General features: G+C 44.0%; 3 protein-coding genes across 10 annotated transcripts; 2 read left to right on the top strand and 1 right to left on the bottom strand.

The window, feature by feature from the left end:
- Positions 1 to 51754: 51754 nt before the first annotated feature.
- PHF19 (PHD finger protein 19) lies at positions 51755 to 119500 on the top strand. 7 transcript variants are annotated; one of them, XM_029611122.1, is made up of 17 exons: positions 51755 to 52205; positions 53958 to 54010; positions 58187 to 58394; positions 67606 to 67687; positions 70661 to 70756; positions 71378 to 71478; positions 72190 to 72338; positions 72985 to 73080; positions 82320 to 82388; positions 86471 to 86591; positions 87255 to 87322; positions 98314 to 98484; positions 99359 to 99446; positions 101055 to 101140; positions 102452 to 102547; positions 103245 to 103518; positions 119017 to 119500. In XM_029611122.1, exons 3-17 carry the CDS (start codon positions 58197 to 58199, stop codon positions 119113 to 119115), a joined length of 1794 nt encoding a protein of 597 aa, XP_029466982.1. In that variant the 5' UTR covers positions 51755 to 52205; positions 53958 to 54010; positions 58187 to 58196; the 3' UTR covers positions 119116 to 119500. The 7 variants fall into 7 exon arrangements, 6 of the variants coding, with proteins under 6 accessions (XP_029466982.1, XP_029466980.1, XP_029466986.1 ...); XR_003858086.1 differs by lacking the exon at positions 53958 to 54010 and adding an exon at positions 114658 to 114821 and having other exon boundaries at positions 51758 to 52205; XM_029611121.1 differs by lacking the exon at positions 51755 to 52205 and adding an exon at positions 53053 to 53283.
- Positions 114105 to 145412, bottom strand: LOC115096477. 2 transcript variants are annotated; one of them, XM_029611127.1, is made up of 3 exons: positions 145377 to 145412; positions 116972 to 117013; positions 114105 to 116069 (listed from the first exon to the last, which is right to left on the bottom strand). In XM_029611127.1, exon 3 carries the CDS (start codon positions 115471 to 115473, stop codon positions 114463 to 114465), a length of 1011 nt encoding a protein of 336 aa, XP_029466987.1. In that variant the 5' UTR covers positions 115474 to 116069; positions 116972 to 117013; positions 145377 to 145412; the 3' UTR covers positions 114105 to 114462. The 2 variants fall into 2 exon arrangements, with proteins under 2 accessions (XP_029466987.1, XP_029466988.1); XM_029611128.1 differs by lacking the exon at positions 145377 to 145412 and adding an exon at positions 117642 to 119022.
- Positions 145413 to 147666: 2254 nt separating this feature from the next.
- Positions 147667 to 191485, top strand: PSMD5 (proteasome 26S subunit, non-ATPase 5). Its single transcript, XM_029613197.1, has 10 exons — positions 147667 to 147913; positions 150615 to 150759; positions 151570 to 151683; positions 168036 to 168164; positions 173151 to 173260; positions 173491 to 173633; positions 189186 to 189377; positions 189511 to 189620; positions 190500 to 190640; positions 190869 to 191485. Exons 1-10 carry the CDS (start codon positions 147744 to 147746, stop codon positions 191124 to 191126), a joined length of 1512 nt encoding a protein of 503 aa, XP_029469057.1. The 5' UTR covers positions 147667 to 147743; the 3' UTR covers positions 191127 to 191485.
- Positions 191486 to 266756: the final 75271 nt, after the last annotated feature.

The following is a 266756-nucleotide window of genomic DNA, read 5'->3' as shown; positions in this document are numbered from 1 at the left end:
TTTCTTTCCTATACAATGCCATTGACCCCAGCTGATCTCTGGCTTTCCCTTTCACTTCTTTGTAACTAGTGATCCCCTTTGCTCATCCCAGGCTTTCTTGAATTCCATGACTGGTTTTGCCTCTGCCTCCCCTGGAGGTCCATTCCATATAGCCACTACCTTTTCTGCAAAGAAATATCTTTTGATCTTGTTTCTGAATTTCAGTTTTATCTCCGCAACATAACTGCGGGACTCCAGTGACCTCTGAAAATTACCTACTGGTATCACTTTTATGCTGGAATAATCCAAAACACAAAAAATGGAGCAAGAACAGTAGCACTCCAATCATTAAATATCCACACATACAAGGAGATGCAAAAGAGTAAGAAAGGTCCAATTCAAATGAAGAAGATTCAAATATTTATTTTGGATTTTCAATGCAGCAACTCCATTGCTCATCTGTCAAAAGTATGCAGTTCCCAATAGGGTCCCCTGACATGGACCCCGTTTTTCACCAACAGGCTGCGTCGGGAGGGACAGTAAACGATAACAATTTCAACAACTAGAAAAAATACAAAAAGTAACTTCAAAAGTTGTCAAAATGTTAGAATGAACCTTCACATATAAGGTATGTTCTTCGGCAAAATGTGTTACGGTATACCATTTTATTTTGGTCCTTGTTTTGACAAATTTTGAAGTTACTTTTTGTATTTTTTCTAGTTGTTGAAATTGTTATCGTTTACTGCCCTTCCCGATGCAGTCTGTTGGCGAAACATGGGGTCCATATCGGGGGACCCTATTGGGAACTGCATACTTTTGACAGATGAGCAATGGAGTTGCTGCATTGAAAATCTAAAATAAATATTTGAATCTTCTTATTTGAATTGGACCTTTCTTACTCTTTTGCATCTCCTTGTATGTGTGGATATCACTTTTACGTTGACCATCAAGGTATCATTACAAGAGCTCTGGTTGGGAGCAAAGTCTCTACAACATTTTCAGTCCCACTAGCCAGAGAAGCAGTACATTGAGTTGGCAAGTAAACTGGAAAGCTGCACCAGGATATAATGCTATTCATCTTTTCAAAGGACAATTTACTTTTTAAGATAAACCTATTTTCCTTACAAACTGGGGCTTAATGTTATTTTTTTTCTTTCGGTAACCGTATCAGGTGCACACACTGGGTGAAAGAGAACCACTTTCTCTACATTTATTTATTTATTTATTTATTTTTAGGTTTTTATATACCGGAAGTTCCTGTATACAATACATATCACTCCGGTTCACAATTAACAGAGAAAACTATCGCCGGGAAGGCGGTTTACATGGAACATACATGGAACATGGAACATATCGAATAAACTATAATAAAGTATAATCTAATTTAAAACAACTGAGATAAACTTAGGAATAACTTGGTACATGTAACTGAAGCAAGATGAACATTACATTGCTGCAAGGCTGGATGTTTGTTCTTATTGCTATTAGCTCTCTGGGAAAGCTTGATGGAATAGCCAAGTTTTGAGTTTCGCCTTGAAAGTAATGTGGCATGGTTCAAGACGGAGGTCTGGTGGTAGTGAGTTCCAGAGAGACGGGCCCGCTGTGGATAGAGCACGTTTTCTCAGGGTAGATTTTGCAGGTTGTGTGATCATTCTATTCTGGTATGCCGTTCTGGTTGGTTTGTTAGAAGAGTGTAGTTGAAGCTGGAAAGTTAGGTTGAGTGGGGAGATGTTGTGAAGGGCCTTGTGAATCATCATGCAGGTCTTGAACTGAATCCTATATTTGATGGGAAGCCAGTGGAGATGCTGGAGGATCGGGGTGATATGGTCCCTTTTTTTGGCATTGGTAAGTATTCTTGCAGTGGCATTCAGTACCATCTGGAGTGGTTTGGTAGTGTATGCTGGAAGGCCTTGCAGGAGTGAATTACAGTAATCTACTTTAGTGAGAATGATGGCGTGGAGTACTGTGCGGAAGTCCCTATAGAGTAGAAGGGGCTTTAGTTTCTTCAGCACTTGTAATTTAAAGAAGCATTCTTTTGTGGTGTTATTTATGAATTTGTTTAGGCTGAGTCTGTTGTCTAGTAGTACTCCCAGATCTCTGACTTGAGGTGCTGTGGAGTATCCTGAGGCGTCTGGAGGGTTGCTGGATGTTGGCGGGGCAGATTTATCTGGTGCTATTATGAGGATTTCCGTTTTTTTGGTGTTTAGAACGAGGTTGAGGCTGGTTAGAAGATCGTTGATGGATGAGAGGCATTTTTTCCAATGATCCATGGTTTTGTGTATGGTCTCTGTGATAGGTATGAGAATTTGTATGTCATCTGCGTATAGGAAATGGGTGAGTTTGAGGTTAGTAAGCAGATGACAGAGTGGGAGAAGGTAGATGTTGAAGAGGGTGGGGGAGAGTGATGATCCTTGTGGTACCCCCATCTTGGCTTGGATGGGGTGAGATTCCTTATTGTTTATCTTAACTTTGTATGATCTGTTCTCTAAGAAGGATTTAAACCAGTTAAAAGCTGCTCCAGTGATGCCGATATTTGTCAGTTGTTGTAGTAGGTTAGGGTGGTTCACGGTGTCGAAAGCTGAGGAAAGATCCAGGAGCGCGAGGAGACAAGGTTGGCCTTTTTCGAGATTGAAGATGATGGTGTCCGCTAGTGTGGCTAATAAGGATTCGGTGCTTTTTTTCTTTCGGAATCCATATTGATTATTGGTGAGGATATTGTTCTCTTCAAGGAATTCAGCAAGTTGTCTGTTGACAACTTTCTCCATAATTTTAGCTAGCATGGGGAGGTTAGCTATAGGTCTGTAGTTGGCCGGATCTGTGGTGGGAAGGTTGGGTTTTTTGAGGAGAGGTTTGAGCAGTGCTGACTTGAGTTGGTCCGGAACTTGGCCTTGGGTGAGGGAGCAGTTAATGATATTGGCAACTGACTTGGCAATGATGTCATAGATTGAACTCAGCAGGTTTGATGGTATATGGTCTAAGGGGTGAGAGGACGGTTTTATCTTCTTTAGGATATTCGCTATTTCTAAGGTGGACGTGGGTTCAAGAGATTCAAGGACAGCTGTGTGTGTGATGGGTTGAAAAGCGGTTGATGTGGTTGATTGCTGGTTGTGGTTGTTTGCGAGGCTTGTGAATGGCGTTAGTCCTTTGAGGGGGGCTACAAGTGCTGTGATTTTGTTGTCGAAAAAGTCGGCAAGTTCACTGGCTTTTTTTTGAGCTTGGTCGTCTGGGATGTTTGGTCCGGGGGGTTTAGTGAGGGCTGAAACATAAGAGAAGAGGGCTCTTGAATCAAATGAGAAATGGTGTATCTTTTTGGAGAAAAATTCTCTTTTTGTTTTGTTGATTTCGTTTCTGTAGGTATTGAGGCATGACTTGTAGTTGAGGAGGGTTGTCGTAGATGGGCTTTGACGCCATTGGCTTTCTTTGTTTCTAAGCTCGTGTTTACGGGACTTCAACTCTGTGGTAAACCAAGGTTTCCTGTTGTCTTTATCCGGGTTGATGGACTTTGTTGTCAAGGGACACACTTGATCTGCCACCTTGTAGGTGATGTTGAGCCAAGATGAAGTTGCTGAGTTAGCGTCAGTGAGGTCCAGATTTATTAGTTCTTTTGCTAGGTGTTTACTTAGTTGATCTCCTGAGCATTGTTTCCTGACTGATATGTTGATTGTTTGAGTTATTAGGGGAAGAGGCTTCTTGATCTCTAACATTGATGATATGACTCGGTGGTCGGTCCAAGGTACCGCAAGGCTGGTTGGGGTGGAGTGGGATGAAAGACCTTCGTTTATAAAGATCAGGTCTAAGGTGTGACCAGCTTTGTGGGTAGGTTCTGTCACAATTTGTCTGAAACCCATATGGTTGAGGGAGGAGAGAAGGGTTTTGCAGTTGGAGGACTGAGGTTGGACATCCACGTGGAGGTTGAAGTCTCCCATCAAGATGGCCGGTTTTCCTGAGTTTAAGTGTTTTGCTGTAAGTTCTATGATTGGGGAAGGGTCTGATTCCAAAAGACCAGGAGGAGCATAGATAAGGGCGATGGTCAGATGTTTAGAGTTGAATAAAGCGAATTCCATATTGGCTATGGTATTGGATGTCTGCAATGTCAGACCTAGTGATTTTTTTGTTGCTAAGAGGAGGTCTCCTCCTCTTTTTTTGCGTCTGGGTATGGACAGTATGTCATAGGTCTGGGTGGGAAGCTGGTTGATTAGAGTTGTGTCAGTTGGTTTTAACCAGGTTTCTGTGATGGCACAGATATCTGGTTTAGAGTCGGATAGGAAGTCATTGAGTATGTGTGTTTTCTTGGATATGGATTGTGCGTTAAACAGCGTGATAGAGAAAAGAGCCAGGCCAAGGCATTGTGTGATAGGAGTCAGCATGATGGGCCTGAGTCTCTGTTGGCGGTTGTGGTGGAGTGGTGTGGTGGGGAGCTTGGGTGCTCTCCACCTTTGGTTGTGGATGATGGGGATGGTTAGGGAGTGCATGTTAGGACAGTAACAGTAAGAGTTGTTGACTGCTGAAGGCAGGAGGATGTTGTCTGGTGCTGGTTGGGTGCAATAAGGTGGGGAGATAGTTTGTTGTTGGCTGACTGCTGGGATGGAGGCTGGTTGCTTCAGTAATAGGTTGGTTATACGTTGTGTGATAGAGTATCCGTATGGGCCTGGATGGCGGAGCGTTGCAATACAGCTGCGTGCTCCGTTGGGTTGTGAATACTTGGTTTGTGACTACTGTTGCTGGAAGGAATGTTAGTTAAGCGGACGTTTACAATCTTAGGCTAGGGATCGGGGCTCCTTCGGGGCTGCAACTAAGGGGCGAAACAAAGGGGCAAGCCCCTTTGTCGCGCTCCTTCGGCGCGCGACGCACGGCGCGCGGCGCCTGAGATGACTGGGATGACTGAGATGACTGAGATGACTGAGATGACTGAGATGACTGGTATTGTAATCACACCAATTATAAGAGAAAAGCACACAATTTTATTATCTCAAATTTTTAAATAATTTAGGAAATGTGCCCTAAAATACAAACCCTTACACACACTCATTCATACTCTAAAAACCTCACACCAAATACAAGGAAATAACAAGCCACTTTTTTTTTCTTTCACCTTGTCCAATGTTTCAGCCAACTTGCACTGATTTCAGACATTCATCTCTGTGACTCCATGACACTTAAACTCCAGTCAGAAGTAGGAGAATAAAGACTTCATTACAGCTCATAGGGTAAATAATTAAAATTGGGCATATTAGTGTAAACTCTACAGGTACTTTTATCCAAGGGGATTGCACCAATAATCAAAGAAAGACTGCACCAAAAACTTTGCTTTGGTTATTGCATAGGGAAAATCTGTGTGCAGAGATATATGCCTGCTTTCTCTGTGCATAATTTTTTGGAACAAAACAATCAAAACCTACATGCATTGCCGAATCCTGTGCCCTTGGCACTTCCTCTGCCATCCATGGGTAAAAGTTTGTGCATTGTTCAGCCATGCATGTACTTTAAACCACAAAGAAGCTGGTGAGGACATTATTAAAGCCTTGATTTATACAAGCAAAATGCTTTTTCCCCTACCGAAAGAGCTTTGAATATTGTATGAGATATAACAGACCCACAAATGCTCTGATTTGCTTCTCTGTGGAGCTTGACTTCATAACAGGAGACTTTGATAATGTTACTAAGCAATGCACTGTGGAGAGCTTAAACAACTGAGGTAACTACTCCTGAAAGTTGAGGAGGGGGGATTCAGAATGAATGGAGATTAAGAAAGACGGGAGCAAGAGACAATAGAAGCCGATGAGAAGATAAAGCAAGGGGAAGAAATTTAGAGGGAGAAGCATAGACCAGCAGTGCAGATGGACAGAAGCGTAAAAGCAAGAAATTCAGTACTGAAGATCACAAGAGAAACTGAAAACAAAATATGAATTAATGAATTAAATCAATAGTGCACTATCACCTCCTGCAAGACCCTTGCTGGGATGATGGATTAAGGAGGGGAGGATGAGGCAATCACCCGGGGTCCAGACCTAGAGGGGGACGCAATCAGGCTCAAATTGAGGGTAAGTATAAAGGGTAAAAGGTGTAGGCGGCACCCTTAAATCTATATCTGGCTAGGGGCATGCAGGGGGAGGGAGAGTTATTTCAGTTCTTAGCTCTGTTGTTGTTATTCCTATGTCTCCTTTGTTATTATCTAGCTTTGGTTATATATCTTGTCAACACTAAGATTTTAAGAAATGGATATATGGAATAAGTGGAGTATGTCTTGCCTCACCAGAATACATGGAATAAATGAAATACATCTTGTAAACATCAAATTGTAAGAATCCAATGTTTACAAGATATATAACCAAAACTTCTTGAAAATATCTTGCCCTGATATATTTTCTGCTATGTGTACCAGTTTGGTTGCCATATTGGTCTAGAAATAAAGGTCAGCAAAGAAACTGTAAGCATCAGGCTGTTCTGCTGTCTCCGTTTCTGTTTACCTGCCCACTGTGCTGCCTTGTATCTGCTCACATTCCACGTTTTGGTGATAGACGTGCAACACATGTGGGTCGCAGGCTTCCATCGCAGTGCGATCAGCCTGATTCTACTGCTGGAACATGAGTACCACATGACTCCAAGAAGGAACTAATGATAAGCTAAAATTTCTGCAAACTGAAACTCTAGCAGAGACGGCGGTGTGGTTACTATGGAAAGAGCGTATTTATTTTGAACAGGATAAGCATAACTACAACTCAGTAATTAAAAAGGTTCTTCTGTCTTGAGGCTTATTTACCTTATAGTATTCCTTGCATGAGACATTTAGACTGCTCACTTTAAGAACAGGTGGCACACATGCTGTAAGCAAAGATTACTGATGCTGTATGTTTACAGAGTCTTATTTTGATTTTATGTAACTGTTTTCCCCTTCAGGAAGAAATTATGACAGAAGCATTCTTTCTGTCAAAACAGAATATTATAGTAAAACTTCTCTAAGATCTCCCTGGCATATACATTTAGAGGCATATGTGAGATAAAACAGGCCATTGATGACCTAGGCAGGCAAATTAATTTGGAAGTAAATAGCATAAGTTAAATTTCACATGATAACATGGCAATTATCGCAGACAAACTTTACTGTATCTCTTTGTAGTTATGCTACTCATGATAATGGCTATGTCTTGACATGGGCGCACTTTAAAGCATCACAAAATAACATCCTCTGGTTACAAGTCATAAACACTTTTTTAGATACTAGGCATTATCTCTAAACAACAAAATGCATTAAGATCTCATAACAGGCTCTATCAGCATATACACACTTTCATAGCGATTTAATAATCATAGTCAAAATGATCTCATTATTTTAAAAAAGTTTTAGATTTGAAGATAAAAATCTGGTATTTGTATGATCCCATACACAATGACAGAACACTGACACAGGTCCATGTTTTGATGTAGAAATCTGCACCAGGGGGATGTGGTACTGTTTTTCATATTTAATGTCCAAACTTCTGAATTAAAGATAACATGGAATTGCTGAAATGTATGTCCCAGATCAATACAATATGGAGCTATTGGTGCCTACATTGGTAGGACTAAGTGGAAAGTGAAAATCAAGACTTTCAGAATATAAAAGTGCATCTCCATGAAAAACATACAAGCATCTATAGTTCCACATTGTATTGATCTGGGACATACCTGCTTTCAAAAATTGTCCTCTTGTTCTGAGCCTGATCTACATTTGCTGTTACAATCGTGGACCCTTGGGCCGGCTGAAACAGTGGATGGTATGCTGTGGAGGCCCACAGCGAGCGTCACAGCCGGGAGGTGGTTCGGAAGAGACTCAGAGGAGGCTTCACCACTGGAAGTTTGCGGTCCCCCAGAAGGAGCCCGTAAGGACCAGGACCTCTTGGACTTAGGTGGGACCCTATACGACCAAGGATCCGGGCTGCGGCCAAAGAGATGGACGGAGGATGGTTGGGCCCAGGTAGATGAAGAGTCTTCACCCTCGGAAGCCCGCGGTTCCCCCGGGAGGAGCCTGTGAGAGCCCGAGCCACTGGGACTTAGGAGAATCCTCTGGACCAGCAAGTACCGGATACCTGAGATGATGGAAGAAGCCGAAGTCAGAGTCCAAGAGCGAAGCCGGGTCAGAAGCCAGAAGTCAGAGATCCAAACCAAAGCCAGGGACGAAAGCTGAAGAAGGAGTCATGGGACGGAGTCGGGTCAAAGCCAGAAGTCAGAGGACGAACCAAAACCAGGAGCGGAAACTGAAGACGAAGTCAGGAGATGAAGCAGGGTCAGAAGCCAGGAGTCAAGAGTCAGCGGAAGCGAACCGAAGTCCAATGCAGCAACTAGAGACACAGAAGACTGTGGAACCTCTTTGCAAGCCAAGGAAGGAGCCTGGCTGCAGGACTTAAGTAGGGCTGAGCGTCTGACCTCATCTGGAGGCCACCCTGTGGTTTCCCGTGCTGGCCCCTTTAAATCCCCAATTCCTGCGCATGCCTAGGGGGCGGGGCCAGCCGCGAAGGAATGCCGGCATCTCCCTCGAGGAGGGAGAGCCACGGCAGAGGCCTGGACAGGCCAAATCGGGACCGCAGTGACCCGGGCCGGCCTCGAGGTAGGTGGGGGACCCGGAGCACGGCCCGGGGCCGTAACATTTCCACTGCAATACAAAAAACTATGAGGTGTAAAGTGGCAGTATCAGTTTTCTACATGAAAATCCACAGATGCATGCAGACACCAAGGAGTGGATTTTCAAAGTAGTTATGGGCTTAAAAGTTGCATATTATCGCAGCAATTTTCAAAAGACCATTTACACGCATGTAAAACCTTTTAAAAATTACCTCCCAAGGAGCAAACAGGTCTCCTGCCCCCCAGTGCCCATTAGGTACCCAGAGGCCTTGTTCCTCATTTTCAGAGAAAAAAATACTTTGTGATAGTTCTGTACATTGACGTATGCTACTTGCTGTCCTCTGTATAACATGATAATTTACACTAATAATTCATTAATTTGAATTGCAATGAAACTACTGCAAAAGAATAACTTGTATTTACTCTAACCAGCAAACAAATGGATCACACATTTGATTTTAGTGTTGTTCCAATTTCAATGTTGTTCACATCAAGGCATTTTCTTTTGGGCTGATGCTTTTATTTTGATAGACTTCTCTTTGTTTGCAGTTTACGTAGCCCCAGAGTACTAGTTCTTAGGTTTTTTTCTTAGCTTTATTTTAATAAGTTGTTTAATCCTCCTGCTTTGGAAAAAGCCATTCCATCATCGTACTCCCAATGGGGTCAGGTGGCAGAGCATTAAACTTGTTTCTCCATATTGTATGGGTCCTCAATGTCAGCCCAAAGGCCAAGAAGGGACTCTCTTCGTCTCAGTCTCTGCACTTGGACCTTTGCCACAAAGAAGTCATGAAGATATTAACTCTTATACCCCCTTCCCATACTATACGTGACTGATCTTACTAAATCATAACCTGCGGCCTACATTATTCCAGCTCTGTTTCAGCCCTTTGTCACATACAGAGCCTAATTTTCAAAAGCATTTACATCCTTAAAGCTGGGTTTTAAATTTTATCTGTGTATGAGGGCTTTTGAAAATTGCTATAGTATATGCCATTGAATTAATAGGTTTTAACTGTGTTAGTGCACTTAACATGGGTAAATGGGCTTTTGAAAATTGCTACAATAGAATTTACATTTGTAACTCCTTTGAAACTTCACTAGACTATGCACTCGGTTCCCACAAGCCTAGATCAGCTAATAAACAGCATTCCCAGGAATCACCATGCCCACTTATTTATCAGAGCCCAGAAAGCAAAACAAAGCTACTACTTGGGCAGAATTATGCCAAGATGATTGCACTCTTATGACGGCATGCAGGAATGAGGTATTGCTTTCTTTATTTCGTTATTCCTGCATTTTTCTGGTGCTCTTTCTTGTTTCACCCCAATAAGCATGCCACAGCTTTGAAAGTTTGACAATGATTATATATGGGCAATAACCCATTGTTGGTTCTGCTGCCCCATGAAAATGTACCATTAGTATTAGCAATGTTTACGTCCTAAGACACAGAGTGTCATTTGGACTGTGTAGATCACTGCCTCAGAGGTCCACGTGGCAGGATGACCCAAGACAGCTAGGTAGAAAGTATGGAAAGAAAACTAGAGCTATGAAAAGAACGGGCGACATAGCAAAATACACAAAAGAATTATTCTCCTGATGGAGCTCCTCAGTACAGTTCAGCTGCCCTAATCTCATGTCCCCTTGTGGAGCTGAGAATGGCACAGTCTGCAGTCATTCGCCTTTTTATTTCCATTGATAAGGATGTCCTGAAAACGGTGATGTTTATTTACATTCTGCTTTTCAGCACTTCAAAGTGGATTGCATTCAGGTACTGTAGGTATTTCCCTGTCCCCAAAGGGCTTATAATCTAAGCTCGTACCTGAGGCAATGGAGGGTAAAATGACTTGCACAAGGTCACAAAGAGTGGCAGTGGGATTTGAACCCTGGTTTGTAGCCTCTTGCTTTAACTACTAGGCTACTCCTCCACTAGTAATCTAGCTTGGATGAAATGTCCATTGATTATATTTAAGTAATATTGTCCAGCAGAGAAATTATTTCTTTGCATTTGGTAACAGGAGAATTTGAAGACCCACTAATAGATTTTTTTTTAATCCTCCCCTGGCATTATCCTCCTGCTCATTTGGGCTTCCAGCACAATCAGAACCAGCCTCTAAGGTGTCATGAGCCTTCAACAGGTGACTCCCTGGAGGAATTTCTGCATTCGGTAATCCTTTCCCTCTCCTCCTGTTTAATCCGGTCGTTGTATGGACAGTCCTTGGTTAGGGACCATAGGTCCCTCTGAACCCCAATACATGTGCACCCTGAGTCTGGCCACTGGGTGAACCCTCCCCGTCACCCTCCCCCCACCCCCCCCCCCCATCCTCTCCTATGCTGCCTCCACAACATTCCCAGTTCAAGACAGACCAGAAAGTAAAAGCCAGGTCCAAGAATTAAACCCAGTTCTCTTGTGCAATGCAGCTAAGCAATTGGGTCACCCCCAAGTCCATTAATACATTAATAGGAATGCTTAATCTTGGAGGTAACTATTTTATACCATACTTTTGCATTAAAATCACCATTTCAGATTTACAGAAGTAAAGTTGAACATTCCATTCACATCCTGGAGGTCTCCACCAGTAGGGATTCTGGTAAATCTTGAGTTTTGGATGTAAAGCAAATCCATACATCTAAATTTGGAAGTGATCTCATACATTTGGAAGTCAAAATAATAAGAAAGCCAGAAATTTGAAAGAAAAATAAAAGAACAGCTTTTGAAAGTCAAATGTTTCCCTTTGATTGTGAAATTAAAAAAAAAATTGAAGTTATTGATCAACAATGACAGATTAAGACCAGTGTATTGTTTTCTTCAGGATCCCAGAAGAACATGGGGATAAAGCTTTTTGCCCAAGATCAGACAGAGGGTCACTGACAGACTGAAGGATTAAACTGAATTCATGTGACTGCAAAACAGAGCTGTAGCATGCAAATGGCCAATATGGCCTCAGCCATAGGTGCCACTACCCAAAGGGCACCATAGTGCCTCTGGTGCAGAAAGGAAGATGATGTCTGTCGGTGCTGTTGGGAGCAGCATGGTCTTGCAGGAATTGGTAGCATGGCCGATGGAGCCTTAGAAGGAAACGCGGCATGGTACTCCAGAATTCGCAGTGTGGCCAGAGGGCTGATAAGAGGAAGAGTGTCATAGCCTGCCCTGCAGGAAGGAGCACAAGACCAGAGCTGCGTTAGTCCCTGAAGCCTGAAGAAGAAGTCATTCCATCAACCCTGGTGGCTGAAGGAGGAGGCTGCTGTTACTTTGAGAGGAGGGGAAAGTGAGTGAGAGTAGTGTGTGAGAGTGTGAGGGTGTGAGAGAGAGCATGTGAGAGAACATATGTGTGTGAGATTGTGCATGTGTGTGAAAGTATACACATGTGTGTGTGAGAAAAGATCATGTGTATGTATGTATATATGGGAGAGCATTCATAAATGAGAGCGACAGCATGTGTGTGTATGTATGTATGTGTGTGTGTGTGAGAGAGCATGTATGAGTGTGAGAGCAAGTATATGTATGTGTGTGTGAGAGAGAGTTTGTGTGTGAGTGTAAGAGAACATGTATGTGTGTGTCTGTGTGTCTGTATCTGCAACAACCTCTCTTCTTCTCTGCCTGCTAATCCCAGACAATATCAGGGCATCTGGAAATCAAAAGTTCCCGGGTATGCAGAGTGAGGGATTTTAAAAAATCCTTATTAATTTTAATTATTAGGTGTTATTTGTGTCTGTTTTGAAATATTTTATTGGTGTTTGGAAAATATTTATATTAGTTTTTAATTATTGGATGGTATTCTGTTCATTAGTTGTTTTGAATTATTCTTTCTACTGGTATTGTTTTACTACTATTGATAATATGTATATTTCTTGATTTTATTGTTTTATGAGAAATGGCAATGTTTCTGGATTTCCATTGTTGCATGGCTTGCTGAAGTTTCCAATTCATGCACATTTTTGTTTGCACATTTTATTTTTACTTTATGGTCTCTTTATTCTGTATTTGAGGTTCTATCTGTGTTCTGCTTTTATGATCAAGGTGAGGTATTCCACTAGGGTGTAGTTTCTGGGTAGGAATCAATAGTAGCTTGGCTTGTTCTGTTTTTCTAATAGGAGGTATATTTGTGTTTTAGGGCCTAGTGTAATATGTACAGTGTTGCTTTTTCATAGGTTGGGTTGTTGCTGTTTGAGTGCTGGCAGTTAGTACTGTTTTGATATAGAAAGTTTTTTGAATTGCAATTCTGTTTTCTTTTGGCTTTCTGAGGGCTAAGCCCCATGACTAAGATGTGCTACAATAGGCCTAATACCATATGGGTTCCAAGTATCTTTTTTACAAGGTTTTCTAGTTGGCACCATAGCAGTGCATGTCTGCATGAACATATAATACACATGTTGTAAGTGATATTTTTATCTCAGACTTGGCCTTTTTCATGTAAAATCTGTTTTTATAAATGCATATTTTTTCATTGTATGTGGGGAGGGCATGATAAGGGTGAGGGTATTGCAAGGTTTGCCTTAAGTGCCTAATACCCTTGCACCTGCCCTGGGCATTGTAGTACAAACATTTAACAGAGTCCTTAACTCATGGTGTCATGTGTTGTGTAATGGATGAGGGCACAGTTTTTTTACTTAGCCACCAGGTACCATATTGCCTTGCTGTGGCTGTGCCTCCAAATAGCATTAAACCTCTCTTTAGCAGTGATAAACTTGGAGTACAAAGAAGGACTAGGTAAAAAAATGTATTTTTTGTAAATGTTATTATGCAGCCCTGCCTGTTTAGACCATCTTGATTTTTATCATTAATATCAAAGTGCACCAGCAGATATGCTATAAAATCATTATAAACAATCCATTATTTAAGCCAGCTGGGTTGAAGTGCTATTTATTTTTATTTATTTATTTAACGTTTTTCTAGACTGACATTCATTGGGAACATCACATCGGTTTACATGGAACATAACAGTAGCATAACAGGGCTATACAGGGAACTGAGATTTAAAACAATATAATAGCTTGAAACAGAGATAATAAACAATATAGTAAATTGGAACAGAAAATTAATTACAATAGTCCTGGTTATACATTAACAATGTGTCAGAGATGTTAGATAATGAAAATTAGAAAGTAGTTGCCTAGGTTTAAGATGACGAGTTAGCAAAGGTGTGCAGTGTGCAGAATGAAATTATAATTTGATTAGATATATGAGAAGGATATTAAATAGGTAGAGGTAAATTGAAGATTATGATCCAGGGAGAAAAGGAGGGGTGTAATAGAGAAACAGTAAAGGATTAAGAGGGTGAGAGAAGTGAGTCAATAACAGGATTTCAGGTGTAGGCCTGTTTAAATAACCATGTCTTAAGTTTTTGTTTAAACTTTTTAGGCAGAGTTCTTGTCGCAGGTCTGTTGGCATGTTCGCTCTGCAAATAACGTTATGCACTTTTCTCTAGTTTCAATGATATATACCGCACTCTAAACATGCCATGTTACCAAATTTTTATCCAAACATTGTATATAGTACCCAATGTATATATACTTATATCAACAGTTATGTTCGCTCTGCATATAAAGTTATTCACCTTTCTCTGTTTGCCATGTAACCAAATTGTTCAATGTATTTTCTCTGTCATTATTATACATTCTATGTAAACCGATACGATGTGAATACGGTTATCGGTATATAAAAACACTTAAATAAATAAATAAATAAATGGTGTTCCAGAGCGCAGGTCCAGCAATAGATAATGCACATTGCTTCATGGTGCTGAGGTGTGTGGTTTTTGGAGATTGTATGCGTAGTGTTGCCAGGTATTGCATTCTGGTGGGTCTTCTATTGGTGCGAAATATGAAGGCATCGTTGAGCCATTGCATGTTTTGGTTGATTAGGCATTTGTGTATGATAGTAAGGGCTTTATTATTTATTTATTTATTTATTTATTATTTTTATATACCGATATTCGATCAGGGATATCATATCGGTTTTCATTCAGGTACTGTGGGTATTTTCCTATCCCCAGAGGGCTTACAATCTAAGGTTTGTACCAGAGGCGAAAAGGGATAAGATGACCTGCCCAAGGTCATTAAGGGGCCATATTAGTTGGTTACTTAGAGGTAGAGGGAGGTTAATTCAAGTGTTGGTTTAAAAAAAACAAACAGTGGATTTTTATACAGTGGTTATATCACAAGAGGATTTTATATGGGTCAGATACAAAGGTTATACAGAGGAGGACTATATACAAGGATTTTTATACAGTGTTATATCACAAGAGGACTATATACAATGTTATATACAAAGGTTACAATGTTATATACAAAGGTTATACACCAGGGTTGAATGTTGAGGATTATTGGAAGGGCTCTGTAAATACGCCCTAGGGTTGTGCGCAGAAGAATGTATAAAGGGTTTCATATCTTTATTTAGTAATTTATTTATGCACTTACTAAGCATCATGGGATAGAAAGGAGTCAGAGATGGGAAGTGTGGAGCTGCGATGAAAGGTGGTGGGGGGATAGGGTCTTTGGGGGAAGGCTTGGTGGAAGATCCAGGTTTTTAGGAGTTTTTTGAAGAGCTGTGTGTTGAGGGTTCCGATCTGAGTTGTGTTGGAAGGTTGTTCCAAAGTGAGGGTCCGGCTATGGACAGTGCGCATTCTCTTGTTGAGGATAGATGTGCTTCTTTTGGTGTGGGGATGTGGAGCAGGCTAGAGTTGGAGGATCAGAGATTTTGTTTCGGTGTGTGGTATCGTAGGGGTGTGCTTAACCAATTTAATTTGTTGTTGTGGAGAGACTTATGAATGAGTGATAGGACCTTGTGTTGTATTCGGAAGTTGATGGGTAGCCAGTGCAGGTCCTTGAGGATTGGAGTGATGTGGTCTGACTTGTTTGTCTTTGTGAGGGATCTTGCAGCTGCATTTTGAAGTAGTTGTAGGGGTTGGATTGTGGCAGCCGGGAGGCCAAGCAGAAGGGATTTGCAGTAGTCAAGTTTTGAGAAGACTAAGGTCTGGAGGACAGTTCTATAGTCGTGTGGGAAGAGGAGCGGCTTGAGTCTTTTGAGGGTCTGGAGTTTGAAGAATCCATCTTTGATAGTAGTGTTGATGTGTATTTTGAGGTTGATTTCAGGATCCAGAGTGACTCCAAGGTTTCATGCTGAAGGTGTCAGTAGTTGGTTCAGGAAGGTTGTTGTGTTTTGATGTTGAAGGTTGCGGGTGGCATTGTTGGTGATGTGCAGGATTTCAGTTTTTTTGTGGTTGAGTGAGAGTGACAGTTGAGCGAGGAGTTGAGTTATATCCAACAGGTGGGTGTCCCAGGTTTTTAGAATGTTTTCGAGGGATGATTTGAGGGGGAGCAGAATCTGTACATTGTCTGCATATAAGTAATAGGTGAGGCCTTTTTTGGCAAGAAGGTTGCAGAGAGGGAGCATGTAGATATTGAAAAGGGTGGAGGAGAGGGATGATCCTTGAGGTGTGCTGTGTGGTAGTGGGAACTGTTTGGATTGGGATGATTCTATTTTTACTGAGTAAGATCTGCCAGAGAGATATGAGTCAAACCATTTAAGTGTGGTGTCACCTAAACCAATTTCCTTTAATCTGGTTAGCAGAGTGTTGTGGTTGATAGTATCGAATGTGGCAGAAATGTCAAGGAGTATCAGGAGGTATGATGTGTTCTTGTCCAGGCCTCTGAGCATGTGGTCGGTGAAGGATAGTAGGAGTGTCTCTGTGCTGAGGAGTTTTCTGAAACCGTGTTGAGCCAGGTTTAGAATGTTGTGGTTTTCAAGATGTTCGGAGAGTTGTTTGTTGACAGTTTTTTCCAGGATTTTGGTAATGAAGGGGAGGTTGGAGACTGGTCTGTAGTTGGCGGGGTCTGAGATTTCCAGATTGGGTTTTTTGGGGATAGGTTTGATGATTGCGGATTTGAGTCTGTCTGGGAAGATGCCCTGTTCTAGGGAGAGGTTAATGATGTTGGCTAATTGCTTGGCAATGATGTTTGGGACTTGTTTGAGGAGTTTTACTGGGATGAGGTCAAGAGGGTGTGTGGTGGGGTTTGTTCTTCGTATGAGTGGTTTCACTTCAGAGGAGGCAATGAGTTCGAAATGAGTCCAGGAGGGATAGGATATGTTGGGTGATTCGGGTGTTTTTGCATTGGTGTTAGGGATGTTTGCAATCAGGTTGGTGGTCTTATTGCTGAAGAATTGCGCTAAATCTTCGCAAATTTTGTCTGGGTTGTCATTGTGGCGGGAGGGATGGGTGGGGCTGATAGGTCGGATACATAGGCGAATAGCGTTTTGGGATTGTATTGATAGTTGTGGATCCTTTTTGAGTAGAAGAGGCATTTGGTATTATTGATGTCGACATTATAGGTGTGAAGAAGGGTTTTGTATCTGTTTTTGAGTTCGGTGGATTGATTTCTTCTCCAAGCCTTTTCTGTTTGTCTGAGAGTGCATTTAGCAATTTTTAGCTCCAGAGTGTACCATGGGGCCTTGTGTTTGCTGGTGGTTTTGATTTCTCTTTTTATGGTAGGGCATAGGGTCTTAGCTGTTTCAGCGTTGATAGCGATCCAAGATTCGATTGCAATGTTAGGATCATTCATATTTAGAGAGTTGTATCCGGTGTGATACCTGGAGCCAGTGAAGTTCTTTGAGAATTAGAGTGATGTGGTCGCTTTTGCGGGTGCTTGTGAGGATCCTGGCAGCAACATTTTGAAGCATCTGGAGGGGGTAGGTCATGTTTTTGTGGAGGCCAAGAAGGATGATATTGCAATAGTCTATTTTTGAAAAAATGGTAGACTGGAGTACAGTACGGAAGTCATTAAGGTGTTGAAGGGTTTTTAGTTTTTTTAGAGTATGGAGTTTGAAGTAGCATTCTTTGAGTATTGTGTTAATAAATTTTTTTAAGTTAATTTAGTTGTCCAAAGTGATGCCAAGGACTCTTACATGTTGAGAGAAGGATATGCTAGATTGAGGCATGCGTGCTAGTAATGTGTTGCGGTGATATTAACATGAGTTCGGTTTTTTCCATTGGCATTATCCCTTTGACATCGGTTGTACGTTCCCTTTCCTAAAGATGATTTTTTTCTATTATAAATGAAGATAAAATGGTGCAGTTGCAATGCTGGACCACTTAAATGCATGGAAATAATTATTCCATGAATTATACTCTAAAAATTATTTCAGGGCTTTTACATTTTTTTTCGCAATGTGGATTTTTAAAGCAGTTGACATGAGCATTCCCAACAATTAAGTCAATGAAAATTGAGTTTTCTAGGGAATTAGGATGCTGTGTTTAAATTAATGAAACTGGAGTGTATCAACACATTCTGTTTAGTTTAGCATTAAGAAATGAGGCTTCAGGCCGTGTGCTGTGAGGGCTTGTACCATCAGCCAAGGACAAGGGATGATCATATGAATCTGAAAGAGGTCAAAAAGGAAATCAAAAGGTATTTAAAGGATGATGGACACCAAGGGCTGGCCCTAGGGGTGGGCAATCTGTGGCCCCACACAAGGCAAGGCATGTGCTCAAGGAGTGCTACCATGCTCAAAGAGTGCCTGCTCCAATTGAGCAGCTCTCTGATGGGACACTGCTGCTTAGCTGACTGTATGGCTGAGCATGATCACAGAGAGAGAGAGAGAAGAATGCCTAAATGGTGCAGGTATCCTTTGAGAGAGAGAGAGAGAGAGAGAGAGAGAGAGAGAGAGAGCATTGTCAGAGGGTGGATCCCCATTTAACCTAGGGCTGGCCTTGTGGACATCTGAAACATATTTCCAATGGAGATTACAGAAGGCAAAACAGGAGCTTGAGATAGACACAAGGAGGTCAATACTCAAAGCCTTTGTGCTCGTAACTTTTCAAGTTACATGCAGAAAAACTGAAATTTGAATATTTTTCCCCGCTGAAAACACAAATTTTGTTTGCACAACATTTTATGTGCACAGCATTTACCTGGACAAAAAGGGAAGTCAATGGACGAGTTATGGGCACGCATATTTAGCACTGCTAGAGTAAAGTTACGTGCCCAAATTTGGTTGGAAAAATCACAATCCTAACTTTATCCAAGTACATTCAATGGAAGACTTCACACGTAAATCCTGATGAATATCCAGGACAAGTTATGCACATAACCTTCCCTGCATAAATTACCCGCTTTCCAAATCACTGAATATTGACCTCAAGGAGGTCAATTTCCAAAGATTTCAGGTTCCTAATTCTGGGAGTTAAGGTCTGGAATTCGCCCTTTTAAAATGTACTAGGGCCAAGTTCCTAAATTTAGGCTCCTAGTTTCATTAAGCCCCTAAATTTAGGTACTTAAAAAGTGGATGGTACGGGGGCAGAGTTAGGGTGTGGCAAAAAGTTGTGTAGTACTAGCTTTTAGCCCTAGAAACAGGCTCCTAAATTTAGGGACTCTTTTTTTTTTTAATATTGGCCTCAAGAAGCCTTAATGGCAGAGGGAAGTAGAAGACCACAGATTGAGTAAAACCTATGACAGCACATTAGGAAGTTATTAATGAGCAGACTGGGTGGACCAAGAGATGCTATCTAGCAGACATCTTCTATATTTCTAGTGCTATCCCACTGATATGTATTGAATCAACTGTTGCTTTATGGAAGATATAAAATTATTTCTCATCTGACCCCCATTATTATGCTTGAATAGCAGGATGGGCTGGAAATGTCAGAGTCCAATCATTTGATAGACATCCTTCTTGTCAATTTGAAGTAGTTATTAATAGGCCTGGCTTCCTCTGTTTCCATTGAGATAAGATTACACACTTTCATTTGTAGTCCCTGATTAAATACAAAATTGAATTTAATCAAAGTGAGGAGCTGATTGCGGTAATTAAAACCAATTAGAGAATTAACTTGTCTGGTTTACATGGAGCAGCCAGGCTCCCAAGGTTGGGTAAAACCTATGGAACCGGAGACAGTATTATTGTTTTCAATGCAGACATGATAAAGTTGATAAGGAGGTACTCTCATGCTGGACTGAGATGTAAAATTCACCCTGCCAGATGGGAACAATTGAAGCTTATGTGGTGCAGAAGGGCCAGGATTAAAATGCAGGTGACACCGCAGCTGGAGTAATAATAACTTGTTGGGTACCCAAGGGCCAAATGGTTGCATCTACCTGCCAGGTAGTGTGTGCAGCTGTGCGCTTGTGGTAGGGCAGGGCTGTATGTGCTCAGCCTCAACAGAAAGGCTATACCCTTTATGATTTTAATGCTCTGCGAAGCAACTTTAATTTCTATTGTGTCTTTCATATAAAGTATCTGACAGCACTTGACAGATACCAAAGGATTGAAAAATAATAATAACAATAATTATTATTCTAAATAATTTCTGGATTTTTAGCCCACCTTCCCAAATAATGCTCAAGCCAAAAAACCTGGACTTTTATAAAGGAAACGCAGACACAGGCCATTATGCTGGTCTCTTGTCAATGAGATGTAAGCAGCTATATTAACAACTCCAAGCTTCTAGTGCTCTTTCACTGCTTCTGCCATGCCTTTTGAACTGATTGCCATATTTTGGAATTGACAGACTGAATTTTGGATCATTTCTTAAAACAAACCTTTTTCATTTGAATCTTGCTTTCTATGTAGCAACTTTTTACAGTTCTAACATATATCCCAACTTAATCAAAATGATCCAACCAGTACTGTCTATATGTGCATGCATTAGGTGGGGAATAGTAAATCAAAAAAGAAAACAAAACAAAATATTGTAATAATTTGGAAAAGTTGATATCCACTACATGTAGCAGAGCCATAGGAGGGAGCACTAGGGAGCGCTCCCAATTCCGGGGAGAAGTGCGCCCTTGGACCTCGGCGAACCAGGAGAGGAGCTCCAAGGAAGCGCCGAGGCAGGGGAGATGGCTCGTCCTCTGGGTGGAGACCGGTAGCCCAAGCCCCCGCCGACCTGCATGGCCTCCGTGAGGCCAACCATGCAAAGTTGGTCTCTGAGTAGTCCTCCGACCACTCCAAGCCCTTTCGGATCTGTCACTGGGTAATGTCAGAGGCGTCAGGCCAGACAGGAGGCAAGGGAGGACGAAGACTCTGGAACTGAGGAAGACGAAGACTCAAGGGTTGAAGAAGATGAAGACTCAGGCATTGATGAAGACAAATGCTCAGGTGTTTGACAAAGATGAAGACTCAGGCACTGGAGACATGGCAAGGCAAGGCATGGCATGGCAAGGCAAGGCAAGGCATGGCACGACAAGGCATGGTATGGCAAGGCAAGGCAAGCTGAAAACCAGGTAATAAAACTCAGGATGGAGTGGAATCTGGATAACATGCTAACTCACTCAGCCAGAAAGGAGGCTCCACTGGCCAGGAAGGCCCTCAGGCTACCTACTGAGCACAATCCACCGGAGGCTAGGCGAAACCAGAGTCCAAGACATCGAAGGCCTCTAGACAAGATGTTTAGAGCAGCGCTTCTCAACCGATGTGTCGCGACACACCAGTGTGTCACCAAACACCGGCAGGTGTGTCGCGTCTTCAGGTGCCCCACTGCCCCGTTGTACTTTCCTTCTCCCTTTTTCCAGCCCCCATGGGCCAATTGAAAGCCTCCTTTCTTCCAACCTCCACTGCCCAATGGGAAGCCTCCTTCATTCTGCCTTCCCCCGCACAGGCCAATCGTAAGCCTCCTCCCTTCTACCTGCCAGTGGGAGTAGGAAGAAGGGAGGAAGCCTTTGATTGGCTGGTGAGGCAGGCACGGCATAACCCGGGAGTGGAGTGGGAAGAATGGCAATGTAGAACACCGACGAAGCAAGGCTGCTACGGGAGCCCATCCCCATAGTGGTGAAGGAGAAAACCCGACCCCGACGGTGCAAGGCCGCTACGGGAGCCCATCCCCGTAGCGGTGAAGAGCAAAACCCGACCCTGACAGTGCAAGGCCGCTACGGGAGCCCATCCCCGTAGCGGTGAAGAGGAAAACCCAACCCCGATGGTGCAAGGCCGCTAAGGGAGCCCATCCCCTTAGCGGTGAAGAGGAAAACCCGACCCCGACGGTGCAAGGCCACTACGGGAGCCCATCCCCATAGCGGTGAAGAGGAAAACCCGACCCCTGGCGGCTAAGAGGAAACCCGACCCCCAACTGAGGTGCCCATTCCTGTGGTGCTGAAAAAAGGACGCCTGCCGGATTAAAGCTGCGGCGGAAATGGAGCCCATCCCTGCAGTGAAGGAAGAAGTTGTTTTTGGTGAGAGCTGGTGTGTCTGTGTGTGAATGGATGCATGGGTGAGAGCTTGTGTCTGAGGGTGTGAATGGGTGCCTGGGTGAGAATTTGTGTCTGAGGGTGTGAATGGGTGCCTGTGTGAGAGCTTTTGTCTGTGGGTGTGAATGGATGCATGGGTGAGAGTTTGTGTCTGAGGGTGTGAATGGGTGCCTGGGTGAGAGCTTTAGTCTGTGGGTGTGAATGGATGCATGGGTGAGAGCTTGTGTCTGTGAATGGATGCATGGTTGAGAGCTTGTGTCTGAGGTTGTGAATGGGTGCCTAAGTGAGAGCTTATGTCTGTGGGTGTGATGGATGCATGGGTGAGAGCTTGTGTGTGTGGGTATGAATGGAAGCCTGGATGAGAGCTGGTGTGAATGGGTGCTTGCGTGAGAGCTTGTGGGTGTGAATGGAAGCCTGGATGAGAGCTTGTTGTTGGTAGGTGTGAATGGATGCCTGGGTGAGAGCTTGTGAGTGTGAATGGGTGCTTGGGTGAGAGCTAGTGTGTGTGTGTGTGTGTGGGAGTGTGAATGGAAGCCTGGATGAGAGTTGGTGTGAATGGGTGCCTGGGTGAGAGCTTGTATCTGAGGTTGTGAATGGGTGCATGGGTGAGAGCTTATGTCTGTGGGTGTGAATGGATGAGAGCTTGCGTGGGTGTGAATGGAAGCCTGGATGAGAGCTGATGTGAATGGTTGCTTGGGTGAGAGCTTGTGTGTGTGGGTGTGAATGAAAGCATGGGTGAGAGCTTGTGTCTGTAGGTGTGAATGGAAGCCATGGGTGAGAGCTTGTGTGTGGGGGTGTGAATGAGTGAGAGCTTGTGTGTGGGGGTGTGAATGGATGCTTGGGTGAGAACTTGTGTGTGTGGGTGTGAGAGCTTTTGTGTGTGATTGAGAGAGCGAGACTGGTCAGGAAGGTGACGTGTTTCTGTGTGAGAGAGCGAGACTGGTCAGGAAGGTGATGTGTTTCTGTGTGAGAGAGAGAGACTGGTCAGGAAGATGACTGGTGTGAAAGAGACCGAGACTGGTCGTGGGGTCTAATTGGAGGTGTGTGTGTTGTGAGTGACTGGTTGTGGGCGCTAAGGAAGAAGATTGAGGACAGAGCTTCAGCAGCCCTTACTGCTTCTGGTGAGTGCTATTGGCCTGGAAGGGAAAGGAGTAGGAGAGTTGCTGGAGAGGATAAGTAAAGGTGGCTTTTAAAATTTATTTTTTTTGATTGACTGCCATTTTAATTATTGGGTATTATGCAATGTCTGCTGTTTTGAAATATTTTATTGATATTTGGACATGTTTTAATAATTTTTATGAGTGTTTAATTGAATATTATTCTGTTCAGCAGCTGTTTTGTAACATTTTTGGTATAACTTTACAATTATTTCTGTGTGGGTTCTGTAGCAGCTTGGCTTATTCTGTTTTCCCAATAGGAAATGTATTAGTGTTTAGGGCCCGGTTTAATAGTTGTGTTTCTTACATAGGGTTGTTACTGTTTGCGTGTGTTCCATAATACAAGTGTAACTTTGTGCGGGTTAGTTTGTGTGCATTATTGCAGATCCTGGGATTATGTTAGGTGCTATATTTCTCTTTCCATTTCTCCAGGTTCGCACTGCATGCAGAGTGGCTTTTTTGGTTTTCCATTCCAGTTTCTGTCTCCATATTTATAATTTGTGTTTTTCTGTACTTGGTGAAGGTCAGTTCTGGGTGTGTGACCGAGGTGAGGTATTTTACTAGCATGTAGGCATTTGTATCAATCTTATTTGTTGTGTTTTCTCAATAGGTTATGCATTAGTGGTAAATTACTGTCTTTTCATAAGGAAGGCTATTGTGCCTGGCAGTAAAGGGAGTTTGTTTTGCTTTTACTGAGATGTCATCAGAACCAGAATATCTTTTTCATATGGTGAGTTGTACGGGTAATGCCCTAGATCTGCTCTGCACTCTTTGCTGGGGGTTGAGGGGATTCCTGTGGATGCAGAGTGCATGTTTACATTTAGCCCCGTGATGGTCACATGTTCAATGTGTCACGCATGTGAGAACCATTTGTCAGATGTGTCCCGGCCAAAAAAAGGTTGAGAACCACTGGTTTAGAGGATGGCTAAAACAACAGGTCCCACAGCGAAGGCTCCGGATATCCCCATTGGACTCCCAGGACACTCACTGAAGGGCAGTGAGGAAGAGCGAGGCAAGGAAATCAAGAGGAATCTGGACCATGTGTTATGTTGTGAAGAAAGACAATAGTGGACCCTTGGGCCGGCTGGTATGGACGACGTCCACAGTTGGTAAAGAGCCGGGAGGCGGAGCTTAGCTGGAGCAGATGGATGACGTCTTCACCCTGGAAACCCGAGACCCCCCCAGGAGGAGCCCGTAGGGGTCCGAGTCGCTGGGACTTAGGAGAATCGTGAAGAAGTCCGCGGATCGTGGCTGGCTGAAGACAAGGAGAATCGTGAAGAAGTCCGAGGGTCGTGGCTGGCTGAAGACAAGGAGAATCGTGAAGGAGTCCGAGGATCGTGGCTGGCTGAAGACAAGGAGAATCGTGAAGAAGTCCGAGGGTCGTGGCTGGCTGAAGACAAGGAGAATCGTGAAGGCGGAGCTGGAGTCAAAGGCACGGCTGGAACAAGCAGGAACCAGAGCTGGAAGCAAGGCACGGCTGGAACAAGCAGGAACCGGAGCTGGAAGCAAGGCACGGCTGGAACAAGCAGGAACCAGAGCTGGAAGCAAGGCACGGCTGGAACAAGCAGGAACCAGAGCTGGAAGCAAGGCACGGCTGGAACAAGCAGGAACCAGGGCTGGAAGCAAGGCACGGCTGGAACAAGCAGGAACCAGAGCTGGAAGCAAGGCACGGCTGGAACAAGCAGGAACCAGGCAACTAACCACTCAAGGAGCGACCAAGTTGCAAAGGCAAGGAAAGGCAGTCAGACGCTGGTTTAAATAGCCAGCCAGCGTCTGACGTCAGGAACGGGGCGTTTCAGCACTTCCGGGTGCTGGACCTTTAAGAGGCCCCTCCTCGCGCGCGCGCGTGCCCAGGCAGTGGGAGGAGTCAGGCTCGGCCTTCGGCGGCGTCTCCACGAGGAGAGAGACGCTGCCATGCGGCCCTACAGGCCCCAAACGCGGCGGATCGCGGCAGCCCCGGGGGAGTCGGCAGAATGGTAAGGACCCGGTCGCTAGCCTGGCGACCGGGACCGCAACAGTACCCCCTCCTTTACGCCCCCTCTTCAAAGGGCTTGGCCTGTCAGGATGGTCTTGATGGTATTGTTGCAGAAGAGTCTTGTCCAAAATGTTGCGGGCAGGTTCCCATGTATTATCTTCATTCCCACAACCTTCCCAAGCCAACAGATATTCCCATCGTCTGTTGGCGAAGCGCGCATCAAGGACCTCTCGTATCTGGAAGGTAGGATCCTCAACCGTAGTAGTGGAACCATCATCGAGCGGTCTGGGGTGAAATCTGGAAAGAATTACTGGTTTCAAAAGAGAAACATGAAAGACATCATGAATGCGTAGAGTGGTAGGGAGTCGAAGGCGGTACGAGACCAAACCTACCCTCTCTGCTACGCGGAAAGGTCCACAGAACTTGGGTGAAAGTTTTTTGGACGGTTGCCTCAAATGAATGTTCTTTGTACTGAGCCACACTCGATCGTCTGGAAGAAAAGAGAATGCAGGTTTTCGATGACGATCGTAGTGGTGTTTAGCAGAGCATGCGACTTTATGGAGTCGATGTTGAACAGAGGACCATAGTTTACTCAATTGGTCTGCGGTAACCTGAGCGGCAGGTGAGGAGGTTGGTACTGGTAGAGGTAATGGTGGTTTGAGTTGTTTACCATACACGATTTGAAAAGGCGATTTCCCTGTCGCCGTATGTATTTGATTGTTATATGCGAATTCCGCCCAGGGCAAAAGTTCTACCCAATTGTCTTGTTTGTGATTAATGAACGCTCGTAGGAACAACTTCAAAGAACGATTCATGCGTTCTGTTTGCCCATTACTTTGTGGGTGGAAAGCGGTAGAGAAACTTAACTGGATCTTGAACTTTTTGCATAAAGCTTTCCAGTACCTGGCTGTGAACTGAGGACCCCTGTCAGACACAATGTCCTGAGGCAGACCATGTATACGAAATACATGATGTGTGAAAAGAGAGGCCAATTCAGTGGCGGAAGGTAATTTGGGTAAAGGCACAAAGTGAGCCATTTTAGAAAAGCGGTCCACTGTGACCCATACCACGGTCTTGCCTTGCGAAGGCGGAAGTTCCACCATGAAGTCCGTGGCAATATGGGTCCATGGTTCTGTGGGTATGGGTAATGGTTGCAAAAACCCTCTCGGAGAGCCGTTTAGTGGTTTTTGCAGGGCGCAAGTAGGACAAGAGTTGATGTAGATGGAAACGTCACGGCGAAGACCAGGCCACCAATAGTAACGGTTTATAAGGTCCAAAGTTCATAGCCTACCAGCATGCCCCCCGGTCAACGAGTCATGTCCCCAAGACAAAACTTTCTTCCGCAGTCTTTTAGGAACAGTAATTTTATTTGCGGGGGCAATGGAGGTGATACTTAGTTGAACACAAGCAGGGTCCAGGATGGTCTGTGGAGAGTCCACCTCCTCCTCGGGCTGAGAAGTACGAGAGAGAGCATCGGCCCGCACATTCTTCTCTGCTGGACGAAACTTGAGGAGGAAATTAAAACGACTGAAGAAGAGTGACCATCTTGCTTGCCGCGGGTTTAGCCGTTGAGCTTGGGCTAGATACAATAAATTTTTGTGGTCCGTGTACACGGTTACCGGATGATTAGCCCCCTCTAGCCATTGCCTCCACTCCTCGAAGGCTAACTTGATGGCTAGGAGTTCTTTGTCCCCGATGCCGTAGTTACATTCGGCGGGTGAAAACTTTTTAGAAAAGTATGAACATGGCATCAATTTGCCGGAAGCATCGTGTTGACTGAGAACAGCGCCGACAGCCAGGCTCGAGGCATTGACCTCCAAAATAAAGGGACGTTGTGGATCTGGGTGTCGTAGGCACGAGGCTGTTATGAAAGCTTGTTTTAACGCTTCAAAGGCCTCCGAGGCGGTAGTGGACCAGTCGTGAGCATTAACTCCTTTGCGTGTAAGCGCAGTGAGGGGGGCTACCTTCTGGGAATAATGCGGTATAAAATGTCTATAAAAGTTGGCAAAGCCAAGAAATCTTTGTAGAGCCTTCAGGCCAGACGGGCGAGGCCAGTTGGTAATGGCTGCCACCTTTTCTGGATCCATCTGGAAACCGGACGAGGAAACTATGTAACCCAAGAACGGAAGGGACTCACACTCAAACTGGCATTTTTCAAATTTAGCGTATAGATGATTGTCTCTTAACACCTGCAAAACCCGTTTGACGTGTTGGCGATGGGAGGAGAGATCTTGAGAATAGATCAAGACATCATCGAGGTAAACAATGACAAAGGAATGAAGCATCTCCCGGAGAACCTCGTTCATAAGATTCTGGAAGACAGCTGGGGCATTACATAAGCCGAACGGCATTACCAGATATTCGTAATGTCCATCTCGAGTGTTGAAGGCTGTCTTCCATTCGTCACCCGGACGAATACGAACAAGGTTGTAGGCCCCACGCAAGTCCAGCTTTGTAAAAATCTTAGCCCCTTGAAGTCTATCGAGTAACTCCGGGATTAGCGGCAAAGGATAGCGATCCTTCTTCGTGATGGAATTCAGGCCTCGATAGTCTATGCATGGCCTGAGGGAGCCGTCTTTCTTGGATACGAAAAAGAACCCAGCTCCTGCAGGGGAATGTGAAGGGTGAATGAAGCCCTTAGCAAGGTTTTCCGTGATGTAATCCGACATTGCGCGGGTCTCTGGCAATGACAGAGGGTACACCCTACCCCGTGGTGGGGTGGAGCCTGGTAAGAGATCGATGGCACAGTCAAAAGGCCGGTGGCATGGGAGGAGTTCGGCCTTTTGTTTAGAGAACACGTCAGAGTATTCTCGGTAAGGCTGAGGAAGTTCTAGGACTGAGTGAGAGAGTACAATCTCTGAACTTGGAAGCGGATCCAGGCAACTTTGGAAACAGTGAGGACTCCATTGTGCAATCTGGAGGGAGTCCCAATGGATCACAGGAGCATGTTGTTGCAACCAGGGAAGTCCCAAGACCACAGGGTGCACGGATTTCTCAAGTAGTAAAAAAGAGATTGTCTCTGTGTGAAGCACACCAGTTCGTAAGGTGAGAGGCATCGTGATTTCAGAAATGTATCCCGGTAACGGGGTTCCCCGGATAGAGGTAACCCGTAATGGGGGTATCCGGTGCTTAGTAGGTAGTCCGAGCTGATGTACCAGTTCTTTCCAGATAAAATTTCCTCCGGCACTGGAATCAATCAAAGCTAGCGTCTGGAAGGAACCTCCAGGATACTCCAAGGTTATAGGAACTGTACATTGAGGAGCAGGTTTGACACAGCCTAGGGGAATCTCCTCATTTCTCCCTAGACTCGACCATTTCCCGGTCTTGCAGGACATTGAGCAAGGAAATGACCCTTAGTACCGCAATATAGGCAAAGACCCTGGATGCGGCGTTGTTTCTTCTCTTCTTCGGTTAGAGGCGCTCTTCCAAGTTGCATAGGTTCCTCCGAGGAGCTGCCGGGGGTCGATGATGTTTTATGAGGTACTACCATAGACCTGGAGAAGGAAGGTGCCAAGGAAACGGGGCGACGAAGCACTCGAGCCTCCTTGGTTCGTTGTTGCAAACGTCGGTCTATCCTCCCTGCTAAGTCTATTACCCCATTCAGGGTGAGGGGTAGGTCGCGAGCCATCAACTCGTCTTTGATACGACCTGCGAGTCCTTCCAGGAAAATACCTCGTAAGCAGTCATCCTGCCAACCGAGTTCCATTGCCAGAGTGCGGAATTCAATAGCGTATTCTGCTAGTGAGCGGGACCCTTGTCTTAGCTGCAGGATTTCAGAGGTAGCGGTAGCTGCACGAGCTGGCTCGTCAAAAGTCTGTTTGAAATGAGTCACGAAATCCGGTAAGTTGTGCAGCATGGCGTCTTGTTTCTCCCACATGGGAGAGGCCCACAGCATGGCCCTCCCATCGAGCAAAGACAAAATGTAAGCCACCTTGACGGCATCGGACGGGAACTGCCCCGGTAATAAGGTGAAACGGATGAAGCATTGGTTCAAAAATGCCCTGCACGATCTGGCATCCCCGGAATAACGTGTAGGCGCTGGAAGCTGAGTCTGCGCGGGAATTTGAGCTGCCGGTGGAGGCAGAGGTTGTGCCACCGGTGGAGGGTTGGCGTCCAAGCGACTGGCTAAACGATCCACCGTAGCAGCCAAGACTTCTAGGCATTGCTGTTGCTGCTGGATTCTTTGAGCCATGCCAGGAATGGCCTGCACAGGAGAGGAGTCCGCCGAGTCCATGGCCTTTGCAAACTGTTATGTTGTGAAGAAAGACAATAGTGGACCCTTGGGCCGGCTGGTATGGACAACGTCCACAGTTGGTAAAGAGCCGGGAGGCGGAGCTTAGCTGGAGCAGATGGATGACGTCTTCACCCTGGAAACCCGAGACCCCCCCAGGAGGAGCCCGTAGGGGTCCGAGTCGCTGGGACTTAGGAGAATCGTGAAGAAGTCCGCGGATCGTGGCTGGCTGAAGACAAGGAGAATCGTGAAGAAGTCCGAGGGTCGTGGCTGGCTGAAGACAAGGAGAATCGTGAAGGAGTCCGAGGATCGTGGCTGGCTGAAGACAAGGAGAATCGTGAAGAAGTCCGAGGGTCGTGGCTGGCTGAAGACAAGGAGAATCGTGAAGGCGGAGCTGGAGTCAAAGGCACGGCTGGAACAAGCAGGAACCAGAGCTGGAAGCAAGGCACGGCTGGAACAAGCAGGAACCGGAGCTGGAAGCAAGGCACGGCTGGAACAAGCAGGAACCAGAGCTGGAAGCAAGGCACGGCTGGAACAAGCAGGAACCGGAGCTGGAAGCAAGGCACGGCTGGAACAAGCAGGAACCAGGGCTGGAAGCAAGGTACGGCTGGAACAAGTAGGAACCAGAGCTGGAAGCAAGGCACGGCTGGAACAAGCAGGAACCAGGCAACTAACCACTCAAGGAGCGACCAAGTTGCAAAGGCAAGGAAAGGCAGTCAGACGCTGGTTTAAATAGCCAGCCAGCGTCTGACGTCAGGAACGGGGCGTTTCAGCACTTCCGGGTGCTGGACCTTTAAGAGGCCCCTCCTCGCACGCGCGCGTGCCCAGGCAGTGGGAGGAGTCAGGCTCGGCCTTCGGCGGCGTCTCCACGAGGAGAGAGACGCTGCCATGCGGCCCTACAGGCCCCAAACGCGGCGGATCGCGGCAGCCCCGGGGGAGTCGGCAGAAAGGTAAGGACCCGGTCGCTAGCCTGGCGACCGGGACCGCAACACCATGGACGAGGAAAGGCGAAGAACATGGAGGATCCTCGGCCCCGACGGAAGGAATTGTCCCACCGAGTACCCTACACACCCCAGCCGGGGTGGTAATGGACCACTGTACCACTGCGCGCCCTACACACCCCAGCCGGGGTGGTAGCGGACCATGCAGGGATGGATCAGTGTGCTACTTTGGAAGATGCTGGACAGGACAGACATCAGGACTTGGAGACATCAGGACTATATCACAGAACATCAGGACTTGGAACATCAGGACTGGATCATGAAACAACAGGACAAGGAGACAGCAGAGACCAGGAACATGGACGACAAGGGATCCCATGAAGAAAAGGAGAGATGCCGAGCAGGAGCAGGAAGCAGAGAAGTCCTAGGGAGGACTAGCCCCTTGCCAAGGCAAGGAAAGACTGAATGAGGAGCCCTGATATAGGGTTGAAGGAGGAGACACCCAGGGAGGAGTTCCAGGTGGGGCCCGGGGCATATCTGGTCACGGGCCTTTTAAATCTGAGAAGGAGACGTGGTCCCATGCCTATGGAACAGGAAACAGGAAGCAGCAGGACCTTGGACAGTGGCGTCCCTGCCGCTGCATGCAGGAGCAAGGCTGGGCCGTAGGGCAGGCCCTGACGTAGGAGGCGGCGTCCCACCGCAGAGAAATGAGCAGAGAGTGGCTCCAGCCACAAAGAAACACTGGTGGAGGCCTCTGGGCCGCGAAGAGGATGGTGACATCAGCAGCTCCTGCCGCAAGGAAAGGAGGCAGTGGCGGCAGTTCCAGGCTGTGGCAGCAGCTGGAAGAGGAAGGTAAGAGGCTGCCCATGGCCTTAGCCACGGGCAGAATCACAACACTACAGACAACAGGGTGAGAGAGCCATCGAAAAATTATTATAGGAAAAGCACCATTTAAATAATAAACTTCAGACTAAAAACAACCAAAAAGGACTGCTAGAGTGTGTGTGTGTTTGTATGAATGTATATATATATATATATATATCGCAAACTTTGAAAAGAAAAATATGTAACAAAGCTACCCAAAAACAAGGAAAGGAAAGAGAAAAAAGGAAAGCTAGAAAGATAAACAGTCAACCAACATCAGATTGAGGAGAAAAGAACTGCAGTTTGGAGGTCTGAACAAACAATTTAAAGCAGAAAATAATGCTAAGTTGGTAACTAGAGTACGTGCCAAAGGCAGGCCTGGATTTAGGAATAGGCAACATAGGCAAATTTTGAAGGCACCAAATACTCGTGAGGAGGTGGAGCCTTCTCCCACTCACGTGAGGGCCATGTGTCTGTGCCACTTCAAAGAAGCACCACCGTGGCATTGTGGCTCAACCCCCCTCTCCTGCTTTCTAATCTCTGGGGTTGAAACCTATCTCCCAGCTCTCCCACAGCCCTTACTGGCCAGTCTTTCAGATGGGCACCAAAATCTCACATGGGGCCCTGGCTAAAGATGAGCTGGTTGGTTCATCAATGTAACATACCCGGATACCAAATCTTCCACTTGGTAGTTTAATCACTACAACATCCAAAGACCAAAACCCACCTAAAAAATTGCTGTGGATTGAAATCTGCTCAATATTGTACAGATTCTTAAAATCTTTAATGAGTGAATGGTGATAGTTTCATATATGCACTGTTTTTAGGTACCATCCCAGTTACCGAATAGTGTCAAAATTATAATCATAAACACACCACCAGCCACAAAGCAGCTAAGTATAGCTTGGTTTCAGTAAATTTTGGACAACAAAGCATGACGTTTAGTACTGTCTAAGCAATTTTAAGTATGGTGAACACTGACATAAGAATTTGTATGGCATCACTCTGAGAGTAGTTACTGGCGGTGTACAAAGTTTTTTAGACGTACACATATAAACAATTAAAAAAAAATAAACAAAAATGTTGCTGGTGGCATTGTGAACACAAATATACAGGGTGGCTGGTGGTGGGTTTATGATTATAATTTTGACCCTATTCGGTAACCAGGATGGTACCTAAAAATAGTGCAGATATGAAACTATCACCATTCACTGGATGTTGTAAAGATGAACTGAGTCAGAATAGTATTCCAAGAGCCTTGTAGACTTTCCTGGGATCTTTCCATCCTGTGAGTCTCGATTGTGAAAGATCCTGATTCAAATCATTATCGGGGTTATTTGTGTGACTGCTTTACTGAGTAGCATCCCTTTTAGGTCTCAATAAGCCATTAGGGTACAATTAGTGGGGAGGAGGATAGACCTCCGGGGCCCTAGGCTCACAGGATTGGGGCCAGGTAACACAGGCTCTCACAGAGGTGCTCACGGTTTTCAGGTCCTTGCTTGTGGGATTCTTTGACCTAGAAGGAATAGGCAGGACATTTGATTTCAGTGTTCAAAATAAATATTTACTGTAACTGAGTTGTTTCAATGAAATCTTCATACAAAATGGATAGTCCAATAGTGCCTGTTCTTGAGCTGGTCGACCTGAGTCAATGTCCCACTTGGTAATGAAACTGGGAGCCCCACTACTGGATGGCAGGGAGCAGGCCCCTATAGGGCAAGGGTCTGCTAGTTCTCTCGTCTGATAGTAAATTTCAAAAAGTGGGTTTCTGGTGATAGAAACCTGGAGAAATCTAATGTCCATCAAATCTCTTTCCTTTCTCCAGCGGGCAGGGCTTGGTGGCAAAACCTTTCCTTCCTACAAAATTGGGAAAAAGTTCTCTTCTACCACAGGACCTTGGGGATTTCATAACATGGCAAACAGTTCCTTATCCTGCCCTTCCCCAAAATAGAGGACTTCCTTCCAGGGCCAACAACAGGTCTCAGCTCAAAGATCTGCCCAAAAGGGCAAAACTCCTTCAAAACCTCTTCTTCTCCCTCCAAGTGGCAGTCACTGCCAGGTCTACAAAGGCACTGATGAAAGCAAAGCCCAGCCCACTGGATAGGCAGTGGGGGCCTAAAAAGAGTTCAAAAACCTACTCTCTCCCTTCCTCTCCAAAAAGCAAAGCAAGAACCACACCTCTATACATGCATCTATCGGGGGATGGTTGACCAATCCAGACTAACCATGAGAAAAAAGGAGCTGGAATTCAACCCCTAAGCTTGACTAAGGCCAATTTAGTCAGTGAGGGATCGTTGCATCCCTTTTATGGATTTAATTCATTTTAAAATAGATATATCGAGAGTGCCATCGCGCGACCATTCTTTATCTTTTCGCCCATTTGTAAAAATTAGAATCAGGGCAGGATTCTTCAAACTATGAGTGCTGTGTGATCTCAAACACCTGTTAGGTAAAGCCAACATCCGAACAGTGGTACAGGCATCCATCTTACCTTTAGTCAACTACTGTAATTCTACTCTTTTGGGTCTACCGGCTGCAACACTCAAACCTCTCCAACTGTTGTTGAATGCTGCGGTGCGACTGATTACCAGCACAAATAGAAGGGAGCACATCACACCAGTGCTATTCGAGTTACATTGGCTCCCAACTGTGGAGACAATTAATATAAGATAGCAACCATTACATTCAAACTGATCTCTTCCAAATGCCCTACCATGGAGCAATGCTCTATTATGGCTATATTGCCCGACCCGGCAGCTTAGTTTGGCACAACGTGAGCTCCTTGATGATCTCTCACCATTTCATGCCAGGCTAAGTACCACCAGAGAGTGTGCCTTCTCCGTAGCTGCCCCAGTAATCTGGAACTCGTTTCCGGAAGCTTTCCGGATGGCAACAGTGCAAAGTCCTTCAAGTCCCTGCTAAAAACATGGCTGTTTAGATAAACCTTTTATTAAGTCTGCAGATGGTTATTTGTATTATTTTGTCTTTATACTGTCTATGACTATGACTACTGATTTTATGTAAATGATGGGCTTGTGCTTATGTACATCTCCCAGGACATGGGCGATTACTAAATCCAAATAAAAGATAAAGATAAGACAATTTTAATATGATAGCAAAGTGATAAAAGGACACAGCGCTCTTATAGCACATCTGTCTGATTCTATCCCCAGGACTTCCAGTCCATCCCAGGTCTGTGCCAGCCATTACACTGGCTGTCAGTGTTTCTCTGCTCATTTCAGCTCACCCCCACTGTCCTCCAGCTTTAGTGCATCTGGCTGTGGCTCCGAAGGATGGGGATAACAGGTGAAACATTTCCATTCTCCAAGGGATGTTTCTGGGAATTAGTTAGCCATCCCATTCACTCCAGCCCTTCCCAGAAGTGATCCTGATCTGTGCTCAGTTCCAGCTCTCCATCAGTTTTCCGGGAAGACTCATGGTTGTAGCTGTTTGCACAGCGTCTAAGATCTGGGTCACATTACTAATTTCTTTTCATTGGAAACATAAAACAAAACAAAACAAACAAAAAAAAAAAAAATCAAGGAAAAATGTTCCACTTGAAGCCAAGTGTCAGCCACTCAGATGCAATTAAGTGAAGCCAAATGACTGGAGGGAGAAAGTTCTGATTTAAGAGATCATGGATCTGATTCAGCCAGGGTTGTTTTTTTTCTCATAGTCACACAAGAGGAAAAATTAGCTCTTGGCGAATCAGACCCACAATCTTTATTTAGGACTCCATTTCTGGCTGTCCAGACTGTTCCTGCCAAACTCCTCAGCCATTGGCCAAGGGCCAAAGACTTTTGCTCAGAATCTTTCCATGTCTTTCCCTGAGGCCAAGTTTTCCTCTCTCTGCTTCTTCCCCTCCTCCCCTCCTCCCTTCCTCTCTTTAATTATTTTTATTTGCAAGCATCAAGCAAGCTGCCAGCGACCTCTATAACTGTAATACTTCAGGAACCTGTACGCAGCCAAATCCAGAGTAGAAGATCCAGTTTTGTTACTTGATCCGCATGCCAGCTTCCAGGAGGGGAAAAAGAAAGACCCAGGGCCTCCGAGACCCTGGCGTTCAAATTCCGTCCTCTCACTGATTCCCTGTGTCAATTGTGAGATGTATTTCATCCATACAAGTTTGTCTCCTATAACTTTCTAATAGAATAGTAAGAACAGAGGGTGGGGGTGGGGTAACTGTATCCGATTCTTGTGTTGTTTTTTTTAATTGACTGAAACCCCCCCCCCCCCCCCACTAACAATGCTAAAATGCAATCTCTGGGAAGAGTGCAGGCAGATGACATGCAAACAGTTTTGGAGATGTTGTGTCCCCATTAAAACCCCTTTTGTTGTTTGGAAACTTTTGCATAGAGCAGTTTCCCTCTTTTCAAAACAAAACTTAGATATAGAAAGCATGCACGTCATTAAATATTAATTTCAGAATTCAATGCTGGGAGAATGCAGAATTTTTTTTTTGAAAAGATTGCCCTTCATGATAAAAGGTGCTTGGAGGCTGGTGGGTGTGAAATATAGTGATTTTTTTTTTTTTTTTTAAAACATGCAAATCGCAGGTTTATGTGTGTCACTGCTTGCTTCATAGAGAATGCAACATAAAACACTTGTTCATATTGTATTAAAGGAACAACTTATGTGTAACCATTTGCAGCCCTTCTAGCGCATAGGAAAGATCGTGTTTCCTATGTCTGAAGTTTAACTAATGACTGCCATCATTCTATTAGATCTCCCTTGTGATATGAATTTAACAGAAACTGGATCTGACTAATCATTTTATCTACTGACCACTAGGATGTGCTTTGGTAATCTTAAAAGTTTCTCTTATGTGCGGAAAGTGATGTGATTACTCTGTTAATCCATTCGGATAGGTAGAAATAAGGGGTAACCACAAGAGGCTGAGGCTGAAACTATTGTATTGGACTAAGGTGATGCTTTTGTGACTGGCTTCTGAGAGTTATGCTACCTTTATTGGGTCAGTGAGTGCACCAACATAAAATGAGCCATGCTAGCTCACACAATGGGATATGGACATGGCTTGGAATAACTGAGAGGCTGCCCATACTAGAATACTTTGAGAATTCAAGGGCCAGCTGGCTTGCTTTTCCTAGGAATTCTACTATTTCAGTGCATTGGCCAACCTGAGCTGCACAATTCCTTATGATCCCTTCTCCTCCAACTAAAGTTTAATTATATGAGTCTTTGTTTCATTCACAAAACAAGCAGGTTTTTCTGGGCAACCAGGGAACTATATTTCACTGCCAGGCTGTCTAGTCCCATTCCTCTGGAAGACTATTCCATGGATTCCAAAGAACCCTGCACACTCATAGGTTTCATGGCACACATAGAAGTTAAATATATAATCATTCCAAATCCAGAACACGGCAGCAGATAGATTCCCTGATTCTGCTCCTCTGGCTGACAATGCCTAGGGATGTTAACACCCCCAAGGGAAAGAGGTCCGTTGCTCAAGAATGACACCTACTAGCCAGACTCAAGATGCACAAGTACTGGACTTTGAGGAGCCATGATCTATGCCTCCAGCCAAAAGGGCACAGATCATGTATAGACTGGAGCAGAGGGGACAGGCACTGAAAATCGAAGAGAGAGAACCCCAGGTACTTTTGCATGAAGGTCCATGGCACTGTAGCCCCAGCCAAGGTTAGTTCCAGTTTATTTGAGAACCCAAAGAAATAAGGAAACTGATGGACCAATCTGTCCCCTTCTCCCTGTTCCCCCATTGTAGCTTAGTTTCCCCCTAGTTTTACTTTGGTGGGTATAAACAACATGCTTCTTATTATACAAGGCAAATGAGCTTGCAGAATCCCGTGGAACTTGTGACTTTGCCTCACCATTGCGCTTTTCCTCTGTTTTCTTTCTTTTGATGCACTGAGCATTGGAGCATTGGATCATGACATGGTAGGGTGAGAAGGGACCTCAAGAGATCCTCTAGCCCCCCCCTCTTCCTGCTTCCAGGATGCTCTGTAGCTAAGCCATGCCAGGAAGATCCTGCAAAGGTGGTGTTGGCAGAATATTCCAATCATTTTCTCCTCGTGATTCCCACCTGTTTTGCGAGTGCAGTGGTGATGTGGGAATTCTTGAGCTAATCTAGATCAGATCTCACAAACAGCATGGGTGCAGTGCCCAGTGCATAAATGAAGGTGCCATTGAGAGTTAACTTTTTGCATGTGAACATGTTGATTGTAGGCTTTCCTTTCTTTAGCCTAGGTCCTTTAATTATTATATTTGCCATGTACAGGCTGGTATCTCATCTGTGTGTTCTGAGACTGAAAAGGAAGCATCCATTAAATGGTCGGGCAATCTAATTACTCGCTTAGTTTGCTTACCAAAAAGGTAAGCTGCCCTCTGTGTAACCAGATCATGTGGAATTAATCACTGTAACATAGTACTTGAACCATCCAGCCTTCTTCATAACATGTTCTTATAGAGAAGCCCAGCTGCCATAGAAGAGCTGAGGGTTTAGCTGTAAAATGCTGAATCTGATTCTAAGCACAGACACGCCCTTTCTGAGGGCACCCTTCAAGCACATCTAGCAAAAGGTTCAAAAAGACAACACATTTTTTTTTACAGCTATCAATTGGCCTTGGGCTGGAGTGGAGGGTGTTTTTAATATGTAAAACTTTTATAAGGTAAACATAACAGACTTTTACAATGTGTTTTCTCTTAAAAATCAGCTTATGATTATTTTGTTTTCCACAAACAGGAGAATATTAAATAAGAATATTACAAAAATTCAGCTGAGCCAATAGAAAAATGTTCCCATTTTTAAAACTATGGCTCCAGTATCACTGCACCTCTATGAAATGCATTCAACACCCTAACCCTAACCATATTCATGATTCTGTCCCTAAACCTAACTCCAATCATGAGCCTAACCATTACCTTAATCTTGCCCCTAAAACTAACCCATACTCTAATCCTAGCCATTACCTTAAAACAACTCCTAATCCTGATCCTAAACGTAATCCTTACCCTGACCATTTTCCTAATCCTAATCCTGATATTAAATCTAACTTTAACTCTAACCCCAACCATTATGATAAAACTAATCCTAATTTTTACCCTAACCTGAACCTAACCTTAACCCTAACCCTGATGTGGCTGTATTCCAGATGTCATGAATTTTTCTAACACTGTTTAAATTTAAGCAAGCTTGTATTGTGTGTGTAAATATGGGAATCCCATTTCTCTCTTGGCTATCCCAGAATTTGTCAAAGTAATGTATTAAGATAGGTTCAGCTCTCATGAATTACTTTCTCAACTGCGTTGAGCTTTGCTATCAAGTATGAATAGCGATACCCTTTGAGAGAACAAGTTTTAGTGAACCCAGATTTCTGCTGTACACTTATCAGTCAGTTCCTTAAATGTTTAGTTGCGAATCAATACCCAGAATTCTTGAGGGAACCTGGCTATATGTGCCTCCTCTGTTTATTATCCTATTTGTACCCTACACAGCCAAGTGCCGGGATAATATCAAACTTCAATTACTCTAACCACTGCTTCAGTTGTAGTTCTCTCTTCTTCAGCTTCTGGAACACAGATGTGTGATGGACTATGCAGACACGAGCCCTAGAGCTACAGAAAGTGTGGAAAAAGATGGAAGAGAACAATACACATAGGTTAGTGATTTCATAAAAGAAGATGCTAGCACTTCACCGGAACCAGCAGGAGGGGAGAAGCAACATGGAAACTACACAAAGAATAATACTAGCAAAGTTACAAAATTCAGTTTCTAGTTAAAACAATTACAATTAACATCCCCTTTTTTATTCTGATTTATATTTCAGTCCTGAGGAAATATCAATGTGCTTGAAAGTTTTTTTTCTCTTTGACCACTATCGCCATGTACGAATCTGAGCAAATCGAAGTGTGCTATCCTGGGGATTCTAATCATAGCTCCATGTAAGCATCTCGCTGAGGCTTGTAAAGCGTGATCATGACATCACCAGCCTATTGGCTAGGATCCCAGTTCAGGATCTGAGCTATGAGCTGAGGATGGTCCCTACTTGGCCTTTTGGTTGAGACTGAGAGTCTGTACAATATGCGGGCGATGAATGCTTTGCCACCTGACCCCACTGGGGAGCTGAAAGTTTTGGGGCATTGCCAAAACAGGAGGATTAAACTTCCTGTTAAAAAAATAAAAATAAAGTGGAAATGAGACGGCTCGACCAGAGCAAGAGCCTTCTTTGTAGTGTTTTCTTTTCAACTTTACAAGCTAGAAACCCAGCTGAACCCCTTTAAACCACTCCTGTGAAGAAGTAGCAAAGAGTGCTGTGAGGACACCAGAAGAAGGAACAGCTGAAGACTGGACATAGCAAAGGAAGCAGAACAAAATTCCTATTAGGATCTACTGGCTTCTTCCAGCTGACCCATAAGAACATTAGAACATCCCATACTGGGTCAGACCAAGGGTCTATCAAGCCCAGCATCTTGTTTCCAACTGTGGCCAATCCAGGCCATAAGAACCTGGCAAGTTCACAAAAACTAAGTCTGTCCCATGTTACTGATGCAATTAATAGCAGTGGCTATTTTCTAAGTCAAATTAATTAATAGCAGGAAATGGACTTCTCCTCCAAGAACTTATCCAAACCTTTTTTAAATCCAGCTACACTAACTGCACTAACCACCAATCACATCCCCTGGCCTGGTCACTGTCAAAAGGAAGGTGTTGGGCTCGATGGACCACTAGTCTATCTCAGCATGGCACCTCTAAGGTTTTTATGCATTCTTATATAAACGAAGCAAAGCAGGGAGATCATCTTCTGAGGAGGCTAGTGAATACTAGAGTATTTTTCCTACCACCTTCATAAATGAGAAATCATGATGTAAAGATAATTGCCATGAAACATGCTGCCAATCTTATCACACTGTGCCATTTCCTAACATATGTAATATTCATGTAAACTAGGCTTAGCAATGACATTCCTTCTTTGACTGGAGTCACAAGTGCTATCTATCCCTGACTCACTGGATACATCAGCACAGAAATCGTGTTGCTAAGATGTACTGTCTTACGCATTAACCTCAGACGAAGATCTGATGCTCCCATGGAATGCCATGTTATGTTGTCTGACTAATCCCGATCCTCGATTTCTCCTAACCATTCTATAAATGCTCCTTAATGTTTGACAGTCGGCGAACTTGCTCTGAATGTCAAAAGGACAGGAAACGACTTGGAATCCAGCTAAACTTTCCAGAGGGAAGCATACTGAACACAAAAAGTTTGTTCACATACATGACAAAGAAAAGAATAATTGGCAACAGTATGATTTCATTTTAAATCAGACTGAAGTCATTTAATTAATCATGATAAATTACAATATTAGCTTCATTCACTGTTATGACACATATTCACATTTTTAAGTGAAAGATAAAATCATGCAAATCTTAAACAAATTAGTCTTTAGGATGTAAACTCTAACATTCATCCTAACCAACTTTCCCCCTTCCTTCCCATCCATATTTCCTTTTCTCTCCTTTCCTTATACAACTCCATCTGGTGCATTAAACCCTCTTAAGATAATGACACACATACTGAATCCCTTTATGTTAATACTAGATTTGCACATAGGAGTTCTAAACTTTAGTCTTCAAAATTCTACTGACTTCAGTCAATATCTATGTAAAATTTGGCCTTGACACAAGAAGTCATAGAAGCCAGAATAGGGTTCCAGATGCTCTGAAAAGATCACATCTTTATATTTCTTTTGCTGTCAACTACGCCATCATCATTCTGTGGATCTGGTTTCTCATGGTCGAGATTTATTTATTTATAAAATTCTTTTAAACCGCTTGTTTCTGGGATAGTTCACAGCGACTTAAAGAGATAATGAATAAAAAACATTGCAACATTATGTACTTTTTGGCTATTATCAGTAATTTAATCTAGTATAATACAGAATGTATATTATATGTTGCAATATATAATATACATTTTAATATATAGGAGGTGAGGGGAAATGGGTGACTGCGATGTGTGACCATGCCCTCCCCCGACGTCACTGTGAGCTCCGGCGGCAGTTGAAAAGCGCCTCACCATCAGGCGCCAGCGAGCGGGGAGGCCACCCTCCATCCTGGGCCCCCGCAAGACGTGAACACCATCTTAAATAATAAAAAAGAAACGGAACTATCATCAGGAGGTGAGGGGAAATGGGTGACTGCGATGTGTGACCATGCCCCTCCCCCGACGTCAACTCTTTGTGCTTCATTTACTATTTTTTCTTTTACGTTTTCTGTTAAGTAACCTTTTTTCAAGTTCCTACCTTATGCCTTTGTTAACAATTTTATTATAAATGTATTTGCCATCACGGCACACATGGGGAAGCGCTGCTGCGGCCGTATGGCCAACCGGTCTTCCTGTTGAGGGGGGGGAGCGGAAGCGCCGCGGGCAGCTTCCGCTTCCTCCCCCCAAAGCAGGAAGATCAGCTGCCTCTCCTGCTGCCACCCGTTCTCCTGCTATCTTCGGGCCCGCCGAACTTCCTGTTTGGGGGTGGGGAGCGGAAGCGCCGCGGGCAGCTTCCGCTTCCTCCCCCCAAAGCAGGAAGATCAGCTGCCTCTCCTGCTGCCACCCATTCTCCTGCTATCTTCGGGCCCGCCGAACTTCCTGTTTGGGGGTGGGGAGCGGAAGCGCCGCGGGCAGCTTCCGCTTCCTCCCCCCAATGCAGGAAGATCAGCTGCCTCTCCTGCTGCCACCCGTTCTCCTGCTATCTTCGGGCCCGCCGAACTTCCTGTTTGGGGGAGCGGAAGCGCCGCGCACAGCTTCCGCTTTCTCCCCCAAAGCAGGAAGATCAGCTGCCTCTCCTGCTGCCACCGGCCTCCTGCTATCTTCGGGCGTCGGGCCTTATGGTCCGCCGATCTTCCTGCTTGGGGGGGGGGGGGAGGGAGGAAGCGGACGTTGTGCACTGCGCTTCCGCTCCCCCCCCCCCCGACAGGAAGTTCGGACGCCCGAAGATAGCAGGAGTCCGGTGGCAGCAGGAGAGGCAGCTGATCTTCCTGCTCTGGGGGAGAAAGCGGAAGCTGTGCACGTGCTTGAATGTATATGTGTGGATGAGAATGGGAGTGTGTGTGGGTGAAAACTGGAGCCTGGGTGTGTATGTGGGTGAGAATGGAAGCTTGAATATGTGGGTGAATGGGAGCTCAAATGTGTGTATGTGTGGTTGAGAATGGGAGCCTGGGTTTGTGGGTGGGTGAGAATGGGAGCCTGAATGTGTGTATATATGGGTGAGAATGAGAACCTGGGTTTGTGTGGGTGGGTGAGAATGGAAGCTTGAATATGTGGATAAGAATGGGTGCTTGAATGTGTGTATGTGTGGGTGAGAATAGTACCTTAAATGTGTATATGTATGGATGAGAATGGGAGCTTGAATATGTGTGGGTGAGACTGGGAGCATGGGTTTGTGGGTGAGAATGGGAGTCTGGGTTTATGTGTGTGGGTGAGAATGGGTGCCTGGATGTGCGTCTGTGTGTGCATAAGAATATAATGCCTGGGGAGGGGTGAGAATGTGAGAACTTGAATGTGAGCTTGGGGGGGGGGGGGAGAGCATATGAGAGTGAGAGCTTGAGTGTGTGAGAGGGAGTCTGTGAGAGAAAGCATGTGTGTGTGTGTGTGTGTGTGTGTGTGTGTGTGTGTGTGTGTGTGTGTGTGGAAGGGAAGAAGACAGTAATAGAAGAAAGACACTGAAAAGGAATTAGGAAATGACCTATAAGGGAAAAAATGGGAAAAAGAGACCAGGACCAACTGATTAGAAAAATACAAAGATCAGACAACAAAGGTAAAAATATATATCTATATTTTGAGATGTTAGCAATTTAAATATAAGCAACACAACCGCTCTCTCAAAATTTATGGACAGGTAGGAGCCGTGTATAAAATCGTAATAATAAGAAGGCTAAAGTACCACAAATCACCGTGAATTATGTTTGTATCATTAAGTAAACCTCATACTTAGGCGTAGATGTGAATGCTATGCTGCATAATTTGGCATTATTTATCAGTAAAAAAACAACTAGTAGACCTGCATGCCTACAGCCCACCCATGTTAACCTTGTGCCCACCCAAAAAATCAATTCTGGCTACGCCACTGGTGCAAGGAAATGTGGTCTGGGTTTATTATGGAATCCAAAGCTACCTCTCCCTGCATTGCGTTAACAATGGGCCATAAGAGGAAAGTGAGGAAGGAAGATTTTTCCAGTTTAGAGACACAGCAGGCCCCGGATTAGCTGGGTAGAGTACCAGCAGGTTAGAACACTCTAGAAACCAAAAGTGTCTATCTAACAAGCTGGGGTTAGGGTTGCTGGGTTTGATATCGGCATGCTACTGAAGGAACCAACTGGGTCTCTCTCAGGTCCTGATTTAAGCCTAGGCAATGGAGGCACTAAATTTTGATAAGCGCCAGAGCGTTGCCGACGCTGATGCCATCTTGGCCTACCAACCCTTTCTTCTTCCTTGTCTGATCTGAACAACAGCAACATCTTCCACAACACCGAGTGTGAGTCCTTTGCACCAGCACATGCATACTCACAGACCCCATGGTGCTCATATCCCTAGCATGGATTTCCCTGGGAACCAGACACCTGTGCTGTAGCAGGAGGTGACAAATGCATCTACACCTACAGCAGATTCATAGCAGGGAGCTTAGAAACATTCACAAACACTGAACAACACTAGTTTTTTATTATATTTCATCTTCAAAATGCAATGAAAAATGTAATTGCATATGTCTGTCAATTTTATTCATTTCATTTATAATTTGTGAATAAGAAATGAACAGATTTCTCTTAAGTCATGTTAATAATATTAAGAAAAATTGGTCACAACTTTCTTTTTGTGTTTTCCATATTGAAATAAATAATAAGGCATGTTCAATGACAATGATTTTAAAGGTCAATAAACAAAACTGCATGGGGTCCATTTGGACCCCAGTTGGTAAGATTGTGATGTAAAATATGTTGGTAGGATTTGAAATGGCTCTGCATAGGAGACTTATAAATAAACTGAGAGCCTTTGGTCTAGGACTTAGCGTGACTAACTGGGGCCTAGATTCATCATTCTGCTATATTTATAGCAGAATGATGGCCCGTGAAGAAAAAAGGGGCTGGGGGTGATAGTGTGCAGCTGGCCACATTACGGCAATTTCGCCCGCCGCAGTGCAGCGGTGCCTTACAAAATCGCTCCCATAGTGCCACGGGAAAAGGTATAGTTATTTTCCAAGGTGCTGCCAACGATAATGTGAAAAACATTATCACCTGCAGCACTGCCGGGACATAACTCCGCCCAAACCCTGCCCACACTCCTCCCCTTTTCTTAATTTGAATAGTACCGCTACGATGCCGGCCAGTATCGCATGCAGTAGGGCATTATCGCATGTGAAAAGGCCCTAATGCATGTGATAAGGCCACATCTCAGCTTGATGAGTGACCCGGTGGATTAGTAACTGGCTGAGTGGGAGGCAACAAAAAGTAGTGATAAATGGAGGGTTTTTTTTTCTGAGGAGGGGGGTGTTACCAGCAGTGTACCTCAGGAATTGGTCCTTGGACTGGTTCTTTTCAATATTTTTGTGAGTGACAAAATTGAAAGATTTTGGGAAAGGTTTGACATTTTGCCAGTGATACCAAAATCTGTAATAGGGTGAACAGCCAGAAATGTGTGGAAAACATGAGGAGGGATCTAGCTAAGCTCGAGGAATGGTTTAGGGTCTGGCAGCTAAGTTTTAACTCTAAAAAATGCAGAGTAATGCATGTAGGATGCAAAGATGCAAGGGAGAACTACAGTATTGGAGGTGAAATTCCTAAGCACAAAAGAAGAGAAGAATCTGGAGATGATTGTATCTGTTGACCTTAAAGTGGCCAAAAAGGTGGATAAAGCAACAGCATAAGCTAGAAAGATGCTTGGCTGCATAGGGAGAGGAATGGTCAGCAGAAAAAGGGACGTGAGATTTCCCCTGTATAGGTCCCCAGTGCGGCCTCACTTGGAGCACTGTGCACAATTCTGGAGAGCGCACCTTCAAAAGGATATAAACAGGATGAAGTCGGTCCAGATGGTGGCTACTAAAATGGTCAGTGGTCTTTGTTGTAAGGCATATGGGGATAGACTTAAAGATTTAAATATGTATATCCTAGAGGAAAGACGAGGGGGGAGATATGATAGAAACATTTAAATATCTCAAAGGTTTCCATGCACAGGAGGAATCCTCTTTCAATGGAGTGGATGTTGTAGAACGAGAGGTCATGGGATGAAGTTGAAAGAGGGTAGATGTAGGAGTAATCTTAGGAAATATTTCTTGGCAGAAAGGGTGATGTATACAACAGTGGAAGTGGCAGAGACAAAAACAATATCTGAATTCAAGAAAGCATGGGATAAAATACAAGGGATCTCTATGGAAGTAATGGAACTTGTAATGCTGGATTGATTGGGTGGATGGACAGACTGAATAGGCCATTGTGTTTCCATTGTAATTGTTTTTCCCCTTTAACTGCAGCATTTTAAGTGCTAATCTTCAATTTGGTTTAATTACCTCATGTAATCTTGTAGTTATAACAGATATAATGGATCTCTTCTTTTTTTTAATAAATATCTGATAACTGTTATTTTAATGTTTGCAATGAATATGATTTGCCCCATTGTATTTGTCATATTTTTCATATTATCTTAAGGTTTATGGTGCATTTGAAAAGCCATTTATTCTAATTACAATCTATCCACTGATTGCTTGTAAAAGTCAACCTTTTTGTCAAGAAAGTTTATTTTGATTTTTTAAAAATCTCCTTACACCCAAAAGAAGTGAAAAAAGAAGTGAAACCAAGTCTAGTCTTTGGACATAGAACTTATAGTTACCATTCCATAACAGATCCATAAGAACGAGTGACCTTATAGGAAGTGGAGCAAGAATTACTCAGTAAGCAACGAAAATGCAAGCTCAGTGCTGAGGTGGGTGGCCAAAGAGCATTCCTCATGGTCCCTATCCCTCCTTCCGGCTTCTTTGCTTTTCTTCTCGCAAGCATAAAGTGGTTGGTGGCTTAGAGGGGAATGGGGCAGTCAAGGGCTGGCCAGCCAATTACAGCAGGCAGGGGGTGGCACTGGGTGATACTGGCTAGCTAGGCCTCTACTTATGGCTCTGCTGGCATAGGAGGGCCTTTTTCCAAGTGGACAGCCAGTGGTGAGCCATGCAATCTTGGGGTGTTAAGGTTCTGAGGGTTTGCGGAGGGGGAGGGGAGGGGGTGGGGGAGGGGAGTGACTGTTGCAGCTTGGCGGGGGCTTCTTTATACTTCCCTTGGATCTGGTGGAGGGGTGAGTCGCTCATGACGTCAGCACAGAAGGCGAGTCACCAGGGATATTAGCAGAACCTGCTATGTCCAACTGGGACCCCCTTTACGAGTGTTGCTGCTGTAGGGTAAGGCAATGGACCGGTGGGCAAGCATAGGAGTGAAAGGCACAGACCTTAACTTTTTTTTTTTTTTTTTGACAATTTTTATAGCCTGCTAAATCCAGAATCCAAAGCCGCTCACATTGAAACATTCATAATAAAATATACATAGAAAACAGACAAACAAATATTAAACAAAAACAAACATATTTTTAAATATTCACTCTCAAATCTACCAACAGTGGCTACTAAAAGTCAGCATTGCTGCCTAAAATGACTAACAAATCAGTACTGACGTCATAGCAAGTGTGTGGTTTTACGAAGGCTCATTGAATCAATTAGTATCAAACCCATTGGCTTCGCTAGCATAAAGAGATCCAGATTTATCACCTCTTATTAAATTTATTATCTTAGGAAGAAACAAAAATGGAATAAAACTGTGTAGTCTATCAATAATGTTTAAAATATTGCTGAAAATGTTCTAAATCCATTTCAAACCTTCCGAAAACAAGAAAGCCTTCAACTTTCTTTTCATATTCATTCTGGATGCTTATTCCAGAGAACCAGAGCCATAGCTGTGCAGCCGCAGGTTGTGAAATGCTGGTTGAGGTGAATTTGGTCTTACAATGCTGCAGATTGGGATGCCAAAGTCAGCGGATGGACTTGAATAACCATAACCACAGATTCGATCATAAGGACTATTGAGCTGGACTCAAGGGGGGAGGAGAGGGAGGCCATTAATAAAAGGGGCATATCTATCATGTAAATGGCAATGGGGTGTGTATATTTTAATTGGTAGGATACAAATTGTATTAGTTTGCATAGGAACATATATATATTGGATTGTGTTCTACTGAAATATTGTCAAATAAAGCTGTGGCCAATGGAACCCACTACCTGCTCCTCTTCGCTTGATTCATTGGCAATATAGCAGGGACATGGGCCTCTTGCCCATGTCCCTGCTATATTTATTCTCTCTACATTATGTAGTAGCTGTTGTTTTTCAGTTAGTGGGAAAATATATTTTAACAAACATTTTAAATGTTTCTGGAAGGCATGGTTGCGTTCAACCTGTTTACCTTTGGAAAACATGGTAAGAATATAAATCAAATAAATAATATAAGATCGTGAAAGAGTTAAGTTTCTAGGACTATTTTGATTTGCAGTATAGGCAGGTTCTCAGTGCAAGTGCTCACACCCAAGCAAGTCATCAGTACAATGGAGCAGGCCCTTCTGAATTTTGCCCAAAGACCCCACCCAATCTCTTTTATTCCTGGACCTTGCCAGTTCAGAAAAGCTTCCTTGTAATAAGTTTAATTTCAAGGAAATCGCATTGCAGTGTTGAATCGCCACACTGTGAGGGCTGTGTTCACAACCAACAGCAAAGAACTCAGCAAGGAAAGACAGCATGGATCTGCCTCCAGAGCTGGACCTAGGCCCTATGCAGTTCACAGTGCTTTATAACTGACTGAACTTGGCCGCTGAAAGTCAATGAATGTGGCTAAGCTAAAACAAGAAGGCTGGATTTCTGATTCATCAGCAGGACTTGCCTCCTCTTCCCTGCCCCCTGAAGTTTTAACATCTCAGTAAGCCAGGCATCTGAGTCCTTGTGGATGGAGTGAGCACCAATGGCCTTGAAAAGTGCACAGAACCTGAAAGCGGTTGTGTTTCCCTGCCAGCTGCTGGATATTACAACACAAGACAATCCACAGTGGTGCTACATCGGTCTGAAGAAGTCAGAAACCTTTACAGTCACATAGGTCCCGCCAGGATAAGTACGGTATACAAAATTCAGTAACTACCTGCACCAAGGAAAGCATTGCTATATCTTAAATATCGGAGTTCTGCAAAGAGTGATTGTACCATTGCTTTTCATCATATTATATTATATAAATCAAGTCATGAAATCAATGTTTATTTGGTAAGGCAAAGATAAAAACCACATCAATCCAACATGATACCTATGACTGCTGAGATGATAAAGCATGAAATATTTTCCCTGAAGTGTCATTTTCTCTTATAACTTGGTGTCTGTTCTCATAAGTAAGGCTGAGGGAAATGAAGCATAAATTTGTGAACAGGAAAGCTACCAAAAAGCACCACCCTATAGATTAAAATAAACAAGCAGAACCTATATTACATCTCCAAATTCATGATTATTCTGGATCTATTTTTTGGAGGCTTAGCTTTGTTGCTTATATCCTAATTCTACACCCTAGGAAAACGTCTTACTGTATAGTCAAAAAAGCAAACAGAATGTTGGGAATTATTAGAAAGGGAATGGTGAATAAAACAGAAAATGTCATAATGCCTCTGTATCACTCCATGGTGAGACTGCACCTTGAATACTGTGTACAATTCTGGTCGCCACATCTCAATAAAGATATAGTTGCGATGGAGAAGGTACAGAGAAGGGTGACCAAAATAATAAGGGGAATGGAACAGCTCCCCTATGAGGAAAGGCTGAAGATGTTAGGGCTGTTCAGCTTGGAGAAGAGAAGGCGGAGGGGGGGATATGATTGAGGTGTTTAAAATCATGAGAGATCTAGAACAGGTAGATGTGAATCGGTTATTTACTCTTTCGGATAATAGAAAGACTAGGGGGAACTCCATGAAGTTAGCATGTGGCACATTTAAAACTAATCGGAGAAAATTCTTTTTCACTCAACGCACAATTAAACTCTGCAATTTGTTGCCAGAGGATGGGGTTAGTGCAGTTAGTATAGCTGTGTTTAAAAAAGGATTGGATAAGTTCTTGGAGGAGAAGTCCATTACCTGCTATTAATTAAGTTGACTTAGAAAATAGCCACTGCTATTACTAGCAACAGTAATATGGAATAGACTTAGTTTTTGGGTACTTGCCAGGTTCTTATGGCCTGGATTGGCCACTGTTGGAAACAGGATACTGGGCTTGATGGACCCTTGGTCTGACCCAGTATGGCATGTTCTTATGACTAAATGCATGCAAGCAAGTCTCTCAAAAGTAATCAGAGAAAATAACACTTCAGGGAAAACAGGAAAGGCTAATCTCTCTAAAGCTAAGCCTCCACAAAATAGATGTTTATTGTAATCTACATGGTGGTGCTTTTTGGTAGCTTTCCTGTTCACAAATTTATGCTTCATTACTCTCTGCCTTACAGAGAAAATAATACTTCAGGGATGGAAGGATTCTCCTATGAGGAAAGGCTAAAGAGGTTAGGACTCTTCAGTCTGGAGAAGAGATGGCTGAGGGTAGATATGATAGAGGTCTATAAAATAATGAGTGGAGTGGAACAGGTAAACGCCAATCAGTTGTTTACTCTTTCAAAACGTAGAAAGACTAGAGATGATACATTTAGAACTAATAAGAGAAAATATTTTTTTTACTCAATGCATAAAGAAGTTCTGGAATTCATTGCCAGAGGATGTGGTGAAAGCTGTTAGTGTAGCTGTGTTTAAAACGATTGCAGAAATCCACTGCTTTTCCCTGCTTAACCAGCATAGAATCTACAGTATCTACCTCTTGGGATCCTGCCAGATTCTTGTGACTTGGATTGGCCACTGTTGGAAATAGAATACTGGGCTTGATGGACCTTTGATCTAACCTAGTATGGCAAATCTTATGTTCTTAAGTGGGAATTATTGAATGTGGCTAATAGGAATTTGGTTTTTCTCCCATTTCCTTCAATGGAAGAAAAAATTGGAATCTGGGTAGTTACTTCCAGTTCATTTATTCTGGAGCTCCATAGTGTACAAAATGTGAGTCAACAGACTTGGGAAAACTCCTGGAATTGTCCTGGAACCGGAAGCTGGAAAGTGGATTGGTGAGGGGTAGCGGGGGAAGGAGAAGAAACCTGAATTGGAAAGAGTGAGGAGTGTGTGCCTTATCAACTTCTGTGCAGGGCAGTTGTCCCTCAATAGGCTGTAGGGATTAGGGATGTGAATCGTTTTAGGACGATTAAAATTATCGTCCGATAATTTTAATATCGTCTTAAACCGTTATGGAACACAATACAATAGAGATTCTAACGATTTATCGTTATAAATCGTTAGAATCATGAGCCGGCACACTAAAACCCCCTAAAACCCACCCCCGACCCTTTAAATTAAATCCCCCACCCTCCCGAACCCCCCCCAAATGACTTAAATAACCTGCGGGTCCAGCGGCGGTCCGGAATGGCAGCGGTCCGGAACGGGCTCCTGCTCCTGAATCTTGTTGTCCTTCAGCCGGCGCCATTTTCCAAAATGGCGCCGAAAAATGGCGGCGGCCATAGACGAACACGATTGGACGGCAGGAGGTCCTTCCGGACCCCCGCTGGACTTTTGGCAAGTCTCGTGGGGGTCAGGAGGCCCCCCACAAGCTGGCCAAAAGTTCCTGGAGGTCCAGCGGGGGTCAGGGAGCGATTTCCCGCCGCGAATCGTTTTCGTACGGAAAATGGCGCCGGCAGGAGATCGACTGCAGGAGGTTGTTCAGCGAGGCGCCGGAACCCTCGCTGAACGACCTCCTGCAGTCGATCTCCTGCCGGCGCCATTTTCCGTACGAAAACGATTCGCGGCGGGAAATCGCTCCCTGACCCCCGCTGGACCTCCAGGAACTTTTGGCCAGCTTGTGGGGGGCCTCCTGACCCCCACGAGACTTGCCAAAAGTCCAGCGGGGGTCCGGAAGGACCTCCTGCCGTCCAATCGTGTTCGTCTATGGCCGCCGCCATTTTTCGGCGCCATTTTGGAAAATGGCGCCGGCTGAAGACAACAAGATTCAGGAGCAGGAGCCCGTTCCGGACCGCTGCCGTTCCGGACCGCCGCTGGACCCGCAGGTTATTTAAGTCATTTGGGGGGGGTTCGGGAGGGTGGGGGATTTAATTTAAAGGGTCGGGGGTGGGTTTTAGGGGGTTTTAATGTGCCGGTTTTGCGATTTTTCGATTTTTCGATTTTTCACGATTTTTCACGATATTTTACCCCCCCAAACGGCAACAATACGATTCCCTCCCCCTCCCAGCCGAAATCGATCGTTAAGACGATCGAGGACACGATTCACATCCCTAGTAGGGATAGGCTTTTCTATTCTTGAATTTACTATTTAAAAGAGTATATATGTGTTTATTCATCCCCTGAAGTCTATCACAGAGGAGTATTATATATAGATAGATAGATAGATAGATAGATAGATAGATAGATAGATATATCTATCTTTCTATCAATCTATCTATCTATAATGACCTTGCTCCCAAGATCAACTAACTTATGGTAAATGCACCAAGTCTTAAGACCACACTGGAGCGAGGAGGATGGGGGGAACGATTACCAGCATTTACCTAAGTTGGGAAAATATGTGCCCAGTTATTAGGGAGGAGGAGAAAGGAAAAAAGGTGAAAGGGGGTGGGGATGAGGATGGAGGTTGAAGCAAGAGAAAAAGACCCAAAAAGTGCAGGAAGGCGCAGTCTTTAAAATTTGCGAAATAACTAATTAAAAGAAAGAGAACGTGGCTTGGTAAAGAAGAGGAAGACGGAGGCGGGGGACTGCGTCCCTGCTTGGCAGCACCCTCGATCCCGCCAGCGGGGAGCTGTCAGAGAGCCCCGGCCGCTCTCACTTCCTGGATAGCTGCAGCTGCTGGGCGATGACTCTCAGAATTACATAAGCGAGACGTCAATAATTCGCGGGAAAAAAAAAAGAAAAAGAAGCAACCTCAGAAGATGGCGACGTGCAGAAATCCGCCCGAGGAATAAACAATTTTGCGGGAGCGGGAGGAGGCAAGAAGAAGGGGGTGACCGCAGGCTGGGGAGGGGCCGAGCCCGGGAATCGGTGCTCGCGCCGCGGATTGCGCCCTCAGGCCAGGACGGGGCTCGGGGGGCTGTCGCAGGAGGCGATCCTCCCCAAAGACCTCCCGCTCCTCACTGCCTCCCCCAGAAACTTCCAAACTCCGTCACGGTAAGTTCCAACAACAATTATAAAAAAAAATCCGGGGCTATATATATATATAGAGAGAGAGGATCACTTACCCTGCAATGCAATATATAAAAAATATTAATGCCAAAATAAGTGATCGCACTCCCTAAGCAGCCTTTAGTCTCTATACAGGATAGATATTTGCAAAATCGGATGCCTTTTGATTTCTAGGAATTTATTTTTTTTTGCACTAACTTTATAGTTATTTTTCTGTTGGGGGAACGTTATTTATACTTTGCTGACTTTTTTTTTTTTTTTTTGAAGGCTTTGAACGCTGTTCTTGTTTCGTGATCTTTTATTTTATTATTATTATTTTTTAATCTATAAACTTCCACATCTCAACCTGGAGCCACAGCAAGACTTTGTGTCATTCTTTCTCTTTTCATTTTAGTTGTACATGTTAAATCTGTGAACTTGTACCTACTTCTTCATATCCACAGTATAGAAAAAAAGAGCTGATTTTAATCGCTGCTGATGCTTCTGGTTATAAAAACGTGTTTTCCGTTCACTTTGCAGGTTCTCTCTTTAAGTGGTTAGTTATTAATTTAGGAGATCTGCCATTTCTCGCTTTCCTGTTTTGAAGGACATGCTCGGGGAAGGTGCTAGGAAGATGTTAGAACTGAACTGGGCCGTGTACAGTAACGCAAAATGCATTTAATTATTTTTATATTTTTTGAATCAGCCAATCAAAGTTCTTAGCGGAGCAAATTGGGGAATTAGCATATTTTGGATGGCGAAGCGACCTGGCGGACAGACACCTAACGGATGAGGGGAGGCGCAGGGGGTGGGCTGGTTTCAGTAGGGTGGGGAGAGAGAGGGTATATCAGCCCTGCAGGGCCACCAGCTCTCCTGGCTGGGCACCGGCTCACAGACAGGAAGTGTCAGTTTGTCAACCTGCTGGGTGCCGCGGACTGATGTGCAGAGGCAGCTCGTGGCTACAGCGATGACTGGCTCCTGAAAGCACGGGTAGGGAGGCGGGTCTGCAAGCCCTGCCATCTCTCTGGCAAGGCTTCAAAGTGAAAGTGGCCACTGCAGCTGCTGACAGAGGGACACAAACTGGGTATAGACATCTAAGCCGCCTTTTCTATTTCTTTCTGTATCCGTGCATAATATAGTGTATATATATATATACTATATTATATATTATATATATATATATATTATATATATATATATATACATACACACACACACACACATTCACACATACGAAGGGCTGTGCCGCAGCTCTCTTTACTCGCCAACCTCGTCAGTGGGCTCTCTTATTTGGACTCTGTGTTTGTGCCTGAGTGGAACATGAATGGAATAGATTAGTGGGGCAAGTGATTTAAAAAAAAAAAAAAAAAAGGAAAGGCAGGGAGAGAGTTATAGAATTCTCAACCCCACTCCTCCTTTTTTCCCCCCTTGGCTGAGTGTGCTTGGATGTTAAGAGAACCCTCCAAAAAAGGGAAAGTGATAATTGCATGCCAGTTTCAAAAAAAGCATATTTTATGACTGCGTGACCTGGATGTATGCATTATAGAAGGTGTCTATAGGAGAGGAAGGAATGAAGGTTGGGGGGGGGGAGGGGTGTTCACAGTGTGGAAGGTGCAGGGAAGAGGGAGGTCAGAAGGCTTGCAAGGGGTGTATATATGTATGTAGTGGTGTGAAGGGGGTGTGTGCATATGTGCACTTTTCCCCTTGCACTCTCCGTGTTCTTCTTACTGATTGCTTTTATTTTATGTATTTATTTAGATTTAGCTCATGCCTTTTCATTGGTAGCTCAAGGTGAGGAGCATTCAGATACAGTAAGTATTTTCACTGTCCCCAGAGGGCTCACAGTCTAAGGACACAGAATGGGAGAAAAGCCATAATAAATCAGGCTGTAAGTTTGTACCTGTGGCACTGGAGGCTGAAGTCCGGTGGCAGTGGGATTTGAACCCTGGCTTCCCTGGATCTCAGTTTGCTGCTCTAACTACTAGGCTAGGCCACCACTATTTGTTTTAGCCCCTCGGAGAGAGACAGTTAATACATTTGAAAATAAACAAATAACGGAGAAAATGCCCTGAGTCTAAAGATTCCCTTTGTCAATGAGAAATATGTGTTACCAGCACTGTGAGAAGAGAGAAGGGGGTTTGCTTTCGGCTGAAGGAGCATATATGCCCACTGAGTTTATCTTTCTCTACCCAGAGATTTTTCATGTTCCATCATCATTCTCATCATCATTATTTGTTTATATCACACGTTTCCAATCAGAGAGTTCAAGGCATGTTACAACAGGTTTAATTAATTTGGGTGCATGGGGTGGGTGTGTGTGTGTGTGTTTAAATTACAATGGCTGCATAGCAGATATGCTGTATGGTGGAGAATGAAAACATCTCTTAATAAAGTATAAGAATTTAACCCAGCACAGAGCCCTGCTTAACACATAGGGGGTGAGAGGTGTCACAGACAGTTTAAAGATCCTGGTGATTAAGGGGGTAAATAAATTGGTTGCGTTAGTACCGTACAATTCTGTACATAGTTCAGATTCTGTACTGTAGTTCTGTACAAAGATTGGTAGGGCTCGAGTCATTGGCTGGTGGCAGATGCAGTCTCAAAAAGTCACATTTTCACCAGCTTTCTAAAGGATAAAAGGTCGGATGTGTCTGTAAGGGGGGGAGGGGGTAGAGAGGGGAACTGACCCAGCAAAGGTTCTCGACCTTGTGTTGGTAACGTGTTTTGTTCTGGGTGAGGGTATAGCTGGGCAAGTCTGTGTTGAGGAACGCAGGGAGTGAGTCGGTATCGAAGGGGTTAGAGATGCTGTAAGGTAGGTTGGCTCCTGCCCTTTGAGAGTTTCATAGACCAGTGTTAGGAATTTGAATGGGGTGAAGGAGAGTGGGGAGCCAGTATAGTGCTTTTAGGATCAGTGTTGCATGGTCACATTTTCTTGCATTCATTGTCAGCCAGGCAGCCACATTCTGTATGAACTGTAGGCAGTGGTTAAATGTCATAGGGATACCAATGCAGAGTGTGTTACATTGGACTGATTGGGAGATTAAAATGGTTCAGACAGCAGTTAGGAAGGCACAGTTATCTGGGAAGGGGCAGAAATGCTGGAGCTGGCAGAGGAGGAAGAAGGCTGTTATGGTCACTGCTTGGATCTGGGGTTTGATGGTTAATTGGGAGTCCAAGATGAAGCCCAGACTCCGAGCTTGGAAGCAAAGGGTCATTGTTGTTCCATCCAGGATCAATTTGAAGTGAGGCTGGTTAGGTTCATGGTCTTATTGGGGTTCAGACTTAGCTTGTTTTGTCGTAGCCAGTCAGTCACCCTGTCCAGACAGTTGTTTAGTTTGGTGGTGTCTTAGTTTGGGTTAAGTGGGAACAGTAGCTGGATGTCATCCGCACAGGAGTAATGCATGATTTGGTGGTCTCTCATAAGTTTGCCCAAAGAGGCCATATAGATGTTAAAGAGGGTGGATGATAAGATGGAGCTCTGTGGTACCCCACATGAGAGTAGCTGAGGCTCAGAACAAGCCGTTCCAATAGATATGACCTGGGATAGTCTTGGGAGAAGAAGGAAAACTGTACAATGCAGGGCCTGATATATCTATCATCTGTTGTGCTGGAGGCTGCTGATAGGTCGAGGAATTTTAGTAGAGCTGACTGCCCTCAGTCTAGACAATGTTGAACATTTTCCACCAGCCTTATTAGTGTTGTCTCAGTGTTGTCATGTGGCTGGAAGTCAGACTGATGGGAGTCTAAGGCAGTTGTGATGGTCAGGTATTCAGAGAGTTGTAGACTGGGTGGTAGTGGTTAGGGTCACTTGGATCCAGATTGGTTTCTTCAGTGTAAAGTAAGATGTCTTCCCCCTCCCCCCCCATGGAATGTACTAATTCAGCTATTAATGCAGGCACTGGTACTATAGATCCTAAATTTGAACCTGAAGCAATGGAGTGTGAAGTGGCTTGTGCAAGATTACAAGGAGTGGCAGTGGGATTTGAACGCTAGCTTCATTGGTTCACAGCCCACTGCTCTAACCATTAGGCTACTCCTCTTGCCTAGTAAAGAGTGCATGATCTAGCAACATCACAGGCTATAGGTTACTTGGTTTGGTACCAATAGGCTAAAACATCTCAGAATCAATTGGGTCAAAGCCATCAGGTTGGTGGTGGCCAGGTGTTGTCCAGCAACATTATGTGCAACAACCTTACTAGTTTTGGTAGTTTAGATTATTATAAAGCTTGGTGGTGAGACATGGGTGGCGTTGCTGCTGGGTGTTGGATTAAGAATGGCATCCTGTAAGCTCATCTATCCCCGATGATAGGGAACCAAAGAGGAAAACAACAGAAACTGGCTTGGATAAAGAATGTTATTTTACAAACGGTCAAGCTTCTATGGCTGGCAGTTGGGATATATCCTTAGCAATGTGGACCAGATTTGCCAACCATCAGTAAATGTACTGACAGTCAGTAAAAAAAAATAAAAATTTAAAAAACATGCAAAATGTCAGTAAAAATTTCAAGTCTGTAAAAATATTGACTCCGTGTTCCTGCAGACCAGTACTTTTCTATGTTGTGCACATGGTGAAGAAAAAGTTTCCTGTTGGGTGCTTTAAAAGAAAAGTTGTTTTCAAAATGTGAGGAATATTGATTTGTGGTAACACAGTGTGCAGCAAACAGGTCTCCAGTGAGAACATGGGAAGTCATGGAAAGATCAGCTGGAAAGCAGAGCCAATTTGGTGATTTTGAGATATTTATGCTCTTTCACATTATGTAAAATGCATGTTTATAAAGAAGCAAGTTTGTCAGTAAAAATCTGGTAAACGCTGAGTAAAAAAAAACCCAAACTGTTCATGAGTTGGTAATCCTGGTGTGGACTGGAATAACTGGACAAACTGGATGGGCTGCTTGGTGGAGGGCTTTTTTGGTTGAGGGAGAAGGGGAGGTTTCATTGCACAGTACTTGGATTTTAAAACAGCTTTAGATGTGATTACATTCACCTTTAAAATAAACAAAAACCTGTAACTCTCCGCATTCATGCCATTGTTCCCCAAACTTTTTAACAGCATCAGCCTTAGAAATGTCAAAATGACTTGACACTACCTGTTAGGGATCATCAGAAACCTTACTCATTGCTGACTTGGGGGTTGAGTGGCCGCGCATTAGATTTCAGAGAAGCTGCTTTATATTTTTTCACGTTAGGGTTTAGCACCATTATATGAGAGGCAGTCAATAAAGTGAATTTAAATTGTTTTGATAACTTGCTTAAATGCACCTTCTTTACTGATGCCCCCTGGTATATTTTTGGCTATGAATTTGTTCACAAAACTACTAAACTCTTAGCCAGTCTAGCATTTGACTGATTGTGCATTCTGCCTGTGGTTGTCCTCCAGACTTCACACCAGTGTAATTATCATTGCTACGAACAGGAGTCCCAAATGTTATTACTCCTGGGCACATGTTTGCTGGCTCGTGAGGGCAGGAAATCTAACAGCCTGAGTCAGAAGCTCTAAGTGTAGCAAGGGAGTAATTCATTACATGAATGTCAGCTGTCTGACTTCTATTTTAGTCAGCTGGTGTGGAAGTATTTATTTCATGCTATTTATTTATTTCACAGTTTTTATAAACCATCTTCCTGGCCTTAATCAAGACTGCCCAAAGCTGTGTACAACCAAGTAGTAGAAAAGGAATTGAAATGAAAAGCACCTCACTCAGCTAAAATCAGACTGGTGCAGGTGCCCCCACAATCTTCTAGTCTGATTCTCCACCTTGCTCTTCTCTCCCCTCCCTCCACAATCCCTTACTGCTTCTCAACTGAAATATGGGCACACATGCATCTGTAGTGCATCCTCCAGTTGGTTCTCTGCAGAAGGTGGCTCTGGATAACTTGTGTTCCATAGATGTAAACTTGCACCTGAAACACCCAGTTATGGGTGCAAACCCTGTGAGAAGAGACAGTGTACTTGCCTTTGGAAGTAAATCAAATCAATGTTTTGTTGCTAGCAATCTGTTGATGTGTATGGACAACGGCATGTTGGAGCCAGGTATCCAAGAAGTCCAAACTCCTCTCAGTCATGAACAGCATTTCGTGGCGCATATGTGTGCAAAGAATGGAAACTGCCGCCGGGAAGTGAAAGTCATGCTTATCGAAGGGCAGTATGTGCTGTGCAGGTGGACCGATGGCTTGTATTATCTTGGAAGAGTTAAGAAGGTACAGTAGTCTTTGAGACCTTTATTACATCTATTCTTGAATGTTATTATTTATATGTCCTAATTGTGTAGTATTGCTCAGTTTTTCAAAATAATTCTGTCCAGATGTCTGAATATAAGAACATGATAAGAATATCTATGATGGGTCAAACCAAGATCCATCGAGCCCAGCATCCCACCTCCAACAATGGCCAATCCAGATCACAAATACCTGACAGATCCCATAAAATAGATCTAATTCCTGTTACTCACTGCCACAGATAGTTTACCTGTGAATAATGTGTTATGGACATTTCCTCCAGGAACTTATCCAGACCTCTTTTAAATCCCGCTATAGTTACCTTCACCACATCCTCTGGCAACAGATTCCACAGCTTGATAGTGCACTGAGTGAAAAGTACTTTCTACAATCTGTTTTGAATCTGCTGGTTGCTAGTTTCATGGAGTGTCCCCTTGTTTTAGTATTATTTGAAAGAATAAATAATCATCCTTTATTAACCCAGTCCACTGCAGTCATGATTTTATAAACTTCTCCCATGTCCAATCTGAGCCGATTATTTTCCAAGCTGAAGAGCCCCAGTCTGCGTAATCTTCCATCATAGGAAAGAGGCTCCATCTGCTTTATCGATTTTGGCGCTCTCCTCTGCACCTTTTCTAGTTCTGCTATGTCTTTCTTGAAAGGGAATGACCAGAACTGCACACAGTACTCAAAATGCGGATATTTTTGGTTTTATTCTCCATTCCTTTTCGGATCATTCCTAACATTCTATTTGCTTTCTTGACTGCCACCAAGCTCTGAGCAGAATATTTCAACGTATTGTCCACAAGAACTCCAAGGTTCTTTTCTTTAGTTGTGACTCCCAATACATAACCCAGCATCATGTACCTGTAGTTGGGATTTTTTCCTTATGTATATCACTTTGCACTTTTCCACATTAAATTTCATCTGCCATTCAGACGCCCAGTCTCCAAGTCTCACAAAATTCTACTGCATTTCCTTGCTGTTATGGCTCCAATCCGGGCAGAGCATGGAGAACACCACCTCTGGAGTGGCACGGGGCAGCAGGGCGAGGCTGGAGCAAGCTTGGGTAGTCTGGTGCAGCTGGAGCAAGGCTTAGGTACTCTGGTAAGTTGGAGTAAGGCATGGACAGTCTGGCAAAGCTGGAGCAAGACCTGGATACCCTGGTACAACTGAAGCCAGTCTTGGATATGTTGGTAAGGCTGATGCAAGGCTTGGACTGGAACAGAGTGCAAGTAAGGCTGGAACTGAGGCTTGGACAGGAACAGCATGCAGTTGAGGCTGGAACCGAGGCTTGGATAGGAACAGCATACAGGTGAGGCTGGAACTGAGGCTTGGACAGGAGCAGCATACAGGTGAGGCTGGAACTGAGGCTTGGATAGGAACAGCATTCAGGTGAGGCTGGAACTGAGACTTGGATAGGAACCGCATACAGGTGAGGCTGGAACTGAGGCTTGGACAGGAACAGCGAGTAAGTAAGGCTGAAACTGAGGCTTAGACAATAACAGCGTGCAAGTAAGGCTGGAACTGAGGCTTGGACAGGAACAGCATACAGGTGAGGCTGGAACTGAGGCTTGGACAGGAACAGCATACAGGTGATGCTGGAACCGAGGCTTGGACAGGAACAGCGTACAGGTGAGGCTGGAACTGAGGCTTGGACAGGAACAGCGTGCAGGTAAGACTGGAACTGAGGCTTGGACAGGAACAGCATACAGGTGAGGCTGGAACTGAGGCTTGGATAGGAACAGCGTGCAGGTAAGACTGGAACTGAGGCTTGGACAGGAACAGCATACAGGTGAGGCTGGAACTGAGGCTTGGATAGGAACAGCATACAGGTAAGGCTGGAACTGAGGCTTGGACAGGAACAGCATACAGCTGAGGCTGGAACTGAGACTTGGATAGGAACAGCATACAGGTAAGGCTGGAACTGAGGCTTGGACAGGAACAGCATACAGGTGAGGCTGGAACTGAGGCTTGGATAGGAACAGCGTGCAGGTAAGACTGGAACTGAGGCTTGGACAGGAACAGCGTGCAGGTATGACTTGAACTGAGGCTTGGACAGGAACAGCATACAGGTGAGGCTGGAACTGAGGCTTGGATAGGAACAGCGTGCAGGTAAGACTGGAACTGAGGCTTGGACAGGAACAGCATACAGGTGAGGCTGGAACTGAGGCTTGGATAGGAACAGCATACAGGTAAGGCTGGAATTGAGGCTTGGACAGGAACAGCATACAGCTGAGGCTGGAACTGAGACTTGGATAGGAACAGCATACAGGTGAGGCTGGAACTGAGGCTTGGATAGGAACAGCATACAGGTAAGGCTGGAACTGAGGCTTGGATAGGAACAGCATACAGATGAGGCTGGAACTGAAGCTTGGACAGGAACAGTGAGTAAGTAAGGCTGGAACTGAAGCTTGGACAGTAACAGCAAGTAAGTAAGGCTGGAACTGAGGCTTGGACAGGAACAGCATGCAGGTGAGGCTGCAACTGATGCTTGGACAGGAACAGCATGCAGGTAAGGCTGGAACTGAGGCTTAGACAGGAACAGCATGCAAGTGAGACTGGAACTGAGGCTTGGACAGGAACAGACTAAGACAAGACAGGACAAGACAAGGGCAACACAGAACATGGAACATAAAGCCCGAAGACAGAGATACAGGAAAACCCTGAGGGGCAGGACAAGGAGAGGCCTAGATAGGCCACAGAGCAAGCCTAGGCCTTTACAGGTCAGAAAGCAGGGCAAGAGGGAAGAAGGCCCAAAGGGCACATGGCAAGGCAAGAGTCAGAAGGACCGGAGGCCACGAGGCAAGATAAGGTAAGGCTGAGGTCAGAAGGCCTGGAGGCCATGAGACAAAGCAAGGCAATTCTGAGGGTCAGAAGACTTGGAGGCCATGAGACAAAGCAAGGATAGGCATGGGTAAGCCACAAGGCAATGGTGGCTAGGGCATGGAGCCTAGGGAGACTCGATGCAGAAGCATCTTGGGACTAACAAGGCAAGGTTATGTAGGGCTGGAGTCTGTGTTGGGCAGGTATGAGGGAGGAGCTTGGCCAGCCTGGAGGGTATGATCTCTGAGGTCCCCTGGTGAAGGGGAGGCTGCATAGCTGCTAAAACTGTAACACTTGCAATCCACTGCTCTTTTAACAACTTTGAATAATTTTGTGTCGTCTACAAATTTGATTATTCACTCATTGTTCCCTTTTCCACATCATTCATGAATATGTTAAACAGCATGGGTCCCAGTACTGATCCCTGTGGTACTCCACTAATGACTTTTTTCCATTTGGAAAACACCAGTTCTATCCTCTGTTTCTGGACTTTTAACCAGCTACCGATCCACAATAGAACACTGCCTCCTTCCTCATGACTTTGTAATTTCCTGAGGAGTCTTTCACGGGGACTTTGACAAGTTTCTTCTGCAAATCCAGATACTCTATATCAACCAGCTCACCTTTATCTACATATTTATTTTACATCTTCAAAAAATTGTAAAAGATTCAGACTTCCCCTTGTTAAACCATGTTGACTCTTCTTCATTATGCCATGTCTATCTGTATGGCCAGTAGTTTTGTTTTTAAGAATGGCTTCTATCATTTTGCTCTGCATCGACTTCAGGCTCACTGGTCTTTAGTTCCCAGGATCAGCCCTGGAGCTCTTTTTGAAAATCAGCATCACATTGTCCAGCTTCTAGTCTTCAGGAGTCATGGCTGTTTTAAATGATAAGTTACAGATTACTAGTAACAGGTTAGCAGTGGAATATTTTAGTTCTTTTAGACCTCTGGAGTAGATGCCATCTGACCCTGGTGATTTGTTACTCTTTAGTTTGTAAATCTGATCTATTACATCCTCTACTGTCACAGATATTTGTTTTAGTTCTGTGGTTCCCAAATTTGTAAAAGGGGACCCCCAACTAGTCAAGTTTTCAGTATATCCACAATGAATATGCATGAAATAGATTTTTATGCACTGAAGGCACTGTTGTAGTTGCTTAGAATTGCCACCATTAAAGAATGTTTCAGGTGTGGATATGTTCCCAACATCCTCCTATGTAAAGATTGAGGCAAAGAATTCATTCAGTTTTTCTGCAATTTCCATGTTCTCCTTGAAAACCCCTTTTACCCCTAGGTCATCTAGCAGACCAAATGACCACCTCACCGGCTTTTTGCTTTGAATGTACTTGTAAAAGTTTTTATTATTAGTTTTTGCCTCACTGGCAAGTTTTCTCTCAAAATCTTTTTGGCCTGTCTGTTTTACTTCTAACTTGCCAGTGCTTATGCTTTTGCCTATTATCTTCATTTGAGTCTGGTTTCCATTTTTTTTAATGATGCCCTTTTAGCTTTAACTGCCTCCTTTGCCTTAACATTAAACCATGCTGGTAGTTGTTTGGTCTTCCTTTGACATTTTTTAATGCAAGGGATACATTTTATCTGGGTTTCCAAAATGATACTTTTAAACAATGTGCATGCCTCATGCAAACTTTAAACCTTGCAACCACTCCTTTTAATTTTTTCTAACTAATTTCCTCAATCTATCATAGACTCCTTTTTAAAATTATATGCTATTGTAGTAATTTTTCTTAATGTCCTTCTTCCAGTGATTATGTCAAATTCGATTGCATTATAATCGCTACTGCTTGGTGGGCTCACTACAGTAATCCCTCATACCAGGTTATGTGCTCCACTGATCTAAAGTAGCTGCCCCTCTCATCTAGAACCAACTGCTTCATAATGCACTCATTTTAGGCATCTAGAAACGTAACCTGTCTAGCATGTCCTGATGAGATATCGATCCAATCAGTACCAGGGTAATTGAAATTTCCCATTATTACTGTGTTGCCAAATTTAATAGATTTTTGTAATTTCAGCTACCATTTCTCTGTTTTATTTCTTAATTTTGGCCAGATGGGTGGTAATATGCACCCACTGCTATACTTTTACCTATTACACATGGGATTTCTATACATAAGGATTCCACAGTGCATTTTGTTTCCTGCAGGATTTTTATCATGCTTGACTCTATGCCATCTTTTACATATAGTGCCATCCCTCCACCAATTCAATCTGCCCTATCACATTGATTATACCCATGTATCACAGTGTGCCATTGGAAATCTCCTTCTACCACATCTATGAAATGTCTATAATGCCATACATTCTAATCCACTAGTCTTACTATCCAGACTTCTGGCATTCAGATCCAGACATTTTAAAGTATGCTTTTTATTTGTACTTTCATTTCTCTTTGTATTCACAACTTGCTTGTTAGCAAATGATACAAGCAGTTCAGAGTCATTCACATCTGGGTGTTATTTATCTACAGTCTTAAACACAATCTCTTTACTGAGATATTTCTCTCTTTTACAAGTATCTTTGGAAGATACACCCCTCCAAACATGCGCCTCTGAGTGACTGTCTGCTTTCCCCATGATCTAATTTAAAAGCTGCTCTTTCTCCTTTTTTAGCCTGGTGCTACTCTGGTTAAGGTGGAGACTATCCCATCAGAATAGGCTCTCCTTTCCCCCAGAATGTTCCTCAGCTCCTGACAAATCTAAAATCCTTTTCCCTGCACCATTGTGTCATCCATGCAGTAAGATTCTGGAGCTCAGCCTGTCTCTTGGGCCCTGCATGTGGAGCGGGGAGAATTTCTGAGAATGCAAACCTGGACTTTTGGATTTCAGTTTCCTACCTAAGAGTCTAAATCTAGCCTCCAGAGCCTCCCTCCTGCACCTTCCTATGTCATTGATATTCACATATACCACAATAGTCAGCTGCTCCCCAGCACTCTCTAAAATCTTATCTAGATGGCACATCTGGGGTTTTTTTTTTTATCATCTAGTATCTAGGATGCTGAAATTCCCATTTTCTCCTTGGCTTCTTCATGGTTTGATGTGTGAATACCAGAGTCTAGTACTGTGAATTCTGTAGTCACTGTACTGCTGGCAAAGCCTTGTACTTAACCACAGTGACTCATAGAAATAGGATTTATGTCAAAAGGAAGGCTACAGAGTCATGTGGGATTTGTCCACCTCTGGTTCCTAGAATCAGTATTCTACACATAATTGTAAAGACGGAGGAGCTGCCTGCATTCCAACATTTATAAGCTTTTAGGGGGAGATTGGGAGAATTACAAGGGAGATGTCTTAATGGCCCAAGAAAATGTATGCAAGTAAGAAAACTTTCAGGAAGGTTAGAGAGAAAAAATGTTACAATTTTTCATTGAGGGAAGGTGGCTGGGGAGGATCTCAGTTTGTTTTACCTTTTCATGTACCTGAAACATCTAAAATGAACTGTGGCTTATCGCAAGCATTTGATCCATTTTTACTCTGATTTGATTTTCTCCTTAATTTTTCAGGGCATTGATTCCATTCTGGCTGTGCAGTCAACATTATTGTGAGGCAGGGAGAAGCAGTCATTATTGTGAGGCAGGGAGAAGCAGTCATTATTGTGAGGCAGGAAGAAGCAGTCATTATTGTGAGGCAGGGAGAAGCAGTCATTATTGTGAGGCAGGAAGAAGCAGTCCGTCTTATCACTTGCAGTAGCACAGAGGAGTATTCTGTAATATCTTTGTGTTTCTTAGCTTTGCAGTCTAGTGGTTAGAGTAATGGGCTGAGAACTAGGGAAACCAGAGTTCAAAACAATATTTCCCCCACTGATCCTCTTTGAGACCTGGGGCAGGTCGCTTTATATCCCATTCCCTCAGGCACCCACTTAGATTGTAAGTGTTTTGGGGGCAACGACTTATTGTACCTGAATTCTAATAATGCTGTAAGCCACCTTGAGCATCATTTGAAAAGCAGGCAAGAAAAACAATCCAAAAAAAATTCTTTATTCTCAGGTTGCATTAATCACAGGTGTCCAGTTACCAGATTCCAATCTTGGGTTTGTCAATTATAATAGCAGAACAATTGGTATCCTGCTCATTTCTCTCTCCATGTGCCTGGCACTCATACTATACATGCCTTCCTCAACTTCCGAAAGCATGACATCATTACTTGCAATGGTTAATGGGAGTTTCAGGCCCTTAGAATTTAAGATGGCCACCTTTCTGTCCCCAGTTTCATTGCTTTTTAATCTTAACATTTATTGTTAGCCAAACAAGGCATATGAGAATTATCATGGTACCCATGAGACCTAAAATGCAGGGTATACATTTTTCTTTTTATATACTTTATTTAGTGAGATTTTCCCTGTAAGAGGAAGGAATGGTGATGGCCATTGCTAGCAGTCTGGATGTGTTTGGGAGTGACCCATTAGAGTATAAACATCAGTGATTTCAACACTGCAGTCAGGTGTTCGGATTAAAAATAATGTTATTGTTTCTCTGGCTCCCTCAATGTGCATCTCACTATAGATATAATATTGCTGCCCCAAACAGCTTACATACCTCATCTGAGCACAAGGAAATTATGAGGTTTGGTCAAGATCACACATGTGTGTTGAACAGGGGACTAGTAAAGCCAGCTTCCAGACAGCATTTGACCATGATTTAAAGTAAACTAGGGTGACCACCTAACTCAGATCTCGTGAACAAGCTGCTCCTGCCCTGGCTTTTGCCCATTGCATGCAGGGAGATGTAGTTCTATTTTCCTTAAGGCAATCAGAATTATAACTTTATGAATGCAGTGGGGCAAAGCCAGGACTGGATCAGCCTGACTTAAGAAAGGTGGTAGCCCTAAAATAAACTCTTTTTCTCCTCACCTTCAAAACTAGTGTTTTCATGTTTTAAAATATTCTCTGCTTTATAATAAGACTATCATTCTCTAGTTCCCCTTACCTCACCTTCACTGCTCCAGTGGCTCTTTTCTCTTCATCCCCCATATCAAGCAGGCTGTCTACAGATTTTGAGCTTTTTGCACCACACCCAGGGAATGAATTACCCCCCCCCCCCCCCGATATCCAGCAGTTGCCTTCTCTGCATGCCTTCAAATTGAAACTTAAAACACATTTTAAGTTCTATTCAAAATCTTTAAGGTGAATTTTAAAAGCCAGATGCCGCTGAAATTAAGGGATGTGCAAACATTTTGGGCCGGCGTGCACCGAGCAGATTTTAAAAGTCAGCCAGATATGCACCTACTTGCTGCTGTGTGCACAAATTAAACTTTTGTTTTTTAAAGGCGAGGTGTATGGGCGGGGCATGGGCATTTTGGGATTGTAATTTAAGATTTATGCATAGATACCTGTGCGCACTGGCATACTCCAGGGTCCCCTGCCACGTAACTTTATTTCTGCTATGGATGACATATAAGTTGTGAAATAAAAAAATTCTAGGCAGATCAGCAGGGATTTAAAAATCAGGGCTCAAAGGTGGAAGGGAGGCCATTAAACTAGGGGGGGGGGGTTGGAAGTCTTATCCCTTAACTAGGAGAACTGGGAACGAACTGGGAAAATGGCCAATGGCATCGGTGCGTGCGGCTTTTAAAATTTCTCCACTTACATGGTAGATGTGGCATTTGCCTGCATAGGTGCGCACATCTTAACACTGTGTGCACGTATGCACGTGGTCAGGCCATTTTATAACATGCCTGCATAAAATGGCTGCAACCCTGGGCCCAGGCTGATGAATGTGTGCCCGCATGCCGCATTAAAAGTTACCATCTTTGTGAGCAATATTGCGGAGGCCTCAGAGGGGAAAAGTTTGCTGTTTTGCAGAAGATTCTAAGATCTGCAACGGAGAATATACTCCTGAGGGAGTAGGCAGAATGAGAAGTGATCTAAGAAAGGTCAAGGAGTGGCCAAGTGAGATTCAATACAAAAAAAAAAAAAAGCACATAGTGATACATTTGGGGCCCAGAAATCCAAGGGGCAGTATACAGTAGAGGGTGAGATACTGATATGCACCAATGCTCGTTGAATATAACTGTCATTTTTGGATTGCCATGCACTGCCTTTAGTCAGCTCATGTACTGCCCTTCTGTCTTTTAAGGGGGCCCTAGTTAGGGCACCAAAGTCATACTGAAAGGGAAGAGGATGTTCTCACCATCGGTTAAACACTGTATGAGAAACTTTAAAGGGAAGATCAGCCAGGCCGATGCTCCAGTGACATGCACTGAAGCAGGGAAACATTTTGTAAACAAAAAAGTGGAAACATGCTAATTATTTTACCAACAAAATAAGGCAAATGCTTTTTACCCCAAAATTCTGTCACTGCAAGTAAAACTTGACAAGGGGTCGTGTTTCCTTCTCCCTTATCCTGCAGGCAAGCAAGTCCAAGCGGAGCTGTCTAGTAACCTTTGAAGATAATTCCAAGTATTGGGTGCTCTGGAAGGACATTCAGCACGGTGAGTGATGCATTCATCTCTTACAGTACCTAGACCGGGGCTTCCCAAACCTGTCCTGCTTTCAGGATACTCACAATGAATAAGCCTGAGCTGAATTTGTTTCTACAAGGTCTCCAGTGCATGCAAATTTATCTCATACATATTCATTGTGAATGTAACCCCTGTCAGGTGCACATGAAATAAAGCGTCCTGATGATGGTTTTTTTTGTGGTTCTGGCACCAGCTTTTTGTGGGTCAGGTAAGATGTTGGATTGGACCTGCAGGACAGGGAACAGGAAAACAAAACCTTTTTCACTTCTATGACCATCTACACTGCTTCACCGAGCGTGGGACTTCAGCACTTCTCAGACCTTCTTCAGAACGCCTCTTCTTGTGATCCCATGCCTTGGCTTCCATAAAGGCAGTTTCACACCATACAGTATAGTTCCAACAAGTTAAACTGTATTTTATCTTCTGAGGTTTACTAGCAGTAAAATTCAGCAGTAATCACAAAAGCACTAGAATGAGTCACAGGATCCTATTACAGAACAATCTAACAGACAGCCTTGGGCAAAAAAAAAATAACAAACTACTCAACTTCCTTTAGTAGCATAACCATCAAAACTTTAGAACAGCTTCAGTAATCAAAAGAAAGGGAAACACAATCTCCAGCTTCACCCCCATGATAGTACCAGGTAGTACTCGCTAGTAGACCTGCATCCATTAGCAGAAAATTTCCTTCTTTTGGAGACTCCTTTGGCAGCCTGTCCATATACCCCTAGGGCTCTTGATGAGGCTAGCACATTGCACCTAGGAGCAGATCTTTGCAGACCAGCGTCCATGGTAAAAAGGAGAGGCCCTGCTGGGCTGACAGATCAAGGGGTATTCCCAAAACAACAGAACAGGTCTAATCCCTCTGGATTCCAACTCTAGATATCTCCTCCCACACTCAGAACCTCAGACTTATACATAGAAAACAGCTCCCCTAGCGTCACTTCTTAAAGATATATACAACCAAGATTCATCCTGTTCTGAACAAGCCCCCCACCTCCCCTCATGAATAATAATAGTAATGGTTGCGTGAGAAATTGGGGAAAAGTTTAAAGATAAGAACTACTGGTGGCATGGGGCCAGAATTTTGGACCTGGGCCACATGAATATCCTGAGAACCCATCTGGCTGTGGGGTCACCAGGACAGGTTTGGGAAGCCTGGTGTTAAATGAATGCATTTTGCATCGGTCCCATCAGAATTAGGATTGCTAACTAGTTTCAGGACAGACTGAACCAGTTCTGATTTTACTCCCACTGCAGACAGGGACTTGTGATGCTGCATTTCATAGGGAAATCAGAACTATAAGTCCATACATGCAGCAGGGCAAAACTGGGACTGGATTTATTTTATCTGATTTTTTTTATATTCCGCTTTTCGGCATGTCGGATCAGATTACATTCAGGTACAGCCTGTCCTGACAAAAATGCAACCAGTTGGCAGAGTTGCAGAAATATGTGGCAGCCCTTCAGAATTTACTTCTGGTGAGAGACTAAACCTCTAGTGTTATCAAACAGGAGGCTACAGTCAAGTGTTAAAGGAGTGATCCATTCATGAAATGATTCCTGTGCCACTGAGATCATCCTCAAGGTCATTCATTGCCTATATCTGAGGTTAGAAGTCCAAGAGAAAAGGCAAAAGAATCTGCGAAGAGGAAATTAGGTTTAAGTACAGCCTCCTGGCAAAAGACCCTATCCCTTGCAAAAAATGGAATTTAAAAAGTTATTTAAAAGATAAACAAACCAACCATAAAACTGTGAGTCCAAGCAGGTTTCTACTAACAGCTGATGCCTGTTGGAACTCAGAGCTGAATTGCTGGCAGAAAGTTTCCATTTTGTGAGTGAATGACATTTAGTTTGCTCCAGATTATTTGTCCCTTATGTGTGTCTTAACTAGGTCATAAACTCCATGGAGCAGGGACAGTGTTGCATGTGTATCTGTACAGGGCAGTGTATGTCAAGTAACGCTACAGAAATAAGTAGTACTGGTTGTAGAAGTAATAATTAATGCCTATTGTACAAGGAAAACTTTGAAACAAGTCCCTACTAAAAGAGTTGCACTAATTTTTGTAGTTTTCCACTCTACAGTGCATCATCTGATAGCTGACAGTGTAGCTTTTAGTTATTGTTTCCCACTGAACACTGAGCTATAGAATAAACAGAATTACTGAATGTCTTGACGACCGCCTTGTGATGGAAGTGAGTTATTATTCCTGCCCATTTGCTGGCTGGAGGCAGCCAGGCTTTGGCTGGACTGTGCTGTCCAGCAAAGCCTGGTGTATTAACCCAAACTCCCCTGGCCAGCATCCATTAGGTCAGCATTATTGAACTTTCTTACAGATGTTGGCCGAGGCTTCTAACAGATGTTGCTTCCTGAATGAGAAAGCCTATAGTGAGAGTCGATACATAGTACCCTAGAAAGAGAAATGAGAATTGCTTTACAAGCTGAACGGTCTGTGCTGTCTTGCACCTGATTTACTGAGTTTTGCCATCTTGTTCTGTACCTACTGGACAATCCTCGATGGATGTGACCCCCATTTTCTGAAAAGAATCTGAGCCAGAGGTTGTTATTCTGAAATAAGTTTACAGCAGTTTTCTCAGGATGTCGCTTGTGTATCATTTTAGTTTTCTTCTCTTTGTTATTGCTTATAGGGAAGCTATGGTCTTTTAGGAGTCATTTTTTTGTGTAAATGCATTTTATTGTACACTTTGAACAACAGTGCTATCACAATAACACACAGGACAAACAGTCATCATCAAAACATCATAATTATGTTTACTCTCATCTGACCAAACAGCAAAACATTGATTCCTTACATTTTGGATGCTAGGCCAAAGCAAACTCATCTATAGGTTTCAGATCTTGTACAGACTTAAAAAATATCTTTGCTGGGACAATCATGAATGGAGCATACTGAAATCTCAGCTGATATCTGTATCTTGCAGCTGGTGTTCCAGGAGAGGAACCAAAGTGTATCAACTGCTCGGGAAAGACGTCCAGTCTTCTGAATGAAATTCTCATATGTGGAAAATGTGGTTTAGGTAAGGCAAGCACAAGGGCTAACATATGGTTCTTATGCCATAATCTGCTACCGGGATGGGACTCAAATCACAGGAGGCCCTAGAGCTCTGGCATGGCGCCAAAGGGTGCAATCAAGATAGTGCAAAAGCCCAAAGAGAGCACAAAGCAACTCAGCGACAGGAGGCTGGGATCCAGTTGTTGCAGAGTTAAATTAGGGCGGGAGGAGTGGGAGAAAGGGAGGAGTTAACAGTAGGCCAGGATTTGGTGGGGAGGGGATTTTCCTTTTACAGTTTACATTTTCTTGTCAAAAGCATCAAGATGGAATGATTGGTTGGCCCTCCAGGACTTTATTGCTTTAAGCAGTGCAAATATTGATAGCAGTGTTTGCTTTAATAGTTGTTTTTTTTTTTTTCTGGTTGGGAAGTAAAAAGAGACTTAGTACATTCCACATGCAGGAATGTGAACTTTTGAAAGCTCGTAGCAGGGTGATGCCTGCAAGCCAGGAATTTTTAGGTGCAAGAAAGTAGGAAAATGGTGACAGTTTGGGAAACTGGGAACTCCGGTATGAAAAGGACTTGAGATGGCCGTGTTTTACACTCTCTCTTCCTGCATGCACTCTGAGCTAAGCTTTTCTTTCACAGGTTATCATCAGCAGTGCCACCTCCCCACTGTAGAGGACAGCAGCAAAAATCCCTTGCGGCCATGGTTTTGTAGACGATGCATTTTTGCACTGGCTGTTAGAGTAAGGATATAATTTTTTTTTTTTTTTTAAAGGCTTTAATGAAATGTGCATCTGCCCACAATGCATAGGAGAATTGTCTGCGCCAGGAGCTTTCTGTTTGATTGGTTTAACTTTGCCTTCTGCAAATCACATAATTGTGGCATAAGCAAGTGATCAGTAGCAGCCACCCCAAGGCCTCATAGAAAAGCTGGAGAAAGACGTTCAAATGATTTATTCAGCAACACAAGAAGCATGTTTGTTCTTTCTATCTTGTTATGAAAACCAGATTATGCCATTTTCACAGAGCATAGCAGGTAATTAATGATAGTACATATTGGGGTGTGGAGTACAGGTTTTCCATGGTTGAGTTCTGAAGCCTGAGGAGAGACATTAGATCCATGAATTTAGGTTGCTGGGCTTCTACCCATGTCGCCAGGCCCACAACAAATTCTAGGCATTTTGCTTTCAAAATGAATATTAACATTTAATCCTGATCCTTTATTACTTGTTGGTCAGCTGCTTCTGGTGAATTGCCATTGAAGTGATAACACTGATCCCATTGGGCATTGATAAAGACACTGTACCATTGGTTAGTGCCTTGTAATGTGTTAACTGAGCAGGGGAGGACTTTAAGGCAGTCACATGCTGCTTTCTGACAAATCACAATGCTTGATTATTATGATGGTTTTAAATTGAACATTTTCATCAACTTGGTGTTCTGAATTTCTGCAGAAAGGAGGTGCCTTAAAGAAAGGGGCAATAGCCAAGACGTTGCAGCTTGTCAAAATGGTGCTGCCATATGATCCAAAAGAGATTGGATGGGATTCGTCACACAGAACGAACCAGCAGCAGTGCTACTGCTACTGCGGAGGACCTGGAGAGTAAGGCATAGAGAAGGGGTTTCATTCATTGGGTTTCCAATAAAAAAATTAAAAAGCATTTTACAATTTTAGTTGCTATATAAAAAAAAGCTACAGTTTTTAAAAATTTAAAACTAAAAAAGAGAAGGTATTTTGGAAGTTTTTAACCCACTACTTGGCCACATGCTTGGCAATATTATAGCCCCAATCATTACTGAGCATGCTGTAAGATCATGCATGCTGTTGGCATTGTCTCTTATTAAACAAGACAATCACCTTGCGTATGTCCAAACAGGTCTAGTGGTCCAATGTGCCAGCTGTGACACTGCTGCCTGGGAAGAGATATTAGCAATACCACATGCTATCATTTTTTTCCCTCCTGTCTTGCTTCTATTTGTGTTTGTTATAATAAACACTATTACATTTGTAGAAAAAAATAAAATAAAAACTCAAAATGAAGGTCCATACAAATAATGTATCCCATCTAAATTCCTTAATTTCTTTGAAGGGTAAGAAAATAAATTGAGACAATAATCCGAACTGGAAAGGCATTAGGAATGATTCTGGTAACAGCTCTGTTACTGTTACTATCCTTGTAACTTCAGGCCAATTGAGTGGCATGGATTCTTCGAGTGATTCTGTGATTTCTTTTCTCCCCTCTTCGTAGGTGGTACCTGAAGATGCTGCAGTGCTACCAATGTAGGCAGTGGTTTCATGAGGCCTGTATACAGTGCCTTAACGAGCCAATGATGTTTGGAGACAGGTACTGTTAAAGACATAATGAGCTTCTCATCGGGTCTGTTAGGTATTCCATGGAAAGCTGTGCACCAAGGGTGAGCGGCAGTCACTTACGGCTGTAGTGGTAGGGGGATTCAGGCTATCAGTGCTTTAACACGGTTGCCTTTAACTGCTGTTTCATGGTGCTGATGGGATTATTGCGGTTGCGAATTATTGGGAGCATGATTAAAAAAACAATTATTTTTGTTCTGCATGGGATTTAATGTTGTTAGGCTGAGCTGAGATTCTCAGCATGAGGGGTTTTCTCCTAGCAAAAGCTCACAGTACCGGCTGTAGGCTAATTGGCATCCTGTGTGAAAACTGAAATTAGCACCTCCCTCCCCCACCACAGGACTTCCTCTTTCTGCAGAGGCAGTGGCTCCAGCACAGTATATTCATCTCTTCCCTCACCCTCAGTCCAGAACCGGTGTCCCTTCTGCCCTGCTCATTCCCCTTCCCCACAGTGCCCTCTCTTCCCTCTAGCATCCTCTTCTTTTCTGCCCAAAAGTATCTCCCTCTTTTTCTCGCTTCCCCTTTTCCTCTACGCTGATCCTTCACCTACCACCACAGGCAGAAGCCTCCTTCCTCCAGTACAGCATTCCTGAGTCTTCTGCTTTCTGATCTCTTAAGGAAATGTGCAAGAGGGAGGGGGCAGTGGCACCCTCTTGATGATAGGTCTCTGTGCAGCTGCACGAGTTGCACACCTCAGAAGCCAGCCCTGGGACCAAATATCTCAAGCTAATTGAACTGAGTGCAGTGTAGCGCATTCTTTGCTAAGGGCTCATCAGACATGAACAGGTGAAATATTATTCGTGTGCTAGTCTGCCCCAGCCATGCAATCAGAAATCTCTCCAATTATTAGATTTCTTCTAAGTTGCAAGTGTAATAATTTGGGAAGTCTCGCCTGAACAATTACTGCAGCTTAAAAGAAATCTAAAAATTGGAGGGCTGTTTTTTATTATGTGGCCGGGGCAGACTAACAATATTCCCCATGATCATTCCCGGAGAGCCCTTAGAAATGAACAAGCTTCTACTGAGCATCCCCGTTCTTGCACTTGGTTCATCTTGCCTGAGATATTTGCACTCACTTTAATAGGTTGGCACTCTTTCACTGTGAACTTTGGCACCTTTTGGCTGTAATAGCAAACACTGAGTCCTACTGGTTTATTGGCTTCTTTTCACTACCATGTGTGCGTGGTTGAGAGACCCATGTGCCCTTGTGCACACATACACACACTAATGTACAATGTGGTTCTGTGGAAATATCTTTCTTTCAGTCACTATAGAAATGATGGTGCATTACATGCAGGCTAGATTGTGGACAATTTGGGGAGTCTGCATTGACCTGAAGAGCTTGGGCTCAGTTGACCCAGACTGGAGGAGGTGGGGCTGCATACGCAGCCGGTTGGAACAAAGGTCTCCCTGCTTTAATAGATGGTCCCATGAGGCTTCCCCGGTGGCAGAAGCATTCTGAGCATTCCTTAGCATTCCTGACAGATTGCCATGTAGAGGGATGGGGAGTTCTGCCTAAGCGGCACATTTGTAGCTTTAACCCCTTCTTGTCAAGAGGAGGGAATGCCCAGTAGGCCTCATGCTGCCTTGGTGCCAGGGCAGTGCAGAAAGATTATTATTTGGAAAGATTTTAGAAGAAAGTCGTAGGATCTCAAATACTGCAGCAAATAGTATGTCATAGGAGACAAAAACCCTCGTTTTTAAAAAAAAACATGAGTTCCCTGTATGTACCCTGATCAGTCCAGACTCCTGGGTTTTGCCTCTCTTCCAGCGGATGGAGACAGAGAAAGTTTCACTGACACTGGCATATAACCTGATGTGCCACCCGCAGTCCCTCATGATGGTGGCAGGGCAAAACCTGCAGTCGGAGGAAAAGTTTAAAAAAAGAAAGAAGAAAGAAAGCAAGCAAGAATAGGAGTGGAGAAGTACCTCCCAGCAAGCTGGCAGGTCCTGGTGGGACCATCCCTCCTGGTTTTGAGGTGGATGAGCAGGGGGTTTAGGAACCCTTGTTTGGCTCAGCCCCTAGCACCGTTGGGCGTGGACAATGTGTGGTGCCAGTTCCCTCCCCCCCTAGGAGGATGCCTGGAGCCTGCTGTTAATCTTCAAAAAGCTGGCCTGTTAAATTTTTACTATTAAAGTTTAAAAAAAAAAAAAAGAAGAAAAAGAATGCAGAAAATGTAGTTTTCTCTTGGCTTCTGCGTTGGGGCACTCAGCTTGCGTGGCGGAATGGGAAGCAGGTGGACCGGCATGGTCATTTTTGATTTGCTTACTCGGCATCCTCTCAGCAGCGGTGTCAGCATGTGTTGGGAGCCATGCCACACCGCAGCCTCTGTTTAATGTGCGGGGAGATGTTAGGGTCCCCGCCTGTAGAGGACCCCGGCCGGGTCCCCTCATTACCGGGAGACCCGCACTGATCTCTGTTGTCTCTCCCTGGCTGCGGCTGCGACCTGCTCTTGCAGCGATCCCACGCCACCGATGCGTCGCTCTGGGCCTGTTTACCTAGGTGCGCGCCTGCGCCACGCTGCCAGACTTAAAGGCCCAGCAGCGGGAAAAGTCTCCACGGCGCGTGGTCATGACATCAGATGCCTTGGGTACTTAAACCCGGCCTTGCCTTGTCTACCTCGCCTCAGCAAGGGGTCCTGCTCCGTGAGAGTATGTTCCAGTGTGATTCCTGTTCCAGCGCTCCTGCCTGATTCCTGTTCCAGCATCCCTGCCTGCTCCTTGCCTTCCTGCTCCTTGCCCTGCCAGTCTGTCTTCCGCTGCCTGACCTCCGCCTGGTATTCTGACTCTGAGTGACCTCTGCCTGCCTGACCACTGCCTGGTAATCTGACTCTGAGTGACTTCTGCCTGCCCAGACCTCCAGCCTGTTTCTTCGTCTTCACCCTGCCTGCTGCCTGCCCTGACCTCCAGACTGTTCGTGACTCCCCTTGTTCTCCGTCCGCCTTGGCTCCAGCCAGTCCGATGCCGCCTCTGCCTCCTCCTCAGGACTCACTCTATGAGAGGCCCCCGCCTAAGTCCTGCTGGCCCCGGTACCCAAGGGCTCCACCTGCAGGGAACGAGGGCTGATATAGGTGAAGCTCCTGTGGGGCCTTCCTCGCTTGTTCCTCCTCTCGCCAACAAGAGCCACCAGGGGCCCTCTCCTGGCGGAAGTACCAACCTTATTGCGGTTCAAGGGTCCACTTCCCTTACAGGAGACATGCGGCACACTCAGACCACCTTTCTTCCAGCTGCCTCTCTGGGGGAGAGGGCAGCTCAGGAGCACCAGTGAAGGTACTGGGCCGCTGCGAGGACCATGGGTGAGGCCGATGCTGAGGCTGGCCCCTTCCCAGTGCACGTGGGTATGTCACTGGGAAGGGGCCAGCCTTCCCAGTGCCTTTTTTGCTTGAAGTGGTGGCTGATGCTGCAAGGGGAGAGGAAGCTCTTCCCCCACAACTGTCCCCAGTTGGTAGAAGACCCGCAGAGACTCAGGGGGCTCAGGAACCTCTGACTGGGGATGATGAGGACCTTCTGAGGGGAGGATCCTGAGGACTCAGCAAGTTTTTGCCTCGGACTTTGTACTTTGGCTTCACAAAGTATATCTGGCCAGGAAAGAGGCAGGATGCTGTTTTCCCTTGTGTGAGGAGCCTCAGGGACCGCATCCTTTCAAATGGCCCAGAATGGCATGGACTAGAGCAGCTACTAGGGTTCAGTGAGTCCTATGTCAGCCTGAACATTTAGAAGACACGGGTGACCCTTCAGGAGAGTTAGAAGTCAGGGAGCCTCTGGGAGAGGACCCTCCGGTACTGGACTCTTTTCCAGACCATCCAGGCTTGGATGAGGGGCGAGAGCAAGCCCCGACAGTGGATGGGGATGATCCCAAGGTGGTTCATTTTTTCCACAGGGAAGAGTTGCGATCCTTGATTCCATATGTGCTAAAGGGGCTGGAAATCAAGGAAACGCGAGAAGATTCTGATCATGAGGAGGTGGATCCAGTTATGGAGGGCTTAAGCAGTCTGACGAAGGCCTTATCCTTTGCATGAGTCGGTAAAGAAGCTAGTGTTCCAGGAGTGGGGACTCCCGAACCCAGTCTGAAGTTAGCATAGCTATGGCCAAGCTGTATCCGTTACCAGGGACTGGAGGACATTTGGAGTTGTTGCAGCTACCAAAGATGGATGCCTCAGTGGCAGCTGTTACAAAGAAAACTATTTCTGTGACTGGTTCGGCAGTGCTGAAGGACATGAAAAACAGGAAGTTGGAGGTCCAGCTCAAAAAGATTTTTGAATTGTCTGCCCTGGGCATTTGAACTGCGGTGTGCAGCACTTTTATGCTTCGGGCTAGTCCTTGCTGGGTTCAGCACTTGCAGTCTGGTAAATAGGCCGAGTGGCTGGAAAGCATTGTCAGTGTCAGAGGCCATACAGGCCAAGTGGCTGGAATCCATGGTGGTCTTTGTAGTGGATGCCTTATATGTCATCATCTGAATGTCCTCCAGGACTATGATGTCAGCAGTCTCAGCCAGGCAGCTCCTTTGGTTGAGGAACTGGCCAGCGGATGTTTGGTCTAAATCTCAACTAGGGATGTTGCTTTTTAAGAAGAGACTTGGAGGAGCTGGTAAACCTGCTGAACAACAACAGAGGACATAGATTGCTGGAGGACAAGCTGAAGAGCGGCAAAGGGTCTTCTTCCGTGCGTCCTTGCCTTGGGGTGAATATGCGGTTTCAGCAAAGTCGGGCTTCAGAAGGGGGCCAGAGACAAGGCGCCGGAAAGAAGGTACCAGTCCTCTCGAGGCCAAAAGCCAGCCAGAGCCATGGAGCGTCAGGTTCCAAGACCACCCAATGATGCAAGGCAGGCCCATTCCTCAGTCCCAGTTAATGGGAATCGGTTGACTCTTTTCTTCAAGGCATAGGCCAAGATTACGTCGAATTGATGGGTCCTAAGTGTGATAAACAAGGCTATGCTTTAGAATTTTCATGCTTGCCAAAAGATTTGTTCATGGTGACTCATTGCGCATATGCAAACGGGGCAGGTGGGTCGGGAGACCATTAACCGTCTATGGATGCTGGGTGCCATTGTTCCCATTCCCGTGGGGGAGCGGGGGACAGTAAGGTACTCCATTTACTTTGTGGTTCCAAAGAAAGGAGGGACCTTCTGCCTGATCCTGGATCTGGAAAAAGTGAACGTGGCTCTGAGTTCCTTATTTTCAGATGGAGACTTTACGTTCAGTGATTGCGCCGGTGCACAAGGGGGGTTTCTGGCGTCTCTCGTTGTGATCAAAGCTTACTTGCACATAGCAATTTGACTGGAACATCAATGGTTTTTGAGGTTCATGATTCTCATGGCGCATTTTCAGTCTTTTTGCCCTGCCCTTCGGTTTGGCGATGGCCCCAATAGCTTATACCATGGTGATGGTTGTGGTGGCAGCTTCTTTCAAGAGGGAGGGCATTTTGGTTTACCCATATCTAGACAATTGGCTTTTTCGGGCAAAGTCAGTTGGCTTATCCGGGCAAAGTCAGAAGATTTGTGCAAACAGATGGTGGTCTAAGGTCTCTGGGTTGAATTGTAAATCTGTCCATGAGTCAGCTAGATCCTTCCCAGGTGTTGGAGTTTCTGGGGGCACATTTCGACACCAAGATCAGGAGAATTTGAGGCTTGTTGGAGATTGTAGTTCCCAGGGTCTGGGATGACTTGCAGTTCTCAGTTCCATGGCTTCCATGTGAGAACTGGTTCCATGGGTGTTTGCTCATATGAGTCATTTGCAGAGTGTGTTGCTTTCCCAGTGGGATCCATTGTCAAAACAGTTTTATCTGCCATTGCCTCGGATGGAGGTAGCAAGATCCAGTCTCTCTTGGTAGCTGGGTCAAGACCATCTAACTTGGGGTGTTCCCTGGGAAGTTCCGAACTGGACGGTAGTCACAACTGACACCAGCCTTTCTGGATGGGGGGCTGTGTGTCAGAATCAATCGGCACAGGGCCGGTGGTCGCTGGAAGAGTCGCCGGGGCCCATCAATTGTTTAAAGACAAGGGCAGTGTGCCTTGCATTGAGAGCTTTTCTTCCTCTTCTACGAGGACAGCCAGTGAAATTTTTATTGGCCGATGTCAACTGCAGTGACCTACATTAACTGACTGGGGTTACCAAGAGTCAGGCGATGACTCTGGAGGCCCAGGAATTGGTTTGCTGGGTGGAACAGAATCTAGAGTTGTTGTTGGCCTCTCCCATAGCCAGGATAGACAACGTTCAGGTGCATTTTCTAAGTCATCATCAGCTGGATCCCAGGGAGTGGGAGTTGGAGGAAGCGAAGCAGCTTATCCGTCTCAGTTGGGGCGTCCCCTGTTTAGACTTGATGGCAACTCAGAACAATGCCAAGGCTCTGCGATTCTTCAGTTGCAGAAAGGAGCATGGAGCAGAGGGAGTCGAAGTATTGGTGTTCCCATGACCATTTTTCCACTGTGGCCGTTGGTGGATAAGGTACTCAGGCGAATAGAGGTTCATCCAGGAGAGGTGATTGTGGTGGTCCCGGAGTGGGTTTTTTTGTAGCCTTGGGTTGCAGATTTAGTCAATCTTGTGGTGGCCGGACCACTGCGCCTTGCTCATCTGCCAAATCTCTTGCGCCATGGTCCTGTTTTTTCGGATCAGGCAGCTCGCCTCTGTCTCATGGCTTGCTTTTTGAGAGGTAGCATCTGAGGGCCAAAGGATATCTCGCAGATGTCATCTCCACCCCGTTACAAGTTGGGAAGACCTCAACGTCCTTGGCTTATGTGAGGGTATAGAGATTCTTTGAAGCATAGTGCGTAGAGCAGGGGGTTGATCCAATTGAGTGTCAGTCATGCACATTTTGTCTTTTTTGCAACAGGGACTAGTTGGTTTTTAACTCCCTTAGAGCTCAGCTGCTTAGAGACAAGGTCCAGGTGGTGGCCTTGGCTGCACATCTGGATGTGGTATGTTTTCTCTGTGGGGGCCCTAGGTGCAGAAATTGTGCCCCCCCCCCTCCTGGAGGCTTAACTTGGTTCTCAAGGGGTTATGCTTGGCTCTATCTGAACCAATCCAAAGAGCGACTATGAAGGATTTCGGAGTTACAGGCTCTTTCATGAAGGGATCCTTTGCTTAGGAGTATGGATGATGGAATCTCTTTGCGTACAGTCCCTTCCTTCCTTCCGAAGTTGGTCTTGTCCTTTCATTTGAATCATTCGGTGGAACCACCAGCCTTTATGGCTCTGGATGCAAGGGTGCCTCTCACGAGAGAGAGTTGAGACTTTTGGATGTGAACCGGGCGTTGCTTTGGTATCTGAAGGTCACTAATGGTTCCTGAGGGATTGAGAGCTCACTCTACTCGATCACAAGTGGCATCCTGGGCCGAATGTCAGCATGTGTCGCTGCAAGAGATTTGTAGTGCGGCTACATGGAAGTCATTGTACACTTTTGCCAGATATTATCGTTTGGGCTTTGGGGAAAATGCACTTTGAGCAGCACTCTCACAGTCCCACCCTGTTTAGGGAAGCTTTGGTACATCCCAGGAGTCTGGACTGATCTGGGTGCTTACAGGGAAAAGAAAATTGGTTCTTACCTGCTAATTTTCATTCCTGTAATACCACAGATCAGTCCAGAGCCCTGTCCACTTGGGGTGAAGAGGATTGGAAAGTCCACTCAATCTGTTATTGTATATATTTATTTATTTATTTATTTATTGGTTTTTATATACCGGAAGTTCCTGTATACAATACATATCACTCCGGTTCACATTTAACAGAGATAACTATCGCCGGGTAGGCGGTTTACATGGAACATATCAAATATAATATAATGAACAGAAGAACTATAATACAGTATAATATATTATATTAAGAAACAACTAAGATCAACTTAGATAACAACTTGGAACAAAACTGACTCAATGTTCATGTATATATAGCCTGAGGAATGTATATATAGCCTGAGGAATGGCAAAGGTTTTGTTTGGTTTCTTCTGTTGTTAAGATTGGAAAGGATAATTTTCCATTATGGAGTTTCTCATCCTTCTGTTTGTTCAGGGAGACATGTTATGTGGGATGTGTTTGTTTATGTTCAGTGGTATCTTGACTTGGGTACAGATCAATACTGAGGGACTGCTTGTGGCACCTTGGTTTATATTGCAGTGTCAGTGAAACTTTCTCTGTCTCCATCTGCTGCAAGGGAGGCAAATCCCAGGAGTCTGGACTGCTCTGTAGTACTACAGGAAGGAAAACTAGCAGGTAAGAACCAATTTCTTTTACCTTTTTTTGTTAAGCAACCGTAGCACTGCTGAACATTCAGATGAAAAATAGCCTATAAATTAAAGATTTTTTTTCACTGGGTTTTTATGAGAGGGACTTACACTCTGGGCTACTCTTTTGCCTCTCTTTTCAGCCAATCAGGGAGAAGTGCTGTTGTAGCAAAGTCTCCCTACCTTGGCAGAGACTTAATCCATCCCTACCTTGGCTTAACAGAGAGGAACCTGACAGTTCTGGCATGTATCAGTCTGTGATTCTGGAGCAGGAAACCCTTTTTATTATAAATTATTTTCTGAGGTCGACATCTAAAAGATTTGTCTGGCTAACTTTGGGAACTAGTTTGGACATATCCCCCTTTTCAGCAGGTAAGTTTTGTCCAGGCTAATTGTTGCCCATACAAAATTACCCACATAAAAAGAGGTAGAGGTGTTCCTGGGCCCATAATAAACCTTTAGCTGGTCAGTACTGATATTCAGAGTTGTCTTGCTAAAGCTAAGCGGGTAAGTCTGGCCAGAGATAGAGGCTGCTCTAAAGTTATCCAGATATAGTTATTGGTGTACATATCTGGATAATTTACCCATTCATTGGCCTGTTGAATATGAACTTCTGTGTTTCTAAAGCATTTCACCACGAGGACCTGAACATTAAAAATACACAGTGGTATCTTTAGAGGAAGCAGGCAGTAATAAACAGTGAATGTTAGATCTGTGAAAGGTGTCAGACTGACAACACTGGAAATGGAAATTCAAGTGAAATTTGATGTTGGCTAAGAGATATTCTAGTTCTGGGAAGTGGACAGGGGCACACACCCTCCTTTAATTGCTCTGACTGGGCACGGATTGCCAGAGCTAGGCCAGGGAAGTAGGACATTGTCCTGCTGGCAGGGACCTCGTTGCTGTTCCCAGCTGCAGACTCTGGGTTGCCTATTTTCCTGGAAAGTCACACGAGTCATTCAAATTTCTAATTTTTTGGTAAACTGCTTTTCTCTTGCAGGTTTTATGTCTTTTTCTGTTCCGTGTGTAACCAGGGCCCAGAATTCATCAAGCGCCTCCCCTTGAGATGGTAAGGGCTGAAATTGGACCTGGATTTGCAGTGTGCTGCTGTTCTTCGTTACCTCTCACACACAAGCACTAGGAAATTGTTAACAGCAGGCCAGTGTTGATTTGAAAAAATCAGTTATACTGAATTGGCCTTCAACGTTAGATTTTTACCATCATCATTGCTATCAGCATAATTTACTTACTCCGGCTCAGAGATCTGGACAGGAGTTCATGGGTCAGGCTAGGAGTCAAAAGCTGCTACAAATAACCAGGATTTCTGTCACTTCCTTAAGGTGAGGGAGTCTGAATCAAACCAGAACTCTAGTGGCAGAGGGTTCCAGAAGTTGGTTCTCTTCCTGGTGTTTGAGAGTTTCATTTCTGTGGGGCTGGTTCCACCAAGCAGGCCTGAGATAGTAAGCGCAAGGAAGAAATGTTTAAGATTGAAACAGGGGCCAAGCACAAAGATCATACCCACATATCCCATACATACCTGTAACATAACAGTATATGATGGCAGAAAAAGACCCAACTGGCCCACCCAGTTATTTCTGTTCAGACTTCCAAGGATAGAGTCCCACTGCTTGCCATAGAGTGTGACTGCCTGTAGTATATTACTTCTTACCCAAGATGCTTTTTGTTGTCTTCCTCCATTGTAGTCACCTTCTTGGGTAGATGAGAATACAAGACCCTCTTTTCCAGTCCATCCCAGCACTCTTCCCCTCCCATGTCCAACCACAAGGTCCCACAGTAATCCAAGCAGCCACCAACAGTAGGGCAGCTGTTACCCTATAATCCAATTTCCCAAGTCCTTGTGGCCTTTTCCGATGGCAGTCCATCACCACCAACCTATCACAACTATTCATAGAGGTTGCAGGGTATAGGATGTGGTTTGGCCACTCAAATATCAGTGTTAGGCAAACATTCTGTATAGAGATGTGTAAGTATACCTCTTTCTTCAATATTCCATCACCTAGGAAATTATACAGAGAAGAAAACCAACTCTGATGGAAAGGTTTACAAATTTAGAGGATGGACTAAAACAAGCTGAAGTGGCCACTTGTTGCATCACACTGAAATATGTCCATTTCCACTCACTCTTCAAATGGAAGAGCTTTCCTACCACATAAATCAGTGGCTCTCTTGCCTGCCATCGATTTGGCTGAAATTTGGCAGGAGTGCTTCCACACCAGAAAGATATACACTTACCTTCTTTTCAGGAAAATCAGTTCACAGAGAGGGTTTCCAGTCCATGTGTACAGACAGATGATCATGGTGACAACATGAGGCACTTCACATGGATGAAAGGCCTCTAACAAAGACTCCTGTTAATGCACATTTGGCTATGGGGAAATAGCTCGTTCTCATTATTACTTCTCATAGGGAAGTTGATTCTTAGAAATATGTTCCTTTCCCAGACAAGTGTGTGACAACTGTTGAATGAACTTATTACCACTAACAAAAATAACATAGTATAATATCAACATAACAGTAATGATATAATAACATTTCAATGTAATAATATTACTAATTATTATTATATTAAGAATACTATGATTACATACAGTTGGGATCCCGTTTTGCAGTACCAGTTGCCAGTACTTATGTAACTTGTGCAAGGAAGTGATGTGACATTAATCAATTTATAATAGAAATACTGAAATGATGGCACATAAAAGACCATAAGGCCCATCCAGTCTGCCCATCCACATCTCCTCAGCTTTGTAGTCCCTTCCTTTCCCTCAGGGATCCTCTGTGCTTGTCCCATGCTCCCTTGAATGCTGATACTGTCATTGTCTCCACCACCTCCACAGGGAGGCTGCTCCATGCATCCACCACTTTTTCTGTAAAGACATATTTCCTTAGGTTACTCCCGAGTGTACCTTCTTTCACCCTCGCCCCATGACCCCTCATTCCAGAACCTTCTTTTTGTGAAAAAGGCCCATCTCCTGTGCATTTATTCCTTGGAAATATTTAAACGCCTCTATCATGTTTCCCTTTTCCCTTCTTTTCTCCACGGTATACATGTTTAGATTTTTAAGTCTGTCCCCATATGCTTCATGATGGCAATTTTTAATCATGTTAGTAGTTGCCCTCTGGATTGACTCCATCTGGTTTATATCCTTTTAAAGGTGCGCTCTCCAGAATTGTACACAGTATTCCAAATGAGATCTCACCAGGGATCTGTACAGGGGAAATATCACCTCTCTTTTTCTGCTGACCATTCCTCTCCCTATGCACTCAAGCATCTTTCTGGGTTTTTGGGGGTTTTTTTTACTGTTGCCTTATCTACCTATTTGGCCACCTTGAGATCATGAAATATGATTACTCCTAGATCTCATTCTTCTTATGTGCACAGAACTTCAACCCCTATATAGTACCGCTCCCTTGAGTTTTTGCGTTTTTAGCATTTTCTGCATTTTTTCTGCAATTTTAGCTGCTAAAGTTTAGTCCATTCCTCAAGCTTGACTAGATCCCTCCTTTATGTTTTTCATACCTTTCAGGGTGTCTACCCTGTTGCAGATTTTAGTAACATCTGCAAAAAAGGCAAACCTGTCCCGATAGCCTTGCCACAATATTGCTTACAAAAATGTTGATCAGAACCGGCTTGAAAAAAAAAATGTGATCTGGCTATTTGAATGTTAATTCTCCTGTAAGTGGAGCAAACACTAAACAGTAATGCAGGGCTTGCTTCAGTTTAGCATGGTGGAAATGTGCTCACAAACAATATCAATAGTACTTAGATAAGCAGCCATGCAATGGTGAAGCAATACACTGTCCACTTGCCAAGAAACGTAAGCTCCGCTAATAAAGGACAAAAGCTTGAAGTAGTCCAAAACACACAAAATGAGGGAGGAATGGTATCTGTGAAGGAGGTCTGCTGAGAAAAGAAGAATCTGTTTTTTATCCCAACATGTCTCCTATGTGTTGTAGAATATGGTTAAAATATCACTTTCTTTCAAAGGGGTTGGGGTGCTGCTATTCCAGAGCGCAGGGAAGACTGAGTTAAATAACAGGCTTCTTTGAACTTTCCCACTGATGCACTGTAAAATGAAGTCTAAATGAGCTGGCAGCAGAGCTACACATAAAGGGCCTTCATCAAGAACATTACTAAGAATTACTACATATTAATCTGAATGCGCTCACATTTAAGTGCACACTGTCCTCGCCCGTTGGCAGACCTTTCCCTGGCCTCCCGCCAAAATCATACGGCACCATGCAGGGCTATTAAAATGAGCTTGTGTTAATCTGTTCCTGATTATTAGGCTGTTTCTCATGGTGCCTCTGTCCAAGGAATAAATGTCAGAGCGGGCAATGACGTTAAAGTAGCACATTAGGAGATGCGTACATTGGCCGAGACCAGTGCAAGAACAAATGAAGTGGAGAAGGAGCAAATGAAAAAGAGAGCAAAGGTTGCGGCATAGCGCCTTAGTGGTTGGTAGGGGTGAGCAACGAAAAACCTTTTTTGTTTTATTTTTGTGTTTGGTTCCCAAGTTTTTCACTTTTTCTGTTTCATTACATTGTCTTAGCACCCATTAAAACAATACAGCTCACGCTAAAATCATTTAACACTCACAAAGTCAAGTGAGTTCAAGCTAAAACTCAGAAATAAAAAAAAAAGACATTTTGCTATTTTTTTTCTGTCATTTTGGATAGGAAATGACAGAAAATAAAACAGATGTTGCTGTGATTTTCCTGTTGTTTAAAACCAGCACATTTCTGGTAGTTGGTGACAAGGAGGACCACTTGGCCCACCAAGTCTGCCTTAGAGGCCTCATCTAGTCAATCTGTGGTCATCTCCCTGCTTTTCCCTCTGAATGAGGCTTATAATTTTTCAACCAACCACTGACTTCTCAGTAAAGAAATATTTCCTCTGAGTCTCTCTCCTTCCATGTGTGGCACTGGATCTTCCTTGTATAGAAAAAGGCTACTTTCTTCTACTTGATGAAAGCCTACTAGATATCTGAATTTAAACGAGGAAGAAGCTACCAGTCAAAGATTTGTTGTGAAAACCTGGGGAAGATGTGGAAACAAAATCCCAACTATAATACTTGAAGTTTTTGCAGTGTAGTACATTGTTTGTTTGGTTTTTTTTGGGTGTCATAGGGTGGATGCTGTTCACCTCGCTCTCTACAACCTGGGCGTACAGAGTAAAAAGAAGTACTTTGACTTTGAAGAGATCTTAGAGTTTCTGAATCAGCACTGGGATCTTTTACAGCTCGGAAAGGTTAGTGGATTTACAGGAGATCTCAAATAATCAGGCTGAATCCATTCTATATTCCCGCCATGCTCCCCCCACCCCGATTGTGTTTCCCATGCCTCAAGCTGACTGGGACCCTGAGAGAGTTTTAATATCTTAGTGATGGGAGGAAATAGGAATACAATGCATAGATCACAGATCACCCCTCGGCACTTCTTAAGAAAATTACAGTGTTAAGGGAGGCTGACCTAGGAGGAGGAGGATCCTTGAAAAACTGAAGATCCCCTGCACCTCCCTAACTTATCATTCATAGTTCTCTGCTAAGCTCCAGAACCTAGAACAGGAGTTCATTTAAATGTTATCTTTTTTAGAAAGGAAAAGTAGTACATATCTTCAAACCAAGAAGTATTATGATGTTTTTTGAACTCAAAATCCTTAAACCTGCCTCTGCTCTTCTCTCTCTCTCTCTTTTTCTCCTCTCTGCCTCTCTCTCAGTCTTTTATAGTCAGTTTCTTTTGGTAACACGTAAAAGCTTAGCCTGAAGAGCCCCCATCTGGTTTGAGTTGGAATCATCACCAGTAACATACAAAACTCTTTGATTAGTGTGGTGCTGATCAACCAGATGCACTTCATTCATTAAATCACCATTAATCTTCTTTTCTTTTTCCTTTGACTAATGTTCCTTTTCAGCTGTCTAGCTCTCCAACAGCTGAACGAGGTCAAAATGTCCTTGATGCACTGAACAGCTATAAGAGCAGGTGAGAACTAATGAAAGTGTTTTGCCTTGACTGAGAAAGTGTCTTGTAATCGCACCTTGTTCTGAAAGAAATTTTTAGAATCACAGCAGAAAAGGTTTGAGGCTTTGCTAAAAGCACACATATATTGCTATCTTACTAATAAACGTTCTTAGTGTTGTCTGGCCACTGACGTGCTTTCTAAAACCATATTCCTCTGTGCGCATGCAGCTTGACACTGCTTCCCTCTTTGCATGCCCCTCCTGGGGAAGCCAGTGATGACTAGCTCTCGTTCATGGGGTTTGTGTAATCGTATACTCTTGCTATTCATTGAATTGCCACTTTAGAAGCCGGACTGCAGTATTAGTACTGAACAGGGCATGGGACTTCTTGCTGCATTTCTAGTGAGAGGAGTAGCAACAGCCCATAATAGTTTCTCATAATGCACATTTCCATCTGCACCTTATGAGGGTTCAATGAAATAGGCTATTTTGCAGAGTAGGGGACATCTGCCTTATGAGAAAACTCTGTTTGCCATAATATGATGGGATCTGTCTTACATCGAGGGGGCTCACTCGATACTGGAGCTAAGTCCTGAATCACACTTCTCTTCTCTGGCGGAGAACCTTCAGGACCATAGGCTTAGACAAGCTTTTTCAAATAAGGAGTCCTCATGCAGGGAGGGACTTCTGACACAACATAAACTTTACTGAGGACTTTTTTAAATAAAATAACTTCACGTCTTTTACAATTATTTGGGGAGACATCCATAATACACAATGAAACATTCAATAAGTGACTCTCTTCTTCCCTTGAACACTCCTTAGGATCCCCTCTGTTCCCTCCTGGAGTTTAGGGCTCTCTCTAAGGCAGATGATAAGGTTCCTCCTTTCTACCTAGGACTCCCCATAATACCTGGAATCCACTGCTTATTCTTTGCTGTTACTCCACTCCTCTTTTCTCCCATGTACTGTACTGGCACTGACTCCTTTGGGTGAGCACCAGAAGACTAGCTGTGTTTTCTTCTTTTCCCATGTGGCACTGACTGGGTGCTCACTCCTGCAAAACGTTTCTGCTTTGTTTGCTCAGTGTACCTCAGGATAGGTGACACAGGGGTGAACTGCAAGGCTCCTAAAACAACTGGGCAACCTCCAGTCACAAAATCCCTCTCTTGCCCAACAGGTTAATTTAATTATTTGTTATACCACTTTTCCAGACAAAATCAAAGCATATAATAAAAATATACATTAAATAAATTTTAAAACAACCAGACTCTAAACTACTAGACTTCCTTCCAACAGGGACAAAATCTTAAAGAAACAGAGGCTTTTGTCTAGTTCCTGGGCGACCTCTTATCCTAGGAAAGAAGCAGAGGCATAGCCAGTCCTGAAATTTTAGGGAGGCCCAAGTTTAACATGGGTAGACACAGTGACCAGCGCCCTGCCCTGCCTCTATCCCTTACCCCATTTTCAAAACCCTTTTTACTTTCTCACAACTTCTCCCTCTCCCCAATAATAAATCTGTCAGGATGCTGAAGCCTAATTATGTAAATATGCTTCCATCCAGCCCAGGCATTCCAGAAATTTCAAGGGACTGAGAAGAGGGGGATAATTACCTATCAAAAGTAAACAGAAAGATTTGATGGCTTCAGACTTTTACAGGTCTAGCGCAAAGACAGTTGTGTTTCCCCTTTAAGTAATCCCTCTTAAAAGAGCAGAGGAGACCTGCAGTGATTCTAGTGCCTCCAGACATTATGACTGCTGCACCTTTAAGGGTTGGCTCAGCTGGAGCATGACCCTGCTACTAGGGGTGGAAGCTTGAACCAAAGTGAAGGGGCACAGTCCCCAAGGCCCACACATGGGTGTACTCCTGGAAGGAAGTGTGAAACAAAATTCCTTCCACAACAAAAAAAAAAAACAAGTAGTGGGCTAATAGCTACTTTCCAACTAAACACCAGGAATCCAACATGAAATTTTCTGGCCTACAGAAGGGGAAAAAAGCTCTCTATCTCCTGAACTGCCCTCCGCAACTCTAAATAATAAAATGTCCATAGTCAGCCATTATCTATGGCTGCCTAAATAAGCTGGATAAACTTATCTGGCTAACTTGCGGGCCGATTCAGTAAAGTCCGCGGGAGAGCCACTCGCCTGTGCGCGCGATACAGTATTTTAATTAGGCCCAGCGGTAGAAATGGGCAAAAGGAGGCGCTAGGGACACTAGTGCGTCCCTAGCGCCTCCTTTTTGACAGGAGCGGTGGCTGTCAGCGGGCTTGACAGCCGACGCTCAATTTTGCCGGCGTCAGTTCTCGAGCCCGCTCAATTTTGCCGGCATCCGGTTTTCGACCCGACAGCCGCCGGCCGACTTCAAATTTTTTTTCTTTTTTTTTTTACATTTTTTAGCCTTCGGGACCTCCGACTTAATATCGCCATGATATTAAGTCAGAGGGTGCACAGAAAAGCAGTTTTTACTGCTTTTCTTTGTACTTTCCCGGTGCCCGAAGAAATTAGCGCCTACCTTTAGGTAGGCGCTAATTTCTGAAAGTAAAATGTGCGGCTTGGCTGCACATTTTACTTACTGAATCGCGCGTGAATACCTAATAGGGCCATCAACATGCATTTGCATGTTGAGGGCGCTATTAGGTTTGGCGGGTTGGACGCGCGTTTTCCGCCCCTTACTGAATAAGGGGTAAGGGAAAACGCGTGTCCAATCAAGGGTTAACAGTGCGCTCCGTTGGAGCACACTGTACTGTATCGGCCTGTTGGTTAAGAAATTCAGCGATTCAGTTGTGCTATTGAATATAGTTGGCTATCTTAAGGTTAGCTGGATAGGTTTATCTTTCTAACTTTAGGTCAACAACTGAATAGCAGTCCTAAACTTATCCAGCTAATTAAGAGGTGAATCTTAAGACTAGCATGTGGGTGCACATATATGTGCGTTTGGTGGCTTGCACACATGGACGCGGCAATTTTATATCATATATGCATATATGCGTGTATATATGCGCATATTATAAAATCGGCTATACGCACAAACATGCACATGATTTTATATTGATGTGCACAACTGCGTGCAAATAGTGAATCGAGCGCATAAGTGGGGGGAATTTTAGTAGATATGCGTGCCGGCGCAATTATCTGTTTCCCCAGTTCATTCCCAGTTCGTCTCAGTAAAGGAGAGGACTTCCTAAACCCTCTTGCTAACTTTCCTCTCTTTTACCCTATTAGCCCCAACCCTTAAATCCCACTGACTAGCCTATTTTTTTTTTTGTTTTGTGACTTACACTCTGTCCATAGCAGAAGTAAAGTTATACTGTAGGGGACCACATCATGCGCATAAATACTTATGTGCTAACTTCTTTTTACAGACTTGGCCTGCCCATGACCGTCCCATGACCTGCCCAGACCCCGCCCATGCCCCTCCCCTTTTTTGGATATTTGTGATTTGTGAGCATAGCAGGAGATACGCGCATACTCGTGCTGGGCTGAGTCACACACATATCTCCTGGCTTTGGTGCAATCAACCAGTAAGTGGATAAAGCTCAAAATCAGCACTTATCTGACTAAGGGGGAGATTTATCAAGCCGTGATAGGGCTATAACATGCAATAAATGTTGTATATTAGAGGTGTGCAGTTGATTTTAATGAATTAGAAAATGGCAATGAAATTGTCTATTTTGTCATGTTTCAGTAAGGCTGCAAAACAAAAAACAAAAAAGAAATTTCATAAAATTGGTATTTTGTGTTAGTGTGCGCTAACTGAAAAAGTATCAACCGGGAGAGCAGATTGTTAGCTAGAAGTTTAAATCTGCATTCCCACTGGCTGTCTCCTTAGTTACTTGTTTGTGTTGCCAAGGTTGCAAGGTGATGTTTGTGGGGGGATGGCCAGTGCCTGGTAACAAACAAGAGATATAATAATACCATCACGTTCTAGTCAGCAAAAGCATGTAATGCAATGCATATTTTGATTTTATCAATCCCTTTGTATTTTAGGAAAGGTGCCCTGGCATTTTGGGATATGCATAATTTTAATTCCCCTGGTAAGTGTGGAGGTGACTGGTGAGAGGGTGAGTGACTGGGGTGACTATATGGGGTGACAGGCAGGATAGAGACTGGTTAGAGTGCTGAATGGTGATTTGTGAGAGAGAGGCAGCCTGGTGTGTTTGTGGGGGTGACTAGTAAGGGGGAAAGTGACTGGAGTGACTATATGGGGTGACATGTAGAAGAGCTGTGGTGGTGACTGGTGGGAGACTGGTGGGAGTTACCCCCACACATGGAATGTGTGGGGGTAACTAATGAGAGGGGGAGTGACTGGGGTGACTGTATGGGATGACAGGTGGGAGAGAGGCTGGTTAGGGTGGTAATTGGTGAGAGAGAGGCAGCCTGGTCTATGTAAGGTAACTGTTGAGAGGGGACATTACTAGGGTGACTGTGTGGGGTGACAGGTGGGAGAGAGACTGGTTGGAGTGGTGACTGGTAAGAGAGAGGTATCCGGGTGAATATGGGATGACTGGGGTGGCAGGTGGGAGAGAGACTGGTAGTAGTGGTGAGTGGTAACTTGTGAGACAGAGGCAGCCTGGAGTGTGTAGGCATGCATGGTGAGAGGGGGTTGAATTTGTGGGCTGACAGATGGTAGAGAGCTTGGTTGAGGTGGTGACCGGTGAGAGAGAGGCAGCCTGGTATGTGGGGGGGTGACTGGTGAGAGGGGTGTGTGACTAAGGTAACTGTATAGAGTGATACATGAGGGAGAGACTGGTTGGGGTGGTGAATGGTGAGAGAGGTAGCCTGGTGTGTGGAAGGGATGACTTGTGAGAGGGGAAGTGATGGGTGAATCTGGGCTGACAGGTAGGAGAGTTACTGGTTGGGGTGATGACTGGTGTGAGAGAGGTAACCTGATGAGTGTGTGTGTGTGGGGGTGTGTGACTGTGATGACTGTATGGGGTGATAGGTCACCCCACCACACACACCAGGCTGCCCCTCTCTCAGTCACCATCCCAACCAGTCACTCTTCCACCTGTCAACCCATACAGTCACCCCCCCAAAAAAAACACATACATCAGGGGAATTGAAAGTATGCATATCCAAAAAAGCCAGTGCTCCTTTCCTAAAATGCAAAGGGAATAGCAAATTCAAAATATGCATTTGCATTACATACTTTTGCTGACTAGAACTTGATGGTATTATATCACTTATTTGTTTACATTTGTTACCAGGCACTGGCCATTCCCCCTCAAACACCACCTTGCAACCTTGGCAACACAAACAAGTAACTAAAGAGACAGCCAATGGAATGCAAAACCATAGCTCTAACTAGCAAACTGCTCCCCTAGTTGACACTTATTAACATATCGGTAACATTTTTAGTTAATGCTTGCTAACTTTGAAATTAGGGAAACCCAAAATAAACACCCCGAACCATTTTAAAAACAAAATAAAATGAATAATGACCAAAAACAAAAACACGAAAAATAAACAAAGGACACCCTACTGTGTTTTGCCTGTTGTGTTAGCATAAAATCCACATCTTTTACAAATACCTGCTTTGCATGCATAAAATCACATACTGCATGCTTATCAGATAATGCATATTAAATTTCATGTAAACAAAATGTGTCTGACTTAGAAATTTCTCCGCTACATTATTTTATCTACAGTTTTTGTGAATGCTATCATGCTAGAATTAAAGGGCCAAGTGGCCTAACATGAACCCTCCAAAAGTTTAAAATAAGCCACCAGAGGTCTTACTAGACCCCCTCGTTCCCATCGGAGCCACCATTTGAGGCAGTCCCTCCCCCAGAAAAGTGTAAAAATAGAAAGCACTGCCCAGCAATGCCCTACCCAGTGGCGTAGCCATGGGTGGGCCTGGGTGGGCAGGTGCCCACCCAACTTAGACCCAGGCCCACCCAACTGGCACCGGAACTGCAAGGCTATCGCGGGATCCCATCCCCGCGACAGCGAACAAGAGAACCCACGCCTCGCGCGCCATCACGGCACACATGGGGAAGCGCTGCTGAGGCCGTATGGCCAACCGGTCTTCCTGTTCGGGGGGGGGGGGAGTGGAAGTGCCGCGCGCAGCTTCCGCTTCCTCCCCCCAATGCAGGAAGATCAGCTGCCTCTCCTGCTGCCACCCGTTCTCCTGCTATCTTCGGACCAAACGGCCCGCCGAACTTCCTGTTTGGGGGAGCGGAAGCGCCGCGCACAGCTTCCGCTTTCTCCCCCAAAACAGGAAGATCAGCTGCCTCTCCTGCTGCCACCGGCCTCCTGCTATCTTCGGGCGTCGGGCCCACCGATCTTCCTGCTTGGGGGGGGGGGGAGGGAGGAAGCGGACGTTGTGCGCTGCGCTTCCGCTCCCCCCCCCCCGACAGGAAGTTCGGCCCGACGCCCGAAGATAGCAGGAGGCCGGTGGTAGCAGGAGAGGCAGCTGATCTTCCTGCTTTGGGGGGAGGAAGCGGGAGCTGTGCACGTGCTTGAATGTGTATGTCTGGATGAGAATGGGAGTGTGTGTGGGTGAAAACTGGAGCCTGGGTGTGTATGTGGGTGAGAATGGAAGCTTGAATATGTGGGTGAATGGGAGCTCAAATGTGTGTATGTGTGGTTGAGAATGGGAGCCTGGGTTTGTGTGTGGGTGAGAATGGGAGCTTGAATGTGTGTATGTGTGGGTGAGAATGGAAGCTTGAATATGTGGGTGAATGGGAGCTTGAATGTGTGTATGTGTGGGTGAGAATGGGAGCCTGGGTTTGTGGGTGGGTGAGAATGGGAGCTTGAATGTGTGTATATATGGGTGAGAATGAGAGCCTGGGTTTGTGTGGGTGGGAGAGAATGGAAGCTTGAATATGTGGATAAGAATGGGTGCTTGAATGTGTGTATGTGTGGGTGAGAATAGGACCTTAAATGTGTATATGTATGGATGAGAATGGGAGCTTGAATATGTGTGGGTGAGACTGGGAGCATGGGTTTGTGGGTGAGAATGGGAGTCTGGGTTTATGTGTGTGGGTGAGAATGGGTGCCTGGTTGTGCGTCTGTGTGTGCATAAGAATATAAGCCTGGGGAGGGGTGAGAAAGTGAGAACTTGTATGTGTGTCTGCAGAGAATATGAGCTTGGGGAGGGGGGGGAGAGCATATGAGAGTGAGAGCTTGAGTGTGTGAGAGGGAGTCTGTGAGAGAAAGTGTGTGTGTGTGTGTGTGTGTGTGTGTGTGGAAGGGAAGAAGACAGTAATAGAAGAAAGACACTGAAAAGGAATTAGGAAATGAGCTATAAGGGAAAAAATGGGAAAAAGAGACCTGGACCAACTGATTAGAAAAATACAAAGATCAGACAACAAAGGTAAAAATATATATCTATATTTTGAGATGTTAGCAATTTAAATATAAGCAACACAACCGCTCTCTCAAAATTTATGGACAGGTAGGAGCCGTGTATAAAATCGTAATAATAAGAAGGCTAAAGTACCACAAATCACCGTGAATTATGTTTGTATCATTAAGTAAACCTCATACTTAGGCGTAGATGTGAATGCTATGCTGCATAATTTGGCATTATTTATCAGTAAAAAAACAACTAGTAGACCTGCATGCCTACAGCCCACCCATGTTAACCTTGTGCCCACCCAAAAAATCAATTCTGGCTACGCCACTGGCCCTACCCCTCTGCCTGAACCACTCCCATTAAATCCAATCCCCCGTCTGTACCATACTCCTCCCTTAAATCAAACTTCCCCACTCCCAAGAGCTGCTCCCACCCTCTTTTCCATTAAAGAGAAAGCCAGGTAGTGACCCCTCTCCTCCAAACACTTAAAAATACCCTGGTGGTTAGTGCCCCCACCCCAGAACTCCCACCTTTAAAAAAGTCATTGGTGGACAGTGGAAGGTTTGGGGCACCCCCTAGCTAGGGGCCAGATCAGCACCATTTTCCAAAATGCTGCCAGCTGGCTTTTGCTCCAACACATGGTAGGAGCAAAGGCGACACTGACCAAGCCTAGTGCTAGGGGCCACCTGGGCCCTCCACTGTCCACCAATGACAGGGGTGTCAGGTGGGGTCTGGAGTTGGGGCACTAGCCCACCCGGGGGTTGGTGGGGGGACTGTACCTGTCTTTCTATTTAATGAAAAGGGGGAGGCCGGGGATATTTGATTTAAGGGGTTTGGGATTTAATGGGGAGGGGTTTGGGCAGGGAGTGGAGAGTAGTTGCATGGTGCTATCTATTTTAACAAAGTTTTCGGGAGGGGGATGCCTCAAATGGCACCCGGGGTGGGTGGTGGATATAGTAAGATCCCCAGTGGCTTTTTAAAAACTATTTTGGGGGGGGGGGAGGGTTTGTGTTACGCCATATAAGCCCTTTGAAGCAATGACGGCCCCATGCGTTGGGGGGCCGCCGTCGCACGTTTACTAGGCCCCAGCTGCATTCTTTTGTCTTACTGACTTTTTACGCGAGACAAAAGAACATTGCCATACTGCTGCGTTTTTTTTTTTTGTGGAGAGGCAAAATATTGTGGGACCACCCCCTGCAATATTAGTACCTTCTCGCAATAAAAAGCACGGTTTAGTGAATCTAGGCCTAAGCTGGATAAGTAGTTCCACCCAGGAACATCCCGGCCCCTCCCCTCACTTATCTGGCTGTTTAGTTGGAAAAACAGCCAGCTAAGTGGCAGCCACCAGTGCGACTGAATATTCGTATAGCACCACTTAGCCAGCTAAGCCGTAACCTAACCAGTTAAGTGGCACTGAACATTGACCTCTAAAGGTCTTTGATTTTAACAGCTGGTCTGAGCCACTGCAGCAACCTCCAATGGATTTGCTGTGAATTGACTGTACTTTCCTCTGACCTACACTGCCTAATGTGACCTGGGTACTCTATGTGCTGTCATTTTAAAAGGACATGAAAATATCAGTGACATATACTATGTCATTTCCTACTGTTTAGAGCCACCAAACAAAGTGGAGATCAAGAACAAACCAATAGGATAAATCCACTGAGGGAGGGATGCGTCAGATTGCGTGCAGCATCTACAGGCACAGAAACCATACTAGAGTGGCAAAAGTTGTTTTTATTTAATTAACATTTATTTTTTTATTTATTTTATTTTTTTATATACCGACATTCATCTCAATTGAGATATCATACCCAACATGAGTTACCCGGCAGACAAATCTTAAAAGATTAAGGCAGTCAGGCATATTAATGTTACAGCATTGTAGGTCCCCCCGACACGGGCCATGTTTCGCACAGGCTGCATCGGGAGGGACGGAACTGGAGGTCAGAAGGATCTTCAACAAAGTGAAAACAAATCTGTAGAGTGGAAAGGTAGATAATAAATGACAAAAAAAAACCCCCACAAGAGAAAGCTAATAATGATGGTACATAGTGCACCGTTACCCCAAAAGAGAACAGTGCAACAGCGAAGAAGTAGTTTACACAGTAACGTCAGCTCCACCCCCTTCTCATTTTTTGGTGAGCTTTTCCTGTTTTTAACTCTTACCCTCCAGCGCATGCTGTCGGCAGACTGACCCTTTGGTTAAGATTGGGCTCTATAAGGTCTGTTATCTGTTCCTTCACTTACATCTCACGTTTTTTTCCTCGCTGCAATATTTTGGTTTTCACCATCAACCCCCCTGTTTTATATCTGCAGACTTCTGTTATTTTGTACCCTCGTCAACGTTATTTTGAACATACGGAGGTATCCTCTCTATAGCACCTTACACCCAAGGTTCACTCGCTACCTTTTGGTTCTTTTGCCTTCTTTTACCTGCTCTTACACCTACAAGGGTTCGGTTTAGTGGTGTTTTACTTTCATTTTCCACATTTGGAGCTTTTTTTGAGTCGTTAACTTCTGCACGTTGCATATCAGTGAAACACTGTTTCACTTTGGGGAAAGTGTAGGTCTTTGTTGTTTTGCATGTCAGCCTTTTAGAGCCTGATTTTGCATTGTGTGAATTTTGACTTTTTTTTTTTTTTTTACTGTGTAAACTACTTCTTCGCTGTTGCACTGTTCTCCTTTGGGGTAACGGTGCACTATGTACCATCATTATTATCTTTCTCTCGTGGGGTTTTTTTTTGTCATTTATCATCTACCTTTACACTCTACAGATTTGTTTTCACTTTGTTGAAGATCCTTCTGACCTCCAGTTCCGTCCTTCCCGATGCAGCCTGTGCAAAACATGGCCCGTGTCGGGGGGACCTACAATGCTGTAACATTAATATGCCTGACTGCCTTAATCTTTTAAGATTTGTCTGCTGGGTAACTCATGTTAATTAAATATAAACAACTTTTGCTATGCTAATACGGTTTTTGTGCCTGTAGATGCTGCAAGCAATCTGACGCACCCCTCCCTCAGTGGATTTCCTATTGTTTGCTATCCAAGTTGATGAAAAAATGTCATTTTGTTTCAGAGCTGCTTCAGTTTCAATTCTCAGAGCTGCGTTGGTTTTTTTTTTTTTTTACTATTTTAGCTGATTCTTTTAGGGGTTGGGGGAAGGAACCATTAAGCAGGGATATCTCTATCCATGGGCGCACTGATTCTTTCACAGACTGTATAGGTCAGTGCCTCGAACCTCACTCAGCAGCCCCTTTATAAAGCTCCTCCCCTCCCAGACAAACAGGTGAGAACCGGAGGGGAGGGGTTGAGGTTGAAACACAGATCAGAGCAAAGAAGAGCTATTCTGCTTCCTAATCCAGCCCCTTCCTTCTTGTTGTTTTCCTCTCTCCCCCCACCCTCCATTCTTCACAATGTTATAGACTAAAATAGCATGCTTGTTGCTTCCACCTTTAGTTTCAGAGGAACAACAGACAAAAATTATACAAACTGTAATGAAATGCCATGAGACAAAACCCAAATGATATGACACAAAAATTTTTCTTTTATTGCACATCCCTAATATGACAGGGACACATGCTTTAGAAAGATTCCCAATGAGGCCTTAAGGGTATAGATAGATAGAGATATAAATTCCTGCACACTTATGTCACCTATTCACTGATTGAATTTGTGACAAATCCTAACATTTTATTTGTCATGCCTTTAGATTTCTTTGCGGTAAGGAAATAAAAAAGAAAAAATGCATCTTTCGCCTAAGAATTCGAGTCCCTCCCAGTCTACCCTCTAAGCTGCTACGAGATAGGTGGACTGGGCCAGCAGAGAACGGTTCCATGGAGCTAAAGAAAAGAGGGAGGGGCAAGTACTCTGATAAGAACAGGTGAGTGACAACCAGGGAAGGGCACCCCCCCTCATTTTATTCCCTTCGCCCTGGCCTTTCCAGTCTTAGCCTGGCACACGCAGTGACTTCAAGTGCTTTCCACCCACAGCACCTCACCAGGAGGGTTTCAGTCCTGATCTGGAAGGACCTCTTCTGGACAAGATATTGGAGAGCTTTTGAGATAGCTACATGTTAATCCAGCGAGTCTATCATCATCTCTGGGGTTGGAAAGCCCTGGATTACCATGTCGAGAGAACTGTCAGGCAATCGGGAAGAGGTTGGATGTGATGGCTCTCTGGCCTTCTTTAAACCTAAGCTAATTATGTAACCTCAGAGGGTGGAAGGTTACTTGCCCATTCAGTTCTTGGCTTCTCCGTGGACTTTGCTGTGCAGGTTTACTGATGGTGATGGTGTTCTCTTAAGTGACATGTACTCTTGGAAACTGACATAAAACCAACTGCTATTGGCCCTCCAGAAGTAAATACATTTTGTTTATTTAATGACCTGGGTTGGAATTTGGACCAATGACAGAGGGGCCTATAGGAGCCCTTCCACCTGATCTATGTTTCCTGGGACACCTCTAAATCTGAGCGTCACATTCCAAGGAATTTGATGCTGGATTCGGATTTGCTCTAAATAAGTTGATAAGCAAAGTAAATGCTCTAAAATGGATTCCTACTTAGAAACCAAGGCACTGTTGCTTGTAAAGCATTGGAATATAGCAGTCAGCTGTTCAGATTCTCCCTAAGGAACTTTGTAGTTAACATGTCTGTCTTGAAATAACAGTGAGTTTGTACAAAGAATGAATGTTTCTATAATACATCTGCTGTGAAACAGCAGGTTGTTTTATGCTTGAGGCCTTTTGTTCTTGTAGTTTGCTGCCTCACGAATTCCAGCGACAGAAAAGGAGAACCGTGAGAAGGAGACGAAGCAAGTTTTTACTGGAAGATGCAATTCCTAGTGTGAGTGACATCCAGCTCTTCTCTTTCATGTGGTTATCAGGAAAGCGTTTTTTATCTGCATTCCTGAAAAGCATGATCCGTGTCTCCTTCCTTGGTAGAGGGAAGCATGCGAGAGCCTGAGAGTGTCTTTATAAAGTAGATTTTTAAGGCAGTAAGCCAGCATAGTCTGCCTCCGGGTCTTAAGAAATGGGAAGAGTTAGCCCTGGGTTTTACAATGCCAACCTCAGGATGTTTTGCTTAATGCTGAGAAAGTCTCAGAATGCTTTGCAACAGAAATTGGAAAATGAGGAGCGGCCCACCTGTTCCTTAAGACCTGGAGGTCCATACAGCTGGAATGCCCCCAATGTGTAGCGTAGGTAAAGGCCTATAAAACATGTGAATATGCAGAGTCTGAGTGACAGAGGATCTTGGACCCTGCTTAAAACCTCTTTATCAGAGTTTCTTTTGAATATCTGAGAAAGGAGACAATGTCCCCTCTACATGAAATACGAACAAAGAACAAGGTGTCCAGAACAATTATGTAAATTTATATACGCCAAACGATTTGTTGGACTGCTGCCGTCTGGATCTGCTAATCAGTCAGACCCAGACGTGATCACGTTTCGGACCCTATGGGTCCTGCTTCAGGGGTCGGAGTTTCAATCCTCCACAGAAAAACAGACTGGGGAGACAAGATGTGTGTCATACGCAGGGGGCACTGTACTGGGATTAAGCATGAATAGGTATTGGACTTCCATGCAAGAGGCACATAGAGCACCTGCTGGCTCCTATCCTCCAGATAAGGATACAGGGGACACTTTAGAAATCCCCTGGGAAGTTTGCAGAATCTAGCAGCTAAATTTCAAAGGGGAACTCCCCGAGGAGTTTCCCTCTGAATATTCAGGACAGTGGGAGTTATGTGCCCGTGCACATCTCACCTCCTTTCTTGTAAGCGCAAAGTGCATGCGGAAAGGGTAAGTGTGGGGGTTTCAGACAGAATCCCCACAGCAGGCATTTTCCCTTCCCTGCCCATATTTCCTCATAGTGTAAAGTTAAGTATGTGTGTTGTGAATCAATGCAGGTATTTTTGGTTGCATTGAGCAGGTACATTTTCAAAGGGCAGTCTAGCCCCATTAATCATTATTAAAACAATTAGATGCCTTTCAGAATTGCTCTCCCTAAGAAACAAGCTTATCTCAGTATTACACAAGCAGTGCTATCAAAATACTGATTCTAAAGAACAATGCTGGCCTGACACGTGCTGGGTGCAGATTGAAGTTTTATTAGCTCAGGCAGCCCAAGTTGGCCAACCTGCTTCTCTGCCAAATGACTTTTCTGTTACACTAAGGATCCTTGCCAGCATGAAGGGTGTGCCTTGGGCTTGGCTGTGTGTTGAGGTGGAGTTTACCACAAGCAAGCATGCTGTGCCTAATCTGCTGTCTCTGTTTTAAGCCCAGCTTGCTGTTTGTGCCTCTTCCAAGAAGGCATTTCCATTAGAAGAAGAGCATGGGGTACAGCCTAGCAAAACAAGAAATCTTCTGCCAGGCAGAATCCAAGAATGTAGACGAATGCTGTCAGAGTGCTCCAATCATGCTTACTCCTGGCATTTTATTTTCTTGTACCATACAGAGTGACTTCACTTCTGCCTGGAGCACAAATCACCATCTTGCTAGTATATTTGACTTCACACTGGATGAGATTCAAAGTCTAAAGAGGTAATGGGATGTCATAAGGAGCTCCTGGAGACCAGCACAGACCATGCAGGTTTTCCCACTTCAGAAAAAGTATCATACCATCATGTGTTCTCTGACATTTCAGACCTATCATGGATGGCCATGAAGTTGGTGTTAGCATGGAGAACACAGATTTCCCATCATGCAGGAAAATGCCAAGTACATTACAGAAAGCTGACCTAGAGTAACTAGGCAGGCACATTTATTGGAATAGCCTAGTGGTTAGAGCAGTGGGCTATGAAGCAGGAGACCAGGGTTCAAGTCCTGCTATTGTTCCTTGTGAGCTTGGGCAAGTCACTTTACCCTCCATTGCCTCAGGTACAAAACTTAGGCCTGGATTTATCAAAATGTGGTAAGTACCGCATGTGATAGCAAAAGGGGTGTGTTTTATGCTAATATAGTATTTTGCAATAATTACCTGTGTGAAGAGCTAAGTTAGTCCATACTCTGCAATAAGTGCCACTGGGGGACCTGTTTTTGAGAGAGAAAGAGAAAGAGAGAGAGAGAGAGAGAGAACATAAGAACATAAGAACATAATTAAATGCCATACTGGGTCAGACCAAGGGTCCATCAAGCCCAGCATCCTGTTTCCAACAGTGGCCAATCCAGGCCATAAGAACCTGGCAAGTACCCAAAAACTAAGTCTATTCCATGTAACCATTGCTAATGGCAGTGGCTATTCTCTAAGTGAACTTAATAGCAGGTAATGGACTTCTCCTCCAAGAACTTATCCAATCCTAGCTTGATGTTACCCAGGTAGAGCGTCCATCAAGCTAGGTTGAGAGACCCTTGCCCAAATCTCATCTTTGGGTGAGTTTCCCTCACTCCGAAGGCCAGCAAATCTTCACAAGAGACCACTGTTCTGTTCGTACGTCTCATGTAGAATGTGAAAGCGGCCCCTAACCCCCTACACTCTTACCTAATCCCCACCTCGAGTTACTAGGTGGGCCTATCCTAGGGATACAAATACCTATCTACAGGACATGCTATTATGGCCAGTCTGCCTGCCTCTCTCTCTCTCTCTCTCTCTCTCTCTGAAATAAGCCTTACAGAAGCCCTTTTACTCCTGCTAGTAGTGGCTCCTGAAACAGCATCCAGAATAGACAGGGAATGGTGCATGTTTTTGCTGAATAGAATGGGCAGGAGATCCTATGTATGTTGTAAGGGCAGGAGTGGATCTATTGTTTGACTTATTTGCTGCCTATCAAATAATATCAAAGAGGTTTACAACAAATACAACAATATGTCTCCTTGTAGAGCTTGGGCAATAGCCTTTTCATGCTTCCCTTGCAGTGCAAGCTCAGGGCAGCCATTCATTTCCGATCTGGACTCCACGGATGCAGCCAGCACATCAGGCTCTGCATCGACAAGCCTATCCTACAAATCAAGGTAAGAGGACAAAAGCAATAGACAGGGGCATGCTGGGGAATACCTTTTGTTTTTCTTTTACTGTTTGTTTGGGGGTTTTTTTGCATCTTTTTCTCTTTCATTTATGTGCTTTAGCACAAAATATTTTGTCACATTTTTGTCATTTTGGTTTGCCAATGACACAAAATAAATGTTATTTTAAATGACTGCACATCTCTAGCCACTCAGTGGGATTGTCCCAAGAAGGGCATCCCACACTGCCTTCCTAGGGCTTTGCAGAAATATACTAACTGCCTATCTGAGTGCCTTTGAAGTAACCTCTCTGGATACCTACAACTCTACTCTGTGTCTGTTTCAGGCTTTCTCTTCTGTGTTTATGTTTTACTCTTTTATTTCTCCAGATTCTATATAGAACCTATGACAACATTCAATCTAACTATCCATGCAGAGCATATACCCTCCTAATCATCAGAAACGTTGACATCCAGCTCCTCCCGTCTGCTCTGTTATCTTATATCTATTCCTGTTTATCAGCTTGCTTATGTACATAAGGGACCCTCTTTCACTCTGTTTATCTCTTTCACCCACTCTTTCTTTGTCTGCCTGTAGGATAAATGCATTACCTAATCGCATGGTTCACCTGGGCTTCTGTCATTGTAAACTGAGTGGGGATCATGGTTGGGTGTGCAGCTGAGGGACTCTTCTGTTTGTTCTTCAGGAGGAACATGGGAAGCCGGAAGAGGAAGCTGGCAGCTAAAGAGTACCCACTGGTGGGGGCGAAAAAAAGGGCCTTGGATCACACCAGCAGACAGAACGGCTCCACCCCGGACACCATGGAAGCAAAGGGAATGCCAGATCACCAGGACAATGGCATCGACAGCCACACCTTTGAGAGCATCAGTGAGGACGACTCATCCCTCTCCCACCTGAAATCCTCCATCACTAACTACTTTGGAGCAGCGGGGAGGCTGGCCTGTGGCGAGAAGTACCAGGTACTGGCCCGAAGGGTGACACCTGAGGGAAAAGTCCAGTACTTGGTGGAATGGGAGGGCACCACCCCATACTGATAGGAAAACAAATGCTCTTGTAAAAATGGTTAGACAGTAAAAATCCTAACATAATCTGTTACCTAACCAAAAGGAGGAAAGGGAATGGATAGGAGCAGTTTTCCTATTTTGGGGGCTCAGTTAATGCTATTTGGGCTGTGTTTGAAAGTTCAGACAGATGGGAGAAATGACCTTTCCATACAGCCGCTAGCTCTTCTGCAGCAGGTGGAGTGTAAGAAGGTCTGAAGAAAGAGATTTAAGAGCAAGGCATAGTCAGGTCCTTAGAAACCATCTCCTCTATTTGATATTCAAATGATCAGGTCATCCAATGGCCAAAAGTGACATTATAGTTTGCCCTTTGCCATCTGCCCAACTCTGACAGGCTGGGCAGGCTCTGGGTGAGGACACCACATCTGTGGCCCTGGAAGCCGTGAATGAATACCTGACTTCAGTCTTCTGCTGTAGTGTACTAATAAAAAGATGCCCGAGGTGTTTGCCATCTGCTCTGCTTACAGAGTACAAATATTTTTAAAAAAGAGACGTAATGAGGGGAGAAATTAATTTTAAAAAACCCAATCAAACAAAAATTAGTATGATATTAGGGGAAACATTTGTGTCTCGATATGATCAGACACTTGAATGCGAGGATTCCTCTGACAAAGGGACCAGGCGTGAGGTTTCTGAACATTTGGCTTGAACCCCCAGTTTCATATATTGTGTGTTAGATCCATGTTTGATATTTAGAGAGTTGACTTATGTGATTTTGCATCAAATAAGTAGCAGTCAAGGAATGCCTGGGATGTTGCTGCACTCTCTGCTGAGAGTAATCATGGGAATCCACAGCAATCCAATCTGTTCAAAAAATGTAGCACCAGTGGAAAAATATTTGCAGAAGAGGCTACTGTTTAGTGTGCCATAGAGTAGTATAGCTCAGCTCATAATGTTCTACCATACTTTAGTGTTATTGGTCAGCATGGAGAGCCACCAAGTTTATCATATATGTTTTACCATGCCAGAAGTGACATATATGTAGGCCTCTCTGTCCTTCTATTTCCAAAATATCCACACACAAAAATGTATCATTGGTAGCTTTCTGTACAAGTTAGTGGGGAACTTTAAATTCCACCCCTACGGATTTCTCCCAGTTCTGGGATGTTAGGTTTTGGAAGCAGGAGTTCTCCCTTTGAACTTCCTTCTTTTTCAGAGAATGTCTTGCCACAACATAAAATGTCAGGTGGTAAGCTGATCCCTACAGAAGCGTTTCATTAAAAAAAAAAAAAACAAATTCCCTTTGCTATTTCATCCTCCAGATTATTTATATTTTAAATGTGAATAGTGACTTTGAATGGTTTCAGGGCCAGCTGAAAAACTGGGCCGAAAAAGACTCATCACTAGGGGGAAAATCTGTTTCATGGGTTGCGGGAGCAATGATTTGTTCTTCCGGCCTTGTTTGTATTGCACTGAGCAATCCAGATTCTTGGGGGAAAAGTAATCCTGACTGGGATAGTAACATTCATCTCGTATTCAGATATTATGGAAAACAGGGTCAAAAATCCCAGAATTCAATGGATAGTACGTCATCAAACTCTATGGGCTAGCCTTCTCCAATTCATTGAGTAGTACCTGACATAATGGAATAAGTCATTGAGATAGGCACTAGGACCAGGAGCACAATACACAGACACAAATGATTCTGAAACTCTTGTAGTGTAAGAAGAGAATCACAAAGCCCAGGTGAGAGATAGTGGTAAGGTAGTACCATGATAAGGGAATGTGGTTAAGATAGGTGTTGCAGTAGGAGAGAGAGAGAGAGAGGAAACTGGAAAACTGAGAGGTAAAAGTTTAATTCTCACAGTATGTCATGGCACTGTGCCATCCCTTTCAAAACTGCGTGGTCCTCCACAGTCGATTCACAGGTCCTCAGACATCAGCATAACTAGGTAGACTGGATGGGCCAATGAATCATTTTCTGCCATTATCTACTGTACTCCAGCATAGATTGGCCAAATCCCTATGGCCAGCTGTAAATGTCTCCCTTGTTTCAAGGATGACATTGTACATGTAGTCTTCATTTTCTTGGTCAGATGTGGGACCAGAGGTAGCCAAATTTGTAACAGACTTGGTCCTAACTTAGTGCATAATGAACCCTCTCTCATAGTGAAAGAGGACAACCACAGCTGAGGAAAGATAACCAAGCGTCTACAGAGTGGGCACTTTTAGCCGATCAGCAGAGCTATCTCTAAACCTGATTTGAGCTGAGACATTGCCTCACAAATGGCTCTTGAATAGGTCTGCTTGTTACAATGAATATGCTTGAGATATATTTGCATATGTGTGGGCTACTGGGTTAATTTCCATACTTTGATTACTCTGAAACCCTTTTGAAGGGCCACTAAAACTACAGCTGAGGACTCCTAACCCGCTACACATCGTACCCCTGGGGATCCTGTGCACCTTCTTCCTTATTGCTGTTCATATAGAAGACACAGCCATTCTGGAAACTTCTTTCTGTTTGCACGTCTTTCTATATATATTTTCTTTTTTGACAATCAGGGCCTGGACCAGAGCTATGCTAATATTACAGTGCCTTAGGCGTGAAAGACGGCAGACCTCAGTTGGTTTGATGAAAAATAGCGCCATTCCAGGTGACATTTAAGAATCTCAGTAACAGAAACAAGAGACAAACACAAAATGAATTAAAAGTGCCTAAAAAGAAATCTGTGCATTCCATTAAAATAATGGTCTGCAACCCTGTCCAGTACAGATGGAGTTTCAGTTTCTTTTTTTTTTTTTATTGCTGCTTTTGGACACAGTAAAAGAAGCCTATTTTCTGATTGTATTACATGATATGTAACAGCTAAACCAATCTTTTTTATTATTTTATTATTTTGCTTAATACTGACTGATATTTCTTGCTGTTCTTGTATATTTTGGTAGAGGTTGACATAGAGAAGGAGGATAAAATGTCAACATGCAACTTCATGAAAGCAGGAAAAACAAATGAATAAATTATTGGGAACCAAGCTGTGTCGAGCATTTTTGGGGCTTGGATTCTCCTAAACTGAAATCTGTGATTCTCCTTCCCTGCCTCTCAGGCCATCCAGCATGCTGGTCCCAATACACATTACTCTTTTGCTGCATGCTTCCTTCTCCTCTGAAATAAATGCTAGCTGAGCCTGTGTTTTTAAGAGCTGTGTTCTACAAAACTAAACATCAAAAATGCCAAGATGCAAAAAATCCTTGCATAAAAATCCCTTAGCAATGTTCTTGTGTTGAGTTGTGGTATTTGGTTTAGATTATTTATCATGGGGGCAAGTACCCAAGGGCTTTTAGCACACACGTGCTTTGCACTTTTTTTTTTTTAAAAGAGAAACTAATTGGGTAGGTTATCTTTGAAAATTAGCATAAAGTATGCATGCCAAAAGCCCCAGGATACTTTGCACCAGCTATTGCATACTCACAGTCAAGAAAGGTAAAATAGTGTATGTCCCTTAGAAATACCAAATACTCACACTGTTTTACTCCCCTGACTTAAACCCACCCAGAGAAATGCCCCTTTTTTCTGTGGCTAAAAGTACATGCGATACGGATATGTGTTCATACATCCTTTTACCTGGGCTGAGGACAGCAGTTTCCAGATAGGGCAATCAGGACAGATTCTACTAAGCAGCGCACTATGCAAAAACTGAAATTGGCACCTCCCTCTGCCACCCCCTCCCCCCCACTGGGAAAAAAAGACTGGCTTCACTCGCACCACTATCTGCATCTTTGCCAGGATTCCCCCCCCCCCCCCCCCATGACAAATTTAGGTATTTGCCACCCCAGGCACTGTTGGAGCAATTACTCCTTGCCCTGGAAGTTTTGATAACATAAAATAAATAGCCATCCACCAATGAAATTTGGGGTCTGTTTAAGCTCGAAAAGAACTCCAGTATATACCCTGCACCTTGAGTTCTATAAATGTACACTGCATCCACAGAAATTCCCCCTGTAGGTACAAAGCTGAACTAGGAAGTTTTCCCCTTATACCTTACCATACTTAAACAATTAATTCTCATGTTGCTTTTAGAAAAGCAACACAGACTCCCTCTACTATCAAGTCACTTTGTGAAATAAAACAAAACCCTACAAAAAGTCAAGCAATCTATATAGAAAATCTGTCATAGCAACACTAAGTCCCATGACTCAAACAGCAACAATCCTATCTATTAGAAGGCAACACTGGAAATATTTTAATATACTTCCTACTGGAAAAACAGAACAAGCTGGATTACTACAGATCCATACATAGAAACTATAAGCTAGCATAATCCCTCACAATCACACATGAAGAACACAGGCTCTCACCAAATACAGAATAAGTGACCACAAATTAGAAAAAAAAAATATGCAAGCACAGGATACTATGTACTAAGTATTTTTCCATGTATACAAAATGAGAGAAAATCTTTAGTTCATAGGCCCCAAAGACTGAACTGGAAACCCCAAAAAAAGACTTTGCATGTAGTGCAACACTGGAGAAACAGAAATGTATTTCTTCCTGAACTGTGGAGAATACAAAGATATAAGTGATGCATATTCCCAAAGCTGACATATTCCAGTCATTAAAGTAAAAATAATTTTTCTATCTTTGTTCTATGGTCATTTTATTTTCTAATTAATTTCTAATTGTTCCAGGTTTCTCTTTTTCTGCTTTATGATTATTGGTCTTCTCCTAACTCCTTTTCCAGGGTCTCTTTCCATTTTCTGTTTTTCTTCCAGTTTTCTTCATTCTTCCCCAACATTTCTCCCTCTGATTCTGATGCTTCTCTTTCATCTATTTTTTCTCCATTACTCTCTATTTCTGTTTCTCTATCTGCTCACAGTTAGATTTCATCCCTCTTTCTCCCTGTCTCAGCCCTACACCTTCCAAACTCTCCCCTTTATTTCCCCTCTTAGCCCTCTAATTTTAGCCATCTGGCTCCCTTGTCCTAACTCCCAACAGCCAACTTCTTTCTGGCTCTTTACAATCCTACTACTAAATTATCCCAACTCTAACTCATTCTCCAACCATTTTCTTTCATTATCACCCTCTTCCAAGTTCTCCCATTCCCTCCTGTCAACTCCTCTATTGCTATCCTATCCCATCCCTGCTCTTTACCTTTCCCTCCTTGCTGTCTTCCACAGCTTTTGTCTTGCACCCTCCCCATATCCATTTTGCCTTGCACCCTATCTCCACCATCCCACCTCTTTTTCTTATGCTCATTGTCCTACCCGATCCTTATCCTGATTCCTTTCACCTCTTGCCTACCTACTATCATTCCATCTTCCACTCTCACCCTTTCCCAGCCTTCCCATTCCCCCATCTTTTGTTTTTCCAGCCTTCCCATCTTTCACTTTTTCCTCAGCCTATTTCTTTCTCTTGCCTTTTATTCACTCCCTAGACCCTGATTTCTACCTTCTGAACTCACCACCTCCACTGCCCTCACCCCCTCATCAACCTCAGCTTCTTACGTCATCCCCTCCCCTGCTTCTATTTCCTATTTCACCCCATCCTCAGCTTTTCCCCCTTTGGCATCATCTCTCATCTCCATAGCCCCTTTCCTCTGCCTCTCAACCCTGCCCCAGCCTTCGCTAAATTCTCTACACCCCTACTTTCTCATCCCCACTCAGTCCCCCAGTCACAGTTCTTTCCTGGCTCAATTCCTGCTATTTCCTTTCCCTTTGAACTTCAAAACTATTCCTGCCTCTTTCTAGCCTTCTGCTTTCCTTCACCTTGTAGCTCCCTACTCCTTTTTTCTCTCACTTTCTATCCCTGATCCCTCAAACCTTCCTTCCCTATCCTCTTCTTCATCTTGCATCTCCCAATCATTTTTTCCATCACCATCCATTCCTGCTCACCAAAACCTTCTAACCTCATCTTCATCCCTCCACCTTCCATCAAGACAACAAGGGCAAAGAGTGCTGCTCCCTTCCCCCTCCCCCCATGGCTCAGCGGGCCAGAGAGTTGCTGCTGGCCTCTCGACAGGCTCACATACAGGACAGCAGCACTGGACCCAGTGCTTGTAAACACTGCTTCCTGCTGTCAACGCCTTTCTCTCCCACACCACTCAGTTTTGAGCAATGTATTGACTACAGGAAATGGCATTTAGAAGTAACGGGCCCTGTGCTGCTCTCTGGCTGGTGATGTTACTGTGGCAGGAGTGGCGGTATGTGGGGGAAGCAAACATAGTAGCTACTCTTTGGCCCTATGGAATGGGGGGAGGCAGGACAGCGTGGGGGCACAACCCCAACTCTTTGGCCATGCCAGGGAAGGGAGAAAGGCTGGCAGTAGAAGCAACAGCAACTCTTTGGCCCATGTATTATAGAGAAGGAGGCAGCCATTCTGCTTTGGCCCAGTGGTTGCACTGGGAGGGGGCAATGGCACCCCCTAATTATTCTATAGAATAGATTTCTCTGGCTTGAGTGAGTAAGGAAATGTGACTCTTTTCCTACAATATCAGTTGTACAGATTTGAGCTTCACTAAATGCATAGGGATAGATTTTCAAAGCGTTGCGCACGTAAGATATGCGTGCAACCCCCCAAAAACCTACCCCTGCCTCCTCCTGCGTGCGCCGAACCTATCTTGCATAGGCTCGGTGGTGCCCGCAAGCCCCGGGACACGCGTAAGTCCCGGGGCTTGCAAAAGAGGGCGTGCCGGGAGCAGGACCGAGGCCTCCGGCACTGCCGCCATGCCGGGGTGGAGAGCCAGCGCGCGCAAGTTACGCCTGCCCAGAGGCAGGCGTAAATTCTTCAATAAAGGTTAGGAGGGGGAATTAGGTAGGGCTGGGGGTGGGTTAGACAGGGGAAGGTGGGGGGAGGCGGAGGGAACGGAGGCAGGCTGCTCGGCTCGGTATGCGCAGTTGCACAATTGTGCACCCCCCTGCGCGCGCCGACCCTGGATTTTATAACATGTGCTCGGCAGCGCGCGTATGTTATAAAATCGGGCATAGATTTGTTCGTGCCAGGTTGCGCGAACAAATCTGCGCGCATGCGTACCTTTAAAGATTTGCCCCATATAATATAACACGATAAAACTGAGTAGAAGGTTCAGTAGTATACAATGGAATATAATACAAGGTTTTGGGGTGTTTCTTTTTTTTAACAATTTTATATCATTGGGGTGCAAAATGTCATGGCAAGAAGATTTGCCATTCCAAAAAAAAAAGTAAACAGACAATGTAAAATCAATTTCCTACTCTCAGTCCAAGTTCTCTTCAGTGTGAAATCTATCAAGAAATGTGGGTATGTATATTTTTATTATATTTTCCAGTCAAAGCATCAATCAAGACCTGTCTCAGATCATTTAACAGCGTGGCCTGATATTTGGTCATCTACAAGAATGTAGTGGAAGACAGTCTGCACTGCTTAGCAGGGAGAGAGGAGGGAGGTTTTTACCTGTATTCTGCAAAGATAAAACTGCAGGCTGCATAAAATCATGTGGGGCATTATCTATTAAAACCTTCTACTCAAACCCCCACAGCAGAGGAGGAAAAATGTTGACTAGGGCTATGCCATCCAGTTGCTGATCCTCCAAAACACTTCCGCCAAGATGAGCTCTTCTTTAAATTTCAGTCTGTGTGCGGTGCTGCCACCAAGCCTCGTGGTTATCTGAAGCCTCATTCCCACTTACAATCTTTTGCTCAGAAACAGTACTTCGAGTCCCAGCATGCAGCAGGACGGTATTAAGGAAAACAAGGATCAAACCAGCTCATCAAGATGGACCTGGCTCAGGTAGTACACGGCACATGCTGCCAACTAGTGAGTTATCTACAAATGAGCCTCTTCCAAACAATTCTGGGAATAGCAGCACTGGCTTAGGTGGTGCATGACACACCTATTTGGTGTCTGTATTCCAAGCCATAAAATCTTCAGCCTGAGGAAGCCTAGATTTTCTTAGTGTCCAGTCAGATGAATTCAGAACAAGTGGGTTATGCACCTCTACGAGCAGATGGAGACGGAGCAAACTGACGTCACAGTATATATACCCCTGCAGTTACATCAGCCTGCCAGTATGCTCCATCTCCAGTAGATGGTGGACGTGCATCTCCCTACTGGGGATTATTTTGATTTGAAGAAGGAGAAATAAGTAAAATAAATTTGCCCTGCTCTCCTGCGGTGATACCAGAAGGTCCCTCCCCCAGTTGAGAATTCCTGAGGTGATTTCCATGGTCCCTCAAATGAGTGCCTTGGTCCAGTAGCTGGTTTTTCAGCTGGTGTGGACTTAGCTGCTAAGCAGCTGAAAGGCAGCGGGTGCAGGCAGTGACAGCCTATGCCCTCTCCCCCCACAGCCGGAGACCATTTCTGTACTCAGCCAGGTAAGGACAAGCTCAGGTAAGTTTTAAAAAAAATAAAAAATAGGGCTTCCTCCTTCCCCCGGTCTCCATGCTCAGTGCGCCATTCTGACATTTGTCCTGCTCCATGGGAGGTCGAGGGATGTGGGCAAAGGTAGCGCCGGCGCCATTTCTATTAACGCACCCGTGGCCCGAGAGTGGAAGATCACAGCGGGACCCCCCCACTGGACCCCAGGTAATTTAAGACATTTGGGGGGGGGGGTTCGGGAGGGTGGGGGTTTATTTTAAAGGGTCGGGGTGGGTTTTAGGCTTGTTTTAGTGTGCCGGTTTTCCCGCCCTCCCCCGATTTACGATTTACACGATTTAAAAAAAAACAAAACCGCGACGATCCGATTCCCTCCCCCCCCAGCCAAAATCGATCGTTAAGACGATCGATCACACGATTCACATCTCTAGTGTTAATACATTCTTGGCTGAGCTCAGTGTTGTCTGTTGACTGAGTATTGAAATGGATATCTGTTTAATCAAGTTTTGTTAGTCTGTCCATAATTGCTTTTGAAGGGAATACTGGCAGGCTGAGGTCACTGCATGGGGTATATATACTGTGACATCAGTTTGCTCAGTCTCCATCTGCTGGTAGAAATGCATAACCCACTTATTCTAGATTCATCTGTCTTAAAGAAAAGGAAATTATCAGGTAAGTAGTAATTTCTCATTTCCAAACATGAGTTCCTTCCCCTTCCTTCCTTGGGATGAATGCTGCAGTCTGATCACTTGCTAGAAACACTTTCCTCAATCCATTTCAAATAAACAGGGTTTCCGTGATCGATGACAAGACTAATAAACTCAGGAATTTCAAAAGGATGGATGGAGCTATTATAAAGAAATCAAACTTAGGTGGAAAGTGTCCAACTTATACCAGCAGTTTTCTAGTCACCAGTGCTCCTGGTGACTGGACTGAAGGAGACATTTTTAAATAGATCTGACTTCTGGAACATGAATGACATTTTTAAGAGTTTTCCTCAAAGAATGAAGAACCTGCTCTGCCCCTTCAGTCTCTGGAAATAGCTTGAACACCACAAGAAATGATTGACGAGTCCTGAGGACTTGGAAGATACAGCTCAGCTTAGCACAATGAACCAGGAATACAGTGAAAAAAGAAGGGTTTGAACCATAAAGGACAATGTAGAGGGACATTCCCTAAAAGTGGCGAAGCTAATGTACAGGTCATTTTCTCTCCTTGTGCTTCAACTCATTTATTTCAATTTTTATACTTTACTGTCTTCTTAAAGACCAACCCAAAATGGTTCACAATGTGAGTAAAATGCAACCAATAAAAACATAATTTAGTCAACCCAAGTGCAAAAGGATATCAACATCATCATCACTCCTTCCACTCTCCTCCCCTTCTCCACTATGGAAGCTCATCATATAGGTTGGGTGTCAACTGTAAGTGACACATGTTATCACACAAGTGGCTGTATATACGTCCCTGAAATATTAGAAAGCATGTTAGGACCCAGTTTGGATAAGGTGCTGTGCATAACTGCTAGCCTTATGATTAGGATTAACATTGCCTAGATCCACAAGAAGCTATTGGGTTTTATACAATCTTTAATGCTCTGTTGTGTGTTGGTTTCATGTAGCTTAATGGTATATTGTCCACTGGTTTTTGTGTGTCTTTTTAGCTTTTGATGCCCCCCCCCCCCCAAAAAAAAAAGGAAAATTAAAATTCTCCATCAGTCTAAACTGTGTGCATGCTTATTGTTCCAGGAGTTACAGAAAAAAATTGGATTCAGGGAATAAACCATGAAAAGGCAAAAAATGAGTAAAAGCGCTCATCTGACATAATCTGATAATTCATATATCTTTGAAGTCCTCATCTTTGCCAGTTGTCAAATAAAACAAAAGGGATGTTACAACCCTTCCCTGCAGGAAATGACCATTAGAAGGGAGTCCATGCTCATACTGGTGATATGAAAGCCTCTGAATTCCTCAGGGAGCTTGCTGAATGCAGATCCATGGGAAACTTGATGGCCCTGCCATACAACAATAAACATGTTTCTTCTCCAATGCCTTGACTAGCTCCTTGAAATATTCCAGCATCTTTATCAAAATTAAAGACAACAGAATTTGGTCAATAATCCCCCTGGACAGGGCATTAAGAATGCTTTGCCTAGGGTCAGAGGAGCTGAAACTTTTTTTTTTTTTAATTTTTTATTTATGCAATTTTCAATTATACAAGACATTACATCTTAACAGAAAAATAGTAAAAGATATGAGAGTATCTCCATATTATCAAAGAAATATTTTTAAACATATACCATACATACAGTACAAATTTACTCTCTATCTTTAAATTCAAGTCCTCAAAATAGAGAAGATCCATCTCTCAACCTAAAGAAAATATTTATAAGAATAGCAATAGTCACAATAACAGCCATTTATATATTGAGATAAGCAAGGATTATTATACCTAAGGATTCCCATCAGGTACAGTAGGTTGTGTTTTCCCAACCAAAAACTGGGTAAGTTGGGGAGGATCATAGAAAACATAAGATTTATTTTGATATTTAATCATGCATTTGCATGGGAACTTAAGAAAAAATACTCCCCAATTTGTTGCACTTGTGTTCGCATTAACAAAAACTGTTTTCTTTTCTTCCTAGTCTGTCTGGCAACGTCTGGAAATATTTTAACCCTGTGGTGTAGGAACTGCTCGGTTCTATGACGGAAATACAATTTTAATAACCATTCTTTATCTGGTTCTAGAGTTAAGGTTACAATTAAAGTAGCGGGTACAGCCATCTCTGAATCAGAAGTCTCCAGCAGTGCAGACACATCTAAAGTAGGCTCGCTCACTGGTATTAATGGTGTAAACACCTCATCATCGACCTGCTCTCCACGTTGGTTCTCAGGAGCCTTTTTTAACTGTGGTAAGTAATATATTTTTGAAACCGGAGGGATCACATTTTCTGGAACCTTCAATACCTCTACCAGGTACCTCTTAAACATCTCCCTGGGAGGAATTAGCGGCAATTTTGGGAAGTTTATTAATCTGAGGTTCCTGTTTCTTACAGAATTCTCTAACGCTTCTATCCTCATGTTCAAATTTATATTTTCCTTTATTAATGCTGTTTGCGTCTGTTGTACAGAGTTAGATTGAACCCTCACCGAAATTAATTGTTGTTCGTGTTCAGTAGTCATATTAGTTATCTCAGTCATTTTACCCTCCAGGTCCCCACATTTCAGGGTCAAAATAGAAACTTGCTGAGTTATCAAAGCTTTCAACTCCAAAATAGCGTCCCAGATATTCTCCAAAGTGAAAACAGAAGGTCTTGTTACTGAAGTTAAAACTGAAATCCCACCAACTTGCTTGGGAACAGTACCTTTGCTGACTAGACCAGGTTCCTTAGGTCTAGCTCCTTGCTCGATATCCTGCAGTTGGCCCAGTATGTATCCTGGGCTCTCCACCGCCAATGCCGCCGGTATGGACCCTGCTGTAAACGCCCCAATCGCCGCATGGGCCGTCGGCGTTCCCTCCACTTCGTGGTTGCTCCTGGCGAGGGCAGGATTTTCGGGTGGCATTCTCTCTTCGGGGCTCAAGGATGAAATTGAGCCTGGGAGAGAGGGGAGCTCCAATTCCCCTCCCCCTCCCTCCAGCGGCTGAGGCCCCTATATCGGGCTGCTACGCAGAATGTGCGCATCCATCGGGCCAGTCAAGGTAGCAGGAGCGGGTACTGCAGGGAAGTTCCCAGCTCGAGGTTTCCTTTTCCTTCCCATTCAGGAAAAAACGTTATCAGGTAATTCTTTTTTAAAAATTCAGCCCGATGGTGTTCACCCTGCGGACTATGCATCCGCCATCTTGGATCTCCTCAGAGGAGCTGAAACTTTAACGCAGATGCAGCATTAATTAGCAGTAGAAACCCTGAAAGTTTGGGGAGCTCCTGCTGCAGGGTAACATTTGTTCAACGTTTACAATTTTTGATCTTCAGGATGAATGTGACACGGAACCACTCCTCTCCCCAGTCAGTGCTCACTGTTAAACATTGTTATGCATTTGGTTACATTATTCATGGGTGGAATATTGTAGAATTGTGTAAAAAGAAACATGACAATGACTCTGGATCAGATTCAAGCAGATGTAGGCAATGGAAGCAAAGACCATCTCAGCAGATCAGGGACTGAAGAAAAAAAAAATCCAAAAGGGCACACAGCTACAGTTTTGAAAAGGAGAAACATGGATTTACAAGTAAAAATTGTTGTTCAAAAACTTAACCCCAGTAAAGTTAGATTATTTAATTCAGTCAATTTAATGACATAAAAAAATTGCACAATTTCTCTTTTGGAATGAAATTTTGCTTGAAAATCAAGCCAATGTCACAAAAGATAATTTTGCAGTCAAAGCTCATCCATGGCACAATGTCATTATGGAACTGGTGGCTCTCAATGTCTGGTATAAAATTAAACTTTCTGCAGAGAAGGATTAAGGTATATTATGCTTTGGCTCAGTCTATACCAGGAATGACGAACTCCAGTCCTTGAGTCCCACAGAGAGGCAGGTTTTCAGGATATTCACAATGAATATGCATGAAAAAGATTTGCATGCACTACTGCCATTGTATGCAAATCTATCTCATGCATATTCATTGTGGATATCCTGAAAACCTGGCCTATTTGTGGCACTTGAGGACTGGAATTCTTCATCCCTGGACCATACCATAGACTCTGGGAAAGTCTGAGTTAGTCAATCAGAACAGCTAATTTAACCATTTTCGCTGCAAATTAACCATTAGCGTTGCAAATACATACCAGCATCAACAGTGTAAAGCATGCCCATGGAATGAATATTTTATTTGAGAGAATTCTGAGATAAAATGCATGTATTTCTCATAAAACAGAAAAGATTTTGCATAAGGGTTCCCCACACAGAGCTCAGCTCTCTGGCAATTATTTAGAATAGAGTACTTGGAAAGGGTCTGAATATGCTGATTCTTTCAGAATTTGCAACATGTGCTATTAAAACAATGCTACTTTTGCTTTCTGCAAATCTGCAATATATCGCATTAATGACGACACTACTTACAATATTTCAGTGGCTTCCTCTACTTCTCCTTTCCAAAAATACCTGAAATGATAAACAGTGATAAATGTGAAAAACCTGACATCAGCTGGACTGAAATGGCAGTGCAGGTAGTTAGATGTGACACATGCGGCATTCATAAGACAAAGGCTTATGCTACGGGGGTGGTGTATTCTGAATGGGATATGATGACAGTGCTGCCTGCTGCATCTCCTTCCCCCTTTCTTCTCCCTCCCTACCCCCTCACCTTGTCTCCTTGAGTCACTGGGTTAGCAAAACATGCTGGTATGCTGTACGGGCCCAGATCAACTCCTGGCAGAGTGTCAAACAGAACAGGCCGAGTCAGCCCTGATTTTGCCCCATTGCATGCATGGAGTTGTAGTTCAGGTTTTCCTAAGAAACCTGCATTTCCATGCATGCCAAAGGGCAAAATTAGGAATGGATCAGCCTGTCCTGGGCCACAGGGTAATTTTTGCATTGAACTATAGAGCAGGGGTTCAAAAACCTGTCTGTGGACCTCACAGTCAGTCGGGTTTTCAGGACATCCTCAATGAATATGAGATCATGCTATGCAAATTAATCTCATGCATATTCATTGCAGATATCCTGAATACCTGACTGGCTGTGTGGCCCCCAGGACAGGTTTGGGAAGCCCTGCTACAGAGATACATACTTTTTGAAGACAAAGTTATCTTCCTGTCTGTCTAGTTCCAAGCTCAACATTAACTCTGTACGCATCTGTGACAGGGCTGAGCAGTTGACTTTGGGTTCACTGTTGCAGTGCTGGTTTTAATGACTTTGGATGTCTGAACCCACGTACTTCCATATATATAACTGAATTCCAGAGTAACCATAAAACAAATGACCCCCCTCCCTCCACCGATCTGTAAGATATTTAACAAACTCTGACAGTGCAGGGTCATCATGCTCCAAAAGGAAAGTGTTGCCTCTTCACCTAGCTGCAGTGTGGTTGACCATGCTAAATAATTTATTTCACCTTGGACGCAAATGCTCATCCATCTATTAAACCAGATTAATGCTTCAAAGGAAATTAGTTAGACTTTGATATAATATTTACACAGACAGCCAATTTTTTTCTCCATGATGGTGCTGAAAAAACAAATGCCGAGGCCCCAAGCTATGTCACGTTTAATAGGCCCCATTGCATTATGAAAAAAAATGTAAAACTTAAAATTTAGTAATGCTTTTGTGTTTAGAGACCCCCTCATAATCTGAGACCCTAAAATGTAGTTTAGGTAGTTTGTGCCTAAATCTGGCACTGAATATTGCGCTCTTCTGTGATGGCTTTTTTGGGAGATGAACTGGGAGGAAACCGAGAGATACCAAGGCCATCTAAATTGTGTCTTTTACAAATGTTTTCATTTTATTTTGTATGCTGCCGATTCGATAAAGAGAATACACCACCCCCGTAGCAAAAGCCTTTGTCTTATGAATGCCGCATGTGTCATATCTAACTACCTACACTGCCATTTCAGTCCAGCTGATGTCAGGTTTTTCACATTTATCACTGTTTATCATTTCAGGTATTTTTGGAAAGGAGAAATAGAGGAAGCCACTGAAATATTGTTAGTAAGTGTCGTCATTAATGTGATATATTGCAGAAAGCAAAGTAGCATTGTTTTAATAGCACATGTTGCAAATTCTGAAAGAATCGGAAAATTCAGTCCTTTTCCAAGTACTCTATTCTAATTGCCGGAAAGCTGAGCATGTCCTGGCTCCAGGTTACAAGTCCAGCTTTATCAAATCAGTTTTCAAAGACCTGAAAAGCTTCCCTTGCCCGTGGATACAGGAGTGCCAAAAAATTAACAAAGCACCCATGCCCCATCCTTCTGGCCTGCTCCTCACTGAGCTGGGTGGGATTGTGGTTAAGCTTCTCCAGTTTACCCTGGAAATGAAGCCCCTCCCCCTCATGTTTAATTAGAGATCTTTTGCTTTGCTTTTCTTGTGTTTCCTAGTGACCTATTATTCTGTTTTGCTTGAAGTCATTGCTTAATTTTGTAACTTGTACTTATGGTGTTTTGTTGCAGCTGGAGCAGGGGTACCTGAGCCTAGAGGTCATAAGCAACAAAGAACATACAGTCTTGGAACTTTTTCCTGGAAGGGAGGGGATTGGCTCTGTCTCATAAGGGCCCCTCTTTTCCAGGTGGTGTGTGCTTAGAGCAGCACAGCTGCAGTCAAGGTGGTGCTGTGGCAGGTCATCAAGCAGGAGCCGGGACCTCAAAAAGGCTGCGTGGCTTAAGCTGGACATCAGCCACACTGGGGGCAACCTAGCTTGGCAAACATGCAGGGTGCCCAGCAACCTGACTCAAGCTGGCTTCACTATTATCATGGTGGGCTGGGCGAGAATCAGAGGCTGTCCACCTTAGCCATAGTGTTAGGTCTCTGATCTGTTTGTTAACAGGGTGGGAGATGGTCCAGACGTCATGGCTACCTATATTATCTGGGATCATTTTCAATATGTGTAATGTAGTCTGGCTGGATGTGTGGAAATAAAAGTCAAGTTGTATATGATACCTTTTTATCAGACTCCTAATACATTTGTGGACTAGCTTTCAAGTTCTCTATGTGCCCTTCATCAGGTCAGTGCAGAATAAGCTGTGGAGAATGGTCTAGTTTCTCAGGATATCCATAAGGATCATTCATGAGAAAGTCTGCACATATTTCTCTAAGAACGAAGTTGATTTGCAGCTTTGGGTTTGCCTGAAAACCAGACCAATTTGGGAGCCACTAGGATGGCACTAGACAGTCAGTGATGTTAGCACATGGAGTTATATTTTGGCTAGGAGCTAATATGCTGAAGCAGTAATCTGTGCATGCTGAATCTCTTTCGATAGTTACACCTACAAGAACATAGTACTCCTATCCAGAATTAGACAAAAGGGGGGAAATATATACTTCATGTGGCCTGTGGCATCCTCAGACTTATGGCCTCTACCAAACATCTTAGTAAAAATAACATTCAGATAGCCTTTTTCTAAGTCACAAAGGTTTGGGAAGATAGCTTTTGGTAGGAATACCTGATCAGACAGTAAGATAAAAGCGTTACTGCGCAGTCATTTGATCTACCTCATCTGACTGGGATGATCCATCACCCAGTATCATTCGAGGAACACAGTTCAGCCATCCTGTTTCAACAGGCTCTGAAAGAATGCAGCGGATTTAATGGCCATTGACAAGCTGCTTTGTTTTGGTTACAGACCTACCAGGATGGAGAAAATTTAGATTCTGGGTGACAGTATCTGAACAGCTGCCAAAATTCATGGGAAGGATAGCCACTGCCCACAAGTATTATATTAATGCAGGCCATTTATCAGTACAAACACTGCATCAGTCCTGGAGCGCCATACATCGGTTGGAAATAAAATCAAAATGAATAGAGTTTTAGGAAATAAAGCAGAATTCTAAGAGCATATGAACATAAGAAGTGCTATGCTGGGTCAGAGCAAGGTCCATGAAACCCAGTGTCCTGTTTCCAACAGTGGCCAGTCCAGGTCACAAGTACCCATCAAATCCCCAATAGCTGATCTGTATCTTAAATCTCACTCCCAGGGATAAGCGCTGGATTTCCCAAGGCTACCTGGCTAATAACTGTTTATTGACTTTTCCCCCACCATGGTAATCGCCTTGACCACATCCTCTGGCAACAGATTCCCATAGGTTGATTGTGCGCGGAGTGAAAAAATGAATCCTGCTGTTTGTTTTAGGTCTGCTGGCTGCTAGTTTCATGGAGTGCCTCCAGTCCTAGTTTTGTTTGAAAGGGTAAATAGCTGTTTCCTATATCTACCCATTCCACCCAACTCATGATTTTTTAAATCTCAATCATATCGCCTCTCAGTCATTTCTTTTCCAGGCTAAACAGATTGCTAAACAGCCCTAATCTGTTTAGCCTTTCCCGAAGCCTTTCCATTAAAGGGCCCCCCTACGCCCCTTATAACAAGACGGTTTCCCACTCTTGCTGTAACTTCCAAATGTCTCCATAATTTCTTCAGTCTCCCCGTTAATACATATTTGCACCCTTCTGTTAAATTATTTAAGTTATTAAGTTTAAGTTAAATTAAGTTATCATGTTTAAGTCCTCAAGCCACCAAGTTACTAAGGTACTCTATAAAAATAAGCAGCCCATACCTTACTTAACCTAATAGTTCCATGTAAAGTTTCCAAGTTATTCTGTAAAAATAAGCCGGCCATGTCTTATTTGACCTTTCAGTTTCATGTAAACTGATAAGATATCTCGATTGAATGTCAGTATATAAAAACAAATAAGTAAATAAATAAATAAAGGGGTGCTTTTCCATCTGCTTTATATTTACTCCTAGGGGAATTCTGCGCACAAAAACTTAAATTCTGCAAAATTCTGCAAATTTTATATTGGTCAAAATAACACAATTTTCATGACAGTCTTTAAGTAATTTAAGTCTTTAAGTAATTAAATTTTAAATTAATACAGAAAAAAAGTTATTACTGAAAGATGCAGAATTTTAAATATTTTGAGCAGAATTTCCCTAGAAATTCACTGTAAGAGTGTTTCTTTCACCCTCTCTCCCTACTCCATGGCCACTTTGCCCTCTCAGGCCCCAACTCCTCCACCTGCCAGTATCTCTCCCCTCCACCTCTAGGCTTAACCCCTTCCACTCTATCGCCACTCCCAGAGTTTGACCTCATTCTCAGTACTGCCCCTCACACAGGTTCCCTCTGTCCTTCCTCTCTCACACACATGCTCCCTCTCTCTAGTACCATACACATACCCTCATACAGGCTCCCTCACTCTCTTGCACACACACACATCCCCTCATAAAGGGTTCCTCTCTTTTGCATACCCACACAAGCTCCCTTTCTCTTTCACACATTCATCCTCACACAGGCTACCTATGTCTCTCTCTTATGCACTCCTTCACACAGGCTCTGTCTCACACATACACAATCCCTTCACACAGGCTAGCACCCTCACATACACACGATCCCTTTTTCATATAAACCAGTTCCCAATCTCTCACACATATACACACTCCCTCTTTCTGGCATTCACACTCAAACCACCCCACACACTCTCACTCTCACCTCCCCTGCTATCTCTCTCACACACCCTCCCCCTGCTGTCTCTTCCTCCCCCCTGCTCTTGCTCTCTCTCTCACCCCTCCCTCCTCCTCTCTCCTCCTCCCTTTCCCTCTCTCACACCTCCTCCCCCCTCTCACACCCCCTCCCCTTCCCTTCTCTCACACCCCTCTCCCCTCCCCCTCCACACACACACACACACACACACACACACAATGTGTATTCACTCTCACTGGGGCCTTCATCTTCGTCGCAAGTGGAGCGGGTCCCAAGGCTCGCAGGGGCCTTCATCTTTGCCGCAAACGGCACGCTGGGGGCCTTCTTCTTCCCCGCAAACAGTGCGCCGGGGGCCTTCATCTTCGGTGCAAATGATGCGCCGGGGCCTTAATCTTTGCCGCGAATGGTGCGCTCCGTTCGCGGCATGCAGGGGTCTCCTCTCACATTTTCTGCACAGAATTTGGCAATTCCCCCCCCCCCCCCCACGCGCAGAAGTGCGCGGGGGGAATTCTGCGCAAATTCTGTGCTCAGCGGTAGCGCAGAATTCCCCCAGGACTAGTTGTCTATGTCCACCAGGTCTTATTTGAGATGAGGGCAACCAGAGCTGCATACAATACTCAAGGTGTGGTTACCCATGGAGCTATACAAAGGCATTATGATATTCTCAGAATTGTTCTCTGTCATTTTTCTAAATAATTCACAGCATTATATTTGCCTTTTTGACTGCTGCTGAAACATTGAGCCACAGATTTCAAGGTATTGGCTGCAAGGACTCCAAAATTATTTCCTGGATGGTGAATCCTAACATAGAACCCAGCATCACATACATGTAGTTGGCATTATTTTTCCCTACGTGCATTATTTGAACTTGTCCACATTAAACTGCATCTGCCATTTAGATGCCCAGTCTCCTAGTCTCAAAAAGTCCTTCCATAGTTTTTCAGAATCCATCCACTGCTATTTTAATGATTCAAAACTATTACATGTCATCTGCAAAATTTGGTCACTTCACTTGTTCCTTTCTCTAGATCATTTATGAATATGCTAAATAGCACCGGTCCCAATATAGACCCCTGGTGCACTCCACCAATGACCTTTCTCCATTTGGAAAACTGACCTTTTAGCTCTACCTTCTGTTTCCTTTTATCCAGTTATCAATCCACAATAGGACACTGTCTCCGATCTTATGGCCTCCCAATTTCCCGAGGAGTCTCTCATGAGAGATTTTGTCAAATGCTTTCTGAAAACCCTACATTTACTATATCAACCAGCTCACCTTTGTTCACGCTTATTTACACCTTCATAAACATTTAGCAAGTTGGTGAGGCAAGACTTCCTTTTTGCAAAAACAATGTTGACTCTCCCCATTAGACCACGTGTATCTATGTAGTCAGTAATTTTGATTTTAAGAATAGCTTCTACCATTTTGCCCAGCACTGACGTCAGACTCATTGGTGTATAGTTCCTCAGATCACCCCTGAAGCCCTTTTTAAAAACTGGCATTACGTTGGACACCTTCCAGTCATCTGGTACCATGGCTGTTTTAAATGATTGGGTGCAAATCACCAGCAATAGGTTTGCAGTTTCAAGTCTGAGCTCCTTCAGGACTCTGGGGTAAATACAATGCAGACATAGTGACTTGTTATTCTTTAGTCTGTCAATCTGAGTTATTACAACCTCCAGTTTCACAGTGATTTTGTTTAGTCACTCAGAGTAATCACAAAAAAAAATGTTTCTGGTGTGGGTATGAAGCCAATACCCTCCTCGGTAAGACATAGGAAAGAATTCATGTATTATTTTCTCTTAATTTCATGTCCTCCTTGAGTGCCCCTTTTCTACTCGGTCATCTAGTGGTCATCTAGTGGCCCAACTGACTCAAATGTACTTTTTGCTTTGAATGTACTTGAATTTTTTTTAGCACTTTATTTTTACCTCTTTGGCAAGCTTCTTTTCAAATTCTCTCTTAGCCTACTTAATTACTTTTTCACATCTGACTTCATAGTGCTTATGTTTTTCCTTATTTTCCTCATTTGGGTCTGCTTTTTATTTTCTGAATGATGCCCTTTTGGTTTTAATTGCCTCTTTCACCTCACTGTTAAAGCACACTGGTGGTCATTTGATTTTCCTTTTACCTTTTTTAATGCATGGAATACATTTTGTCTGTGCCTTGAGGATGATAATTTTTAAATGTCCATGCCACCTGCAAGTTTTTAACCTTGTAAATTGCTTTTAGTTTTTTTCTAACGAATGTCCTCATTTTATCAAAGACCCTCCTTTTTATAGTTAACATCACCTTCCAGTGTTATAATGACAATGTGATGCCATGCGAACAGTCTTAGGCTTTAGATGGAGGCTGGAGGACAGAACAGTGTTGCCAATTCTTTCTGCACAGAAAATGCTTTATTCACAGTGAAGCAGAGCAATAACAGAAACAGCCTGCTTACCTCAGCAGCATAAATCAAGACTTCTGACATTCGCAGTCTTGGCAGAATATCTGTCTTTCTCCACACTAGGGCCTCTCCATTCCCTCCTAGGCCTGCTCTCAGAGAAAAGTTCTGGGCTGTGCCTTAAGATGGACCAAGCTAACTGTCTGGTCCTGGCTTTTTAAGGAGGTCTTGATATAAGCACTCCTTTACAGACCTTAGCTTTCAAGAAATCTCCCGACAGAACTTTTCCTGAAGTACCAATAAAGCTCCCTTTTTAGTGAATGAACATAAGCAATGCCATGCTGGCTTAGACCAAGATCCATCAAGCCCAGTTCAGGTCCCTAGTGCCCGACAGATCCCAAAAAGCTCTATTTCTTGTTACTCACTCTCAGGGATAGCAATGACTTTCTCACGTCACCTTGGCTCATAATGTTTTATGACTTTTCTCCAGGAACTTGTCCAAACCTCTTTTAAAACCCCTCTGAGGTAGCCTCTTGTCTATATCCTCTGGCAACAGATTCCACAGCTTGATTGTGCATTGAGTGAAAAACTACTTGCCATGATTTGTTTTCAGTTCTTTGATTGCTAGTTTCAAGGAGAGTTCCCATGTTTTAATATTACTTGAAAGGGTAAATAACCAATTTCCTATTATTTACCTGTTCCACCCCACTCATGATTTTATAAACTTCTCTCACGCCCTTTTTTCCAAGCTGAAGAGCCCTGACCCACATAGCCTCTCATCGGAGAGGAAATGTTCCATCCCCTTTATCATTTGTGCTGCCCTCCTTTTCTGGTTCTGCTATGACTTTTTTGATATGGAGAGACCAGAACCGCACACAACACTCAAGGTGCCGTCATTATGACATTTTCCATTTGATTCTCCATTCCTTTTGGTATCACTCCTAACATTCTATTTTCTTTTTTGATTGATGTTGCACACTGAGCTGAGGATTTCAATGTATTATCCACAAGGAATCTGAGGTCTTCTTCCTGCATGATGATGTCTAATATGTACCTGTACTTAGAATGATTCATCACTTTACACTTGCCACATTACATTTCATCTGTCATTCAGATGCCCGGTCTTAATCTCACAAGGTCCTTCTGCACTTCCTTGCAATCCGCTGCTGTTTTAACAACTTTGAGTAATTTCATGTCATCTGCAAATCTGATAATCTCACTCATTGTTCCCCTTTCCAGATCATGTTTGAATACAGGAAATCCTCGATCTTATGTCACCTGACTAGAGCCATCCCACAGTTATGTCATGGCAAAATTTAGACCCAGTTTCATACTTGAGATGTATGATTCACTTTATGATGCTGCTGGCAACCAGGCGCTGACATCAATGCAACTAAATTGGGCCCCTGCTGCTCAGCATGCAGGAGCTGCTGACAAGGGGAGGAACATGCGACTGCATCAGGAGCCCCAGCCCAACAATGACCAGTGAGCTGTGGTGCCAGCCCGCTTCACCACCTTCCCTCCTCAGACACTGAGAAGCTGTAAAATTAGGACTGAGATGGGAAAAGATGAGAGATGACAACTTTAAAACAACATCAGCTTTCTGATCCAGTTAATCTTTATTCTGCACATGAATGGGGAAAAGTTGAACAAGGCAATACATATGCAGCAGGCCACAGAGGACATCTAATCTCAGGATTAAGGTGTGCACACCCAGTCTCACAAAATCCCTACAGATCTGATCCAGATCTACAGGCAGCCCTCCAACTTAATCAGAATTGGTTTCTGTAATAAAACTCAGGATTATTTTGGTGAAAATAGGGTACTGGGCAATAATGCTGGAACCAATTCCCTATGTATAACATTGTTTCCAATGTGATAAGTGATTTCAAGTGATTTTTATTTTGACTTAAGAATCTGTGATCACACCGTCACGGTGCAATCGCTGCCGGCTGTGGCATAACTGACATAGCCTCGAGGGTTCACCCACAAGACCTACACTGGCAGTTGGCGAACACACCCTGGAGTGGTTCAATCTGGAGCTTTACCTTTACCAGCCACCTCCCTTGCAGGTTGAGCCCTTGTGTTCTGGTGGCCAGCAGGATTTAGGTGGGTCCTTAGGGCGAAGAAGATAACTACAGTCCAGAGGCACACTGGGGTCAGGGCAGGCATTAACAGTGTCTGGAACAGGCCAAGGTTGGGGCAGGCAGCTAACTAGAGTGGTCAAGTCCAGGCAAGGTATCAGGTCCAGGCAGCAGGCAATCATGGTCAGGTCCAGGCAAGGTATCAGGTCCAGGTGGCAGGCAACCATAGTAAGGTCAAACTAGAAGTCAAGAACTGTTGAGTCAGGCCAAGGGTGAATGTAGACACAAAGAAGACACTGGACAAGAGGGTCAGGGCAAGGCTAGACAAGAAAGGTTAGAGTGGGAAGGCTGGAGAAGACAAGGCTGGACGAGGCACGGATGGAAGGCAAGGTAGGACAAGGCAAGGCAGGATGAAGCAAGGCTGGATGAAGAATCAGGAACACAGGAACCGGGAACGAGAGACAACATTCAGTGCAGGCAGGAGACCCAATGTGAGGCAGGGAAGGGGAGTCTGAGGAGTCCTTAAGTAGTAAGGAATTGCTGACGTCATCAAAGGGCACCACAGGGATTTTCCTATCATGGCCCCTTTAAGAGTCCAAGTGCACTGTGTGCACGCATGCAAGGCTGTCAGTGTTTCGTGCCGTGCTGAGCGGAGTCCTGCACATGAGGCCTGGTTGCTGGCAGCGTCCCGGCCATGAAATGCTGCCACAAGCTTTGGAGGTAAGTGAGGCATGGTCCTGTGAGCCACGGAGTGTAAAAATCCTGTTGGCTTCCCCATGTTTTCTTTGACCCCTGATGAAGTCATACCACTGCTGTTTTGGGTTATAACTGCCGCTCTGTGCAGGTTTCCCCATGTTTTTTTAAAGGCCTAATGTAATTGTATTGCTGTGGTTTGGGGTTATAGCTGCTGCTGCTCTGTGCAAGTTATCCAATCATCTTGCCACTATGGATCCTCTGTGCATTTTAGAATTCCATTATCATTTTGGTCTCCATCACCTTCTCCGGAAAAGCATTCCAAGCATCCACCACTCTTTCTGGAAAAAAAATATGTCCTGACATTGTTCCTGAGTCTTCCCCCTCAGAGTATCATATCATGACCCCATATTATACAACTTCCCTTCTGTTGGAAAAGATTTTCCCCTTGAGCACCATTAATACCTTTCAGGTATTTAAATGTCTGTATCATATTCCCCATCTCTTCTCTCCTCTAGGGTGTAAAGCTTTAGGTGCTTCAGTCTCATCTCATATGGCTTTTGGAGCAGTCTCCACACCATTTTGGTTTCCTTTCTGAACTGCCTCTAGTTTCTCTCTGTTCTTTTTGAGATACGGCCTAGAACTGAACAAAGTATTCCAGGTGAGGCTTTACCAAACACCTCTACAAATGCATTATCACCTCCATTTTTCTGCAGATTATACTTCGCCCTGTTATGATTTCGTCTGCTGCACAGCCTCGTCATGACTCATATGTCTGACTCATATGTCTATGATGCCGTCCTACCTGCAGAGGCCTCCAGTGAGCTCTGCTCCTAGCCACTGAAACCATCGCCTCCCAAGTCATCCAACTTAGTCTGCTGTGATGCAGCAGGAGTCCTCAATGAGCTTTATCTCCAGCCTTGCCAAGTTCCTCCACCTTGTGCCTGCACCACACCCAAACCCTAGCCCTACATAACCCTACCTTGCCAAACCCCAGATGTCTTCGCATGGAATTACCCTTGGCTCCTTGCCTTGCTTTGTGGCCTACAGGCCTTCTCACTCCTTACCTTGCCTTACCTTGTGACCTTCAGGCCTTCTCGGTCCTTGCCTTGCCTTACTCCTTGCCTTACTCTGTGACCTACCTGGGCCTTATCTTGCTCTATGGCCTCTCTAGGCTTTCCCTACTTAGTGTGTTTTCGGGCCTCTGTGTTCAGTGCTCCTTGTTCTGTCTGTCCTGCCCCTGACCAGTCCTGCCTTTGCCCTGTTTTAGTGTCCAAGCCCAGTCCTTGTCTTATGTCTGTCCCTGGATCCAGTCCTGCATTGCACTCAAGCTCAATCTCTAGTCCTTACCTGCATTCTATTCCAGTTCAAACTCCAGTCCTTAGCTGCAATCTATTCCTGTTCAAGCTCCAGTTCTTACCTGTAAACACCATGATGTACTGCTGCCGCAGCCAAGCTCTACTGGTTCCCAGCACCCAAGGGCTCAACCTGTGGGTGAAGGGCTGGCTAGACAGAAGACAGACCCATGACCTGACCTGCCATCTTGTGCCACTCCTTGGGTGGTGTATCCCAAGTCCAGTTCAGCCTATCATGACACTCGCTATACAACCACGCATCCTCTGGGCTCTGGTCACCATTATACCACACTGTTTCGCTAATTTGAGATCATCAGACTCTGTCACCCTGAGGTCTCGCTCCTGGTCAGAGCACATCAACTCTTCACCTCTCACCATGTACCATCCCTCAGATTTGAGAACTTCAGATTCATGACTGCATTTTTTGGCATTGAATTTTAACTGCCATTCCTTTGATCACTTCTCAAACATTTTTTTTTAGATCGCTTCTCATTCTGTTTATACTCACAAGGGTGTCCATTTTGTTGCAGATCTTTGTGTCATCTACAAAAAGGCAAACTTTTTGTTTGCCTTTTTGTCCCTCACAAAGATACTGAACAGAACCGGTCCCAAAACCGATCCCTGAGGCACTCCACTAATGAGGTTTTTTTCTACCACTAGGGCTTAAAGATGTAGAGTTTGTTACATAGACTATGTGCATTTGTACTCATAGTTTTCCAGCTGTTTCCACTTGGCTTACTTATACTCCACATAGCTTTGTACCTGTGTTATTCTTCTATCCTGTTGTTCCAGAGTAAATTACAGAGTTCTTCACTTTCTGGATTTTCCCCATAGTCTATGTTGGGAGTGACAGCCAAAATGAATTGGCTTATTTCCACCATCACCCTTCTCTAGTTTAAATGCCCGTCAATGTATGATTTGAATTTCTCTCTTTTTACAGAGTCAGAGAGATGTAGGCCATCATTACAGTATAGCCTTTTGTTCTTCCATATTCAGCCCCAGTCCCCAATATATCTACATCCTTCTCCTTGGCACCAGGTTCTAAGCCATGTATTGAAGTCAGCTATACAGCATAGCCTTTCCTCTCCCACAGCATGAACAGGCAAAATCTCTGAGAAAGCTATGGACCTTGCCAGGAGTCTATGATGATATCCTAATTTTTGAAACTCCTGCACTGTACTGACTTCATTGCTAGCCAGGTCATTTCACTCCCAAGTGAATAATAATAACAGTTTCTCAATCCTTTATTTCTTTCCTGATAGCCTTAATAATATAGTTTGTATTTTTGCTAGCTGAGGACCCTGGTAGCCTTACAATCATTTTTTCTCTCTCCAAATGTGCATCCAAATGAATGCCTCTCATAAGTCACCCAGCAGAAAGAGTTTCCTGTTTTGGGATGTTTTGACCGGGCTTTGGGGTTTTTGTGTACAGTAGGTCTACAGTCAAATTCTGGCAAATACTAACATAAAACCAGACTCTTAAAAGTGGGTTTGCAGAAGACTGAATAGGGCACTGTACAGGTGTTCAGACAAGATGTAAACAAAAATTACCCTTTAACCCATGTACTAGACTTACGATTATAAGAAATATTAAGAATATATAAAAAGAAGGATTGAAACATTTGAAAGTCCCAAATATTTTGGCCTGTAAGTGCAAAATAAAAAAAACCAGTGACCATTTTGATGGAATTTTTAATACAGTTTTAGAGTGGTGGCATATCATAATGGATTCTAACATTAGCAATGTTGAAATACTCCTTTTTGGGTGTGTAGAGTTGTAATATGCAGCTATATGTCTGTCAACAATGCAAATTAGTTACAAATCTTGTGCTGTAATTTTGAGGCTGCAGTGCCCAAGAATCTCTTCATCCTGTGCCCCTTCTTCTAGTGGCATCTGAAATTCCCATTGAACTAATCAAGAATCAACTCCTAAATGAGTTCCACAAGCTCCATGTCACAAGGAATGGCCGTCAGTCCTGGTTTTACCCCACTGCATCTAGGGACTTGTAGTCAGTCCTGCCTTTCTTAAAGGCACTGAAGCTATAAGTCCATAGAGTAGATGAAGTGAAATCAAAACTGGCTCAGCCCATCTCTTCTGATAACCCATGCCAGTGTCTCAGGGGAGGAGGGGAGGATAGGAACAGAACCCAGAAGAAGCCTCTTGTTCACCATGCAACCTTCCATCTGTCACTAAACTACCTGGTTTGGTTGTACTCACTAGCAGCTAGCTCCTTAACCCAAATAGTGAAAATGTTACCTTTTCTAGAAGAAAAGGTGCCATCTGTGCAGATGTGCATTTATTTATTTAATGTTTTTCTTACCATCAAATGCTATAATATAATATCACTGTGAACCGATACGATGTGCGAACGGATATCGGTATAAAAGAAATGTTAAATAAATAAAATAAATAAATAAATATAATAAATACATTTCTGCTGACAAACCATATATAATTGTATACTATATATATAGTCAAAAAGACAGTGGCATTCCACTAAATTGTGGATTGGGACAAAAATAAATTAAATAGTAAAGTATGCAAAGACGCCTCAATACCCTTTGCTGTACAAATATTGCATCCACAAATATAACCACCAAATTAAAAAAAACTCTTCTTATATCTTCAAAATATTTAATCAAAAAACAAATTCATTTTTATTAAAATGTTATTGAGATGCCAACTACCCAAAACCTCCCCCCTATAAGCACTCACATACAGACACACATTCACCCACCAAAACCTATTTAAAAACTGAGCCCTGCAATAAAGGAACAAAATGTCCCTTTTAATGATGAAGCAAAATATCTCACCCTTATTAGCTCAAAGTCTAACCCTAAAAGCACAGTAACACTCTATAGATATGTCCCACCTACAAAAATGATAAATATACAAACATTTTTTGTCCACAGAGAACAAAAGATTCAAACAAGTTCTTCCTTCAAATCATATATTAAACGATGTTCTTCCTTACAAGTTCTTGTGTGACAAAAATATCAATAATAGAAAAAAACTCCCAATGTCCCTCCTTCAAAAGTTGTCCACAGAGAACAAAAGATTCAAACATACATACATACATACATACATACGTACACACACACACACACACACACACAATAATCGGTACCGAAAAATATTTAAAAAAATAAAATGGGTTCCTTATTCTATAAAATATTGCTAAAAATGGAAAGTACACCCATAAATGCTTAATAAAACGTGGTGATGTTTAGTTATCAGCTTATAAATGCTTAAAATCCAAAAATGGGACTGAAGGATATGCAAGTTGAGATCAAAGGGACTAGAATTGAAGGTAATACAAGTTGCAAATATAAGGAAGAGCACATGCTACTGAGAACTTTTCAATGAGATATTTTACAAATGGACTATGCATTAATATTTTCTGGAAATAATATCTATGTAAATTGTGACCACTGAATGGTGATATTTTTATAGATGCAATGGTTCTATGCCATCCTATGTAAAACAAACAAACAAAAAAAAATCCAGGCAACAATATTAGAATGTTTTTGTACAATCTTTTGTATAAATAGTTTTGTTATTGATATTAGCTTTGATAATTTTTTTCTGCATATTTTTTGTGTACAAATTTGCTATTGTGTGTGGACGTGATGAATGAATGGGTGTGTGAATTTGGATGAATATGAACAGGAATCATTGTAATTATATTTAGGTGGTATTTGTTGTAATCATTTTTTTATTTTGTTTTATAAGCTGATAACATTTGGTGATGTTTAGTTAAGTATCACATATTTTGGAACATATGGGTGCGTGTTTCCTTGGTGTAACTTATAAAACACTACACTGAGAAACACCTAATTTAAAATGATCATAACACAAGAAACAGTAATTTCTACCAATCCTTCCACGGAAGCATCTCTGTTTCTAAAGAAAGGAGCCAGTGGAACAGAAGTGTGGTACAATCACTGTGAATATAAAGTGAAATTTGCTCATGTTCCTAGCCTTCTCAATTATTTATGTGGAGCTTTACACCCTGGCACTGTACCTTGCACTGTACCTTGCAATATGCTTTGCAATTTGCTCATTAGGGCAGTTGATGAAAGCAAGAGAATGGGACCCAGGGACATCGCTCCTGGTGAATGCCAAGCGCAGATGAAGGCTTCAGTGCTGGGCACATCAGACAGGGGCCTATAATTACCTTCAGGGAAGGAAAATACAGAATGAAGATCAGCTGCTCTTAACAGATGCAATTGCAGGGCTTCCCAAACCTTTCCTGGGGATCCTAAAGTCTGTTGGGTTTTTGAGATATATCCACAGTTAATATGCATGAGATATCTGCATATAGTGGAGGCTCTGTATATGTAAGGTTCTCATGCACATTCATTGTGGCTATCCTTCATGTCACCAAGGCAATCCTACACGTGATTGGTTGCACATCGGAATAACTGGGAAGACTGGAGGGACCAATTGATCTTTTTCTCCTGTCATCTACTATGCTACTACTAGAGAACTTCATTTTCAGCTTTTATTTTATTTTACCCAGCAATTTCTCAGTATTTATTATAACGCACCAAATTGGAAGAAAATCAGTGTGGAAAAAAAAAATAACATTTTTTCCCACTGATTTCCTACCATTTTAGGTTGCTAAACTCTGAAAACTTCCCATCAAAAGTACAATAAAAAATGAAAAGCATGGTTCTTAGTTACTACTTAGCACTGAGGCTTTATAATCTGCTGCAAAATTAATTGTTTCAATTCTGTTTCAGCTTTTGTAACCGCTTTTAGATGTAGCATGGACTCATTATTACATGCCTACAGGGAACCAGAGAATTCTGACTCACTGTTTGTGTTATGTTTGATCTCAGAGCAACTCCAAAGAGCATTTTGTAAGTGCATTTCATTTTTATAATACACTTTACCTCAAGGCATGGAACAATTAAAAAAACAAAAAAAAAAAAAAGAAGCAATTAGTATAAAATAAACTGTCCCCTAAGGTTAACATACACCTACAACTCCTTTACTTTCAAAAGGCATTCCTCTCAGTATCATGTTACTACCAGAGTTACGGTGTATATTTTAAATACAGTGAAAGTTCTTAGATGGTCAAAAATGAATTCTTCTCTTGAAACAAATCACAGAAATGATTATGCAGAGGTACAATAAGAGTCATTCTTGTTTCCTAAATTCTTTGTAGGTGTTATGACTTGTAGGTGTGTGGGCCCTGGGCGGAGGTGAGATATGGTACCGCCCACAGGGAGGAGCCCTGTGAGCCTCACCGTCAGGAGGCGCAGTCTCAGTGGACATCAGACACAGCTGTGGAATAGAGTCTTTATTATAAAAGTAGAAAAGGCACAGCTCACAGAGTGGGGGGTGCAGGAGGAGGAGATAAGGTCTGAGAAGGGGTACACCCAGAGGGAATGCCTCAGACATGAATATCCAGTAATGGTCTCTCCGAAGTCATGATGCGGTAGTGGCCTGCAGTGCAGGGTACACCGAGGGATTCCTCACTCAGAGATGATGTTGAAGTGGCCCGGGTACGGGTACACCAGCGAGGGACCTGTGGCGATGATGTGGCAATGACCTGCAGCGCAGGGTACACCGAGGCGGTTCCTCACTAGAGCTGGCACGGTAAACCGGTTCCTCACTAGACCCAGGGTACACCGGAGAGGGTTCTGTAGCAATGACGTGGCAATGGCCTGCAGCGCAAGGTACACCGAGGTGGCTCCTCACTAGTGCTGGCACGGTAGTGGCCCGAAGTACAGGGTACACCGGAGAGGATCTCACAATAAAGCTGGTTCAGTAGTAGTCTGTGGAGTCAAGATACTCACAGAGATAGTTTCAGGAGATAGTTTCAGGAGAAACAGACCGCAGTCCAAGGCAGAAGGCCTTCCAAGGAGCGGATAGCCACAGATGAGGAAGGGCCCCCGAGGAGCGGGAACCCAGAGCGTCTCACGCCGAAGTGCAGGAACTGGAATAGGAAGTCCATACGAGAGAAGCGAATTCAGGGCCAGGCAGCTTAAGTACAGCAGAGTGTAGACGTCATCCGGAGGGGATGCCCCCGAGGTTCCCTCCATGATGTGCTTAATACTGGCCCGTGCGCGTGTAAGTGATCCCATGAGCAAGATGGCGGTTGACATCACCCACATTGTCTCGGGAATGCCAGGGAGGTTGGTGGTAGCTGGCGGAGGCCGCCACTTTCCCCAATGATGTTAGGGCTGCATAAAAAGAGGTGAGCATTAGTGGTTGCAGCTGTCTGCGACCGACGGGCGTAACAGTACCCCCTTTCTTAGGGCCCCCCCTGGGGGTTTTGGTTTCCGAGGATGAGAAGTGTGGAACTGTCTGATTAGTTCCTTGTCGAGGATGTTGGCTGCGGGCTCCCAACTATTCTCCTCAGGACCAAATCCTTCCCATGATATGAGATATTCCCAACGCCTTCCGCGCTTCCATATGTCTAAGATGTCTTCTACCTGATAGGTGATATCCTTTTCAACCATTAGAGGTTGGGGTTCAGGTGGTTTCCTTGAGAATTCAGACAGGATGAGCGGCTTTAAGAGAGAGAAATGGAAGGCGTTGTGGATCTTAAGTGAAGTGGGTAATTGAGGGTTGTAAGTAACTGGACCCAGGCAGCGAAGTACTGGAAAAAGCCCGATGTATCTGGGCGTAAAGCGAACTGAGGAGCTGCCCAATGATGAGCATCATAGAACATTTTAGCCTTTTGACCAGCTTGTTGGAGAAGTTGTTTGGTGTGCTCCCAGAGTTGTTGTAGCTCTTCCGCCGAGGCCTGAGCTGCAGGAGATGACACAGACAGGGGCACTGGAAGAGGAGGCAGAGGTTGGCGACCGTAGACAATTTGGTAGGGCGAAGACCCAGTAGAAGCAGACTGGTGGGAGTTTAAAGCAAACTCGGCCCAGAGAAGCAAATCAGACCAGTCACTTTGCCTTGAGTTTACGTATGCCCGGAGAAACTGTTTTAAAGTACGGTTTGTGCTCTCTGTCTGTCCATTGGCCTGTGGATGGTAGGCTGATGTGAGGTCCAGAGCTATGTCAAATTTTTTGCATAATGACCTCCAAACGTTTGATGTAAATTGTATGCCTCTATCGGAGAGGATGTGTCTTCGGAGGCCATGGATGCGAAAGACGTGGTGGATGAATAGTTTCGCTAGTTCTGGTCTGAAGGTAGACCAGGTAGCACCACGAAATATGCCATTTTTGAAAAGCGGGCCACAGTGACCCAGATGGTTTTGTTGCCACAGAAAAGAGGTAGATCAACAATGAAATCCATGGCTATGTGTGTCCATGGTTCACTGGGTGCAGGGAGTGGTTGAAGAAGCCCTCAAGGACGGCCTGCCGGCGGCTTTTGACGGGCACAGATGGGACACGATTCCACGTATGCATGAACGTCTTTCTGCATGGTTGGCCACCATGCAGAAGCTTTGCAGAGTAGAAAGTGTTCTAGCTTTGCAGAGTAGAAGCTTTGCAGAGTAGAAAGTGTTCTAGTTTGTCCAGGATGGCCTGCGAGCAGAGAATCATGTGCCCATCTGAGAATCTTTCTTCTGAGTGGTCGGGGAAACAACGTCTTCCCAGCTGGAACCGTGTGTGTAGCAGAGAGGAGCACCCTCGTAGGGTCAATGATATGGTGTGGAGTATCTGGAACATCTTCCGTGTTAAAAGAATGGGAGAGTGTATCGGCTTAGGTGTTTTTAACAGCTGGCCGGTATCACAAGAGGAAATTAAACTGGGTAAAAAATAGAGACCAGCAGGCCTGTCTGTGGTTCAGGTATTGAGCATGATGTAAGTACTCAAGGTTCTTGTGATCAGTATAAACCGTGATTTGGTGTTGCGCTCCCTCGAGCCATGGACGCCATTCTTCAAAGGCTAATTTAATCGCCAGCAATTCCTTGTCCCCTATTCCATAATTACGCTCCGCAGGTGAGAAGCGTTGGGAGAAGAATGAGCTTGGGTGCAAGGTATGATTGGCTGAATGTTGGCTGAGGACTGCACCAACGCCGACGTCAGAAGCATCCACTTCGACGATGAAGGGTCGTTGGGGATCTGGGTGGCGCAAGCACGGCTCTTGCTTCGCCTCCTTGAGCTCTTGGAAGGCGACCACTGCTTCAGGAGACCACTGTGAGGGGTTGGCTCCCTTTCGAGTCATGGCTGTGAGTGGGGCGGTCAGTGTAGAGTAATGGTGGATGAACGACCTGTAGTAGTTAGTGAAACCCAAGAATCTTCGCAGTGCCTTAAGACCTGTGGGTTGCGGTCAAACCCGGATACTCTTGGTTTTTTGTGGATCCATTTGGAACCCTCAGCTGGAGACAACATCGCCTAAAAAGGGAACAGATTCTTGGTGAAAGGAGCATTTTTCCAGTTTAGAACGGGTAGATGTGAATCGGTTATTTACTCTTTCGGATAATAGAAAGACTAGGGGGCACTCCATGAAGTTTGCATGTGGCACATTTAAAACTAATCGGAGAAAGTTATTTTTTACTCAACGCACAATTAATCTCTGGAATTTGTTGCCAGAGGATGTGGTTAGTGCAGTTAGTATAGCTGTGTTTAAAAAAGGATTGGATAAGTTCTTGGAGGAGAAGTCCATTACCTGCTATTAAGTTCACTTAGAGAATAGCCACTGCTATTAGCAATGGTAACATGGAATAGACTTAGTTTTTTGGATACTTGTCAGGTTCTTATGGCCTGGATTGGCCACTGTTGGAAACAGGATGCTGGGCTTGATGGACCCTTGGTCTGACCCAGTATGGCATTTTCTTATGTTCCCTCAATCTTTGTAAGACGTTGGCGACGTCCAAATGATGGCTCTGTAGGTCGTGTGAGAAAACCAGAATGTCATCCAGGTATACCACTACACAGCTATAAAACATGTCCCTGAAGATTTCATTCATCATATTTTGATATTTTGCCGGGGCATTGCAGAGGCCAAACAGCTGTCAAAATGGCTGTCGCGGGTGTTAAAGCGGTTTGGTACCTCCTCTCTCCTCCTGGTTGAGGTACCACTCTTTCTATAATCAATTGCTGACTTGATAAATTAATCCCTTAGGCTGAGGGGCATCTAGATGAAATGAAAAAACTCATTCTCCTCCTAACAAAAAACACACAATGAGTAAATAACTAAAAAAAAAAAAGAAATAATCAACCACTGACTGAGTTGAAAATAAATCTCTTAACTAAGACCTTAGCCAAGGTTTTAGGCCTGTTCAATGTAAACTTAAAGAAACTGAAAAGAAAAGCTCCGACTCCCTCAACTCCTAACTACAAAATCCACACAGATTTTAGGGCAGCGGTGGCCAACTCTGGTCCTTGAGGGCCACAAACAGACCTGGCTTTCAGGATATCCACAATGAATATGCAAGAGATAGAGTTGCATGCACTTCCTCCATTGTATGCATATCTATCTCATACATATTCCTTGTTGCTATCCTGAAAACTTGGCCTGTTTGTGACTCTCAAGCAGGGATGGTGTGACCATTAGACAGGACTTGGCAGTCGCCTAGGATGGCATCGGTGGGGGGGTGCTGCCGTGGTACACAAGGGTACCATTTTCATGTATGTAATTTGAGAGAAAGAGAAGGAAAGCACTGTAAGAGGGAACCCATACCTCTATATATCTACCACTGTCAGAAGGGGACATTCAAATCAGGTGGCGGTATTACACTGGTCTGCTTAGGGCATCACAGACCCTGTACCGGCCCTGCTCTCGAGGACCGGAGTTGGCCACACCTGCATTAGGCGGTCTAGAGAAGGGTGACCAAAATAGTGTGGGGTCTGTATCGGAAGACTTATGAGGAGAGGTTGAAGGATCTAAATATGTAAACCCTGGAGGAGAGGAGGCGCAGGGGAGACATGAAACAGAACTTAAGTTACTAAAATGTTTTATTGATGCACAAACTTCAAACTTTTTCCATTGGAAAGCAGACAGTAGAACTAGGGGTCACAAAATGAAACTCCAGGGGGAACAACTCAGAACCAACATCAGGAAATCCAGAACCTCCAGGGTAGCATTCTCTGAAATGCTTCCTGTTCCACCTGCTGGTCCCCAGAGGCAGGCAGAGCTCCGGAGTCTCAATGAGTGGAAGAGATGATAGTGCAAGGAAGAGGGATTCAGTTTTGTAAGTAACTGGAGAACCTTTTGGTTAAAGGGGAGTCTTTTCCGAAGGGATGAGCTCCACCTTAACTTAAGGTGGAACCAGGCTGCTGGTGCTAACCTTTAAAAAGGAGATAGAGGAGCTTTTAAACTAGAACAAAGGGGAAAACCGACAGTTGCTCAGCAGTGCATGGTTCGGAGGAATGTATCTGTGAAGGATACTAATGAAACAGGAGAGTTAGGGCATCCCAACAGAGAGGTTCAAATATTAAGAAAAAAGGTCCAAGTGCCTATAATTAAAAACTCACCAGAGTTAAAAGATTCTAATTTATCCTTGTCAACTGAAAGGTCGAATGTAAATGCAAACAAAAAAACACACTTTGAAATGTTTATATACTAATGCCAGAAGTCTAAGAAGTAAGATGGGAGAATTAGAGTATATAGCAGTGAATGATGACATAGACTTAACTGGCATCTCAGAGACATGGTGGAAAGAGGAGGGATAGTGCTATACCAGGGTACAAATTATATTGCAATGACAGAGAGGAGTATCTTGGTGGTGCGGTGCCGCTTTATGTCCGGGATGGCATAGAGTCCAACAGGATAAAGATCCTGCATGAGACTAAATGTACAATTAAATCTTTATGGGTATAAATCCCTTGTGTGTTGGGGAAGAGAATAGTGATAGGAATATACTACTGTCCACCTGGCCAAAATGGTGAGATGGACAGTGAAATGCTAAGAAAGATTAAGGAAGCTAACCAAACTGGTAGTGCAGTAATAATGGGAGATTTCAATTACCCTAATATTGGCTGTGTAAATGAAGCATCAGGACATGCTAGAGAGATAAAGTTCCTAGTGTGTAATTCTAAACCCCAGTCCAATCCAACCCAACCCTGCCCCTGGGTACACCTCTTCAAACTCAGGTAAAAGTATAAACTTAACAGTCCTAGGCATGTACTTTTAACTGTATATAAGGCAGGCAATTTTTAAAAAGCCAATTTCTAGAAAGAGAGAAATATGAGGACAGAAAAAGACTGTATGGCCTATCTAGTCTGCCCATCCACCCAACTAATTTAGCTTTACATTTCCTATCACGCTGCAGGTAAAGCACTGTTTTACCTGGGAAAATTTCATTTAAAATTACTCTCCCTAAGCAGTAATCTTGATACGTGTGAGGGTGCTGCCTTTATCGTTATTAAAATGCAACACTGGGACTCTGCTCACCCCAATCCTGGGTTTTTAAACTTCTGTCTCTAAGCAGCATTATATTTATTTATTTATTTATTTATTTAACATTTTTTATATACCGATAACCGTTTGCACATTGTACCGGTTTACAAGGAACAAGCGGATGGCCAGGGGAAACGGCACAACCGTTACATGAAACGCTTGGGATAACATTAGAATGCATTTAGATAACATATGATTAACATTTGATAATATATGAAAAAAGAACGGTAAAATTGGTCATAATATTCAGAAGGTGAAAGACTTTGAGATTTACAAATAAAGGAAGGTAGAGAGTATACAATTGTGGAGGCTTAGGGGGAAGGGGGTAGTTGAGGGGGTGATAGGATAAATATTTGTTGTAGGAGATTTATATAAGGAGAGGAGTGGAAAGGGGGAGAGCGGGAGGGTGACTTATGTACAAGCCAAGAGGGTGGCTGGCCTGTTTCCAGCTCGAAAATGTGTCTAAGAGGTATGCTTCAAGGAGGAATATGAACATTTTGTTGGAAGGTGAGGTAGGAAAGGGCTGTTTAGGAATAGGCCAGTTGAAACAGCCACGTTTTTAGCTTCTTTTTGAATTTGGGAGTGAAGGTTTCTGTACAAAGGTCGTGGGGCATGGAGTTCCACAAGGATGGACCAGCTAATGAGAATGCTCTCTTCATTGTGGAGGTACATTTTGTGAGTTTATGGTAGGGAAGATGTAAGGTTCCTTGGTGAACAGTACGTGTGGGTCTATTGGAGGTGTGGAGTTGGAGAGGCTGTTTGAGCCATTCAGTGTTTTCATTTATGACAGAATTGTGTATGAGGGATAAGGATTTGAACTGTATTCTGGCACTGATGGGAAGCCAGTGTATGTCTTTCAGTATGGGTGTGATATGATCTCTTTTTCGGGTATTTGTTAGGATTCGGGCAGTGGCATTCTGAAGGAGTTGTAAGGGCTTGGTGGTGGCAGAGGAGAGACCAATGAGTAGTGAATTACAGTAATCGAGTTTGGAAAATATAATAGATTGGAGCACTGTGCGGAAATCAGCGAGGTGTAGTAGAGGTCGTAATTTCTTCAATGTGTGAAGTTTGAAAAAGCATTCTTTTAGGGTGGCTTTGATGAATGGGTTTAAATGAGATTTGGTTGTCTATGATGATTCCAAGGTTTCGAGTGTGTTGGGAAAATGGTTTAGAGAGTGAGGGGCGATTCTCAGTGAGGGTGGAGTTGGTAGAAATGATAAGTAGTTCAGTTTTGTGGGGGTTGAGGGCTAGGTTCATCTTAGTGAGGAGTTGGTTAATAGAGGTAAGGCAGGAGTCCCAGGATTGGAGAGCTTTAGGTAGTGAGTCTGTGAAAGGGATGAGTATTTGAACATCATCGGCGTAGATGTAGTGGGTAATTCCGAGATTTGTGAGTAGTTGTGCTAGGGGGAGCATATAGATGTTAAACAGGGTGGAGGATAATGAAGAGCCTTGGGGAACACCACGGTCAAGGCTGATAGGGTCAGATTCGTGAGTTCCTAGGGTGACAGTGTAGTGTCTGTTTTTTTTAAGTAGGATTGTAACCAAAGTAATGCGGTTCCTGTGATGCAAGTGTTAATGAGGAGATTAATAAGGGTGTCATGGTTAACTGTATCGAATGCTGCTGAGATGACAAGCATAGCTAGAAGGTAGGAATTTCCGCTATCGAGCCCTTTGAGTATATTGTCCATGAGGGATAGGAGGAGGGTTTCTGTGTTAAGGTGTTTGCAAAAACCAAATTGGGATGGGGAGAGGATTTTGTGCTGGTCGAGGTATTCAGTTAGGCGGATGTTGACCAGTCTTTCAATGACTTTGAAGAGGAAAGGTAGATTTGAGATGGGTCTGAAGTTGGAGAGAATGGAGGGATCGAGGTTTGGATTTTTTGAGGATTGGTTTGACTATTGCCTGTTTTAGGATGGGCGGAATGCTGCCTTGTACTAGGGAGCAGTTGATTATGTCTGATATGGGTTTAGCAATTGTGTTGGGGATGGAGAGGAGGAGTTTAGGTGGGAAGGTTTCTGCTGGGTGTGATGAAGGTTTCATTTTCTTTAGGATATTTTCAATGTCAAGGGATGATGTGGATTCGAAGCAGGATAGTGTTGTAGTGGGTTTCGAGAGGAGGAAGTTGATGTTATTGGTGTCATGGGAAAAGTGGGCAGTGAGGGCAGAGATTTTGTTTTGGAAGAAGCGAGCTAGGTCATTGCATTGGTTTTTGGTACCAGAAGTGGGTGTGTGAAGGGAGGGGGATTTGGTGAGGTCGGAGACAATGGTGAAGAGAGCCTTGGCATTATATTGGACATTGTGAATTTTGTGAGCATAATAGTCTCGTTTCATTTTTTGTATGGTGCTCCTGTAGTTGTGCATAGTAAGGTAGTAGGATGCTCTAATGGCTGGTGTAGGGTGTTTTCGCCATTGTCTTTCTGTGTTTCTAAGTAGATTTTTCAGTACCTTTAATTCTGAAGAGTACCAAGGTTTTTTGTTGTTGTGGACAGGGTTGATGGTTTTTGAGGCAGAAGGGCATAGCTGATCAGCGATGTTGAGAGTGACATTGAACCAAGAGGAAATGGCATTTTCAGCAGTAGAGAGATCAATTTTATTAGTGATATTAGAGCAAGCAGATATGAGGTCATCTTTCGAACATGATTTCCAGTACTTGAAAGTATGAGATTGAGGGTGTGTGTATGTGTGGATCCCAAACCTATATAGTTACTTGCCCTATTTGTGACCAAATTTCAGACTATAAATGCTTAGCAAGAGGGAGCATTAAACAAATAAATAGCCTAAGTCAAGGGTGACCAACTCTAGTCCTTGAGAGCCACAAACCAGCCAGGTTTTCAGGATATCCGCAATGAGTATGCATAAGATAGATCTGCATGAACTGCTTCCATTTTATGCAAATCTATCACATACATATTCACTGTGCCGGTCTTTAAAACCTGGCCTGTTGTTACTCTCGAGGAACGGAGTTGGCCACCCCTGCCTAATTCAATTCAATTCCATCTAAACCAGAGGTTCCCAAACCTATCCTGGGGGACCCTCGGCCAGTCAGGTTGTCAGAATATCCACAATGAAGATGCATGAGCATGAGGATTCATTGGGGATATCCTGACAACTCGAGTTAAGAATTTCACAAATACAGACTTTGTCCAAATGGGGATGTACCTGGAGGAAAAAGCTGGAAGACTGGGAGAAAATGGGTGAGGTAGAACAACAGTGGTTCAAATTAAAAGGAGCTATTACAAAGGCAACAAATCTATATGTTAGGAAAGTAAAGAAGAGTAAGAGGAAAAAGAAATCAATTTGGTTCTCTAAGGAGGTCGCTGAAAAGATTTAAGGCAAAAAGAACAGCATTCGAGAAGTATAAAGGATCCCAAAAAAGGAACACAGGAAAGAATATCTGTTAAAACTGAGTGAGACGAAGAAAGAAATCAGGAAAGCAAAATGTCAAGAGGAAGAAAGAATTGCCCAAGAGGTAGAGGTGATAAAACATTATTCAGATATATCAAAGAAGGAAGGCCCGAAGTGGTATAGTGAAATTGAAAGGTGACAAGGAGCACTGTGTGGAGAGAGATGAAGAAATGGTGGAAATATTAAACAAATACTTGAGTTCGGAATTCACTAAAGAAGACCCTGGAGAAGCACTGTTGCTTGCTTACAAGACAATACATAGATGAAACTCTATTTACAGAAGAGAATGTATGAGAAGAGCTAGGAAAACTGAAAGTGGACAAGGCCATGGGGCCGGTTGATGTTCATCCCAGGATACTGAGCTCAGAGATGTGCTGGTAGGTCGGCTGCATGACCTGTTCAATGGATCCCTGGAAACGGGAGTGGTGCCGACTGGCTGGAAAAGAGCAATGGGAGTCCCACTTCACAAGAGTGGTAGCAGAGAGGAGGCTGGAAACTACAGGCCAGTTAATCTCACCTTGGTGGTGGGAAAATTAATGGAGACTCTGCTGAAGGAAAGCAGAGTGAACTATCTACAGTCAGGAGGATTGTTGGATCAGAGGCAGCATGGATTCACCAGGGAAAGGTCCTGTCAGACAAATCTGATAGATATTTTTGATTGGGTGACTAAAGAATTGGATTGAGGAAGAGCACTCATGATCTACTTGGATTTCAGCAAAGTTTCTGATATGGTCCCGTATAGGAGGCTTGTGAATAAAATGAGAAGCTTGGGATAGAAGACAGCGTGTAATGGCAAATGGAACCTTCTCTGAAGAAAGAACAGTGTTAAGTGGAGAACCATAAGAATCAGTGTTGGGATCAGTTCTATTCAATATCTTTGTGAGTGACATTGCAGAAGGGATAGAAGGTAAAGTTTGTCTATTTGCGGATCATACTAAGATCTGCAACAGAGTGGACACACCGGAAGGAGTAGAGAGAATGAGACATGATTTAAGGAAGCTTGAACAGTGGTTGAACATATGGCAGCTGGGATTCAATGCCAAGAAGTGCAGAGTCATACATCTGGGGTGTGGTAATTCAAAAGAGCTGTATGTGGTGGGGGGTGAAAGGCTATTGTGCACGGAGCAAGAGAGGGACCTTGGGGTGATAGTGTCTAGCGATCTGAAGACGGCAAAGCAATGCGACAAGGCAAAAGCTAAAGACGGACGAATGCTTGGCTGCATAGAGAGAGGAATAACCAGTAAGAAAAAGGAGATGACAATCCCCTTGTACAGGTCCTTGGTGAGGCCTCGCCTGGAGTACTGTGTTCAGTTCTGGAGACCGTATCTCAAAAGGGACAAAGATGGAATGGAGGCGGTCCAGAGAAAGGCGACCAAAATGGTGGTGTGGGGGGGGGGGGGGTCTCCATGAAATGACTTATGAGGAGAGGTTGAAGGACTTAAATATGTACACTCTGGAGGAGAGCAGGTGCAGGGGAGATATGATGCAGACCTTCGGATACCTGAAAGGTTTTAATGATGCACAATCAACAAACCTTTTCCGTTGGAAAGAAATCAGTAGAACTAAGAGTCACAAAATGAAATTCCAGGGAAGACGACTCAGAACCAACGTCAGGATTTCTTCACTGAGAGGGTGGTGGATGCCTGGAATGCTCTCCCGGAGGAGGTGGTGAAGATAAAAACAGTGAAAGATTTCAAAGGGGCATGGGATAAACACTGTGGATCCCTAAAGGCTAGAGGATGGAAATGAAGAAAAGAGTGCAAGGGACTTGCTGGTGTTACTACTCTTAACCAATAAGCCTTCATACTGTTGATGCAACTCCATCATTGCTCTCTGCTTCAATGGTGGGGGGAAAAGAGGAATTAGATTCAGACAGCAACCAACAAGGGCATTTAATTTTACGGTCTAGGACAGTGATGGCCAACCTTTTGAGCTCAGTGTGTCAAAATTCATAAAAAAACCGAGCATAACTCGGGTGGTGCGTCACTTCTAGAAAAATCCATAATTTTGTGATATTTGTAGCTCTAATCAATAACAAAGTTATAATTTTAATATATATACTGTATTTATTAATAAAGCAAAAACAAATAATTCTTTACCTTACCTGCTTAGTGACTTTTTTGTTGCTGAATTTCATTGGCTAAATCTTCAGTTGAAGGTTGGTATTTTGTACACTTCAAGTCCAAGCAAGCGTTACAAACTTCATCTGTCAGTTGATTTTTTATTGGCTCCCATTCATGTTCACAACACTCCCTCCCCATCTCCCAGGCATGCACACATTCATTCTCACACACCTAGACCCCCAGGCAGGCACCCATGCATTCACACACATACACCCCCAGGCAGAGTCCCATTCATTCACATTCACACACTAAAGGCAGACCCCCCTCGCTTTCTTTTGCCAGCAACCTTAGAACCTCTCTCATTCCTCTGCTGCCACTGTCACTGATGCCGCGTGGCTATTGCGGAGGTGCCGATTGCTGCTACTGACACTGAAGTCCATTCTGCTGCCTCCTCTGTGCAGGCCCCGTGGGCTTCCACTTTCTCCATGCTGATCTCGTACATTGTGAGATCCGCATAGAGAAAGTGCTATTCTTGCACATTCCCAAAGATTACATGTGCCAATCACTAAAAAGTAATTTTTTTTTTTTTGCCTTTGCTGTCTGATCTTAGTTTTCTAATTGGTTGGTCACAGGCTTTTTTTTCACCTTCCCTTTCTTATTTTTTTGCCAATTCCTTTTATATTGTCTTTTTTTCTGTTTCTTTTTTCTCCATCTTCTTCCCTCAAACACACAGTCAGGTTCTCATTCTCACATGCATTTCTCTTTCTCACACACACAGGCTCTCACTGGCACATGCTCTCTCTCATACAATCATTCATACACACAGGCTCTCACTGGCACATGCTCTCTCTCATACAATCATTCATACACACAGGCTCTCACTGGCACATGCTCTCTCTCATACAATCATTCATACACACAGGCTCTCACTGGCACAAGCTCTCTCTCTCTCTCTCTCTCACACACACACACACACACACACACACAGAGGCTCTCACATGCTGTCTCTGCAAACATTCAGGACCTCTATCTCAACTCACCTCATACACGCACTCTACGGGCCCTCAGCCTCTCTCTCACCTCTGGGTCTCCTCTTCGCGGGTCGCCGCAGGATGGGCTCTGCAGCGGCCCTGATCTTCTCGGGCCGCAGCAGCCCTGCTACCGGGCCTCTTCCTCTTCTTGGGCCGCTGCGACTTGGGATTCGCAGCGACCCGCGGCGGCTCCTCCTCTTCTGCACGCGCTGATTCTCTTCCTCCTTCCTGCCCACGCGGCTCCATGCAACGTTTACTTCCGGGGCCGCACGGGCAGGAAGGAGGAGCATCAGCACGTTTGAACGCGATCTTTGTCTTGAGCCTCATCGCTGCGACGCATGAGCTTCCCTGCGCCCGGGGGCATTGGTGGAGGGTAGGGGGAAACTAAAAAACACATTTTAAAGGGTCGGTGCAGCTGAAAAAGAAAAGGCTCGGCGCAGCTGATAAAAAAAAAAAAAAAATTCCTGATAGTCCTTGAAACGCTGCGCGTGTCAGCCAAAACGACTCGGCGTGTCACCTCTGACACGCGTGTCATAGGTTAGCCATCACTGGTCTAGGAAAACAAATAGGCATGGAAATAACTTGCTGATGCAGCTGTTAATATACTTTTGATGCAACTCCAACACTGCTCTCTGCTTCATCAGCAACAGGTAACAGGGAATTGAACTCAGACAGCAATCAACAAGGGCCCTGTCTTTTACAGTCTGGGAAACTAAGTATGGAGGTGACCTGTACAGCTCAGCAGATACTACTAAAAGCTTGATGGTCAGACTGGATGGACCATTTGGCCCTTTTCTGCTGTCATTTAATTTCTATGTTAACCTGACTGGCTAGGATCCTCCAGCACAAGTTTGGGAACTGATTTAAACTGTAACTCAAAAATGTATTAATTGTATTTATTTAACAGATTTAATATACTATGTTGCTACAAAACTCATGGCAGTATATAAAAAATAAAATAAAATCAATACAAAGAGCTTAAAAAGATAAGCATATAAAAATGATAAATAAAAACTGATAAAAGCACAAAAAATAAACAGATACACCCCACCCAAAATCTATAACAGTAGTCAAGACACTCACCTAATAAAATAAGAACAGTTAAGGATCCAAAACATACACCATAAAGTATTAAAACATTACAAAGACGTTTTTCTTTTTTTTCTTTCTTTCTTTTATAGTAAGGGAGTATTGGCCACCTTAAGCTCCACGAGCCCGAATCTACATTTCTGGGAGTCTGATATCCTGTTAACGGCACGATTTAATAAAGTTTATGTATGAAAAAAAAAAAAGCTACAACGCATGCTCAGGGTTGCTGCGGCAACAGCGGAAGTCTCGTGGTAAGCGGGAGGAAGGCTGAAGCCGAGTCGTGGAGTGATGGAGGGTTGCGGGGCGGTAGTGGCGGAGCTGCTTTCGACTGCTTCGGGGATGGAGGAGCTCAGGGCGTTGAAGACGGCCGTGTTAGCGCTACCGCTGAGCAGCTTGAGGGAGAGCGCTCCGGAGTTCAGCCTGTCCCGCATCTTTTCTCTGCTGAACGGCAGCGACGGGTGAGAGGCGTGAATCCGGCCTGTGGGGTTCTGGGGGATGGAAGGGAAGAGAATGGCCGTATGGAGCTCTGAGAGAGAGCGAGAGAGATCCGGGGGCACAGGAGATCAGAGGGAAGAGGGCCTGGGGCAGTCCCAGGGTATAGATGTGGCAAGAGACTATGTCATAAGAGTTAGGCGGTCAGTTTTAACCCTAGTGCAGTGATGCTTGAGACATTCAGCCAGTGTAGTTTCAGGATCATTCACAGTAAATATGCATGAGATTCGAATGCTCTGGTTCCATTGTAAGTAAATCTATCTAATGCATATTCATTTTGGAATATTCTGAAACCCTGACTAGCTGGATGTGTCCCGAAGATTGGATTGAGAACCCTTAAAGTCTATAGATGTAGTAAAACCAGAACTAGTTGGAACTGTCCCTTAGGGCATAGAGCTTGGTGGCAGCCTGCAGGTTTGGGTACATACCTAGTACACTGCACACATTTGACCACAGCTTACAGTGTTTTATAATGCAGCATTCAAAGCCATGGAGACTCTTACTGTGTAACCATATTATTATTCTCTTTATCATCATATCACCATATTTACCTTGTAACTCCCCCCCCCCCCCCCCCCCCCCCCATCAACCCGTACCAAGCAAGATGTCTGGGACATGGGACAGCCACGTCATTTATTTATTTACCACATCCCTCTGCCAGCCACATTCCTGGCATGGGCCCTTTTATTATTTATTTTCTCACTCCTTCCACAGCCACCTGTTATTTGTGGGCTGAGTACTCGGGGCTATTATAAGCATGCTATAATTAATGCCCATTACCATCCCAGGTGTTTGCTATTTAATGGCACTTGAGCACCTCTCCATTTTTCATCTTCCTTTTTGGCTGGTGAGTTGCTGCCCCTCCTGCTGATACAACAAAATTATTCTCCGACCTTGCTCATCTATGCTATGCCTTGCCACTGAAGCATTCAATGCCTAATCTCCCCTGCCTGCTATTTTTTATCCCCTTATCTTTTACATCCACCCCTATACCTACCTTTCCCAACTGGCTCCTGCTATGCTAATCCCCCATCCCCCCTCCTGTACCTGTTCCTTCTGAATTTTGTTCCACCCTCTGTTTTACACTCCAGGGAACCCAGTGGTTAGAAGTTGGGACTCATCCCAACTAAATTTGAACTGTGGGGGTGGCCGAAAGCAACTGCCTAGTTATAGGCCTCTGGTCACCCAGGGTGGCCAGGGCATCTAAGTCATTTTCAGTTACAGGCCGATACAGTACAGTGCGCTCCGGTGACGCGCTAGCTTTACCCCTTATTCAGTAAGGTGTAAGAGCATGTCAAACGCGCGTCCAACCCCCCCCCCCCCCCCCCCGAGACTAATAGCACCCGTGATAATAAGTCGGAGGTCCCAAAAGTTAAAAAAAAGTAAAAAATTTAAAAGCAGCCCGCAGCTCGCGGGTTGAAAACTGGCTGCTCAATTTTGCCGGCGTCTGGTTTCCGAACCCGTGGCTGTCAGCGGGCTCAAGAACCGACGCTGGCAAAATTGAGCGTCGGCTGTCAAACCCGCTGACAGCCGCTGCTCCTGTCCAAAAAGAGGCGCTAGGGATGCGCTAGTGTCCCTAGCGCCTCTTTTTATCGCAGGCCCTAATTTAAATATTTTGGTTTACTGAATCGCGCGCACAGGACACTGGCCTGTGCGCGCGCTGGGAGAGCAGGCGCTTGCCCGCTCTCCTGCGAACTTTACTGTATCGGCCTGTAAATTAGGAATCAGTCCTTGTTTCATCTTACTCTCCTTCCTTCCCAAAGTTGACTCTGATAGCTGTACAGAAGTTATATAGTACCTTCATACAGACAAGCTTAATATGTGTGCAAGAACTTTTTACATATGTTAGAAAACACTAAAAATTGATCAAGTTCTGTTGGTAATGAGATTTTTGTGCAGTATATCAGAGGTTCCCTAACCTGTCCTGGGGGACTCCCAGCCATTCGGGTTTTCTGGATATCTGCAAAGAATATGCATAAGATAATTTGCTTGTATTAACTCCATTGCATGCAGATTTATCTCATGCATATTCATTGTGGATATCCTGAAAACCCCAACTGGCTGGGATCTCCCAGGATAGGTTTGGGAACCATTGCAGTATAAGAAGCCAGCCATGCCTTGCTTGAGCAAGACTTAAATAATGGCAGGTTACATTATATAAGTGTAGAACAAAGGGTCAGTTTACACTTGTGAAAATTAACAAAATGGGGTTTTATTGCTTTATTATTTGCCAAGCAATCAAGTGGCAAGCTACAAGCAGAGTAAAAACAGATTATAAAATTAAATCAAACACCATCACATGCATATATCCTACATACCAAAAACATCATTCTTTGCTGCTTGTCACCATTAATCTAATAGTATGTTAAGACCCACAAAAGATAAGCAATCTTAATAAAAAAAAAAAAACCTTTTCAAAAGCATTTTCAGCTTACATCTAAACCTCAGATAATCATCCAAAAAGCACCCTGCTACATGGAGTTTATTCCACAATTTTGGCACAATGCTTGGCTGAAAATGATGGATTAAAGGAAACTTACTAAGGATGTTTATATGATGGCCTATGATTGTCAAAGTCTGTGAAATCAAATAAGCTACGTACCACTATCAATTTTATGGCACACTGATATCGCATCTTACCATGATTTTGTATTTTTTTGTGTGCAGAGAACAGATTGCTTTGTGTGTTGCTATTTTGGAGCGGGTCCTTCAGGCTTTGGAGCCTGTCCATGTGGCCCGTAAATTCAGAGAAGAACTGCAGAGGGGTCTTTTTCATCCTGATGACTCTGTTAAAATTCTTACTATATCTCAGGTATGTCAGAGATTTGTGCGAAAATGAGATGGCTGAAAAAATTGTGTTCTAGAGTTATGATTGGAAATCCTTCTATCATTAACCTAGCATTTTCTCACAAGTATGGTTTTATTGGGTCATAATTAGATTCTGATAATATTCCTGAAAATGGGATGAAATTTTGCAGACTAAGGAATTACATCTTTTTTCTAGTTATTTAGAGGGGTGCTTCATCTCTAGTGATGTTTTTTTCACAAACAGCAGTTTGTAAGCACTTCTGTGGAATATTGATCCTTGTTTCTAAACAATATCTCCATAAACCTAGAGCCAGATATACAAAGCTATTTTCCTATAAACATTTAATGGGAAAACCCCGTTAGTATACCTGGCCCATAGAATGAGAAAATGGATAATATCCCTAAAAAACAAAATGAGAATTTTGATTTGTGATTTGATAAGAATCTGACATTTTATCAAATAGAATACTTAGGTTTTCCTTTTCACTAAAAGGTTAAATCATACTTTGAGAACAACTGCAGATTGAGACTTTATTGGACAAGATTGAATGTGCCAGCCAGTCTGATTGGTTTGACCTCATTTTGAATACAGTACTATTTCATGCATAAATGTGTACAATGTTTGGAATAGGCCCCCTGAATTTTTCTTGACACTACACAATAGTAGAACGTAGGTACTGGATAAGACTCACAAAGTGCAGAAACTTGTAGCATGGTATTATAGTTTATAAAATGTATTGTCATCTTCTTATACCTGTACATATACTGTACAGTATAGCTACAAATATTTAAATTATATATATTTTTCCTTAAGGTTGGAAGGATAGTTGAAAATTCGGAAGCTGTTAAAGAGATTCTTAACAACCTGGAATTACTAAAGCAGATTATTCATTGTATTGGTGGAGAGAAAATATCTGTGGCTAATGAGGTAAGGTTTATAAGCCAGAGCCACTGTTGGGTTTTCTTGACTGAACATGTTTAGGCTCTCAAGTTAGAATCCATGTTACAGACAGTGGTCAAGGTACTTATTTGCATAATTTATAATCAAGTCTTCTAGAAAATTGTGGACAAAAACTACAGCTTACATACTTCTCTGCAGTTTTCTATTTGTTTGTTTGCAAAATTGTTTTTAGTTTATACCTTGATCCCACCATTTTCTTCCTTTGAGGCCCTCTCCATCTGCTTAGTCACCCCACTACCTCTCCGGGTAGCTATCATTTATTGACACCCTGATAAATTTTCCTCCTCACCAAATTTCATTAAATTTAACTCCTGGCTTTCCTTCCTTAAACCAACTTTCCCTTTCCTGATTCTTGGGGACTTTAACCTCCGCATCGAGGATCCCTCTGTCTTTTATGCCTCAAAACTCCTTGCCTCCACACTTTATCTCCAACTCTGCTGTACTGCTCCTACTCAGCAAGTATGGCCACTGTCTTGACCTAGTCCTTTTGTCCAACTGCTGCCTCTCACATTTCTCTAGTTCACTTCTTCCCCTCTCAGACATCATCTAATCAGGGCTGGTGGAAGCACTATGCGAACTAGGCCTGGGCCTAGGGCGCCGACTATTAGGGGGCGCCGCGAGCAGTGGTATCCCGAAGGGAGCCAATGCCCCCGGGCGCAGGGAGACTCGTGCGGCCACCGGTGGACCTCATCTCACTGGCGGCTGAGCAGCGACACATAGCACGCAGGCAGATTGGCAGGGCCGTGGTGGAGCTCACGTCACCAAGGACCGAAGAAAAAGGTCGCGTTCAAGCCTGCAGGTGCTCCTCCTTCTTCCTGCCCGCATGACCCCGGAAGTAAACGTTGCCGGAGCCGCGCGGGCAGGAAACAGGAGGAGCATCAGCGCGTGCAGAAGAGGAGCAGCCATCGCGGGCCGCCACGAATCCCAAGTTGAAGAGGCCCGGTAGCGACCCGTGAAGACGAGGTCCAGAGGTGCGAGAGAGGCCTGTAGAGTGTATGTGTGTGTGTATGAGATGAGTTGAGACTGTGTGTGAGAGTGAGGACCTGAACGTTTGCAGAAACAGCATGTGAGAGCGACAGCATGTGACAGAGAGAGCCCGTGCTTAAGCAAGACAGCATGTGGGAGTGAGAGAGAGCCTGTGTGTGTGAGATTCAGACCGCAAGTGCCAGTGAGAGATTGTGTATGAATGACTGTATGAGAGAGAGCATGTGAGAGTGAGAGCCTGTGTATGTGTGTGACAGAGAGAAAGCATGTGAGAATGAGAACCTGACTGTGTGTTTGAGGGAAGAAGATGGAGAGAAAAGAAATAGAAAAAAGACAATATAAAAGGAATTGGCAAAAAAATAAGAAAGGGAAGGTGGAAAAAAAAAGCCTGTGACCAGCTGATTAGAAAACTAAGATCAGACAGCAAAGGAAAAAAAAAAAAAAAAAAGTTACTTTAGTGATTGGCACATGTAATCTTTAGGAATGTGCAAGAGTAGCACTTTCTCTATGCAGATCTCACAATGTATGAAATCAGCATGGAGGAAGTGGAAGCCCACGGGGCCTGCACAGAGGAGGCAGCAGAATGGGCTTCAGTGCCAGTAGCAGCAATCTGCGCCTCCCCAATAGGCGTGCGGCAGCAGTGACAGTGGCAGCAGAGGAATGAGAGAGGTTCCGAGGTTGCTGGCAAAAGAAAGAGAAGTGGGGTCTGCCTTTAGTGTGTGCATGTGTATGAATGGGACTCTGCCTGGGAGTGTATATGTGTGTCAGTGCATGGGCCTGCCTGGGGGTCAGTGTGTGTGTGTGTGTGAGAATGACTGGGAGCTTGCCTGGGTGTGTGTGTTTGTGTGTATGTGAGGGAGCCAATGAGTGTGTATGAGAAAATCCAGGGGAGTAAGAGTTTGTGTATGTGGGGGGGGGGGGTGTGGAGGGGGAGTGTCTTAGAGCCTGAGAGTGTGTCAGTGTCAGTGAGAGCAAGAGGTTATGGTGGATATAAGAGCATGAATGTGTATGTGTGAGAGAGAATGGACATGTGAGTATGTGTGAGAGAGAGGATAACCTCCTAATCCTCAACAATATCAGGGTGACTGGAAATCAAGAGCTCCCACAGAAGGGGACAGCAGGGGCTTTTTAAAATCCTTAGTTTTAATTATTGGATGTTATTTGATATATGTGCTGTTTTGAAATATTTTATTGGTGTTTGGGAAATTGTAAAAAATGTATATGTTCCCTGTACATACCCGGATCAGTCCAGACTGTGGGTTGAGCCTCCTTTCCAGCAGGTGGAGACAGACTAAAACTGAAAAGATATCCTATATGAGGACAGAGCCTATCCTGTACCCTTCAGTATTTGTCTGTCTCCAGCAGGTGTATCAGCTCACCCTTCGGTCTCCTGATTTCGGCTACTTAGCTGTCTCTTTTTCTCTTTCGTGGATCAAGCAAGTACGTCGTCTTAGTTTCTGTTTGGCTTCTTAAAAAAAAAAAAAAAAAAAAAGGGATTTTTTAAATCAGTACTTTGTCTTTTTCTGTGCAGGAGATGCTAGTCATCTCCTGGCTATTGCCAGACTCAGGGGGTCTTCGCCCCTTGTGCGAAGCATAGCCTGAGTCTGTGGGCGCTTCCAGGTGTGGGGACCAAGGCTGGTGGTCCAGTTCTCGTCTCCCCCTCCTCTGGCTGCCTGAGGGGCTTAGAACCCCACTGCTGTGCTCAGTCTAAAATAGATAAATAAAAAATAATAATAAAAGTGTTTAAAGTTAAAACTTTACCTTTTCTTATAGACAGTAGAGCCTTTTTTTCTTCAAGGCTCTTCAGGGGAATCGAACTGGCAGCCAGACAGGCAGGAGTCAGCAGGTTTCCCCCCTGCTTCACTCTGGGCCTGCAGGCTGTCAATCAAAGCTTTTTTTCTTCAACTTTTTTTCTCAGTGCGGCTCCGATGCCGCGACAGGCAGCCTGCCTCTCCTGTGGCAAGCCCTCCTCGCGATTTTCGCGAGGGGGCCTCTGCTCAGCCTGCCTACCGGGTGGGGAAGGCCCCTCCTCGGCAGGGCAGGCAAATTTAGACCTGGGATTGAGTCCCCAAAGCATGGCCAGGCTGTTCCCGGGTCGGCAAAGCCTGGGAATGGCAGCCATCTTGGATTTTTCAGTGGCTCCATTTTCGAAACTGTCTGGGGCTGGGGGGGCTGATTTTTTCAGATGCCCTCCCCCCGGCAAAAATTCCTTGCTCCGCGCCGTTGATGGCTGGCCCGGCTGCGGAGTCCCAGGGGTCGCTTAGGGTGCGAGTGGTCCCGGAGGTGCCCTCCCACCCCCCGGTGGACCCAGTACCCCTGGATCCCGCCGCTATCCCGGATACAGAGGGTACCCTCCCCCTGGAGGGGGATGATCCCAGAGTCCTTCGTATGTTCCGCAGGGAGGAGTTGGAGCCCCTCATCCCTTTTGTCCTCCAGGAATTGGGGTTGGGGCCCCCCACGGATACCCTTATGGCCTCTTTGCCTAAGGATATGGACCCGGTCCTGGCGGTACTCAGGGCTTCGGCAAGCGCTTTCCCCTTTCATCCCATGCACAAGCTGTTGCTCCTGAGGGAATGGGAGGCTCCCAAGGCGGCACTGCGGGTGGGGCGTGCCATGGACAAGCTGTACCCCCTCCCGGAGGAATGCTTGGAAATATTGAAAAATCCCTCCATGGACTCCTCGGTTTCTGCGGTCACCAAGCATACCACGATCCCGGTGGAGGGATCGACGGCACTGAAGGACGGGCAGGACCGCAAGCTCGAGGCTCACATGAAACGTATCTTCGAAGACCTGGCTCTAGGAGTCCAGGCGACTTTCTGCAGCAGTCTCATGCTGCGGGCAGGCCTCAGGTGGGTTCAACAGTTACTCGGCACCCAAGACCTTTCGTCGGCAGAGGCGCGGAGCAGGCTGAGCGTCTGGAAGCCGTCGTCGCTTATGGGGCAGAAGCGCTCTACGATCTAATCCGCGTTCAGGTGAAGGCGATGGCCTCGGCGGGGTCCACCAGACGACTCCTCTGGCTATGCAATTGGTTGGCCAACCCATCCTCCAAAGCCCAGTTAGGCACGTTGCCTTTCAAAGGTAAGCTGCTCTTTGGTGAGGACCTTGAGAAGCTTATGGATTCTTTAGGGGAATATAAGGTCCATAAGCTTCCGAAGGACCGTCCTAAACCAAACCCGTTCCTTCACACCCTCTCGTCCTCGCTTCAGGGGTCAGAGACGATATACCCCATGTGGACGGGGTGGCTCCTTGAGGGGTTATTCTTCCCGGTCTTGGTCGCAGCCCTTTCGTGGGCGGTGGCCCTTTCGCGAGGGCCAGCCCGCGCGCTCCACCCCTAAGCCTGCCACACAATGAAGTTCTCTGCTTGTTTTTCGAGGAATGGGTTAAAATCACGTCGGACCAGTGGGTCCTCAACATTATCAGATATTGTTCGGACCAGTGGGTCCTCGACATTATCAGAGATTGTTCGCGACCTTCCGGATCTTTTTCTCTTCTCCCTATGCGGGCGGTCCAAGAGGGACGTGGTGGAATAAACCCTCGCCAGGCTCCTGATTCTGGGCGAGATGGTCCCGGAGAGGGGAGCTTGGTGCCGGCCAGTATTCTATTTACTTCGTCGTCCCCAAGAAGGACGGGTCTTATCGTCTGATCTTAGACCTCAAGAGGGTCAATCGGGCCCTCAAGATCCCACATTTCCGCATGGAAACCCTGCGAGCGGTCATTGTAGCGGTTCGCCCCGGAGAGTTCCTCGCTTCACTCGATCTTGCAGAGGCGTACTTCCATATTCCGATTCACCGCGACTACCAGAAGTATCTTCGCTTCCACGTACTCAACCAGGACTTCCAGTTTCGGGTGCTTCCCTTCAGCCTCTCGACCGCGCCTCGCACCTTCACCAAGGTCATAGTGGTGGTGGCGGCGGCTCTTCGCCGGGAGGGAATTCTTGTTCATCCCTACCTGGACAACTGGCTCGTCGGGGCCAAGTCGTCGGCTCTTTGCTGTCAAGCGGTGGATCGCGTGTTAGCCCTCCTCTCATCTCTCGGGTGGATAGTCAATTTCTCCGGAGTTAGAGTTCCTGGGATCCCACTTCGACACCCGAGTGGGCAAGGTCTTCTTGCCTCATGCGCGGGCTCTCAAGCTGATCGACCAGATTCAAAATCTGATTTCGCTACCTCTCCCAATGGCCTGGGACTACCTGCAGGGCTTGGGATCCATGGCTTCCACCATCGACCTAGTCCCCTGGGCTTTTGCTCATATGCGACCGTTACAGAAAGCTTTGCTACCGCTGGCAGCCTGTGTCGGAACAGTTTCACATAGTCCTCCCGTGCTTGGATTCTACAGTCGCCGACTTGCAGTGGTGGCTTTCGCTTCCTCAACTGCTTCAGGGAATGCCTCTCCAAGCTTCACAGTGGACGATAGTAGCCACGGATGCCAGTCTGTCGGGCTGGGGTGCGGAATGTCTCTCCCAGTCCACCCAGGGGATCTGGTCGCCAATTCAGTCTCACTGGCACATCAGTCGGTTGGAGACTCGGGCGGTACGCTTAGCTCTTCAGGAGTTTCTCCCCCTGATCAGAGGCAAAGCAGTCAGAGTACTGTCCGACAACTCCACCACCGTGGCTTACATCAATCACCAGGGAGGCACCCGCAGCCCCTTGGTGGCCCTAGAAGCCAGCCATCTCTTCACATGGGCAGAACGGCATCTGCAATGCTTGGCGGCCTCCCACATCGCAGGCAAGGAGAATGTTCAGGCCGATTTCCTCAGTTGTCAATCGCTCGATCCGGGGGAGTGGGAGCTCTCGGACGCGGCCATGACTATGATCCTCGACAGGTGGGGTCCCCCCCACCTGGACCTCATGGCGACCTTGCGCAATGCCAAGGCAACTCTGTTCTTCAGCCGCTGGAGGGAGCATGGCTCGGAGGGCGTGGACGCTCTGGCTCTCCCTTGGCCGGAGGACGTCCTTCTGTACGTGTTCCCCCCCCCCCCCCCCCATGGCCCCCTGTTGGGAAAGGTTCTCAGAAGAATAGAGCTCTACCGGGGACCCGTGATTCTGGTAGCACCCGAGTGGCCGCGAAGGCCGTGGTTCGCAGATCTCATCAACCTGGCGATGGACGGCCCTCGGCTAGGTCACCTCCCTCGCCTGCTTCGGCAGGGGCCTGTATTTTTCGACCAGGCTGATCGCTTCTGTCTAGCGGCCTGGCTTTTGAACGGTTACGCGTGAGACGTAAGGGCTACAAGGAGGAGGTCATCTTCACCTTGCTGCGGGCCCGGAAACAGTCGACTTCTCTGGCTTACGTGCGTATCTGGAAGGTTTTTTAATCTGTTTGTGCGGAGTTGGGTGTCTCAGCGCACTCCGCCCCGGTTTCATTGGTCCTTTCTTTCCTTCAGAAGGGTCTTTCCAAGGGCCTTTCCTTCAGTTTTCTGCATGCACAAGTCTCCGCTCTCTGTTCCCTCCTGGGTCGGGTAGAAGGTCATCCCTTAGCGGGCCACCCGGACGTGATCCGGTTCTTGAAGGACGTCAAACACCTACGTCCGCCCTCTCGTACCACTTGCCTGTTGTGGAGTCTTAACCTGGACCTTCAGGCCCTCTGTGCTGCTCAGTTCGAACCTCTCCATCGCGCTACGTTAAAAGATCTTATGCTCAAGACTGTCTTTCTGGTCTCTATCTCCTCTGCTCGACGGATCTCCGAGATTCAAGCGTTATTCTGTTGGGAACCTTTTTTGTGTTTTTCTGACTCAGGGGCATCACTCAAGACTGTCCCTTCCTTCTTGCCAAAGGTTGTTTCCAACTTCCAGAATGTTGGGAATTATTAGAAAAGGGAATGGTGAATAAAACGGAAAATGTCATAATGCCTCTGTATCGCTCCATGGTGAGACCGCACCTTGAATATTGTGTGCAATTCTGGTCGCCGCATCTCAAAAAAGATAAAATTGCGATGGAGAAGGTACAGAGAAGGGTTACCAAAATGATAAGGGGAATGGAACAACTCCCCTATGAGGAAAGACTAAAGAGGTTAGGACTTTTCAGCTTGGAGAAGAGACGACTGAGGGGGGATATGATAGAGGTGTTTAAAATCATGAGAGATCTAGAATGGGTAGATGTGAATCGGTTATTTACTCTTTCGGATATTAGAAAGACTAGGGGGCACTCCATGAAGTTAGCATGGGGCACATTTAAAACTAATCGGAGACAGTTCTTTTTTACTCAACGCACAATTAAACTTTGGAATTTGTTGCCAGAGGATGTGGTTAGTGCAGTTAGTATAGCTGTGTTTAAAAAAGGATTGGATAAGTTCTTGGAGGAGAAGTCCATTACCTGCTATTAAGTTTACTTAGAGAATAGCCACTGCCATTAGCAATGGTTACATGGAATAGACTTAGTTTTTGGGTACTTGCCAGGTTCTTATGGCCTGGATTGGCCAGTGTTGGAAACAGGATGCTGGGCTTGATGGACCCTTGGTCTGACCCAGTATGGCATTTTCTTATGTTCTTATGTTCCATGCCAACCAGTCGGTAGTACTCCCTGCGTTTTCCCCAGAGGAGATTGCGGGTACGACTGGGGGCGATCTCCGTAAGCTGGATGTCAAACGAGTTCTACTTCGCTATCTCCAGATTACCAATGACTTTCAGGTCTCGGACCATCTGTTTATCAGTAGTTTTAAAATATTCTTTTATTATGGTTTTACTGTTATAACTGATGCTTTATGTTTCTTGATTTTATTTGTTTTATGAGGAATGGTGGTTCTGTTTTTCCACTGTTAATATAGAAAGTCTGACTTCTTGGAGTTTCCATTTCAGTTTGTCTAATTTGTGCTCCTTTATTTTGTATTCTGTATTTGGTGGGGTTCTGTCTCTGCTCTGTGTGTGTGACTGTGATAAGAGATTCTGCTAGCATGTGTTGTCTGTATAGGGATTTATAGCAATCGGGTTTGTTTTGTTTCCTCAGTAGGTGGTGTTTTGGAATTCTAGGACCCAGTGGAATATTTATCCTTGCTTTGTCACAGGTAGGGTTATTGTTGGAGTCCTTGGTGGTGTTACTGTTATGTTACGATGGGATTGCAGTATAGATTTTGAGTGTCTTTTTTTTTTTGTTGGGTTTTGTTTTAGTTCACAATGTGCCTGGCAGTGGAAGGTGTTTGTGCTGCTGTTACTGTGAGGTGACACCAGAATTTGAAAATATCTTTTACTATGATGGAGCTGTAAGGGAAACATCCAAGCTCCATTGTTTGGGGGAATTTCAGTGGATGCACAGAGTTAGAGAACTGGAGGTGCAGGATTTATATTGACATTCTGTTCCTTCCTATGTATTCCAGACTTCACTCTCATAGCCATATAGAATTAGTTGAATGAGGCTATCAAATAATTTTATAGTAGTTTTACTAGAAGTGTGAAACTGGCCAGCTTTTTAAAATTATGCAGAAGACCCTTTGGACTTTTTTTATTAACACTATTTTTTTTTTTTGTAACCAATTTTAAAGCAGGATCCATGCTATAGAGGTCGGTGTGATGAAGAAATGTCATTTTGGCTCCCCCCCACCCCCCCAAAAAAATTTCTTCTGTCTAGAGATGCCAATGATTTTCTGTGACCTTAAGCATTAGTACAAGAAGGATTAAAAGGGGGGGGGGGGGGTGGATGCTGGAGAAGCACACAAATGCATTAGCCCTGTATGAGAGTTGTTATTGGTCATGGGGAAGATTTGTTTTGTATTACTTTTTTGATTCTGTTTTTGAATTTGCAGTCTTAGTACGCCGTAGATGCCCTGTCCAAGTATAGGTTTGATAAAGTTTATTTGCTCCATTGTTAGAATGGTTTTAGTTAATAGGAAAGGTGATCTTCCTGGTGGCGATATCTTCCTCCAGACGGGTGTCGGAGCTTCAGGCCTTATCCTGCAGGGAGCCCTTTTTGCGAATTACGACTTGGGAGTGTCCTTGAGAACAGTCCCTTCTTTTCTGCCTAAGGCGATATCGTCTTTTCATGTAAATAAGTCAGTAGAACTGCCATCTTTTCCGGACTTGGTCTGTTTCACTCCTCAGTCCAGAGAGTTGCAGAACTTGGATGTGAAGAGAGCTTTCTTGCATTACTTAGAGGTCATAAACGGTTTCTGCTTGTCTGATCATCTTTTTATACCGTATAATGGCCCTAGAAGGGAGCATAATGCCTCCAGGGCCATTATTGCGTGGTGGTTGAAGGAGGCCATTAACTCGGCATACATTACTCAGGGTCGTCCGGTCTTTGAGCGCATTCTACCCGTTCGCAAGTGGCTTCTTGGGCCGAATGCCATCAAGTCTCACTGCAAGAAGTCCTTACACACTTTTGCCAGACATTACCGTTTGGATGTCCAGGTTCCAGAGCCTGGCGGTTTTGGCGAAAGTGTACTCTGAGTGGGAATCTCGCGGTCCCACCCACTGTAGGGAAGATTTGGTACATCCCAGCTGTCTGGACTGATTGGCTACGAACAGGGAAAGGAAAATTGGTCCTGTAGTACCACGGATCAGTCCAGAGTCCTGCCCAGTTCGGGAAGGGGGAATTAGAGAGTCTGCTCGATTTCCTTTTTCTCTGCAGAGCCTGCTTAATCACTTGTTGTTTTCCTATGAAGAATGGCTCAGGTTCTTGTTAGTCCTACTACACAGGGTTTGGTGCAGGCAACGTTTGGTTTTTGTAAAATAGTTCAATTGGTTTTTAAAGGTTTTGCATCTGGCTTGGGTACAGTTCAATACTGGCAGACTGCAGGTGGCACCTCGGGTTAAATGGCAGAGTCAGTCAAAATTTCTCTGTCTCCATTTGCGGGATAGGAAGCAAAACCCAGCTGTCTGGACTGATCCATGGTACTACAGGAATGACAATTAGCAGGTAAGAACCAATTTTCCTTTACCAAGCGGATCACTATTCCAGTGGAAGGGAGGGGTAGCTCTAAAGGAGAATTGAGACTATACTTTAGCAGGCCTTTGAGGCCATGGCACTGAATTTGCAAATTGCTTCTTGTCTGGTGTCTTGAGCTAGTCTGCGTCTCTCTCAGGGATCTGAGGGAGCGGGCTCGAATAGTGGAGTGGTAATGGATTCAGGAGCCACTTTCTTAGCTGATGCGGGCTGTGACCTGGTTTGAACTGCTGACAGAGGAGTGGCTTCTGTGATAGCGGCTAGGCATCAACTGTGGCTGCGAAATTAGTTGGCGAACACAATCTCTAAGGCAGTCTTACAAGATTACCCTTTAATGGTTTTCTTTTATTCAGCAGCGAATTAGAGAAAATGGCAAATAGATGGGGAGAATCCTAGGTCCCTCGGTTGCTGGAGGGTAAAAAGCTGGCATCGTGTCCTTTTTGGGCAAGAGGCCGCTCTAGAGATTACAGATGTTTTTGTCTTTATAGGGGAGAGACTACTCAGAGGCTTCATCCCTTCAGTAGATCTCCATCCTTTCAGCGCAGGAAGCCTCGGAAGGATGCAGGCTCTGGGAGCGGAGCATCGTGATCTTCACAATGAAGGTGTGCAGCCCTACTGCTGATGCAGGAGATATGTGGGTCCAGACTACATTGGACCATTAGGTCCTGGAAGTGGTAAGTGTTGGCTATGCTCTCGAGTTTCTTCTCATTCCTCTGGATGCCTTTATGGTCTTTCCCTGCAACTCTCCACAAAAGAGAGTGGCAGTGGAGACTACCTTAAGGAGGCTGTTGGAGGCCGTAGTTCCTGTTCCTGAATCACAGGAAAATACATGCCACTATTCCATTAATTTTGTCATACCCAAAAAGGAGTCGTCGTTTTGGCCCATCCTGGAGCTCAAAGGAGTAGGTCGACATTTGTGGGTGGCTCATTTCTGAATGGAGACTCTGCGCTCCGTAAAAATGGCAGTGCAATTGGAATTTCTCATGTCTCTGGATCTGATGGAGATATATCTGCATATTCCCATTCAGGAGCATTGATTCCTGTGTTTTGCCTTTCTGGGACATTATTATCAGTTTCACGCCTGCCCTTTGGCTGACTAGTGCACCCAGGACCTTCTCCAAGGTCATGGTGGTAGTAGTAATGGCATCGTTGCGCAAGGCCGGCATCTAGTTCATCCGTATCTGGACAGCTGGTTGATTTGGGCCAGAAGTGTAGAAGAGTCATCTTGCTTCTCACAAGGTGAGCTCCTTACTGCAAAATCTAGGCTGGGTGGTGAACTTTGTCAAAAGTAGCTTACAGCCGTCTCAGATGCTGGAGTATCTCTGCCTTCGTTTGGATATGAAGCAGGGCAGAGGGTTTCTGATGGAGTTGCATTCAAACCCTGAGAAGGACTTTTCACCCGACAGTGTGGTTTTATCTGCTGGTACTGGGTTTGATGGCAGCCACCTTGGAGATTGTCCTCTGGGTGAAGGTACACATTGCTTTCCCTGCAGTCACAGGAGTACACAGTGAGACTTTATTTGACATTGGAGGTGAGCATCCAGTTGCAGTGATGGTTACAAGCGGATCATCTCAGGAAGGAGTTTCCTTGGAGATGCTAGCGCACATTCAGACAACATCCAACAAGGCATGGATCTGTGCAGTCTGAATAAAGAAGCATCGGGGTAACTTGCTTGATGCAGCAGTTACTACCCATAACCATTAAGCCTTATGCTCACCTTTGATGCACCTACAACATTACTCTCTGCATCAATGGCAGGGGGTGGCAGGAAATTTGAATCAAACAGTTACCAACAAGGGCCCTGAACTTGGTGGTCGGTGAAACAGATAAGTATGGGAAAATAAGTGTGGGAGCTTGCTGGGCAGATTGGATGGGCCAATTGGTCTTTTTCTGCCGCCATTTCTATGTTTCCTGCGGTTTGCAGTGTTGGTTCACCACTTTCAGTTTTGGGCACTGCCTTTTGGCCTGGCCACTGCTCCTGGACCTTTTCCAAGGTAATGGTGTTAGTTGCGGCACCCTGCTACACCCATATTTAGATGACTGCTGATTTGCGCTAAGTCGCTGGACAAGAGCCACCTGGTAACTTAAAGTGATTTCCCTGTTGCGAGAGCTCGGCTGGGTGATGAACCTAGCCAAGAGCAGCCTTCAGCCTTCTCAGTCATTGGAATACCGGGGAATTCGATTCGAGACACAGCAAGGCAAGATGTTCCTACTGAAAAGTTGAATTTGGAAGTTGCTAGCTCAAGTCCATCTAAACACTCTGCACCCAACTGTATGGTCTTACCTGCAGGTTCTTGGCTCAATGGTAGCGAGCTTGGAAGTGGTGCTGTGAGTGAAGGTGTATATGCGTGCGTGCGTCCCCTTCGGCGTTCCATCTGTCTCTGTGGAATCCGCAGTCTCAGGACTATTCAATTCGGCTCCACCTGCTGATGGAGGTATCCTCCTCTCTGCAGTGGTGGTTGCAGGCGGATCATCTGCGGAAGGGAATCTCCCTGTCTCCACCGGACTGGTTAGTGCTGACAACAGATGCGAGTCTCTGAGGTTGGGAGCTCACTGTCAGGAACTGATGGCACAATGGCGTTGAGTGCAGAAGAGTCCCCTTGGAACATCAATTGGTTGGAAGCCAAGGCTGTCCGGTTGTCATGTTTACAGTTCGGTAACAGGCTGCAAGGTCTGTCAGTTTGTATAATGTCGGACAATGCAATGACTGTGGCTTACATCATTTGGCAGGGAGGTACCAAGAGCTAACAGGTGTCAATGGAAATAGATCAGCTTAAGGAATGGGCAGAGGAGCATCTCCAGATAATATCAAACTCGCACATTGCACGCAAAGAAAACATAAGAGCAGACTTTCTCAGAAGAGGCGTTTCAACTGATTTGGGATCGCTGGGGACTCCCGTTCCTGGACCTGTTGGCGCTCAGTGCAACGTGAAGGTTTCGCGCTTCTTCAGCCACCAAAGGGATCCAAAATCTTTTGGGATCGATGCCCTAGTGCAGGAGTGGCCGGAAGACAAGTTGCTGAATGCCTTTCCTCCTTGGCCCATGTTGGGCAGATTGATTCACAGGATTGAACACCACAGGGGGATGGTGCTCTTGGTCGCTCCAGATTGTCCCTGGAGACCGTGGTATGCAGATCTGCAGAGAGTCCTGGTGGATTTGCCTCTTTGTCTACCAGCGCACAGAAACATGTTGCAATTTTGTCTTATGGTATGGCCCTTGAAAGGGCTCTCTTGCTGAAGTGTGGATACTCTCCCGCAGTGATTTCCACCTTGCTAAGAGCTAGAAAGATCTTCACTCCCTTGGTCTATGTGCGAGTCTGGAGGGTGATTGAGGCCTGGTGTGTGGATCGAGGTGCTCTTCCCTCCTTGGTCAAGATTCCACTTATGTTGAATAAAGGCTTGGCTCTTAATTACTTGAAGGTATAAGTAGTGGCTCTCGCCTGTTTCAGGGGGTCAGGTAAATGATGGTTCCTTGTCAATTCATCCTTCGTCCTCCCTTGCAGTTTCCGATGCCCCTATGGAGTCTTAATTTGATCTTGGATTTTTGTCAGGCTCTACGTTTGGGCCTCTACATACACTGTCCTTGTGGTTGCTGACCTTGAAGACTGTGTTCCTTGTGGTAGTTTGTTTGGCGCATAGGGTCTTAGAATTGCAGGCCTTGTCTTGCCAGGAGCCTTTTCTCCAGGTGACTCCAGGGGCAGTACCGCTGCCTACTGTTCCTTCCTTTTTTCCCAAAGGCCGAAGGTAGTCTCTGAGTTTCAATTGAATCAGACCCTGCCGTCTCTGGATAAAGAAAGAGATGCAGAGGAGTATCATCTGTTGCGACCCTTGGATGTCAAGAGACATATTGTCAGGTATCTGGAAGTTACTGAACCTTTGCAGAAGTCGGATCGCCTGTTTGTACTTCATGGCGGTACTAGACAAGGAGAGCCCATCCTTGCGGGATACTATAGCTCGCTGGATTAAGGAAGTAGTCACGGCTGCATATGTGGATGTTGACAAACTGTTACCTAGTCAGATTCGGGCACATTCCACTTGGACTCAGGCAGTGTCATGGGCAGAAGTTAGATTGTTATCTCCTGTTGACATTTGTCGAGCTGCGATGTAGTACTCCTTACACACCTTTTCCAGGTATTATCGCCTGGATGTTCAGGCACAGGAGGATGTGGCCTTTGCACGTGTGGTTTTGTCTGGACGGCGGGCAGCCTCCCACCGTATTAGAGAGTAGCTTTAGTATATCCCACATGTTCTGGATTCATCTGACTGGATGCTAAGAAATGAGAAATTGCTACTTACCTGATTTCCTTTTCTGTAGTACAATTGGATGAATCCAGCTTCCCTCCCTTGGCTGCCTTGTGGTTGCATACAGTTCTCCTGTGTGCCTACATGTTACAGGGATTACTGTTAAGTGTTACTCCAGTCCCTAGACTAGTATTATTGTATTCTTATTGGAGCTCAGTGTTGTCTATTGGCTGAGTATTGACATGGTTAGTTGTTTTTAATTGACTTTTTTTGACTAATCTGTCCACAGTTGCCTTTTGTAGAGAATACTGGCAGACTGAGGTCACTGCAGGGGTATATGTACTGTGACATCAGCTTGCTCCGTCTCCATCTGCTGTTGGGGGTGCATAACCCACTTATTCTGGATTTATCTGATTGTCCTAAAGAAAAGGAAATTATCAGGTAAGTAGTAATTTCTCATTTTAAACGTGCTTACAAAACGTAATCTCCAGGCTCTTGCCCGCAATGGGTTGCAAGCTGTATCATAAAAGCACTCAGGATCACGTCATTTACCTTTTCCCCACCTATGATTATGCTTTATTTTTAATTTAATGATAACTTTTATTCTCTACTAAATTTCAAATAATTGTAACTTAATCTTTATCCAATAGCAAATTTTTTACTTATCTGTCATGTGAGGAAACTCGTATGCTAAATGCTCATGCCAAAAATGAGTGCTTTCAAAAAGACCCAACTTTGGCAGTGATTCGGCATAATATATGTTGTGCTTTTGTTTTAGTTTTTGCGATTCAGTCCCCTGATGAAGGCGCATGTTGGTGCCGAAACATTGCCAAAGTTGGGCTCTCTTTTTGAAAGCACTTGTTTTGTGGGGTAAGCATTTAGCATATGGGTTTTCTCGCATGACAGATAAGAAAACATTTTGCTACTGGACAAAAATAAAAAATTTAAAATTTTTTGAAATTTAATAGAGAATGAAAATTATTAAAAAAAAAAAATAAAAATGCATAAATAAGAACAAAGCATAGATCATAGGTGGGGTAAAAATAAATGACGTGATCCTGAGTGGTGCTTCTATGATACAGGTTGCATCCCATTGCGGACAAGAGCCTGGTGATTACATTTTGTAAGCACATTTAAAATCTGATACTTTTCCCTGAAAATATATATATATATTTTTTTAATTTTAAATATGGTAGCACCTTTTTTGTATATTCTTTTCTCTTTTAACATCTCTAAAACCTGTCCTTTTCTTTGTAAACACTAGCAGAAACCTTATCTGCTCTCTCATTATCTCCTGCTTAGACTACTGCAATTTTCTTCTTACAGGTCTCCCAGTGAACCAACTCTCTCCACAACAATATATCCAAAACTCTGCTGTGTGACTTATCTTTTGCTAAAGTCTTTATACTCATATAAACCTTTGTCTCAAGTCCTCACATTAACTTCCTATCTGTTTCTGCATACAGTTCAAGCTCTTCTTACTCACCTTCGGGAGCCTTTATTCTGCAACTCCTTAATACCTCACCTCTTATCTCTCTGTACACCCCCGCCCCTCTTGAATTCAACTTACTAGATAAGTCACTCCTGTCTTTGACCTTCTCCTCTATCACCAATTTTCGATTCCTGCTTGGAATATACTTCCTGAATTGGTGCATCATGCCCCCCCCCCCCCCCCCGCCTTATTTAAATCCAGTCTAAAAATCCACCTTTTTGAGGCTACTTTTAAATCTTACACCCTGATTATTCCACTTACAGACTTGCTAATTTTATCCTCCATCTTAATAAATTAAATTCCCAAAGTCTTTTGCCCTGTATGTTTGTCTTGATTAGATTGTAAGCTGTACTGAGACGGGACTGTCTCATATGTGTTTTTGTACAGTGCTGCTTATATGGAGTAGCACTATAGATTATCAGTAGTAGCTTATTTGGTTTGATAGGATAGTAATTTTTAGATTGAATCAGGTTCCAAGCTCTCTGTGTAGCCTAAGACTACCAGCTGTGAGGCAGCAGGGCAGACCAGTTCCAACACCAGGACAGGAACTCTGGAAGAAACGGGCTTTCATGATTATTCGTAATGTCTGCAACAATTGCATTAATTTTCTACGTTTCACATAAGCTCTGCATATTGAGGCAAATTTGTTTTTGTGTGTTTCTTGTAGTTTGGCATCCTAATGCATGTATGTTATTACAAACTACAGTCTGATTTCTTTCTTTCTTTCTTTCCAGGCAATAAAAGCACTATCAAAAATTGCCCAAACAAGAGCTGGCCTGGAAGCTTTGTTTCTAAGCAATTTGCTAATTGATTTAAAAAATGTCATGGCAGTAAGTGATATCGTGCGGTATCGGGTATATGAGGTAAGGGAGATTATGTTCACATTCCATGCTTTTAGTTATAATGATATACTGGATTATAGCTCAGTGACAATTCAGTCAGTATGCTGTAGAAGATAAACGAAGCCTTCCGTATCGTCTCCCAGACCAGTCCAGATGCATGGATTTCTTTTCCCCTACCAGCAGTTGGAGACAGAGATGAAAAGCTTAAATGTACTTAAATTAGTATGCCACCTGCTGTCGCTTAGTATTCTGTCTCCAGCAGAGATTAGATTGATTGTTTCTTCCAGGGATTGTTGCTATGTCCCTGAGTGGGTTAAGCAGGGGATCAGTAACCCTTGGTGATTTGGATCCTGCCCTGAAACAGGATTTGATAGCCAGTGGTTCTGGCTCCCTTGTGCCCTAGTCTCTTATCCCACTATCTATCTGATTCCTCCTGCCCTCCACTGAAGACTTCAGTCAGGGAAGTATTTGATTATTTTTTTTCAGGGTATTTTGTTGTGGGAAGGGAGTTGGAGATTGGTCCCTTTAAGGAACAGTTCAATTAAAAAAAAACAAAAACAAAAGTTTGGTTAAGCAGACACTGCTGGGGTCAGTGGGACTACTGACTGTGATTTGTGAGTGTTGCAGTGGAAGAAAGGAAGGGAGGTTGGCAGTGCTTCTGTCTGCGGTGCTGCCCATTTGCAAGCTGTAGGGAGGCTGTCAGGGAAGAAGGAGAGCCCGCGCTGGTCAGCAGATCACTAGCAAACTGATAAAATGGCTGTTCCTACTGAGTGTGGGAAGCAATATTTCACCTGTGGGGACTTCAAGGCCAAAGTACAGGCATTGGGGCTGTGGGCGGGCTGCGTCTGAGGTAGGGAGAGGTTGTCTGGAGCTTCTCCAGCCGCTGAGAGATTAAAGGCTGGAGATAGAAAGCAGCAATCCCACAAGGCTGATTCGCTAGTGGGGATTTTGGCACAGTGGAAACAGTGGCCATGTTATCTTTTTTTTCCCTCTGGTGGTGCAAGCCAGTTTGGAGAGAAGGATGCAAATCCCTTGTGCTTGTCTCCTGGACTGGGGGCATCTGGGGCACCACGGGGCATTTCAGTAGAAGAGAGTTCCTGGAGAAAGATTCTGATTCAGAAGAGCCCTAATTGCAGATGCTGTGTTGCTTATGCAGAAAGCCTTTTTGAAAAAGTGAACTGCTAAGTTTAAAGGGCCACCTCTAAAGGGGATCCTTGTGGGGGGAGGGGCTGGCTGGTGGCTCCATCCTGCTCCAAAAAGAAGATTGAGCCTGATCTGTGGTTGGACTTGGGGGAGGACATTGGGTAGGGGGTGGAAATACTCCAGAGGACCTTCCTGGATGAGGACATGGCTATAGAGCCCATAGAAGAGAGCAGGATCCCCGTAGCACAGAGGGATGATCTTAAGGTGGTTTGGCTGTTTAAGAGGGAGGAATTGCCTGCTATCATATCTCAGGTCCTGTCAGAGCTAGGCATAAAAGAAAAAGTTGTAAGGAGAGGACCTGATGGAGGGCTTTAGAGATCCCCCTTGGTTCATTCCTTTTCATAGAGCAGTAAAAGCCTTAGTCTTTAAAGAATGGAATGCTCCTAAATCTGGGTTGGAGGTTGATAGAGTAATGGCAAAGTTGTATCCTCTGCTGGAAGTAGATACCTTGGTTTCTCCTGTTATCAAAATAATCACTATTCCAGTGGAAGGCTGTATGGCACTGAGAGATACTCAGAATCGGAAGATGGAAATTCATCTCAAGAAGATCTTTTAGGTTTTAGCGCTAATGCTATGCATAGCAGTGCACATTAGTTTTATGGCTTGAGCCTGCTTTCTCTGGATATAGCAGATTCTGAGGACACACTTTTGGAAAAGGAGGTGAGGCGTCTGGAAGTCAGTTTTGCCTTTATAACTGATGTCTTGTATGATTTGCATTGTGTGTCAGTGGTCTCAATGAAGAGACTGCTGTGGCTGTGCAAGTATGGTGCAAGTCTCAACTTGGCAATCTCCCTTTTTGAGGAAACCTCTTCAGGGGAAGATTTGGAGAAGATGGTCAAGCGCCTTGGGGATTTGAAATCCTATAATTAGCTGGAGGGCAAGGCCAAGGGAGCTAGGAAAAGTCTTCCTAGTAGGCAGACGTTTAGGGAGGCCAGGCGTTACAATCTTGGAAAGGGCTCTTTGTCACAGTGTCAGTATACTTCCAGATCACAGTCCTTTTGGGATAAACCTAAAGGTCCATGAGAGGGTGCAGATTCCACTTCAGCTGGACTTAAATGAAGATCAATTAGTCCATTCCCCATATGTACCCTTAAGGGTCAGTTGGTCCACTTTTATGGGGCGTGGACCAAGATAACAGGTCAATGGGTTCTTTCTCTTGTAAGAGATGATTACTCCTTAGAATTTTCTCACCCATTTGTAGAGGCATTCATGCTTTTTCCATGTGCTTCAGAGATAAAGAAATTAGCAGTACGGCCCATGCTAAGCGTCATCTTTTGGAAGCGGTGAGTCCAGTTCCAAAGGAAGAAAGAGATCAGGAAGGTATTTCATTTATTTTGTGGTGCCCAAGAAGGAAGGCACTTTTTGGCCCATCCTGGACCTCAAAAAAGTGACTGCCTCCTTACAGTTTCTTCCCCTTTACATGGCAGCATTATGCTTGGTAATTGGTGCAGTCAGGAAAGGGGAGTTTCTGGTGCCCTTGGACCTCTCAAAGGTCTATCTTTACATTCCTGTTCGGTGAGATCATCAAAAGGTTCCTCAGATTTGTGGACCTAAGAGGACATTTCCAGTTTCAAATACTTCTTCTTTTTTGGCTGATAATGGCTCCTCGCACGTTTTCCAAATTGATGGAGGTAATAGCAGCAGCTTTGTGCAGAGAAGATATCCTAATGCCATCCCTATTTGGACAACTGGTTGGTTCAAGGGACGATTACCAGGGTGTAGTTCTTCTATTACTGAGCTTAGGCTGAGTAGTACACTATGCCTAGAGAAAGCTATTCCAATCATAGAACCTGGAATATCTAGGAGCTCATTTCGAGTCTGATATGGTCAAGGTGTTTCTTACAATGAACAGAAAGTTGAAACTGCAAAAGCAGGTCTGTCCGTTATTGCTCATTAAATCTCCCAGAGCCTGAAATTATTTGCAGGTACTGGGATCTATGGCATCTACACTAAATCTGGTTAGCAAGAAGCACATATAAAACTAATCGGAGTAAATTCTTTTTCACTCAACGCACAATTAAGCTCTGGAATTTGTTGCCAGAGGTTATGGTTAATGCAGTTATATAGCTGGGTTTAAAAAAGGTTTGGATATGTATTTGGAGGAGAAGTCCATTAACTGCTATTAAGTTGACTTAGGGAATGACCTCTGCTATTAATGGCATCAGTAGCATGGGATGATCTTGGTGTTTGGGTAATTGCCAGGTTCTTGTGGCCTGGTTTGGCCACTGTTGGAAACAGGATGCTGGGCTTGATGGACCCTTGGTCTGACACAGCATGGCAATTTCTTATAGTCTTAAGTTCCTTGGACAGCTGCTTGTATGAGACCTACTCTCACCCTGGAGTCTATGGCTGAGCCAATCTGACTGCCTTGGCTTCCAGGCAGTTGATGTTCCAGAGGGCCTTTTCCTCGGTACAACGTCCCTGAGCCATCAGTTCCTGACAGTGAGCTCCCCAGCCCCGGAGGCTCGCATCTGTTGTGAGGACCAGTCAGTTTGGAGCGGACAGGGGTACACCCCTGCTCAGATGAGCTTCCTCTAGCCACCACTGGAGCCAAGAGCATACTCCTATCAGTAAGTGGAGGCAAATCGAATAGTCTTGAGACACTGTATTCCAACATGGCAGTAGTGAGCGTTGAATTGGTTGCATGTGTGCCCTCGCCCACGGCACTACCTCCAGAGTTGCCGCCATCAAACCGAGAACTTGGAGGTAGCTCTACACCGTCAGGCATATCGTGCTCATCAACTCGCACATTTGGGATATCAACTTCCTTATCCGCGTGGTCGCAGGGAAGACCTTGCTCTGCTTGGTGTTGAACCGGACTCCCAGATACTCCATTCCCAATCACACTATCTTAGTGCTTTTTTTCTTTTTTTGTATTTAATAGTATTAACAACATGACTTAGCTTGCAAAAAGAACTTTTATTTTTATGGCTTGCTATATAAAACTGCCCAACTGATGATGGCCAGCATTTTGTGTCAGCTGCCTCAGGGTTAAGCTAGTATTGATCCAGTGTTCCAAGATATTGCCATTTTTGTTAACATAAGAGCATAAGAAAATGCCCTACTGGGTCAGACCAAGGGTCCATCAAGCCCAGCATCCTGTTTCCAACAGTGGCCAATCCATGCTACAAGAACCTGGCAGGTACCCAAAAACTAAGTCTATCCCATGCTACTAATGCTAGTAATAGCAGTAGCTATTTTTTAAATCAACTTGATTAACAGTAGGTAATGGATTTCTCCTCCAAGAACTTATCCAAACCTTTTTTTTAAATCCAGCTACACTAACTGTACTAACCACCTTTCCTGGCAACATTTAGTACATCTCTATTGTTACAAAAAAAAATTCATTAATCATTGAAAGATCAAATGTACTGGTTTGAGCACTCAAATTTTGAACATTTAGAATTTACAGTGGAGAATTTTAATGTTTGATTTACAATTTTTGTTTTTTCTCCACTTGCCTGTTTTTTGATATAACAAAAACATTGCAAGAACAAAAGAGAAAAATCCTTTTTGCAGGCTCGTAATATTGGTACATAACTTGTCATTCTTCAGTGCCTGCAGCATGGTTCATTTAGGTTACAGTTTTTAAAATAGAAAATAAAACAAAAGCAGAGTATTCTAAGTTTAAGATATAAATAAAAGACCATGTACAGGTGACTCTTTGAAATTAAATTTATTGACAGTGTGGGAAACCTGAAAATCCTGCAATTAATGTTAACTTCAGTTAGTGTTTGTGTGCTTTCGGCTGTTGAGAATTGTATTCCATATATTAAGTGTGTGTTTCCTGTACTTTCTTGTCAGTTAATTGTGAAGATATCTTCTGTGTCGGCAGAGTCTTTGGATTACTGTACAAATAGTGGATTGGTATTGCAACTCATTGAAGAGCTCACTGGTGATGATATTCTGGTCAGGTAAGTCTATATAGAACAGTTTGTTAGGAGTTAATAACTATGCCCCTGACTGCACAAGAAGTATTATCAATAGAGTGTGTTTGTGTGTGTGTGTTGATTAGTATACTGACAGATTTTTTTTATGTAGAATATTGTTAATGTTAGTTTGTTCCTCTTTCTGAGATCTAGGTTATTTTTGTAGGTGTGACGTGAGCATCTTAAGTGTTCCTGTTGTACTTTGTCTTGCTTAGGGTCACCTGCGCAGAGATGGTGACTGCACTGGCCTGCACTCAGCATGGACGCCAGTATCTGGCACAACAAGGAGTCATTGACAAAATTTCTAATATGATCATTGGTGCAGATTCTGATCCTTTCTCTGGCTTCTATTTGCCTGGTAAGGTCCTCTATGTTCATTATTTATTTGGCCTTTTTGATCTTTGGCAAATCTCTCCATTGCCTCTATATACAAATTTATATTGTAAGCCCTACTTGAGCAGGGAATTACCTACAGTACTTGATTATAACTTGCCTTAAGGTCACGGATTTAAAATGGCAAGTAAATAAAAAAATGATCTATTTGCATGAAATACTTAAGGGCAGGACAGTGTTGTGAGACAGATCAGACTTCAGAGAGCTCAGGATTGGTAATAAAAGAAACAGAAACTATCTGTCCTTTATAGAATCATAGAACATAAAGACCATATGGCCCATTTAGCTGCTCATCCACATCTCCTGTTCCTCCTCCTAAAAGATCCTCTGTGCTTGTCCTATGTTTTCTTGAATTCTGATACTGACCTTGTCTCCACCTCCACAGGGAGGCCGTTCCATGCATCCACTACCTATCATTCTAGAGCCTCCTCTCTGATGAAAGAAGCCACTCTCCTGTGAATTTATTTCTTGGATGTATTTAAATGTCATACCTCCCCTTTCCTCCAGTGATATACATGTTTAGATCTTTAATTCTGTCCCCCTAACTTTGACTAAGATGGTTAACCATTTTAGTATCTTCAACACTATTCAAATTACCTCTTTCTGAAGGTGCCGTCTCCAGTATTATGTACAGTACTTCAGTTGAGGTCTCAATGCGTGGATGAGACTATGGTATAGGGAAGAGGGATTCAGTTTTGTAACAAACTGGGCAACCTTTTTGGGGACGGGGGGAGTCTTTTCCAAAAGGATCGGCTCCACCTTAACCAGGTTGGAACCAGGCTACTGGAACTAACCCTTAAAAAGGAGATAGAACAGCTTTTAAAGTAGAACAAAGGAGAAAGCTGATAGTCACTCAGTAGTGCATGGTTCAGAGGAAGGTATCTTCGAAGGTTCCAACTCTCCTGTTGGTATCCTATCTGTTGGGATGCCCTAATAAAAGCAAAAGTAGTTCATGTGCCTATAAGTAAAGAATTGCCTGGGCTTCCGGCGAAGGCGTAAAGAGAGACTGAAGCGAATGGGAAGAGCTCCGTGGCCCCACTCCCCAAATTAGTCAAAACTAGCTGTTCTCCCCGGCCGAAATTGGAGCACTAACCAGCTGGGAGTCCCTTAAAACGGTGGCCACAAGCTACGGGTGAAGCGGCAACGATCGGGAGAAAGCCTGCGTTGCATTTCTGCCTCTCGGGATCGCCACGGGAGCGCTGTTAAAATAGCGGCAGTCCTGCTCTTCTCATTTAAATGCCTCGTGGGTCCGACGGCTAACTTTGGATGCTTCAGCTCTGTCAGCCTTCAGCTTCCTCCGTGCCAGGGTGCCTAGAAAGCGGAGTGGTTCAGGGGATGCAAAATTGCAGTGGTCGCTGTGTCAGTGATTGCAGTGCAAACCAGCCACGTGCTGTAAAAGTTAAGATGGTGGAGGCTCCTGCTGGGGAGAAAGTGACATCCTCCTTCACAGAGGATTCCCTGAAACAAATTTCACGGGTCATGGAGGCCCTCAATGGCAGGCTATTTAAGCTGCAAACCTCCATAGAGGACATTAAAAACGTCTTGGAAAGTCAATCTAAGCGCCTAGACACAGCTGAAGCCACTATCTCCGATCTTGGGGACCGGGTCTCTGAATCTGAGCGCCACGTGGCCAACCTGCAGAATCGGCAACGTGAGCTCTTAACCAAGTTGGAAGAGCAAGAAGACTGAGGGCGACGGAACAACTTGAAAATTATTGGCCTACCCGAGAAGGTAAAACAGGGAGAGTTGAGAGACTTTATTGAAAAATGGCTCCCTAGTCAGGTCGGGCTGGATCTTGCGGCAGAGCGCTTACAATGCGAGCAGATTCATCGAGTGGGTCCTCTGCGCGACAGCGGTGGCAGACCCCAACCTGTTATGGTGTGCATCCTAATCTGGGAGCGCAAAACGAAGCTACTGAGGGCATACCGCCAACAAGCAGTGGTGGAGTATCAGAGCAGTCGAATCTTATTGTTCAACGACTTCTCGGCAAGCACCGCGGCTCAATGGAAAATGCTAACGCCAGCCTGTTTGGAGCTCCATAAATGGGGCATTCAATTTGCGTTGCTGTACCCAGCAAAGTTGCGGGTTCATCATGACAAACTTCACCTCCAAGGAAGCGGCAGGCGGCTTTTTCTGGACCCTGCCAAGGCTCAGTGAGGCAGAGGTGTCTCATGTCAGGTTCCTGGTTTATTGTGTCTATTACGGCCCAGTTGGAAGGACCACTGTTGCAAGTCCACTGTATCCCGGTTGAGTGAGGTGCCCACAGCCAGGGCTTTCTTCTGCTTTCTGGTACATAGCTTTACAGTGCAGCCAATCTTGAACTTCAGGGTAGCTGTGTTGAGTTGGGCAGATGTGGGCTTGCCCACATAATATGGTTCATGTGTCTTAGTCCAGACCTCTCTCAGGAGGTGCATGTGCAATTGGGAACTGCTCTCTTTCCTATTTGCCCTCTGGGCACTGCTTAATTTGGGACATGTGTTGCACTTTTTGGGACCATAAGAAAGCTACTGTTCATATTGGGCATATTTTATACTTTGGATTCTAACTTTTGATATTTGTTCCGGTGGAAATATCTGGAATACATGGGAGAGGGGCGGGGCTGGAGGAGGGCACCCCATATCCCGATGTTGCGACACAGGGTGGGGTGTGCCCTACGCTTCTTGGAGGTGATGAAGAGAATGAGTATGATGTGGCTGTTTGATGTGTGTTGGTAGAATGAGTTGGGGAAAGGGGAGGAGGGAGGGTTGGGATGGAATACCTATTTGGGAATTGGCTGGGTCTCCTTCTTCTGATCTGCCCGGTATATGTTATGGTGATCTCTGAGGCCCAGGCTGGGGGGCCTTGGAGTTCTGTATGTGAATGGCATCATTTCATTGCAAGCCCTGGTGGGTCCATGGTATGGCACAGGTTAAAATTGTCTCTTTAAATGTGGATGGTATTCACTTCCCGATCAAACGAAAGAAAATACTTACTATGTTTAAGCGTATGCGTGCTCATGTGGTGTTCCTACAGGAAACACATCTAAGTGATAAGGAGCATGCCAAATTGCAGAGAGAATGGGTAAGTCAATGCTATTATTTCTCCTTTAGCTTGCGGAAGCGTAGTGTCGCCATCCTCATTCATAAAAACTTACCATTTCAGCCTGCGCAACACTATCAGGATCCAGAGGGAAGATATGTTATTGTAGTAGGCACGTTATCCAATCAGAAAATGGCACTGTGCAATATTTATGCTCCAAATGTGTACTCCACCCCCCCTTTTTTTTTTTGCCTCTTTGGTGAGTCGCATGGCCGATTTTTTCTGACTGCTGCTTAGTTGTAGGGGGAGATTTTAATATAGCTGCAAATAAGCACCTTGATAATCGCCCCCCCCCCCCCCCCAACATGTTCTGATCCAGGATCAGAGGAAGGGTGTCAACCTACTATGCCATGAGCTACAGTTAATGGATGTTTGGCGGTTTTACACCCAGGGGACTCTGACTATAAGTTCTTTTCTAATCTGCACCAAACTTATTTGTGGTTGGATAATTTGTTGGTGTCGGACTGGTGCTTCCCCAGGGTGACGGAGGCCAGTATTGGTACTATCTCTCTCTCTGATCATGCCCCAGTGACGGTGATGCTGCAATGCTCCCTAATATCCCCCCCCCGTGCTCCTGGCGCATGCGTCCGGACCTGTATTTAGATAAAACATTTCATACCTATTTACAAGGCTGCTGGATGGAATACCTAAAGCACAATGCTACCTCTGATATTTCCGCAGAGACTGTGTGGGAGGCCAGAAAGGCTGTTATGCAGGGAGCTACAATAGCGTATGTGGCTAAATCTAACAAAAAATGTAATGTGGAAATCTTAAGACTAACTGCTGTCCTCAAGGCTGCCCAACAACATCACCTGCTATTAATTAAGTCATTACCTGCTATTAATTAAGTTGACTTAGATAATAACCACTGCTATTACTAGCAACAGTAAAATGGAATAGACTTAGTTTTTGGGTACTTGCCAGGTTCTTATGGCCTGGATTGGCCACTGTTGGAAACAGGATGCTGGGCTTGATGGACCCTTGGTCTGACCCAGTATGGCATGTTCTTATCACATGACTATGCTGACTGTTGAGGCTAAGACAGCTCTAGATAGAGCTAGGGAAGCCCTTAATGGTTTGCTCCACCAGAGGGCATCTAAATCGCTCCGCAATTATCAGTACCATTTATATAAACAGGGCAATAAGGCCAGCCAATTGATGATGCACCTTATTAGGCCTAGGGGCCAGCAGGCATCTGTGGTCGGTATATGGGATAGCAGCGGAGTACATCAGAATACGCCCATAGCCATTGCTGTAGATTTCGGGAATATTGTGTTTCATTATATGGCCCTAAACCTATGGATGTAGAAGCAGCTGAGTCCCTTCCCGTGGCCCTTGTTGACTACGGATCAGGCCACCGCACTTAATAGTTCCATCACCGACCAGGAAATCTATTCGGTAATCCAGAAGCTTAAAATAGGCAAAGCAGCGGGTCAGGACGGGCAGGGCTCTGAATTTTACAAGATGTTGACTTACACTGTTTTGTCCCCGTTGCAAAAATATTACACTGAACTCTTGCTCACTAATTGCATTTCTGAGGCCTTCAACCGGTCCGTCGTTGTTCTCCCTAAGCCGGGGAAAGACCCCTTGGAGGTGCTTGCTGCCCAGCTAAACGAGATCTTACCCCTCCTCATCCATTACGATCAGACGGGTTTTGTTAAAGGGCGACAGGGTACAAAATATACGTTGGCTGTTGGCGGTCCTAAGCTACCAGTTGGCAGTGGAAGCCTTGGTCCTTAGTCTAGATGCTGAAAAGGCATTTGACTCTTTATCGTGGGACTATTTGTTTTGGGCCATACGACGCTATGGTTTTTCAGGGGCGTTCCTCCAATGGCTTGGGGTTCTTTATAGCAACCCTAGTGCCTCTATTTTACTTAATGGGGCGCCTACGGACTCTTTTCCTTTGCACTGCGGGGTCCGACAGGGCTGTCCCCTCTCCCCACTATTATTCGTGTTAGCCTTAGAGCCCTTGGCTATCTGTTTGCAGGGAGATCCGGGCTTTACTGGGATTAGTATGGATGGCCACCCCTTAAAGACAGCCCTGTTTGACTATGTCCTGTTATTTGTGGGGAGGCCACACACCAGTGTACCTGTTATTACACTTTCTGTTCATTTTCAGCTGGTAGCGGGTTTAAAAATCAATTGACGGTAAATCGGAGGCTTTGGCCTTAAATGCTCACCTACCGGGCTCTTGGGATGGCCCCTTTCCCTTTCAGTGGGCCCCAGGTAAGCTAAAATATTTGGGTGTCTGGGTGCCCCCGCAGCTGGAGCGACTGTATGAGCTAAATATTACCCCGTGTCTCACTAAACTTCAGGCGTCGCTGCAAATATGGACCCCTCTGCCACTGTCCCTGTTTGGTAGGAGCGCCTTAATCAAAATGGTGATTATGCCCTGGCTGTTATACCTGTTGCACATGATTCCGTGCTAGATGAAGGCTGGTGACCTTAGACAACTGCGTGCTAGTCTACAAAGATTCCTATGGAGGGGGAGGCAGGCCCGCTTGGCGTATACAGTTTTGGAGCGCCCTCAGGAGCAGGGAGGGCTCAATCTGCCAGACTTTCAGCTATATAATGTGGCATGTCAGCTGCGTTATATAGGTGAATGGCTTACTAGGACATATTGTTATTGTGCACAAGGGATGTTAAATAAGATGTCCTGGTTCCCCTTTAAGTATTATTCAGCTGCGTCTGGGGCTGAGGTATACTCTGGCTTACCCCAGAGTATTTTTGTATCCCTGTATTAGAGCCTGGAGGTGGCTGCGGAAACTTTGGGGGCTGAGGGGAATAGCCTCTCTACTCGCCTTTTTTGGGAAATGTGAGTTTTTTGCCGGGGCGGGACAGTAGAGCTGTTTACCAGGCTTGGGCCGATAATGGGGTAGTGCATACGTTCCACTTGCTCGACCCGGAATCCCATGAAATTCACGATTTTGATACTCTGGCCCGCACATTTCAGCTACCAGTCAAGCAATTCTATGCGTACTTACAGGCTCGCCACTACGTCAAGTCTTTCCTCTGGTCTGCGGAGGAGTTGGCAGCTGAGTCTACTTTTGCCACCAAGGTCTTTGACATTGTTTGTTTAGCTAACACTATTACTGGATGGAAAAAGCTGGGCCAACAACTCCGTCAGGCTGGGCGGATGCAGCATCTAGCGACCCGTTGGACTGCCATGTTGGACTCACCGATTACTCCGGCATACATGACAAGTTGCTTCACGGCTCTGTATAAGTTGCTGCCGGATGTTGGACTTCGCGAGGTCCAATTCAAAATTCTTCACTGTATTTATTATGACGATGTTCGCCCATATCAAATGAAGCTAACTCAGTCTCCTCTCTGCAGCAAGTGTGGTGCCGCCGATGGCCACCTTTATCATCGTTTGCTTGCGTGCCCACAGGTGGAGCCCTTTTGGCGGTCAGTCATCAATGTGATCAATAAAAGCACTAGTCACTCTACCACTGTTGCAGGACATCTCTTATTGGCCAACCAGCAAGGAGACAAGGTTCCCGGTACAAACTCAGGACAAAATTTGAGCGCTTGGCTGTTATGGTGGTGTGCCGCACTATCCTGGCTGTCTGGACTGATCCGTTGACACAGCCCTCAGTTGCCACCTGGTTTGGCAGGATGGCGTCTCTATTACAGATGGAGTACATTGACTTTTGCGTTGGTAGGAGGAAACCAGACAAGATATATTGTGCTTGTTGGAATGCGTACTATGTGCTGTTTCCCAATGCTATTTAGACCGAGCTAAGCAATGGCTATAAGCCAGTTTGGTCTTAACTGAAGTCCAGGAGGTGGGGGTGTGTGAGAAGAGGGGGTGTGTGGTTTGTATGAGGTATGCATGTGGTGTGACTGGTGTTGCTTAAGAGTCAGTTCTTAGATATGGGGGGGGGGGGGGGGGGGGGGGGGGGGGTAGTGAGCAAAAGTAAAAAGGGGAACACACTTACAGTGGGATCACTTACTGTGTAGTTAAACTTATGTTAAAGTTCGTATTGTGCACTGTTTACTATCTATACTGTTATCATGGATCCCATGTGTGTATGTCATTTTCCTGGCAATAAAAATGATTTTGAAAAAAAAAAGAATTGCTGAGCTAAAGGATTCCAAATTACCCCATCAACTGAAATGCAGGTTGTAAATACAAACCTAAAAAGGCCGCGTGCGGGTCAGGCTCAGGCTGGGTCCAAAGTTAGGACTTCTGCGCCCATTGCTCCCCTGGTGGAAAAACGATCCCAGGATGACCTGCCTCCGCTGTCTCCCGCAGTGCGGGAACCGAGACAGGAGGGCTTGAGGGATGTGGAGTCAGACTCAGGCGATTTCTCGCCGGAATTTGTGCTCCTCCTGCCTGAGGTATTCCTGGCAAGGAAGTTAGCGAAGTGCAGATCCCAGGAGGGGAGTGTGGAGCCCCTGAAGCGTCCCCATCTACGAGTGGACAATCGTACTTCCTGCACAGCTCTGGCATGGGAAGATTTGGATGGCTCGGACGACCCACTGGGGGAAGAGGTTCCACCTCCCCCAGGGGACATCGCTGACTACCAGGGGCAGGTCCCCCCCGGACCTGGATGCGGGCGATGGCGATCAGGATCAGATGGACCCTGGCTCGGAAGGAGACGATCCCCTGCGTGGTATGGCTGTTCAAGAGAGAGGAGCTGCAGCCCCTTATTCCCCAGGTGCTGGTGGAATTGGGGGTGAAGCTCTCTGGAGGACTCAGACAGTGACAGGGTGAACCCAGTCCTAAATGCCCTCCAGGGTCCACCTAGCACTTTTCCCATCCCGAAGAAGATTCACAAGCTCATCAGTTGTGAGTGGGACTCCCTGGATGCCGGTCTTAAGGTCGGCCGGGCGATGCAAAAATTTGTATCCGCTACTTGATGAGCATTTGGAACGCCTTAAGGTCCATAAGGTGGACACGGTAGTATTGGCAGTCACTAAGAAAACTACCATCCCAGTGGCGGGGGCTGCACACTTAGGGATGTGCAAGACTGCAAGCTGGAATTGCATCTTAAATGCTTGTTCGAGGTCTCCTCCTTGGGCCTTCGGGTGGCGGTGTGCACGAGTATGATGCAGCGGGCGTGTTCATGTTGGATTCAGAAGCCACGGGAAGCGGCGTCCTCTGGTGTCCTGTCCATCTCTCTCACGGCCTGACTTTTGAGAGGTGGTGGTTACGAATGAAGATGTATTCCGAACAGGTGATTTCTACCCTACTTCAAGCCAGGTGGCCCTCGACTTCTATGGCTTACGTCCGGGTATGGAAGGTGTTTGAAGCCTGTTGTGATCAGCACGTTTTGGTGCCGTTTTCGGTAACCATTCCTCAGGTCTTGGCCTTTCTGCAGCAGGGGTTGTCCAAAGGCTTGGCTTACAATTCCCTGCGGGTTCAGGTTTTGGCCCTAGGATGTCTCAGAGGTCGGATAGGTGGCAGATCCCTAGCCAGCCACCTGGACGTAGTCAGTTTTCTGAAAGGGGTAAAGCATCTTCGTCCTCCGATTCGCAAATTGTGCCCAGAGTGGAATCTTAACCTAGTACTACTGGCGCTCTGGGATGCACCTCCTTAAAGGACCTTACATTGAAGTTGGTGTTCTTGGTGGCCATTTGTTCCGCTATGCGTATTTCAGAATTGCAGGCCCTGTCCTGTAGGGATCCCTTCCTGCGCATTTCAGTTGATAAAGTGTCTCTGCATTCGGTGCCCTCCTTTTTGCCATGGAGTTTCCCAGTTTCCCTGAGTGGTCTCGTGGCTTGGCTTTGGGAAGAGACCGTCATCTTCTAGATGTTCGCTGGGTTCTCCTTCTTTATTTGAAGGTCACTAACTCTCTTTTCGGAAGTCGGACCACCTTTTTTGTTTTGTTTGGGGGTCTGAAGAAGGGTGAGAAGGCATCCAAGGCCTCCTTGGCTCGCTGGCTGAAGGAAACTATTTGCTTGGCCTACATCGGTAAGGGCCGATCTGTTCCAGCTGGTTTGAAAGCTCACTCGACGAGGGCACAAGCGACTTCTTGGGCGGAGGGTCGGTTGTTGTCGCCTGAAGAGATTTGTAGGGCCGCAGTTTGGTCCTCCCTGCGTACCTTTACAAGACATTGCTGTCTGGATGTCAGGGCTCTGGGCCCAGCGCTTTTTGGAGAAAGTGTCCAAGCAGGTCTTTCGGGTTCCTGCCTGGTGTAATGTGGCTTTAGTACATCCCACTGGTCTGCACTGAGCTGGGTATGTACAGGAAAGGAAAATTGGTTCTTACCTGCTAATTTTCGTTTCTGTAATACCACAGATCAGTCCAGGGACCCACCCGGGTGCTACTACCAAAAGACTGATTTACCTGGTATTTAGCTGCTGTACATAGGAAATCTATCAGAATTTATCTATGCCAACTCGTGTGATAAGAACTGTGGTTCAGACCTGGGGTTTTCAGGTTCGAGGGGTTTTTGTTTTTGGCCCTTGAGGGACTTCTTTCATGTTCGCCCTTGTTTTTGTTTTTGGTTGTTTTTGTCTGTTGCTTTCTTGGCTTGGGTATTGATCAATACTGAGGAGCTGCAGGTGGCATACTTGGTATATAGCAGTGCCTCAAAGTTTGTTCTCTGCCTCCATCTACTGGTGGGAGTGCATAACCCACGGATCTGTGGTATTACAGGAACGAAAGCAGGTAAGAACCAATTTTCCTATACTACAGTCCACCAGGCCAAAATAAGATGGATAATGAAATTGTAAAATAAATGGGGAAGCTAACCAGTTTGGCAGTGCAGTAACAATGGGAGATTTCAATTACCCCAATAGTGGATAATACTATGAAATCATCTGGTCAGTGTTTGCTTTTTTGACTGTCACAGCACAGTGTTAGGAATTATTAGGAAGGGAATGGTGAATAAAACAGAAGATGTCATAATGCTCTGTATCACTCTATGGTGAGACCACACCTTGAATACTGTGTACAATTCTGGTCGCCACATCTCAAGAAAGATATAGTTGCAATGGAGAAGGTACAGAGAAGGGCGACCAAAATGATAAAGGGGATGGAACAGCTCCCCTATGAGGAAAGGACTAAAGAGGTTAGGGCTGTTCAGCTTGGAGAAGAGACAGCTAAGGGGGGATATGATAGAGGTCTTTAAAATCATGAGAGGTCTAGAACAGGTAAATGTCAATCAGTTATTTACTCTTTTAGATAATAGAAGGACTAGGGGGCATTCCATGAAGTTAGCATGTAGCACATTTAAAACTAATCAGAGTAAATTCTTTTTCACTCAACGCACAAACTCTGGAATTTGTTACCAGGGGATATGGTTAGTGCAGTTAGTGTAGATGGGTTAAAAAAGGTTTGGATAAGTTCTTGGAGGAGAAGTCCATTACCTGCTATTAATCAAATTGACTTTGAAAATAGCCACTGATATTACTAGCATTAGTAGCGTGGGATATACTTAGTTTTTGGGTACTTGCCAGGTACTTGTAGCCTGGATTGGCCACTGTTGGAAAGAGGATTCTGGGCTTGATGGACCCTTGGTCTGACCCAGTATGGCAATTTCTTATGTTCTAAATGTAACATCAGGTCATGCTAGAGAGATACAGATCCTGGATGGAATAAATGACTGCTTCATGGAGCAATTGGTTCTGGAACAGATGAGAGGGAGCTATTTTAGATCTAATTCTTAGTGGAATGCAGGATTTGGTGAGAGATGTATTGGTGGTGGGGCCACCTGGTAATAGTGAACATAATCAAATTTGGACTAATGACTGGAAGGGGGACTATGTAAAGCTACAACACTAGCACTAAACTTTCAAAAGGGAAACTTTGATAAAATGAGGAAAATAGAAAAAAACTGAAAGGTGAAACTGCAAAGGTTAGAGTGTACAACAGGCATGGATATTATTTAAAAATACCATCTTAGAAGTGCAAACCAAATGTATTCCATGCATTAAGAAAGGTGGAAGGAAAGTCAAATGATTGCCTGCATGCTTAAAAGGCGAGGTGAAAGAGGCTTTTTTAGCCAAAAAAAAATTCCTTCAAAAATTGGAAAAAGGATCCATCTGAAGAAGATATGAAAAAGCATAAGTATTTATAAGACAGGGTAAGAGAAAATTTGAAAAGAAGTTGACTGTAGAGACAAAAACTCATAATAAAAACTTTAAAAATATATATCTGAAGCAAGAAGCTTATGAAGGGAGTCAGATATGATTGAGGAGTTAAAGGGGCACTTAGGGAAGATAAGGCCATCGCAGGAAAGACTAAATTAATTCTTTGCTTTCGTGTTTGCTAATGAGGATGTTGGGGAGATAATGGTTCTGGAAATAGTTTTCAAGGGTGATAATTCAGGTGAACTGAACTAAATCATGGTGAACCTGGAAGATGTAATAGGCCAGATTGACAAACTAAAGAGTAGCAAATTACCTGGACCAGATGGCATACATTCCAGGGTTCTGAAAGAACTAAAAAATGAAATTTCAGACTAATGATAGATTAGAAATGATTACTAATGAAAGTTGATCATTGTACCTGCAGACTGGAAGGTGGCCAATGTAACCCTGATACTTAAAGAACTTCAAGGGTGATTCGGGAAACCACAGACCGGGAAAAATCTTGGAAACTATTTTAAAGAACAAATTCACAGAACATATAGATAGACATGGTTTAATGGGACACAGCCAGCATGGATTTACCCAAGCGAAGTCCTGCCTCACAGATCTTCTATTCACCCGTTCAAAAGATTGTAAATGTGAGTAAAGGTGAACTGGCAGATGTAGTGATTTGGATTTTCAGAAGGCGTTTGACAAAGGCCCGTTTGAAAGGCTTTTAAGAAAACTAAAAACGTCATGGGATAGGAGGCAATGTCCTTTTGTGGATTGCAAACTGTTTAAAAGACAGGAAATAGAGTAGGATTAAATGATCAGTTTTCTCTGTGGAAAAAGGTAAACGGAGTATCTCAGGGATCTGTATTTGGACCGGTGCTTTTCAATATATTTGTAAATGATCTAGAAAGGGATACGACGAATAAGGTGATCAAATTTGCAGATGACCAAAATTATTCAGATTAGTTAAATCACTTGCAGATTGTGATAAATTGCAGGAGGACCTTACGAAACTGGAAGATTGGGATTCCAAATGGCAGATGAAATATAATGTGGACAAATGCAAGTTGATACAAATAGGGAAAAATAACCCATACTAAAGTTACATGATGTTAGGTTCCATATTAGGAGTTACTATCCAGGAAAACGATCTAGACATCATAGTGGATAATACATTGCAATCGTCAGCTTGGTGTGCTATAGCAGTCAAAAAAAGCAAACAATGTTAGGAATTAAGAAGGGAATGGTAAATAAAATGGAGACTATCATAATGCTTCTGTATTGCTCCATGTTGAGACTGCACCTTGAATACTGTGTGCAATTCTGGTCACTGCATCTCAAAAAAGATATAGTTGCACTGGAGAAAGGTACAGAGAGAGAAGGGCAACCAAAACGATAAAGGAGATGGTATAGCTCCTCTATGAGGAAAGGCTAAAGAAAAGAAGAGTTGGCTGAGAGGGGGATATGAGAGAGGTCTATAAAATCATGAGAAGATTAGAATGGGTAAATGTGAATGTGTTTACTCTTTCAGAAAATAAAAGGACTAGTGGGCACTCCATGAAGTTATCAAGTAGCACATTAAAAATAAATCAGAGAAAATTATTTCATTCAGTGCACAATTAAGCTCTGGAATTCTTTGCCAGAGAATGTGGTTAAGGCTCTTTAATGTAACTGAGTTTAAAAAAGGTTCCTGGGGGAGAAGTCCATAAAATGCTATTCATCAAGTTGACTTAGAAACATAGAAATGAAGGCAGAAAAACACCAATCTGCCCATCTAGTCTGCCCAGCAAGCTCCCACACTTATTTTCCCATACTTATCTGTTTCATCAACCACCAAGTTCAGGGCCCTTGTTGGTAACTGTTTGATTCAAATTTCCTGCCATCCCCTGTCATTGATGCAGAGAGCAATGTTGTAGTTGCATCAAAGGTGAGCTTAAGGCTTAATGGTTAAGGGTTGTAACTGTCGCATCAAGCAAGTTACCCCGATGCTGCACAGATCAATGCCTTGTTGGATGTTGTCTGCATGTAAATCCTGTTTTCCACATTTCCCCCTGCAGTTGAAGCAGAGAGCAATAGCCACTGCTATTACTGACATTTAGTAGCATGGGATCTATTTAATGTTTGGGTATTTGCCAGGTACTTCTAACCTGGATTGGCCACTGTTAGAAACAGGATACTGGGCTTGATGGGCTCTCGGTCTGACCCAGTATGGCAACTTATGTTCCTGCTGGCTATTCCTCACCCTATGTATCCAAACATCCTTCTGACTTTTGCCATAGCTTTATTTACCTGTTTTGCTAGATAAAATGAAGGTAGTATATCCACTGTTCTTGTAGTTGAAAATACTTCTTTTATTCCATTTAGCAGTATCAAAATACAATGAAAGTGATAAAGCAAGACTACAAAGTGGCAGGGAGACACTGATAAGGAGCTAAATCATTTCTCTGACCTTGTAAAGCTTCAAGTTTGAACTAGAAATACCTTCTGGAGATTGCTTCAAAGGTTTTTGTGTGACTTTTTAAAATAGCTTTTCACCCTTTGCTTCTTGGGAATATGGAGTATAATAATATATTTCACATATTTGATATTTATTAAAATTTATATCCCGCATGCATCTATCCATTGACAGCAGGTTACAAAAATACATATATAGGTTTGTTGGGCCAGTGGGAAGGGTCCCTGATCCCTCGGAAATAGACAGTCTTGTAGGTCAGCTGTTGTTAGCGGCCCAGTTTACCTTTGCCGCTTTCTGGAAATGCAATCCCTGCTTGGCCCAGGCTCACGATATTGCTGATCATGAACTGCTGCGACATGCCTTGAAGAATGAGCAGTTTAATTATAGAGCTGTCTGGGAGATATAGCATCAATATTATGTAATCCCATTGTTACAATAACTAGTTTCTTTTCTTTTTGTTTGATGGATCGTAACGTGTACCTGATGGTCTGTGCACATTTTGGTGTCCTACCTATTGTTACTGTATGTGTAGCTGGTAGTTTATGTATGTATGCTTTATCTTTGTATGTCTAAAAAGGCATTAAATAAAGGATTTAAAAAATACATACATAAAATCCAAACAAAACCAACAATACAGTACAAATTGAAAAAACAGCTGGTCAGTCCAAGGATGCAATCATCTTGCTGCTCAGCTGGAATCAAACACTAAAGTAAATAATGTTTTAGCAGTTTCCTAAACTGCTTGGGACATTTGGTAGGGCATTTCATTTAATTGGGCCTATTATAGAGAAGGCTCTGTCCCAGGTCTCATCTTGACAAGCATATTGACTGGAAGGTATGTCGAGCAGTTGGGATGGTAGGTACACAATGTAGAGTTGTGCTCTGTGACATCATGATTGTTTAGAGTTTTATGAATTAGTCTGATAACTTTGTATTTTATTCTCTACTCTATTGGAAGCCAGTATAGAGAATATAATACAGGGGGTTATGTGTTGAAGAAAGCCAATACCAGATTGAATTTGTGCTGCAGAGGTCAAAGTGAAGTGGCTGGTAAACCAAGATATAAGGAATTGCAGTAATCTAGTCCTATTAAGACTGGTACTTGGAGAACAGGCCAGAAATCATCATCTGACAAGAGAGGTTTCAGCTGTCGAAGCATGTGAAGTATGAACAGGGCAGCGCAAATATATTCTGGTAATGGGCCTTCATTGACAAGTCACTTTCAAGCATAATACCCAAATTAAGGACTAGCTGAGAAACTTCTAAATTGCAGCCATCAAGATTAGCTATGGCGGGATATACTCAAGATGATCAGTTCAGTTTTGTTAGTGTTCAGAGATAATGTGTGAGCTAACCTGTTTCACAGCACTTAAGCAAATTATGGCAAAATTCAGGGATATTCCCCAGGAAGGATATCATAACTTTTATTAAAAGTTATTGTCTTTATCATGCTGACACCAGGGGTAATTATTGTTTTAGTGGTGTTAATCTGTTAAAATGTATTTCATTGATATGGTATGTAAAGAGTCCCAACACTGTATCCGAGTTACTGTTGTGAATTTTGCTATTCAATAAACATTTAACTATAAGATTTATTTTCTCAATAATATGGAGCTTGGTGTAGGCCCAAAACCCTGTTTTTGTCTGCAGCTGGGATTAATATGCCTTTGTAGTAGCATACTGATAGGCTCTCGGTGGGCATTAAATGGCAGCTGGGGTGAAACATTCAGAATAAAGCACAAACTTCCAAGAAACTAAATGCTTATGGAAATGCATTCTATTTTTGAGGGTTTCTAATGCTGTTTAATAGCACTAATAACTCCTAAGGAGTGTTCCAGTTTCCCTGACTTTATTCAGCTGAATTTTAGAGTTGGTCACTCATCTTTAGCTATATCTGTCTGCCAGAAATTTTTATTTTTGTTTTACAATTTCACACATTGCTTCTCACAGGGTTGGTGAAGTTTTTTGGCAATCTAGCTATTGTGGACAGTCCCCAACAGATTTGTGAACAGTATCCAGTATTTGTTAATAAAGTCTTTGAAATGGCTGAAGGACAGGACATAACTATGATAGGAGTGGCTGTGGACACGCTTGGCATTCTGGGATCAAATGTGGAAGGAAAACAGGTTTTACAGAAAACAGGTTTGTAGAACTTATTTCTAACTCCTAGTGTAGAATATTCCATTGTCAGTAATTGCATTATTTATACATCAATAACTGGACTGGATCCTGTAAAGAGAAGGAAACACTTCTTTTTTTTATGTCTGTTTTACAGGAAGTAGGTTTCTGAACCTCTGTAAGAGGTTAGGTCAGCATGCAATGAGTGCCTCCACAGAGCTGAGACTTAGATGCTTGGATGCCATTTCTTCTCTTCTTTACCTGCCCGTAAGTTTGTCAGTGATAAGACTGAACAAGTTCTCTAGTTTCCTAATGCCCTCATATTTCACTGTGTCATTTTGGTTATGTGCATTTAAGTAATTTTTTGTTTTGGAAAACCATGCATTACAATGAAATAAAATAGTATTTGAATCTTAGGAATTTGGCTACATTTTAAGCAATGTTCCCTTTCTTTTGTGCAGCTTTTTATAAATTGAGTTTGAATTTGTGTGCTACAGGCCAGTATAATGCGAATAATATTTTTCCATGTGCCCAGGGTTCATGACCTATGTGCATGCAAACATGCGCACAGTTTAGAGTGAACAGTGCTTTTAAGTCATTTGATATTTTAGCAAGGCATTCTTAATGTTTAATATTATCCCTACTTCCTTAGTCTTAAGGGACCACTGTTCTCAGACATTTTTTTTTTTTCTTTTTCCACCCTCCCATACACAGGAAATGTGTCATGGAGATGTGTTGTAGCAGTGAAAGAGCAGAAACACAGTTTAAGGTGGAGTTTTATCAAATGGTGTTGCCAAAAGCGACAGTACTTGGCCATATTCTTGAAGGGTTTATTTTTCCATGCTAGTTAGTCCTGAGAAACAGAAGCCAGAGTTGAGAACTGGGACTAAATCTGCCAATGGACTGTACTGAGAGCGGAACACTCATCTTTGAGTTAATATGCTTAAAGTATTGCTTTTTTTCATACAAAATTGATATCCAAAATATTTTGTAATCTAGACAGAATACAAATAAATTATTTGTACTTTCCATGCAGTACATGCACAAGTAACTATAGCAATGTAGTATTTTGCATTTTACTCCTAAGGCTTAAATCTTTCACATACTGATAGTTCTTTGACTACTTTACTTTCTGTCCCTATTTAGCCAGACCAACATACAGAAGATCTTTTGGTGATGACCGAATCTTGGTTTGCTTCCTTATCTACCCAACCGTTGGATCTGTTCAGGAATATCAGCACACAGCCTTTCCCAGACCTTCACTGCGGCGCTCTCAAAGTGTTTACAGTAAGATCAGTCAAGAAGCTTCTTTGTTTTTCATAGCATTAACCTAGCATGCTCAAAAACAAATTAGCTGACAAGATGTTTACTACTTATCTGAAAGCCTTCTGATATTTTTACTTTTGTAACTAGCTTTGTAGTTGACCAAAGGAGCTCTTGTTGTGGATGGTCTTAATGGTTTTTGAACACTTAGATATAACAGCCTAAAACTATTCAATTTCTGTTGTTTTCCAGGCTATTGCAAACCAACCCTGGGCCCAGAAACTGATGATTGACAGTCCTGGATTTGTGGAGTACATTGTAGACAGAACAGTGGATCCTGACAAGATTTCAAAAGATGCCAAATTCGAACTGGTGAAAGCACTTGTCAATTCTAAAACGATAGCGGAAATCTTTGGAAACCAGCATTATCTAAGGCTTCGGGCATATGTGAGAGAAGGTCCTTATTATGTGAAAGCTATTTCCACTGTTGCTGTGGAAGGTGCAGAGTAATGACTTAGATGGAGCCCTTTGAACTTCTCCCAAAAAAGTTTCCTCCCTCTCCTCTGACATTCCTAAGGTTCTCCAGTTTAGGAAAGATGACATTGCAAAAGAAAAGGCTGAATCATTTGCTGTGATTTTTCATACAGCAGCTGCATTGTTAAAATAACAATGCTATAATAATTTCTCATGGAGAGATCCATATAAATAGCAGTTCTGAATGCCACTTGCATTGTTTGATAAACTCTTGGACACAGATTGGTAGTCTGCCTCTGCTTTTTTGTCGAGATGGTCTGCTTAGGCTTTGAGCAGCTGAGGATTAATACATTGCCATGTCTTCACAATAAACACTTGGTTAATCCCTCTTCATGCTTTGTTGTATGTCTTCTCCTCATTGTGTACCATTTTCCAAGTTGTTTTGTTGTCATAATAGCCAGAAACCTTATCTCAGTCACATAGATGAAATCTGATGTTTACCTCATTGGGGGAAAAAAAGAAAATACCAGTGAAATATTTCCTTTTCTATAATGTAAGCAGTTCTAAGAATGGAAACACTCATGCTCACCGGTTTCCAGTGTTTCATTTGCCTTTGTGTTAGATCTGCATAAAAACATGAAATTGAAGGTCTGTTGGAATTCTTTGTATTGTCCATTCAGTGTTTTTAGTATTACAAGCTTTGTTCTTGTAGCATCTGATGTCCCAAAACCTGTGGAGGAAAATGTTTCCTTATACAGGGTGGCCCATGTTGGAGGCAGGCTACTTTTCCATGGGCCACCCTGTAGTAAACTGCAGCTTATTTGTTGCAAGCTGATATAATTAAAAACAAATGTAATAAAATAGGCAGTTACCTACATAAGAGAAAATTGTGTATAAATAATACGTAACTGGTAGCTAAATAGCCAGTTCCCTGTACGTACCCGGATCAGTCCAGAGCGTGGGTTGAGCCTCCAGTCCAGCAGATGGAGACAGACCAAAACTGAAAGGGTATCCCATATCGGGACAGAGCCTACCCTGCATACCTTTCAGTATTCGTCTGTCTCCAGCAGATGCAGGCAGCTGAACCTGCGGTTCCCCTTCTTCTTATCTTCTTTTCCCTGCGGGGATCTTGTACTTTTCTTTCTCAGGATCAAGCAAGTATTAGTTCTTGTTTATATAGAAAAAAAAAAAAAAGATTTTATAACAGTTTGAAAGATTTCATTTTTGTTTCTGGGAGACAGTTCTGTCTCCTCGCTCTGCTGGGGGCCTAGGGGGGCTTGCCCCTTGAATTCTTCAGCCTAGGCTCCCCATTCCCGATGACCTTTTGGGGTGATACTGGTGGTCCAGTTACTTCCCCTTGGCTAGCTGTCCACCTTTGAAAAGTGTGCTTTCCCTGTATGTACCCGGATCAGTCCAGACACCTGGGTTGTGACTCCGCACCAGCAGATGGAGACAGAACAAGACCTGTTGTGCTCAGCTACATATAGCAAGGTGCCACCCACAGCTCCTCAGTCTTACTCTGTGTCCAGCAGATGGGGCAGGTGCAACCACAGCCTCTGGGATCCCTGGGGAGAAAATTGTTTTTTGTTAGCTAGCTAGGTCCTTCAGGGATTCGTTGGTGAGGAAGGTTTAAAAAAAAAAAAAAAAGAAAAGAAAAGGGCAAAGAAGATTAAAAGACGTCTGTCGTCCTGGGAGCCTCCCAGGGGGTTGGAAGGTTCTGAGGGGACCATCCCCCCCTGGTTGAGGCCGCCGCTAAGGGTCGAGGACCCGGCCCTTCAGGTTAGCGGCGTTGGGGGTGACACCGGGGAGCCCGGTTCACTCACCCCCGCTGGAGCAGGACTATCAGGACCAGGGACAGCAGTAGCAAGTAGGAAAAAAAAAAAAAAAAGACGATACCGCTTTTTGTTTCCCTGAGCGCCGGCTCTCTGGTTTTGCTTCGCTGGGCACCCGGTTGTTTGTTTGTGTCTTGTTTTGGTTTCTGTGGGCTCAGGCCGGGAGGCGGATGCCACGGGGGTCGTCTTGCCGCGAGTGCGGCTCGGCGGGATTTGTTCAATGTGCGTCTCAGGCAGCGAGGGGCCGGTCTTGGCCGGCGCGATCGCCGCCACGCGTCGGGCCGAACGCGGAGGTCAGTGAAGAGCCGTTCCCGCTCAGCGCGGGAACGGTGGCCATTTTGCAAACAGTCCGGGAGGCCACGCGAGTGGCTGCAGGTGATGGCGTCATGCCTCCCGCGCTATCTCCGCAGCAGCGGCCCTCCGGGGGGGGCCCCACGGGGGGCGCTGCGTCACCGAGGTCGGAGGATAGCTTAGAGGAGGCATCCTCTTTATCGGATTCATCTTTCTTGTCGGATTTTACACTCCTCCTTCACAAGGTACTAAAGCATAAGATTTTTAAGCGGCAGGCAGGCAAGAAGTTAGCCTCTGGGGGACTGGAGAGACAGTCACGGTCTCGGAAGAGGAAAGCCAGGGATAGGTCCCGGAGGATCTCGGACCCGTCTAGGGGAAAAACGCCCTTTACGTGGTGGCCCTCAGGGCACGTACACCGACTCCACGTCGCAGGATGAGGCACACTCACCCACAGGGCCCCTGGGGGGCGGATGAGGAAGGGACAGTCCAGTCTGGTTCCAGCAAAGGCACTCCGGCGATGGATGGTGATGACCCGAAGGTGGTACGGCTGTTTAGGAAAGAGGAGCTGGGCCTGCTTATTCCAGCCATTCTTCAGGAGCTTGGTGTGGACGCTCCACCAGTGGAGGCCCGGCCGGGTGCCAAAATGGATCCGGTGTTGTTGGGCCTTAGTGGTCTGGCGGTGGCTTTTCCTTTTCACTTCTCAGTGTCGGATATATTGTTCCGAGAATGGGACACTCCGGAATTGGGCCTGAAAGTGAGTAAGGCCATGGATAAACTTTATCAGCCGCCAGAGGTCGCGTTGGAGCTTCTCCGTCTCCCCAGAGTGGACGCAGCGGTGTCGGCAGTAACGAAGAGGTCGACGATTCCGGTAACAGGGGCCACAGCACTTAAGGACTTACAAGATAGGAAGCTAGAGCTCCAACTTAAGAAAGTTTTTGAGGCCTCTGCTCTGGGGCTCCGGGCTGCCATATGTAGTAATTTTGCCTTGAGGGCGGGCCTACGCTGGGCCCAGGTGCTCCAGGCCAATGCTGGTCTCTCGGAAGAAGAATCTGCTAGGCGAATCGTTTTGGAGGCGGTGATCGCTTACAGCGCGGATGCGCTATATGACCTGCTGCGTACGTCGGCCAGATCCATGGTCTCGGCGGTTTCCGCGCGCCGTCTCCTTTGGCTACGGAACTGGGCGGCGGACGGGTCCTCTAAGGCTCACCTTGGCTCGCTGCCGTTTAAAGGGAAGTTGTTGTTTGGTAAACAGTTGGATGACCTGATGCAATCGCTCGGAGAAAACAGGGCATTCAAGCTCCCTGAGGACAGGCCTAGGTCTCGGAGCTATTTCTCCAATAGGACACGGTTCCGGGGGAACAGAAGGTCACGCCCTCAGAGATCTTCAGGTTCGTCTTGCCGTTCAGGCTCTTCCAGGAGTCGTCGTGGACTCAGTCCTTTCGAGGCAAGCGGTTTGGGAAGCAAGGTGGACCTTCGGGAACGGGGTCTAAGGCTTCCCAATGAGACACGTGTGGTCCATTCCTCTCGGCTGATCCCGTCAGCTGTGCCAAATGTGGGAGCCAGATTGGCGTTTTTTTACCGAGGAATGGACCAAAATAACGTCGGACCAGTGGGTCCTCAGCGTGATAAGTCAAGGTTATGCTTTAGATTTTGTACGGATCCCTGCAGACAAGTTTCTCATCTCACCCTGCAAATCCCGAGAGAAGCGAGTAGCGGTGCAGGAGACTCTTCGGCGCCTGGAGGACTTGGGAGCGGTAATCCCCGTACCTCCCGGGCAACAACGCGAGGGCCGTTACTCCATTTACTTCATAGTGCCAAAAAAGGAGGGCACGTTCAGACCAATTTTGGACTTGAAAGGGGTCAACAGGTGTCTTTGCATCCCACGCTTCAAAATGGAAATAATTCGGTCGGTTGTCGCCTCAGTTCATCCGGGCGAATTCCTGGCTTTGTTGGATCTTACGGAAGTGTACATCCATGTAGGCATTCAGCCGTTTTACCAGAGGTTCCTCAGGTTCTGCATTCTGGGCAGGCACTATCAGTTCAGAGCTCTTCCCTTCAGTCTCGCCACTGCTCCACGTACGTTTACCAAGATAATGGTAGTGGTGGCAGCTCAGGAGGGAGGGATTTCTGGTGCACCCCTACTTGGACGACTGGTTGATTCGCGCGAAGTCCCAGATACAGTGTCGGCAGGCGGTTGCCGGAGTCCTCCAGCTCTTGCGCTCTCTCGGATGGGTGGTCAATCTTGCCAAGAGTCGCTTGGACCCTACCCAGACCTTGGCGTATCTGGGAGCGCTATTCGACATGAAGCAGGGCAAGGTGTTTCTCTCCAGGGGGGCATATGCTCAAGCTTCAGGGTCAGGTGAGGCGCTTGTTGTCCCTACAGATTCCACAGGTTTGCAATTATCTGACGGTCTTAGGCTCCATGGCATCCACACTAGCTTTGGTTCCCTGGGCTTTCGCTCATCTACGTCCCTTGCAATTAGCATTGCTCTCCCGCTGGAAGCCGGTGTCCGAACAATTCCACCTCCCGCTCACGGACCAGGCGAGGGCCAGTTTCCACTGGTGGCTCGTGTCGGACCATCTGACGTGCGGAGTATCCCTGCTCATGCCCAACTGGATGGTGGTCACCACAGACGCCAGTCTCTCCGGTTGGGGAGCGGTCTGTCTTGGACAGTCGGTGCAGGGACGGTGGTCCAGGGCTCAATCACGGTGGTCCATCAACCGCTTGGAGACCAGGGCGGTAACTCTGGCGCTGAAATCCTTCCGCTGATTCTTGGGGAAGGCGGTCAGAGTGTTGTCTGACAATGCAACGACCATGGCGTACATCAATCGCCAGGGCGGGACAAGAAGCCAGCTAGTGGCGGAGGAGGCACAACGGTTGATGTGCTGGGTGGAGCAGAATCTCCGCAATATTGCGGTGTCTCACATCGCTGGAGTCGACAATGTTCAAGTGGACTTCCTCATCCGGCATCATCTAGATCCAGGAGAATGGGAGCTGGCGGAGGATGCTTTTCACATCATCTGCAAAAGGTGGGGACCGCCACACATGGACCTGATGGCCACCTCTCAGAACGCAAAGGCTCCGCGATTTTACAGCCGTCGCAGAGAGCGAGGGGCCGAGGGCGTCGATGCGCTAGTGCTTCCCTGGCCAACAGACGTGTTACTGTATGTGTTCCCTCCTTGGCCCCTGATAGGCAAGGTACTTCGGCGAATAGAGCTGCATTTGTCGGACGTGATTCTGGTGGCGCCGGAATGGCCGCGGCGGCCTTGGTTCGCGGATCTCCTCCTCTTGGCAGTGGAACCTCCCCTTCGTTTTCGAGGGTCCGCGGTTCTCCTCCGCCAAGGCCCTGTTTGTTTGGAGGAAGCGGATCACTTCTGTCTCGCGGCATGGCTTTTGAGAGGAAACGCTTGAAGATAAAGGGTATTCAGATTCGGTGGTAGCCACCCTGTTGAGGTCTAAGAAACAGTCTACGTCCTTAGCCTACGTTCGGGTTTGGGCGGTGTTTGAAGACTGGTGTAGGGATCGCAGTGTGGATCCTGTGACAGCATCCATATCCGATGTCCTAGCTTTTCTTCAGTTGGGTCTTTCGAAAGGTCTCTCTTGTAGTACCCTTCGGGTCCAGGTGGCGGCACTTGGTTGTCTCAGAGGTAAAGTGCACGGGGTGTTTCTGGCTCTGCACCCGGATGTCGCCCGTTTTCTTCGGGGGGCGAAGCATTTACGTCCTCCGTTGCGTCAGCCTTGTCCGTCCTGGAATCTCAATTGGGTACTTTCCGCCTTGTGTTCGTCGCCGTTTGAGCCGATCAAGCGGGCAACACTAAAGGGTCTTACTCTAAAGACGTTATTTCTCATCGCGACCGCGTTGGCGAGGCGAGTTTCGGAATTGCAGGTTCTGTCATGCAGGGAGCCCTTCTTACGGATCTCGGATTCCGGAGTATCCTTAAGGACGGTTCCTTCCTTTCTACCGAAGGTGGTGTTGGCATTTCATCTGAACCAGTCTGTTGAGCTTCCCGCTTTTCCTGAAGGGGAGCGGTCGGAGCCTGGGGCGAGAGATTTACGGAAACTCGATGTTCGCAGGGTTCTCCTCCGCTATCTGGAGGTTACGAACCCTTTCCGTGTCTCAGACCTTCTCACAGGACAAGCAGGATGGTAGTCCTCACAAATGGGTGACATCGAGGATGGAGCCCTGTACGGAAAACTTTTCTGTCAAAGTTTCAACAAGCTTTGACTGACACTGGCACACTGGGTGCACTGAGCATGCCCAGCCTGCAATTATCCCTGTGAGCCACAGGTGTCTCCCTCAGTCTTCTTTTTTCCGCTCTGCAGTCAGCATAGCGGTTGGAGCTCTGTGAGGATTTTTTAACTAATTACCTCATGGAAACACTTAACTTTTCACTTCAAAAAACACTTTTCCCTGCACAGGTCTCCCTCCGCGTACGTTTTTACGACGCTCGGTGAGTACTAATTCTTATTTTTCGGTCGGTTTCTGTCACTATCTTAAGGCTGTTAACTGACTGAAGCCTTCCCTTCCCCCATTTTTCAGTTAGCTTTAAACAGCTTGCGAGTATCTCTGTGACACTCTGCTTGCTTATGCTAGTGGGGTAGGGATTTTTTCCTTAACTTTAGGACCTCTGTAGCTTCAAGTCCTTCGTTCCCTGGTACCCTCACGCAGTCGATACCCTATCGCTACACCGGGACCCTCCTAAACCGCCCTGGGCTTTTATATGTCATCAGCGCCCCTCCCCCCACGGTGCCCTGATGCCTTTATCCATGTTTTTTGCTTTTCAGTGCTACCAGGCTTTTTCCTCCTACGCACTGTTTTTTTTCCTTGGGCTTCCTCGGTGCCGTCCCTACCCGGATGCATGCCATTGACGCACACGCTGTTAGTCACTGCCATGCATACTCGGGTCGCCGCCACCGCTGCCCGAGACACTTTTTAACGATCCCAGGGTCACTTCATCGATGCCACCCCCCCTTTTGGGGATGCCATCGATGCCCCATCCTCCCCACCGATGTCCAGCCCTTTTCCATCGGTGGGCATCGGTGCCACATCGATTTGTCGGTGGGCATCGATGCCGGATGGTCCCCATCGGTGGGCATCGATGCCGGATGGTCCCCATCGGTGGGCATCGATGCCGGATGGTCCCCATCGATGGACATCGGTGCCGGATGGCTTGTCCGTCGATGGCATTGGTGCCGGATGGCCGTCCGTCGATGGCATTGGTGCCAGGTCCTTTTGCATCGATGGACACCGATGCCCAGGTGTTTCATCCATGGGCATCTATGTTAGAATGCATCCATCGAGGGCAGTCGATGCCAGGCTGCTCCCATCGGTGAAATTCGATGCCCAGGTGGGTCCCATCGGTGGGCGTTGATGCCAATGCCAGCCTTATGGCTGGCATCGATGCCCATGCCGATTCCAGGACTGGCGTTGATGCCGGGATGGAATTCATCGACTGGGAGATCCATGCCATCGATTCCATACGTGTCCATATCGATGCCACCGACACACGTGTCTGGGGCACCGATGCCATGTACACTTGGAAATCTGAGTCTGTCCAAATCGATACCGTCAACGTCTGTGGCCCTATAGTTGATGCCCGTGGCCATGCCACAAACGGCATAAATGCCCGCCTCCATGCATCGATGCCCTCGACACCTCCGTTTTCCTTCGGTGTCCTTGACGCCCTATTGATTCGACTTCGACTCAGTCGATGCCGGTATCTTTTTCAATAACGGCAATGTTTTTCGATTATTTGATTCCACATCGTTTCAAAGATACCTATGCCACTGCTGTCAGTGCCCGTCACTGTCATCATTCTCCTGGCCAGTCATCGACGATTTTTCATACCCATTTTGATGATATCCTCGAAGCCCCTTAGGTTGCCTTCAATATTGTCAATACCGACATAGCACCGCCACATAATACCCTCGCCTCCTCACATTGCTCCACGCTTTGGGTTCTTTTTTAAGCCCCGTATTAGCTTAAGACACTCCATTGTGTCAGGAGCAGAGCAGGCGTGCTGACAGTTCGTCATCGATCGCCTTCCAGGACGACGAGGGCTTCCATCTCGGCGCTGGGGAAAGACCGGGCCGAGCACCGTGGCACCCATCATCGCCGACATCGTGATCGTCCGCCGCTGACGCCATCCAGCACATCGGTGCCATCCTTCTCCAGGCTGGACAACGCTCGGGCAGAGCGACATCACCACTGCCATCAGCACTGTTCCTACAGTTTTGGCAGTCCTTGGTGATCCAGAACTTCCGGATCCAGGTCCGACAGCTTCTGCATTGGCGTCACGACACATCGAGCCGCTGGGACGAGGGAAGGGAACATGAGTTCCGTTAGGGCTCCTCTGTTCCTGGCGTGCCCCACCGTCAAGTGGTGTGGGACTATGGCCATCTGTTACACTTAGCAGTCTAAACGCCACTCACGCCTGGCCTGTCTCCTCTGTACCTGTGCCACCATACCGGGTTTCAGAGCGAGATGGACGTTTACGTCCCCGGCCTTACCCTCGAGGACTCCGGAGACTGTCGGAGTCAACAATCTTCACCGGCTCGTCTTGCCGCGATCCACGTCGGATGGTAAGTACCCGCTTCGGCGGCATTCCCATAGAGTTGTGTTCTCCCATTCGGACCGTGGTTCGAAAAGTTCTGGGTCATGTGCCTTTTAGAACTGTATTAGTGTCACATATCGCTATGTTAGCCACAATATCAGGAGAACCCCTCTATCTTCTTGGGATTGCAGCAGGGCTTCTTCTCTTGTCAGTAACAAGTCCCTGTGCCGACCAATGCTCTGACTCTTGGTTCCCTCCCAACCAAGGTCCAGCTGCATTGGCTGATCTGCTAAACATGAGATTCAGCAACCATTGCCCCATGTACAAGTCCACCTTGAGGCCTGGCCACAGGTCTCAGTGTCTCCTTGTACAGCATACAGAAATGCGGGTACCACTTACCGCTCACACACCTGCAGGAGCCTACATGATATCCTCCATTGGGACACCTCCTGGTCTCCCAGCTGGTCAGATATCAGAGCGGCCACCCCACCTTGTACCAAAGTCCCGGTACACTCCCCCAGGCGCTACGAAGTGCAGAGGGGAGAAGGGAGGGGGGTTGGGGAGTTTTAATTGCACTATTCTTTCTTTTAACAGAAAATAGTTACTCTCCGCACATCCTGGACCTAAGAAAATCCAACTTTCTTTAGACGTCACAGGTACAATGGTATCTTTGGTTACCATCACTCCATACTGCAGTAAGTACATTATTTTAATGTTTCTATGTGCTTTATGGTGAGTCAACATTACAACCCCAAGCTCTGCCGCTGGCACCAGCTTCGGTAAGTGAACTGTCTCTTGCATCACTGTTGGTGAATGCTGTTTTCTCTGCGGAGTGTAACATCATTCACTTTCCTTGCATAGACTACTGCTAACCACTTTCAGTACATGCAAGGAGCTCTCACTTTTTTCAGGACTCACTATACATTTACTAACTGGGATTACTGTCACTGCCATAAATCCCTTCTGTAACACTTCTGGACACCACAGTCTTAAGACCCTCTTGTCCAGCATGCGCACAGACATTCTGATACATTGTTATATGTCCCTGCGCATATTTTCCATAAGCTCAGCCTTTCAACTTTTCATGGTTGGGCTATGGGGTTTCTTCCCACTATGCATTTTTCTCATAATTCAAAACTGCTATGGGTTATATTCAGTGACATTCTATACTCAATGGACCTAAGTGGTTTCATTGCTTTCGTCCCTGATTCTTATCCCAGTTCGAACTAGGACCTAGTCTCCTTCGACTCATGCTCGCAATTCCTTAGGGTTATAAAGTTTCTCCTGAAAGCTGTCAACCCATTATGCATCTATTGCACTCCAGCATAGTTTCTCATAAACTTCCTGGACGTTGCACCCATGAGTTATGCCCTTATGCCTTCCAATACTGCTTTTGCAACAATTCTTTGTGCATACAGACAGACAGCATAGGGACAATGTGCTTTCCAACTCATAAGCACGCATTACCTCTTAGCTGCTCTGCTAGACAGCTGCGCAGCTCTACCCTTGGCCCTTGTTCACTTCATGCGTCCTTGGGCCACATATCTAAGAGATTTAATGAACGCTCTATCAGACCTTCTCCACGTAGGTTCTATCCTCTCGAATGGTCTCAATTACATGTGTACAGGGCAAATCTTTTAACGCTGAGTTTAACTAAACTTTCCTTGGCGTCTGCATCATTCCATACGATGCACAGGTTCTGCTCCCTGCACATGTTTCCTATGCGTTCCCTTAGATGCCTTTTCTTCCATCAAAGGCCTCTTCAATATATCTCTTCTGCTGCCTCTCGTAGCCAGCATTCTTCTAATGTTGAACTGGGATGGGGTTCAGTATTCTTTTCCCCACTCCCTGACTGAGATCAGTATGCTTTCCCATACTTCTCAATCCATCATATCAGTAACCTTTTATTCTCTCACCAGTCAGTCCCAAATCATAGACTTACTGATGTTCTTAGGTTCTGGTAGCGTCACAAAACCTTCTAAACATAAATCTTGCCGTTTAATATGGCAGGCTTTACCTCCTGACGCTAAAAAAAAAAAAAAAAGAGGTATTACCCCTTTTACTTTTCCACCATTTTTTCTTACTCCCTCGGATTCTGTTCTCCAGACATCCTCCACATAGATACACCTTTCTCTTAGGAGGTGTATCGTTTTGGGAGTTGGGTTCCCGTTTTCGGTAATCCTCTCTGAGTCGGCTTACCATGGATTATCCACTGATCAAGCCGCCTCTATTTCTCTAATCACGGAATGAACATATATATTCTCCTTATAAGTCTCATACATTCTACGTTTGAGCCTTTCCATTCCTCTCTTCCACAGTTTGGCAAGGGAACTTCTTTCCCTCTTAATGTCATTCCTGCCAGCAGGGTCCGTGAGTTATGCACTCTTTCCATACTCACCTGACTCCGTTCCTCTGCCACTGAGTAGTTCTACGCATTCAACTTTCTATCCTTTTCAGGTAGATGTTGTATCTCCTTTCCTCAGGAAATACTCTATTAATTTTTCCTAACCTCTCTCTCTCGCCCTAGGGAGAGACTGGGTTTTCCACATTCCTGGACAGTAATGCTGCGCTTACATTCTATCTACATTGCACTGCATTCCATGTGAATTCCACTTGACTCTTTCCTTCATGCAAGGGTCAAGCTGCTACTTCCAGTGGCCACACAGACCTAATCCTTCTGATTAAGTGGTCTATATTTCCTTTCCTACCAACAAGCAGACATTTCACTACAACACTGTGGGTATCCACATACTGTTGTGTCCGTCTTAGCCTTAACAGCTTCCCTTTGGTTACTGCTGCTTGTACTTTTTTATCAGGTTGCAGCCTGGAATCCTCTCCATACCTTCGCAGCCTATTATTGCTTACATTTGACTAGCCGGCATGCTCCATGTTTGGCCAGTCCGCCTACTCTTACTTTTTTCAATTCACTACCCAACATCCTTCCACGAACCCATTATGGTGTTGCGGATGCCCTCCGTTCCCATTTCCACCTCAGTCATTACGCCTTTGCGCATCTGCGGTGTATCTGGTGCATTCCCGGGCATCCTCAGCTCGGTACTCACCCATTTGTGAGGACTACCATCCTGCTTGTCCTGTGAGAAAGCAAATGTTGCTTACCTGATGTAACAGGTGTTCTCACAGGACAGCAGGATGTTAGTCCTCACGAAACCCGCCCGCCACCCCGCGGAGTTGGGTCTGTATACTTTTATTTTAGTTTCGCTTGCGCTTTTTAGCTATAAGACGAGACTGAGGGAGACACCTGTGGCTCACAGGGATAATTGCAGGCTGGGCATGCTCAGTGCACCCAGTGTGCCAGTGTCAGTCAAAGCTTGTTGAAACTTTGACAGAAAAGTTTTCCGTACAGGGCTCCATCCTCGATGTCACCCATTTGTGAGGACTAACATCCTGCTGTCCTGTGAGAACACCTGTTACATCAGGTAAGCAACATTTGCTATCTCTTTGTTTTGTGTACTGGTCCAAAGAGGGGTGGTGCGGCTTCCCGGACTACGATCGCGCGTTGGCTCAAGGAGGCCATTGGTGCGGCTTACATTCTGCGAGGGAAGCCTGTGCCCGTGGGCCTTCGGGCTCACTCTACGCGGTCGCATGCTGCTTCTTGGGTGGAATCCTCTCAGGTGTCGCCTCAGGAAATTTGCAGGGCAGCGACTTGGCAATCGTTGCACACTTTTGCTAGACATTATCGGCTGGATGTCCAGGCCGCAGTTTCTGGGGGTTTTGGTGAACGAGTGCTCCGAGCGGGACTCTCTGGTTCCCACCCTCGGTAAGTTGGCTCTGGTACATCCCAGGTGTCTGGACTGATCCTGGTACGTACAGGGAAAGGAAAATTAGTTTCTTACCTGATAATTTTCGTTCCTGTAGTACCACGGATCAGTCCAGGAGCCCGCCCGTGTTGTCTGTGTTGTCTGCGCTGAAGTAACGGAGAGTCCGCTCGATGGATTTAATTGTTGGATTTGGTTGTACTTGTTCTCTCCTCTGGTTCTGGGAGTTCTGGTCCAGTTGGGAGTTTTTGAATCGGCTCTTGTTGAGGGCAGTTTAGTTAGATAGTTTGTTCATTCTCTGCTTTGATATTACGTAAGACCGAGGGGCTGTGGGTGGCACCTTGCTATATGTAGCTGAACCTGACAGGCCTTGCTCTGTCTCCATCTGCTGGTGCGGAGTCACAACCCAGGTGTCTGGACTGATCCGTGGACTACAGGAACGAAAATTATCAGGTAAAAAACGAATGTTCCTTTCTAGGGCCTGTGAAAGGAAAGCTTTCCCCTGCATTTGCTGAGCTTAAAAAAAAAAAGTTTTTAAACTAAGCCCTATTTAGCTAGTAATTTAAGAACTGTGGACAGCTCCGGCAGCGTTCAGTCTCTGCTTCTGCTGACCAGCGGGCTCAGCTCACCTCTGCTCAGCTGTTTTTTCCTTCACAGCGATTTTTTTTTTCTGTAGCTGATGCAGAGTTCCAGTGCGTGTATCGCCTGTGGGGAGCCTGCCACGCTGCTCTGCTCCGGGATCATGCTGGGTGGGGAGGGCCCTGCCTCTGCACCCGTGACTACGGAGACCCGGGGGCGAGCTGCACACTGCGTGGCCAGGCCGTTCCCAATTCGGAAAACCGCAGGAACAGGGCCATTTTGGGAGCATTTTCTGAAATTGAATCGGGGCTGCAGGAGGAAGGTGAGCCCGATTCTTTAATTTCCCCTCCGGATTTGAGCCCCCCCACATCCCTTGGAGGGGGTGTCTGACCCTTCCCCCCCCCCCGGGAAGTACAAGTCTCGTTTTTCCACCGAGTTTGTGCTCCTTATGCACAAATCTTATCTCGCTAGTCTACAGGAGGAGGAGGACCCTCCTTAGGGCCCCCCCCCCGCCTAAGAACCCACGGGTTTCTTCTCCACAACCTCCTTAGGTACTGGAGGGGCAGGGCTCCATTAGGGTCAGGGTGGTCCCGGGGGTCCCACCACCTCCGGACCCCCCTCGAGGGGGACGATCCACGAGTGCTTCGCTTATTCCAAAGGGAGGAACTGGAACCACTCATTCCCTACATATTGCAGGAACTGGGAATTGAGGTGCACCCTGAGGATACAGTTACAGCCGCTATGCCTGCTAACATGGGACTTATGGCTCCTCCACGTACGTTCCCATTCCATCCTATGCACAAGCTGATGCTCCTTCAGGAATGGGAGTCCCTGGAGGCGGGACTCTGAGTGGGTAGGGCTATGGACAAGCTCTGTCCTCTTCCTGAGGACTGCTTGGATATGCTTAAGATACCCAAGGTGGATTCCTCCGTCTCTGCAGTTACCAAGCACACCACCATCCCAGTGGTGGGGACTATGGCATTGAAGGATGTCCAGGACTGCAAACTGGAATTTTATCTCAAGCGCATCTTTGAAGTCTTGTCCTTAGGAGTTCAGGCGACAATCTGCAGCAGTCTCATGCAGCGGGCAAGCCTCAGGTGGGTTCAGCAATTACTCAGCACCCAAACCTCCCGTCTGCAGAGGCGGAGCAGGTGGATCGGCTAGAAGGCGCGATTGCGTATGGGGCTGATGCACTTTACGATCTACGGGTGCAAGTCAGAGCCATGGTCTCCGCGGTATCGGCCAGGCGTCTCCTCTAGCTGAGAAATTGGTGTGCGGCTGCCTCTTCTAAAGCGCAGTTGGGCACTCTCCCCTTCAAGGATCAGTTGCTTTTTGGTGAGGACCTAGAGCAGCTTATTAAATCTCTGGAGGAAAATAAGGTTCAGAAGCTGCCGGAGGACCGCCCGAAACAGTCTAAGGCTTTCTTTCCTTCCAGCACTCGCTTCAGAGGTCAATGTCGATATAACAGCAGAGCACAGGGTTCCTTTCCGAGAGGCAATGCTTCCAGATCCCAATCTTGGTCTCGTTCCTTTCATGGATGTCGACCCTTCTGGAATGGTAGCCAGCAACACTCGGCCACAAAGTCCTCTTCCCACTGAAATACAGCTGGCCCATTCCTCCGTTCTAAGCTTAGGTGGACGGCTGTCCCTGTTTCTCGAGGAATGGGCCAAGATCACGACGGATCAGTGGGTCCTAGAGGTAATAGAAAAAGGCTACACGTTAGAATTTGCTCAAGACCTACCGGACCTTCGCCTAATCTCTCCCTGCGGAAGTTGAAAGAGGCCTGCGGTCGATCAGACCCTGAGCAGACTGCTGGAACTGGGTGCCATAGTTCCAGTCCCGGTGGAGGAACAAGGGTCCGGCCAATATTCCATATACTTCGTCATTCCCAAAAAGGAAGGCTCCTTTTGCCCAATTTTGGATCTCAAGCGAGTCAACCGGGCTCTCAATTCCTGGCATCGCTAGACCTGATAGAGGCCTGCTTGCACATTCCGATTTGCCTCGACCATCAGCGGTATCTCTGGTTCGAGATCCTGGGCCAACATTTCCAGTTTCGAGCGCTCCCATTTGGTCTCGCCATGGCGCTGCACACTTTCACCAAGGTCATGGTGGTAGTGGCGGCCTCTCTTAGTCGAGATGGAGTTCTGGTTCACCCTTAGACGATTGGCTCATCCGGACCAAATCAGAGTTTCTCTGCAAGCTGGTGGTCGACAAGGTCCTGACTTGTCTGACTTCCCTTGGGTGAATAATCAACTTTCCCAAGAGCAAGCTTCAGCCATCCCAGACCCTGTAATTTTTGGGGGCGTGATTAGACACTGTTCCTTCCAGACGCATAGGCGCTCAAACTCGGGGACCAAGTATGCCCTTTTCTCTCACTTGCTCTGCCCACAGCCATGGCCACCACTATTGATCTGGTTCCTTGGGCTTTTGCGCATATGTGTCCGTTACAAAAAGCTTTGCTATCCCGCTGGAAGCCAGTGTCTGAGCAATTTCGGACGCCCCTCCCGCTCTCCGAATCTACCGTCGCCGAGCTGCAATGGTGGCTCTCGCCTGCCCACCTTCTGAAGGGGGGTGTCCCTTCAGACGCCACAGTGGATCGTTGTCACAACAGATGTCAGCCTCTCTGGCTGGCGAGCGGTGTGCCAGACCCAGTCTACACAGGGATACTGGTCCCCAGTCCAATCTTGCTGGCACATCAATCGATTGGAAGCTCTCAAGGTCTTCCTTCCTTTACTCTATCGCAAGGCGGTGCGGGTTCTCTCTGACAACTCCACCACAGTAGCTTATATCAATTGGCAGGGAGGCACCAGGAGTCTGGAAGCCAGCAAGCTCTTTGCCTGGGCGGAGTGTCACCTAGAGCGCTTAGCAGCGTCCCACATTGCGGGGAGGGAGAATGTTCAAGCTGATTTACTCGGTCGCCAGCGGTTAGACCCCAGCGAGTGGGAGTTGTCAGACAGAACGATGAATCTGATCATCCGCAGGTGGGGTCCCCCACACTTAGATCTGGCCACAATGAACAATACGAAAGCTCCCAGGTTCTTCAGCTGCAGAAGGGAACATTGTGCGGAAGGAGTGGATGCGGGTCCCTCCCTGGCCTCACGATGTTCTCCTGTACGTGTTCCCTCCTTGGTTGCTAGTGGGCAAAGTGCTTAGAAGAATCGAGCGCCATCAGGGTCCTGTCATTCTAGTGGCTCCAGAGTGGCCCCGCAGACCGTGGTTCACGGATCTGGTGAACCTCGCCACCGACAGCCCTCTCCGCCTCGGTCATCTCCCCCACCTTCTTTGGCAGGGTCCCGTATTTTTCAATCAGGCATTTCGCTTTTGTCTAGCGGCCTGGCTTTTGAACGGCAGAGATTGAGAAAGAAGGGATATAAGGAAGAAGTTATATCCACTCTGTTGAGGGCCCGGAAGCCGGCTACCTCTCTCGCTTATGTCCGGGTATGGAAGGTTTTCGAAAATGTGTGTGTTGCTTTGGGAGTGTCGGCTCGTAAGGCTCCGGTTTCCCAGGTCCTTTCCTTCCTCCAGAACGGTCTCTCCAAGGATTTGTCTTTCAGTTCCTTGCGGGTGCAGGTTTCCGCCCTCTGCTCCCTCTTAGGCAACATTGACGGTTACACAGTAGCGACTCATCCGGATGTCGTCCGCTTCCTCAAGGGGGCCAAACATTTGAATCTGCCGGTACAGGCTACTTGTCCCTCGTGGAGTCTTAACTTGGTTCTTCGGGTTCTCTGCAAAGCTCCCTTCGAACCTCTACGGAGGGCTACACTTAAGTATTTGACACTCAGAACCGTCTTCCTGGTGTTGTTCCGCCAGAAGGGTGTCGGAGCTCCAAGCTTTATTTTGCAGAGAACCTTTTCTACGTTTTTCTGATTCAGGGGTATCCCTCAAGACGGTACCCTCCTTCTTGTCAAAGGTCGTGTCTTCCTTTCACGTCAATCAGTTAGTAGAACTCCCGGCCTTTTCTTCTGAAGACATAGCAAACACATCTGGGGGTGATCTGCGGCGCCTGGATGTAAAACGGGTTTTACTACGTTACCTCCAGGTTACAAATGAGTTCCGGGACTCGGATCACCTGTTTGTCCTGTGGAGTGGCCCAAATAAGGGTAATAAGGCTTCAAAGGCTACTATTGCACGTTGGCTAATGGAGGCTATTGCGTGTCGGCTTACATCTGTACGGGCCAATCAGATCCGGAAGGCTTAAAGGCCCACTCCTTGCGTTCTCAGGCCACTTCTTGGGCGGAGAGTCAATCTGTCTCTCCGCAGGAAATACGTAGGGCAGCTACTTGGAAATATCTGCATGCTTTTGCTCGTCATTACCGCCTTGATGTACAGGCTCCAGTTTTTGGCGCCTTTGGGCGGCAGATTCTTCGAGCGGGACTGTCTCGGTCCCACCCTGTTTAGGGAAGCTTTGGTACATCCCACGGTCTGGACTGATCCGGGTACATACAGGGAAAGGAAAATTGGTTCTTACCTGCTAATTTTCGTTCCTGTAGTACCACGGATCAGTCCAGACACCCTCCCGTGCTAGATCTGCTGCATTCGCTCAAAGTTTCTTCCTTTACAGGTTTCCGGATACCTGAATCTTCTATTATTACTTAAGACACTGGAAGCATCTCACAGATGAAAATGAAAATAAATCTTTATGCAAGAGTGTTTTGTTTTTTTTATACAGAATTCTTTAAATTGTTCAATTTATCAGTTTTCTTCTTACTTGCTTGACCTTTTGGGAGTTATATCTGCTTTGAAAGTGTTTATACTGAAGGGATGCAGGGTAGGCTCTGACCTGATATGGGATACCCTTTCAGTTTTGGTCTTCTCCATCTGCTGGACAGGAGGCTCAACCCACGGTCTGGACTGATCCATGGTACTACAGGAACGAAAATTAGCAGGTAAGAACCAATTTTCCTATATAGATCAAGTGTGAATGCATTTTAAAAACATGGACAGAACAGTCTATTCCACTTAAAATTGGAAATTAGTTTTTTCTTAATTGTCAAGGATTGCAACCTGGTGCTAGTAAGAGACCAGTTCTGTTTAAAACAAACAGAAAAAAAATCCAGAGTCAAAAGTTGAAGAAATCACAAATATTTTACAGAACTTTGCTTTTTAAAAAAGAATATGCTTTCATATTTGTGTTACTTGTATCACATAATTGCAGCTTTGGGCTCTATATTTTGGGAAAACTGACTTTAAATGGTAAATTTGGTGATATGAACTTGTATTTTGATAATCTGGCTTTGAGTTTTTCCATTGATGTCTGATAGGGATGTGATAATTTTAAAATCGTCCAAAATCGTTAGAGTGCACGATACAATACAAATGCCCCCGATTTATCATCAGGGGGCTAGCATGCTGACTCCAGCTTTTTCTTAACAGATTCTGCTTACACTTCTCAACATACAATCAATCAAAGACTGCCTACCTTGTAGCAGGAACAGTCATAGCTTTATTCAGGACAGAAATGTATTTTGGGAGCTACCTGCTTCCAAAACACTGCTTACATCCAGCAGCAATACTCACAGGACAGAAATGTACCATACCATATTTTCTGGTGTATAAGTAACTTTTTTTTTCAGTGACTGCGACTTATACATTGGCGTAATCTATATACTGTCACAATTTCTTTCTCGGCCTGTGCAAATAATCTTGCTGTACAAATACCTGCGACTTATCTACCAACTTTCTCGTCAAAATGGCAATTTATAGGCGGGGGGTGCAACTTATACACTGGAAAATACGGTATTTAGGAGCTGCCTTCTAGCAATGCCCCTGATCCCAGCTGGGCTCTCTCATCCACCCCAGCTAGGTCCCACCCACAGAATGCTTCTTGCCTAGCAAAGTCCCGCCCACAGAGATCTCTTCCTCCATGGGATTTAAGGCCAGCACAGGTTAAAAAGGGGTAGTAAGGCCACTCTTTCACAGAAGACCACTTTTTTGTAAGATTTTCCAACAATTTCCCTGTCTTATTATTGTAGTGGAAGTGTGGTAGTTTGAGCGATAGGCACCTTGATTACAGCTAGAGGAAAGAGGAGGCAGGCTTTGGCTGTGCCTTAAGTGCACTTTATTTACAGTGAAAAACTCAAAAACAAATATGGCAGCACACCTTCACTTCAGGAGACAAAACAAATAATACAACTCACCTTATTTCAGGTATTGCACAGTCCTTTAAACACAACAGGTCCTTGCATACGGTAGCGCTCTCTGGGGCCTGTCTACCCTTCTAGGTCCTGAGGACTTATACTCTGGTGAAGAGCTTCCTTCACCCAGGATTCCCAGCAGATCTCAACCTTAAGGAGGACCGGGCAAGACAGCTGTGTTCGGTCCTTTAAGGTTGTCTGAGTGAGTTCATCCAGAGACTGTATAAAGTATCAGGTACCACTTGTATCCTATCCAATCAGGCAAACTGTATCTATGCTTCCCTAATTGGATCCTAAGGTGGGAGGTGGTATCAGGGAAGCATAGATACAGTTTGCCTGATTAGATAGGACACAAGTGGTACCTGATACTTTATACAGTCTCTGGATTTTCTGTACACTCCCTCGCAGGAAGTATTTTTATCTAATAGTACGTTGGAACTTTGCTTTCTGATGGAGCAGAGTATCAATTTGCACTTCTAAGAATTTGGCTTTAGTACTGGCACAGGGATTTTGTTCTATAACTTTCCTTGCCTTTTGTAATTGACTTTCCAAATTTAATATTTCACGACTAAATAGCCTTCTGCCTAAATGCTACAAAGCAAATATCTCCTGTCAGTATGGCCTTGGCTGTTTCCCAAAAAAAGAGTGGGATTTCTGCTATGTACCCTGTTCATTTCTACAAAGATCTTCCACCGTTGTGCTAAATATTCCCTGAAACCCAGATCTTTATAAAGATATGTGGGAAACCGCCAAGTCTTTTGCGAGTCAGGTGGACTAAAACCTTTAACCTCCACCCACACCATAGAAAGGTCTGAAAGTGCAGCTGCCTCTATTTCCATTCTATGTACCTGAGAGAAAATAGCACTAAGTAATAGGTAATTTAAGTACAAGCAGGTATTGTGTGCTCTGGAAACATGAATATACTCTCAATCTGTGGGGGTGTAATATCCTCTAAATATATACCAGATCCAAATTCTGACATAAATAAGAAATTTCTAACAACTTCATTTCGGTCTGCCCTGTCATAAGGGTGGTTTTATCTAAAGCAGGATCATGTACACAATTAAAATCCCCTTCAATAAAATCATTTGGCCATATACAGCCAGGAGATTAAGAATCTTGGGGGAAAAAAAAAAACCATGCCATAGGTGCTTGGAGCATATACATTACACAACACTATAGGGTGCCTGTAGAGCATACCCGTCACTATCCAAGTATCCACCTTCTGGATCTTCCACAATCTTGTCTACATGAAAAGTTATCCTTTTGCCCACCACTATTGCTACTCCTGATATTCAACAGCCGAACTGAGCCGAAAAACTTTCTCCCACCCATTGCCTGCCTTTTACGTTTCTGGTGTTGCAATATTACAGGCGAGTTTCCTGTAACATTGCAATGTCTGTCTTTGCTCACTGCAAGGCCTGCAGAATTGTATATCTAATTACTGAGCCAATACCTGAGACATTTCAAGTGACAGTGTATCGCTGAATTGCTCATCTAACCATACTCATACAGTGGCAATGTATTTTCATAACCCAGACCCCCCAGCTCAGGTCTAGGTCTGCACTCAACCACCACTCCGAGCAACTGTAACCTTAGCTGGATGCATATTTCCCTATCCAGGCTGATATAAATTTTGAAGGATGTACTAGCCTAGTGGTTCCTTTATAATGAGGATATTATATTACAATACAATGGCACGATAAAAAAATGCCTAAAAACTGGTACTGCTCAGCCTGTAACCTTAAAGGTTCTTTAGTAATGTTTATCTGGATTTTTAATAACATTATTTTCATCTCACCAACCAGTCCTCTCCTCCTAAGCGTTGTAGTTTAGATGGCAAAGTAGAATTTCATGTTTTATCCCTTACTTTACATAGTTAGCTTAAAATCACAGACTGAGAAACTAAATGGACCTACCAGAATGCAGGGGCATACTGTTGTCCTCAGGGCCACTTTTACTCATGGGTTTCCCTAGTCTCATACACACACAGTCTAGTTGTGCTGGGGTTTGTTCTTGGGACCCTAGGTTCACAGGGGGTGGAGGGAGAATGGGGCACCAACATTTAGTCTCTCAGTCTCCCTTTGGTTGCTGTCACAGGTTGCAATTTCTTTGTTTTCTAGCATATGCTATGTCTTATTTTCATGCAGATATTCATCATATATATTTGCCAGTGTCATGGCACTAATCCAATTGCTGAGAGGCCTATTGTGTTTTACAGTTTTGTCAGAGCTTTATTCACCCAGCTTGGAGTAACTGAACTGGAAGAAACCATATGTAATGACTCTGCCCTTGTGGAAACCCTAGCTAATGATGCAGTAAAATCCCTTGGAGATTTACAAATTGAAATAAAATCGCGGGTAGGTGTGGTTATGCAAAATCGACAAGCACTAGATATGTTACTCGCAGAGAGAGGAGGGGTTTTGTCAATTCATTAATACTTCTTGCTGTGCAGTTATAGATAAATCTGCCAAAGCCTGCATCTCTCCCCAAAGTTGGGACTGGAATCTTTTGGGTACTGGGTCATGGTTTAGTGGCTTAGGTAAAAGAGTAATGTATTTTGTTATGATAGCTGTTTAGTATTTTGGGTTGCTTTATGTTTTTAAGTTACTAATGTACAATTTCCTTATGCAGACAAACTATAACTAAAATGACTAAGCTGAACCACTAAACTTTCATCTGATAGATGAAGAAATTGAGAAAGGTGGTAACTAAACTCAAGGCCTGGTTTCACTTCTCAAAAAATGTTTATCTGTTAACCTTGTAAGAGTTACTCAAACCTATTGATCAGCTACACTGAGCTGATTGCTTCTCCAGACCCGGTTCAAGTGACTCTGGAGGAAGTTTCCCCAGAGGAGGAGAAATCGCATCTGATGCAGATAGATCTGCATTAATAATCTTATTTTTCAGCCTGGCATACTTTCTCTACATTTTAATCTGAATTGTGCTGAAGAGCACAAAATGGGGGGCGGCTATTGGAATTGGTAGATCATTGATAAGTGTAACAGCCCTGAAATTGTGCCTCTGAGCCCAATTCAGTTTAGTATAGCTGATCAATAGGTTTGAGTAACTCTTACAAGGTTAACCATTAAACATTTTTTTGAGAAGCAAGACTACCAGATTGTGAAAACAAGCTTTGAGCAAGGTTTTCATAGATTAAAGTGTATTTTCTCTCTTAATAGACTTGTAGAAGTAAGCGAAACTTAAGGCTTGGGGCAATTTGTATAATCAAAGCTTATAAGAATAGTATATAAGATCAAATTGTTGTAATGGAAGTCAGAATGCTGCTGAGAGCTTGACTCAAAAGTAATCTTTTCCTTGTAATACTACGTGCAGAATAAAGATGGTGGCATTGTAGTAAAATGGAGTCCAGTGTATTTTGTCCATGAGTCAAAAGGGAGTAACCCCAGCCCCCATTTGATCAAGTTCAGGTAGTCAAGAGATCGAAGGGAGTCTCTGTCACCGTCTTTGTCACAGTTTTGACATCAGATGTAAGGGGAAGGCCTGGCCAAATAGCCAAGCCTTGATTTTTTTTTTGTTTCCTGAAGGTAAGATAACATGTCTCAAGACAATAGGAGTAGTAGTATCTTCCATAATTTTGGGGTATAACAGTAGAATGCTGGGAGGATTATGAATCTGAACAATCAGCCTCTTAGAGTGTTTCTACAGTGGGTAGGGAGTATTGCCCCACAATTCTTGTTACTTTTACTATGGATGAATACCACAAAAAAAAAATTCAGCCAAATTCCAACTCTTAGTTTAGTTGGGGTACTGCTTCAGCTGATGGTTTCAGCATAGTTACCATCTTTCTCTGCTTTTTTTTTTTTTTTTTATCTATCAGAAGTTCTGAGTTAGCAATTCATTTATTTTGTCTAGCTTCTCTTTACTAATATGGTTGTCATCCAGACTGATTTTCTCCAGCAAACTGTGCTCATTGTATATTAAACTCTCAATGATGGTATCTGCGCCACTGTCTCCTATACCATTACAGTCCAAGTCTATTTTGCAAAGGCTCTGGTTAACTTTTAACATGTCTGCAAGCAGCTGAGTCCCTTCATTTCTAAGATTATTTTCATCTAACAGTAGATGAGTAACATTAATATTGACTTTTAGGCTGTTGAACAAATTCTTCCATTCACCGGGACTCTCCACGTGGCTTTGAGCCAAACCAAGGTATTTTAGTGGAGGGTTCATTCTCAAGAGTGAGGCCACGCTTTGCAGTCCTTTGCTGGTTAATTGGTTTCCTCCAATATCAAGCTCGATAAGATTTAGATGTTTAATTTGACGGTGGTGAGGATAAATGCGCGCTGCTAGCTTTAAACCTTGTGTTTTTAGCACATCAGAATCCGTGGTTGTGAGCAGGCTTGCTATGCCATTCATCAGTACTGCAATGCCAGCATCTCCCATGTGATTTCCAAATAACCTGCATTTGTGAGGAAGAGAAAAAGTGATTATATTTTTTCATGTATTTACTTATCTGGAACATACCTTGCTCTTTGTAAGGTCTTTTCCTGCACTTTGCAGGATCACAGAAGTGTTATAATTCCCCGAATCTTATCTGTTATACTTTTTTTTTTTCCTCTCCTTGTAATGGTCAGTACTTTTTATTTTGTGTAGTTTTTCTCCGTAATATCAGCCTTCTAGAAGTATCAAGGAGAAATAGAAAGCTACACAAAGAGATGGAAATTGATTCAGAGCTCCAAATGTCATGCATGGATTGGGAAGTGCAGCATGAGCAGCACAGCATCTCCCTGGGGCTATGGAAGTTGGCAGGCAAGCTTCCTGTTCCAGCACAAGAGAATAACTATTTCCATTTCCAAGGCAAGGCAATGAAGGCAGTGCAAAAACCATAGATGATAATTTCAATAGTGGCGAATATGTGCGCGCATTTGTCAGCCTGCGTCCAGGGACATGGCCATTTTATAACATATGCATGTATTTGCATGCATATTAGAAAATAGCCTGGATGCCCGTATATGTGCACTCAGTTGTAAATGGACCGCACACGTGTGCAAAAATCCTGCATCTACCGCGTAAGGGGGGGGGGAATTTTACAAGGGACGTGCGCTGACGCCATAGGTAGTTTTTCCAGTTCGTTCTCCATTTGCCCAGTTAAAGGGTAAGACTTCCAATCCTCTCTAGTTTAATAGTCTCCCTTCCCCCCTGTTAGCCATGACCCTTAAAACCCTGCTGATCTCTCAGGTTTTTTTTTTTTAGTTATTATTTACATGTCATCCATAGCAGAAGTAAAGTTATGCGGCAGGGGACCCCACTGCACGCCAGTGCACGTATGTATGTACGTGCAAATTTCAAGTTTGAATCCGGAACGCCCATAGCCTGCCCAGACCATGCCCATGGCCTGCAGTTTTTTAGAAAATTTTTCCTTGTGTGTGCAGCGGCATGTACGAGCGTATCCTGTTGGTTTATAAAATCCACTCGGCGCGGCACCCATCTTGTGGGCATATCTATTGGTTTTGGTGCGTACCAGGCTCTTAAAATTACCTAATAATGTACAGAGGCTTAGGATCTCACCATATGTGAAGGAAGACCCAACCTCACAGAGGTATGTATTTAGATTGGATTAGATGTAATCTGTGTGAGGCATTATGTTTGTTCTTTCTTGGGTTGTAATTTTTGACTCCACAATGCAAAAGCAAAGTCTTATATGTGTCTATACAGCACAGAGTAGGTCTAATAGTGCTATAGAGATTAGTAGTAATGTTGGTTTATTAATGCAGTATTTCATCTTTCAAAAATGCATTGCTGTATGAGTGCTTACCTTCAAAAAATCTTTTTTAGTTTGATCATAATAAAAATTCAGGTGTGAGACTAAAAATATTTGGGTTTCATCAAGCAGTGTGTACAAGTGATACACATTCTTAGGCTTTTTTGTCCACGCCATATGCAGGAAATATTGGGGGTATTGTCAGAGAAATGAAAAAAGTTATTAAAAAAATATATATCTATATAATCTATATATATATATATATATATATATATATATATATATATATATATATACATACATGCACACATACTGTTTCACTTACAAAAGTCTTTTAAGTGAAGGTTTCACTTTCAGAAGCTCCACAATGTTATGTGCTCCATGCGGTCCGATCTTGTTGAGATTTAGATTTATTGTTTCAACCTCGGATTGACTATCAGTTACGGCTTTCGTTAGCTGGATGAGCATGTCATTGGTTAGGCCAGTATTTCTGAGAACCAGCTGTTCAACTTCATCACACTCCTGGAGCACAGTTATCAAGTCTGTGATCTGCAAGGTAAAAGAGTACTGCCCCTAGTAACCGATGTTAGCACCAGATATTTATCTGATGGGAGCAAGGCAGGCTATAGAGATCACTTAGGATGGGAGCTACAATGAATTTAAGCACAGAGCAAGAGAATCCTCAGATTCCAGAACTGGCTTGTACTGTGCATGATCATGGCAAAATTATTTTGGTTTGCAATGCCTATATTGTAATTGAATGTTAAATAGAAATACTGGATTCCTCTTCATCCAGTCAGAGCAGTCCACACGAAAGGGTTATGCTCCCCAATCAGCAGATGGAGACTGAGATCAACATGTTTACTGATGTCACCCGTTATATGCAATCACTCAACCAACCACGTTAGTCTCAGAAATTACAAAGTTGGACCGTTGGTAAATCTCTAAACTGATATGTTAAAGTTATACTTGAAGACTATACGATGAAGCCTATTATATTATGAAGGTCATTTAGAGCTATCATAAGTTCGTTGACATTAGAATACAAGAGCGCTGGACCTTTTTGGTACCTTTGCATCCATGCTAACCTTAGCCGACCAGTATTCTCTTTCTCCAGCAAAGATGGTAGGCAAGAATTCCATGCTGTGGACTGAGGACTGATAGGCTGAAGAGGAAGACTGCAGATAGCTCCTGAGGTGAAAGAAAAGCTCTCACACCCTCAGCTGAGCAGAGACTACAGACAGACTTTAAAAAAAAAAAAAAAAAAAAAGGCAGCTTTTAGTTTGTGCTAGAGGATTTATTCCGCTTGAGATGTGGATTTTAAGTGATATGGATGGGTGTTGAATATGAATGAGTTTGTGTACAATATAGTATGAATATGGGTAATACATACATGAGGGTAGATTTTAAAAAATTGCGCGATTGCGTACTTTTGTTTGCGCACCAGGCGCAAACAAAAGTACGCTGGATTTTATAAGATACGCGCGTAGCCTATAAAATCTGGGGTCGGCGCGCGCAAGGGGGGTGCTCATTTTAGGGCACCTAATACCCTTTCATTGACCCTGAGATCATAAGAGATGATTGCACCCTGAAATTCTCCCGTTCCATTTCCAATACTTTTATGGTTTCCCCTTGTTTCTCTGCTAGGAAGCGAGAAGCTGTAGCAGTGATGCTGGAAAGGTCCTTAGAACTGAAGGTGGTGATTCCAGTTCTGCAGAAACAATGGGGACTAGGCTGGTATTCTGTTTGCTTTGTGGTTCTCAAATCCCCATTCTGGATTTGAAGTGGGTCATGCAAGTGACTCATTAAATAATGGAAACATTTGTTGCCATGGGTTGTCTCTTTTCTTATCTGGATGACTGGTTAATGATGGGACCTTTTCAAGCAGGGGTATTGGACTCCTTGCAGTATCCAGCTTCTTCAGTTGCTAGAGTTCATTATCAACTTTGATAAATCAAAGCTAGTTCATATTTATTTATTTATAAAAATTATAATCAGCCAATCCACAAATCTCGGCAGATAACAGCAAAACATCCACAATCATAAATTACCATATTATATCATGAAACAAAGTACAACAAGGAGTACAGCATACCGGCACAACAAGGGATAAGACAATCACAATACCATATATTCTCAAAAGAATAAACCAGAACTTCTGGCTAGAGAAGGGGGAACAGACCTGTTAATCCAGGGTGGAGTCAGGCTGCAAAGTTGCTGGTGAACAGGTGAGTCTTAAGTAATTAGCATAAGTAAACTGAGTAAATCATGTTTAGCCCTAATCTCGTCGGGGAGATTATTCTATAGCACCAGGCCAACCATGCTGAAAATCTGGTCCAAGGATTCAACTAAGCAGACATGCTTAATGGAGGGAACTTCTACCAGGTTTTTTGAAGAATGAAGCGAGTTTGTTGGATGGGAGTTTAAGATTGAAGAAGTGATGCACAAGGAAGTTTGACCATGGAGAGCTTTGAAAATCAAAGTTAGCTTGTTAAATCTTACCCACCATGAGATGGAAAGCCGGTGTAAGCCAGCCACAACAGGAGAGAGATAATCTCTAAGACATGAACCAGTTATGAGCAACACTGCAGAGTTTTAAACTAATTGTAAAGGTTGCAGTCTTGAAGCCAGAAGGCCAAGAAAAAGTACATTGCAGTAATCTAGGAAGGAGAGCACCAAAGATTGAGTTACTGATTGGAAGTCTTGGGTACAGAGAACAGGTTTCAGGGAGCATAACAGATGGAGTCTGAAGTAAGATGATTGAACTAGTGTATTAATAAAGGGCTTGAATGAAAGTGACAAGACAACCACCAATATCAAGGGCTTACTGGGAAAAGGGAATTGAATGACCCTCAAAATTGAAAATTGCAGGGGCATCTGCCATGGGAGACTTAGAGAGAAGGATAATTTTGTTTTCTTTGTTGGTAGTTAGCCAGTCATTAAGCTGTATCAAGCAAGAAGATAGTTTTGAGAAAGCAGTGTCATATGTGGAAGTTATTGGAAAAAAGAACTGAATGTCATCTGCATACAATTTAAAGAATCCATTTGGGTAAGAACAGTGAAGATGGGTGCAATTTATGTATTGAATAAAGAAACAGAAAGAGATGAGCTCTGAGGAACACTAGTGTTAAGCAGATAAAGATCAGAAGAGGCATTTCCCAGCATAGCCAGCAAGAATCAAGCTCATTGGCGCAAGGATTGACTCCCTAGAGGGAGAGAGCATTCCTCTTATCAGACCAATCATTCTGCCTTCAAGACTTGATCCAGACCCTCCTCCAGCAGGGTCACATTCAGTAGGATCAGTTGTTTCAGCCCTTGTTTTTCCCAGTGAGCTGTATTGCAGATATGAAGGGGTCTCTCCAGTGGTGGCTAGGCCTAGACCTAGACATCCTGGAGGTGGAAGTTCCCTTTCAGCTTCTATCTCAACAGGTAATGCTTGCAATGGATGCATCCACCAGGCGATGGCGTGCACTCATGGGATCTTCCAAACGCAAGGAGTCTGGGTGTCAGCAGAATGTCTGTTTCAGATCAGTTTCCTGGAGCCATGAACAATCGGACATGAATTCATTTTTTCACATCTCCTTCGGGGAAAGAGAATTCTGTTTCATACTGACTACCAAGTAGCAATGTTCTACATGAACAAGCAAGGGACCACAGGGTTGTGGAACTCTGCCAGGATTCCCTAAGAATTTGGGAGTGGGCTTGCCAGCAACAGAGCCTTCCTACAAGCAACCTACACTCTCAGGATCTCCAATGTGCTGCGGATCACCTCAGCAGAGTATTTTGTCCCCATGAGTGGTCTCTGGATCAAGCAGTGGCAGACAAATTGTTTGATCTTTGGGATTGCCTGTCAATGGATTTGTTTGCATCAGGTGACAAGAGGAAAGTAGAAAACATCTGCTCTATTCTTCAAACCACATTCATATCCACTCTAGATGCTTTTCTGTGCAAGTAGGATGTAGATCTGCTGTATGCTTTCCGCAACTTCCAATAGAGGTGAGAACAGTGCAGAAGGCACTCAAGGAGTGGGTGTGCTGATCTTCCTTGCTCCAGCATGGCTCAGACAAGTGTGGTTCTCTTAACATAGTAATGATGACAGAAAAAGACCAGATGGTCCAGCCAGTCTTCCCAGCAAGTTTCTTATGCTAGTAACTGACCTCTCTGTGCAGGTTACCCCCAAGCCTTATGTTAAGGGTGGCAATATTTACAATCTAAGCCAAGCAATTGACAAACCCATTGCAACATTGTTTTTACAAGCTGAGCAGCCTTCATGATAATCTAGACAATGCTCCTCAAATGTGCTTTGCTTTTTGGACTTGGCCATAGAAAGCAGTTCTGTGCTTTATCCCTACTGTCTGCATATCTGTATCCTAGACCGTAAAAGTCGGGGCCTAGCATTGGCTGTCATCTAAATCTATTCCCCCCCTTTTTCCCCCTGCCATCAAAGTAGAAAGTGTTGTTTCAGTTGCATCACAAACAGATTAATTGGTTAAGGGTAGTAATCCCCGTGCCTTCTGACAGATTGTCAATCAGCCCTCCAATCCCTCTAGGATCCAATCTGATTTTAACTCTGAACCTTGCCTCTCTGAACTTGATGACATAGATGTTGAGCTTGGAAAAAAGAGTCTATTCGGTGCCATTGGATGACATCACACATATGTCATGGCTAATTCATCCCGCTGTTTACAGAAAACCCCATTTACAGTAAACAAACTTGCTTTTCCTCATTGTATAAGAAATGTATATGACGCCCTTTTGGGAATATGGACTAGATACTTATTGGACTTAAGTTGTAGGACTGTATCTGAATGACAAAGTGAAAAAATGGGCTAGTGATTATATCTGTAAAGTGCAGAACGAGTTCATCTTGTGCTGTTTTGCAGATAAGAGCCCATTTATTGAGTGCTTCTCTGTATTAAAGCTTGAATTTTTGGCTTTCTGTGTTCACCTATATTAGTCAAAATAATCTGTAGGCTCAATTATAATATCTTTATGCGACTAAATAGAAATATTGTTAACATTGTTTTCAGATGCATGCATGCTCAAAATTCAGATGCTTCACCCATTCACCTCCGCATGCATATTTCTGAAGCACTCTGCCTGAAAAATCATGTTTTGGATGGATGAGGTTCTAAAAAACCAAACCATTATTACTTGTGATATGCTACATGCTAAGTAAGTTCTAGTTCTATTGCTTTACTGCACTCCCGACAGCAGAGTTAAAATCTTTCAATTAAAAGAAAATGCAGTCTCTGCCCTTCTTATTGTAACCACTGGGATTAAATTAAAACAAGCAAATTTCAGTAATGTAATTTTAAAAAAAATGTTTTTAATATGAATATATAGGAGGAAGGGATGTAGCCTAGAACATGAGTTCATTTCATCTCTACTATAAACTATATGAATTTAAGCAACTGTGAAAGTAACTGAATTTTATAACTATTTTTAATATGTTGTAGTCAATTTTAAAATCTTCAAAATCACAACAAACACTGAGCTTAAAAAATAAATAAAAACTGCAAGCCTTTAGCCTGTGTGCTGAAAAGTGTATATCTCAGTGTATCTGTATGCTTTCTGCAGTTATGTTTAAGAGAATTTCTACCTGGTTCTGGAGTGCTTCGGTCTTGTTTTTCTCTCCTGAATGAACTGGTAATTCTGTAGCTCCTTCATTAACTTTTATGTCATTTACTGCATGAGCTTTTGCCCTTCCTTTTGCTGGGTCTTTGCCCTTAAAAGGCTCATTAGGTTTCAGAGTGTTTTCCTTCATGATTTGCTCCTCTATCTGGTCTCTGTGTGCTTCTGTAACATAGTAAATGACAGCAGATAAAGACCAAATTGACCCATCCCAGTCTACCCAGTTCAGATTAAGTAGATGAGCATATGGAGTCCCATATTCAACCCAACACCAACTCCCCTATCATCCGATCTTTTACTTGACCTGCTAATGCTTTATCCACCACTGCCTTCATATCCAAGGCCAAGCACCCCCAGAATCCACCAAGTACTAGTCACCATCTCTGCTAGTAGGCAATTTCGAGCTTTGTGATCATCTTCTATGATTCTCACAAGACCAACACTAAATCCAACACTGTGGTCCCCTTCAGTTTCTTATTACCATATAAATGTCTTGTGCAGATGATCACTGTGACAGTTTTTTCAAGGTCCCATAACAGGACTTGAGGCCTATGCCCAGAGCTGACAATTCATTATAATTTAAAATTAATGTTCTGTGACTGAGGACTTAGATCAAAATCTGCTGCATCTCCATTGCTCTTGCTTCAGGAATATGGCACTGCCATTGACTCTTCAATGATGCCCACAATGCTCAAGATTTACAATCTCAAGTTATGGTATTTTGTCATGATTCTCCTTTAATTTTCTGTATGCTTCTGTGTGAAAGATTATTTTTGACCTGGCAATTTCCTTCTCCTCCTCTTATACTTCCATATCATTCAGAACCAGGACTGGGAATCTGGCACCATGAGCCTTCATTCACAAGTACCCAGGAATTATTTCCCTATTTTATTTCCTCCTCAACTTACTTTATTGCTGGCATTGCAGGAACAGTCCTCAGCCGGGACTACCCTGGGACCATTTCTAGAAATCCAGTAATCATGTTATCTTAAATCTGGTCAATAGATGTCGCTGTTGGACAAGGACTGTGATTCTTTTTCCCACTAGCAGCTGTGAATGTCACCTCCCTAGCCCTGGCTGAGCTAGAGTGAAGAGAGACCTGAGCTGGCAATTGAACTATGTTCCTGATATACAGCTGTACACAGCACTGCTACTGAACTAGGCTGGCCCTGAATTTGCATTATTGATAAACAGGTCATCTTAATCCTGCTGTTTTCTCACTGGTGAGCTATCAAGCTGCCTACCAATAATATCCTTTTCTCTTGCAGTATAGGACAAGGTTGTACATTTCCATAAATAATAATTGGAAGTATCTTATTCAGCACTTGTACTGAACACGGTACTTTAGGATTAGTGTTATCTGGCATCATGATATCCTCATGCACTTGCACAGGGAGTCTATGAAAATTTCACAGACGATAGGTTGCTCTTATGGCAGAAGGGTTAGTGACTACATTGGAGCAGGGAGGGAGTAGCAAAAATGAATGGAGGCTGTAAGGCACCAGAGTAACTTGGAGAGTGGATTCCTTCACCTGGCACCAAGTCTTTACCTCTCTTGTCCTCACTGCCACTTGAGTCGCTCAGTTCCACTTCAGAGATGAGGCTTTCACTGTAAGGAAATGCCATGGACAGCTTTTCTTGAACCCACTTTTCTTGTGAAGCTGTTTAAATAAAAAAAAAAAGGGTGGTAAGGAGAGCAGCAACAACAAAAAAATGGAATCAGTATGAATTGGAAACTTTAGCGTACCAACTTAAATATTTTTGCTCTGTATATTATTCTTATTCCTAGTTCTCCTCCCCCAACCCCTGCAGTCTATTTTTGTTTTTCTTGCTTTCATTTTTTTTTTTAACTACAAGACATGCACCTTTTATGGCAACTTTACCAGCTCTTTAAAACTTTTCCCTAAGTTTGCTTTTCAGCTGCTCATACTTTACAGGGTAAGTTTCAAAAGGATTCAGCATGTAAAATTGGAAGATAGGCATCTAAGTAACATGTATGTATGCTCACAAGTAGATTTTGTAAAAACCTGAAGTATGCATGTACTTTCAGTGTTGCATGTTAAAGGGTGCATACATTTGGGGTAGAGATACAATGTTTTGTTTTGTTTGTTTGTTTGTTTTTAACAGCGGTGTGACTCCTGCTGCATAGTTGATAAAATACAGGCATAAGGTTCCTTGCGCTCACTTCCACATGCATCTGTTGACTTATCCACACTATTGAATATTACCCACTATATCTATCAATGCGACGCCTGCATGGGATTTTGATAGGAATCAACACAGCAGTGCCCTGTTTTTCTGAGATTCGTAATAATGTAAATAGCTAAGGAGGAGTAGCTTTTCATAAGTGAAATAATAGCATTACAGACTCTTAGAAGAAAAAAACAAAAAAAACCCGCCACATTTCTCAGCTCTTGATGAGCACTAGGAACTGTAAATTTCATGTAGTAACATAGTAGATAATGACAGAAAAAGATCAATTAGCCCATCCAGCCTACTAGGTTATTCACACTGCTAAGGATTGTGAACCACCTAATCTTATAAGGGAGTAGCAGCCAATCAAGTTTTATAAATAAAATATATATCTCAGATGTAGATGCTTGACAGCTTGTAGGATACAGTTTATTTTCCAAATCAATTTTTGTTATCTTCCTCATTGGGTAGATAAACATACAAGATTTTGTGGTTAATCCAACACCCTGACCCTTTTACTATCAAACTTTTGTAATCATATAAACACCTACTAAAACTAGTGAGAGTGTTTCATGACTATTTGGCCACCTAATTCCTCTAGCAGGGCTTCTCCAAATGGGCTCACAACATTTTCAGCAGGTTCACAAGAGCTTCAAATGTCAGTGCTCTTTAGGTGCCAGTAGCAGCGTTAGTAGTAGAAGTCAGCATGGGGCCTGTGAGCCAGCACACATTCACAGGCCTTACAGTGGCCCTGCCCTCACATAAGTTTCTATGGTAACAGGAAATCTTGCGTGAGGAAGGATTGAGACCACTGCCGGACCTGTGAGCTTCCACTATTTCACAGTCACCACACTGGTTTTCGTTTCTTTGCTGCTGCCACTTGCAGATCACCATCTGGCTTGGAACCAGCCATAAGGGGAGGAGAGGGGAGGGCTGAGTGTGCATAGGCCAGTGAATATTTGCCACTACTCATTCCTCACTCACCACTGAACCTAACCAAGACTAAAATTTTCCCCTGTCATCAGCCTGCCCTCTCTTCTCTCTTCCAGCCTGCCCTCTCTTCATCAGTTATTGACCATTGGCTAGAGGCCCAAAGGAAAATGCTGCTGCCTACCCTGGCCATGGGGATGTTTACACAGGGGCTTTTTGAAGGGAAGGATCAGATACAGGAGGGATTTGAGAGTTGGATCAGCTGGCCAAGGGAGTTTCAGAAAGGGGATCATTTGGGATGGGGAGATGAGGGATGGGGAATGACAGAAGATTGGGGGATATAAGAAGGGTTGGAGGGGAAGAGGTGAGACAGAGGGGATGGAAGATATGTGAGAAGCTGGTGGGGGAGAAGATGGGGTGAGTGGAGGGGATGATAGGATCAGTTGGAGGGTTATAAGAAGGGCTTGAAGGTGAGGGGATCAGCTGGATGGATTCAAATAGAGCTGTAGGGAGTGAGAGGGGATAGGCTGGGGAGGTAAGAGGTGCTGGGGCATGTAAGAGGGGATCAGCTGGAGAGGAAGCAGTCAAGAGGAGGAGGGTCCTCTGGAAGAGGTGGAGGTGAGAAAGGATCAGCTGAAGAGGATAGAGATTGAAAGGGGTACAGCTGGCAAATGGAGAGAGTGAAAGAGAAGTCATTAGGAGCATTCTCACCCCATCCTCACCCCTTGCTAATTTGTTTTGGTTGTTTGAAGGTCATGTGAATTTTTAAGTGCTAAAATGGAGTTACATTGGTTACAAGTTTGGGAAGCCCTGCCCTATGGCCTTGCTAGATTGTACTTAACTACCAATTTGTACTGCTGGTATCAATCCAGTTGATTTCTGGGCAGGTATAGCCTGATCATACCAACCCAGCTAAGAATAGATTTTCTGCTCATTTTGTTGGAAAGTACCTGTTTACCTCCAACAACCTGCTTTCACTGACTTGGTTGGTTTCTGGGGAATTATAGTCTGATGGTACCAACCAGGCTACCCTATGGCCTGCTCTCACTGGGTAATTTTCTTTATCTGCTTCTTGTTTTCTCATCCCTGATCACCCTTCCCTGTCTTCTACATCCCCCATCCTAATCCCCAAGGTGTTCCAAGCTTCTGCTAAATTTATCAAAGTCCTGCCTTTTCACAATTGCTCTTAGATACCCAACCACAAATAACAGATAATCCAAGTGTTCATTATTTAGAAAACAATCCCCAAATTATGAATAAAATAACATATTTTAGCTCTATCTACATCTGCTTAAGAAATACTTAGGTAAGAAATTACCTAAGTGTTTTGTTCACCATAGGTACTGAATAGAATGTTTTGTTTTGTTCACCATAGGTACTGAATAGAATGGGAAAAAAAGTACTAAGTTGAGAGAGAGGGTGCAGTTTTATCTATGAATGTTATTTTCCCATTCTCTAGCTGTCGGATAAATCATTGCTAGGCAAGCACCTATTCTACCTATTGGAAAAAAAAACTGTAGAGCATCAGACCCAAATTATTCTGTCTGACTTATTCCACTCTCCTGCAAGCTATTCTTTATCTCCGATTGTTTTCTGCCTCCACAGGGACTGATTTGTTCAAGGCTTGGTATATTATGTACAGTACCTTTTTTTGGATTGTAGCATGTATCTTTCATTAACTTGTTTCTTATTTTTGGAAATACCAGCATTAGGTTTCTAGTTGCATGTGCTGTCTCTTCAGGGCTGTCTTCCCAATCGGTTGTTGTCAGAATCTCTTTGTCCCCTGGCTTACTTTTATGATGATGTTTTGCTTGGTACCATCCGTTTTTGTCTCTTGCCTTGCTGCTGTTCATTTGTTGCGCTTGGAGCGTAGAGCTCAACCCCCACTCTGAAATCAAGAAGGAGAAAAATAATCCGTTAATGCAAAACGTTTTCTAGTTATAAAGTACCAGCTCAAGATAATATATAGTTCAGAAAGCAGAGAACAAAATGCAGCCTGTTAGTGAAAATTATATGATGTGCACCGAAATGCCAACAGGGAAATTAATGTGTATTAAGCATAAGTCTCCATGACTTCCATAGTACAGAATAATATGTGCCAGTGATGCATGGAATTATAGTTGTAGACAATGAATTGCTTCCTTTCAAGAGGAAAGAGAAACAGTATTGTTACATCTAGTAAAATGGGCCATTTGCTAAATGTGTATTGTGCTAGTGAAGGGGATAGTAACTTTTAAACAGCCTCGCGGGCGCACATGTCCACACTTATGCTGGCTCATGCCAATGGAGATGGGCATTTTATAACATGCACATATAGGCATGCCTGGTATAAAATAGGCTGTATGCGTGTACATGTGTGTGCAATTTTATATAGATGCGTGCATATGCATGCAAACGCCGCCTCTACTGTGTAAGTGGGAAGCATTAGTAGATACGCGCACCGCCGCAATTACCAATTTCCCCAGTTCATTCCCAGTTCACCCAGGTAAAGTATATGACTTTCTATCCCCCCCCCCTATTTAATTAGCCTCCCTTTTACCCTGTTAGCCCCAACCCTTACAAACCTGCTGACGAGCCTGTTTTGTTTCATGACTTACATGCCATCCATAACAAAAGTAAAGTTACACGGTAGGGGGACCTTGGCTCACACTTGTGCTGGTTTCATTAAAAAAAACATCAAAATCCACTTAGAGCGATACTAAAATGTGCTGTGGTACGGGGCAATGCCAATACAATATTTGCCCATTAATACCCCTTACCTATATTACTTCTCAACTTAGCGGCGCAACTATTAATGTGACCATCATAACAGGCATCATTGTGTGGTAATATTACCTTTCATCACTCTGCCTTATTTTTAATCATTGGTCAGTCCATACAGAGGGAATGGATATTGTTTTAAAGCACAAATAGCACAACAAGCACTTTATTTGAAAATACTAAAAAAATATATGGACTGACCAATGATTAAAAATAAGGCAGAGTGATGAAAGGTAATATTACCTCACAATGATGCCTGTTATGATGGTCACATTAATAGTTGCGCCGCTAAGTTGAGAAGTAGTATAGGTAAGGGGTATTAATGGGCAAATATTCATTAAAAAAAAATCCAGGAATGCCCATGCATATCTCCTAGCTTTTGCATGCTTAGGGCTTTTAAAATTTGTCTTTAAGACTGCAACATGTAGGGAAAATACTTCAGGAAAGGAGCTGAAAAAGAAATTGCCAGACGTCCTGAGCTCAGTACTGGTTTTCCCCATCCAAGATTCTAGAGCTCATCTTCAGAACTGCAGAAGTCTGTGCTGACACTTGCACTATGAGCATGGCGAATCTTGACCTGCTTTGAAACTTTTCAATTTGGTCTGAGAGCACCAGGAAGGAAGCAAGAGGGAGAAAGAGAGAGAGAAAAACTGCTAAGGTGGTGTCACGTTTCTACGTTTCTACTCAATATACTCTTTTGTAAAACATTCCAGATTACAAACGTACTGAGTTTACACAGTAGACACAGCAGGATCAGTAGCACCTAAAGCTTTCCCACACCACCTTGCTGACTTACTTGAAACCTGTAGAGCAGAGCAGATATTAATTAGAATCTATTGCTGTGGTGTAGAATCCAGCACAGGTGCCAAACTCAGAATTGTGCTGCATGGTGCAGCCACAGTCAAATTCTGACTCTTTGCCCTGAAACATTGTGCACAGATTTTTCTTTTACCTGTCCGTTTTCTTCTAGGTGTCCTGGATTTCCCAAAACGCTGATCTTTCTTGCACTGGTCTTTCTCCTGCTCAGAATCTGACTCTTCCTTTGTTCTTTTCTTTTTCAGTGCCCTTTGACATCTTCTCTTGGAGATGAAGCTCTCAACTAGTTTTTCTGTTAGGTTCTGGTTCTTTTTCTTATTGTCCTGTTGATGTCTATTCATGTCATCTGAATCATTCCCATTTTCATCTGATAGAACTGGCAAATCCTTCATCTCACCCATGTCTCCCCTGAAGTCATTCTGTGTTGCTTCTCTTTTCAGGTAATTCCCTGATTGTTGGTCATTGGCTTCTGAACATAACCCTGCAGATGAACAATCTAAAATGAGAATATTATGTAGTACATCATACTTATTCTAGATCAACACACCAATTTTTGTGATTCATATTCATGTATCAGAACAAATGGATTCTCTTGTAGCTGTGCCTACCTTTCTATTCAAGCTAGAAAGACATTTAACTTTAGGAGAAAAGTACTTGCATTTTTGTTCTATTTATCCTTCCTTGTAAGGCTTCTGTCTTAAATCTCTACCATCCAGTTCTTATACGAAAGTTATTAATATATGGTCTCCCTTACATTTCTTTCCACATCTCCTTTCATTTCTAGGCCAGGTGAGGCAGAGCTGCTTTCACTGCTGTTTTTAAGACAGTCTCTAGGTGTCCTCATATAAACACTTATTGCCTTTTCCTTATTCCAAAGACTCTGAGAGCTACTACAAGCCAGAGGAAAAGGAATCTGAGCAAGTAATCACGTTTACTACAAGTCAGACTGATCTCTATCATGCACACAAAAATGGACAACTTTTTATTTTTGCTCATCTCTTCAAGGCTTTTGACATCATATCTTGAATAAGATTACAGATCACTGCTGCAGGTAGTAAATTAGGAAAGAAAAAGGTGGTTTTCTAAATTTCATTTCATTTATGACTTATGGACTGTCTCTGCATGTAACAAGACCTTCCCAAGGTGGTGAGAAACAATCAAATTACAAATAATTCAATATACCTTAAACATCTTAGTCCTAAATCATCTCAGTCTCAGGAATCCAGAAGAACTGGTTACTGAAAATTCCTTAAAATTTAAAAGTTTTGCCTAACTTCTTTAAGCCTTTGCACTATCCCGTGCAGTATTTAATTATTTATTGTTGGATTTCACTCATTAAACTGTTGCTCGGTTACCCAGGCATGGTTTCTTGACCTGGAGAGATTCAGTATCATAAAATATGAATTACGTTTTGTTGGTTCTTGCTGTGATCTGTATATCTTGTGTTACCTGTTGTCTATATGAAATATGACAATTATTTTTAAAATAAAAATGTACCGTTCTTTGTATTTTTATTGATGGGGTCCTCCAGGTCATAATCTGTCTGCCATATTTTCCCATTAATCTTCTTTGGATTTCGTCCAGATTGTTTCTGATCATACGACTTTATGCATCTGTTTAAAAAAAAAAAAAAAAAAAAAAAAGAAGAGAGAATCCAGAATTGATTTTTAGTTCATTTAAAAAAAAAATGTTTGCACATTAACCATCTTCAAAAGTAGACAGTTTTAAATGCTATTATCCAGAACAAACATTGTGGCTGGCTGATAGGGATGTATCTGTGTCTTAATACCAAAATTGAATAAGGTACTGTGGAATTACCCACATTTAAAATTATATACTATTAACAAGATGATATAATATAATTGCTGTATTAATCCATTTGAATGCATGGAAATAAAGGTCAATAAAAAATAAAATAAGGTAACATCTTTTTATGGGCACATTCTGTTTTGACCTAAGTCAAGAATGTATTAAGTTGTGTATTACTTCTACACCGCCTTTCTTAATGCAAAGCACTTTAAAATTCAATTAGAACCATTATATTATAGAAACATAGAAATGACGGCAGAAGAAGACCAAACGGCCCATCCAGTCTGCCCAGCAAGCTACGCACTTTATCCATTTTTTCCCCCTTTTTCTCTCTCCCACCTGTTACTATTGGCTTCCAGTACCCTCTAACTTATACATCAAACAATCCTACCCAAACCAAAATTTCCCAATTCAAATATAACACATGAAATAATTAGTAAAATACAATAAATAAGAATCTCATAATATTAACCCCATTACAATATAGGAACCTATGTTTTCAGGGGGATTTTTATTATTATTTTGCTTGGGAATTTCAATGTGATTAAAAAAAAAAAAAAGCAATGGAAAAAATTACTTTGTTTATAACACCAGGAAATACATTTATTTTTATTTATTTAAAAAATCCCTCTTATATACCGCTTGATACAATGGAAGTAGGTCCAAGCGGTTTGCAATCTTTAACATACATAATAAATTACAGCATGACTGCAAAAATATCACAACGTAACAGAATAAAATATAATAATAAAATAACAAAGTAAAAGAGGTTAGGTAAAAGCAAGCTTGAATAAATAAGGTTGTAGATGTTTTTAAAAATCTTTGTTAATAGGAATTAGTCTAAGGTGATCCTGTAACCGAGAAAGCTCGGCATCGGGTAAGGTCTAATCTGGCCAGGCTAGACAGTAGGAACTTCTACTAAACATTTATCGGCAAAGTGTAGTTCTCTTGATGGTTGATATATCCAAAGTAAAGGGCACTGCCATATAGTAGAGGGATTGTGGATTAAATTATGAATGAGACAGAGGATTTTGTATTGGATACGAAATGAAACAGGGAGCCAATGTAAAGCAATTAGAACTAGGGAGATGTGATCTCTGATTTTTGAGTTGGATAATAGACGTGCAGCAGCAATCAGTGGAAAAGTCATTTTTTGCACTGATTTTGTGTTTTATCACATTGAAATCCCAGGAAAAATAAAACTGAAAACTAAGGTCCCTAAATATAAAACATAATTAAACCCTGTAAATACAAGATCCTATAAAGGTATCGCTTTATATACATTTTTGTTAACCTTTATTTCCATGCCATTAACTAAAATTACATTATGATAAAGCAACTTGAATTACATTGAAAAAGACAAGGCACAATTTGCCTTTTTGTATTTTAAGATATGCTTGGGAAAATTTTTTTATTTGATTTGTTTTTGTTTCCAATAAAATTTGCTCATATTTGCCAAAATACCCATTTATTTCATTTGTTTTTGGAAGTTTGTGTGTTTGTGTTTATGCGCATACAATCAAATTTGATGTGCCTAAAAATTTTACATGTGCAAACTGATAAAAACAATTAATGTATTCCTATATTTTAGTGCTTAAAAATAAAGAGGCAGATTTTTAAAAAGTACATGCACCCAGCACAAACAAGAGTACGCTGGATTCTAATAGATACGCGCGTAGCCACGTGTATCTTTTAAAATCTGGGGTCAGTGTGCACAAAGCTATGCAAAATTGGCAGCCTGTGCGCGCTGAGCCACGCAGCCTGCCTCGGAGGGAACTTTCTTTCCGGCGCCCCCCACCTTCCCTTTCCTTCCTCTAACTAACCTGCCCCCCGGCCCTAACTAATTCCCCCCCTACCTGAGGCAGGCGTAACTTGCGCGAGCAGGCCGGCTGCTGGCACACCATGTTCTGGTCCGGGGGTTGGTCCAGAGGCCATGGCCATGCCCCCGGAATGCCCCCGATGATGCTCCGGCCGTGACATGCCCCCCCGACATGCTCCTGACACGCCCCCCCAGGAAAGCCCCAGGACTTACGCGCGTCCTGGGGCTTGTGTGTGCCGCCGAGCTTATGCAACATAGGGTCGGCGCGCACAGGGGGTGGAAGGGGCAGCTTTTCGGGGGTTACATGCATATCCTTTTGAAAATCTGCCCCAAAATCATCTGTGTGATTGGGATAAGAAATGGGTGTAATTAGTAGGGATGTGCATTCATTTTTCACGATTTAGAAAATATCAACGATATTGCCTAATTCATGATTGTTTATTAGCCCCAAAAACCGAAGCGCATTTTGATGAAAAATCGGAAAAAAAATTGTATTTCGTGTTAGTGCGCACTAACGGAGTTACTGCGCATTACATATCTGTTAGTGTGCAGTACCTCCGTTAGTGTGCACTGTCTTTCTAGCTAACGAACTCCTCTGAATTGATACTTTTTAATTTTTAAGTTGCAATTTTTTAGTGCACACTAACATTAGTTACAGCGCACTAATACATACTTAGGGCCAGATTTTATAACATGCGCGCGGGCGTAGATTTGTTCGCACACCCCGGCGCGAACAAATCTACACCCGATTTTATAACATGTGCGCACAACTGAAAGTATGTTATAAAATCCAGGGTCGGCGTGCGCAAGTGGGTGCACAATTGTGCAACTTGCACGTGCCAAGCCAAGCAGCCTTCCTCCGTTCCCTCCCCACCACACCTTCCCCTCCCTTCCCCATCTAACCCACCCCCCCACCCCTAACTAAACCCCCCCTGACCTTTATTGAAGAAGTTACGCCTGCCTCTGGGCAGGCGTAACTTGCGCGCGCCGGCTCTCTATCCCCTGGCCCGGTGGCTGTTCCAGAGGCCTCGGTCCCGCCAAGGCCCCACCCCCAGATTGCCCATTTTTTCAAGCCCTGGGACTTACGTGCGTCCCAGGGCTTGTGTGCACCGCCGAGCCTATGCAAGATAGGCTCAGTGCGTGCAGGGGGAGGCAGGGGTAGGTTTTCGGGGGCTACGCACGTATCCCTTTGAAAATCTACCCCTTAGTGTGCTGTAAGTTCTATTAGGGCGCACTAACTAACCTGTTTGAGCTCACTAACTAACATGTTAGTGCGCACTAATGAGCCTTTATGCGCATTAACATTTAGCTAGTGCGCACTATCTCGGTCGGTGCATTGTGTGCACTAATGCTGAGATAGTGCGCACTAACTGGTTGTTAGTGTGCAGTAAGGCCCATTAGTGCGCACTAACGCATTTCGTAAAAAAAAAAAAAACGAGCCATAAGACAACAATATTTTCCGCGGAGCGCCCAACCCGAAGCCCATCCCGAACGCTAAAAACAATTCACATCCCTAGTAATTAGAGCTGATTAGTTTACAGCCAGATATTAAGCTTGCTGGCTATAGTTTCTGAGAAATGTTTCTTGTGAACGGTTTCTTGACATTTAATATAGATAGTTTAGTATTTAGTGTTTTTTTTTTAAATATGATTCAAAGGTATTATTTACCTGGAGAATTGCACTAACACAGCAATGCACCTGCCATTACTGCAGTAAAAGCACTGGAAAACACAAATACATTTCCATTAACTGTTTGTGCACCTTGTTCTGCTTTTATGTGAAGGGAAAAAGTACGTATGGAGGGATTTTGTAGGTAGTGTGGCTTAAAGTAACAATTGCTGATTCCAAAGTGAGCTTTTATGACACAAGCTGAAACATTTTTCTGGCAATTTGTCTCTTGACTGTGGACAACATTCCACTGAATAGTTCATTTTTCTTACTGACAAAAGAGTGCTATAAATTTTAAGGCAGTAGTCTCACTGTGATATCTGTCCCATTGCCAATGACAGCTGAGCGTATGCCAAAATGTGCTTCTGTGGGTCAGAGATGGAAGTGGAATTGCAAGGGGGAAGGTGTTGGTTTTACCTGTAGCAAGGTTTTCCTCCACTGAGTTGCGTGATGCTGAAGCATCCATGCTTCCCCTGCTGGAACCCCACATGGTATCTGTACTCGCAGCAGGAGCTGAGCCGGGCAGATACAATCCCATTTATATACATGGATGCACTGAATGGAAAGCCGTGGTGGCGTTTGGAGACAAATTGGAATTGTTCTGTTGCAGACGGCACAAGCAAAGGGAATTTCAGATTTAGAACCATGTTTGGTTAAAATTTGAGAGTTTCTAAGTCCTTGTTAGAATGAAATGTGACAGAAGCAACAGATCTCAGATATTACCAAAATCCCATGCAGATTAATGCTGCATGGATAGAGCACAACCAGAAGTCTGATGTGGAAAAGCTCTCATGGTTGTGCTTAGCATGTCAGGGTAGTGGTGATAGTCTCCTCCCTCACCATGTTTAGTCATAGCTCCCATGACACATGTTCATACACTATCACATGCCACTCATTGTGATGACATGCTATGTTTATTAGTTAAGTGGGAGATTGTTGTTGGTAACATTAAAAAAACAAAAAACAACAAATCCCACAAACAGTTGTATCAGCCACTAGTAATTTGGTTATAATGGAAAATATATGTATTAAAAATGAACATGATGTTCCTTTACAGCTGTTGTATCAAATACTGTCTCAGACTGGATCAGGTGCTAATCAGTGCTGCTGACTGCGGGGTCTTGCAAAGCTCTCTTTCCTACTTGTGTTGTATCAGAAAGGAGAATGAGCATGTGACCATATTCCTCCACTGTCAATCCCATCATTGTGGATCGGGTTACATTATGATGCTACTTTGCTGTTAGATGACTTTCTGATTACAAATCTGGAGGTTAATCACTCCAGTACAGCTTAATTCCTACTTCAGGTACAACTAGATTTTTAAATTGTTAATCATGCGTATTCATACGTGCAGTGCAGAGTCTGGAAGCCATGCTAGTCCTGATCCTGAAGCAGGTTCAGATTTTTTTTTTTTATTGGATCAATGTGAGAATTAAGCAAAGATATTGTATTACATGAGTGTTTTGAGACCATATAGGTCCTATACTATCTCATCTTTGGATTATTTGTCCAATTAAAGTTATCACAACCTAGAAAGAATCTGTAGTAAAGGCAATTAAAGTTTAAAGCCAGAACTGAAAACTGTACTGTGTCTGTAATGACTCTATGCTCAGGGGTATGACTCAAACATGGAGCAATATGTAGAGAAAGCTTATCCTTTCTCTTCTCTGCTTTCCTCAAGCTTGCATGGGAGAACATAAAAACATGCCATACTGGTTCAGACCAAGGGTCCATCAACCCCAGCATCCTGTTTCCAACAGTGGCCAATCCAGGCTATAAGTACCTGGCAAGTACCCAAAAACTAAGTCTATCCCATGCTACTGTTGCTAGTAATAGCAGTGGCTATTTTCTAAGTCAATTTGATTAATAGCAGGTAATGGACTTCTCCTCCAAGAACTTATCCAAACCTTTTTTAAACCCAGCTACACTAACTGCACTAACCACATCCCCTGGCAACAAATTCCAGAGTTTAATTGTGCGTTGAGTGAAAAAGAACTTTCTCTGATTGGTTTTAAATGTGCTGCATGCTAACTTCATGGAGTGCCCCCTAGTCCTTCTATTATCCAAAAGAGTAAATAACCGATTCACATTTACCCATTCTAGACCTCTCATGATTTTAAACACCTCTATCATATCCCCCCTCAGCCGTCTCTTCTCCAAGCTGAACAGTCCTAACCTCTTTACTCTTTCCTTTTATCCCATTTATCTAGATCAGTTCAAAATCAGTCATGTAGCACATTTTTGTTTTGTTTGGACAGAATAAATAATTGAATACTCTGGAAAATAGCATCAGCTTTTTGTTTCTTGCTAAAGACAGTAGAAGTGGATTAAAGACTTGCTTACCTCCCGGGCTCAGAGATCCTTTGTACACACAAATGTTCTCGCCTCCACAGATTTGCTGGAACATTCTCAGCTCATCCTTGGTATTTACAAGCTCATTTTTCATGAGCATGCCTGTCCCAAGGTACTTCATGCTTACTACTACATTTGATTGTTTATTTGCTGTTCGAAGTGGTTCCCATCCCTTTTGAAAACTTGACTGCCATGCCTGAAAATCCATGAAAAAATATTAAAAGGTTGCCATATTGACAGAAATATACTCCAAACTTTTTTATTTTAATATTCTATGCTGCTTTAAAGGATGCATGGTGATTTAGGCGGAGCTGGTTAGTTTGCAGTCTGCTTACTAGTTTTCCTGATGAAGATGCTGCTGTGTAGAACAGGTGATGCCTCAGGTCCTGGTGGTTTCCTGAGGCACGCTTCGTACAAGGACTCTGACAGATATTAGACATGTAGGGTGAAGAATGATTCATATTGTAGGTAGACATATCTATTACTACGCAAGTGCACTTCACATTAATATAGGGCAGATCCAGACTGTTTTTTGTCCTTTTAGTATTAGTTTTTGATGTTTGTTTCTGAGAAAAGATGTTAAAAAATTTCAGTTAATAGTAGGATATGAACCGGTTGAAGTAAAATACATCATTTTAGGGAAGTCTTTTTGTAAGCAATACATCTTCTTCTGTTCATCCCCCTTAGCTATTTCTATTTCACTGTTATATCTCCATTTATTATAAGTCTAGAAAGAAACAGGGTATCTCTTCTTCCACCTAGAGAAAACCAGCAGCCATAGCTCCTGGTCTCTGACCTTGTGAGTTCTGAGATGCTAAGCAAGACTAGCCTAATTCATCCTCTGATGCTAAGACCCTGAAGGAACATGGGGTGTTGCTGACTCTGTAGAAGGTACTCTTTCCTGGGGGGCGTCAAGAAGCCATAACCACTACCTTAGTCTGGTGGATGGGCACACGGTACTGCTGAAGGTGCTGTCTTTTGATGACACATCCCTTCTTATATTAGGGAATGGGATGGCAGTGGATGGAACAGTACTTTTCATAACTATTAGATTTCCCTTTGAGTTGACTGCTTTTTCTATAATTGTCTGACTTTTGTTTTGTTTGTTTTTTTTTGGAAAAGGCACTAAAGAGATTTTAGTCTCAGGGCACTTCTAACCTTTCTTCACACTGCCCCTGCTGCTACCATCAAAATCTTTCCTGCCTTATTCCAGTAAAATGACTTAGACAATTCTAGCACCAATCTATTTATTAATAGTATAAGATACTGCTTTCTGTAGTATTACCTGATAGTGATCAGTTACATTTAAGTGTCCTGATAAAAGGTCAGTCCCTCCTTGTGTGATAGACGGAGAGCCACTCAGAGAGAGGGACCACTGCTGCATGGTCTCTGAATTGCACTTGAACTCAAGTTGGGCTGAAAATAAAACAGTGGATTAACACTAGGTAAGGGGCCTGCTTAAACGGAAAAGGCCATACTTTCATTTTTCATAAGTCACATGCTGTCATTTGCTCTCAAAAATTGAAGTAACTGCTTATATGCAGAGTGAGAAACATCTTAGCTGATGGCAATTTTCAGATGTTGAGACTATATTTGAGGCCAATAGTAACCAGGTATTGCCCAGAGGGGTTCATAAATCCTGTGGTTGTGTTTCCTAGATTATTTAATACAACTTTTGAATTCACAAGAACAGTACCATAAATTGGTTGGTTGTTAATCCTGAAAGTCAGAGACATTTGTATTATTAAATCCTGTATGATCTCCTACAGCAAGTAAAAAGGAAGAACAAGGCTATTAAAATCTATCCTTTAGCCTTAGTACTAGAAATGTCCTACCATACCTTTCATCCCAGAGGTGGCTGCATGCATATTTCTAGTGTGCAATGCTAAGAGAAATTAGGGAAGCTAACAAATTTGGCTGCATAGTAATAATGGGAGATTTTAATTACCTAAATATTGACTGAGTAAATGTAATATCATAACATGCTAGAGAAATAAAGTTCTTGGATAGAATAAATGTCTGTTTCATGGAGCAATTGATTCAGAAACTGGCAAGAGAGAGAGCCATGTTTAGTGGAAAACAGGATTTGATGTGAGAGGTAACAGTGGTGGGGCCACTTGGCAATAGTGTTCACAACATGATCAAATTTGACTTAATGACTGGAAGGGGGCAATAAGTAAACAAACAGCTCTAGTGCTAAACTTTCAAAAGGGAAACTTTGATAAAATGAGGACAATAGGAAAAAACTGAAAGGTGCAGCTGCAAAGATTGAGTATACAACAGGTATGGAATTGTTTAAAAATACCATCTTTGAAACACAGTCCAGATGTATTCCATGCATTAAGAAAGGTGGAAGAAAGACAAAATGATTACCGGCATGGTTAAAAGGTGAGGTGAGAGAGGCTATTTAGCCAAAAGAACTTCCTTCAAAAATTGAAAGAGGGATCCAACGGAAGAAAATAGGAAAAAGCATAATCATTGACAAGTTAAATGTAAACATTGATTAAAAAAAAAAAGGCTAAGAGAGAATTTGAAATGCAATTGGCTGTAGAGGCAAGAACTCATAATAAAAACTTTAAAACATATATCTGAAACAGGAAGTCTGCAAGGGAGTTAGTTGGACTGTTACATGATCGAGGGGTTAAAGAGGCCCTTAGAGAAGATAAGGCCATTGCAGAAAGGCTAAGTGAATTCTTTGCTTCAGTATTTACTAATAAGGATGTTGAGGAGATACACATTCTGGTAACATTTTTCACAGGTGATGATTCAGTTGACTGAACCCAATCACAGTGAAGCTGGAAGATCTGGTAGGCCATTTTGACAAACTGAAGAGTAGCAAACTGCCTAGACCAGATGGTATACATCCCAAGGTTCTGAAAGAACTAAAAAATGAAACTGCAGATTTATAACTAGTAATTTGTAACCTATCATTAAAATTGTCCATTAAACCTGAAGTGTGGAGGGTGGACAATGTAACGCCAGTATTTAAAAAGGGCTCAAGGGGTAATGCAGGAAACTATAGATCGGTGAGCCTGATTTCAGTGCTGGAAACAATCATGGAAACTATTCTAAAGATCAAAATCACAGAGCATATAGAAAGGCATGGTTTAATGGGTCACAGCAGCATGCATTTAGTGAAGAGAAGTCTTGCCTCATAAATCTGCTACATTTTTTGAAAGGGTAAATAAACATGGGGATAAAGGTGAACTGGTAGATGTAGTGTATTTGGATTTTCAGAAGGTGTTTGACAAAGTTCCCCATTAGAGACTCCTAAGAAAATAAAAAAATCATGGGATAGGAGGCAATGTTCTTTTGTGGATTGCAAGCAGGTTAAAAGACAGGAAACAGAGACTAGGATTAAATGGTCAGTTTTCTCAATGGAGAAAGGTAAACAGTGGAGTGCCTAAAGGATCTGTACTTGGACCGGTGCTTTTTAATATATTTATAAATGATCTGGAAAGAGGAATATGAGTGAGGTAATCAAATTTGAAGATGACACAAAATTATTCAAATTTGTTAATCACTGGCAGACTGTGATAAATTGCAGGAACATTTTGCAAGACTAGAAGATTGGCATCCAATGGCAGATGAAATTTAATGTGGACAAGTACAAAGTGATGCATATAGGGAAAAATAACCCATTGTAGTTACTAGATGTTAGATTCAATATTAGAAGCTACCACCCGGTAAAAGATCTAGGAGTTATAGTGGACAGTATATTAAAATCGTCAGCTAAGTGTGCTGCAACAGTCAAAAAAGCAAACAGAATGTTAGGAATTATTAGGAAAGGAATAGAGATTAAAACGGAGAATGTCATAATCTGTATTGCTCCATGGTGAAACCACACCTTGAATTCTGTATGCAATTCTGATAGCTGCCGCTCAAAAAAGATATAGTTGCACTAGCAAAGGTACAGAGAAGGGTGACCAAAATGATAAAGGGGATGAAGCAGCTCCCCTATGAGGAAAGGCTAAAGAAGTTAGGGCTGTTCAGCTTGGAGAAGAGACAGCTGAGGGGGGGGGATATGATAGAGATCTATAAAATCATGAGAGGACTAGAATGGGTAAATGTGAATTGGTTCTTCACTCCTTCAGATAATATCAGGGCTACTGGTCACTCCATGAAGTTAGCAAATGGCACATTTAAAACAAAGAGAAAATGCTCTCTCATTCAATGCACAATTAAGCTCTGTAAGTAATTGCCGGAAGCAGTGATAAAGGCAGTTACTGTAGCTGGGTTTAAAAAAGTTTTGGATAAGTTCTTGGAGAAGTCCATAAACTGCTATTAATCAAGTTGACTTACTGTAATGCCCCTCACTTCTAGTCTGAAGTACCTCCACCATCATGCTGTATCCCAGGAACATGGCTGAACTTCCTGCAGTTCCTGAGCCCCTTTTATAGGGCCTGCCGGCTGGACTTCCGATGTCATGCACAGGTGACATCACATTCAGTCTCGTATAAAAGGAAGCTCAGAGCCACCTTCCAATGCTTTTGCAAAAGGTCTCCTGCTCGTTCTGCAGTGCTAGTTGCTACAGTTGTTCCTGCCTTGTTCCTGGTTTCTTTCCTGCCCTACCAAAATGATAAAGTGGATGGAACTGCTCCCCTATGAGGAAAGGCTAAAGATGTTAGGGCTGTTCAGCTTGGGGAAGAGATGGCTGAGGAGGGGATATGATAGAGGTCTTGAAAATTTTGAGAGGTCTAGAATGGCAGAAGATCTTGTCTTGTGGCATATCAGCCACTGCCTGTTAAGGCCTAAATTGGGCTTGTATAAGATGGGCAGTACCAACTTAACAGTGGCCCAAGGGCTCAGTATCCTCACTTTGTGACATGTAGGAGTCGATTTTAAAAGGAGCATGTGTCCATGTGCACATGGTTCCTGGCATGCACACATGAACGCACCTAACATGCATGCGCCGGCTCGCGCATGTTATAAAATCCGATGGCTGCACACACATGCGCACCGGATTTTAAAATCCACGTGCGCATCTGCGGGCGGCCTGTGTTGCACGCACAGAAGGGGGGATTTTATAACCTACATGCGGTGATGCAATCGGGCTTCCCCCAGTTCCTTCTCGCATTGGGAGGGAACTTCCCTATACTCCTTCCTACTCTGCCTCCCTTTTCCCCTCTCCTCCCCAACTCCTAAAACCCCTTTCCCTACCATTTATTTTGTTATTTCGGAACTTACTTCATCTGAATAGTTGAAGTAAGTTCTCGTCAGCGTGCGCTTCTCCAGGACAGGGCCTAATAGTCGCTGTCCTGGCTGACCTCTGTCCCGCCCCACCCCCCCGGCCCGCCCTTTGATCGAGCCCAGCACTTCTGTGTGAATCGGGAGATACGCGTGTGGCCGGGCCATTTTTAAAATGCACTTGGGGCACGCAAGGCCCGGCCACACGCGTATCTCCCGATTTTTATGCGCACTGGGCTTTTAAAATTTGGGTATTAGGGAGTTGTCACTGCTTATTGCTGGCGTTAGTATCATGGGATCTGTTTAGTATTTGGGTACTTGCTAGGTACTCGATTCCTGGAAACAGGATGCTGGACTTGGACCCTTGGTCTGACCCAGTATGTCAACTTCTTATGTTCTTACATGCAGTTAAATTTTGGCGGTAGAGTCGGGCACAGAATCCAACTAATGCAGATGAAAAATTTCCATTCTTGTCTATAGATTTTACTTATGAGCATGATGCTGTACATCACAGCTGGAGGCTGTTGGGCTGGCCCCATCACTCAGACTGCAGTATTGTGGTATAGCAAACCAGTGTTTAGTCTGTTGTTTGATGTGGCCACCAGGGGGGTCAGCTGGGTATGCCATCTGAGGAAATAGGGTGGAAATTTTTTTTAAAAAATTGTTGCCACAGCATAATTACTAGTCTTTGTTTCGGTACTATAAACTGTTCTTATTACTTTGTGACCTGATTATAATCCTTAGCTTTTCTCACATAACGCTCATCCAATAGACATACCTGGGAGCTCTCTGGATTTGGTCAGGAGATTCTGGATTTGCAGACAGTTTGGCAGAGCTCCAGAGATGATGCTGAAATCTCAAGTTGCCAAGCAGAGTCTGCCTTGGGGTAAGGCAGGCTGGGTGATTGCTGGGGCGCTGAAACATGAGGGGCACCAATTGCAGAAATGCCAAGAGAAAAAAAAACTGCAGTGGCAGGATGATGATGATGTGGCCATGGGGTTCCCCCTCCCCCCACAAGCAGAAGAAAGGAACTGTGGCAGTGTGGGAGTGATGTGCCTGTGGAATTCCCACCCCCTGCACAGGGGCAATTCTATCAGTTAGCAAAATTTGGGGGGCAGCAAAAGGTGCCCTTATCCCCCCCCCCCAACACACTACCAAAAAAAACCCCCACTTCTGCTTGACTGCCTCACCTTCCTGAGGGAGAGACTCCACTAGACACCATCCTGCTGCAGCCTAAAGATAGAGGAAGGACTTGAGAGTGTGTGTGTGTGAGAGAGCCTATGTCGTGAGGGCATGAGTGAGTACTTGTATATGTGTGAGGGAGTCTGTATGCAGAGAGAGGTGTGTGTGAGATAGAGAAAGCCAGTCTGTGTGAGAGCATGGGTGTGTGTATGAGAGAGGGATATGTAAGTGTGTGTGTGATAGAGAAGATAAAGTTTGTGCGGCTCCTTTCCCCTATCCATAACAATCTCAGGATGACTGGAAATCACAGTATCCCAGGTATGGAGAGCGAGGAATTTTCTAAATTCTTATTAGTTTTAATTGTTGGGTGGTGTTTGTTTTGAAATATTTTATTGGTTTTTGAGAACATTTTAAACATTTTTTTAGTTTAATTGTTTAATGATTTTCTGTTCATCAGTTGTTTTGAAATATTTATTCTTTCTATAGTTTTACTATTATGATTGTGTTACATTTCTTTATTCTATTATTATTTTATGAGGGATGATGGTTTTTCTCTTTTTTTTTTTCCATTGTGCACTGTATATAGAGTCTGGCTTCTTGCAGTTTCCAGTTCAGTTTTTATCTGCACGTTTGTATTTATATTTTTGGTCTCTGGATTCTGTATTTGGCGAGGGATTGTCTGTGTTCTGCATGTGTGACATGGATGAAGTATCTGTTAGCATGTAGTTTCTGAATAGGGATCTATAGAAGTCTGACTTGTTTGGTTTTCCTAATAGGAGGTGTATTGGTGTTTTAGGGCCTGTTGTAATATTTGCAGTTTTGCTTTTTCATAAGTAGGGTGGTTACTGTTTGAGTCTGGCAATTAGGGAGTTATGGTATGGCAGGCTTCCTATAAGACACAAGTACATTTTTTTGCAGGATTTTGTATTATATAATGTGCCTGGTAGTGGAGGGAGTTTGTGTTGCTGTTACTGAGGTGACATCAGAATTTGAATATATTTTTATGGTGATTGATAATTGATTGGTGATTGTTCTGCCCTGTAACCTTTGCTCTGTAACCTTTGTTGGGGGAATTTCGGTGAACACAGGGTATTGTAGAACATGAGGTGCAGTTTTATATTGGGATTTGTCCCACTCCTATATTGAAGATTTTTTTATTGCTGCTCTTGAATAATTTTAGTGGTTGTTTTACTAGATGATTGCAACTGGTCAGGTTTTGTTTTTTTTTTGCTACTTAGATGTTTCTTCTGTCTAGAGAGGCCACTGACATGCATGCCCAGCACATTATGATAATAGTGCAAAATGTTTGTAGCAGTGCCTCTTTCATTATGAGCGGAGGTGTCCTGTCTCTACATATATAGAATTTGGTAACAGGCAGGTGTGGACAAAGCTATTGAGTGGTTTTCCTGTCACAGGTGATTTTCTTTAAAAATCATAATAATAAAAAACAAACAAACGTGTGTGTATGTGGAGGGTTGGGAGGGAAATGTGTACACTAAACCTCTCTCCACATCTCCTTTTAGTGATGTGGCCCTGTCTCAAACATCCCTCCTTCTTCCTTCTCCACCAGTCTAATTCTCTGTCTTTTCTCCACAGTCCATCCCTGCAAGACTCTCTCACTCCACCAGTTCAGCTCAACCAGTCACTCTGTCTTCCTCCACCAGTCACTCTATCTCACTCTGACAGGCGTTCTCTCTCTCTCTCCACCAGTCTATCCCACACCAGTCTCTCTCTCCCCCTCCACCAGTCCATCTCCACCAGTCTGTCTGTCTCTCCATCCACCAGTCCATCTCCACCAGTCTGTCTCTCTCCACCCACCAGTCCATCTCCGCCAGTCTGTCTGTCTCTCCATCCACCAGTCCATCTCCGCCAGTCTGTCTGTCTGTCTCTCCACCCACCAGTCCATCTCCGCCAGTCTTCTGTCTCTCTCTCAATCCACCAGTCCATTCCTCATAATCGCTCCAGATCCAGACAGATCCAGCTGTGTGGTTGCCTACACTGCATAACTTACTGCATTTACTGCTGTGCTTTGCAATTGTATGTATACCGTTTATATTAATCAGCATTATTTAATGTTTTATATATTATGAATGAGTCTGGTGTGCATATTAGTTATTACATTAATCACTTTTCTATATATGGCACATAACTGCAGGTAAATTGAAAGAGTTCATGAAAATGTTGGAGGCTGCAAAAGGGGTCCACACTCCCCAAAAGGTTGGGAACCCCTGCTCGAAGGCATTATTTATTGATGAGAGTACAACTAGTAGAGCTCAGACCAGAGACAGGCAGAAGACTAGAGATTCAGGGATCAAGCAGGTGGAAGGAAGGGTGGGAGGCAAAGCACTCTGGATTCTTAGCTCATGGTGGGAAAGAGGGAGAGGAGAATTTTTTAATGTTTAGCTTGGTCATATACTTGCAGACATGCAACTTGCATTAAAGAAAATGAAAATGTGAATTAAAAAAGAATGACTGTCTATTAGGGGTGGGAGAAGACAGAGCTTGCTACCCTGCTGTGCCCGACACCACCCCCCACCCACCAGGGGTGAGCAGAATTCAAAAGTTCTCAGGTATGCCAATAAAGAAGGCACCAGCAGCCTTTTTGAATGTTTTAAAGATTCGGCATGGATCCTAATTAAAGAACAAATATTTGATCAAATATTAGCCAAATGATTTTTGCAATTGAAAATCATAAGCCACCCAAGAAAGCAGTTCAACCCTCATGCATGGCTAAATATTTAATTGTGACTGGGACTCTCCCATATGACTTACCTCTCTTGCAACTGTGCAACTCTCCAATGATCTTATGCGATTGAGGAAAACAGGAGGAACTGCTAAATTGTCCTTCCTGTATGGTTTTCCTGTCTGTTGAAGAGGATGAAAGAATATTTTATCTGTGTAAGTTGTGCTGCATTTCTTTGTTTTTTGCTCTTAACAATCAAAACCATAGTAACAAGTCCTTTTAGCCTGCTCTTTCACTGAAGAAGAGGATTTTGTGAGAGATTTTTGTTTTGTCTTGTTTTTCAGTGTCAGGAATGCAAACTTCTATAGTTATTAGGTAATGGGACAGAGTCCAAGATTAATGAGGTTGAAGGGTAATCATTAGGGATGTGCATTCATTTTCAATGAAACAGACTTATGGCAACGAAGTTGTCTATTTCGTCTTGTCGGGAGCATCACGAAATGAAAAAAAAAAAAGACGAAATTCTATCCAGTTAGCACGCACTAACTCCAAAATTAGGGAAACCCAAAATAAACACCTCCCGAAGCATTTTAAAAACAAAATCAAACAGATAGCAACCCGACACAAAAAAAGAAATCAGGGCACAACCCTAGTGAGCATAGATAACGTCTGATTCTCTTAAATATTATTCAGCCTATTTTTTTTTGGGGGGGGGGGGGGCACTTTTGCTGCCTCCTAAGAATGGAGCGGGTTCTTTTCCAAATTCCATATTTGGCATTTTGATAACATCTTCTATTTCCATCTCTGGCAGGACCATCTTTTCAGAACTCACAGTGAGGACTTTACATTTTCTCGTCCTTTCATGTCTGTGGAAACCAGACCTTGGTTTGGGCAGCTAGTCTTCCTGATACCTTGTCTTTAGTAGATCTGACTTTCCTGTTATTTTCGTACAGATATTTTAATAACGTAAGTAGAAACATAACAGTGGGGAACTGCACCATTAGTAAAAGTGTCATAACATATTGCAAAATATTGCCTGCCCGTCCCAACCACCACTCACTGCATGACCTAAAACAAGTCACTTCACCTCCCTCTGATCAGGCATGACATTGTAACCTCTTTGGTATCGGTACCTTTGACCTTGTGCTTTATCTTGTCTGGTGCTGTGTTTACTGTCAGCATTGTGCAAATCAATATTATACTACTAGTTTTAGTATTTGGTACTAATATGAACTGCAGTGACATAACTTTCAATATTAGGCATGCATGTTATTAAAATTCCTTCTAGAACTGAAAGTGTTAAAACATTTCTATGTTTTCCATAGTGACAATTTTTGACTATTCTTTTCTGTAGTGTTTGGTAGTGCTCTGAAGACAAACTATGAATATGACAAAGCCCATCTCTTCTTTTTCTTTTCCTTACCTACTGTGATACTACAGCATACATACCTAGAATCACTGACTTCACCCTGGTTACCCCACCCCAAGGATCCTCCTGTACTTGACCCTCACCATAAGAACATAAGAAATTACCATGCTGGGTCAGACCAAGGGTCCATCAAGCCCAGCATCCTGTTTCCAACAGAGGCCAAAACCAGGCCACTAGAACCTGGCAATTACCCAAACACTAAGAAGAACCCATGCTACTGATGCAATTAATAGCAGTGGCTATTCCCTAAGTAAAATTGATTAATAGCCATTAATGGACTTCTCCTCCAAGAACTTATCCAAACCTTTTTTGAACCCAGCTAAACTAACTGCACTAACCACATCCTCTGGCAACAAATTCCAGAGCTTTATTGTGCATTGAGTGAAAAAGAATTTTCTCCGATTAGTCTTAAATGTGCTACTTGATAACTTCATGGAATGCCCCCTAGTCCTTCTATTATTCGAAAGTGTAAATAACCGAGTCACATCTACTCGTTCAAGACCTCTCATGATCTTAAAAACCTCTATCATATCCCCCCTCATCCGTCTCTTCTCCAAGCTGAACAGCCCTAACCTCTTCAGCCTTTCCTCATAGGGGAGCTGTTCCATCCCCATCTTGAAAGCTGTTACAAATTTTGGCCATGGTCACAGCCACTGCCACTGGGATCCTGTTCCATGCATCCACTAGAAACAGTTTCTATTCCGCAGCTTCCACAGTTCGTTCAGTGTGGATTCCAAGAAAAAAATTCATAATATCTCTATTCAATGCGATAAGACAATCACACAAATAACATATACAATAAAACCAAGTGACAGTAAAGTTACGAAATAATAACAACTCACAGAGGACTCATAGGCTTATTTGAACAATAGGGCTTTTAACTGTTTTCCTAAACATAGAAATTTAGAAATGACGATAGAGAAGGACCAAATGGTCCATCCAGTCTGCCCAGCAAGCTTATGGTAGCACCAGCCACGCCATACAGGTCTCCCCAATAAAGGTAGCATCAGGGGAGTGGCAACTGCTGTGCCATGCAAGTTACTGCCATACTTAGTTTCCCAAACCATTAAAGTCAGGGCCCTTGTTGGTTGCTGTCTGAGTCCAATTCCCCATTATCTCTTGCCATTGAAGCAGAGAGTAATGTTGGGGTTAGATCACAAGTATAAGACTTATTGGTTAAGGGTAATAAATGCCACATCAATAAGTTACCCCATGCTTATTTGTTTTCCCAGACCGTAGAATTCATGTCCTTGTTGGTTGCTATCCAAAATGAATTCCCCTTTTCTCCCTGCCATTAAAGCAGAGAGCAATAGTGAGTGAAGAAATATTTCCTGACATTGGTTCTGAGTCGTCCTCCCTGGAGTTTCATTTCATGACCCCTAGTTCTACTGATTTCTTTCCAACAGAGAAGGTTTGTTGATTGTGCATTATTAAAACCTTTCAGGTATCTGAAGGTCTGAATCATATCTCCCTAGTACCTTCTCTCCTCCAGGGTATACATATTTAGGTCCTTCAACCTTTCCTCATAAGTCATTTGATGGAGACCACCCACCAATTTGGTTGCCCTTCTCTTGACAGCCTCCATCCTGTCTCTGTCCCTTTTGAGATATGGTCTCCAGAACTGAACACAGTACTCCAGGTGAGGCCTCACCATGGACTTGTACAAAGAGATTATCACCTCCTTTTTCTTACAATTTTAGATCTTTCTCACTCCTCAGATCCAAAGGTAATGCATTCCATAAGGTTGGCCCTATAAAGTAAAATGTTCTCATGTGTACCTTGTAATCTCTGCCAAATGGAAGGTAGTAATTCTAAGAGGTTGATGCCCAAGGATCGCAATGTCCGAGTTGGAGTATAGCAATTTAATTTGGCAGCTACTATACAAGAAGTGTCTGAATGCATCAATTTATGTATAACTAATACCTTCAACTGGGACCTCAATCTCACTGGATGCCAGTGCAATCCTTGCAAAATAGGTGTAATATGCTTATTTCGCCTAATGCCACTGATAAGTTGTACTACATTATGTTGCACTAGCTGCAAGGCTTGTATGGAGGCAGCGGGTAACCCTACTTGCAGACTTCCACAGTCTCATATTTATTTGAAGGATAAGGTTAGTTATTAGCATCTTATTTCTGTGTCTTTTCATGATCTCATTCTTTTCTTTAAGTCTAAGGTGCAAACAAAGCTGGCACTTAAACAAGGCAGAGAAATTTGAGACAGAATAGGATACTATATATGGCACACAGCAAAGGTGAGGCACATAAGAGAAATTAACTTGTTTTAAATCATACATGAGGGGGCAACGAGTTCTAATATTCATAATTCTGTGATCTTCTGGTGACAATGAATCTTCTGCAATTTAGGTGACTTACTTCTACTGCACGATTTACAAGAGTCTCTAATTAAACATAATTATTTTTACCATATCCATTAATTATAAAGCAATCTTTACCATAGGCTTTCAACATCATTGAAATATTTTAATTTTTGGTGGTGTTAATACATATGCATGCAATGATATGAAAGCATGTAATAAATATCTTTTTAGCTGGTTCCACCCAATTTTCTACTGGCCTAAGCTATTGTAGTTAATTTTACTGGTTTGTTTATTTACTTATTTATTTATTGTATTAATATGCTGTTTTTAGCCACCTCAAAGAGCATTACATTCAGGTACTTGCTTTAAAACAATGTAATGACCTGCTTTAGTTCTCTTAAAACTAAAGCACAAGCAGAGTTTATGCATTATACCTCCCAATTACTAACATTAATTATCACTAATAGTCAAGTGCAATTCTGCAGTATTTTTGTGGAATATAATACCCACCCTATGCTTTAAAAAGAGAGATTCCAAACAGAATACATTTTCTTCCCTAGCAGATAATCTGTTAAAGCTGGTGAGGTATTTCCAGTAGTACACCATCATAAAAATGATATTAAGTTCTCATTACATGCCAGTTGTAAACCATGATGCTTTTGCATTATCTTATTTTTCCCTTGCCAAGTTCCACATGTCCACAGGTAACTTTAACATTATTAGTTGTATGGGGTGGCTCGTTGGAAGGGGGAGTAGAGAGGAGAACCCCATTAATATGATACTTTAGATTTAAGGCTCATGATGGCAGGATTCCAGAAGGAGGGCTGGTGCTTGGCCCCGGGCCGCAGACTGTTGCTGCAGTGATTGAGCTAAGTGAGTTAGGAGGGGGGGATACACCAGTGAAACAGGAGAAAATCCCCAAGGGTTGTGGTGCTGTAGTCTAAGAAAAGCTGGTTCCAACTGAAGTGCAAAAGAAAAGGAGGAAACTCGGGCCAACTCCTCTACCACCCCATCCCCAATTCAAACAAAAGAATATGAATTTAATTACATAAGAACGTAGCTTTTTAGCATCGCTCAGCACTTCTTGACGAATATAGTATTGTAAATTACATAGGCTCTCAGCAAGATGACACTTTCACAACTAAATGTTGTAGGACCCCTGTAGTGATTCTCACATAGGAAATATCTGTCATACAGTGAGAAAACTTGCCAGATGCTCCATTTTATATACCAATCAATAACCACCGTAGAATATACGTAGGACCCAATCTCATTATTCTGGTTATGGCATTTACCTGCTAAAGTTAATGCTCTCCCTATGAACAAAAACGTACAATGCTCCTGAATGGCTAGTCGGTGAAAACTGAATGAAAGCCCTCCCAAAAACAACACTTTATGACTACAAGATACAAAGCTTCTCGTCTTTCAGTCAAAACAAGATGCTGTGCATGCTTTATAGGAACGGCTAGGGAGAAATCATGAAGGAAAATTAGCATAACATGCTTTACTCACATCATTTGGTCTGATGCTTAGTCTGTTCCTGAGTCCTCAGGTCTTAACAGCCGGATCTCGTATTGTATGGCCAGGCACAAACAGTGCGGTACCTTCCCTGTCTTCTGCTCAGCCTCAGAAGAGTCAACTCAGGTGACAAAGACACAAGGTGGTTGCTAAGAGCTCCAGAAGAAACATGACATAGGCATCACACGTCCTTCTGTAACTGAGTTCTGATTTCATTATTATTTAATATGCTCTATTCCTCTGCTGGCGACTGGTTTGTGTATCAATTCAGTGACACTTCATTGGAGGACATAAGACTTGAGTTCCTAAAATTGGTAATTTGTAGATCACTATGTGTCATGAAGAGGCACTATCATGCAGGAAACTTGTGGCATTTCATTGCAGCTTTTTGGCTATTTCATGCAGAGATGTTTGTTGTCACAATAGTAGTGACGTCGTTAGATGAAAAAGAATGAACCTCTGCGTTTGTCACCGTATGAAAGCAGAAAAATACATAATGAGATGGGAAAGCAGAACTGAGATTCTTTTCTTGAAAAAGACAGTGCTGAGACAGAGAACAGCAATAAAGTCTAAACATGGATTGGATGAATGGCTGGAGGTTATTGGTAGTGATTTTGATGAGAACCCAGTCATTAAGTCCTGAGTTAGATTTATTGTAATGCCTTTCTAGGGAATGTTCTTTTACAGAGGGAACATACATAATTGAGTGAAATCCCACAGGTGATATTTTGAGTAGCCTCACAAATAATTGCAAATTGGGTGGTAGTGTGCAAAGATCTCTATTGACTGTTGTTGGCTTTCTACCAATCTATATATTTATTTATTTATTTATTTAAGGATTTATATACCGGAGGTTCCTGTATAATATACATATCACCCCGGTTTACAATGAACAGTAACTATCGCTTCAAGTTCGCGGTTTACAATGAACATAGTTAATCCAAGAAACAGAGAAAATATATATATATAACAATGCTAACAATTAATAATAATAATAATAATATAATTAATAATAATATAACGAGACATAATAATAATAATATAACGAGACAATAATAATATAACGAGACATTCAGAAATGTAACATCTTTATTGGTAAAACATGATTAAGAATAAGAACAGACAGTGAGTATCATAGCTCTGAAGTGCTGAAAAGCGGAATATAAATCAAATAAATAAATAGGAGCACAAGATGCTATATCACTCAGTAATTATGTCCCTTTTAGCATCTTCAAGACATGCAGTATCTAAGTTATATACTGATATTTATTTTGTTAATTTTAGCCATGGATCTGCATTTTTGTGGGGTCTTTGCCTCTAAATCCATAGTCCAGTTTATTTTAGTCCAATCTACTGTTCTATAGAGTCTCTTGCTGTTATTTATTTAAGATAAGGGGAAGTGGGATATCATAGATGAGTCATGTCATTCTGAAGACCCCGCCAGAGCTTAGTTTTGCCACAGGTCTGTCTCAAGGGGAGGAAGCAACCATCTACAATACACAATAGAAAAACTGTAAAAAAAAAAAAAAAAAAAAGCTGCTTTTTAACATAATTTCCTTTTCCACTCTAGCGTTTATGTAAGCGTTTTTCTATTTAATTTTGTTTGCTTATACATCAGATATGGGATCCATTTTGCCTTGTTTTCACTTTTTTCTATTTTTTAGACAGTTGCTTCCCCCCACTTGAGACAGCCCTGTGGCAAAACACGGCTCATGGGGTCTGGGATTTCTGTTAGCAACTTTTCTGGACTTTATCCTCTATTTAATGTGCTGTGACACCTCTGGTACAAAATAAGCAATAAATCTTCTATGAGATACCCCACTTCCACTTTTCCTATGTTGACTGGTAGGGATGTGCATTCGTTTTCAATGCATTGGCAATCCACAATGTATACGTCCCTTTCGTTGTATTTGTGGGTTCACAAAATTTATTGTGATCCCCCACGAATACAAACATATCATTAGTTTCATTTTTTTGGCTCGCAGTGATTTCTTACCGGCCGTTTGAAATAGGAGATAGCAAAAACCAGCCCTTTCCTGTGAGTCATAAGTGTCCTCACAGCCCTGTCATAGAGTGGGTCAGACAAGTTGGCAAGGAGACCAGAATGCAACCTATCAGAGCTAAGCATTTTTCTAAGGCGGCCAATCGCCACTCTCACTCAGTGCTCTGTGACACTATTCCTGATGATGCAGCGCTATTTATATGTTAAGCATGCGGCGTGCCACGCACTTTCTTGGTGGGGATGATCTAGGGAGGTGGTCCGGGGAGGTGGCTGAAGTCAGAGCTAGTCTGAGTGTCTCAAATCTGTATTCAATTGCTAGCTACTTCGATAGAAAAAGATATTTGTTCAATTTGGCTGCAGTGCCAGCTAGCCCTGTTTTTTGTTTTTTTTTACCACACTTTTTTAATTGATCTGAGATGGTCTCTCTGTCTGTGCCACTGAGAGAAACTGCTAGCCCTAGCAGTGGCATTTTGCTGCTTATTTTACCACCTGGGGTAGGTTGCAAGCAGCATTTGGGTGTTGTGGGTGGGAGATATATTCAGTTTCTAGCTAGTTTGATAGATTGCCATTGAAACAGATATTTCATCAATTTTTCTGCTGTGCCAAGCCAGGCTTTTTTGTTAACTGCAGGTTTGTTTTTTTTTTTTATTGAACTCACTGTCTCTCTGTGCTCTTTTAATCCAAGAAGGCAATGCACTGGGCATCAGTGACAGTGGGCAGGCACTGGGTAGTTTTGCAGACTCACGTATATTGGGACAGCGGTGGTCTCTGAAGCCAAATCCCCAGTGGACCTCTTTTGTAGTTACAACTTTGTTGTGTGCACATACATTACATTAGTGCACATCAAGGCACTGTGCCTGTGGGCAGCCAGTTTTGCAAACTCATGTATATTGGGACAGCGGTGGTCTCTGAAGCCAAATCCCCAGTGGGCCTCTTTTGGAAATAATTATTTTAATTGAAATCCCTAGTAGGCAGTGACATTAAATCCATTATGTCAGGGAAAGCTAGATGTGGTCGAGTGATTGGGACTGAGAGAAAAGGCACCTCAAAAGGGAGTTTCAGACCCCCATTAAAGTTAAAAAGGGACCTGTTCCAATCTAAAATCTCTGGAGGGGCAGGCAGTTCCATCCATAAAAAAATGAAATCTAAAGATGATGCATCGCCACCAGCTGTTTCTGACCCTGTAGTTTTGGAGGTGAGGGAAGGGGAGGCGGAGTCATGCAAAACAAAGTGGCGACACCCAAAAGCAGCAGTCCGACAGCAGACTCGACTTAGCGTTGACAATGTAGTGCAGGCACTATTTGCTTCTGATTCCGATGAAGAATCATCTTGTATGGGATTCTCATCATCAGAAATGGAAGAAGTAATAGCTGACGAAGGTTTAGGAGGATTCGTTAGTCCTGTCTTAGCCTCCACTTCAGTGCTGCAGGGGAGAGATGAAACTGATGATGATGAGGAGGAAGAGCAGTCAGCGCAGGCACAGAGTGTGATTGATGCCCCTGGCATTGCTTCTCAGTGCCAGCATTCACCCTGAAGGCTATAGAGAAGGGATCACGAAAGACATCTGCAATCTGGAGCCACTTTAAAGTGACAGAGGACCTGCGTTTTGCTCAGTGTAATTACTGTGGCAGGGCTATTAGCAGAGGCAAGCAAATGGGACATCTATCTAATTTTGACATGACGCATCATATGAAGGGGCAACACCCAACAAAAGTACTGCTATCTGGGGATGGTGGTAGTACCAGTCAGGGGACCCCTTTTTCCAGGCAGCGTAAAGTGGTTGAAAAGGAGCAGAGTCACCCCATGCCCTCAGCCCCTTCAGGCAGTCAGGTGGCAGACCAGCAGCCCCCTGCCATGTGGCAGAAGCGACAACCCACCATGGAGGAAATAGGGTGTTGTGCAGTAACATCTACATTTTGAATGTAAGAACATAAAAAGCTGACTTCAGATGTTTGGAGCTTGCATATTTCATATGCTCAATAGTTTTCATGACCTTCATAATATGGGCCATGTTCCGGAAATCTTTCTTAGGTGCCAACAGTAATGGTTCTAGTAGTATAGAATACTGGTGGTAGTTGCACTCTAGTTCATCCTCTGTCTTTCCATAGTTTACAGAGGCACTATGTCAGTGGTTCTCAACCCTGTCCTGGGGACCCCACCAGCCAGTCGGGTTTTCAGGATATCCACAATGAATATGCATGAGAGAAAATTTGCATGTTATGGAGACAGTGTATGCAAATTTTCTCTCATGCATATTCATTGTGGATATCCTGAAAACCCGACTGGCTGGGGGGGTCCCCAGGACAGGGTTGAGAACCACTGCACTATGAAAACTACAAAGACAACATAGGTTGATATTGTAGATTTGGACTTGAGTAGCGGTTTTCTTATTTCTGAGAGCTCTTCACGTTCCTTTGTCATCAGCTGAAGTGTATAAGTACAGTTAATAGCTTCTGGGTATTCACAAATAATCTCCAGATCAGTTCTTGCTTCACAAATGACCCTCTCTATTGCTCTAAAAGCATCCTCTGTTGAATTATCTTTCAGAAATGAAAAAGATGCCATTTTCTTCTGGTAGTGAATCAGTTCAAGAAGAAGTGACAGATCAAACCACAACATACCTGCACAAAGGAAATCCTCTTATGCTGTGCCCGTCTGTCCAGCTCTTATGTCCCGATGAGGCTTGACCTCTATCCTCGAATGCTGTGCCTGCTCCCTGTCCATCCAGGCTTTATGACTCTACGAGGGCTTGACCTCTATCCTCGAATGCTGTGCCTGTCCATCCAGGCTTTATGTCTCTACAAGGGTTTGACCTCGAATGCTGTGCCTGTCCATCCAGGCTTTACGTCTCTAAAAGGGTTTGACCTCGAATGCTGTGCCTGATCGTCTAGGCCTTATGTCCCTACGAGGGCTTGACCTCTATCCTCGAATGCTGTGCCTGTCCATCCAGGCCTTATGTCCCTACAAGAGCTTGACCTCTATCCTCGAATGCTGTGCCTGTCCGTCCAGGCCTTATGACCCTACAAGGACTTGACCTCTATCCTCGAATGCTGTGCCTGTCCATCCAGGCCTTATGTCCCTACAAGTGCTTGACCTCTAATGCTGTGCCTGTCCGTCCAGGCCTTATGTCCCTATGAGGGCTTGACCTCTGTCCTCGAATGCTGTGCTGGTCCATCCAGGCCTTATGTCCCTACAAGAGCTTGACCTGTAATGCTGTGCCTGTCTGTTCAGGCCTTATGTCCCTACGAGGGCTTGACCTCTATCCTCAAATGCTGTGCCTGTCCATCCAGGCTTTACGGCCCTACAAGGGCTTGACCTCAAACACTGTGCCTGTCCATCCACATTTGGAATGTACGAACATAAAAAGCTGACTTAAGATGTTTGGAACCTGCATATTTCATATGCTCAATAGTTTTCATGAGCTTCAAAATATGGGGGCCATGTTCCCTAAATCTTTCTTAGGTGCCAACATTAATGTTTCTTCTAGTACTATAGAAAACTGGTGGTAGTTGCAGTCTAGTTCATCCTCTGTGTTCCCATATTTACAGAGGCACTGTAGGGTACAAAGTCAACATAGGTCGATATTGTAGATTTGGGCAGGAGATGACGCCAGCACTTCTTTTGGTCCTAACGGCTGAACCCTCGTTGCAAAGGGAAACAGTCTCCGGCAAGTCAAAATATTAAACCTTCACAGCATGGATCCTTAAATAAATCAAAAAATTTACTTATAGTTTCAGGGCAGAGAAGAGAACTTCCTCCATCTTGCTCATGAAGACATGATCTGTTTGCACATGCTTAAATCCTAACAATTTGTACCATTATACACTCTAGGGACCAACCCATTCCGCGGAGCCCTTTCCTGCTCAAAGGAAAGGGAACTCTCCCCGGTGTTGCAGCCTATCTCTTAGTACCTGTTGACCCATGTTGAACTGCTGTTCCCAGCGAGACCTCCTTCACGTCGCCACGCTTTGAAGGCTCATGCTCCACTCTAGGGGCCAAACTATTCCAAGGGAGCCCTTTCCTGCATAAGAAACATAAGAAAATGCCATACTGGGTCAGACCAAGGGTCCATCAAGCCCAGCATCCTGTTTCCAACAGTGGCCAATCCAGGCCATAAGAACCTGGCAAGTACCCAAAAACTAAGTCTATTCCATGTAACCATTGCTAATGGCAGTGGCTATTCTCTAAGTGAACTTAATAGCAGGTAATGGACTTCTCCTCCAAGAACTTATCCAATCTTTTTTTAAACACAGCTATACTAACTGCACTAACCACATCCTCTGGCAACAAATTCCAGAGTTTAATTGTGCGTTGAGTAAAAAATAACTTTCTCCGATTAGTTTTAAATGTGCCCCATGCTAACTTCATGGAGTGCCCCCTAGTCTTTCTACTATCCGAAAGAGTAAATAACCAATTCACATCTACCCATTCTAGACCTCTCATGATTTTAAACACCTCTATCATATCCCCCCTCAGTCGTCTCTTCTCCAAGCTGAAAAGTCCTAACCTCTTTAGTCTTTCCTCATAGGGGAGTTGTTCCATTCCCCTTATCATTTTGGTAGCCCTTCTCTGTACCTTCTCCATCGCAATTATATCTTTTTTGAGATGCGGCGACCAGAATTATACACAGTATTCAAGGTGCGGTCTCACCATGGAGCGATACAGAGGCATTATGACATTTTCCGTTTTATTCACCATTTGCTTTCTAATAATTCCCAACATTCTGTTTGCTTTTTTGACTGCCGCAGCATACTGAACCGACGATTTCAATGTGTTATCCACTATGACACCTAGATCTCTTTCTTGGGTTATAGCACCTAATATGGAACCCAACATTGTGTAATTATAGTATGGGTTATTTTTCCCTATATGCATCACCTTGCACTTATCCACATTAAATTTCATCTGCCATTTGGATGCCCAATTTTCCAGTCTCACAAGGTCTTCCTACAATTTATCACAATCTGCTTGTGATTTAACTACTCTGAACAATTTTGTGTCATCTGCAAATTTGATTATCTCACTCGTCGTATTTCTTTCCAGATCATTTATAAATACATTGAAAAGTAAGGGTCCCAATACAGATCCCTGAGGCACTCCACTGTCCACTCCCTTCCACTGAGAAAATTGTCCATTTAATCCTACTCTCTGTTTCCTGTCTTTTAGCCAGTTTGCAATCCATGAAAGGACATCTCCACCTATCCCATGACTCTTTACTTTTCCTAGAAGCCTCTCATGAGGAACTTTGTGAAACGCCTTCTGAAAATCCAAGTATACTATATCTACCGGTTCACCTTTATCCACATGTTTATTAACTCCTTCAAAAAAGTGAAGCAGTTTTGTGAGGCAAGACTTGCCCTTGGTAAAGCCATGCTGACTTTGTTCCATTAAACCATGTCTTTTTATATGTTCTGTGATTTTGATGTTTAGAACACTTTCCACTATTTTTCCTGGCACTGACATCAGGCTAACCGGTCTGTAGTTTCCCGGATCACCCCTGGAGCCCTTTTTAAATATTGGGATTACATTTGCTATCCTCCAGTCTTCAGGTACAATGGATGATTTTAATGATAAGTTACAAATTTTTACTAATAGGTCTGAAATTTCATTTTTTAGTTCCTTCAGAACTCTGGGGTGTATACCATCCGGTCCAGGTGATTTACTACTCTTCAGTTTGTCAATCAGGCCTACCACATCTTCTAGGTTCACCGTGATTTGATTCAGTCCATCTGAATCATTACCCATGAAAACCTTCTTCATTACGGGTACCTCCCCAACATCCTCTTTAGTAAACACCGAAGCAAAGAAATCATGTAATCTTTCCGCGATGGCCTTTTCTTCTCTAAGTGCCCCTTTAACCCCTCGATCATCTAATGGTCCAACTGACTCCCTCACAGGCTTTCTGCTTCGGATATATTTTAAAAAGTTTTTACTGTGAGTTTTTGCCTCTACAGCCAACTTCTTTTCAAATTCTCTCTTAGCCTGTCTTATCAATGTCTTACATTTAACTTGCAAATGTTTATGCTTTATCCTATTTTCTTCTGTTGGATCCTTCTTCCAATTTTTGAATGAAGATCTTTTGGTTAAAATAGCTTCTTTCACCTCCCCTTTTAACCATGCCGGTAATCGTTTTGCCTTCTTTCCACCTTTCTTAATGTGTGGAATACATCTGGACTGTGCTTCTAGAATGGTATTTTTTAACAATGACCATGCCTCTTGGACATTTTTTACTTTTGTAGCTGCTCCTTTCAGTTTTTTTCTAACAATTTTTCTCATTTTATCAAAGTTTCCCTTTTGAAAGTTTAGTACGAGAGCCTTGGATTTGCACACTGTTCCTCTTCCAGTCATTACATCAAATTTGATCATATTATGATCACTATTGCCAAGCGGCCCCACCACCGTTACCTCTCTCACCAAGTCCTGTGCTCCACTGAGAATTAGATCTAAAATTGCTCCCTCTCTCGTCGGTTCCTGAACCAATTGCTCCATAAAGCTATCATTATCATTTAGAGATGTGAATCGTGTGCAATATCGTCTTAACGATCAGATTCGGCTGGGGGGGGGGGAATCTGATCGTTAAGATATGTGAATTGGAATCGTTTCCGATTCCAATTCACATCGCTAATTTTTTTTTTAGGGAGGCCCGCGCCGCTAAAAAAAACCAACCCACCCGACCCTTTAAATCGACCCCCCCTCCTGACCCCCCAAAACCTTTTAAAATTACCTGGTGGTCCACGGGGGCCTTGGGGAGAGATCCAGGGGGGCCTCCGGGAGAGGAGAGATCCAGGGGGGCCTCGGGCAGAGATTTCCCGTTCCCAGGCATCAGCTGTTCTAAAAAAAAAAAATGGCGCCGATGCTCCTTTGCCCTTACCATGTGACAGGGTATCCGTGCCATTGGCCGGCCCCTGTCACATGGTAGGAGCACTGGATGGCTGGCGCCATCTTTACTCATCAGCCCCTATTATACTATACTCTATAATAGGGGCTGATGAGTAATGTATTTGGATTTTCGAAGGTGTTCGACAAAAAGACAAGAAACAGAGAATAGGATTAAATGGTCTGTTTTCACAGTGGAAAAAGGTAAACAGTGGAGTGCCTCAGGGTTCTCTACTTGGACCAGTGCATTATAATATATTTATAAATGATCTGGAAAGGGGTACAATGAATGAAGTGATCAAATTTGTGGATGACACAAAATTATGCAGAGTAGTTAAATTTCAAGTGGATTGTGATAAATTGCAGGAGGACCTTGCGAGACTGGAAAATTGGATGTCCAAATGGCAGATGAAATTTAACGTGGACAAGTGCAAAGTGATGCATATAGGGAAAAATAATCCTTGCTGTAGTTACATGATGTTAGGTTTTATCTTAGGAGTTACCACCTAGGAAAGAGTTCAGGGCATCATAGTGGATATTACATTGAAATCGTTGGCTCAGTGTGCTGCAGCAGTCAAAAAAGCAAACAGAATGTTAGGAATTATTAAGAAGGGAATGGCAAATAAAATGATGGATTGCATAATGCCTCTGTATCACTTCATGGTGAGACTGCATCTTGAATACTGTGTGCAATTCTGGTCGCCGCATCTCAAAAAAGATATAGTTGCACTGGAGAAAGTGCAGAGAAAGGCGACCAAAATATGTGCCATGGAACAGCTACCCTATGAGGTAAGGCTAAGGAAGTTAGGGCTGTTCAGTTTGGAGAAGAGGCGACCGAGGGGGGGATATGATGAAAGGATTTGAACAAGTTAATGTAAATTGGTTATTTATTCTCTCAGATAAATAGAACTAGGGCACACTCCATGAAGTTATGAAGTAGCTCATTTAAAATAAATAGAATAAAATTCTTTTTCACGCAGTGCATAGTTAAGCTCTGGAATTCATTGCCAGAAGATGTGGTTATAGCAGTTAGTGTAATTGTGTTTAAAAAAGGTTTGGATAAGTTCCTAAAGGAAAAATCCAAAAAATTGCTATTAATTAATAAGCAATAGTAGCTTGTGATTTATCTAATGTTTGGGTACTTGCCAGGTACTTGTGACTTGGATTGGCCACTGTTGGACACAGGATGCTGGGCTTGATGGACCCTTGGTTTGACCCAGTATGGCATATCTTATGTTCTTATGTAATAATAGGACATATTTGGGACACAGCATTTTTTTTTTCATGCTGTATAAGATAGTTTGGCCAGGCTCCTGCATGCCCCAATATACCAAGTATATATAATTTTTTACACACTTCTGGATTTTCTAGAATGGAGAGCTATGTGGCTATGGAATGACAATGCAGTGAAATTGTTGAAGTAGATTCAGTGAAGCTAAAGTAGTTTCCCTAATAAACTAAGGGGATCATTCTCAAAAGGGATCGCACGCGAAAAGGGACTTTTCACGTGCGATACCTAAATCGGGGCGGAGTCGGCCCCGGCAGAGGAGGAGTTGTGGTGGAGTCGGCCCTGGAAGAGGAGGAGTCAGGGCGGCACTGGGGCCGACGCTGCAGAGACATTGCTGGCGGCGAAAGGTAAGGACCCTTATCGCCGCCAGTTTCGCACTGATGCGATGGCTGCCGGCTTTCACAGGCCTGCCCCCTGTTTTGCCCCCCGGTACCGCGCGATTCAGTATTCTCTGCGAGAATAGTGAATCCAGGCCTAAGTTTAATTGATCTTTTAATGTTGCCAAATCATTAAAAAAAAAATAGAGAATTGAGTAGATGAGCAGATGGCTTTTATTATGAATATAACATTATAGTTATACAAATCTTGGAAATTAACTATATTTCTTTTCTTAAGGTCCTCAGCTTGGTAAAACTCATAAATACATTCCAGATAATTAGTTGCTATTTCTATATACATAACATAGCATACATTTAAATTCCAAGCAACTTCTAGATAAGGTGGGAAACTGAAACTTTTCACACCAATAGTCCCAAGTATTCAAACTCACAGGAATAATCTAAAAACTATGAGGTAGATTTTATAAGAAGCGCACGGGCATACTTTTGTTCACACAACCCTGCGCAAACAAGAGTATGCCGGATTTCAATAGATATGCGCGTATCTTTTAAAATCCGGGGTCGGCGCGCGCAAGGGGGTGAACATTTGTGCACCTTGTGCGCGCTGCCCGTTCCCTCCGAGGCCGCTCCGAAATCGAGGCAATTTTTTTTTGTTCCTCTCCACTTTTCCCTCCCTTCCCCTACCTAACCCACCCCCCAGCCCTAACTAAATCGCCCGCCGGGAGCAGTTTCAGGGGCCTCGGCCACGCCCCCAGAATGCCCCGGGCCGGCACCACGCCCCCCAAGCAAAGCCCTGGGACTTACGGGCGTCCCGGGGCTTTGTGCGCGCCGGCAGCCTATGCAACGGCTCGGTGCGTGCAGGGGGAGCTTGAGGCAGGTTTTCGGGGGGTACGCGCGTATCTTATGCACGAACCCCTTTGAAAATCTGCCCCTATTTTTTTATTTTTGGGGGATAGGGAATGGGTTCCCAAGATTTTCAAAAACATTTCCAAATCTGCAATTGGGATTTTGATTGTTCAAAATGGAGGACAGTGTCACAGGCTTGTTCTAGCGAGGCTGGGAAGCTACCTTGCCTGGACACAAAGTGTGCTTTGAAACTACCAGATATCACTGAAGATGGAGCAGGCGATCTTTTGTCTGAAACAGCTGCAGTTCCAGGTGGATTGGGCCTTTGGGTACACATGGCTGCCAGGGCATACCAGGCAGAAACAGGGATTAATCACAGAGCAGGAAGCAGGAGTAGAATGCAGAACAGGAATCAAACAGGAACCAGGAAGAAACTAGGCTGGATGAACCATGATTTCCCAGAGCAAACTAAGAGGACTGTTGTATCAGCAAAGGTGTGTCAGGCTAGGGCTCCTTATATTCAGCCCTCAGCTTGGGACACACTCAATAAAGATCCATTGAAGTCTGCAGAGGCAGGTCTAGCTCATTCTAATACAAAGGATAAATATGCTACAATACCCTAGAGAGAGCCAGGAGCCTTTGTAGATCTGCAGCAAGTTCTCCCAGCCTTCAACACCTGGTGCCATGGATTGAATCTTTGCTGTCCATAAAAGTCAGCAAATAGTCCCCCCATGAGAGACTCCTCAAGAAATTAAAAAGTCATGGGATAGGAGGCAATGCCCTACTGTGGGTTGGTAACTGGTTAAAAGACAGGAAACAAAGGGTAGGACTAGAAGGTCAGTTTTTCAAATGGAGAAAGTTATTAGTGGAGTACCACAGGTGGTGATGGATTTAGGATTTTGCCATCCCTAGGCACTGTTGATGCTATCACCACTCCCTCACCTCCCCCCTGTTTCAGAGTAGCAGAGGGCTGCTCTCTGCTGAAAGAGATTCGGCAGAGCTGGAAGGCAGCAAATCTAGCTAGCCTGCTGTCCAACTTTTTGCCGCCCTAGGCACAGGACTACTTTGAGCTTATTAACAAATGCAGGGCTGACCACAGGGATTGGTACTGGGACCTGTGCTTTTTAACATCTTCATAAATGATCAGGAAAAAGGAATGATGAGTAAGGTGATCACATTTGCAGATGACAGAAAATTATTCAAAATTGTTGAAACAGCAGTGCATTGAAAGGTGTTGCAAAGGGGCTTTGAAAGACTAGGAAACTAGGCATCTGAATGGCAGATGAAATTTAATGTTAAAAAGTGCAAAGTGATGCACATAGGGGAAAAAAAATAATCACATCTACAAGTATACAATGCTGGATTCTGTATTGGGAGTCACCACCCAGGAAAATGACTTTAGTGTCCATGTGGACAATACATTGAAATCTTTAGCTCCGTCTGCAGCAGCAGTCAAAAAAGCAAATAGAATGTTAGGAATAATCTGAAAAGGAATGGAGAATAAAATAGAAAATATATTGCCTCTGTATAGCGCCATGGTGTGACCACATCTCAAATACTGTATGCAATTCTGCTCGCTTGATCTCAAAAAAGACGTAGCAAAACTGGAAAAGGTGCAGACGAGTGTTGTCAAATATAATAAAGGGGTTGGGATGGAATACTAGGATGAGAGGTTATGCAGGTTAGGGCTTTCAGATTGAAAAAGAGATAGCTGAGAAGGGACATGAAAGAAGTTTATGAAATCATGAGTAGGGACAATTATTTACCCTTTCAAAAAATAATAAAACAAGGTGACACTCCATAAAGCTAACAACCAGCCGATTTAACACAAATAGAAAGTACTTTTTCATTCAGTGTACTGGAATTTGTTGCCAGAGGATGAGGTCAAGGTGACTTGTATAACGGTGTTTAAAAGAGGTTTCGACAAGTTCCTGGAGGAAAAGTCCATAACACATTATTAGCCATAGCCAGGTAGACTATCCCTGGACGTGAGTAACTGGAAACAGATCTACTTTAGTGGATCTGCCAGGTACTGGATTGGCTACTGTCAGAAGCAGGATACTGGGCTCGATGAACCTTGAACTGACTCAGCATGACATTTCTTATGTTCTTGAGTTAATTTTCAATCTCAGCCTTGTTACAAAGCAGCTAATTTACTCTGAGAGCCTCTCCCTCCCCCCACTACCATGCATTACATCAATCAAAGGGAAAAAAAATCTGTCATAAGGACGGAACAAGTGAACATAACATAATAATGTTGTGTTTTATAATGGATATTTGTATCATTGTTTGCTAGGAGGGTGAACTTGATTTTAATATTCCCTTTCACAGAAGAAGCAATCAAATTTCAAATTTACCTCCAAAGGAGGGAAGCAGTGGAATTAGTTATATATAATATATGTATATATATAGTCAATTCTCTCTTTGTATTGTTTACATACAAAATATACAAATCTCTTATGCTCAAAAGCTGGGACCAAGGGCCAGCTGCATGGCTCAGTGGCAATGCTATTGCATTACTATGCTGAGGAACCAGAGATCAATTGCATGATGAGCACTGGGCTAGTAGTAAATAAAGATATTCAAGATATCATGCATTCTTCATTAGAAAAAACTGTTTCCAGAGACTTTAATGATTCTTAAATAAACTGCTCCATACATTGAACTATTGCTGGCCTTCATGAAGACACAGGAGACAGGTAGGAAGACAGTGCTTAATGTTCACTATAGCAGTCAAGCATTGCTTTAAAACAAAACGCAGTACCTGTTCCAAAACAGAATTAAGCATTAATCAGAAAAAGACAGAGCCTCACTTTTAATATATTTCAGTTTGTCCAGGTAGGTCCAGACTTTGCAGGACACCAGTCCATAATAGGTCTGTAGCACTGAGCACTTTTTCCCATCACTGATTTCCTGCCATTCTAAAGTCAGACCCTCCTCTTCCATTCCTGCAGATGTGAAAATAAATTTGTAACAGCATCGGTTGTATCTGATGTGCCTCTTCCCAGAAAATCTAGAGCTATGAATAGGTACAATGCCAGCATTATGAGCACATATGCCAATGAACACGTCAGAAGGCAGTGACATGGGCACTTGCTTGAAACCCACATACACCTTCCGAGCTACATCCTGTGATATGACATAGGCTGTCCCACTGCAGTAGTCTGGGTAGAACTTCTCTTCATGTTGATTCTGAAAAAAATTGGAACTATGTGGATTTCTGACAGATAGAGTCTGATGGATAACTCGGCCCATATAAATGTCCTCAGGGTGTGTTCTTAAGCTCAACAAATAGTCCACGAGACTGAGGAGATTCACAAAAATGTCTTCATTGGCTATGAGGACAAATCTTGCACTTGGGCAGAAGGTCACAATCCACTGCATCACCATTATTGTCTTCAAAGTTTGATTCTGAGAAGAATCTAGGAAACTTCCTTCAATGACATCTCCATGACTTTCAGATTCCTTGAGGATTTCCAACTGAGTGGTATCTGAGTTGGGCTTTCCTAAAGCAAACACAGTTAAAATAGTGTAATATTTTACGTGGGTTACGTTGGCCCATGTCTGTCTGATCAGATCCCTCCTGGTCTTGTTTGCTGGGTTGCTGAAAATGACCGACAGGAGGAAGACATCTTGACCAGAGCATATATCTACTCCACTGATAAGGTAAGACTTGGAGATGTTATCTTTTAGAAAGTCCATGTCTAGTTTTCTGGCTCGCTCTCTGATTTCAAGAACTTTTACATCTGTGTAGGTAATTGGTAATGACTGCAAGAAGTATTCCTCTACAAAGTCTGCTCCAAATAGCAAGGCATGGAAAAGCATTATATTGAAGAGAATAAAGCACCATTGGTGAGTGCGGAGCCTGCAGTGTGTCACCTGTAACAGACAAAAGAAGGGACATGAGCAGCACATTTCTATCATACAGGTTAGGGTTCTTGATTATGGATAAGAATGTGACCAAAAACCTTGGAATATATTCCTTCAACACACTGCATCTCCTAAAATGGCCTCCGGAGCTATGATGGGGAGTTTCGGCGATTTTGCAAGAGATCTCTTGATTTTGCTAAACATTTAGCTGTATTAGATATTCCCTCAGGTGCTGGACTTACCAAATGAACCCTGCCAGAAAAATGCAGAATGTGGCAAATGAAAGTGCTAGTTACACCAACAGATTGAAATGTCATTCTCTGCCAAGCAGAGCAGTCTATGGGGTCAGCATGCCTTGCTGTTTCCTAGGGTGGGATTGGACACAGGACATGCTAACATCACTGCTCCATTGCTGCTCTATCAGATTTCCATCAGCAGGAGGAGGAAAACCTCTTCAAGGTGAGCTAGTTCACAGTCTGCTTTGATCTTAAATGTATTGTCCAGCCAATGAGTCCCTTGGAAATTTGAATATGAGATCTGAGTTCCAGATTAAAACTTCCATGTGTTCATGACACCTGCTGTGCTTGATTCATTTCAGCTGCCACAGAAAGTGTCCCCTTCTGGCTTTTTGGGTCAGAGGGAGACCCTTAATTTGGGAATGGTCATTTTCAAACTCAGCAAATGCATTTTTGTTTAATCAGACATCTAAAGAAAAAGTTCAGCATTTTTTGGCAATCCCCTGTTTTGTAATTTTCTTCACACTAAATTTGGGTAATTGGAATCCATTTTTAGAGTAAAATGACTGAGATAAACTGGCACAAAATAATGAAAATGTCCCTGTCACAATTCTGCGTTCGGTCATTACAGCATGCATCCATCTGGTTTCCCTGCTCTCTTATTTTGAAAGATACCTGATTTTTCTGGTTAATTATTTGTTCATAGAAGGCAGTAACAAATAAAGCAGGGCAAAATCGATTTAACTCTCAAAATATTCCTCTTATTTTGAGATCTAGGGCTTGATTTATTAAGCTTCCCCCCCTCTATAAAAACAAAATGGGAGAAAAGCCATAGTAAATCAGACCCCCCCCCCCCACCCCAAGCCTTCTGCTTCAATGAATATCAATATTGTATATTTTGAAAAAGAAAAATGTAAATGTGATTCGTTACATATTTTTATACTGGTCAAATAATGTCTCTACTTAGCACAGGAGATGCAAAATTGCTCCTGCAGTGGGATCAACCGCTGAAGCAGTG

Source organism: Rhinatrema bivittatum, chromosome 8, assembly GCF_901001135.1.
Source record: "Rhinatrema bivittatum chromosome 8, aRhiBiv1.1, whole genome shotgun sequence".
In the NCBI taxonomy this organism is placed as follows: domain Eukaryota; kingdom Metazoa; phylum Chordata; class Amphibia; order Gymnophiona; family Rhinatrematidae; genus Rhinatrema; species Rhinatrema bivittatum.
The sequence above is the reverse complement of the archived record's forward strand: the minus strand, read 5'-3'. Positions and strand labels throughout refer to the sequence as shown.

Bases quoted from the DNA above. Each gene is read 5' to 3' on its own strand.
- PHF19 (XM_029611122.1), top strand. From the start codon at position 58,197: ATGTGTATGGACAACGGCATGTTGGAGCCAGGTATCCAAGAAGTCCAA. The intron at 82,389-86,470 runs GTAAGGGCTGAA...TGGGTGTCATAG, and splicing joins AAGCGCCTCCCCTTGAGATG to GGTGGATGCTGTTCACCTCG. The intron at 103,519-119,016 runs GTACTGGCCCGA...GTTTTGTTGCAG, and splicing joins CCTGTGGCGAGAAGTACCAG to CTGGAGCAGGGGTACCTGAG.
- LOC115096477 (XM_029611127.1), bottom strand. From the start codon at position 115,473: ATGCCACCCGAAAATCCTGCCCTCGCCAGGAGCAACCACGAAGTGGAG.
- PSMD5 (XM_029613197.1), top strand. From the start codon at position 147,744: ATGGAGGGTTGCGGGGCGGTAGTGGCGGAGCTGCTTTCGACTGCTTCG. The intron at 150,760-151,569 runs GTATGTCAGAGA...TTTTTCCTTAAG, and splicing joins AAATTCTTACTATATCTCAG to GTTGGAAGGATAGTTGAAAA. The intron at 173,634-189,185 runs GTAAGGTCCTCT...TGCTTCTCACAG, and splicing joins CTCTGGCTTCTATTTGCCTG to GGTTGGTGAAGTTTTTTGGC.